The 258,419-nt window shown below is 47.5% G+C and overlaps 5 protein-coding genes and 1 pseudogene across 8 annotated transcripts; 4 read left to right on the top strand and 2 right to left on the bottom strand.

Annotated features, from left to right (window-relative positions):
• The first annotated feature begins 52,368 nt into the window (after positions 1 to 52,368).
• Positions 52,369 to 64,322, top strand: igf1 (insulin-like growth factor 1). The gene is made up of 4 exons (XM_038781164.1): positions 52,369 to 52,632; positions 59,489 to 59,645; positions 62,430 to 62,596; positions 63,548 to 64,322. The coding sequence occupies exons 1-4, from the start codon at positions 52,546 to 52,548 to the stop codon at positions 63,611 to 63,613; spliced, it is 477 nt and encodes a 158-aa protein (XP_038637092.1). The 5' UTR covers positions 52,369 to 52,545; the 3' UTR covers positions 63,614 to 64,322.
• Positions 64,323 to 80,704: 16,382 nt separating this feature from the next.
• On the top strand, positions 80,705 to 84,401 carry pmch (pro-melanin-concentrating hormone). The gene is made up of 3 exons (XM_038780512.1): positions 80,705 to 80,908; positions 81,832 to 82,078; positions 84,166 to 84,401. The coding sequence occupies exons 1-3, from the start codon at positions 80,705 to 80,707 to the stop codon at positions 84,213 to 84,215; spliced, it is 501 nt and encodes a 166-aa protein (XP_038636440.1). The 3' UTR covers positions 84,216 to 84,401.
• Positions 83,037 to 147,436, bottom strand: LOC119954883 (PARP1 binding protein). 2 transcript variants are annotated; one of them, XM_038780509.1, is made up of 11 exons: positions 147,166 to 147,353; positions 128,756 to 128,909; positions 127,494 to 127,727; positions 122,950 to 123,054; positions 117,778 to 117,948; positions 114,680 to 114,834; positions 102,729 to 102,912; positions 101,365 to 101,546; positions 96,797 to 96,881; positions 88,887 to 89,052; positions 83,037 to 84,878 (listed from the first exon to the last, which is right to left on the bottom strand). In XM_038780509.1, the coding sequence occupies exons 2-11, from the start codon at positions 128,903 to 128,905 to the stop codon at positions 84,565 to 84,567; spliced, it is 1,746 nt and encodes a 581-aa protein (XP_038636437.1). In that variant the 5' UTR covers positions 128,906 to 128,909; positions 147,166 to 147,353; the 3' UTR covers positions 83,037 to 84,564. The 2 variants fall into 2 exon arrangements, with proteins under 2 accessions (XP_038636437.1, XP_038636438.1); XM_038780510.1 differs by having other exon boundaries at positions 83,250 to 84,878; positions 147,334 to 147,436.
• A 15-nt stretch (positions 147,437 to 147,451) lies between these two features.
• On the top strand, positions 147,452 to 203,710 carry nup37 (nucleoporin 37). The gene is made up of 9 exons (XM_038780511.1): positions 147,452 to 147,724; positions 150,446 to 150,570; positions 158,556 to 158,628; positions 170,912 to 171,006; positions 190,818 to 190,908; positions 194,032 to 194,213; positions 198,422 to 198,472; positions 200,182 to 200,275; positions 203,442 to 203,710. The coding sequence occupies exons 1-9, from the start codon at positions 147,563 to 147,565 to the stop codon at positions 203,553 to 203,555; spliced, it is 987 nt and encodes a 328-aa protein (XP_038636439.1). The 5' UTR covers positions 147,452 to 147,562; the 3' UTR covers positions 203,556 to 203,710.
• A 14,962-nt stretch (positions 203,711 to 218,672) lies between these two features.
• On the top strand, positions 218,673 to 258,139 carry washc3 (WASH complex subunit 3). Of its 3 annotated transcripts, XM_038780380.1 has the most exons (8): positions 218,673 to 218,777; positions 219,846 to 219,944; positions 222,576 to 222,641; positions 231,684 to 231,803; positions 244,620 to 244,733; positions 248,225 to 248,289; positions 254,789 to 254,822; positions 255,383 to 258,139. In XM_038780380.1, exons 1-7 carry the CDS (start codon positions 218,727 to 218,729, stop codon positions 254,808 to 254,810), a joined length of 537 nt encoding a protein of 178 aa, XP_038636308.1. In that variant the 5' UTR covers positions 218,673 to 218,726; the 3' UTR covers positions 254,811 to 254,822; positions 255,383 to 258,139. The 3 variants fall into 3 exon arrangements, with proteins under 3 accessions (XP_038636308.1, XP_038636307.1, XP_038636309.1); XM_038780379.1 differs by lacking the exon at positions 254,789 to 254,822; XM_038780381.1 differs by lacking the exons at positions 219,846 to 219,944; positions 254,789 to 254,822 and having other exon boundaries at positions 218,693 to 218,777.
• LOC119955360 lies at positions 247,565 to 247,766 on the bottom strand (annotated as a pseudogene).
• Positions 258,140 to 258,419: the final 280 nt, after the last annotated feature.

Below are 258,419 nucleotides of genomic sequence, written 5' to 3'. Positions count from 1 at the left end.
TGTGGCATTCCTCTTTATTATCTACTACACCCGTGCCAACTTAAGTGTCATCTATCTTCCTAATCTTCTGTGCTCTACCACTTCTCAGTGTTGCCCCGGACAGTACATCAGAAGTAGAAGCAGTCTCCCTCTGCCCTGCAACGCCCTTGGTGGCCGTCCTCTGGTGGATCTAGGCCTGGATGGGCCCGACTGAATTTTGGGTGTCACTGGTAACGATGTGTCAGCCTGTTCTGCCCCCTGCCCATGAGATCCGCCAGTGTCAGATTTGGGGGATTCAAAAGCGCTGAGGTGTTCCAGCGCCTCCCCTGCGGGAGGCACCAGCATTGGCCCCATCACTTACTCCTCCCTTAGGGTGCTCACTGGCCCATGGACTACTCCCTGGGATTGAGTGAGTTCTGGAGGTGGCACCATCACCTGGCACTGCCGGTAGTGGAGGCCCACCCTCATCTGATGATTTCAGGCATGTTGCACTGAGACTGGGTCATGTCCCTCAGGGTCTGTGCCATGTCCCTCACTGCCTCAGTCATGTCCCTCTGTAACTGGCCAAGATCGTCAGCGCTCTGCCAATGTTCTTGAGGTCTAGCCCCAGGCCTTCCACCGCAGACACCATTCTTTCAGTGATGGCCTGGGTGCCATGCATTTTCAGCAACACCTCCTGTGCCCGAAAGCGGCTGGACTCCCCCAGCTGTCCAGGCACTGGAACATTGCTGACACCCCCTCCTGTAAATTCTGCCACTGTTTCTACATCTACACCAATTATGGGTTCACATTTTCCAGAAGTGCAACACCTCTCTGGACGATAACATTCCGTGGCATCGGGCAGCCTTCCGACTGTCCGCTCCCTCGGGAGTCCCTGGGCTGGATTCTCCGGTTGCCGATGCCGAAATCGCGTCCGGCGAGGGGCAGGAGAATCACATCTTCCAACCGAATCGGGAGCAGTGCTGCTTTCACGATGCTCTGTCCCCTCCAAAGCAACGTACTCCAGGAGGACGCTGCACCACATATTGATGGCCTCAGGCCATTGCCTGAGGCCAGCCCCCCATGCTCTGCCCCCGACTGGCCGAGTTCCCGACAGCGCGGGACACGTGTGGTCTAATCCGTAGGGAACTCAGCGTGGCGGCTGCCGCCAAAGTTGGGGGAGGGCCGATCCGCGGGCAGGGGCGGACATTATTCGGGGCTGGGCGCACTGTGGTGGGGCGATCCTGGCCCCGCGAGCCAGCCAAAGGGGGAGGACTACTTTGCGGATTCGTTGCACGGCATGGACGCGGCAGGCCGCCGCCATGCGCGTGCTGGTCACAGACCCGGCAATTCTCCAGGGCGTATCGGCAGCTAGAGCCGGCTACCGCCATGCTAACCGCCAGCAAAACGGGAAATCGGTGGCCGTTTTGCGCCAGTTTTCCTGCCACCGTTCCTACGCTGGCATGGGGACATAGTCTCCAAATCGGAGAATCCAGCCCCCTGTCTCCACCTAGGCTGCAGCATGTGTGTGGTGCTCACCAGAGGGTGACCCAGGAGCCTGATTACCCACTGAGGTTGTAGCCTCCAATGGTGGATGGCGCTGGTTAAAGCAGTGCCAAAAGGTTGGTGTCTTCCCCGGAGTCATGCTCCGGCGTGGTGCTGCGGGTCTGAATTGGGGAGCAGTGACCTCGGATGACCCAGCCTAGCCTGATGGATCCTACAAGTCATGGGGTAAGATCCTGTGTAGGACTGGTCTGTCCAAGAGGGATGGCTCCCTTGCTATAGTGACATCTGTGTTGCATTGGGCTCTCACTTGTTTGCCGCATGCCGAACTCCTTTGCAGCCACTGCCCTCTCCTGAGCCTTTCCTGCGAGCCACAGGGCCTTTTCCTCTGAGGGGAGGCGGACAAACATTTCTGGGATGTCCCCTCCCATCTTCAGGCACTCCCAGCAATTATGGGGCACCTTATCCTTGGGGACACAGAAAGGACATATTGAGAGGCTGGTTCTATGGGGGGTTTGTAGCTGGTGGCTTGTGTGTGCATAGCTCCTGGCTAAATAGGACAAGGCATGTGTTGGGCGTTTGTGGAGGGTAGGTTGTAAGGGAGATACAGGCAGATGGGTGCTGTTGACATCTAGGGGTTTGGGGGCAGATATGAAGAGTGAGGGGTGGGAGTGATGCCAGGGGCATAGAGGTGGTTACTCGCCCAAGCTGCTCGAAGGAGGTCTTTCATCTTTTGGCTTTTCCTGTGCCACTCCTCCTGGTGACGCTGTCAGCAATGACAGCCTTTGCTACCGCATCCCAGGCGCTGTTGAGAATGGCGAGCTTGAGTCTCTGCTCCATCCTGGGGAAGAGGGTGTCCCTCCTCTCCTCAACGGCATTGAGATTCTGTTAATCTCTGTCTCACGGAACCAGGGAGAAGGTCTTCGTGCAGCCAACTTCTTGGCTGGATGACAGTCTGTGGTGAGTGAAGCACTTAAAAGTTGCTTCAGTTTGTCAGGCTATTAACCCAAATCCCAATCCCAGAAAATCAGGTGCCAGTGGGGCTGGGAATCATTCGGGCTGCATGCTGGCCCATTTGCATGACTTGAATTTTCCCTGACTGGTGCTCCAAGCGAGATTTAACCCCAAATGCAGTGCATAGTCTCCAGAATGGAGATTCAAGCCCAATATTTCTACGCCTGGGAGGGTAAAACCTATAGTTAGATCCATACTAGATAAAAATATTTGTATGTGTGGGGTTGGTTAATATCCAATTGTGTTTCTATTGTGCTTAGAGAGGGCTACAGCTTGAAGAATAAATAAAGCATAAGCAAGTGGATGTTGCTTAGAAACTAGGTCCTTGTAAGATAGAGGAGCTTTTACATTCTAATTTTAGTTGGATTCGTGGGAAGTTAGTGAAAGTACATTGGGGAGTGAACAGCTCTTAACTGTGCCAGGAGAAGCTGGACAGTACAAAGGTGTTGCACAGATGCAAGCTTCCTAAGGAACAAGATACAATTTAGATCACCAGGGAATCGGGACAGAAAGAACATTTAAGACACCTAAGGCTGGATTCTCCCCATCCCCCCCCCTCCCCCCGGGGCCTGGTCAGAGAATCCCCGGGGGTTGGTGGTGCGAATCCTGCCCCGCCACCCCGACGCCGGCTGCCGTATTCTCTAGCGCAGTTCTTAGGGCAGGGGTGGGATTCTGCCACGCTGGTGCGGGGGCCGTTGGCAGCAGTCCCCCCGGCGATTCTCCGGGCTCCAATGGGCCGAGCGGCAGTCCGTTTTTGGACAGTCCCGTCAGCATGAATCACCCAACTCACGTACAGGCGGGACCTGGCAGGTAAGTCGGCAGGGACAGTCCTTAGCGGGGTGCGGGGGGATCCGACCCCAGGGGAGGGCTCCCACAGTGGCCTGGCCCATGATCAGGGCCCACCGATCTGAGGGCGGACTTGTCCCCTGGACGCACTTCTTCCTTCCGCGCCGTCCCTATAGGGCTCTGCCATGGCTGGTGCGGAGAAGAGAATCCCACGCATGCGCCAGAATATGGCGGCCGGTCTGCGCATGCATGGAACCACACCGGTGGTTACGCACACCGGGGGGCCACTGCCAGTGGCTGCCGACCAGCGCGATTTCCACCCCCACCAAATCTCCGTTGCAGGAGAATTCAGCAGCCGACGGGGTGGGGGGGGGGGGGGTCGGGGGGGTCCGAGAATCCCACCCCAGAAACCAAGGTATTGTTCAGAAGAATCAAGCAAGAGTAAATAAAGTGTTCTGAGTTCAAGGGGCAATTGCAATAACTAGATTTAATGTGGGACAGCAGCCTGCAGAGTAGATGAAATATTTGATTTCATTTTAATACAGTCTGTGAATTGAGAGTTAAAGCAATTGTGAGCAGTTTGCACAGCGGTCAAGACAAAGTAATCCTGAAGAAATTGGTGTAAAAACTTGGACTGATTCGATATTAAAATTTGAGTGTAAAATTTGTTTAAAAGTGCCATTTGGAAAAGCTCGACAGGGTTTTGAAATGCAAACTGTTAAGGGAAAGCATAATTTAACAGAAGATTTGAAAATGCACCTTTTCAAAATGGAAATTGAAATCACTTGTGTGGAAGCCAGAGTTCAGTGAGATCAAGGTGGCTCATGGTATAAGGATCACCTGGGGGAATTTTGAGGAGGAACCCAAAGACATTCATTTGGGTTCAGAGAAGAATATTTCCTCCCACAGTCATCTTGAATATTTAAAAGGGACTTTGTGTGTTATTGAGACCATCATAGCTTAAGATGTACATGCGTAATTGTTGGTAAAGGAGTGCAGTGTATTGTACTTTAATCCAATGTTTTCATGTTTAATAAAGTTTTTTTTTCTTGCTGTCACAACTGATTTGCAGCCCTGTGACTCTGTTCCTCCACATTTTATTTTAAAAAATGTTAAAGGCAGGATTCTCCGTTTCTGAGACTAAGTGTTGACGCCGATGCAGAATTCACGGACATTCACAACGCAAAACTGACACAGAACCTGGATCGATTCAGCACCTGTGGGGGGGCTCGTACCCGCATCATGTGGAACACTATCGATTCCAATGAAAATCAGTACTGATTCTCCGGTTCCGTGATTGACACTCAGGAGACTGACAAGCTGCAGCAGCACACACACATTACAATCTCCACACACACTCAACCCAGCCAACAAGATGGCACTGGCTGTGCTGGAGCACGCCCATATAGCTGATGCCAGCTGGGGCCAGATGGCAACTAGTGGGATGGCCTGGGGGGACACCTATGCTACCTGTGGCCCTTAGTCCACAGTGGGCTGTTAGCAGCGTGCCAGGTGCATGGCTGCCTTGCCGGCTGTGGCAATGGTGTCCCATGCCCATCCACCCGACCACACAGTACATCTCTTGGCCACCTGCCACCTCCTGCGACCCCCGCCCCAAGCCCTGGCAGAAGCTCCCCCCCCCCGGCAGCGGCACCACTGTCAGCAAATACTTTCTATACCCCCTCTCGCTCCCTCAGCAACCACGACGCCCGTTTCACAATTTAAAAAAAATACATTTTGAGTGTCCAATTATTTTTTTCTCCCAATTAAGAGGCAATTTAGCGTGGCAGATCCACCTATCTTGCACATCTTTGGGTTGTGGGGGCGGTGCTCATTCTGGTGAGTGTGCTTTACACTCAATTGGCTCTGTTTTATTCCTTAGCTCTCGAGTCGCCAGGTATCTTTATGATACCGCCACGAGGTTCAAGTTCAAGTTCAGATCAATGACTCAATACACCAATTAGTAAGGTTCAAATCAAAACACATTTATTATTTACACAGTAAATCGATACTCATGCAACTAATACTAGCGGACTAAACTATTCCTACCACTATAAGCCAATACTTATCTTCGATAAGGGAACCCACTGGATCAGGGAACAATGGCCTCTTGTTCTGTCCTGAGACTGCAGGCTTCCCAGTTGGTACGGGCTAAGGGGTCAGGAGTGTCTATTCTCGTAGCGAGCGTTGGTTGGACACTTACTTGTCGGTGTAGCTGTTGGCCAGTCCTCTCCTCACGGTCAAGTTCTTAGAGAGCTGCTGCAAAGGTGTTCTACTGGGAGGGCCGGCTAAGAGAGAGAGCGAACTGGGCTTGGGATTTGAACTTTATAGGTCACGGCTTCGCGCCCATCTGGGCGGACCCTATACCTGCTTGCAATCAATTGGACCTCATACCAATCGATTGGTTTGAATTCCCCAATACTGGGACTGTTTCCCGATCGCTGGGTGGTTCTTGGGGCTGTTTGTGACTTATTGTCCGGGACTCCTGCTGGCGCCAAAGAGTCTGGCTTGACCTTTGTTATTCTCGATTGTGTCCCTTGTGCCCGGGAATCACCGGGAATCGCTCAATTAATATGCGCAACTGTTAGTTTCAGTGCTGTCTGGTTTCTTTGCAGACAGAATACACAGGGAGACTCTGCAGCCTGCCTGTTTTCCTTACATTGTCCTGTTTTCCCTGCATGCATTTCAATTCTCCATTTTGTGTCGGGCAGTGGCCAACTTCGGTGGCTACAGGGGCGAGACCCACGCAGATACGGGGAGAATGTGCAAACTCCAAACGGACCGTGACCCGGGGTCGGGATCGAACCTGGGAACCCGGCGCCGTGAGGCAGCAGTGCTAACCACTGTGCCACCGTGATGTCCGGTTACACAATTTTTAAAAGCACAAGTGAAACATGTGTCGGGAACTCGGGCCATCAAAGGAGGAGCATCGCAGGGGCCCTGGAGAATACCAGGTCGGGTCCGCTAATGACATGCAAACGGTGTTTACTGTACCTGCATTCACGCCGCTGTCAAGGTGACAGAGAATTGCGATTTCGCGTCAAATCGGCGGCTGCAGCCCAATCGCGTATCGCAACTTTGATGTCAATGGAGAATCCCTCCCATGGTCTTTTCAGCCAGTGTTCCATTCTGGGATCTTCCTGTCCAGGTGTAACATCAACTTGGATCGTAACAAAAAGATGTTGGAGATCAAAACAGAAAATGTTGGAAACAGTCAGCAACTCAGGCAGTAGAACATAGAACATACAGTGCAGAAGGAGGCCATTCGGCCCATCGGGTCTGCACAGACCAACTTAAGCCCTCACTTCCACCCTATCCCCATAACCCAATAATCCCTCCGAACATTTTTGGTCACTATGGGCAATTTATCATGGCCAATGATGGTGAGCGGCAAGCTGCAGGGTGAGCGGGTGGTGCTGGTGAATGTCTATGCCTCGAACTGGGACGATGCGGGTTTTATGCGGCGCATGTTGGGCCGCATTCCGGATCTGGAGACGGGGAACCTGATATTGGGGGGGGGGGGGACTTTAATACAGTGCTGGATCCCCCATTGGATCGATCCATGACCAGGACGGGCAGGAGGCCAGCGGCGGCTAAGGTATTGAGGGGGTTTATGGACCAGATGGGAGGGGTGGATCCTTGGAGGTTCGAGAGGCCGAGGGCCAGGGAGTATTAATTTTTCTCCCGAGTGCACAAAGCCTATTCCCGAATCGATTTTTTTGTTCTGAGCAGGGGGCTGATTTCGAGGGTGGAGGATGCCGAATACTCTGCCATAGCCATTTCGGATCATACCCCGCACTGGGTGGAGCTTGGGCTGGGGAGGAGAGGGACCAGCACCCGCTCTGGCGCTTGGAGGTGGGGCTGCTGGCAGATGAGGTGGTGGGCGGGCGGGTTCGGGGGTGTATCAAGAGGTACCTAGAGGCCAATGATAATGGCGAGGTCGGAGTGGGGACGGTTTGGGAGGCATTGAAGGCGGTGATTAGAGGGGAGTTGATTTCCATCCGAGCCCATAGGGAGAGGGGAGAGCAAAGAGAGAGGGAGAGGTTAGTGGGGGAGATGGTGAGGGTGGACAGGAGATACGCGGAGGCTCCGGAGGAGGAATTGCTGAGGGAGCGGCGTAATCTTCAGGCCAAGTTCGACTTACTGACCACCAGAAAGTCGGAAGATCAGTGGAGGAAGGCACAGGGAGCGTTGTACAAATGGTGGAGGGGCTGGGGGTGCCGATTGAGCTGGAGGAGCTGGTCACTGGGATAGGCAGCATGCAGTCGGGGAAGGCGCCGGGGCCGGATGGGTTTCCGGTCGAATTTTATAAAATGTACGCAGACCTGCTGGGCCCCCTGTTGGTTAGGACCTTTAACGAGGCAAGGGGGGGGGGGGGGGGGGGTGCTTTGCCCCCAACTATGTCACGGGCACTGATTCCCTTGATCCTTAAGCGGGACAAGGACCCCCTGCAGTGTGGATCATATAGGCCGATCTCGTTGTTAAATGTGGATGCCAAGCTGTTGGCGAAGATCTTGGCCACAAGGATAGAGGACTGTGTGCCGGGGGTCATTCATGAGGACCAGATGGGGTGTGTGAAGGGAAGGCAGCTGAACACCAACATACGTAGGCTTCTGAATGTTATAATGGTGCCGGCGGTAGAAGGGGAGGCGGAGATAGTGGTGGCATTAGACGTGGAGAAGGCCTTTGATAGGGTTGAGTGGGGGTACTTGTGGGAGGTGCTGGAAAGGTTTGGGTTTGGGGAGGGGTTTGTCAGTTGGGTGAGGCTGTTATATGAGGCCCCGATGGCAAGCGTAGCCACGAATAGGAGGAGATCAGAGTACTTTTGGTTGCACCGGGGGACGAGGCAGGGGTGTCACCTGTCCCCCTTGCTCTTTGTGTTGGCAATTGAGCCCCTGGCCATGGCGTTGAGGGAGTCGGGGAATTGGAGGGGTCTGGTGCGAGTTGGGGAGGAGCACCGAGTGTCACTTTACGCAGATGACTTGTTGCTATATGTGGCAGACCCAGTGGGGGGGAATGCCGGAGGTGATGAAGATTCTCAGGGAATTTGGGGGCTTTTCAGGGTACAAGCTCAACCTGGGTAAGAGTGAGTTGTTCGTCGTGCACCCGGGGGACCAGGAGGAGGGGATTGGTAGGCTCCCACTGAAAAGGGCAGGGAGGAGCTTTAGGTACCTGGGAGTCCAGCTGGCCAGGAGCTGGGGGGCTCGACACAAACTTAACGTCACAAGGCTGGTGGAGCAAATGGAGGAGGAGTTTAAAAGATGGGACATGTTGCCACTGTCGCTGGCGGGCAGGGTGCAGTCAGTCAAGCTGACGGTGCTCCGGAGGTTTTTGTTCCTGTTCCAGTGCCTCCCCATCCTTATCTCAAAGGCCTTTTTTAGGAGGGTCAACAGGAGCATTACGGGGTTTGTATGGGCGCACAGGACCCCGAGGGTGAGAAGGGTTTTTCTGGAGCGGGGCAGGGATGGGGGGGCTGGCGCTGCCCAACCTCTGTGGGTACTATTGGGATGCCAACGCAGCGATGGTGCGTAAGTGGGTAATGGACGGGGAGGGGGCAGCATGGAAGAGGATGGAGATGGCGTCCTGTCTGGACACGAGCCTGGAGGCGCTAGTAACGGCGCCGTTGCCACTCCCTCCAACGAGATATACCACGAGCCCGGCGGTGGCGGCTACCCTCAAAATTTGGGGGCAATGGAGACGGCATAGGGGGGAGGTGGGGGGCTCGACGGAGTCCCCGATATGGGGGAACCACCGGTTTGTTCCAGGGAGCATTGATGGCGGGTTTCTTAGCTGGCACAGGGTAGGTATTAGGAGGTTGAGGGACTTGTTTGTAGATGGGAGGTTTGCGAGCCTGAGTGAGTTAGAGGGGAAGTTCGGGCTCCCCCCGGGGAACATGTTTAGGTAGATGCAGGTTAGGGCATTTGCCAGGCGGCAAGTGGAGGGGTTCCCTCTGTTGCCCCCACGTGGGGTACGGGACAGGGTGCTCTCGGGGGTGTGGGTTGGAGGAGGGAGGATTTCGGACATGTACCACGTAATGCAGGAGGTAGATGAGGCCTCGGTGAAGGAGCTGAAGGGTAAATGGGAAGAGGAGCTGGGTGAGGAGATTGAGGAGGGGACATGGGCGGATGCCCTGGAAAGAGTGAATTCCTCCTCTTCTTGTGCGAGGCTTAGCCTCATACAGTTCAAGGTGCTACATAGGGCTCACATGACCGGGACGAGGATGAGCAGGTTCTTCGGGGGCGAAGACAGGTGTGCTAGGTGCTCGGGGAGCCCAGCGAACCACGCCCATATGTTCTGGGCATGCCCAGCGCTGGGGGTATTTTGGAAGGGGGTAGCGAACACGGTGTCGAGGGTGCTAGGATCCAGGGTTGAGCCAGGCTTGGGGCTCACGATATTTGGGGTAGCAGTGGAGCCGGTAGTGCAGGAGGCGAAAGAGGCCGGTTTTCTGGCCTTTGCGTCCCTAGTAGCCCGGCGGAGGATTTTGCTTCAGTGGAAGGATGCGAGGCCCCCAAGCGTAAAGGCCTGGATCAATGATATGGCGGGGTTCATCAAATTGGAGAGGGTGAAATTCGCCCTGAGGGGATCGGTGCAGGGGTTTTTTAGGCGGTGGCAGCCTTTCCTTGACTTCCTGGCAGAACGGTAGGGAAATAGGCCGACAGCAGCAGCAACCTGGGGGTGGGGGGGCGGGTGGGGGGGAGGGGTTGTTTCGGTGGAGGGGAGAAATGTGTACATGTGTTTGATGAATATGCCGGGTGCTAATCTATTTCTTCTTTTTGTAGTTACTGGGGGGGGGGTGTTTTGGTTTTGGGTTTTTTTTTCTTCTCTCTTTTTTGTTGTTAATACTGTTTTCTTGTTGATATTTTCTGTTTTTGATATTTTGTGAAAATCTCAATAAAAATTATTTAAAAAAAAAGAATATTGTTTACATTGAATCGTGTCAGTTTTAAATTTTAAATTAAATAAGTTACATATGTGCACCCAGGAGAGTCTGTGTTATCTAACCTTCAAATTACTATGGATCCTGCCCTAACCTTCCTACTTGGTGCCAGACACGATAGATGTGCCCGGTCCTTAGGTCGAGTTGGAAAAACATGTTTGTTAACCTTTATGCTGACTGCTGTAGATTGTGTCTTAAGGATAAGCTGTTAAGGCCACTGGAATGTGTTTTAATTGGAACGTGTTGGTTGACCCTTATGCTGACATCTGCAGATTTAGCTGACAGCTTTATGAACAGGACCAAAACATATGCGTGTGGTGTGTGGTCTCTTTCGAACAGCACCCATACCTCTTAAAAAGTTTTAATAAATGTTTTTAAAAGTTTACTTAAAACTCTGATCTTGTGTGTGTAGATTTATGATCAAAGCTTGTTTGCAACCTAGCTAGAAAGGCAAATAACCTTACTGGCATGTTTTGCTAATGAAATCTCTGTTCCCCCTTTTGGTTATGTTTTTTGTGGGTGTTTCCAATTTAGCAATATCTTTTATCATTTTTTATTAGTGTCACAAGTAGGTTTGCATTAACATTTAAAAAAGACTTCCGGTTGCGGCTATGACCAGCTAAGTCGCACGTTTGGCTGCTCCTGCTACAAAGGTGTTTTCGGGCCGATTGGAGGGCCCCAACGGCGCTGTAAGGACAAATCCCGGTGGGGGAAGGCTCCCTGAAGAGAACCAGACCAACTTTATGGTCGGTACCCGGAGTGGGGTGGTAAAGAGAGCAACAGCAGCTCCCAAAAAAAAGCGGGGGAAGAAGACCAAAATGGCGGCCGGTGGTGCACCCGAGGAATGGAGGAAATGGGCGGAGGAGCAGCAGGCCGCTCTCCTGCGCTTCTTTACGGAGCTGAAAATGGAGCTCTTGGAGTCAATGAATGCGACAACCACCAGGCTGATGGGAGCCCAGGCGACCCAAGAGGCGTCGATTCGGGAGCTGCAACAGGAGATGACTGCGAGGGAGGAGGAGGCCACGGTCCTCGTGGGAAAGGTAGAGGTGCACGAGGCACTCCACCTGAAATGGCAGAGCCGTTTTGAGGAGCTGGATACCCGAATGAGGCGGAAGAACCTGAGGATCTTGGGCCTGGCAGAAGGCCTGGAGGGGTCAGACCTCCCGGGATATGTAGCAGAAATGCTGAGCTCCCTGATGGGGGCAGGGGCCGTCCCTTCGCCCTGGAGCTGGAAGAGGCCTACAGGGTCATGGCTAGGAGGCCAAGAGCAATGAGCCCCCGAGGGCGGTGCTGGTGCGGTTCCAGCGACTCAGCGACCGTGAAAGAGTGCTGGAGTGGGCCAAGAGGGAAAGGAGCAGCAAGTGGGAGAATTCGACGGTGAGGGTCTACCAGGACTGGAGTGCGGAGGTGGCAAAGCGGCGGGCCCGGTACAACCGGACGAAGGCGGTGCTACATGCAAAACGGATCAGGTTCGGAATGCTGCAGCCAGCGCGCTTGTGGGTCACCTACAGGAACCAACACCACTATTTTGAGTCCCAGAGGAGGCGTGGGCCTTTGTACAGGAAGAGAAACTGGACTCGAATTAGACCCAGGGGATACTTGGCGGCCTTGGCCGCTCGGGTACTTTCAGCTGAATTCTTTGTTTGGATTTTGAACTCTTGCTGTGGTTTTTCTTCTGATGTTTTTTTCCCCCTTTGCCAACTTCCCTTAGTTATTGTTATTGTGGTTATTCATGGTTATTTATGGTTATTTATGCTGTTTGGTAGAGGGCGACTGTTAAGTACATTGTTATTTGTTATTTATCTGTTATTTATAATGTTAAGTTGGGGAGGCGGGACGGGGGGGGAGAGCAGATCGGGGATATGGGCTCCTAGGGGGGGGTCTTTACAGGCATGGACGGGGACGGGGGGGAACTGAAGATGGCGGGGTGGGGTGTGGCAGGGCGAAAGCGCGGGCTTTCCTCTGTTTGCCCCGCGCGCGGGGCAGAGGAGGGGGGAGGGGAGGAGTGCGGGGCGTGGCTAGCAATGGCGACCTTTCCCGCGCTGGAGCGGGGCCAGGGAGGAGTGGCAAGGGGGGGAGGCCCCCCCCCCGAGCCGGGGGGAGTCGGAGTGTGGCAGGAGCAGCCGGGTCAGCGTGAACCAGCTGACTTACGGGAGTACAATGGAGGGTACATCGCGGCTAGGAGGGGTCCTAGCCTGGGGGGGGAGGGGGGTTAGGGAGGGACACCGGGTTGCTGCTGAAAAGACCAGAAACGAGAAGTGGAGGACTGGAGAGGTGGGGGGAGGGGGACATCGCCATGGGGAGCGGGTCAGAAGGGGAGGGTCGACCCGGGGCGAGCAGGGAACAGGACATGGCTAATCGGCAGGGAGGGGGGCGGGTCGTCCCGCGACCCGGCTGATCACTTGGAACGTGAGGGGGTTGAATGGGCCGGTCAAGAGATCAAGGGTATTCTCACACCTGAAGGGACTGAAGGCTGATGTAGCAATGTTACAGGAGACCCATTTGAAGGTAGTGGACCAGGTTCGCCTGAGAAGGGGGTGGGTGGGACAGGTGTTCCACTCTGGATTGGACGCAAAGAACCGGGGGGTGGCGATTCTGGTGGGAAAGAGGGTGTCGTTCGTGGCGGAGGAGGTGGTGGCGGATAAGGAGGGTAGGTATGTGATGGTGAAGGGTAAGCTGCAGGGGGAGAAAGTGGTGATGGTCAACGTATATGCCCCGAACTGGGATGACGCGGGTTTTATGAGGCGCCTATTGGGCCTCATTCCGGGACTGGAGGCAGGGGGCTTGATCATGGGGGGGGACTTTAACACAGTGCTGGACCCCGGGCTAGACAGATCGAGCTCAAGGACCAATAGGAGGCCGGCAGCGGCAGAAGTGCTGAGGGGGTACATGGAGCAGATGGGAGGAGTAGACCCATGGAGGTTTGGTAGGCCGAGGGCGAGGGAGTATTCCTTTTTCTCCCACGTCCATAGAGTGTACTCCAGAATCGATTTCTTCGTGTTGAGCAGGGGGCTGATCCCGAGGGTACGGGAAGCTGAGTACTCGGCCATTGCGATCTCTGATCATGCACCACATTGGGTGGATGTGGAAATGGGGGAGGCGCGGGACCAGCGCCCGCTGTGGCGGCTGGATGTGGGGCTGTTAGCGGACGACGAGGTGTGTAAAAGGGTCCGGAAGAGCATTGAGAGCTATCTGGACTTGAATGACACGGGTGAGGTGCAGGTGGGGATGGTCTGGGAGGCCCTGAAGGCAGTGATCAGGGGAGAGCTGATCTCCATAAGGGCGCACAGAGAAAGAAAGGAGAGGCAGGAGAGGGAGAGGCTGGTGGGGGAGCTATTGGAAGTGGATAGGAGATATGCGGAGGCACCAGAGGAGGGGCTGCTGGGAGAACGGCGCAGCCTGCAGGTCAAGTTCGACCTGCTGACCACCAGGAAGGCAGAGACGCAGTGGAGAAGGGCACAGGGCGCGGTTTATGAGTATGGGGAAAAGGCGAGCAGGATGCTGGCACACCAGCTTCGCAAACGAGATGCGGCTAGGGAGATTGGGGGAGTGAAGGAGAGGGGCGGGAAGGTAGTGCAGAAGGGGCAAGAAGTGAACGGGGTCTTCAGGGATTTTTACAAGGAGTTGTATCGGTCTGAGCCGCCGACGAGGAGAGGGGGAATGGAGGACTTCCTAAACAAATTGAGGTTCCCAAGGGTCCAGGAGGGGCTGGTAGAAGGGCTGGGGGCGCCAATAGGGCTAGAGGAGCTAGTCAAGGGAATAGGTCAGATGCAGGCGGGAAGGCGCCGGGGCCAGATGGGTTCCCGGTGGAATTCTATAGAAAAATGTGGACTTGGTGGGACCGGTACTGGTACGAGCCTTTAATGAGGCGCGAGAGGGGGGGGTTCTGCCCCCGACAATGTCGCAGGCTCTGATCTCCCTGATATTGAAGCGGGATAAAGACCCCGTGCAGTGCGGGTCCTACAGGCCTATCTCGCTTCTGAACGTGGATGCCAAGTTGCTGGCAAAGATCCTGGCAGCTAGAATAGAGGATTGTGTGCCAGGGGTAATCCATGAGGACCAGACGGGGTTCGTGAAGGGGCGGCAGCTCAACACGAACGTGCGGAGATTGCTGAATGTAATTATGATGCCGGCAGTGGAGGGGGAGGCTGAGATAGTGGTAGCGCTGGACGCGGAGAAGGCAATTCGATAGGGTGGAGTGGGAGTACCTGTGGGAGACGTTGGAACGGTTTGGGTTTGGGGAAGGCTTTATTAAGTGGGTGAAGCTGCTCTACTCGGCCCCGACGGCGAGTGTAGTGACAAACGGGAGGAGGTCGGAGTATTCGGGCTCCACCGAGGGACCAGGCAGGGATGTCCCCTATCCCCCCTACTTTTCGCACTGGCGATTGAAACCGTTGGCGATGGCACTGAGGGGTTCAGGGGGTGGAGAGGACTGACTAGGGGAGGGGAGGAACATCGAGTATCGCTGTATGCGGATGATCTACTGCTGTACGTGGCAGACCCAGAAGGGGGAATGCCGGAGATAATGGAACTATTAGCAGAGTTTGGGGACTTTTCGGGGTACAAACTAAATTTGGGCAAAAGCGAGGTTTTTGTGATACACCCGGGGGACCAGGGAGAGGGTATTGGGAGACTCCCCTTCAAGCGAGCAGGAAAGAGCTTTAGGTACTTAGGGGTGCAGGTGGCAAGGAACTGGGGGACCCTCCACAAGTTGAACTTTTCCAGGCTGGTGGAACAGATGGAGGAGGAATTTAAGAGGTGGGACATGGTACCGTTGTCGCTGGCGGGGAGGGTGCAGTCAATCAAAATGACGGTCCTCCCAAGGTTCTTGTTTTTATTTCAGTGCTTGCCCATCTTCCTCCCTAGGGCCTTCTTCAAAAAGGTGACGAGTAGCATCATGAGCTACGTGTGGGCGCATGGCACCCCAAGGGTGAGGAGGGTCTTTTTGGAGCGGAGTAGGGACAGTGGAGGGCTGGCACTACCCAATCTTTCGGGGTACTACTGGGCGGCAAATGTGTCATGGTGCGCAAGTGGATGATGGAAGGGGAGGGGGCAGCTTGGAAACGAATGGAGAGGGCGTCCTGTGGCAACACAAGCCTGGGGGCCCTAGTAACGGCACCATGGCCGCTCCCCCCCACGAGGTACACCACGAGCCCGGTGGTGGCGGCCACCCTCAAGATATGGGGGCAGTGGAGGCGACATAGGGGGAAATGGGAGGTCTGTTGGCGGCGCCAATAAGAGGGAACCATAGATTCATCCCGGGAACATCGACGGGGGATTTCAGAGCTGGTACAGGGTGGGCATACGGCAGCTGAAGGACCTGTTTATAGAGGGGAGGTTTGCGAGCCTGGGAGGGCTGGAGGAGAAGTTTGAGCTCCCCCGGGAAACATGTTCAGATATTTACAAGTGAAGGCATTTGCTAGACGGCAGGTGGAGGGGTTCCCCCTGCTCCCCAGTAAGGGGGCGAGTGATAGGGTGCTCTCGGGGGTCTGGGTCGGAGGGGGGAAGATATCAGACATCTACAAGATAATGCAGGAGGCGGAAGAAGCATCAGGGGAGGAGCTGAAAGCCAGTGGGAAGGGGAGCTGGGAGAGCAGATAGAAGACGGGACGTGGGCGGATGCACTGGAGAAGGTCAATTCTTCCTCCTCGTGTGCGAGGCTGAGCCTCATTCAATTTAAGGTGCTGCATAGAGCTCACATGACGGGGACAAGGATGAGCCGGTTCTTTGGGGGTGAGGACAGGTGTGTCAGATGTCTGGGAAGCCCAGCGAACCATGTGCATATGTTCTGGGCATGTCCCGGTGCTGGAAGGGTTCTGGAAGGGGGTGGCAAGGACGGTGTCGAAGGTGGTGGGGTCCAGGGTCAAACCAGGATGGGGGCTTGCGATCTTTGGGGTCGGGGTAGAACCGGGGGTACAGGAGGCTAGGGAGGCCGGAATACTGGCCTTTGCATCCCTAGTGGCTCGACGAAGGATATTAATTCAATGGAAGGACGCGAGGCCTCCAAGCGTTGAAACTTGGATTAACGATATGGCTAGCTATATTCAGCTAGAAAGGATCAAATTTGCCCTGAGAGGGTCGGTACAGGGATTCTCCAGGCGGTGGCAATCTTTCCTTGACTTTTTAGATCAGAGATAGACGTTCGGGGTCGTGGCAGCAGCAACCCGGGGGGGGGGGGGGGGGGAGGGGGGGGAGGGAGGGAGGGAGGGGGGGGGAGGGGGAGGGGGGGGGAGGGGGGGGCAGCAAGGGTCGTGGGGGGACATGCACGACTGTAACGCGGGCAAGTCTGCTCGCTGCTCATGTCTGAAACTGTAGGCTGCCTTGTTTGTTAAGGTTGCCTGGGGGCGGGGGGGGGGAGGACTGGTGCGCGCGAGAGGGCGGGCGAGGGAGGGGCATTTGCCTAGAGGGATTGTGTTGTAAATAATTTAAAAATTAGTAGGGGTAAATGTTTGTATGGAAAAACTCTTTCAATAAAAATTATTTAAAAAAAAAAAAAAAAAACATTTAAAAAATAGTCTAATGAAGTGCAATGCGTTACTGTGAAAATCTCCTCGTCGCCACATTCCAGCGCCTGTTCGGGTACGCTGAGGGAGAATTCAGAACGTCCAATTCACCTAAAAAGCACGTCTTTCGGGACTTGTGCGAGGAAACTGGAGCACCTGGAGGAAACCCACGCAGATGCAGGGAGAACATGCAGGCTCCACACAGACAGTGACATTGAACACAGGTCCCTGGTGCTGTGAAGCAACAGCGCTAACCACTGTGTTGCCTCTATTGCAGTCTTACAGTAATTAAATGCACCCAGGACATGTCTAACTCTTTGCATGTCTACTGGTCTGGGCATTCATTCCATAGATTCCTTTTGACTGTGGGGAGGTTCTTGCTTGCCGTGTGATATCATACAGCCCAAATACTGTACTTATTGCTTCCCTAATTGAGCCTTCGCTGAGCTAACTTTAAATCCAGCTGCCCTTAAAATAATGCATTATTCAATAATTATTCTAGAATCCTCTCACAATTAAAAGTCAAGAGGGATCTCCATCTCAAGATCTGCTTATTTCCCTCTGTACGGTTCTAATGTGTCAGGTAATGGCTAGATTGTCAGATTCAGTTCTCTTAAAGATTGGTAGGGCGTATTCTATTCCCTAACTTCACTTGCTATTTCGGTCATAACATTCTGTATCTGTCTTGGTTACCATCTTATCATTCAAGGGAGGGAGGGAGAAGACGAGAAATTATAGGCCAGTTAGCCTGACTTTGTCCACGGTAAGATTTTAGAGTCCATTATTAAAGATGAGATCGCGGAGTATTTGGAAGTGCACGATAAAATAGGACTGAGTCAGCACGGTTTTGTCAAGGGAAGGTCATGTCTGACAAATCTTTGAGGAGGTAACAAGGAAGTTAGACAAAGGAGAATCAGTGGACATGATTTATTTAGATTTCCACAGGCTCCAGCGCGGTGTAGGAGGGGTGCAGCCCTGCCCCCTTATGATACGGCTAGCTTGGGATCGCCCATTGAGGGCAGGCATTTAAATATATATAGATGGAAAATAATAGTTAACTTTTTAAACAAGTATTTTAAATTTATGTAGATATTTTCTTGCTCTTTCTTTTAAATAGGCATTACTGTTGTTGTTAATTCTTTTAAAGTAATTTTTAATTTTTTTGTGATTAAAGATGATTATTTATGAGTGAACATAAGTTTGATTATTTGTTTTAAATCTGCAAAACTATTTAAACCTGCACTATATTATTATTTAGTTTATGTATGGCATGCTTAAAAATGTTTGTATGTTTTAATTTAGATTATGATAAGATTTTAAAAGCTCCCTCAGGCTTTTTGCTGTCATTGTCCTAACAATATCTAATTCTTTTTGTTCAGTGTTTGTAGAATCACTGCAGTGCAGAAGAAATCCATTTGGCCCATTAAGTCTGCACTGACACTCCGAGAGAGCACCCTACCCAGGCTCACGCCCCCACCCTATCCCCATAACCCCAGCTAACCTTTGGACACCAAGGGGCAATTTAGTATGGCTAATCCACCTAACCTGCACACAGTGGGAGGAAACCGAAGCACCGGAAGGAAATAGCAGTGGCACGGTAGTACAGTGGTTAGCACTACTGCCTCACAGCGCCAGGGAACTGATTTCAATTTCGGCCTTGGGTGACTGTGTGGACTTTATACGTTCTCCCCGTGTCTGCGTAGGTTTCCTCTAGATACTCTGGTTTCTTCCCACAGTCCAATGATGTGCAGTTTAGGAGTATTGGCCATGCTAAGTTTCCCCTGAGTGTCCAGGGATGTCAAGGTTAGGTTCCAGAGATAGGGCGGAGAGTGGACCCAGGTAAAGTACTCCTTCAGAGGGTCGGTGCAGACTTAATGGGCTGAATGGCCTCCTGCTGCACTGTAGGAATTCTATGGTTCTTTTCCATGGTTCTGCCTTTTTTACTTCAATTATCTTATCAATTTATAATTATCTCAATTAAATGTTGTGTTTTGATGTGTCAGTAAGACATTTGTAGAGGCTTAGTAAAGTTTAATGCAAAACATTTATTCACAAAAATGATGTTATAAATATAGATTATAATGATGTTAAAACTAGTTAATATTTAACTTAACATTTAACTTTATTAACTGAACAATGACATAAAACTACCTCACCTTATCAAATTCCTTGCAATAAAATATATATCTTCTCACTTAAACACAACAGTTCCATCTATTTGTAAAGGGGAGGGAGGGAAGAGGGAAGGGGATGGTGGGAGAGGGGGGAAGTGGAGGGAGGGAAGAGGGAGGAAAAGGAAGGGAGGGAGGGAAGAGGAGGGTTTTGACAATTGTTAATTGGCAAGTCAATATCCAAAAGCAGCAGTTGCTGAAGCGCAGTGTCCTGGCACATCATTTTAGGATGTCCTTTGGCCGTACACTCTTAGGGGAGGGTGATTGATTCGCTGTAATATCTATCAGAGAGATAGTTTGCATCAGCTTACAGCAGGCTTGCATATATCAACTAAGGCATTGCACTTTGTTAACCCATTTGAAGTAATCACTGAGGCTTCTAAGGATGCACATTACATCAGGGAGACTTGTAAGCAATTCAGCTTAAAATACTTTGCAAAATCCAAATGTACTTTAGCTCTGAATCAGCTGGGAGGATGGCATGCCAACATTAGTGTCTTTGAAGGAGTTAATAGCACCAGTATCGAGGCCATAATCATCCAAAACCAACTCTGGTGGGCCACCCATTTGCTTAGGATGTCAGAATCCCGACTTCCAAAGCAAATCTTCTTCACCCAGCTCAAAGAAGGATCTCGAACAAGAGAGTGACAAAGGAAGCTCTTCAAAGCCACCTTGCAGGCTTACCTAAAGAAATGGAACATAGACGTCAATGCCCGGGAGACCTTTGCTCAGCAGAGGCCTATTTGGAGGAACCTCCTGATTGAAGGGTCATAATTCTTCAAGGATACCGGATGGCAAGAGGAGGCCCGGAAAAGGAGCTGGGAAAGGAATACTTAGTGTCCGAGGACTGATGCCACCTTTTTGAAACTCCTGCCAAGTGAGTGATTGAAGATGTGGCTCTAGGATTGGGCTCATCAACGACTCAAGGACCTACAGAGCCCATGACCAGTAACAGAGTATCTTAGGTGGATAATCATACTCTTTTTTTTTATAAATGTTTTTATAAAAAACATTTAGAAAAAAAACCCAAAAGAGAACAAACAGTAAATCTCACAACTAATAAATAACCAACACCCCTATCCCCCACCCACTCTGCCTCCTTTTTTAACCGCAAAGTACTTCCCCCTACCTCCCTTATCTTGCTTACTTCTTAACTATCCATGAAGTCGATAAACGGTTTCCATCTCTGAGCAAACCCCTCCTCAGTCCCTCTCAAGGCAAATTTGATTTTATTCCAACCTGAGGAATTCCGCAAGGTTGCTCCCCCCCTCACCCCCCCCCCCCCCCCCCCCCCCCCCCCCCCCCCCCCCCCCCCCACTGGTTTCAGCGGCTCTGAGTCCCTCCATTCCAACAGGATCAGTCTCCAGGCTACCATAGAGGCAAAGTCCAAAATATCAGCCGCTCTCGCCTCCTGGACTTCGGGTCTTCCGACACTACAAATATCGCCACTTCTGGACTCGGAACCACTTTTATCCTCAGCACCTCAAACATCACGTCAGTGAACCCCCGCAAGAATCCCTCCAGCTTCAGACAGGCCCCAAACATTTGGACATGGTGCGCAGGCACCCCTCCCGTGCACCGTCCACACCTATCCTCCACCCCCTCAAAAAATCCTGCTCATTCTGGCCACTGTCATATGTGCCTGTGAACTACTTTAAATTGGATGAGGCTAAGCTTAGCGCATGAAGCGGATGGATTCACTCTCCTCAGAGCCTCCTCCCATAACCCAGCCTCGAACAACCTCCCCAGCGCTCCTCCCACTTCTGCTTAACTTCTCCTATCGGGGCGCCCTCTCAGTCCATTAATTCTTTGTAAATCTCCGACTCCATACCCTCACCAATCCCTGTTTCCAACATCACCTTGTCCTACAGCCCCGGGGGTGGCAGGTCAGGAAAGGATGGCATTGGTTTCCTCACATAGTTTCGTAATTGCCGGAACCCATTCCCGCTGGGCAGCCCATAATCCTCTACCAGTCCCTCCAAGCTCAGGAAGCTGCCCCCCTTGAATAGGTTTCCAAATAGCTCAATCCCGGCCAAGCGGATGTTTTAATCGCTGGGGCTGGAGTTAGCGCGAGAGTCTGGCACCTTGATGCGACCATCAATTCACACGAGACAGAGAGTTGAAGTGAACAGTGGCTTTAATCAACTAGAACAGTGCCTACCTGCGACTGCTCTGCACTGAGAGCCGCCTACAGGGCAGCCCACCCGATCGTCCGCCCCCGATGGGCTGAGTTTCTGAAGGCACGGTCCATGTGTGGTCCCAAGCGTGTGAAGACAGTGTCCAGCGCCACCACACTTGGCCGGGATCCGTGCCGCTGGCTGGGGGGGGGTGGCGAGGGCTTATGCTAGGGCTGGGGGGACTGGTGTGCTGTGGGATCGCGGTTCATAGGTTGGGTTCGCGCACGGCCGGCACCATGTTTTACGGCGTGACCGGTGCAGGTCGTCAGCCGAGCACCGGTGCTAGTACCCCACCAATACTGGAACCGGTGAGGGTTTCACGCCAATTTTTCTGTTGTGAATGTCCACACATGTTCCGCTGGCGTCACCACTTACTGCTGGATTCTCCGTTTGGGAGATTAAATCGCCGCGCCAGCGTGAAAACGGAGGTGTTTTACGCCAGGACAACTGGCGCAAAATGGCCACCGATTCCCTGGTCCGGGGCAGAATAGCAGCCAGGCAGCGTAGAGCTCCCAGGTCTAGCTGCCGATATGGCCTGGAACATTGCCGAGTCTGCGGCCGCGCATGGCGGACGCAGCCCGTGTACCCGGCCTGCAAACATAGTCCTCGCCTTCTGCCACTCGTGCGCCCGGACCACCTCCCCACAGTGCCCTCAGCCCCGATTGAAGGCGCTCCTGCCAGTGGATTGGCCCTCCCTTGACTGTGGCGCCGCTGGTCTGAGTTCACAGCCGCCAGGCTGAGTTCCCGACGGGTGAGACAATGAGAGTCCCACGCTGTTGGGATCTTGGCCAATCGGGGACAGAGCATCGCGGGGCGGCCCTCAGGCAATGGCCTGAGGCCACGGAAATGAAGTGCGGCTTACTCCTAGAACATCGCAAAGGCGGCGCCGCCACCGATTTGGTCATCTTCAGGGATTCTCTGCTCCATCGCGAAGTGTTGACACAGTTGTAAACACTGGAGCGTTTTATGATAGCGTCACCTTGCCCCTGTGATCAGTGATCCTGCGCCGCATAGGGGGCCAGCACGGCACTGGAGCGCCTCACGCAGCTCCAGCTGCCGATAGGGGCGCAGGTTTGCGCATGCGCATGGGTTGCCTTCTCCGCGCCGGCCCCTGGGCAACATGGCTGAGAGCTACAGGGGCCCGAAACATAGACCCCCCTCCCTTGGGATAAGCCCACCCGCCAATCGGTAGGCCCCGATCGAGGGTCTGGCCAGCATGAAGGCCCCCCTCAGAGTTGGATTGCCCCCTCCCCCACACCAGGACGGCCCGCGCAGCATGAATGCCAAGGTCCCGTCGGGTAGAACCACATGCGAAGGGCGCCGGCGGGACTCGGCTGCACTCGATGGGGATTCGCCCCATCGAGCGCGGAAAATCGCAACTGGCGCCTTGCCAATCACGCCACCGCCATTGGCGCCAATTCTCAGGTCGCCGGAGAATCAGCGGAGCGGCATCGGAGCGGCATCACATGATTTGCTCCTCCCCCCCCCCCCCCCCCCCCCCCAGGTGATTCTCCGACCTGGTGTGGGGTCGGAGAATCCCGCCCATGATTTTGGAGTCGGGGATTGGAGAATCTAGGGCACGATTCTCCGCCCCCCACGACGGGTCGGAGAATAGCGGGAGGGCCTTCCCGACATTTTTCCCGACCTCCCGCTATTCTCTCCCCCCCCCCCACGGCCACCCACGACACGAATCGGTGCTCGCTGTTTTTTACGGCGAACAGCGATTCTCCCCTAGCCGATGGGCCGATTTCCCAGGCCTTTACGGCCGTTTTCACGAACTCCAACACACCTGCTCTCACAGTTCGTGAAAACGGCCGCAAAGTGCCGTTCTGGAGAACCATGCCACCGATTGGCATGGCCGCACCACGGCCGTGCCAAGGGTGGAATGGGCCAGCAATTGGTGGGCACCGATCGCGGGCAGCGGGTCCGAACCCCGCGCACTCTTTGTTCCTCCACCGCCCCGCTGGATCAGTCCGCGGGGCGGCTAAGGGGCATAACGGCCCGCGCATGCGCGGGTTTCACGCATATGCGTAATGGCGTCATCCGCGCATGCGCGTATTGGAGCCGTCCAATCCGCGCATGCGCGGCTGACATCATCGTTTGCGTCAGCCGCCGTTAACCTTGGCGCACGGGCTTAGCGAAGTTCGCTAAGCCTGCGATGCCGAGGTTCACGGGGCCCCGCTGCTAGCCCCGACCGGGGAGCAGAATCGGGTCCCGGGAGGGGGCACGGAGGCTGCCGTGAAACACGGCCAGTTTCACGGCAGCCTTCACGACTCTCCGCATTTGCGGAGAATCGCGCCCTTAGTCTTCCTAACGTAGAATTCTGCCCATGGTTTTGCATGTATTCAACATGTGAACGCAAACTTCGATTTCACCACCAGTGAAGGACTGGGGGATTTTGTCAGAATTGACGACAGTCACAAACCTCAATTTTCGGATTACCTGCAATTCTCCACTCGATTGCGATTCACATTTCCCTGATTTCTCCATGGATGTTTCTTGACAGTCTGGTATTCTTGTTGTTTTTATTTTGACCACAAGGTGGCAGCCACAGATCAGATTAATGTCTTGTTCTGCCTGACTGGGGAGAACATAAAGGGCGAAATTCTCCGACCCCCAGCAGGGTCGGAGAATCGCCTGGGGCCACCGAAAATCCCGCCCCCGCCGTGGCAGAGATTCTCCGGCACCCGGGAAGTGGCGGTGGCAGGAATCTCGCCACTCCGATCGGAGAGGCCCCCTGCGGTGATTCTCCGGCCTGGATGGGCCGAAGTCCCGCCGCTGGGAGGCCTCTCCCGCCGCCGAGGTTTGAACCACCTCTGGAACGGCGGGATCAGCGGAGCGAGCGGGCCCAGGATCCTGGGGGGGGGGGGGGGGGTGGGGGGCGATCGAACCCCGGGGGGTGCCCCCACGGTGGCCTGGCCCGCGATCGGGGCCCCCCGCTCAGACTCCGGGCCAGTGCCCTGGGTGCACTCTTTTCCTCCGCGGCCGCCACGGCCTCCGCCATGGCGGAAGCGGAAGAGAACCCCACATCGCGCATGCGCCGGCAGTGACGTCAGCAGCCAGCTGCCGCTAACGGCACTGCCGGCGCATGCGCCGACTGGCGAAAGCCTTTCGGCCAGCCCCGCTGTCGGGGGCGCCGGTTTTTTGCGCCAGTCTTCTGGTGCCAACCGCTCCGGCGCGGGGCTGGCCCCCAAAGGTGGGGAGAATTCCCACCTTTGGAGAGGCCCGACCCCTGAGAGGTTGGCGCCACTCCCCTACTCCGGGACCCTCCGTCACACTGGGTAGGGGAGAATGCCGCCCAAAATGTGGAATACAGAGTCCCTACAGTGAAGTGGGAGGCCATTCGGCCCTGAGACTGCACTGACCCTCCGAAAGAGAACTCTACCTACCCCATGCTATCCTGTAACCCAGCACATTGATCGAGGCCAATCCACCTAACCTGCACATCTTTGGACTGTGGGAGGAAACTGGAGCACCCGGAGGAAACCCACGCAGACACAGTGAGAATGTCCAGACTCCAGACAGTCTCCCAAGACTGGAATCAAACTTGGATCCCTGTCACTGTGATGCAGCAGTGCCAACCACTGTGACTCTGTGCTGCCCTTCAGTGTTTACAGGAAAAGAAGAATCTAAATAGGCTGTGCAATTTTATTTTGCTTTGTTCCAGTTTACAGGCAAGTGGTGATATTGTCCATCCTTTAGAGGTTGAGCCACCTTCTGCTGAATGCCTCACCAGCCTCATAACTTGAATTCCTTCATAAATTTAAGCTCATCCAGAATTCTGCTGCCTGTATCTGAACTGGATTCATGTCCCATGCGCCCATCAGACACTACGGTCGTTGATTTATCCTGGATCTCTCTCCAGTCTCTCCCCTCCCTCTCTCTGCTATATCCTCCAGGCCTAAAACCCTTCAAGAAATTCCCGTTTCTCCAATTCCAGCCTCTTGCGACTCCTTAAGTTTAATCACTCCACGACTTCCGGTTGCGGCTATGCGGAGCTAAGCCGCATGTTCAGCAGCTCCCGCCAGGAACGGACCTGAAGGTGGTGGATCAGGTTAGACTGAGGAAGGGATGGGTGGGCCAAGTGTTTCACTCGGGGCTGGATGCAAAAAATTGGGGGGGTGGTGATCCTGGTGGGAAAGAGGCTGTCGTTTGAGGCGTCAAATGTGATGGCGGACAGCGGCGGGAGGTATGTGATGGTGAGCAGCAAGTTGCAAGGGGAGCGGGTGGTGCTGGTGAACGTATACGGCCCGAACTGGGACGATGCGGGGTTTATGCGGCGCATGTTGGGCCGGATTCCAGATCTGGAGACGGGGGGCTTGATAATGGGGGGAGGACTTCAATACAGTGCTGGATCCCCCATTGGATCGATCCAGGTCCAGGACGGGTAGGAAGCCAGCGGCGGCTAAGGTGTTGAGGGAGTTTATGGACCAGATGGGAGGGGTGGATCCTTGGAGGTTTGCGAGGCCGAGGGCCAGGGAGTTTTCATTCTTCTCCCATGTGCATAAGGCCTATTCCCGGATCGATTTTTTTATTATGACCAGGGGGCTGGTGGAGGATGCCGAATATTCGGCGATGTCATCTCGGATCATGCCCCGCACTGGGTGGACCTCGAGCTGGGGGAGGAGAGAGACCAGCGCCCGCTCTGGCGCTTGGAGGTGGGGCTGCTGGCAAATGACGAGGTGGGCGGGCGGGTTCGAGGATGTATCGAGAGGTACCTGGAGGCCAATGATAATGGGGAGGTCCGAGTGGGGACGGTCTGGGAGGCATTGAAGGCGGTGATTAGAGGGGAGTTGATCTCCATCTGAGCCCATAGGGAGAGGAGAGAGCAGAGAGAGAGAGAGAGACTGGTGGGGGAGTTGGTGAGGGTGGACAGGAGATACGCGGAGGCTCCGGAGGAGGGATTGCTGAGGGAGCGGCGTAGTCTTTAGGCCAAGTTCGACTTGCTGACCACCAGAAAGGCGGAAGCTCAGTGGAGGAAGGCACAGGGAGCGGGTTATGAATATGGGGAGAAGGCGAGCAGGATGCTGGTGCACCAGCTCCGAAAGCGGGACGCGGCCAGGGAGATTGGTGGAGTTAACGATAAGGGAGGGAATGTGGTGCGAAGGGGGTCAGACATCAATAAAAAGTTTAATCACTCCACCATTAGCAGATGGGCCTACAGCTTCCTCGCTCTGAAATTCTCAAATTCCCTCCCTCTTTCTCGATCATTGGAACACTTTCAAAGACTAAGCTTTTGATCACCTGCCCTAAGAACTCCTTATACGGCTCAGTGTTAAATTTTGTTCATGTTCCTGTGGGATGTTATTAAAGGTGCTATATGAATGTAATATGTTGGCTGGGATTCTCTGTTGTCCCACGCCGATATTGTAATCGGCGATCGGGCGGAGAATCCATTCCAACGGCCAAATCAGGGCCGGCTCCGCCCCCTCGGAAGTGCGGTAATCGCGCCCCGCACGCCGTTGCAACAGCGTTATCGCGTCATCAACAGACCCTCTCACCATGCTCCGCCCCCGATGGACCGCACTGAGAAGTGCGGGTTTTTTTTTTGTCCCGTGTGAGAGCGGGAGCGGGAGGAGGAGAGCCTGCTGGTGGGTACTGGGGAGGAGGGGTAGCCCCACGCTGGGAGGGGTCGGAGGAGTGGCGGGAGTTGCCGGGGTCAGCAGGAGGCAGCTGGCTTACGGGAGTACTATGGAGGGAGTAACGTGGCTAGGAGGGGTCTTAGCTTGGGGAGTGGGGGGGGGGGGGGGAGAGGTGGGGGGGGGGGTACCGGGTTGCTGCTGGAATGGCCAGGAAGGAGCTCTCACCCCCGATGGATCCTGACTCGGTCAGGAACTCGGCATGGTGGCTGCAGACTGTGTCCATCACCCCCACTCTCAGCCAGGATCCGTGCCACTGGCCAGGGAGGCTTCCGCGAGGGCTGGGGGGACATGTGGGGGGTGGCCAAGGTGTGGCCTGTGGGGTTGCAGATGGCGGGTCGGGTCCACGCACGGACGACGCCATGTTGTATAGCGTGACCGCTACAGGTCGTGCTCATGAGCGGCCAGGAATCCGGCCATTTTCCGCCCGTTTCCGGTGTGGGAGCCAGGAATTTCACCCGGCGCAGTTGCTAGCCCCTCACCGTTCCCGGAATCGGTGATGGTTTGGCACTCATTTTGGCGTCACAAAATGCCCGCGAGTCTCCGTTTCAGCCAGCACTGAAAGGAGAATCCAGCCCATTGTGTGTGTCTATAATCCAGAAATAAATCAGATCATGCGTTATAAACCACACTCACCACCTCAGGACGTCAAAAACTCTTGACAGCCAATGAAATTTGGTCAGAGCTGTAATCAAAACCTATTTACATGTCAAAAGGCGATCTTTATGCTCAAGTCAAGTGACGAAAATCTAAACCCTTTGAAAAGGTAGAGAATTGGAAAGAAGACTCCCAAAAGAGTGCCTCAAACTCCCAGAGAGGGGATTCAATTTGGGGCCTGGAGGCTCCTTTAAGTGGAGGATGATGGCTACATGTCTACAGGGATGATGAGGGTGAGAGCGATATCACCATTCTGGCATTTTTAAACATTTATCAGGAAAGAGAGCGGAAAGAAATGAGTGTTGCCTGGATTAAAGCCATGGGCTGGCATTCTCTTTCAGCGCGGGGGGGCGGGCGGGGAATGGGGCATCAGACCCGCGATCGGGTCCAACGCCGGGACGCAAACCTCCGGCGACCGCGGTGATTCTCCACGGTGGACCTGCTGAGCTCACGCTGACGTGGTTCACGTATAGTTCCACTCGGCGAGAGCTCAGCCTCATGTCTGCGGTGGCCGTCCTCGTGGGGCTGGTGGGGGGATTAGTCTCCGGTGGGGGGGGGGGCACCACAACGGCCAGGCCCACGATGGGGACCACCGATTGGCGGGCACGCGTAATCTGGGGGGGCCTACTTTCTTCCGCGCCGGCCCACAGCGTGGGTCCGCCATGTTGCGCAGAGCCGGCGCGGAAGCGGCTGCCGCGCGCATGCGCAGACCCGCGGCCAGATGTGCAGGGCCACGTATCGGCAGCCGGAGCTATGGGAGCACTCCAGCGCTGTGTTGGCCCTCTGTGGGCCACGGAATCGCTGGGCTAAGAGACCCGTTGACACAGGCGTGAAACACTCCGGTATTTATGGCAGCATCAACACTTAGCCGCTGTTTTGAAGAATCGCGGCCATGATGTGGAGATGCCGGCGTTGGACTGGTGTGGGCACAGTAAGAAGTCTTACAACACCAGGCTAAATTCCAACAGGTTTCCTTGGAGCCACTAGCTTTCGGAGCTCCTTCATCAGGTGATTGAGTCACTGGAAGCTAGAGGCTCCAAACAAACCTGATGGACTTTAACCTGGTGTTGTAATACTTCTTCCAGGGTCCTGGATTAAAGGATACCTTGCAGCATGCTAGGCGAGCCTAAGATAGAGAACTCAGGCCAAGAGGTAGGAATGGGAACTCTGTGCTCCTGTTTAGGAAGGATAGTTACTTATAAAAGGAGCTGGATTCTCCGATTTATAGACTATGTCTCCATGCCGGCATGGGAATGGTGGCGTTTAACGACTAAAAAAATGGGGAAAGCGGCCACCCATCCTCCGTTTGGCTGGGGGTTACATCAAGGCAGCGTAGAGCACCCGGCTCTTGCTGTCGATACAGCCCGGGGAATTGCCAGGCCTGCGGCCGCGCATGCGCACAGCGGCAGCCTACAGCGACCGCGCATAGAACATAGAAAATACAGCACAGAACAAGCCCGTTGGCCCACGATTTTGTGCCGAACTTTTGTCCTAGATTAAGAACAAATCCATCTACACCCCATCATTCTACCGTAATCCATGTACCTATCCAATAGCCGCATGAAGGTCCCTAATGTTTCCGACTCAACTACTTCCACGGGCAGTGCATTCCGTGTCCCCACTACTCTCTGAGTAAAGAACATATCTCTGACATCCCCCCTACATCTTCCACCATTTACCTTAAATTTATGTCCCCTTGTAATGGTTTGTTCCGCCCGATGAAAAAGTCTCTGACTGTCTACTCTATCTATTCCCCTGATCATCTTATAAACCTCTATCAAGTCGTCTCTCATCCTTCTCCGTTCTAATGAGAAAAGGTCTAGCACCCTCAACCTTTCCTCGTAAGACCTACTCTCCATTCCAGGCAACATCCTGGTAAATCTCCTTTGCACCTTGTCCAAAGCTTCCACATCCTTCCTAAAATGAGGCCACCAGAACTGCACACAGTACTCCAAATGTGGCCTGACCAAGGTTTTGTACAGCTGCATCATCACCTCACGGCTCTTAAATTCAATCCCTCTGCTAATGAATGGCAGCACACCATATGCCTTCTTCACAGCTCTATCCACTTGAGTGGCAACTTTCAAAGATCTATGAACATAGACCCCAAGATTTCTCTGCTCCTCCACATTGCCAAGAACCCTACCGTTAACCTTGTATTCTGCATTCATATTTGTCCTTCCAAAATGGACAACCTCACACTTCTCAGGGTTAAACTCCATCTGCCACTTCTCAGCCTAGCTTTGCATCCTATCTATGTCTCTTTGCAGCTGACAACAGCCCTCCTCACTATCCACAACTCCACCAATCTTCGTATCATCTGCAAATTTACTGACCCACCCTTCAACTCCCTCATCCACATCATTAATGAAAATAACAAACAGCAGAGAACCCAGAAGTGATCCCTGCGGTACGCCACTGGTAACTGGGCTCCAGGCTGAATATTTGCCATCCACCACGACTTTCTGGCTTCTATCGGTTAGCCAGTTCGTTATCCAACTGGTCAAATTTCCCACTATCGCATGCCTCCTTACTTTCTGCATAAGCCTACCTTGGGGAACCTTATCAAATGCCTTACTAAAATCCATGTACACTACATCCGCTGCTTTACCTTCATCCACGTGCTTGGTCACCTACTCAAAGAATTCAAAAGGAATTGTGAGGCAAGCCCTACCCCTCACAAATCCGTGCTGACTATCCCTAAGCAAGCAGTGTCTTTCCAGATGCTCAGAAATCCTATCCCTCAGTATCCTTTCCATTACTTTGCCTACTACCGAAGTAAGACTAACTGGCCTGTAATTCCCAGGGTTATCCCTATTCCCTTTTTTGAACAGGGGCACGACATTCACCACTCTCCAATCCCCTGGTACCACCCCTGTTGACAGTGAGAACGACAGATCATCTCCAACGGCTCTGCAATTTCATCTCTTGCTTCCCATAGAATCCTTGGATATATCCCGTCAGGCCCGGGAGACTTGTCTATCCTCAAGTTTTTTAAAATGCCCAACACATCTTCCTTCCTAACAAGTATCTCCTCGAGCTCACCAGTCTGTTTCACAGCCCTCTCCAACAATATGGCCCCTTTCATTTGTAAATACTAAAGAAAGGTACTCGTTCAAGACCTCTCCTATGTCCTCAGACTCAATACACTATCTTCCGCTTCTGTCCTTGATCGGACCCACCCTCGCTCTCGTCATTCTCATATTTCTCACATATGTGTAAAAGGCCTTGGGGTTTTCCTTGATCCTACCCGCCAAAGATTTTTCATGCCCTCTCTTAGCTCTCCTAATCCCTTTCTTCAGTTCCCTCCTGGCTATCTTGTACCCCTCCAGCGCCATGTCTGAACCTTGTTTCCTCAGCCTGACATAAGTATCCTTCTTCCTCTGAACAAGACATTCAACCTCTCTTGTCAACCATGGTTCCCTCACTCGACCATCTCTTCCCTGCCTGACAGGGACATACATATCAAAGACACATAGTACCTGTTCCTTGAACAAGTTCCACGTTTCACTTGTGTTCTTCCGTGACAGCCTATGTTCCCAACTTATGCACTTCAGTTCTTGTCTGACAGCATCGTATTTACCCTTCCCCTAATTGTAAACCTTGCCCTGTTGCACGCACCTATCCCTCTCCATTACTAAAGTGAAAGTTCAAAATTGTGGTCACTATCTCCAAAATGCTCCCCCACTAACAAATCTATCATTTGCCCTGGTTCATACCAAGTACCAAATCCAATATGGCCTCCCCTCTGGTCGGATAATCTACATACTGTGTTAGAAAAGCTTCCTGGACACACTGCACAAACACCACCCCATCCAAACTATTTGATCTAAAGAGTTTCCAATCAATATTTGGGTGGTTGATGTCATCTGTGACTACTACCCTGTGACTTCTGCACCTTTCCTAAATCTGTTTCCCAATCTGTTCCTCCACATCTTTGCTGCTATTGGGGGACCTATAGAAAACTCCCAACAAGGTGACTGCTCCTTTCCTATTTCTGACTTCAACCCATATTACCTCAGTAGGCAGATCCTCCTCGAACTATCTTTCTGCAGCTGTTATACTATCTCTAATTAACAATGCCACCACCACCCCCCCCACCCCCCCCCCACCCCCCCCCCCCCCCCACCCACCACCACCTCTTTTACCACCCTCCCTAATCTTATTGAAACATCTATAACCAGGAACCTCGAACAACCATTTCTGCCCCTCGTCTATCCAAGTTTCCGTGATGGCCACCACTTCATAGTCCCAAGTACCGATCCATGCCTTAAGTTCACCCACCTTATCCCTGATGCTTCTTATTTGAAGTATACACACTTCAACCCATCTCCGTGCCTGCAAGTACTCTCCTTTGTCAGTGTTACCTTCCCCACTGCCTCACTACACGCTTTGACGTCCTGAACATTGGCTATCTTAGTTGCTGGACTACAAATCCGGTTCCCATTCCCCTGCCAAATTAGTTTAAACCCTCCCGAAGAGTACTAGAAAACCTCCCTCCCAGGATATTGGTGCCTCTCTGGTTCAGATGCAACCCGTCCTGCTTGTACAGGTCCCACATTCCCCAGAATGCGCTCCAATTATCCAAATACCTGAAGCCCTCCCTCCTACACCATTCCTGCAGCCACGTGTTCAACTGCACTCTCTATTCCTAGCCTCGCTATCACGTGGCACCGGCAACAAACCAGAGATGACAACTCTGTCTGTTCTGGCCTTTAACTTCCAGCCTAACTCCCTAAACTTATTTATTACCTGCACACCCCTTTTCCTACCTACGTTGTTGGTACCAATGTGCACCACGACTTCTGGCTGCTCATCCTCCCCCTTAAGGATCCTGAAGACACAATCCGAGACGTCATGGACCCTGGCACCCGGGAGGCAACAAACCATCCGAAAAATCTCACCCGTGCCCACACAACCGCCTGTCTGTACCTCTAACTATTGAGTCCCCTATAACTAGTGCTCTCCTAACCTCCCCCCTTCCCTTCTGAGCCCCAGAGCCGGACCTTGTGCCAGAGACCCGGTCACTGCAGCCTACCCCTAGGTAATACTCCCCCCCCCAACAGCATCCAAAGCGGGATACTTATTGTTGACACCTCTTACTATTACCCAGCTACCTTTGTTCTCAGGTGCAACTATGTCCCTGTAGCATCTACCTATCACCCCCTCAGCTTCCCGAATGATCCTCAGTTCATCCAGCTCCAGCTCCAGTTCCCTGACACGGTCTGCGAGGAGCTGGAGATGGCTGCACTTCCCGCAGGTGAAGGCAGCAAGGACACCGGTGGTCTCCCTTACCTCGAACATTCTGCAGGAGGAACGTTCCACTGCCCTAGCTGCCATCACCTCTACTTAGTCTCCCAGTAAAAAAGAATTTTAAAAAAGTAAATAGCTTACCTGCTCACAGCACTGAGTCTTTTTTGTTAGGTTAGAGGAGGAGGGAGGGTGGGAGATACTACATGTGTGGGGCGCGATTCTCCGACCCCCACGCCGGGTGGGAGAATCGTGGGAGTGCTGGGCGATTCCCATCACGCTGCCCTGGCACCCGCACGCAATTCTCCCCCCCCCCCACCCCCACCCTGAAAACGGCATGCTGAGTTTTACGACAGGCCGCTCGGAGAATTGGCGCTCGCCGTTTCTAATGGTCGAGCAGCGATTCTCCGGCCCGGATGGGCCGAGCGGCCTGTCCAATCTGACCGGTTCACGCCGGCGCCAACCACACCTGGTCGCTGCCGGCGTGAACAGCGCACGAACGTTGCGTGTGCAGCCTGTGGGGGGGGGGGAGAGAGGGAGGATCGAGCACCAGGGGGGTGCTCAGTGGGGGTCTGGCCCGCGATCGGTGCCCACCGATCGGCGGGCCGGCGTCTCAAAAAGATGCACTCTTTTTCCTCCGCCGCCCCGCAAGATCACTCCGACATGTCTTGCGGGGCGCCCGCGAGGAGGACGGCAACCACGCATGCGTGGGTTGGCGACGGCCAACCTGTGCAAGCGTGGGTGACGTCATTTAAGTGCCGCCGGCCGGGTCATTTACGCGGTGCCGCTTTGACGCGGCGCCAAGCCCGGCGTGCAAAATTGACGTGGCGCCGCTCCTAGCCCCCTGGGGTTGGGAGAATAGGTGGCGAGGTGCGGCCTTCGACGCCGGAGTGAAACACTCTGGTTTTCACTCCGGCGTCGGCACTTTGTCTCCCGTTGGGAGAATTTTGCCCGTAATGTCTCGGGTTTCCTCACCGTTCAAATTTATTGGGTAATACAACCTTCCCAGGTCTCCCTATGGCCAACTTCCGGTTTTCTTTTCCAAAAAAGTAAGTTAAAAATCAAAAACTCAGCTTACCTTCCAGCTCTCCCCTCCAAAAATTGCTCCCCTCTCTGCCCGCTCCGCTGGAAGAATGAGTGCAACATGGTGACGGCCAATCGTGGCACCGGCCTGCGAAATAGTGCCCCGCCTTTGGCCGGCTCACTTACCCCAGACCATCCCCCACAGTACCCCAGCCCCTGGCAAACTCCCCCCTGCCCGCAGATCGGCCCTCCCCCTGACTGTGGCGGTGCTGGACTGAGTCCGCAGCCACCACGCCGAGTCCCCGACAAATGAGACCATGAGAGACCCACGCCGCCTGGAACTCTCCGAGTACGCTGCTTTGGAGGGGCGGAGCATCGCGAAAGCACGGCCACCCCCGATTTGGTCGCAAACTTTGATTCTCCGACCAGGCGCAAGTTCGGCGTCGGCGACTGCAGAATCCCGCCCCAGGTTCCAGGAAATGAAACAGACAATTTAGGGGAATCGATCAGAGACATGGATGAAGAGAGCTGTGTGAGGAAGAATCTGGTGTTGGAGAGGTGTTGGGAGGGAGTTCCTGAAGTTAAATTATTTCCCCTGATCCCTGCAGCAGTGCAATAATTGCCAATGCTTCCCGGAGCCTCATCGGCAGCTTTGAAAGGTTAAGTAGGGACGTTAGACAGATAGACTAACAGAGAACATTAATGGCTCTCTGTCTCCCTCCAGTGTCCATCTGTGGTATACACTGATTCCAGTGAGCTGTCGTGGATAAATCAGCCACTGGGGGGAATTGGTGCTTTTGGCAAATTGTGGGCAGGTGGGGAGATGTTGAGATATTCAAATAAGTCCCCGCGTTCTGAGTGGCGGTTAAATTGATGTCAAGAGGTTAGACACCAGTAGCAAATGTAGAATTCCCAGGTTTTGCTGAAAATAGACTTTGTAGGACCAGAATGTCAGGACATTTTGTAAGACGGAGCAGATGGTCACATAAATAGCCAGAAGTGGCGAAGACAATCAATGAGAAATTGTGCAGAGGATCAATGTGAAACTGTGCAGAGAATCGGCTGGAAACTGCCGAGAATCAATTAGAAACTGTGCAGAGAATCAGCTGGAAACTGTGCAGAGAATCAATGAGAAACTGTGCAGAGAATGAACTAGAAATAGTGAAGAGAATCAACGAGAAATTGTGCAGAGGATCAATGAGAAACTGTGCAGAGAATCAACTGGAAACTGTGGAGAGAATCAACTGGAAACTGTGGAGAGAATCAACTGGAAACTGTACAGAGATTCAACTGGAAATACAGCAGAGAATCAGCTGGAAACAGTGCAGAGATTCAGGGCGCGATTCTCCGCACTCACGCCGGTTCGGAGAATAGAGGGCCGCGCAAATTTTCACGGCAACGCTGGTCCGACGCCCTCCCGCTATTCTCCGAACCCCGCACAAACTACACGTCAGCATTCCCGGCAAAGGCCTCGAACACGCTCCCGACACGACCAGAATCGCTACTTATTGGCCCCCCGCTATTCTCCGGCCCGGATGGGCCGAAGTCCCGACGTCATCACGCACTGTTTTCACGCCGGCCAACACACCTGCTTTTCAAGTTCGTCAACCAGTCGTGCTGGCTGACGAGAGCTTCGAGGAGGTGAGCGCACCGCTCAGCGCACTGCTGGAGTCTGGCCACAACGGGGAAGGCATCCCCGAGAACGGGAGGGGGTCCAGAGCAAGGGGGGGTGTGTGGGAGACGGAGGGGGGAGTGGGGGAGACGGAGGGGGGAGTGGGGGAGACGGAGGGGGGAGTGGGGGAGATGGAGGGGGGAGTGGGGGCGACGGGGGAGGGAGTGGGAGTGGGGGGGGGATAGGGAGAGAGTGAGCGAGTGACCCGTCCAACCCCGGTTACAAAATGTCTGCCACCATGCCATGGCGTGCCGGTCACTAGTACACGGCCGCTGGTTGCCCTGTGGCTTACGGCCATAGGCCACTGACGCACCGGTGAAGAGGACGTAGTTAACTGCCCGTTGGATGCAGAAAGTGACCAGGGGTTAGGCTGCCCGCGTGTCAGCAGCGCGACCAGGCCACTGGGACACACAGGTATCCCGTGGCAGGCGGCTGCCGAGGTGTCGACTAACCTCCGTCTAACATGTCCCGTTTCTCTGCCCCCCACCACCCTTCTGTAGGTTAGCACAATGTCTGTGAACAGAACGGCTATGTTCTGCACAGTGGTTGGCGCTGCTGCACTGCATTTGGAGATGGAGCAGCATCCACAGCCACAACCCGCAGTGGATGCAGGGCCAGCTGCAGCAGCAGAGGGAAGGGAGGAGGAGTTGCCAGTCGTCGAGCAGCATGGGGGGGAGGAGGAGGAGGAGGGGGAGGAGGAGAGAGTGAGGGTGCAGCCACGGCACCAGAGGCGACGACCAAGGCCGAGAGTGTACCGTGTCCGGATCTCTTTCCTAACAATGACGGACATCACCTGCAGGAGGAGACTCCGGCTGAGTAGGCGGACGGTGATACATATCTGTCACCTCGTGGCGCACCTCGCCCCACGTGGAACGGGGGGAGGACACGCGATCCCGGTTGCCATCAAGGTGACGGTCGCTCTTAACTTCTATGCGACCGGCTCCTTCTAGTCTCCGAGCGGGGACCTCTCCGGGATCTCCCAGTCAACGGTCCACAGGTGTATCCGGGATGTGACCGACGCCCTCTATGCCATCGCGGACCGCTACATCACCTTTCCCGAGGACCGAGCAACTCAAGACTCACGAGCTCATGGATTTGCCAGCGTGGCCGGGATACCGATGGTGCAGGGGCCAATCGATTGTGTTCACGTCCCCATGCGCCCGCCTGCAGGGGACAGGGAGGTGTTCACAAACAGAAGGGGGACATACTCCATGAATATCCAGGTGATATGCGACCCCCACATGAACGTCTGTGCAAGGTTCCCAGGGAGTGTGCATGACTCCTACATACTGGCGCAGTCGTACATCCCTGCGATGTTTGAGGGGCGTCCCCCCCGGCTGAGGGGCTGGTTGCTAGGCGACAGGGGTTATCCGCTGAGGTCTTGGCTGATGACGCCTATACGGAGGCCTCAGACCAATGCGGAAACACGATACAACGAGACCCATGCAGCAACCAGGGGTGTGGTGGAGCGCTGCCTTGGCCTCCTGAAGATGAGATTCAGGTGCCTGGACCGCTCCGGAGGGGCCCTGTAGTACCAGCCTGACAGGGTCGCTCGCATTGTTGTGGTCTGCTGTGCGCTGCACAACATCGCGATGCAGAGGGGAGATGACATGCTGCAGGAGGCGGAGGGAGAAGCCAGTGGCAGTGCTGTCAGCACAGAGGAGGAGGAGGAGGAGGAGCAGGAGGAGGAGAGGGAGGAGGAGGAGGAGGAGGAGGCTGGCAGAGTGGCGGGCGCAGCACGCAGACACGACCCAGGTGCTGGTGATGTCCAGGAGGCGGCACGACGGACCCGGTGAGGACGGCGGGCATGCGACGCCCTGGTGGCAGCACGGTTCACGCGTCGCATGTGACGTCCCCGCTGAACACCAAACCACCACCTGCATCGCTAGTCGTGCAGAGGGTCAACACACAACTGCCACCACCACAGCCCCCACCCCCTCTCAGTGTACACTGCTCCACTTTGACATCACCCTTACCACTGGGTCCAGACGGTATGGTACAACATTGATGGCTGTGTCAGCGGGTGTGATCAGTGCCATGTGGAATGTTGACAGCCCGCTCTGCGATGAGCTGTGAGCTCAGAATCGTTAGAGAGAGTCTGACCCATGGCAATAGCTGAACCATCCACCTTGGTGGCCGCTGAGATCGTCACGGACACTCTATCACGTGTCCGCGTGGGCTAGCTGTGGGAGGGGGTGGGGGAAGGGACTGCACACCCGGCACCGAAGTTTCACCGCTCGTCAACCCCAGCGACACTCGGTCACCATCACGAATCCTGTGGCTGTGGAACAATCACACGGTATTACAAGTAAGGTGGAACAGTGCGTTTAATGTGAACAAACATTTACAGGTGCCCTAGCCCCTACAACTAAACTGTGCCCTTCACACGTGCCAATTTACTCAGTGTCTCTCTTTGTTGCCTTACGGGCCCTACCACTACGTCTAAGTGATTCCCCAGATAATACAGCAGGAGTGGAGGAGGACTGCTGCGAATCGCCCCCTTCGACTTGTTTCTCCTTCGGCAAGCGTTTCCTGGGGCGACCTGGCCTTGATGGGCCAGGCTGCTCTGCGGGCGTCTCGGGTGACATTGTGCCACCCTGCTCTGCCTGCTGCCCACTCGATGCACCAGGGATGGGACGGGGGGAGGCCGAGAATTCCGGGACGTCCCGTGATGGAGTTAATGGGACGGGCCCCGAAACCTCCTCCTCCCTCGGGGAACCCGGTGGCCCCCGGGCCTCACTTTGGGACAGAGGTGCGAGCGGGGAGGTGCCCCATCGCGCCACCGACACGTGGCGCTGCCAGTCCTGGAGGCCTGCAACGGTATCTACCAGGATCCGAAGGTTTGCAGAGACGGAGTCCAGGGAGTTAGACATTCCCGCCAGGGACTGTGCGATCTCAACCTGTGAGTGCACGATGCCATCCAGCACGTGTGTCAGGCAGTTGATGCTCTCCGCGACTGACTGCTGGGACTGTGCCATGGCGTGCTGCAATTGGGCCATGATCTGCTGAGACTTAGCCAAGGCCCGCAGCGCGCCGGCAATGTCGTTTTGGCTCTGGCGCATTGCTGCCTGTGAGAGGGCAACCCTGTCCAGGGCCGAGGATGACGCCTGCAGGTGAAGCCCAACGTCTTGCATAACCTGACCCATGGCTGAAACCGTTTCACCCATTGCCTCCAACGCGGATGCCACCCGTGCGGTGTCGGCCTGGGTTGCCTCCATGAGCGGCACCACTCCCTGCTCGTGGACGCTGTTCGACTCCTCTAACAGCGTCTGCAGAGTCTGGAAGACAGCCCTCATCCCGTCATTGTTTCCCTGGGTTTCTTGATGCATCGGCTGTGCGGGTGGGTTGAGAAAGTCCAGGAACTCGGAAAATGTCTGGGAGCCAGCTGCATGCTGGGCCTGGCCTGGCCTCCGCCAGTCCGGGCCCTCGGCTGCTCCGACCTCCGCCTGCTGTACCTGCTCAGCTGTGATGTGCGACCCAGACTGTGACCCAGGAGCCTCATCACTAAATAGGTCAGCCGGGGTGAGTGTCTCTGGGATGGCGGATGGTGTGGGAGAAAGCTGTGCCGCAATCTCGAGGTCGTCTTGGGTGAACACCACCTCGATGTCATCGGCCCGCTGAGAGGCCGCAGGGCGTTCGCGGGCCATTTCTTTATCTAGCGGTGTCGCCGCCCTCTGGGCGTCCTGCTCCACAGATTCGGTTGGAGAGGATGGGTCTCCCTGCTGATCGGGCACCCTCTGTCGTGCGGCCCCGGCTGAGGTGGGGGCAGATGCCTGTGTCCGTCTGGAGCCAGACGGCCCTGGTCATTCGGCATCACGTCCTAGGGAAGAGAATGAAACGGGTTATTTAGATTCGCTCGGCCGGGCGCTGGACGGTGACCCAGTGGGCAGGGTGTGAAGGGACAGAGGATGGGGGAGGTATCCCAGTGGGCAGAGTGTGAAGGGACAGAGGATGGGGGAGGTGTCCCAGTGGGCAGGGTTTGTGAAGGGACAGAGGATGGGGGAGGTGTTCCAGTGGGCAGGGTGTGTGAAGGGACAGAGGATGGGGGAGGTATCCCAGTGGGCAGGGTGTGTGAAGGGACAGAGGATGGGGGAGGTATCCCAGTGGGCAGGGTGTGTGAAGGGACAGGGGGAGGTATCCCAGTGGGCAGGGTGTGTGATGGGACAGAGGATGGGGGAGGTTCCCAGTGGGCAGGGTGTGTGATGGGACAGAAGATGGGGGAGGTGTCCAAGTGGGCAGGGTGTGTGAAGGGACAGAGGATGGGGGAGGTTCCCAGTGGGCAGGGTGTGTGATGGGACAGAAGATGGGGGAGGTGTCCAAGTGGGCAGGGTGTGTGAAGGGACAGAGGATGGGGGAGGTATCCCAGTGGGCAGGGTGTGTGATGGGACAGAGGATGGGGGAGGTGTTCCAGTGGGCAGGGTGTGTGAAGGGACAGAGGATGGGGAGGTGACCCAGTGGGCAGGGTGTGTGAATGGACAGAGGATGGGGGAGGTGTTCCAGTGGGCAGGGTGTGAAGGGACAGAGGATGGGGGAGGTGTCCAAGTGGGCAGGGTGTGTGAAGGGACAGAGGATGGGGGAGGTGTCCAAGTGGGCAAGGTGTGTGAAGGGAGAGAGGATGGGGGAGGTGTCCAAGTGGGCAGGGTGTGTGAAGGGACAGAGGATGGGGAGGTGTCCAAGTGGGCAGGGTGTGTGAAGGGACAGAGGATGGGGGAGGTGTTCCAGTGGGCAGGGTGTGTGAAGGGACAGAGGATGGGGGAGGTGTCCAAGTGGGCAAGGTGTGTGAAGGGAGAGAGGATGGGGGAGGTGTCCAAGTGGGCAGGGTGTGTGAAGGGACAGAGGATGGGGGAGGGGGGGTGTTTGTCATGCAGGGTTGTCTCACTTGTTGCAGCTCCGCCAACCTCGCATTGCGCGATCTCCCGAGTAGCAGATCCGCCAACAAGGTCCAGGGCCCTCTGCTCAAAAGTGGTGAGGGTCCGCAGGATGTGCGAACCCCCTCCGTCTTGTTCCGCTCACGGGTGTTGTGAGCGGTCTTGACCTGTTGGGGGAGGGGGCATAGGTAGATTATTACAATACGGCAGGTATCAGCAGTCCGTTCAGATACTGGTACAGTTTGGGGGTCAAGTTGTAATAAGACCATTGCATCTCTCCATGGGGGCCAGAGCGCTGGGTCTGTGACAGCTTTGTGAACCACCCTCAACTCACTCTGCCACAATCCCCCTCCACCCCCCGTGCCAGGGGGGGAGGTGGGTGATTAAGTAAAGGGGGGGAGGGATGGTTGTGACCCGGGGGCACCCTCTTGGCACTTACCCTGGCAGCCCTGGTGAGGTTGTGCATCTTCTTCCGACACTGGTCAGCTGAATGAGGGGTCTGCCCCACAGCACTGACAGCAGCAGCAACCTCACGCCAGGCCAGGCGCACCTCGCTGGCAGGGTGGCGATGCCCTCTATGCGGGCAGATGATGCCCCTCCTCTGCTCGATGGAATCGAGCAGCATCTCCACATCAGCCTCCACAAATCGCGGGGCTGCTCTCCTCAGCTCCGACATCTTGGCCTACAGTTTCTGTGCTCGCCCGCTCCTTTGTACGGCGTCGGGCAGTGTCACGTGGGCGTGCTCGTAGCGTCGCCACGTTCCGGCGTCATCGCGCACGTGATTGACGCAGCCCTGTTCCTAGCCCATTTCCCGGACGTGAATACCTCGGGAAATGGGTCGTGTCGGGCCATCGCAAAACTCGGCCGTTTTCACGGCCAACTTCGCGATTTTCCGCGGTTGCGGAGAATCTCGCCCTCAATTTGAAACATAGAACATAGAACAGTACAGCACAGAACAGGCCCTACTTGAAACTTTGCAGAGAATCAACTAGAAACTGCAGAGAATCAACTAGAAACTGCAGAGAATCAACGAGAAACTGTGCAGAGAATCAACTGGAAACTGCAGAGAATCAACTAGAAACTGCTGAGAATCAACTGGAAACTGTGCAGAAAATCAACTGGAAACTTTGCAGAGAATCAACTGGAAACTGCAGGAAATCAACTGGAAACGGTGCAGTAAATCAACTGGAAACTGCAGTGAATCAAGTGGAAACTGCAGAGAATCAACTGGAAACAATGTGAGAATCAAGTGGAAACTGTGCAGAGAATCAACTGGAAACAATGTGAGAATCAACTGGAAACTGTGCAGAGAATCAACTAGAAACTGTGCAGAGTATTAGCTGGAAACTGTGCAGAGATTCAATTTGAAACTATGAAGAGAATCAACTCGAAACTCTGCAGAGAATGAACTAGAAACTGGAGAGAATCAACTAGAAACTGCAGAGAGTCAACGAGAAACTGCAGAGATTCAACTAGAAGCTGTGCAGAAAATCAATTGGAAACTGTGCAGAGAAGCAACTAGATACAATGCAGAGAGTTATTTAGAAAATATGCTGAGAATCAGCTGGAAACTGTGCAGATTATCAACTGGAAACTGTACAGAGATTCAACTGGAAACTGCAGAGAATCAGCAGGAATCTGCCGAGAATCAATTAGAAACTAAAGATAATCAACTGGAAACTGTGCAGAGAATCAACTGGAAACTGTCCAGAGAATCAACGAGATACTTTGCAGAGAATCAGCTGGAAACTGTGCAGAGAATCAACGAGAAACTGTACAGAGGACCAGCTGGAAACTGTGCAAAGAATCAACTGGAAACTGTGCAGAGATTTAACTCAAAACTGCGGAGAATCGGCTCGAAACTTTGCAGAGAATCAACTAGAAACTGCAGAGAATTAACGAGAAACTGTGCAGAGAATCAGTTGGTAACTGCGCAGAGAATCAACGAGTGTGCAGAGGATTAACTGGAAACTGTGCAGAAAATCAAAGAGAAACTGTGTTGAGAATCAGCTGGAAACTGTGCAGAGATTCAACTAGAAATTGTGGAGAGAATTGACTGGAAACTGCAGAGAATCAATGGAAGCTGTGCAGAGAATCAGCTGGATACTGTGCAGAGAGTCAACTGGAAACTGTGGAGAGAATAAATTGGAAACTGTACAGAGATTCAACTCAAAACTGCGGAGAATCAGCTGGAAACTGTGCAGAGAATCGCCTGTAAACTGTGCAGATAATCAACTGGAAACTGCAGATAATCAACTGGAAACTGTGCAGAGAATCTACTGGAAACTGAGCACAGAATCAACTGGAAACTGCAGAGAATCAACTGGAAACTGCAGAGAATCAACTGGAAACTGTGCAGAGAATCGCCTGTAAACTGTGCAGATAATCAACTGGAAACTGCAGATAATCAACTGGAAACTGTGCAGAGAATCGCCTGTAAACTGTGCAGAGACTCAATTGGAAACTGCAGAGATTCAGCTGTAAACTGTGCAAAGAATCAATTGGAAACTGCAGAAACTCCACTGGAAACTGTGCAGAGAATCAACTGGAAACTGTGCAGAGAATCAACTAGAGATTTAACTGGAAACTTTGCAGAGAATGAGCTGGATGCTCTGCTGAAAATCAACTGGAAACTGCAGAGAATCAACTGGAAACTATTCAGAGAATCAACTGGACACTGCAGAAAATCAACTGCAATCAGTGCAAAAAATCAACTGCAAACTGCAGAGAATCAACTGCAAACTGCAGAGAAAATGCTTGAAACTGTGCAAAGAATCAATTAGAAAATGTGCAGCGAATCAATTAGAAATTGTGCCGAGAATCAGCTGGAAACTGTGCAGAGAATCAGCTAGAAACCGTGCAGAGAATCAACTGGAAACTGCAGAAAATCAACTGGAAACTGTGCAGAAAATCAACTGAAAACTGCAGAGAATCAACTGGAAACTGCGCAGAAAATCAACTGGACACTCCAGAAAATCAACTGCAATCAGTGCAGAGAATCAACTGGAAACTGCAGACAATCAACTGTTGCTGGGCAAAGAATCAATGGGAAATGCAGAAAATCAACTGGAAACTGTGCAGAAAATCAACTGAAAACTGTGCAGAAAATCAACTGGAAACTGTGCAAAGAATCAATTGGAAACTGCAGAGAAAATGCTGGAAACTGTGCAAAGATTCAATTAGAAACTGTGCAGAGAATCAACTGGAAACTGTGCAGAGAATCAACTGGAAACTGTGCAGAGAATCAACTGGAAACTGTGCAGAGATTTAACTGGAAACTTTGCAGAGAATCAACTAGAACCTCTGCAGAGAATCAGCTTGAAACTGTGCAGAGAATCAACTGGAAACTGTGCAGAGAATCAACTAGAAACTGTGCAGAGTATTATCTGGAATCTGTGCAGAGATTCAATTTGAAACTATGCAGATAATCAACTCGAAACTTTGCAGAGAATGAACTAGAAACTGAAGAGAATCAACTAGAAAGTGCAGAGAATCAACGAGAAACTGTAGAGATTCAACTGGAAGCTGTGCAGAAAATCAATTGGAAACTGTGCAGAGAAGCAACTAGATACAATGCAGAGAGTTATTTAGAAACTATGCAGAGAATCAGCTGGAAACTGTGCAGATTATCAACTGGAAACTGTACAGAGATTCAACTGGAAACTGCAGAAAATCAGCTGGAAACTGCCGAGAATCAATTAGAAACTAAAGATAATCAACTGGAAACTGTGCAGAAAATCAACTGGAAACTGTGCAGAAAATGAACTGGAAACTGTGCAGAAAGTCAACTAGAAACTGTGCAGAGAATCAACTGGAAACTCCAGAAAATCAACTGGAAACTGTGCAGAGAATCAATTGGAAACTGTGCAGAGAATCAAAGAGAAACTGTGCAGAGAATCAGCTGGAAACTTGGCACAGAATCAACTGGAAACTGCAGGAAATCAACTAGAAACTGTGCAGAGAAACTCCGCCCCCAGGAAACTGTATATAAGGTTACGCTTAGTGGGCAGCGTGCTGTGAGCACACTTCTCGGCAGCTGTCTGGTTCTCTGGTAATTAAAGCCTTTGAATTACCAATCTTCTCTCCTGTGTCGTAATTGAGGGTATCTCAGTGGGTTAATGCTGGGAGCGCCGGGGGAGGGGAGGGTGGCGGCGGACCTGCAGAAGTGAGTGTGTGTGGAACCTGCTGGTGCCAGGTCCCTGAGGGAGACAGTATATTGCCGACCGTTGGGGTATGCCACGTAGGTATACTGGGGGTTGGCGTGGAGCAATTGCACCCTGTCAACCAATGGGTCCGCCTTGTGGAGTCGGACATGCCTAAGGAGCAGAACTGGTCCTGGAGCTGCGAGCCAAGTCGGGAGCGACACCCCGGATGTGGACTTCCTGGGGAAGGCTAAAAGACGTTCATGGGGTGTGTTGTTAGTAGCTGCACACAGCAGTGACCGAATGGAGTGGAGTGCGTCGGGAGGACTTCCTGCCAGCGGGTGGCCGGGAGATATCTGGACCGTAGGGCCAGCTGGACGGCCCTCCAGACCATCCCGTTCTCCCTCTCTACCTGCCTGTTTCCCCGGGGGTTATAGCTGGTCGTCCTGCTGGAGGCGATACCCCTGCTGAGCCGGAACTGACGCAGCTCATCGCTCATGAATGAGGATCCCCTGTTACTGTGGATGTAGGCAGGGAAACTGAACAGAGCGAAGATAGTGTTTAGGGCTTTGATGACGGTGGCAGACGTCATATCGGGACATGGGATGGCGAAGGGAAACCTGGAGTACTCGTTGACCACACTGAGAATATACATGTTTCGGTCGGTGGAGGGGAGGGGCCCTTTGAAATCCACGCCGAGGCGTTCAAAGGGGCAGGAGGCTTTCACCAGGCGCGCACGGTCCGGCCGGGAGAAGTGCGGCTTGCATTCCGCACAGTCCTGACAGTCCCTGGTGATTGTCCGTACTTCCTCGACAGAGTAGGGCAGGCTGCGAGCCTTGACAAGATGGTACAACCGTGTGACTCTCGGTTGACAAAGGCTGTCGTGCAGGACCCGGAGTCAGTCTACTTGTGCGCTGGCACATGTACCTCGGGATAGGGCATCTGGGGGCTTGTTGAGTTTGCCAGGGCGATACAAAATCTCGTAATAATAGGTGGAGAGCTCGATCCTCCACTGCAAGATTTTATCGTTTTTGATCTTGCCCCGCTGTGTGTTATTGAACATGAAGGCTACCGACCGTTGGTCAGTGAGGAGAGTGAATCTCCTGCCGGCCAGGTAATGCCTCCCAATGCCGTACAGCTTCAACGATAGCTTGGGCCTCTTCAACGGATGAGTGCTGAATTTCTGAGGCATGGAGGGTGCGGGAAAAGAATGCCACGGGTCTACCTGTCTGAGTGAGGGTGGCGGCTAGGGTGATGTCCGATGTGTCGCTCTCTACTTGAATGGGCAGTGTCTCATCTACTGCGTGCATCCCGGCCTTGGCTATATCGGCTCTGATATGGACGAAGGCCTGTTGCGCCTCGGCCGTCAGGGGAAAGTGGGTGGACTGAATGAGTGGGCGGGCCTTGTCCGTGTAGTTTGGGACCCACTGAGCGTAGTACGAGAAGAACCCCAGGCAGCGTTTGAGGGCCTTGGAGCAGTGAGGGAGGCGAAGCTCCATGAGGGGGCGCATGCGGTCAGGATCGGGCCCCAGAACTCCGTTTTGGACCACATAGCCGAGTATGGCTAAGCGGGTCGTGCTAAACACGCACGTCTCCTTGTTGTAGGTGAGGTTGAGGAGAGTGGTGGTGCGGAGAAATTTGGTGAGGTTGGCATCGTGGTCCTGCTGGTCATGGCCGCAGAGGGTGACATTGTCTAGGTGCGGGAAGGTGGCCCGCAAACCGTACCGGTCGACCATTCAGTCCATCTCCCTTTGGAAGACTGAGACCTCATTAGTGACGCCGAAGGGAACCCTGAGGAAGTGATAGAGACGACCGTCCGCCTCGAAAGTGGTGTATGGACGGTCCGATTTACGAATGGGGAGCTGTTGGTAGGTGGATTTGAGGTCTACCGTTGAGAAGACCCGGTACTGTGCAATCTGATTGACCATATCAGATATGCGTGGGAGAAGGTACACGTCGAGCTGCGTGTATCGATTGATGGTCTGGCTGTAGTCCATGACCATTCTGTGTTTCTCCCAGTTTTAACGACTACCACTTGGGCTCTCCAGGGCTGTTGCTGGCCTCGATGATGCCCTCCCGTAGCAGCCGCTGGACCTCTGACCTGATGAAGGTCCTGTCCTGGTTCTATACCATCTGCTCCTGGTGATGACGGGTTTGCAATCCGGGGTTAGATTGGCGAAGATAGAAGCAGGATCGACCTTTAGGGTCGTGAGGCCGCACACAGTGACCCTAAAGGTGTGGTAGGGGCCCGCCGAATTTGAGGGTTAGGCTCTGGAGATTGCACTGAAAGTCCAGGCCTAGGAGCAGGGCAGTGCAGAGGTTAGGGAGGACGTTGAGGTGGAAGCCGCTGAAGTCTACGCCCTGGACTGTGAGTGTGACCGTACAGTACCCCCGGATCACGACGGAATGGGATCCGGAAACCAGGGAAACTCTTTGATTGGCAGGGTGTACCGCGAGGGAGCAGCACCTTACCGTATCCGGGTGTATGAAGATTTCGGTGCTCCCGGAGTCCAGCAAGCAGGAGGTCACGTGGCCGTTAATTATCATACTGGTCGATGCGGTGGCCAGGTTGTGCGGACGAGACTGGTCGGTCGTTACTGACGCGAGTCGTCGGTCGTCGCTGACGTCAGATGATGGGGAGCCTGGGGAGCCCAGGTCCTGGAATGCTGCCGGTGTCCATGTCCCATGGGGGAGACAAGATGGCGCCGCCTGAAGATCCTGCGGGGGACAAAATGGTGGCACCATGGGCCACACGCGGACTGGGGTGTGAGAAGATGGCGGCGCCCACTAGCCACACATGGTCCCGGGAGGTGAAGATGGCGGCGCCCCCTGGCTGCGTGTGGCCCCAGGAGATGAAGATGGTGGCACCCACTGGCCACGCATGGTCCGGGGAGGTGAAGATGGCGGCGCCCATTGTGTGTAGACTAGAGGGGCGGGGCGATAGGGGCGACTACGCAGGCCTGGCACACCGCGGCAAAGTGCCCCTTTTTACCGCAAGCCTTGCAGAGGCAGTGCGGGCCAGGCAGCGTTGGCGAGGGTGCTCCTGCTGGCCGCAGAAGTAACTTCGGGGATCCCCGGGATGCGCGGGCTGGCGTGTGGCACAGGCGTACTGGCTGGGTAAGGCCCCCGCTGAGGCCTCGAAGCAAGCTAGCCAGTGATTGAAGTCCTTTTTGGCGTTGCTTGTTTGCGGATCCAGCTGCAGGCGATGTAGTTTGAATCGGAGGTCCATCTTTTAGAAAATCTTATAGCAATAAATTAAGGCATGATCAATTGGACAAAGATGATAGTTGAATCCAACTGAGGCTTTATTGCTATAAGATGTGTGGCCTCCCACAGCAGCTGGCGAAATGGCTGCTAGCTGGAGGACACGCATATTTAGACAGCAGGCAGAGACTACCTGCAAACCTGTAATACAGGTCCTACCGTACATCACCTAACACAGGTGCAACAGTGGTTTCGCACAGAAACTTTGCAGAGAATCAACTGAAAACTATGCAGATAATCTAATGGAAACTGTGCAAAGAATCAATTGGAAACTGCAGAAAATGAATTGGAAACGGTGCAGAAAATGAACTGGAAACTGTGCAGAGAATCTACTGGAAACTGTGCAGAAAATCAATTACAAACTGTGCAGAGAATCTACTGGAAACTGTGCAGAAAATCAATTACAAACTGTGCAGAGAATCTACTGGAAACTGTGCAAAAAATCAACTGAAAACTGTGCAGAGGATCAACTGGACACTCCAGAAAATCAACTGCAATCAGTGCAGAAAATCAACTTGAAACTGCAGAGAATCATCTGGAAACTGCAAAGAAAATGCTGGAAACTGGGCAAAGAATCAATTACAAATGTGCAGTGAATCAATTAGAAAATATGCAAATAATCAACTGGAAACTGTGCAGAAAATCAGCTGGAAACCGTGCAGAGAATCAACTAGCAACTGTGCAGATATTTAACTGGAAACTTTGCAGAGAATCAGCTGGAGACTCTGCAGTGAATCAGTTGGAAACAGTGCAGAGAATCAACTGGAAGCTGTGCACAGAATCAGCTGGAAACTGTGCAGAGATTCAATTTGAAACTGTGCAGTGAGTCAACTGGAAACTGCAGAGAATCAATTGGAAACTGTGCAGAAAATCACTGGAAACTGTGCAAAGAATCATCAGGAAACTGCAGAGAATCAACTGGAAACTGCAGAAAATCAACTGGCAACTGTGCAAAGAATCATCAGGAAACTGCAGAGAATCAATTGGAAACTGCAGAAAATCAACTAGAAACTGTGCAGAGAAGCAACTAGAAACGGTGCAGAGAATCAACTGGAAACTGCAGAAAATCAACTGGCAACTGTGCAAAGAATCATCAGGAAACTGCAGAAAATCAACTGAAAACTGTGCAGAGAATCAACTGGACACTCCAGAAAATCATCTGCAATCAGTGCAGAAAATCAACTTGAAACTGCAGAGAAAATGCTGGAAACTGTGCAAAGAATCAATTACAAAATGTGCAGAGAATCAACTAGAAACTGTGCGAAGAATCAGCTGGAAGCTGTGCAGAGATTCAATTTGAAACTGTGCAGTGAGTCAACTGGAAACTGCAGAGAATCAACTGGAAACTGTGCAGAGAATCAACTGGAAACTGCAGAAAATGAACTGGAAACTGTGCAGAAAATGAACTGTAAACTGGGCAGAAAATGAACTGGAAATTGTGCAGAGAATCTACTGGAAACTGTGCAGAAAATCAACTGTTGCTGTGCAACAAATCAATGGGAAATGCAGAAAATCAACTGAAAACTGTGCAGAGAATCAACTGGAAACTGTGCAGAATATCAACTGGACACTCCAGAAAATCAACTGCAATCAGTGCAGAGAATCAACTGGAAACTGCAGAGAAAATGCTGGAAACAACTGGAGACTGTGCAGATAATCAACTGGAAACTGTGGAAAGAGTCAGCTGAAACTGTGGAGAGATTCAGCTGGAAGCTGTGCACAGAATCAGTTGGAAACTGTGCAGAGAATCAACTGGAAACTGTGCAGAGATTCAGCTGGAAGCTGTGCACAGAATCAGCTGGAAACTGTGCAGAGAATGAACTGGAAACTGAAGAAAATCAACTGGAAAATGTGCAGAATCTCCACTGGAAACTGTGCAGAGACTCAACTGGAAATTGCAATGAATCACCTGGAAACTGCATAAAATCAACTGGAATCTGCAAAAAATCAACTGGAAACTGCAGACAATCAGCTGGAAACTGTGCAGAGAATCATGTGGAAACTGTGCAGAAAATCATGTGGAAACTGTGCAGAGAATCAACTGGAAACTGCAGAAAATCAGCTGGAAACTGTGCAGAGAATCAACTGGAAACTGCGCAGAGATTTAACTGGAAACTGTGCAGAGAATGAGCTGAAAACTGCTGAAATTCGACTGGAAACTGCAGAAAATAAACTGGAAACTGCAGAAAATCAACTGCGATCAGTGCCAAAAATCAACTGCAAACTGCAGAGAATCAACTGGAAATTGCAGAGAAAATGCTTGAAACTGTGCAAAGAATCAATTAGAAAATGTGCAGTGAATCAATTAGAAATTGTGCAGAGAATCAGCTGGAAACTGTGCAGAGAATCAGCTGAAAACAGTGCAGAAAATCAACTGGAAACTGCAGAAAATCAACAGAAAACTGTGCAGAGAATCAACTAGAAACAGTACAGAGAATCAACTGGAAACTGTGCAGAGATTCAACTAGAAACTGTGCAAAGGATCAACGGGAAATGCAGAAAATCCACTGGAAACTATGCTGAAAATCAACTGAAAACTGTGCAGAGAATCAACTGGAAACTGCGCAGAAAATCAACTGGAAATTGCAGAGAATCAACTGGGAAATGCAGAGATTCAGCTGGAAACTGTGCAAAGAATCAATTAGAACATAGAACATAGAACAGTACAGCACAGAACAGGCCCTTCGGCCCTCAATGTTGTGCCGAGCCATGATCACCCTACTCAAACCCACGTATCAACCCTATACCCGTAACCCAACAACCCCCCCTTAACCTTACTTTTATTAGGACACTACGGGCAATTTAGCATGGCCAATCCACCTAACCTGCACATCTTTGGACTGTGGAAGGAAACCGGAGCACCCGGAGGAAACCCACGCACACAGGGGGAGGACGTGCAGACTCCACACAGACAGTGACCCAGCCGGGAATCGAACCTGGGACCCTGGAGCTGTGAAGCATTTATGCTAACCACCATGCTACCCTGCTGCCCCCAAATGTGCAACAAATCAATTAGAAACTGTGCAGAGAATCAGATGGAAACTGTGCAGAGACTCAACAGGAAACTGCAAAAAATCAACTGGAAACTGCAGAAATTCAACTAGAAACTGTGCAGAGATTGAACTAGAAACAGCACAGAATCAACTGGAAACTGTGCAGAAAATGAACTCGAAACTGTGCAAAGAATCAGCTGGAAACTGTGCAAAGAATCAATTGGAAACTGCAGAAAATCACTGGAAACTGTTCAGAAAATGAACTGGAAACTGTGCAATCAACTGGAAACTGTGCAGAGAATCAACTGGAAACTGCTGAAAACTGTGCAAAGATTCAATTAGAAAATGTGCAGCGAATCAATTAGAAACTGTGCAGAGAATCAACTGGAAACTGCAGAAAATCAACTGGAAACTGTGCAGAGAATCAGCTGGAAACTGTGCAGAGATTTAACTGGAAACTGCAGAGACTCAACTGGAACCTCTGCAGAGAATCAGCTTGAAACTGTGCAGAGAATCAACTGGAAAGTGTGCAGAAAATCTACTGGACACTCCAGAAAATCAACAATCAGTGCAGAAAATCAACTGGAAACTGCAGATAATCAACTGGAAACTGCAGAGAAAATGCTGGAAACTTTGCAAAGAATCAATTAGAAAATGTGCAGCGAATCAATTAGAAATTGTGCAGAGTATCAACTGGAAACTGTGCAAAGAATCAACTGGGAACTGTGCAAAGACTCAACTGGAAACTGTGCAGAGAATCAACAGGAAACTTTGCAGAAAATCTGCTGGAAACTGTGCAGAGCATCAACTAGAAACTGTGGAGAGATTTAACTGGAAACTTTGCAGAGAATCAGCTGGAGACTCTGCAGAGAATCAGCTGGAGACTCTGCAGAGAATCAGCTGGAACTGTATTGAGAATCAACTGGAAACTGGAGAGAATCAGTTGGAAACTGCAGAAAATCAACTGAAAACTGTGCAGAAAATCAACTGGAAACTGCAAAAAATCAACTGGAAACTGCAGAGAATCAACTGGAAACGGTGCAAAGAATGAAGAGGAAACTGCAGAAAATCAACTGGAAACTGCAGAGAATCAACTGGAAACTGCAGAAAATCAACTGGAAACGGTGCAAAGAATGAAGAAGAAACTGCAGAAAATCAACTGGAAACGGTGCAAAGAATCAACTGGAAACTGCAGAAAATCAACTGGAAACTGCAGCGAATCAAATAGAAACTGTGCAGAGGATCAACTAGAAACTGCAGAAAATCAGCTGGAAACTGTGCAGTGAATCAACTAAAAACTGCAGAGAATCAGCTGGAAACTGTGCAGAGAATCAGCTGGAAGCTGTCCTTCTGCAGCCGGTGCTGCCCAAGTTGATCAATCCAAGTTGATCGGTCACTTCTTTGAAATTGAGTCTTTTTCCTCCAGATTCTCAGCTGGTGAAGTTAATCGAGTCGCGCACACAGATCTTTGAGAAAACAAATGCATTCGAAAAGTTTGGATGTTTTTGTACCTACTGATTTATGAAAATTAGGGTGCGAGTTCTAAACTACGTTTTAATTGGTGAAACCCCCGAAATGCCAAGCTTTTTTACTTCATGACTTTAATCATTAAACATTTACTATTTGGCGTGTCCCTGTTCCCTGAGAGGCCCTGAGAGGGTTAAATTCACAAACGTGTCTACCACAAGCCAGAGTTCTGCCACGGAAGTCAACTTGAAAACTCACTTCTTCGAATCTATTTTGACATCTCAGGTTGTAAAATATCCCGCTGCTGTTTCCTGTCTGTGTGTGTGTGTGTCTGATGCAGGATTGAGGGGGATCTCTTAAACTGGAATCCCACTGTCCTTGAAATGGGATCAGATAAGAAATCTGCGCAATCGATCAACCTTCCCCCAGCTCGGAGTGTGAAACTGCCCACAATGTAACTCCAGCTCCGGAACTGAACTTGTCTGCACTTGTCTCTGTACATCTGAGGCTAGCGGGGCGCAATGGGGAGCTCGACAAAGCCACAGATGATGGAAGAGTCCGAGAAACTAGCCGAATTTTCCAAATGCTGCCTGTCAGAAGTGTTTGAGGTGACTTTTCTCTTGGGTCCGTGTTTGAATCCCCGCCGCGTACAGACAAGACCTAGTCAGCATAAGGGGAGAGCGTTGGCTAAATTAATCTTTGAATTCTAAGGGTGAAAACACCAAGGAAATATTCGAAGTGAAGGTCGCATTTAATCAATTGCATGTGAAGTCGAACAGTTGCTGCAAAGACTCGTCCCGGTTAATGGTTTATCATTTCATAACGTTAATTCTGCAATTGGTTTTGTACAGTTCTTTTGGCATCAGTTTATATTCCAGCTAACACTCGCAAGTCAACTGCAAGAGTCCATGTACCGCAAATTGAAACTATTTCATATTTTAAGATGAGTTATTAGTTTTCATCACATGTTTTTTACACTTATTCAGCCAGGTTTTGCTTTGAGAGTAATGGGAAGGTTAATTTGCATGCACTGGCATTTGGGATAAATAGCACAGCCGGGGCAGATCGGTGGTTAAACAGGAACTGCAGAAGTTATTGTCTAAGTTGTGCCATTCTGCTGTTAGCTACACAGAAATGGCACACAGCATTGAAAAGCATTGAAGAATGTGAACTCGGTGTATTTGTGTAATACATGCCAGCTGAGCCCACCACAAAGTTGTCTTCTCATTACAAATCTGAGTAGCTTTTTTTAAACATGTAACAACTGTCAATTGCTGGCAATCAACCTCTTCTGCTCTGAAAATTAACGATCACAAGCGTGGACCCTCATTCCTTCCAATCTCGACATCGTCAACATGGCCTCAGGATCAGCAATTCTGGCCACTACAGGGGGCCAACACGGCACTGGAGCAGTTCACACCGCTCCAGCTGCTGATCCCAGCGTCAAATGGGCGCCACGGGATCCGAGCATGCACAGTAGCTTCCTACAACGTGCCGGCCACGATGTAACGTGGCGCAGGACTACAGGGATCGGTGCGGAGGAAAGGAGGCCGCCAGCCAGAGAGGCCGGGCCACAGATCGGTGGGCCCCGATCGTGCCCAGGCCACTTCAGAGTCCCCCCCCCCCGGGTCGGACCCCCCGTTCACAGGCGGCCCCGGACCCTTCCACGGCGCAATCCCGCCGGCTGAGCAGGTGTGGACGGCGGCAGCGGGACTCACCACTTTTACGATGGCCGCTCGGCCCATCCCGGGTCGAGAATTGGCGGGCCAGCTGTGTAGAGTGGCCCCTGACCGGTGCTGCACCAACCACGCTGGCGCCAATGGCATCAATTCTCCGCTGTGCGAAGAATCGCGGAGCGGTGGGGCGCGATTCACGCTGGTCACGGGGATTCTCCGGCCTGGCCCCGAGCTGAGAGAATCCCGCCCGTAAAGTTTAAAATTACTATTTTTTCCTTTTTTCCTCACACTGTCTTACTGCAATCTTTCCTACCCTTTCTTTATTTCTCTTCCTTTATCTGATTTTTGACTCTCATTCACCCGCTCACATTTATATTTCCTTCTCCGTTCCTGCGCTGTTTACCAATCCTTCAATCCGATTGGTTTAGGAGAAACCTGGTTAGTTGTCGTCTTCAGTCATGTCCGAGTTGCCCTCTCGCTGTGATATTATCATCTCACCATTTCAGCAACATGTCATGCAAAATATGTAAAAATCTAAATGTGCCGTGGGCAAGTTTAATGCCAGCTGCCATTGGATGCCCTGCTAAAGCAAACTCAGGGTCATTAATGTACTTTCGGTAATTGTGACACAATGCAACTACGTAAGCATTTTCTAAACTTTTACCAAATTGATGAGCCATTTCTGAGAGTGTTGAGTTCTTTAATTTTGAATCTGGCTTTTCTATGTTACCAGTTTTTAGGGAGTTGGATAGGTCCAAGTTCAGGATCCATGTTGTTTGTCTTTAATGCTGGCGTCTTTTTTCTGAAAGAGCTTGATGAATGGGAAGGGATGGAAGTAACGCAGATTGGACAGTGGGCCAGTGTTAGGTGGCTGAAGGCAATGATTATTATTTTCTTGCAGGAATCTGATACGGCCAATAAGTCTTTGTTGCAAAGTCCTAACCAGCAGGGTGAGGGTGACCATGTTTTTGGAGTGATAGCTTAGATCTTGTGCTCGAGTCTCTGGAGTGAGACTTGAACCTATTAACTTCTGAGACAGTGGTTTATGTGTTACTTACTGAGCCATGGCTGACTCTTAATTAGAATGCGAGAGAAGTGAGTGGTCAGAATGAAGAGATAAACTAAACTGGGAAGCTAAGCACCAAATAAGAACAAAGAACAAAGAAAAGTACAGCACAGGAACAGGCCCTTCAGCCCTCCAAGCCCGTGCCAACCATGCTGCCCGTCTAAACTAAAATCTTCTACACTTCCGGGGTTCGTATCCCTCTATTCCCATCCTATTCATGTATTTGTCAAGATGCCCCTTAAATGTCACTATCGTCCCTGTTTCCACCACCTCCTCCGGCAGCGAATTCCAGGCACCCACTAAACCTATGTGTAAAAAACTTACCTCGCACATCTCCTCTAAACCTTGCCCCTCGCACCTTAAACCTATACCCCCTAGTAATTGACCCCTCTACCCTCGGAAAAAGTTTCTGACTATCCACTCTGTCCATGCCCCTCATAATTTTGTAGACCTCTATCAGGTTGCCCCTCAACCATCTTCGTTCCAGTGAGAACAAATCAAGTTTATTCAATCTCTCCTCATAGCTAATGCCCTCCATACCAGGCAACATCCTGGTAAATCTCTTCCTCACCTTCTCTAAAGCCTCCACATCCTTCTGGTAATATGGCAATCAGAATTGAACACAATAATCCAAGTGTGGCCTAACTAAGGTTTTATACAGCTGAAACATGACTTGCCAATTTTTATACTCTATGCACCGACCAATGAAGGCAAGCATGCGTATGCCTTCTTGACTACCTTCTCCACCTGTGTTGCCCCTTTCAGTGACCTGTGGGCCTGTACACCTAGATCTCTCTGACTGTCAATACTCTTGAGGGTTCTACCATTCACCTTTTCTTCCCTAACTGTATTAGACCTTCCAAAATGCATCACCTCACATTTGTCCAAATTAAACGCCACCTGCCATCTCTCCGCCCAAGTCTCCAAACGATCTAAATCCTGCTGTATCCTCTGACAGTCCTCATCGCTATCCGCAATTCCACCAACCTTTTTGTCGTCTGCAAACTTACTAATCAGAGCAGTTACATTTTCCTCCAAATCATTTACATATACTACGAACAGCAAAGGTCCTAGCACTGATTCCTGCGGAACACCACTAGTGACAGCCCTCCAATCAGAAAAGCACCCTTCCATTGCTACTCTTTGCTTTCTATGACCTAGCCAGTTCTGTATCCATCTTGCCAGCTTCATCTGATCCCATGTGACGTAACCTTTTGTACCAGTCTGCCATGAGGGACCTTGTCAAAGGCCTTCCTGAAGTCCATATAGACAACATCCACTGCCCTACCTGCATCAATCATCTTTATGACCTCCTCGAAAAACTTTCAAGTTAGTGAGACACGACCTCCCCTTCACAAAACCGCTGCCTCTCGTTAATACGACCTCTTGCTTCCAAATGGGAGTAGATCCTGTCTCGAAGAATTCTCTCCAGTAATTTCCCTACCACTGATGTAAGGCTCACCAGCCTGTAGTTCCCTGGATTGTCCTTGCTACCCTTCTTAAACAAAGGAACAACATTGGCTATTCTCCAGTTCACCGGGACATCACCTGAAGACTGAGGATTCAAAGATTTCTGTCAAGGCCTCAGCAATTTCCTCTCTCTTGCCTCCTTCAGTATTCTGGGGTAGATCCCATCAGGCCCTGGGGACGTATTCACCTTAATGTTTTTCAAAACGCCCAACACCTCGTCTTTTTGGATCTCAATGTGACCCAGGCTATCTACACACCTTTTGCCAGACTCAACATCCACCAATTCCTTCTCTTTGGTGAATACTGATGCAAAGTATTCATTTAGTACCTTGCCCATTTCCTCTGGCTCCACACATAGATTCCCTCGCCTGTCCTTCAGTGGGCCAACCCTTTCCCTGGCTACCCTCTTGCTTTTTATGTATGTGTAAAAAGCCTTGGGAATTTCCTTAACCCTATTTGCCAATGACTTTTCATGACCCCTTTTAGCTCAACTGACTCCTTGCTTAAGTTCCTTTCTACATTCCATATATTCCACACAGGCTTCGTCTGTTCCCAGCCTTCTAGCCCTGACAAATGCCTCCTTTTTCTTTTTGACGAGGCCTACAATATCCCTCATTATCCAAGGATCGTGAAATTTCCCATATTTATTCTTCTTCCTCATAGGAACATGCCGGTCCTGAATTCCTTTCAACTGACATTTGAAAGCCTCCCACATGTCAGATGTTGATTTACCCTCAAACATCCGCCCCCAATCTATGTTCTTCATTTCCCACTTAATATTGTTATAACTAGCCTTCCCCCAATTTAGCATATTCACCCGAGAACCACTCTTATCCTTGTCCACCAGTACTTAAAAACTTACAGAATTGTGGTCACTGTTCCCAAAATGCTCCCCTACTGAAACTTCTGCCACCTGGCCGGGCTCATTCCCCAATGCCAGGTCCAGTACAGCCCCTTCCCTAGTTGGACTATCTGCATATTGTTTTAAGAAGCACTCCCTGCTGCGCCTTTCAAACTCTGCCCCGTCCAAGCCCCTAGCACTAAGTGAGTCCCAGTCAATAGTGGGGAAGTTAAAGTCTCCCATCCCAACAACCCTGTTGCTTTTACTCCTTTCCAAAATCTGTCTACCTATCTGCTCATCTATCTCCCGATGGCTGTTGGGTGGTCTGTAGTAAACCCCCAACATTGTGACTGCACCCTTCTTATTCCTGATCTCTACCCATATAGCCTCGTTGCCCTCTGAGGTGTCCTCCCGCAGTACAGCTGTGATATTCTCCCTAACCAGTAGCGCAACTCCTCCGCCCCTTTACCTCCCCCTCTATCCCGCCTGAAATATCTAAATCCTGGAATGTTTAGCTGTCAATCCTGTCCTTCCCTCAACCAGGTCTCTGTAATGGCAACAACCTCATAGTTCTAAGTACTAATCCAAGCTCTACGTTCATCCGCCTTACCTGTTATACTTCTTGCATTTAAACATATGCTCTTCAGGCCACCAGTCCTGCTGTTTTCAGCAACATGTCCCTGTCTGCTCTTCCTCAGAGCAATAGTGGCCCTATTTCCTAGTTCTCCCTCAATGTTTTCACCTTCTGACCTACTGCTCCAGTGCCCACCCCCCTGCCATACTAGCTTAAACCCTCGCGTGTGACACTAGCAAACCTCGCGGTCAGGATATTTATGCCTCTCCAATTTAGATGCACCCCGTCCTTATACAGGTCAGACCTGCCAGGAAGAGCTCCTAGTGGCCCAGATAACTGAAACCCACCCTCCTACACCAGCTGTTTAGCCATGTGTTTAGCTGCTCTATCTTCCTATTTCTAGCCTCACTGGCACGTAGCACAAGGAGTAATCCTGAGATTACAACCCTTGAGGTCTTGCCTTTCTGCCTAGCTCCCTGAACTCCTGCTGCAGGACCTCATCCCCCTTCCTGCCTATGTCGTTAGTACCAATATGTACCACGACCTCTGCCTATTTGCCCTCCCCCTTCAGGATGCCTGCTATCCGTTCTGAGATATCCTGGACCCTGGTACCATCATACCATCCTGGAGTCTCTTTCACGTCCACAGAAGCACCTATCTGTGCCCCTGACTATAGAGGCCCCTATGACTATTGCTCTTCTGCGCTTTGACCCTTCCTGCTGAACATCAGAGCCAGCCGTGGTGCAACTGCCCTGGCTGCTGCTGTTTTCCCCTGATAGGCTATCCCCCCGACAGTATCCAAAGGGGCATACCTGTTCTAGAGGGGGACAACCACAGGGGATTCCTGCACTGACTGCCTGCCCCTTCTGGTGGTCACCTATTTCTCTGCCTGCACCTTGGGTGTGACCACATTTATATAACCGCTATCTATGACGCTTTCCGCCACCTGCATGCTCCTAAGTCCATCCAAATGCTGCTCCAACTGAACCATGCGGTCTGTGAGGTGCTCCAGTTGGGTGCACTTTCTGCAGATGAAGCCATCCAGGACGCTGGAAGCCACCCAGACCTGCTACATCTCACAGTCAGAGCTGCACCCCTCTAATTGACATTGCGTCAATTAATTAGTAAATTAAATTTTAAAAACATTTTTTTTAAGTTACTGTTAACTATGTTTTCTAGCATTAGATTTCTACTGTAAATGTGAAAGCTAAATACAGTACTCTCTGATCTCTTGCTTAGATACCCCTCTAAATTATGATTAAGTAATTAATTATGTTTAATTAGTTTAATAATGTTTAATTTTTAAATTTAGTGCAGATTCCATATCAGCCAATCAGGTCACAGCTTTCCTGTAACGTCGCTTTTCAGTTTTTTTGTCCGCCCACCCCAGTCAGATCACTCAGAATAGCAGAATATCTATCACTTACCTGTTCCCAAGCTGCTCCCCGGCTCTCACTCTCTCCCAAAAATGAAGGCTGCTGGAACCTGGGGGTAAGATTTTATATCACCTACCTTCCCAGGGTGCTCCCTGGTTTTCTCCCTGCTTCCAGAATGTACTCTGGATCTCTCCCTGCTGATTACCAGTTACAAAGCCAAACGAAGGAAACAGAACAAAAAGGGAAACAGCACCTCCTCCCACTCCGCGCGAATTACCACACTGCCCAAATGATCAAGTTCCAATTCCCACTCTGGCTGTGTCTCACTCACTCAGGCTGTATCTCCTTCACCTGCGCAAAGCTTCTATTGGACTTGAACTCTGTTGACAGCAGTCTCCATTAACCAATCATCAGTAACTTGTTGGTCTGGATTTCAATGTTAGTTTTCTTTCTCTCCACAGGTGGTTAGGAGTTGTCTTGCCTCCTACCCTCATCTCTTCTACCTGATGCTGTGTGTGCTAACACTGAGGGGAGTGAATGCCAGTCCAGAGACACTGTGTGGGGCAGAACTGGTGGATGCTCTCCAGTTTGTGTGTGGGGACCGAGGCTTCTATTTCAGTAGGTTTATCTCTTTCTTTCATCTGGATACATAGTCACCTTGCGACAAAGTGTGAGTAAATGATGCAGACTGCAAGTTTACAATAAATGGAATCCTTACAACAGCTTTGGAATGAATGTGGTCACTAGTGTTTCTCTGGTTACGACCAGATAGAATATCAGCTAACGTGGAGACCAGTTTGGGAAGTTAGTGGTCAGAAGTTAGTGGGAATAATAATAATAACATTTTATTGCCACAAGTATGAAGTTACTGTGAAAAGCCCCCTGTTCGCCACATTCCGGCGCCTGTTTGGGTAAGCTGGTATGGGAATTGAACCCATGCTGCTGGCCTTGTTCTGCATTACAAACCAGTTGTCCAGCCCACTGCGCTAAACCAGCCCATGTATAGCATCAAGGGAACAGGAGGTATTGGTCACAGACAAGATGAGCTCAAAGAGGACAAGAAGGGAGAAAGGAAAGAAACTAGAGAATGATGCGAGTTCAGGTCGAGACCAATGGCAAACCTTCAAAAAGGTTTTGCCAGTGGGTCAGGGAAAGGGAAAGATGGGGCAAAGTCTACTGGTTGGATAGTTCTAATGTTGGGAGACAAAGAAGTTGATGAGCTCCTCACATTTTTTTGTTGAATGTGAGGGTGGAGGACACAGGCAATAGGGATTCAGGCAGATCATTTCCAGCAGTGGAGAAGCTAGGGCTATCTTTGTGATGCAGTATGATCTTGGCAAAGTGAATAGTTTGGCAGTGAAGAGCAGGACCTGTTAATGTTTGTGTGGTCCAGCCAGATTTGGCAGTGAATGGCGAAACCAGTTGTCCACCATATCCTTTCTTCCACTTCTAACAGTGGAAGAACGATCACATCTGAAACCTTGACAAAAGCACACATTTCCTTTCCAAATTTAGATTTTGTACAACACAGCGTTTCTTCTGCCAAATTGTATTTTTTTTGGCATGCAGCACTCTCCTTGGGACTTCAAGCCCATGGATTCTGGCAAGGTTCGTGGCCTATGTGTTGTGGCCAGGGTCTCAGATGATGCATCAAATCATAAGGGTTGTTGGGTTTCCAACTGTCAGCTGGTCAGAGTTACTTTACTTTCTTTTCTGGATGTAAAAATGTACTTATAACATAGAATTGTATCGAGTATCTTGTGCAGAAATAAGCCATCAGAGCCAACTGCTCTGTGCTAGTATCAATGTTCCACACAGGCCTCCTCCCACCTACTTCATCCCACCCCATAAATATATCCTTCTATCCCTTTCTCCTTCATGTGTTTATTCCATTTTTCCTTAAATACACATATTATTCTGCTTAACCACCTCCATGTGATAGTGAGAGATCCACGTTCTCACCACTATCTGGGTAAAGAAGTAAGAAGCTTTCCTTGAATTCCAAATTAGATTTATCAATGACTGTCTTGTATTTATGGACCCTTGGCTTCGGATTCCTGCACAAATGGAAACATCTGTATTGAACCGGTACATAATTTTAAAGATATCTATCAGGTCATCCCTCGGGTCTTTTTTCTAAAGTCAAGTTCTTCATTTTGTTCAGCCTTTCATAATAAATATTTAAGCATTTTTTTCTGTACTGGTGAGAAAAGAAACATGCAATCTAAGCTTTTTGTCTTGCACTCATCAGGATAGCTTGCAAGAAATTATCAAACTGTAATGGGGTTACAACATCAAACTGTAATGGGGGAACCACAATGTAAGGGGCAGCACGGTGGCACAGTGGTTAGTGCTGCTGCCTCATAGCGCTGAGGTCCCAGTTTCGATCCCGGCTCTGGGTCACTGTCCGTGTGGAGTTTGCACGTTCTCCCCGTGTCTGTGTGGATTTCACCCCCACAACCCAAAGATGTGCAGGGTAGGTGGATTGGCCACGCTAAATTGCCCCTTAATGGGAAAAAATGAATTGGGTACTCTAATTTAAGGGCAGCACGGTAGCATTGTGGACAGCACAATTGCTACACAGCTCCAGGGTCCCAGGTTTGATTCCGGCTTGGGTCACTGTCTGTGCGGAGTCTGCACATCCTCCCCGTGTGTGCGTGGGTTTCCTCCGGGTGCTCCGGTTTCCTCCCACAGTCCAAAGATGTGCAGGTTAGGTGGATTGGCCATGCTAAATTGCCCTTAGTGTCCAAAATTGCCGTTAGTGTTGGGTGGGGTTACTGGGTTATGGGGATAGGGTGGAGGTGTTGAACTCGGGTAGGGTGCTCTTTCCAAGAGCAGGTGCAGACTCGATGGGCCGAGTGGCCGCCTTCTGCACTGTAAATTCTATGATAATCTATGATACTGTGTAAGAGAATACTGATTGGTTGGCAAGTGGACTCTGATTGATTGGTGGAAGTGTTGCTATGGAGAATGCAACAAGAAGCAGTTAGCTGCCAAGTTTTGTTGAAATTCAAGCTGCTCAAGAGGAATGACATAGGGAATGGCTGATCCATAAGTTTTTGTTCAGCTGAAAAGGGTACAATTTGTGGGCATACTCCATGCAGCATTCTCTATAGCAATGCCTCCATCAATCAGAGTGAACTTGCTAATAGATCAGAACTCTTATTTCTCATGCAGTATAAATTGTTGTTCCCCCATTATAGTTTGGTTAATTCTGCCAAGTTGCCCTGATAAATGCAAGATGAAAAACTTTGACAGCATGTCTCCTTTGTCAGAAATACTCTGTATCACTAAATGTTCTGTTCTGCTATAAGTCTGTGAATCTGTTATATGCCTTCTACATGGCCTTGGTTATGTTTATAATATGGGACCAGAGCTATGTAACTGTATTTTCCCACGCAGACAAGCCTACAGGCTATAGGTCAAGTATGAGGCGGCCACCTAGAGGGATTGTGAATGAGTGCTGTTTCCAGAGCTGCGACCTCAAGTTGCTCGAGATGTACTGCGCAAAACCACAGAGAGCAGATGGCCCTGTCCGCATCCAACGTCACACAGAGAAAGGACAGAGGGTAAGGAACAGTTTTATCCCAGTCCAACCCCTCCCCCCATCACTGCAGTCCTCAAAGAGTACCATACAATTACATTCAGTCCCCATCAAAAAGGTTTCATTGATTCAAATCCCCTTCCTAGCAACTGTCTCAGACTGTTTGCAAACTTTGCAATTTACTTGAAACAATTCTGCCCCATATCCTTTCCATGACAAAGAACAAGTTCTTCACCTCCAATGTATCTCCAAACTCTGCCCCTACCTCCTCTCATCTGATCTGGAAACACCCTCGTCCATGTACCTGTTACATCCAGACATGACTATTCACTGCTTCCATCCTCCGGCATGTGTATACTTGAGCTCACTAAAACTCTGCTGCCTGTATCTTAATTTGCACCAAGTCCCATTTGGGTGCCGGCCCCAACCTCACACCCTGCCACCTCTGCCACTGTGATATTTGTCCTAAACTCTTCAAATTTAAAATTCTCATCTTGATATTCCAATCTCCCCCAGGCACACAATGATTTGAACCAAGTTTTGTCCTAATATATTCTCCCTTGAAACGATACTTTTCTCTGCTTATGCTCCTCCCTTTTAAATTAAAAATTCATTTACAGGATGTTAGCATCGCTGTATAGGCCTGCATTTATTGTCCATCCCTAATTGCCCTTGTGAAGGTGGTAGTAAACTCCCTTCTTTAACAGCTGCAGTCCCTGAGGTGTAGGTACACCCGCAATGTTAGGGAGGGAATTCCAGGATTTTGACCCAGGACAGTGAAGGAATGGCAATACATTTCCAAGTCAGGATGATTGCGAGTGGCTTGAAGAGGAGGCTCCAAGCACCGTGGGACATTTGTGCTACATTAAAGTTTCTACAGAAATGTAACCTGCTGTTGTTCAACCTTAAAGTAAATTTCCCTTTGTAATTACAGTTTAATTTCCACCACTGAATGTATTTCTTTTGGGAATTACAGGAGAATGTCTGGAGAAATCCCAGTCGAGCTAATGCCAGCAGCGTCAATCGGAACTACCGAATCTGAGGCATGAGAAAATAAATGAGGGATCGCCGGAAAATCTTGTCTAATAGAACACTGGTGTGGGCTTACTGAAAAAAAACTTGCCAATTGTCCACAATTGGAGGCATATACTAGTCACAAGTTATCAAATGAAACCTGTTGTTAGGGGAACTCATCTCGTGGTTATCAAATTAAACCTGTTAGCTGGACTCATTTCGTGGAAAGCACACATTTTCGCCAGCTTATCATCATTCCTGATTTTTTTTAATTTTGTGGGAGGAGTGGGTGAACAAACGGTTTTGGATGGATTCTGCAGCAAGAGAAAAATGTATTTTCGAGCAGGATTTTCACATTCAACTTCCATGGGAACGATGGCTTAGTCGACGTGTGTGTGTGTGTGGACCAGTTATAGAGGGCCAGTGACAAAGAAACGGATTTAATTTTAACTTCCACCTGAAGATTATGACATATTTCATTGTTAATAAGCTGATCTGATTGTGCCGGAGTCATGTTTGACAATTATATGTAGCATATTAATTTGCAAATAAGCTGCAGGTTTGAAAAAATGCACTCAATCTATATTGGGGGTGCTTCTTATATGCAGATTAATACTTAATGGGGGTGGGGGAGAACAGGTTGGTTGCCTGTATGCAGTTGTGGCACATATGAATGCCAATATGGTAATTGAACTGAGCATCAAAAATGCAAGTCAGATTACAGGTATTTTCACACCTGAGTGTGTAAATTTTTGTAACTATACATGCCATAAGATTACAGGACATTATGATATGATTTCACCTATAACCCTTGAGCATTGCTTGAAAAAAAGAGACTTTTTTATTGAGGCTTTTCACCTTCCACTCAACAGGACAATCACAAGAAACCAATGTCAGGGCAAATAACAAATTTATACCAAATAAGAAGAGAGTGCTGACTGTTTGACAAATGGATTCTGATCGACAGAGGCGTTACCATGAATAATGCACCAGTTGATGGTGACTGACAGTTAACTGCCAATTATTGTTTGAATTTGAATTTAAACTAGGTAGCTTGACTCTGGTCAAGCATTGCCCTGAAGGACATCGCTTATTTTGTTTAACTGGAACGGGCACAATAGATGTTATTTCTGTTCTGTTTGGGCATGGTCTGTACCATGCCCAATGGGAACAGCGGAAGGGAAATACTATTCATTACCAGCCACCAGTCTTTGCAATATACGGCCTACGTACCTAGCATCACACTGGCACAGAAAAGTGCCCAATCTACCTCAAAAAATACCCTTGAAGGCCAATGTATCTCAAAGATTTGAGCAACTAACCATCGCAGGCTGCTATTCTACAGTAGGAACACGAGCAGTATTCGCCACTAACGGGATGCTGCTGTCAAGCCAAAAGGATGTTCTGCCTATGATACAAATGAGTAAAATGGAATATGAATTTCAGTGCTAGTGTGATGCTAGGTAGATAGACCACATGTTCCAAAGACTGACGAATCATATCAAACAGAATGGTTAATTCCTCAAGGCAATGACTTGACCAATCGGAGTCAAGCTGCCTGGTTTAAATTCTAACAATGCTTTACAGTTAACTATCACTCACCATTAACTGGTCCTTCTCCATGGCAATGCCTGTACCAATCAGTGTCTACTTGTCAAGCAATCAGCATTCTCCTCTCCTTTGGGCAGCACGGTAGCACAGTGGTTAGCACAGTTGCTTCACAGCTCCAGGGTCCCAGGTTCCATTCTCGGCTTGGGTCACTGTCTGTGCTGAGTCTGCACATTCTCCCCGTGTCTGCATGGGTTTCCTCCGGGTGCTCCGGTTTCCTCCCTCAATCCAAAGATGTGCAGGTTAGGTGGATTGGCCATGCTAAATTGCCCTTGGTGTCCAAAAAGGTTAGGTGGGGTTACTGGGTTACGGGGATAGGGTGGAGATGTGGGCTTAGATAGGGTGATCTTTCCATGGGCCAGTGCAGACTCAATGGGCCGAATGGCCTCCTTGTGCGCTGTAAATTCTATGAACTCTATGATCTTTCATGCATCCCCTAATATTGGTATTCTTGCGAACTGTCTTGATGAGTGGAAGATGAAAAGCTTTGACAAAAACTGTCTCTTTTTCAATAATGCTTTGAGCTCTGTGCTATTAAATAGCTATGTGTATTAACCCTGGATTTCAATCAATACAGTAAGGTCACGGATCCTCAGTATTTCATTGTTAAGAGGCTGTAATTCTTTAGAAATTTGCATAGTGAGTGTATTTTTATAAATCGGTTTTATTGTTCTATTTTTCCAGCTCTATTTTTCCAGTTCTATCTCTGTCTGACCTGTACATCCATCTAGTAAGGTTCCACATTAAGAGCAGAACTTCACACAATGTCTCTTATGTGAATATAACTTAAATGAAACATTTGCTGCTTATGCCAACTTTTTTCTGAAGAATAGAATCACGTAGAATTTCCAGCATAGAACCAGCATAGCTGGTCCATTCTGGTGTTTATGCTCCACACAAGCCTCCTCCTATCCCCCTACTTTCTCCCTCCAGGTTTGACCTGCTACCATGAGACTTCCATGAGTCCAGTGTTGATATTGAGGATACCTCGGGCAACTCCCTCCTAACTGCATACGACTGTGCTGCCACCACCTCTGGTGGGACAGGTTGTACCCAGGGATGGTGTTGGTGGTGTCTCCCCCGAGGCCGCACATAGATGGATTTCTTGCTGGTGAGCTGAAGCTCGCCAGCAGGAAAAGCTCCTCGTGGATCGGGGTGCCATTTTGGAAGACTTCCCCATCCCTCTCTGGAACCCCCCCCCCCCCCCAATCTGGTAAGACCTCTCCAGGCCTAATCGCTGGCAATGTCAATCTGGCACCTGAGCACCCTGGCAGTATCCCTGTCTGTCTGGCAGTGCAACATAGGAACCCTGGCAGTGTCCGGATGGCATCACTAGGGTGCTTGGGTGGCACTGCCAGTGTGTCAGGCTGGCAGTGCCAAGGTGCCAGAAGCAGAGTCAGGGTGCCACCTTTCCTTGTCCCCGACCACCCAGGGCTCCCCAATGGCCTGGGAGACTCCCCAGGTGCCGTTACCTGATCTATGTTTGTGTGGACCAGTACTAAATGGAGCCCTGGCAAGATCTCCCAGGAACAGCCATTGACACTAGGTCGTGTGCAATGAGGCCGCTGCATCATGCCAATGATGTTTGCAGTTTTGACTGGGCAAGCTATATCTTTATCATATTCAGTGCCTAATTGATACCATCTGGTTATCATTTCCCTATTTCTTGCAGCAGTTTGATACAATAGAGTGTCTTGCTCACATGTAGGCCAGACCAGGTAAGGACCATAGATTTCCTTCTTGAAGGGTATTAATGAACCAAATGGAATGGGATCTTACAATGATCCAGTAGTTTCTTAGTCACCATTACTGAAATTAGCTTTTTATTCCAGATTAATTTGATTAGTTGAATTTTAATTTCCCAGCTGCTGTGGTGCGATTTGAACTCATGCCATTGCATTATTAGTCCATGCCTCTGGATTAGTAGTTCAGGACTCAATTCAGGATTGCACTCAATTCAGGATTACCATGACTTTCATGAGTGTCATGCTGAGTGTCCAATTTTGTGTTAGGATATAAAGGCGTGGGTGCAGAGGAGAGGGTGAAAGTGGCTTTTCGAATTAGCAAATCAACAACATACCCTTTTGGACCATAAGACATTTAGGGCACTCGGCCCATCGTGTCTGCTCCGCCATTCAATCATGGCTGATATTTTTCTCATCCCCATTCTCCTACCTTCTCCCCATAACCCCAATCCCCTAGTTAATACAGTGTGTCCGGTTTCCTATACTACAGTGGAGATGATTTGGTGTCTCATTGCAATCCCGCTTCATGCTACTGGATGAACATCGCTTTCACCCTCAACATTCTTCCTGGTATCTCATTTTGAACAAGATTTTAGTAATGTATTGGCTGCACTTCAAGTTCAGTGTTCTCCACTATTTATAGCAGGTCCCACTGGAATAATAATAATCTTTATTATTGTCACAAGTAGGCTTACATTAACACTGCAATGAAGTTACTGTGAAAAGCCCCTAATCGCCACATTCCCACGCCTGTTTGGATACACAGAGGGAGAATTCAGAATGTCCAATTCACCGAACAAGCACATCTTTTGCAACTTGTGGGAGGAAACCCGAGCACCCGTTGGAAACCTATGCAGATACAGGGAGAATGTGCAGACTCCGCACAGACAGTGACCCAAGCGAAAATCAAACCCGGGACCCTGCCACTGTGAAGCAACAGTGCTAACCACTGTGCTAACGTGCCACCCATACAAATGTGTTCCCTTGGATCACACTGTATTATGTTTATCATATCTGATGCTTCAGTGTAGGAAACATCTTAAAAGAGGTTCTCTTTCCAGGTACTTACACTAGTTCTTAGTATGGTAAACAACATGGGACCATAGGAAAGAGGAGCAGAAGTAGGAAATTCAGCCCCGCGAGCCTGCTCCGCCATTCAATCAGATCATGGCTGATCTCTTGATCTCTTCCTGGTCTCAAATCCGCCTGCCCACCTGTTCCCTGTAGTCCTTTAACCTGCTTTTTTTTAAAATCAGGTACGATCTGGTCAGGGAACACAACTGATTCTGGATGAAATAGCACAAGACATCACAACCAACGACTTTCAAATTGAAGTTAATTTAAATGTTTAATGGTTTTTGCTCTGTGGCCAATATAAACTTACAACATTTTAAGTGGAGGGGATTTCTTTATTTACAAGGAATTATTTACATAATCTGTTCAGTACAAAGGTGCTATTGTGTGGTACGTTTATGCAAGTACTTGACCTTAAGAGCAATAATTTCTATGTCACAAACCAGCCACCTTTTCTGAGAACACATACAGGAAATGTAGGTTTTGCATTTATTAATTTTTGCAATGTTGCCTATTACCCGAATCCTACACCAAGACAGAACACCAGAGAGATAAACTTGTATTGAATCCCCAAAACCTCAGTTCAAGCTGTAACTATCCTATTTTCGAAATATTTTCCTGAATATTGTCCACCATTCAAGAACATGTTATCTGAGCACGTGTACTTTAACTTTATTTTCCAATTGATTCTTACCCTAAGAAGGCAACAGAGGCTCTTCCCTCAACTGCAACATTCCCAGCAACTGTGGTAATCTGTTTAGGTGTGACAAACAAAAGCAAATATGTTATTACTTCATGCTCGTTTTTGGCAATACAGTCGTCAAAAATGTGACTCCATTCAATACCATGGCTATTCAAACAACTCATCAGCCTATGGATCCTCACATTATTCTCTAAGGAAATAGAGTGAAGGTACAACAATAACTGGATTCACTGTGCCTCTTACCAAAGCAGGATGGCCATAGATACCCATCTGAACTTGCAAATTGGTCTGCAGATGTGCAGATATCCGATGGTGTCATTCCTCTGCACCCTGCATCATGCAGTGCACTTACACATGCATCAATAATGTCACCATGCACACACACCATCTGCCTGTTACTGCACTATTTCTGGGAATAAAAAGTTCTTTATTTGTTCACAGGATGGATCATGTTAGTCATGTCTTGTAATTTACTCTGCATTAGCTGCGCTTACATACAGCAATAGTCATTTTCATGTTATGTAACCTGGACGGACTTCACCCTCCATGAGGCAGCTGTGTACTATATGGAAGATCTCCACAGATCAGGAGCAGCTACCTGCACCCATTCAAATGATTAAGACAAATTTATAAACAGAATGAGCCAATTCAGTTACAGAGATAGCCAGTCAAAAATAAAGAAAAAACAAGATATACGAATAAGATATACAAAGTACGTGGTGATATGAGCAGCTTTATCTTTGCTCTTGGCCACTGACTACTCTGCTACTCATAACAACGTAGTAAAACAGTACAACTGTGCATGCATGCATTGGCAGCAAGTGCAGCCTAACAGGATTATCATCCATTCAGGAACAATAAAGATCCACCACAGATCGACATAGACCTCTTTGACACTTTGCATCTGACGATGCGGTGTTCATTCGTAACTTCAATGACGGTGCACGCGGGCTCTCTGGAATTGTCGTCTGCCAAACAGGACCAGACTCTTACCAAGTTCAGGTCCAGGGACAACTGATGAGATGGCATTCACTCCTGAAGGTTTGTCCCTTCTGAGGTTCGTCGCAGAAAAGTCCTACCCTAGATCCTCTGGCTCCATTGCCGAACCAGCCTGCTGTGACGCCTCCAGTCTCTCTCGACACCAACATGGCCGGCGTATCTTCCGACTCTGAAATGGAGACACAGACCCCTGACGTCTCGGATGTTTATCAGCCGCCTCCCGTCAATCACCCGTTAGGCATTCTTGCCACAAAAGCTGCCCTGTGCAAGAACGGCGTAAAACTTGGGATTCTATACCTGGCCAAACTCTGTGTCACATTCCATGGCAGGGAGCACTTCTTCATGGCCCCTCTGGACACAGACAATTTTGCCCTGGGGAAAGGGCTGTAGAAACGGCAGTAGGGTCAGCGGTGAAGTGAGCACCTGAAGAGACTTTATTTATTAACTTAAGTAACCATCTCGAAGGACACTTTGTGTGGTACTGGATTGCCTCGTTCTGAGGACAGTGGTTGCAACTGAGGAAGGAAAGAGCGAGGGCAGGAGAGCGCAGGAAAGGGTGAGGAGAATGTCAGGTAGAAAGAATAGATAGCCGGCGATGGGTTGATACATATCAACCTCGGGAGGGGGCCACCACACCTAGCAGCAATTTGAATTTGATTTATTGTCATGTGCACCGAGGTAAAGTCCAGACAGATAGTTCCATACATGAAAAAACATAGGACATACATAAATACACAATGTAAAATATAGACACAGGCATCAGGTGAAGCTTACGGACTGTAGTACTACTCAGTAGAGAAGATGTGTGAAGAGATCAGTTCAGTCCTTAAAAGGTCATTCAAGAGTCCGGTAACAGCGGGGAAGAAGCATTGGAGCAATCCAGGGCCAAAGATCTTGTAAACCTTGTCAGAATTATTGGTCAATTCACTTACGTTGCCACTCTGGATTAAGGGGGGGGGGGCTGGAATTGACTCCTCCAGCCCAGGGTGTCATAATATAAATTGTTTTTCTTTTTCTTTCAATGTATTCCCATTTGTTTTGCCCAAACTGTTTTTTTACTAAGGTTTGAAAAATGGTTTCTGCTTTTATTTGGGCGGGTAAGAATCCCAGAATCCGTAGTATTTTGCTCCAGATAGGTCTTCGGGAGGCTTGGCTCTCCCAGATTTATTGTCTCATTATTGGGCTGCTAACAAATGTGAATGGTGCCAGAGAGGCCCAGCCAACCACACTCGCATGTTCTGGGCATGCCCCAGACTTGTTAGGTACTGGACGGCCTACTTTGAGGCCATGTCCAGGGTTGTGGGAGTAAGGGTGGAGCCATGCTCAAAAAGGGCAGTCTTCCGGATATCGTATCAGCCAGAACTCTTCCTGGGTAGTGGGACAACACCCCAGCCTTTGGCTCCCTGATCGCCCGCCGGAGAATCCCGCTTGGTTGGTTCTCATCAGCACTATCCAAGGCTGCAGACTGGGTGTACGACCTGGCAGAATTTCTCAGGCTGCAAAAGATAAAATTTGCCACCTGTGGGTCGAAAGAAGGTGTCCACAGGATGTGAAAGCCATTCACCAACTTGTTTCAAGACCTGTTTGTAGCCAGCAACCGGTAGAGTAAGGGGAAGGGAGTGAGACACGGATGAACCATGGGACAGAGAGGAAAAGGAAAGAGGGGCATTGGGGGGGGGGGCGGGGGGGTGGGGGGGAAGGAAGGAAGTGGAGGGGGGTGCAAAGACACACAAAGAAAATGTGAGGGACAAGCAGAAGGTACAAAGCCACAGGACTGGTCCAAGCGCCAGCCAAAGCCTAAACCCATAGACACTTGTAAATGTGTGTTTTGGCCATATGGGGGAATGTAAAATATGTTTGTCGACTAAACATAGAACATACAGTGCAGAAGGAGGCCATTCGGCCCATCGAGTCTGCACCGACCCACTTAAGCCCTCACTTCCACCCTATCCCCGTAACCCAACAACCCCTCCTAACCTTTTTGAGGGGTCAAGGTCACTGTTATAGTGAAGACAGTTGCCTGTAAATATATGTGGGTTTTTTTGCACTGTTTTGTAATTGGAAATTTATGATTTGTTGGATATAAAATATGAAAGCTCAGTAAAAATATTTTCAATAAACAATTATTGGGCTGCTAACATCCAAAATATTTTGCAATGGATTAGGGACTCCCATTCCATATGGGACTGAATGGAGGCTCGCTCATGCACTCCCTATACTCTTCATGCTATAATTACTGCACCACTGCCTTTCTCTCTTGCTAGATTTTCCTCAAACCCAATGGTGGTCTCCGAGAAACAGTTTCGGCAACACTTAAAGCTGCTTTCCCTGTCTTCTTGAGCTCCTATTTGTAATAATCACTTCTTCTTTCCTCCTGACTTGCTGCCTGCTTTTAAATCTTGGAAGGCAAAGAGACTTGAGAATTTTGGGGACCTATTTGCAGAGGGGAGGTTTGCCAGTTTTTGGGAGCTGGCTGACAAATTTCAGTTCCCCAATTCTAGCCTTTCATTATTTTCGTATCTGTGACTTTTCCTGGAAGGTTTTCCTACCTTTCCTTTCGCCCTGCCCTCCTCCTTGCTGAAGATGGTTTTATCCTTGGCTCAACTTGGTGAGGGGTCTATTTCAGACTTACATGCATGGTAGCAGAGGGTTAGCAGTGTTGCTTCACAGCACCAGAGTCCCAGGTTCGATTACTGGCTTGGGTCACTGGCGTCTGTACGTTCTCCCTGTGTCTGCATGGGCTTCCTCGGGGTGCTCCGATTTCTCCCACAAGCCTCGAAAAATGTGCTGTTAGGTAATTTGGACATTCTGAATTCTCCCTCCGTGTACCCGAACAGGCGGTGGAATGTGGCGACTAGGGGCTTTCCACAGTAACTTCATTGCTGTGTTAATGTAAGCCTACTTGTGACAATAAAAGTTTTTTTTTTTAAATATTCTCTGGTCGGATCCTGCCCTACTGGATGGGGTGAGGGTGAGATGGGAGAGTGAGCTGGGTCTTGTGCTTACTGATGAGGCTTGGAGGGAGGCCCTCTACTGAGTCAACTCCACATCCTCTTGTGCCTATATGAGTTTGATTAAGTTCAAGGCATTACACAAGGCAAGGATAAGTGTGCTTTTCGCAAATGTGAAGGACATATGTGATGAATGTTCACTTGCCCCGGCTAACCATGCGCATATGATTTAGTCCTGCCCCAAACTTACCAGCACTTAGATATCCTTTTTCAACACTATATCGGAAATTCTCCAGTCGTTCTAAATCCATGGCCATTGGTAACCATATTTGAAGTCTCAGATTCTCTGGCATTTCACTCTAGGATAGGGATGGACCTTGTCACCTTTGCCTTACTGATAGCCCAGAGGTGAATGAAATGAAATGAAAATGCTTATTGTCACAAGTAGGCTTCAAATGAAGTTACTGTGAAAAGCCCCTAGTCGCCACATTCCGGCCCCTGTTCGGGGAGGCTGGTACGGGAATTGAACTGTGCTGCTGGCCTGCCTTGGTCTGCTTTAAAAGCCAGCGATTTAGCCGTGTGCCAGGCCAGCCCCTGAATATCGCTTAGCTGGAGGTCTCCCATCCTGTCCAGTGCTTCTGCCTGGTTGGGTGATTACATGTCATTCCTGCACTTAGAGAAAATTAAATATGCCATTAGGGGGTAGGTGGCGAACACCTACCTGAGATGACAACCTTTTATTTACTTTTTATGAAATAGACACCATCAGCTGTTAAGGGATTTAGTTATAGTGTTTAAGTTTTAGTTCGTATTTTTGTTGTGAATTTGTTAGTGATTTTTGCCTTTGTACTCTTGTATCTTCATTGGTTGATTGTTTGCTATTTTTTTATTATGTAAACTTTCAATAAAACATACATTCAAAAAAAATAATTAAAGTTACACAAAAGCAGACTATTGGGTCATCATTATATTGCTGCTTATGGGAGCTTGCTGTGTGTAAATTGGCTGCTACTTTTTCGACATTGTAACAGTGATTATACTTCAGAGGAATGTCATTTGTTGTAAAGCACTTTAGGGCATTCTGAGATCGTGAAAGGTGCTATAGAAATGGAAGTATTTCTTTAAAAATTGGGCAGTGAGACCCTGGAATTGTGTCTCTTGCTGCTCCTGGAGAAGAGGAGCGGGTAGTCAGATGCATAAAGCAAAGTCCTGATCAGTGAGAAAGAGAGAGAGAAGCAACGTGAATTGCTATTGCAGTTGAACTGTTTTATCGACACTGGTTTTACTAAATGCACTCAGTTCTATTTACAATATCATGCTTGGAATATTCCCTGTCATCCAATTTTTTCATTGATCACTAAGCTGGACTCCTAATAAATGCAAATGAAACACTGAACACTCTCTAACTTCCCATTCCTCCAGGAATATTCATATCTAAAAATGTCATGAATCCCTAAGCACAGAAGGAGGTCGTACAGCCAATTGCATTTGTGTTGACTCACTGAAAGAGCAAGGCCCCACCCCCCTTTCATTTTTCCAATACTGATGTAACTTTCTTTTCTTTTTAAGTATTTATTCAATTTCCCCTTTTGAAATTACTATTGAATCTGCTTCCATTGCCCTTTCAGGCAGCGTATTCATCATCATAACAATTGGCAACCAAAATTATTCTTGATGTGGAGATGCCAGCGTTCAACTGGCATCTCCACGTTGAACTGGCATGCTCCAGCATCTCCACATCATGGCTGAGTAACCTGATGTTGTAAGACTTCTTACTAAAATATTCTTATCTTTCTTTTTTTTTCAAACCAATTATCTTAAGTGGGTGTCCTCTGTTACTATCCCTCCTTCCAATGGAAACAGTTTCTCTTTATTTATTCTCTCAACATCCCTCATGGTTTTGAACACTTCTATTAAATCTCCTTTCAACTACTTCTGCCCTAAGGAGAGAAACCCATTTCTCCAGCCTCTCCACATAACTGAAGCCCCTCATCCCCTGGTGAATCTCCTCACCTCCCTTTTTAGGGACCTTAACATCTTTTCTAATGCTATATACCCAGAAAAGGTTATGGTGAATAGTCAACAAATTTATTATTATTCTATCCAGCATGCTGCAAGGTGAATTAGATTAACTTTGATCTTTTATCATCAAAATGTTTCTCCAGTTTGACTTGTTGGAAATAATAAAATCTCTCCATTAATGGTCTTTGAAGGCATTGGCAGAACATCAAATGGAATATTCTAGCATAGAGACAGGTCACGTGGCCTAATTTGATGAATTCATCCCTTACTGCATAATAGGAAGATATCAGGTGAAGCATTGTTAATTAGAGATAGTATAACAGCTGCAGAAAGGCAGGTCGAGGAGGATCTGGCTACTGAGGTAGTATGGGTTGAAGTCAGAAATAGGAAAGGAGCAGTCACCTTGTTGGGAGTTTTCTATAGGTCCCCCAATAGCAGCAGAGATGTGGAGGAACAGATTGGGAAACAGATTTTGGAAAGGTGCAGAAGTCACAGGGTAGTAGTCATGGGTGACTTCAACTTCCCAAACATCGAGTGGAAACTCTTTAGATCAAATAGTTTGGATGGGGTGGTGTTTGTGCAGTGTGTCCAGGAAGCTTTTCTAACACAGTATGTAGATTGTCCGACCAGAGGGGAGGCCATATTGGATTTGGTACTTGGTAATGAACCAGGGCAAGTGATAGATTTGTTAGTGGGGGAGCATTCTGGAGGTAGTGAGCACAATTCTGTGAATTTCACTTTAATAATGGAGAGGGATAGGTGCGTGCAACAGGGCAAGGTTTACAATTGGTGGAAGGGTAAATACAATGCTGTCAGACAAGAATTGAAGTGCATAAGTTGGGAACATAGGCTGTCAGGGAAGAACACAAGTGAAACGTGGAACTTGTTCAAGGAACAGGTACTATGTGTCTTTGATATGTATGTCCCTGTCAGGCAGGGAAGAGATGGTCAAGTGAGGGAACCATGGTTGACAAGAGAGGTTGAATGTCTTGTTAAGAGGAAGAAGGATACTTATGTCAGGCTGAGGAAACAAGGTTCAGACATGGCACTGGAGGGGTACAAGATAGCCAGGCGGGAACTGAAGAAAGGGATTAGGAGAGCTAAGAGAGGGCATGAAAAATCTTTGGTGGGTAGGATCAAGGAAAACCCAAAGGCCTTTTACACATATGTAAGAAATATGAGAATGACTAGAGCGAGGGTAGGTCCGATCAAGGATAGTAGCGGGAGATTGTGTATTGAGTCTGAAGAGATAGGAGAGGTCTTGAACGAGTACTTTTCTTAAGTATTTACATACGAGAGGGGCCATATTGTTGGAGAGGACAGTGTGAAACAGACTGGTAAGCTCGAGAAGATACTTGTTAGGAAGGAAGATGTGTTAGGCATTTTGAAAAACTTGAGGATAGACAAGTCCCCCGGGCCTGACGGGATATATCCAAAGATTCTATGGGAAGCAAGAAATGAAATTGCAGAGCCGTTGGAGATGATCTGTCGTTCTCACTGTCAACAGGGATGGTACCAGGGGATTGGAGAGTGATGAATGTCGTGCCCCTGTTCAAAAAAGGGAATAGGGATAACCCTGGGAATTACAGGCCAGTTAGTCTTACTTCGGTAGTAGGCAAAGTAATGGAAAGGGTACTGAGAGATAGGATTTCTGAGCACCTGGAAAAACACTGCTTGATTAGGGATAGTCAGCACGGATTTGTGAGGGGTAGGTCTTGCCTCACAATTCCTTTTGAATTTTTTGAGTAGGTGACCAAGCATGTGGATGAAGGTAAAACAGTGGATGTAGTGTACATGGATTTTAGTAAGGCATTTGATAAGGTTCCCCGTGGTAGGCTTATGTAGAAAGTAAGGAAGCATTGGATAGTGGGAAATTTGGCCAGTTGGATAACAAACTGGCTAACCACAGAGGCGAGAGAGTGGTGGTGGATGGAGCCCAGTTACCCAGTGGCGTACCGCAGGGATCAGTTCTGGGTCCTCTGCTGTTTGTGATTTTCATTAACGACTTGGATGAGGGAGTTGAAAGGTGGTTCAGTAAATTTGCAGATGATACGAAGATTGGTGGAGTTGTGGATAGTGAGGAGGACTGTTGTCGGCTGCAGAGACATAGATAGGATGCAGAGTTGGGCTGAGAAGTGGCAGATGGAGTTTAATGGAGAGTAGGTCTTACGAGGAAAGGTTGAGGGTGCTAGACCTTTTCTCATTAGAACGGAGAAGGATGAGGGGCAACTTGATAGAGGTTTATAAGATGATCAGGGGAATAGATAGAGTAGACAGTCAGAGACTTTTTCCCCGAATGGAACAAACCATTACAAGGGGACATAAATTTAAGGTGAATGGTGGAAGATATAGGGGGGATGTCAGAGGTAGGTTCTTTACCCAGAGAGTAGTGTGGGCATGGAATGCACTGCCTGTGGAAGTAGTTGAGTCGAAAACATTAGGGACCTTCAAGAGGCTATTGGATAGGTACATGTATTATGGTAGAATAATGGAGTGTAGATTAATTTGTTCTTAAGGGCAGCACGGTAGCATTGTGGATAGCACAATTGCTTCACAGCTCCAGGGTCCCAGGTTTGATTCCAGCTTGGGTCAGTGTGCGGAGTCTGCACATCCTCCCCGTGTGTGCGTGGGTTTCCTCTGGGTGCTCCGGTTTCCTCCCACAGTCCAAAGATGTGCAGGTTAGGTGGATTGGCCATGATAAATTGCCCTTAGTGTCCAAAAATGCCCTTAGTGTTGGGTGGGGTTACTGGGTTATGGGGATAGGGTGGAGGTGTTGACCTCGGGTAGGGTGCTCTTTCCAAGAGCCGGTGCAGACTCGATGGGCCGAGTGGCCTCCTTCTGCACTGTAAATTCTATGATAATCTATGATTAATCTAGGACAAAGGTTTGGCACAACATCATGGGCCGAAGGGCCTGTTCTGTGCTGTATTTTTCTATGTTCTATTGCCTAATCTGGCATGCACAAAAGGGACAATAATTGAGTAAGAACTGTGTCCAGATGCTGCTGGAAGAGCGCATGTCACTATGTTTTTTGTTGAGTGACGTGAAGCCCACGCAGAGACGGGGAGAATGTGAAGCTCCACACCCTCACCCAAGGCAGAATTGAACTTGGGGCTCTGGCCCTGTGAGGCAGCAGTGCTGGCCGCTGTAGCACCCTACAAGTTGATACAGGTGGGACAAGGGCAAGAGGTCCAAAAGTCTATCTCCTTAACCTACTAGATTTAAAGATTGAGAAAGAAAAAAGATGAACATGACAAAGGAAATTAGGTGAATTTGAGACATATCAGATACAAAAAGAGAAACAGAGGGAAAGAAAGATTGAATTAAGTGAGTGTCACGGACAGAATGTATTTGCTTTTTGCCCATATGCTTTACATGGAAAATAGTGCACTTTTCTTACCCTTGGAGTGTGTATTCCAATTAATTAAATAGCAGCAAGCTTTAATGAGTTGATAAGGATGATTTTGTTCCTCACACATTTACCCCAAATGAATGCAAATATCACATACTCAGCTTCACAGATGCACAAGATTAGAAACAGATAAAGATAGTGCACTTTTACAGATTACAGCTAATTTGCTATAACCAGTCTCCCACATGACAGGCCCGTAGTTTCTTGAATGAATTTAATGATTTAAAGTTGAAGTGGTCATCTGTAATGACTTAGACCAGGCCTTTGAGATTGGCTAATTGGAATACGAGTTCCTTGATTAGTGAGCCAATCAGGGAACCTTTTCTTTGTATATAACAGGGAATGTCAGCTCCTCTGCACTCCCATTATAGATAGCAAGCTAAATGCACAAGGTTAGACTGCTGTTGGTTTTGTTAATAAAAGGGATTCTGCCTCTGTGGACTTATTATGGCATCTTATAAAGTGGGTTCACTGCAAGTTGTAGGATTTCTTATAATCAAATATCTAAGAGGCTGATTCTCAGGTGAACTCTGAAACAAGTTAAAATCTTTGGCTGCTTGATGATTTGCAGTTAGTTTCAGAGCCTTGTTGCCAGGCTTGCTGATGGCTCCCATGGATTCTGCTGGGTCTTGGGCTAATAAGAATGCAGTCCTGAAATCAGCTTCAATCACATGACTGTTGGATTAACACTTCTGAGGCCCACCCAGTCTAGCTTGCATGGGAGAGGCCATAGTGCTACAATGGGAAGTTGAGATTCAATGTTCCATTTTGTTCTACTTGATACATGGAGGCCAGTAGTTTGAAGCTCCATTTTTTGTCGTCCTTAAAAAAAATGAGGTGCGAATTCCAAAATTGGCTGTGATCATAGAATCCCACAGTGCAGAAGTAGGCTATTCAGCCTATCGAGTCTGCACCATCTGAAAGAGCAGTCCTCCCGAGCTCACTCCCGGATTCTAACCCAATAACCCCTTAAGCTAACCTACACTGGATAAAAGCAAATTACTGGATGCTGGAATCTGAAACCAAAGAGAAAATGCTGGAAAATCTCAGCAAGTCTGGCAGCATCTGTAAGGAGAGAAAAGAGCTAACATTTTGAGTCCAGATGACCCTATGTCAAAGCTCACCTACATCTCTTTTTTGGACAATAAAGGGCAATTTATCATAGCTAATCCACCTCTCATGCACATCTTTGGACTGTGGGAGGAAACTGGAGGAAACCCACGCAGACTAGAGAGGTTACTTATTATTGCAGTAAGTATTAACATATTCCCACAAGAAACCTATACTGTGTAGTTCAAGCCCTAACTTTCTGTGGCAAGTTTAATGGCAATTAATGTGCAAATCCAGCAAGCTTTTAAAAATAACAGGGAGGCCAAGGGCAAGATATTGTTTTTACAAAGCAAATGGAGGAATGGTGTAACGGTAAATCAATGAGCAAGTTCTGGAAATTCTCAACTCATAAGGTGTCCCCAAACACATTGGTTGATTTGTGAATTAATAATAATAGTAATAATAATCTTTATTAGTAGGCTTACATTAACACTGTAATGAAGTTACTGTGTCATTACCATAGTTTTTGCAAGATTTGGCTAAATGTCTTTTATTTGTTTCCAGAATTCCCCCTTACATACTTCAATCCAGAGCTTCAGAGTTATCACTTTTTTTTATAATCAAACCCATGCAAATAAACACATTGCAGATGCCACCTTTAAATAATTATTTTTATTTTATATTATTTATTTTATATTTTATTAATTATAATTATTTTTATAATAATAATTATTATTTTTTTCATTTTCATGTAAATTCAAAAACAATATGTCATTAATTAGTGTCTGTAAAATACCGAGAGATAGTTTTCTATGTTAAAGTTACATTGTAAATACAGTTTGTCAATGTTTGATATTCATGAGTACTTCCAATATTTAAGTAGTGCTGTCGCTTAGATAAATAATCAAGTTTTGGAAGAATTTTGAAGTATTATTAAGCTCTCACAATTTCAACAGATTAAAGATATATACAGTTCTCCAAAACAGGAAAGATTCTGCACTCAAAAAAAATCCTTCCAGGATTAGCAAGATTTCATTATGAAACCCACCTTCTTTATCCAATTTATAATTGATATTCACTTTTCATTAAGACAAAAGTGAACAGGATGGATTTTTTAAAGGACCTCAAAGCTTGATGCTGTGAATTAGATCTGTTAATGTGTCATACATTGAATAAAAGAATAATCCGTTTTGACATTTTGTATCCCTTTCTTCTTTTCAGAGAGGAAATAAATCATTAAGACCACTGCTGTTTTGGATATTGCAAGGATTGTTATGGGATCAACCCATTCAACTTGGATACAAGAAAATGATCAGATGCCTCTTGCTGTGATGAATCAGACTTTCCATTCTTTCAGACAAGGCAAATCTAAGCTGCCAGATAGGTTTCTGCAGGAGGTCCATTAATGCTAAGGTTTCTGCAGGAGGTCCATTAATGCTAAGGGATATAAACTCAGGTGTACCAGTTTTGCACCTGCTTCAGATTAGACTTCTCTCGTTGGCTTTGGGTTTCTATGCAAACCGTCTTTGACTCTTGAGGTGGAACCCGTGCAAGAATGATCATTTCTGTTCACACTGCTCTCTTTATTTCTGTGCTATTCTCTGTAGAGTTCTCCATTTCGTCTGCTGTGGGGCAGTTGGAAGAAGGCAAGGTGCCACAGAATGACCTTAACCAAGAAATGTTGGCGAGTGTCGGTCTACCAGAGAAACGGAGGTCTTCTGGCTCGTACAAACCTTACCAACTTCTGCAACCCGACAAGGTAAACCCAGAAGTCTGTAAATTATCACAATAAATTATCTCTTAAAATATGTAACTGTCTATTTCATTTCCTAAAAAAACGTGTTCATTCTGCCTTAAAATGTGTAAGACAAGTTGTTTAAAATCAATTTGTATTATCAGCAGTATGAAGTTTCAAGAAAACCAACATGTCTGGGAAGTTAGTGGAGAAAAACAGCACCTCTCTCTCTTCCTATGAGGGGTTTGATGGTGTCAGTAAGGAAATTGTTTCCATTGACAGAAGGGCCATTCACCCATCAAGTCGATGGTGACTTTTTGAAAGATCTAGTCCAAATGCCCAACACTTTCCCCACAGCCTCTGCGAATGTCTTCTTTTTAAGTATTTATTGAAAGTTATTGTTGAATCTGCTCCCACTGTCCTTTCAAGCGGCATATTCCAGATTATGACAACTTGCTGCAGTATTTTTATTCTCCTCATTTTCCCCACTGGTCCTTTGGTTACTGACCCTCCAGTTACTGATCTTCTGGTTACTGACCTCCAGTTACTGACCTTCTGGTTACTGACCCTACTGAAAGCAGTTTGTCCTTATTTCCTCGACCATATCATTGTAACTTTGAACACTACTATTAATTCTCCTCTTAACTACCACTGATAGAAGGAGAACAATCCCAATTTCTCTAGCTTCGCCACCTTACTGAAGTTCCTCTTATGAGCCTTTAAGGTTCCCCTTGAAGCTTCCCAATCTCTCTCTGCAATTAAAACACTGATAAAATGAATTTCTTTAACCAATCATTTGTTCGGCTATCATGTCTCCATCTTTGTATTGATGTCCATTTTTGTAGGTTTATGCATCCATGAAACAGCTGTGGGATATTTTACTATGTTAAAGGTGCTAGAAAATTGCAATTTGTTGTTATGAAGATCCACTCTTGTTTCCTGTTTAGGATTTAGGTTTTAGCATGGACCCCAAAATTCTTCAACACCCTTTTCTGTCCACTAGCCAGAGGCTATTTAAACTACCTTTGACCTTGAATGAGCCAATGAAAGAGCCACAGTACTTCTCGGCCAAGAGGACTGGTGCATCTCAAGAATCCAACCAGTTGGACCAGTTTGAGATGACAAATGCACAGCGAGTCACTAATGATGGAGAAAATGGGGTTGTGCTTCCTGTGGGCAGAAGAGATTTTGACAGTAAGTCTTTGGCACGTTGTACAGTTGTTGAGCTGCGATCTGCAATTATGGAGAGCGGGGTGGGGGGGTGAAAGAGAGGAAAGTTGTGGAATGTTATTTATTGAGCTGTCTGCATTGACTTTTAATTTTTATGCCTGTGAATTTTCTTCTTTTATTCTGTTACCCACTTTGAGGTCTGAGGCCAAATTGTTCAGTAGTTTTATCTAGCTATGGTTCACTGGAGTAACGGCATGGTAGCACAGTGGGTAGCACTGTTGCTTCACAGCTCCAGGGTCCCAGGTTCGATTGCCAGCTTGGGTCACTGTCCATGTGGAATCTGCAAGCTCTCCCCGTGTCTGTGTGGGTTTCTTCCGGGGGCTCCGGTTTCCTCCCACTGCCCAAAAATGTCCTCCTTCTGCGCTGTGGGATTCTATGATCACAGCCAATTGTGGAGTTCACAACTCATTTTTTAGGGACTACAGAAAATGGAGCTTCAAACTACTGGCCTCCATGTATCATATTGAACAAAACGGAACATCAAATCTCAATGGCCACTATCAACTTCCCATTGTAGCACTATGGTCTTTCCCATACTAAATTGCCCTTAGTGTCCAAAAAGGTTAGGTGGGGTCACTGGGTTACAGGGATAGGGTGGAGGTGTGGGCTTGAATAGGGTCCTCTTTCCAAGGGCTGGTGCAGATGCAATGGGCTAAATGGCCTCCTTCAGCACTGTAAATTCTATGATTCTAACCAGCTCCAGAACATCATTTTTCTAGACCAGTCCTGCTGCTCAAAACAATGAATCTCCAGAATTACTGCTTAAAACAATTTGCCAAAGCCGATTACATAATTTAATATGATTTTGGCACAAACGCCGGAAGATGATGAGCTCAAGACCCTGTGGTTGAACTCAAGTGCATAATCTTGGTTGGTGAGGCAATGCAGTGCTGGAAGGAGTGTTGCACAGTCAGAAGTGTCATTTTTTTGGATACGGCATTAAAATCTGTAACCTCGCTTGTCTGCCCCAGTCAAAGTTCTGAACTGGCTGTATGTCACATCCCTATTCGGAGAATACAGTTGCTGGTAAATTGGCTTCCACATTTGACTGCATAACAATGATAACAGAGCTACAGAATAAATTGCTGATAAAATGCATTGTGACACATCGGAGATAGACGAAGAGAGTCAGATATGAAATAAAACTTGCATTTACACAGCTCTTTTCACCCACTCGGGGCATTTCCAAAGTAACTCGCGCTACTATTATTGGAACATAAAAAACAGAGCGGCTAACTTACCACAGCAGTGTCCCACAACAGTAATAGATAAATGTGCAGATAATCTGTTTTAGTCTCGTTGGCCAAGGGATAAATATTGACAGGACACCAGGCAGAACTCCCTGTTCTTTTTCAAAATAGTGCCATGGGATATTTTATATGTTTCACATCTGATAGGGACCTTGATTTAACATCTCATCTGAGAGTGGCATCTCCAAAATGGAACAAAGGAATAGGAGGCCATTCAGCCCCTCAAGCCAGTTCTATCATTCAATTTGATTATGATTGATCTGTATCTTAAGTCCATCTACACGCCTTAATAACTTTTATACCCAAAAAAAGTTTACGAATCTTGGTTTTGAAAGTTTTAATTGATCCCCTAGCCTCAAGAGTTTTATTTGTGTATGTGTGTGTGGGGGTTTGTGTGTTTGTGTGAAGAAAGGTATACGGATCACCCTTTAACAGTCTAGCTCTAATTTTAAGGTTATGCCCTCTGCTTCTGGATTCTCCTCTTTAATCATCTTAAACATTTCAATTAACTTCCCTTAATCTTCTAAATTCAAGAAAACACAAATGCAGTATTGTGACTTCATAATTTAGCCCTTTTAAACCTGGTATCGTTCTGATGAATCTAAAAGCAGTACTGCACTAGAGTGTCAACCTTGAGCTTTACCTAGGTGTCACAGCTTTAGCTCATTAATTACATCCGTGTCTCGGAGTCAGAAGAACATGGGTCCAAATCCACAAAAAGATACAGCACCATCTTATCAAAGAACGGTTGGAAAAGACTCTCATTCTACATGTAATAAAATGTTCTTTTCTTTATTACAGTGCTACGATGTATGCTTGGAAGAGTGTACCGACCCTGCTGGCAAAACTGACCATCTCCTTACAGCTACCAGATTTTTGGAGAAACTTTAATACCTGGTATCTGATTAATGCAACTGTGTATTCATAGGTGATTGAAACCGTGCATTTGGTCCTTCATGCGATTTATTCTCCGTAGCTTGAACAGTGAAACCTTTAATAACTATTCATTATTGAACTTGTGACAGTCACTGTATTTTAAAAAATGATAAAAGTATTGAGCACTCTGCTTTTGTAACTGCCAGAACTTTGCATGTGCCGTGCATTTTGAAATAATTTCACATCAACTGGTTCTTAATAAAATCGATGGATTTAACATTTGAAACATGTATCTTGTCCGGTTCTGAAAGTAGAAAAAAAATATTATACCCGAAAGAAGTTTGTGAGCTTTGATTGCCCAGGAATTAACTTATTTTTGGCCCTAGTTTTGACTTCTTTTAAAGTCTTCCCCCTTTTCCCCTGCAGTGTGACAGGTGTCACGTCAATACACTCAGGTGGTAAATTCTCACAGTCCAGATTGGCGCCCAATTCCACCCGTTTCCGCTTTGCCACTTTTCTGCTGCCTTTCCGATTCCCAATTTCTGCATTCCCAGCTATCCGGAGAATCGCTGCTTGTCCTCGTTTGCTCGTGGATTCCGCTCCTGTGGGTTTTGCTGCTAATGTTTGTCTGGATTCACCTTGTTGAACAGGATAGCAAAGAGGAGAGAAGCATAGTTCAGAGAAATTCCGAATTTTAATTATAAAAGGTCTTTTTGGAATATATTACGCTTCCTCAGTCTAACCTCTTCAAAAGATCAAGGCATTTTCTACACCTCCCAAAACTGGACGAAATCAGTCAGCGGTGCAGTATTTGACACACCGACCCTCAATTTACCCAGCATTTCAATTTAGTCCTACAAATATTTCCTTTGGGGCAGCATGGTGACGCAGTGGTTAGCATTGCTGCCTCACGGCGCCGAGGTCCCAGGTTCGATCCCGGCTCTGGGTCACAGTCCATGTGATTGCACATTCTCCCCCCCAACCCAAACATGTGCAGGGTAGGTGGATTAGCCACACTAAATTGCCCCTTAATTGGAAAAAATTAATTGGGTACTCTAAATTATTTTAAAACAAAACAAATGTTTCCTTTAAGTTTATACGCAATTCTCATTTTTTGAATTCAGAATACCAGATTACAGCAACTCGCTGCATTAAAAAGGCATGTTTTCTCAATTCCTCCTCCCTGTCCACCCCCCCCCCCCCCCCCCCCCCCCCCCCACCCCGAGCTCCAGAATTCTCCTCCTTTAAGATACTCATAAAATCCATCTCTTTGTCCAAACATTCGGTCCCTCGCCCGAATATCTGCTTTGGTGACTCAGTTTTAAGTTCTTTCTGATGATGCTGCTGAAGCACCTAGAGATATTTTCCCAGGTTGAGGTGCTGTACAGATACAAATTGTTGTTGGGTCCTCTCATCACTTACCCTCCTGACAGTGGAAACAATTTTCCAAGCAACCACTCGGATTCCTCCTGAGTTTGTGCTCCAGGACCACACCTACAAGAGCATTTCCAGGGACTAATTACTCCCGTGTGAGGAAGCACTTCCTAACATCAGCCTCAATTGGCCTTTTACCAGTTTGTTTCCCCATGTTCCCTTGCATAACTGTCGTCATTTAGCTACTCCTATTTCATTATTTTATACAGCTGGAGGTGGGAGGTGGGGGTGGAACTCCCATCCACTGCCTTCAAGTCTGCAGAGTCTGACATTTCCAGCACTAACAACTCTGCACCACTTTGACATTTCCCTATTGCTTGGGTAAAATAATAATAATAATAATAATAATAATAATAATAATAATAATCGCTTATTGTCACAAGTAGGCTTCAATTATGTTACTGTGAAAAGCACCTAGTTGGCACATTCCGGCGCCTGTTCGGGGAGGCCGGTACGGGAATTGAACCTGCGCTGCTGGCCTTGTTTTGCATTACAAGCCAGCTGTTTAGCCCACTGTGCTAAACCAGACCCAATTGCTACAAAACAAAAACCCAAAATGCTGTATGTAAGGTTAGCTAGTCTAGCTCTTGCATCGCACGACATTGCACAGGATGGGCTGGAAGTGATGGTGGGAGGAAAAGGTTCAATTTCAGAATCCACTATCCACTCAGGAGACCACCCATGAGTTTCCCAGTGATAAGACCATAAGCATAGGAACAGAATTAGGCCATTTGGCCCATCGGGTCTGCTCCGCCATTCCATCGCGGCTGATATGTTTCTCATCCCCATTCTCCTGCCTTCTCCCCATAACCCCTGATCCCTTATTAATCAAGAACGTATCAATCTCAGTCTTAAAGGCACTCAGTGATTTGGCCTCCACAGCCTCCTGCGGCAAAGAGTTCCACAGATTCACCACACTCAAGGTTGAAGAAATTTCTCATGCCAGTTTTAAAGGATCGTCCCTTCAGTCTGAGGCTGTGCCCTCAGATTCTAGTTTCCCTTACTAGTGGAAACATCTCCACTCCATCTAGCCCTTGATAACTACATTGTATCTACAAAGTACCAGGTCTTATAGCTCATTGGCAGTGTTTATCTGCCCCATAAGAGTCTTTCCTGACCCTACATTATCTAAATTCATCAACACATCTTCTATTTCTTTCTAAATAAATAAATAAAAGCAAATTTATTTAGCTGGAATCTGAAACCAAAGAGAAAATGCTGGAAAATCTCAGCCGTTCTGGCAGCATCTGTAGGGAGAGAAAAGAGCGAACGTTTCAAGTCCAGATGACCCTTTCTTTCTCCTGCATGTGTTACCCAGCTTCCCATTTCTATATTGATCACCTCAACCACTCCCTGTACCATATCCCTACCACTCTGGTTTAAAGAAGTTTTGCTCGCATTTCTTACTGGATTTAGTAGCAATAGATAATAGAGTACACTAAAATACCTATCCAAGAGTCTTCCCGTGACTGAAAGATAAGCGACTGGCAACAAGTAATGCTCCTGTTAAAAGTTAATTGTTCTGTACGATCAGTTTTTCGAACATGCTTAATCTTTTTGCAAGGCATTTATTATGGAATATGGCTTGTGTGACATCTTCCAGACTACTCCACAGACGCACACTTAGCAGGAACATTGGTAGTAAGCATCAAAACTTATTTATATTCTCTTTCACTTTGCATCATATTTCAAGATTTCAATATTCACAACTAGACAGTAATAATGGTACTCTAATTTTATTGGTAAACTCCCCACAGTGCTGTCCATAGGCAATTGGTGACTAACTTGCTTTAGATATTCAAGTTGGTGACAAGAGAAACTCACTCTACACAACCTCCGAGAGGTCATAATTTGCATCTACACTGTGACAGTTGGCAGAGCAAAATTGAAAGAGAGGTGCTGGCATAGTGGGTGTGATCGAATGGCCACACTGCCCCGGAAAAGCAACACGCCACAGCGCAACATGGCTGGTAGAAGCCAGGAGACCCTGCTCCCGGGATCTACCCAGCTCACAATGCTTTGTAAGATCTAACACAATCTTGTAAAATGTTGCAATATAAATCCCACCCATCGTGGGCGGGATCACATTTGGCAAATCTGTCTATTAGAACAAGACAGTTGGTCTCACTGAAATATACAATTTCCCGAGGCATTGGTATTTCTCCCCTTCGCCTCAGAGACCTCGGGTGAGCTCCGTTCAATACTGGTCTCCACAGACGGGGAGCAGATGGAGGCGGCACTCTTGGGGATCTTCCAGGGGATTGGTGGCCTCCAGGTGAATGCCTTTTATACAGGGTGGCATCCTGGCACTGCTGGTGCCCCTGTACACCCTGGCACTACCAGCCTGGCACGGGAGATGCCCAATTGGCACTGCCAGCGGGCAGGGGCACTGCCAGAGTACCTGGTTGGCACTGCCAAGGTGCCTAGCTAGCATTTTTCATATGCCGCCGGTCGGGCCGGGAATGCCCTACGCCGGTGTTGGGGGGGATGCTGGGGAGGCCTAGGGACCTCCTCATAGTGAGTTGGGGCTTTGCGGACAGTCAGGGGTCACATCAAGGCTCCAGAGATCAGGACGCCAGTTCCGGTGAACGGAGCTCCTCAGTGCCCTTAGCCGCGTGTTCCCCACCAAATCCATTATCTAACCGGAGTGCCGTTTGATAGTGTTGTGCTTCGGTGTTGCGAGTGCAAGGAAACATGTGGCTAAATGCACTCGCTATGGGACTTTGTTCCCATTCAGTTAAATCGCACCCAGCAAATTGCAATGGTCAGTGATGACATCAAGTGATGGCAACAGCAAGGTTTGTGGATAACAAGCGTTATAGAACATAGAACATAGAACAGTACAGCACAGAACAGGCCCTTCGGCCCTCGATGTTGTGCCGAGCAATGATCACCCTACTTAAACCCACGTAACCCGTATACCCGTAACCCAACAATCCCCCCATTAACCTTACACTACGGGCAATTTAGCATGGCCAATCCACCTAACCCGCACATCTTTGGACTGTGGGAGGAAACCGGAGCACCCGGAGGAAACCCACACACACACGGGGAGGACGTGCAGACTCCACACAGACAGTGACCCAGCAGGGAATCGAACCTGGGACCCTGGAGCTGTGAAGCATTGATGCTAACCACCATGCTACCGTGAGGCCCCCTATGTTATGTTATGAAAGGCTTACGAGAAGAGATACATTTGTCTTGCTATCTACCTTCAGTAGGTGCATCGTCACAGAAGATGGTTAGAACTGGATTCGATCCCGGTTGCACACAAGTTGGAGTCTGGCTGACGCTGGGATAGTTGGGAGATTCATAGTTTACTGCAGAATCTGCTTTGTATGTACAAAAGAACTGTGACTTGATCAAAGTATTCTTCACCTGGAAAAATGGATATTGAAATGCAATCTCGTGAGTGGAACTAAGCACGTAATCGATGTATTCCAACATAGATTTAGTTCAAAATATTTTTGAGATCAACAATGAAAATTTAATCCTGCATTTGTTTACTGAGCCCAAACAGGACAGAAATTACATGATTGGTACTGTTTTGCACCTAATCTATATTTAATAGGAGACAGTTTAATCAGTTTAAAATAAAATTCATTCCAAGTCTAGCAAAGCCGATGTAAAACCTTAGCTAAAGGCCAAACTAGGAATACCGTATGAAGTTAGGCTTGAAATGCTCTCCTTCTTTAGGTACCATTCCCTGAAAGAGCACTGACAACCATTGACTTCTTTGTTGGTCCGCGGTTGTACTTGTCAAAATACTACAGTGGTTAGCCTTTGCCTTCTGGAGATTGCTGATCAGGAAACCCTCCCACTTTAGCATCTGCCATTGGTGAGTGTTGGAATGATTTCCAGGTTGACACTCAACCTGTTTGGCCACATTAGGAACACACCTTCCTTGCCCTTCAAGCGCTAGAGTGGGACTTGAACCCAGTGCTTCTGGGTTAGAAGTAGGACACGATCCGCTTCACCAGAAGACCTTCTTAGACTTCATACTATAGGAATGATATTGAGAAGGTGGAGCGCACAATTACTGGGGCACTGTCTACTAAAGAAGTAAAAATATAAAGACAGACTTGAAAAATTAAGGCTTTGTATTTTAGAATATGATCAATTGAAAGAAATGTTTTAAAGTTATTAAATGACGGAACAGAGCTGATAGAAACATATAGGTGGAGAATGCAGCTGACCATATATGATCAGTCAGTATGGTTGCATCTACTTGAGCAGGAAATCATATCCATAAAACACATTTCTGACAGGGCAGCGCTGCCTCAGTGCTAGTCCTCTGACCGTGCAATGCTCCCTCAATGTTGCCCCTCCGACCGTGCAGCGCTCCCTCGATGCTGCCCCTCCAACCATGCAGCACTCCCTCAATGCTGCACCTCCGACCATGCAGCGCTCCTTCAGTACTGCTCTTCCAAATGGGCAACACCGCTTCCGTGCTGCCCCTCCAAATGGGCAACACTGCTTCAGTGCTGCCCCTCTGACCGTGCAGCGCTCCCTCAGTACTGCCCCACTGACCGTGCAGCACTCCCTCAGTGCTGCCCCACTGACCGTGCAGTGCTCCCTCAGTGCTGCCCCACTGACCGTGCAGCGCTCCCTCAGTGCTGCCCCTCTGTCCGTGCAGTTCTTCCCTCAGTGCTGCCCCACTGTCCATGCAGCGCTCCCTCAGTGCTGCCCCTCTGACCGTGCAGCGCTGCCTCAGTGCTGCCCCTCCAAGTGGGCAACACTGCCTCAGCGCTGTCCCTCTGACCGTTGAGCGCTGCCCCTCTGACCGTGGAGCGCTACCTCAGTGCTGCCCCTCTGACCGTGCAGCGCTCCCTCAGTGCTGCCCCACTGACCGTGCAGCGCTCCCTCAGTGCTGCCCCACTGTCCATGCAGTGCTCCCTCAGTGCTGCCCCACTGACCGTGCAGCACTCCCTCAGTGCTGCCCCTCTGTCCGTGCAGTGCTCCCTCAGTGCTGCCCCACTGTCCGTGCAGTGCTTCCCTCAGTGCTGCCCCTCTGACCATGCAGCGCTCCCTCAGTGCTGCCCCACTGACCGTGCAGCACTCCCTCAGTGCTGCCCCACTGTTCATGCAGTGCTCCCTCAGTGCTGCCCCACTGACCATGCAGCGCTCCCTCAGTGCTACCCCACTAACAGTGCAGTGCTCCCTCAGTGCTGCCCCACTGACCGTGCAGTGCTCCCTCAGTGCTGCCCCTCTGACCATGCAGCGCTCCCTCAGTGCTGCCCCACTGACCGTGCAGCGCTCCCTCAGTGCTGCCCCACTGACCGCGCAGTGCTCCCTCAGTGCTGCCCCACTGACCGTGCAGCGCTCCCTCAGTGCTGCCCCACTGACCATGCAGCGCTCCCTCAGTGCTGCCCCACTGTCCATGCAGTGCTCCCTCAGTGCTGCCCCACTGACCATGCAGCGCTCCCTCAGTGCTGCCCCACTAACAGTGCAGTGCTCCCTCAGTGCTGCCCCTCTGACCATGCAGCGCTGCCTCAGTGCTGCCCCTCTGACCGTGCAGCGCTCCCTCAGTGCTGCCCCACTGACCGTGCAGCGCTCCCTCAGTGCTGCCCCTCTGACCATGCAGCGCTCCCTCAGTGCTGCCCCTCTGACCATGCAGCGCTCCCTCAGTGCTGCCCCACTGACCGTGCAGTGCTCCCTCAGTGCTGCCCCACTGACCGTGCAGCGCTCCCTCAGTGCTGCCCCACTGACCGCGCAGTGCTCCCTCAGTGCTGCCCCACTGACTGTGCAGCGCTCCCACAGTGCTGCCCCACTGACCGTGCAGTGCTCCCTCAGTGCTGCCCCACTGACCGCGCAGTGCTCCCTCAGTGCTGCCCCACTGACTGTGCAGCGCTCCCTCAGTGCTGCCCCTCTGACCGTGCAGCGCTGCCTCAGTGCTGCCCCTCTGACCGTGCAGCGCTGCCTCAGTGCTGCCCCTCTGACCGTGCAGCGCTGCCTCAGTGCTGCCCCTCTGACCGTGCAGCGCTGTCTCAGTGCTGCCCCTCCAAGTGGGCAACACTGCCTCAGCGCTGTCCCTCTGACCGTTGAACGCTGCCCCTCTGACCATGCAGCGCTCCCTCAGTGCTGCCCCTCTGACCGTGCAGCGCTCCCTCAGTGCTGCCCCACTGTCCATGCAGCGCTCCCTCAGTGCTGCCCCACTGACCGTGCAGCGCTCCCTCAGTGCTGCCCCTCTGACCATGCAGCGCTCCCTCAGTGCTGCCCCACTGACCGTGCAGTGCTCCCTCAGTGCTGCCCCACTGACCATGCAATGCTCCCTCAGTGCTGCCCCACTGACCATGCAGTGCTCCCTCAGTGCTGCCCCTCTGTCCGTGCAGCACTCCCTCAGTGCTGCCCCTCTGTCCGTGCAGTGCTCCCTCAGTGCTGCCCCACTGACCGTGCAGCGCTCCCTCAGTGCTGCCCCACTGTCCATGCAGTGCTCCCTCAGTGCTGCCCCTCTGACCATGCAGCGCTCCCTCAGTGCTGCCCCACTGACCGTGCAGTGCTCCCTCAGTGCTGCCCCACTGACCATGCAATGCTCCCTCAGTGCTGCCCCACTGACCATGCAGTGCTCCCTCAGTGCTGCCCCTCTGTCCGTGCAGCACTCCCTCAGTGCTGCCCCTCTGTCCGTGCAGTGCTCCCTCAGTGCTGCCCCTCTGACCGTGCAGCGCTCCCTCAGTGCTGCCCCTCTGTCCGTGCAGTGCTTCCCTCAGTGCTGCCCCACTGACCGTGCAGCACTCCCTCAGTGCTGCCCCACTGACCATGCAGCGCTCCCTCAGTGCTGCCCCACTGACCGTGCAGCACTCCCTCAGTGCTGCCCCACTGACCATGCAGCGCTCCCTCAGTGCTGCCCCACTGACCGCGCAGTGCTCCCTCAGTGCTGCCCCACTGACCGTGCAGCACTCCCTCAGTGCTGCCCCACTGTCCGTGCAGTGCTTCCCTCAGTGCTGCCCCTCTGACCATGCAGCGCTCCCTCAGTGCTGCCCCACTGACCGTGCAGCACTCCCTCAGTGCTGCCCCACTGTTCATGCAGTGCTCCCTCAGTGCTGCCCCACTGACCATGCAGCGCTCCCTCAGTGCTGCCCCACTAACAGTGCAGTGCTCCCTCAGTGCTGCCCCTCTGACCATGCAGCGCTCCCTCAGTGCTGCCCCACTGACCGTGCAGCGCTCCCTCAGTGCTGCCCCACTGACCGTGCAGCGCTCCCTCAGTGCTGCCCCACTGACCGTGCAGCGCTCCCTCAGTGCTGCCCCACTGTTCATGCAGTGCTCCCTCAGTGCTGCCCCACTGACCATGCAGCGCTCCCTCAGTGCTTCCCCACTGTCCATGCAGTGCTCCCTCAGTGCTGCCCCACTGACCATGCAGCGCTCCCTCAGTGCTGCCCCACTAACAGTGCAGTGCTCCCTCAGTGCTGCCCCTCTGACCATGCAGCGCTGCCTCAGTGCTGCCCCTCTGACCGTGCAGCGCTCCCTCAGTGCTGCCCCACTGACCGTGCAGCGCTCCCTCAGTGCTGCCCCTCTGACCATGCAGCGCTCCCTCAGTGCTGCCCCTCTGACCATGCAGCGCTCCCTCAGTGCTGCCCCACTGACCGTGCAGTGCTCCCTCAGTGCTGCCCCATTGACCGTGCAGCGCTCCCTCAGTGCTGCCCCACTGACCGTGCAGCGCTCCCTCAGTGCTGCCCCACTGACCGCGCAGTGCTCCCTCAGTGCTGCCCCACTGACTGTGCAGCGCTCCCTCAGTGCTGCCCCACTGACCGTGCAGTGCTCCCTCAGTGCTGCCCCACTGACCGTGCAGTGCTCCCTCAGTGCTGCCCCACTGACCATGCAGTGCTCCCTCAGTGCTGCCCCTCTGTCCGTGCAGCACTCCCTCAGTGCTGCCCCACTGACCGTGCAGTGCTCCCTCAGTGCTGCCCCACTGACCGTGCAGTGCTCCCTCAGTGCTGCCCCACTGACCGCGCAGCGCTCCCTCAGTGCTGCCCCACTGTCCATGCAGCGCTGCCTCAGTGCTGCCCCTCTGACCGTGCAGCGCTGCCTCAGTGCTGCCCCTCTGACCGTGCAGCGCTGCCTCAGTGCTGCCCCTCTGACCGTGCAGCGCTGTCTCAGTGCTGCCCCTCCAAGTGGGCAACACTGCCTCAGCGCTGTCCCTCTGACCGTTGAACGCTGCCCCTCTGACCATGCAGCGCTCCCTCAGTGCTGCCCCTCTGACCGTGCAGCGCTCCCTCAGTGCTGCCCCACTGTCCATGCAGCGCTCCCTCAGTGCTGCCCCACTGACCGTGCAGCGCTCCCTCAGTGCTGCCCCCACTGTCCATGCAGTGCTCCCTCAGTGCTGCCCCTCTGACCATGCAGTGCTCCCTCAGTGCTGCCCCACTGACCGTGCAGTGCTCCCTCAGTGCTGCCCCACTGACCATGCAATGCTCCCTCAGTGCTGCCCCACTGACCATGCAGTGCTCCCTCAGTGCTGCCCCTCTGTCCGTGCAGCACTCCCTCAGTGCTGCCCCTCTGTCCGTGCAGTGCTCCCTCAGTGCTGCCCCACTGACCATGCAGCGCTCCCTCAGTGCTGCCCCACTGTCCATGCAGTGCTCCCTCAGTGCTGCCCCTCTGACCATGCAGCGCTCCCTCAGTGCTGCCCCACTGACCGTGCAGTGCTCCCTCAGTGCTGCCCCACTGACCATGCAATGCTCCCTCAGTGCTGCCCCACTGACCATGCAGTGCTCCCTCAGTGCTGCCCCTCTGTCCGTGCAGCACTCCCTCAGTGCTGCCCCTCTGTCCGTGCAGTGCTCCCTCAGTGCTGCCCCTCTGACCGTGCAGCGCTCCCTCAGTGCTGCCCCACTGTCCATGCAGCGCTCCCTCAGTGCTGCCCCACTGACCGTGCAGTGCTCCCTCAGTGCTGCCCCACTGACCATGCAGTGCTCCCTCAGTGCTGCCCCACTGACCGCGCAGTGCTCCCTCAGTGCTGCCCCACTGACCGTGCAGCGCTCCCTCAGTGCTGCCCCTCTGACCATGCAGCGCTCCCTCAGTGCTGCCCCACTGTCCATGTAGCGCTCCCTCAGTGCTGCCCCACTGACCGTGCAGTGCTCCCTCAGTGCTGCCCCACTGACCGCGCAGTGCTCCCTCAGTGCTGCCCCTCTGACCGTGCAGCGCTGCCTCAGTGCTGCCCCTCCAAGTGGGCAACACTGCCTCAGCGCTGTCCCTCTGACCGTTGAGCGCTGCCCCTCTGACCGTGGAGCGCTACCTCAGTGCTGCCCCTCTGACCGTGCAGTGCTCCCTCAGTGCTGCCCCACTGTCCATGCAGCGCTCCCTCAGTGCTGCCCCACTGACCGTGCAGCGCTCCCTCAGTGCTGCCCCACTGACCGTGCAGCACTCCCTCAGTGCTGCCCCACTGACCGCGCAGTGCTCCCTCAGTGCTGCCCCACTGACCATGCAGCGCTCCCTCAGTGCTGCCCCACTGACCGTGCAGCGCTCCCTCAGTGCTGCCCCACTGACCGTGCAGTGCTCCCTCAGTGCTGCCCCACTGACCGCGCAGTGCTCCCTCAGTGCTGCCCCACTGACCATGCAGCGCTCCCTCAGTGCTGCCCCACTGACCGTGCAGCGCTCCCTCAGTGCTGCCCCACTGACCGTGCAGCACTCCCTCAGTGCTGCCCCACTGTCCATGCAGTGCTCCCTCAGTGCTGCCTCACTGACCATGCAGCGCTCCCTCAGTGCTGCCCCACTGACCGCGCAGTGCTCCCTCAGTGCTGCCCCACTGACCATGCAGCGCTGCCTCAGTGCTGCCCCTCTGTCCATGCAGTGCTCCCTCAGTGCTGCCCCACTGACCGTGCAGCACTCCCTCAGTGCTGCCCCACTGACCGCGCAGTGCTCCCTCAGTGCTGCCCCACTGACCATGCAGCGCTCCCTCAGTGCTGCCCCACTGACCGTGCAGCACTCCCTCAGTGCTGCCCCTCTGTCCGTGCAGCGCTCCCTCAGTGCTGCCCCACTGACCGCGCAGTGCTCCCTCAGTGCTGCCCCACTGACCATGCAGTGCTCCCTCAGTGCTGCCCCACTGACCGCGCAGTGCTCCCTCAGTGCTGCCCCACTGACCGTGCAGCGCTCCCTCAGTGCTGCCCCACTGACCATGCAGCGCTCCCTCAGTGCTGCCCCACTGACCGCGCAGCGCTGCCTCAGTGCTGCCCCACTGACCGCGCAGCGCTGCCTCAGTGCTGCCCCTCTGACCGTGGAGCGCTACGTCAGTGCTGCCCATCTGACCGTGCAGCGCTCCCTCAGTGCTGCCCCTCCGACTGTGCAGCACTCCCTCAGTGCTGCCCCTCCGACTGTGCAGCACTCCCTCAGTGCTGCCCCACTGACCGTGCAGCGCTCCCTCAGTGCTGCCCCTCTGACCGTGCAGCGCTGCCTCAGTGTTGTCCTCCGACCGTGCAGCGCTGCCTCAATGCTGCCCCTTCAACCATGCAGCACCTCCTTCGTGCTGCCTCTGCAACTGTGCAGCGCTGCCTGTGTTGCTCCACCGACCATGCAATGCTCCTCAGTGCTTCTCCTATGAGTATGCAGCACTCCCTCAGTGCTCCCCTTCCGACCTTGCACCTCTCCATCAGTGCTGCCCCTTCGACCGTGCAACGGTCTCTCAGTGCTGCCCCTCCGATCCCTCCAACCGTACAGCACTCCCTCGGTGCTGCCGCTCGGACTATGCAGGGCTCCCTCAGTAGTCAACCCACTTTAAGTGGTCTGGTCTCTGGAGTGGGTCTTGAACTCAGTCTTCTGAAGCAAGCTGGCAGACAAGGTTGAAGAAGTCAGGGAGGAATAATACATCACAGTGACAATCCCAAAGGATATCATTGGTGACTGACTAGGGCATTCTTAGCAATGGCGATAATGGATTATTCACATTGGCAACACACAAAGAATTCAGCAAATTAAAGCCAAGAAGTAAATCTGACCAAAATAAATCTTCAATAAAGTATGGAAGGATAAACACAAGAACATTTGACCAAAAGTAAAGCTATGAAAATTCTCTCTCCATACACACAGGATTAATAAACCGTCCAGAAAGTCTTCTATTTTCTTCCAAAATAAAAGTCAAATGCATCAGTCAACCTTGAGATGAATATCTGCAATCATGCACAGCAGAATTTAACTTCACCTTTGCCAGATTGTCTTCCTGGACCTTTTCCTGAATGCGACGGCGTAAGGGTTTTGGAGATAAGCCACTTGCTTGATTTGGAGACCTAGTATTAAAATGATTTGAAAGGTTGAATTCCAAAATAGTTAGCAGGGTTGCACCCTCGGAAGCTGCCAGGCTGTGTGACTAGCCTAGCATTGAGGTGCCAATAATCAGATGCATTGCAATTAGAGAAGCTAAATGGGTAATTTTCATCATAGAATTTACAGTGCAGAAGGAGACCATTCGGCCCATCGAGTCTGCACCGGCTCTTGGAATGAGCAGCCTACCCAAGGTCAACACCTCCACCCTATCCCATAACCCAGTAACCCCACCCAACACTAAGGGCAATTTTGTACACCAACGGCAATTTATCATGGCCAATCCACCTTATGTGCACATCGTTGGACTGTGGGAGGAAACCGGAGCACCCAGAGGAAACCCACGCACACACAGGGAGGATGTATTTTCTCACAGAATGGAATGGTGAAGAGGGAGTGTTGGGGGAAAGAAAAGATCAAAAGGTGAAATTGTCACGGAGGTGTGCTTAACACAGCAGCACAGTGGCAGTGGTTAGCACTGCTGCCTCACAGTTCAAGGGTCCCAGCTTCAATTCCAGCCTCGGGTGACTGTGTGGAATTTGCACTTTCTCCCGTATCTGCGCGAGTTTCCTCTGGATGCTCCGGTTTCCTCCCACAGTCCATAGATGTGCAGGTTAGGTGAATTGGCCAGGCTAAATTGCCCCTTAGTGTCAAAAAGGCTTGGGGGGGGTGGGGGTTGCTGGGTCACAGGGATAGGGTGGAGGTGTGGGCTTAAGCAGGATGCTCTTTGCAAAGGCCGGGCCTGCAAAGGCCTGAGGCACAACAGAAATTCATCCCAAGGAGGAGGAAACATGCTATGGGAAGGACAAGGCATCCATGGCTGACGAGGGATGTCAAGGACAGCATAAAGGCTAACGAAAAAGCATACAAAGTGGAGAGCATTCGTGGGAAACCAGAGGATTGGGAAGCCCTTAAAAGCAAGCAACTAAAAAAGCAATAAGGGGGTGGGGGGGTACAAAGGAAGATAGGAAGAGATTTTTGCAATATATAAAAGGTAAGAGAGAGGCAAAAATAGACATTGGACCACTAAAAAATGTGGCTGGAGAAGTAATAATAGGAAACAAAGAAATGGCAGACAAACTGAATAGTTACTTTGCATCAGTCTTCATGGTGGAAGATACCAGTGGGATGCCAGAGCTCCAGGAGAACCAGGGGGCAGAGGTGAGTGCAGTGACCATTACTAAGGAGAAGGTTCTGGGGAAACTGAAAGGTCTGAAGGTGGATAAGTCACCTGGACCGGATGGACTACACCCCAGTGTCCTAAAAGAGATAGCCGAGGAAATTGTGGAGGCATTAATGATGATCTTTCAGGAATCACTGGAGGCAGGAAGGGTCCCAGAGGACTGGAAGGTGGCTAATATAACACCACTGTTTAAGAAGGGAGGGAGGCAGAATATGAGAAATTATAGGCCAGTTAGCCTGACTTCGGTCATTGATAAGATTTTAGAGTCTGTTATTAAAGATGAGATGCGAAGCACTTGGAAGTGCATGGTAAAATAGGACTGATTCAGCACGGCTTTGTCAAAGGGAGGTCGTGTCTGACAAATCTGTTCGAGTTCTTTGAGGAGGTAACAAGGAAGTTAAACAAAGGAGAACCAGTGGACGTGATTTATTTAGATTTCCAGAAGGTCTTTGTCAAGGTGCCACACAGGAGATTGTTAAATAAGTTAAGAGCTCATGGTGTTCAGGGTAAGATCCTGGCATGGATAGAGGATTGGTTGACTGGCAGAAGGCAGAGAGTGGGGATAAAGCGGTCTTTTTCAGGATGGCAGTCGGTGACTGGTGGTGTGCCTCAGGGGTCTGAGCTGGGACCACAACTTTTTACAATATACATTAATGATCTGGAAGAAGGTACTGAAGGCCCTGTTGCTCAGTTTGCAGACAATACAAAGATCTGTAGAGGGACAGGTAGTATTGAGGAAGCAAGTGGGCTACAGAAGGACTTGGACAAGCTAGGGGAGTGGGCAATGAAGGGGCAAATGAAATACAATGTAGAAAAGTGTGGGGTTATGCACTTTGGAAGGAGGAATCTCGGCATAGACTATTTTCTAAATGGGGAAATGCTTCAGAAAACAGAAGCACAAAGGGACTTCGGAGTCCTGGTTCACGATTCTCTTAAGGTTAATGTGCAGGTTCAGTCGGCAGTTAAGAAGGCAAATGCAATGTTAGCATTCATGTCAAGAGGGCTAGAATACAAAACTGAGGGCTAGAATACAAGACCAGGGATGTACTTCTGAGGTGTATAAAGCTCGGGTCAGACCCCATTTGAAGTATTGTGAGCAATTTTGGGCCCCATATCTAAGGAAGGATGTGCTGGCCTTGGAAAGGGTCCAGAGGAGGTTCACAAGAATGATCCCTGGAATGAAGAACTTGTTGTATGAGGAATGTTTGAGGACTCTGGGTCTGTACTCGTTGGAGTTTAGAAGGATGAGAGGAGATCTTATTGAAAAGTACAAGATACTGCGAGGCCTGGATAGAGTGGACGTGGAGAGGATGTTTCCACTTGTAGGTAAAACTAGAACCAGAGGACACAATCTCAGGCTAAATGGACGATCCTTTAAAATAGAGATGAGGAGGAATTTCTTCAGTTAGAGGGTAGTGATTCTGTGGAACTCTTTGCCGCAGAAGGCTGTGGAGGCCAATTCACTGAGACAGAGATAGATAGGTTCTTGATTAATAAGGGGATCAGGGGTTACGGGGTGAAGTCAGGAGAATGGGGATGAGAAAATATCAGCCATGATTGAATGGTGGAGCAGACCCAATGGGCCAAATGGCCTCGTTCTGCACTGTAAATTCTACGATTCTATCGTTATCCCTCCCCCACCTCAGTGCTATTAAAACTGAGCAGTATTTTAGAGACAATCTCACAAATGTCACCATTGATGAAAACACATTCATTTTTGCTGTGCCATTAAAGTAGTAAACTGTCCCAAAGTGCCTCAAACAAACGTGAAGCAGACTATCCAGAATCAAAGTAGAGATGCTAGGACAGGTGACTAAATGTTGGTCTTAAGGAGTGTCTCAAAAGAGAGACGGAGAGGTTAGGGAGAGCATTCCAGAGTTTAAGGCCTGGGCAGCTGAAGGCAGGGCTGCCAATGGTGGAGTGAGGAAAGTGAGGAATGTGCAAGAGACTGGAATTGGAGGAGCACAAAGATCAAGAAGTGTCAGGATCTGGCTGCAGAGCTGGGGAGGGATTGAACACAATCACAGGGGCGATGGGCGAACAGGATTTGATGCAAGTTAGCTCATGGGCAGCAGAGGTTTGGATAAGATAAAGTTTATAGAGGGAGCATTGTGGCAAAGGTCATCTTGGAGAGCATTGGAATAGTCAATCCAAGAGATACCAAAGGCATGGATTGCTTCAGTTGAGAAACTAACACAAGGGAACCCGCTCAATGTACTGTTGAAATTTTCAGGAATGTCATAGGAATTACAGCACAAAGTATTTTCCCTTTGTGCTTCCAATATACACAATGAAATGAGAAATCATTCAATGTCCCAACACAGAACCTGCAAAAGGTCATTCTTATTTTACTAGTTACCCATTCTGCTCCTTCCTCATGGGGGAGCACAGCGTTCCAGTACTTATCCTGTAACATTCTCACAGCATGTGAAGGTATTATAACTCTAATGAACAAGCGGTTCAAGATGGCAATATGTTATATGCTCTTCAGTACTTCATTAGACTATTAAACATCAACTGTGGCACAGTCACCTCAAATGTCGTGATGGTTTGTGGTTCAAATCTCACCCCAGAAATGTGGGGCCGGGTGCTATGGGATGAGGGTGTTTGCTCTTTCTCTCCCCCGTTGCAAAAGTGACGCACTGACTAACATAAAAAGGAGCCACCTCATAGTGATATCACACCGCCAGTGCCCTAGACACGCAGAGATTGTGACTTCCTCCCTTTATGGACAGGACATCCTGCCCTTGCGATTTGCCACCCCATCTAATTGGCCGGCAGCTCTGGCAGTCCCAGAACTCAGTGGGGGGTACTGCCGCTTTTGGTGCCTGTCCGCCTACCATCCCATGGGATGCCAGTGGGTTGCCGTCGCAACATGGCAGCAATCCTAATCCAGCCCGGAAACACATACTGTCGGCTGACTCTCCCAGATGGGAAGTGAGGGAGTGCTGCACCGTCAGAGGAAGCATCTTTTGGATAAGACAACGGGCATATCTGTTCTTCAGGGTAGATGTAAAAGATCCCATGGTGCTAGTTTGACAAGCAGGGAAGTTCTCTCCAATATCTTGGCCAATTCTTCACCCTCAACCAAAATATTGGGTCATTATCACATTGCTGTTTGGGGGAGCTTGCTATGCGCAGATTGCCGCATGTGTTTCCTTTATAACAACAGTGACAACACTTCAGAAATAGGCAGAAAGTGTTTTGGGACACAATGTTCTTTCTTTATTACTTAAACTTTGACTGAAATATATTTCACTTCATACCTGAACAGGGTCAGCATGCATGGTATTCCAATCATGTCAGCATGTTGTTCAGTTCCATAGAGCAGCTCAGCCTTGCCGTTGCTGGGTGGGTTAGCTGCTTCTTCATCTAGTAGAGCTATAAATGCTTTCACAGTGCTCCTACCACCATAGGCACTGGCATGGTTGATAGCATGAACTTTGGGCTAAAAATAAAATTAAAAAAAAAAAAAAATTTTCATCAAAAAGAAATAACTAGGCCAATGGTAGAGTGAAACAGCATGAAAAGAGGCCATTCGGCCCATCATGTTTGTGCTAATTCTTTGCTCGAGTTATTCTAATCAGTCCCACTCTCCTACCCCCCACCGCTCTTTCCCCAGAGCCCTGCAAATGTTCCTTCGAGCATTTAGTCAACTCTCTTTACTATTGAAACCACTTCCACAGCCCTCTCAGGCAGCAAGTCACAATTTCCAAAAGATCTCCTAGTCTCCCCTCTAGTTCTCTTGTCAATTACCTGACTATCCAATGTTTTTTTGCCCATGTGGTTTTCCACAATTGTTGATATTTACATTTATTTTGGACTTCAGCGTGGCAAAACACAGGTCACTCAATAAATTAATTTTGACGTTAATGTCAACAAATTAAACAGCTATTCAGGTTCTGCAATGTCTCAAAAACAGATTGAAGGGTTTTAACTTAAGAGATGGTGTATATGAAAACTGCCCTTTCATATTGGTCAAGGGGTCTAGAATGAAGGCAATTGGATTCAAGTTTAAATATGAAAGATTTAGAAGAGAGAGCAAGAGTCAGCGTTTCTTAATGCACTCCGAAACCTCCTTCCTTAAAACTTATACACCCCCCTGATTATTGTTTCCATTAGCCGCAATAAAATCCCATCAGCATTGTGTTGGGGCTGAGGATCTAGTTAAACATAATCACATCACTTCTGCTTTTTTGTCAATCACTATCTTCATAGAATTGCAATTGAAATGGCAAAAACTTTAAAAGCAAAACTAAAACTGAAACTGAAATCAGTTTGAAACACCCAATACAGGAGGTTTTTAACTATACAAAATACATTTTTAAGTTTATTTAGAGCGAATAAAGTTTTCATGTGGTAACAGTGAAGTATTCTATGGAAAATTTGAAAGTCAATGATGCAACTTACATACAGGACATGTGTGGTTAAATGACTTATAAGATCTTTTCAAGTAATTTGGCTTATATTTTGTTGTACATAATAGGAAATTAATTTATCTAAAAAGTCAGACTGTGTCACTAATCAGGGGATTAACTCTAATCCCTAGGTTACATGAATCGTATTTAAGAAAACAGGAGTGATGATCTGAAGCAAAGCAGTGGGAGATTTGAACACAAAGGATCATCACCCGTGCAGGACTGATGTTGGTCGTAATTTCATCTGTGGACTTGTGCAGAGAGTCAACAGCGTTATTAATCCTCGCTGTTAGTTCTTGTGAGACCTCTTCGGCAGCCAGATAGAATGGACTCTCGCTGCTTCGACCTTTCAACAGTCGCCTTATGATGGTGGACAGGATCTGCTGCCCTGCAACACTGAAAACAAAGACAGTTAACCATCGGTTGCTCTTCCAAAGCATTCCCCCACATTCTACCGTCTGTAAACAGGAGGGAGATAGAGAACCTAGTGGCATGGTGTAACGACAACACTCTCTCCCTCAATGTCATCAAAACTAAGGAGCAGGTCATGGACTTCAGGAAGCAAAGTATCTTATGCACCCATTACCGCATCAGTGGGGCCGAGGTGGAGATGGTTAATAGCTTCAAATTCCTAGGTGTGCATATCACCAACAATCTGGCCTGTTCCACCCACATCGACGCTACGGCCAAGAAAGCACAACAGCGTCTATACCTCCTCAGGAAACTAAGGAAATTCAGCATGTCCACATTGACTCGTACCAATTTTTACAAATGCACCATAGAAAGCATCCTATCTGGCTGCATCACATGGCAACTGCTCGGCCCAAGACCATAAGAAACGAGAGAGTCGTGAGAACAGTCCAGTCCATCACGCAAAACCGCCTCCCATCCATTGACTCTGTCTACTCATCCCGCTGCCTTGGAAAAGCAGGCAGCATAATCAGAGACCCCACCACCCCAGCTTATTCTCTCTTCCAACCTCTTCCATCAGGCACGAAATACAAAAGTCTGAGAACACGCACTAACAAGTACAAAAACAGCTCTACCAGATTGTTAACAGACTCCTGAATGACCCTCTTATGGACTGAACTTTAAGGTAAAGATAAATAATTTTTTGAAGAATAAAGGGATTAAGGGTTATGGTGTTCGGGCCGGAAAGTGGAGCTGAGTCCACAAAAGATCAGCCATGATCTCATTGAATGGGCTCGAGGGGCCAGATGGCCTACTCCTGCTCCTAGTTCTTATGTTCTTATGAACTGATCTCTTCACACATCTTATCTACTGAGTAGTACTACACTCCGTGTGCTTTACCCGATGCCTGTGTCTATGTATTTACATTGTATATTTATGTATGTCCTATGTTTTTTCATGTATGGAACGATCTGTCTGGGCTGTACGCAGAACAATACTTTTCACTGTACCTCGGTACACGTGGCAATAAATCAAATCAAATCATCCAAAAACACAGCTGTCCCTTTTCTAACTCACACCAAGTCCCATTCACCCATCATCACAATGCTCACTGTCCTACATTGATTCTCAGTTAATAATTATCTTAAATTTAAAACTCAAATCTTGGTTTTAAAATCATCGAACATACAGTGTAGAAGGGGGCCATTCGGCCCATCGAGTCTGCACCGACCCACTTAAGCCCTCACTTCCACCATATCACCATAAACCCAAAAACCCCTCATAACCTTTTTGGACACAAAGGGCAATTTATCATGGCCAATCCACCTAACCTGCACATCTTTGGACTGTGGGAGGAAACCGGAGCATCCGGAGGAAACCCACGCAGGCACGGGGAGAACATGCAGATTCCGCACAGACAGTGACCCAGCGGGGAATCAAACCTGGGACCCTGGCGCTGTGAAGCCACAGTGCTAGCCACTTGTGCTACCGTGCTGCCCATAAAAAGAAGAAAAGTTTAGATACACTTACATGGAGAGTGGTGATACTCTCCCACAGATGCTAGCTTTATTAATAATTTAGAATCTGAATTGATAGATTTTTTTTCCACAGTGGTAGAAAGAATAAGCGAGGCTGATGGATGTAGTTTGAATAAAGATCAGCCAGGACCTCACTGAATATCAGGACAGGCCCAAGGGGCTGGACGGAATCCCATGTTCCAAAACTTATGCTTTGATCATTTATTTTTGGCTTCAGTTAAATTTACTCTCTTTTTAACCATTTCTTCTCTTTACAAACCTTAACCTGCTGCCACTGTTCTGGAACTGGCAAGAAAGATAGAGAGAGTGTGCAAGAGAGAGAGCCAGAAAGAGAGAGAGAGACAGAGGCACAGAGAGGGGGTAGGGGGGAGATAGTTTTGGAGAGAGCTCCTCCCCACTAACCCCCCCCCCCCCCCCCCCCCCCCCCCACCGCAGCACCCACACAGTACACACCCAGCCCGATCGCACACAAGCACAAAATGCCAGCTTGGCATCTTGGCAGTGATCATACCACTTGGCAGTGCCAACTGGCACATTGGCCGTGCCAGGCTGGGCACTACCAGGGCACCACCCTGCCCTACAGAATAGTCTAAACAGGAAAGACATCCACTTATAGGCAATTGTATATAAATTATAGAGACAACGATCTGGCCATCATAATATAGTCTATTTGTGCAGAGAAAGATTTGGTATACCTAATTATGGTCAACAGGCAAGACATAGTATAAATAAAATAATGACGATTCAAACAATTAAAAACCTGTTTCTTTGCATTCGGGAAAAGTAGAGGTTGGATTAGAAAAGGACATTAAACTACAGCCTGACAGAGCTGGACCCTGACCTCGTGACATTGAAGACATTTGGCCAATTCCAAATTGTGTAATAATTGACAGATTATAAATATAAACTAAATGCAAGGCTCGCTGACAGATTTTGCTGATGTCCCTCAGCATTACTCGGAATTCAGGGCAATGTCACAGTGCTGATCATTTAAAGAGAAATGCAAATATAACAAACGAGTTTGCCAAACAAAACAGTGTAGCTGAAGATGGTCCAAACACTGGCAGCACGATGATGAAAAGTCCCAGCACTCACCCCATCCCAGCTTCCCCGTGAGAACTCCCTAAAACTACGGCCTCATTTTCCAAGTTGAAAGTGAATTAGATGGGCCTCCTGCACTGTTCTTGGCCCCCTGCATTGTTCGAATGAAGCTGAAGGAACAGCACCTCATCTTTCGATTAGGCACTTCACAACCTTCCGGACTCGACAGTAAATTCAATCATTTCAGATTCTAATCTCTGCTTCCTTTGTTTCCAGACAGCAGCTTTTGCTAATAACCCTGCTGTTGCCATTTGCACCTCGTCTCGGCATAGCTTTTGTTTCTTTACTTGTCTTGTTACCACCCCTCTTCGACATGCACCATCTTTTTTGCCATTTAATCTCGCTTAACTTCCACCCAAACACAGAATCCCCACACCCACTCCTGGTGCGGGCACTCTGCTCTTGAAGGTAGGTTGTACCTTAAAGCGAAACTGCACCAAAATATTACGACAACATAAATTATTGCAAAGTCAACACTGAGGCAGAGAGAGGCTACTATCACGAGGTAAGCAAGGATTCACGGTGCAGATGGGCAGGAAGAGAAAAGCCAACGTTCTGCAGAGCACCAGGAGTCCCTCAAGAACCACCCTCAGAAGTAGTGAGGGCAGGGGGCCTGGAAGATCAATACCCAGAGTCTGGATCTGGGGACCTGGTAGCAGCGGCACAAGAAATGTAATTACCTCATTCAGGTGGTCAATATGATGTGAAGATGCATTCACTGATATTTCCTATAGATCACATCACCAACCTGTCACACTTATGAATACACCACAACACAATCATTCACCAAGCAGCAGTCCCTGAGATTGTCCACCTAACCCTCACACACTTACGAATACCGCCAGCCTCACTCCCACCCAAAGAACAAAGAAAAGTACAACACAGGAACAAGCCCTTCGGCCCTCCAAGCCTGTGCCGACCATGCTGCCCGTCTAAACTAAAATCTTCTACACTTCCTGGGTCCGTATCCCTCTATTCCCATCCTATTCATGTATTTGTCAAGATGCCCCTTAAACGTCACTACGTCCCTGCTTCCACCAACTCCTCCGGCAGCGAGTTCCAGGCACCCACTACCCTCTGTGTAAATAACTTGCCTCGTACATCTCCTCTAAACTTTGCTCCTCACACCTTAAACTTATGCCCCCTAGTAATTCCCTCTACCCTTGGAAAAAGCCTCTGACTATCCACCCTGGCTATGCCCCTCATAATTTTGTAGACCTCTATCAGGTCACCCCTCAACCTCTTGTTGTTCCAGTGAGAACAAACCAAGTTTATTCAACCGCTCCTCATAGCTAATGCCCTCCATACCAGGCAACATCCTGGTAAATCTCTTCTGCACCCTCTCTAAAGCCTCCACATCCTTCTGGTAGTGTGGCAACCAGAATTGAACACTATACTCCAAGTGTGGCCGAACTAAGGTTCAATGCAGCTGCAACATGACTTGCCAATTCATATACTCAATGCCCAGGCCAATGAAGGCAAGCATGCCATTTGCCTTGTTTTACTAGCTTATCCAGCTGTGTTGCCCCTTTCAGTCACCTGTGGACCTGTACACCTAGATCTCCCTGACTGTCAATACTCTTGAGGGTTCTACCATTCACTGTATATTCCCTACCTGCATTAGACCTTTCAAAATGCATTACCTCACATTTGTCCAGATTAAAGTCCATCTGCCATCTCTCCGCCCAAGTCTCCAAACAATCTAAATCCTGCTGTATCCTCTGACAGTCTTCATCGCTATCCGCAATTCAACCAATAGTAAATTGGTTGTAAGTCTGCAAACTTACTAATCAGACTCACTGGGCGCGATTCTCCGCAAATCTGGCGTGCCGTGAAGGCTGGCGTGAAACTGGCAGTGTTTCACGCCAGCCTCGGAGCTCCGTCCCAGGACCCGATTCTCCCCCCCGGGCGGGGCTAGTATCGGGGCCCGGGGAATCACGGCGACGCGGAGTTAGCGAATGTTGCTAACTCCGCCCACCAAGAGTCACGGCGGCTGATGCGCACGATGACGTCAGCCGCGCATGCGCGGGTTGGACGATTCCAAACCGCGCATGCGCGGATGACGTCATCACGCAGATGCGTCAAAACCGCGCATGCGCGGGCCGTCATGCCCCTCAGCCGCCCCGCGGACTGATCCTGCGGGGCGGCGGAAGAACAAATAGTGCGCGGGTATCGGATCCGCTGCCCGCGATCGGTGCCCACCGATCGCAGGCCCATGCCACCCTTGGCACGGCCGTGGTGTGGCCGTGCCAATCGGTGCCATAGTTGTCCGGGACGGGCACTTTGCGGCCGTTTTCACGAACGCTGAAAGCAGGTGCGATCGCGGCCGTGAAAACGGCCGTAAACTCCGCGGTATTCGGCCCATCGGCCTGCGGAGAATGGCTGTTCGCCGTAAAAAACGGCGAGCAGCGATTCGTGTCGGGGGACGGCCAGAGGGGGGGGGGGGGGGGGGGGGGGGGGGGGTAGGAGAATAGTGGGAGGCCGTGAAAATTGTCGGGAAGGGCTCTCCCGCTATTCTCTGACCCGTCTGTGGGCAGTGGAGAATAGCGCCCACTGTTTTTAAATTCTTTCATGGGATGTGGCTGTAATTGGCAAGGCCAGCATTTGCTGCCCATCCCTAATTGCCCTTGAATTGAGCAACCTGCTCAGAGGGTTGAACGTCAACCACAGGGCAGTAGTTACATGGGCCGAAATTCTCCGACCCCACGCAGGGTCGGAGAATCGCCCGGGGCCGCCGAAAATCCCGCCCCCGCCGTGGCAGAAATTCTCCGCCATCTGGGAATTGGAGGGGGCGGGAATCACGCCACGTCGAGCGGCGAGCCCCCGGCGGCGATTCTCCGGCCCGCAATGGGCCGAAGTCCCGCCACTTGGGGAGGCCTCTCCCGCCGCCGAGGTTGACCACCTCTGGTGGCGCGGGATCGGCGGCGCGAGCGGGCCCCCGGGGGTCCTGGGGAGGGCGCGGGCGGTCGGACCCCGGGGGGTGCCCCCACGGTGGGCAGGCCCGCAATCGTGGCCCACCAATCGGTGGGCAGGCCAGTGCCGTGGGGGCACTCTTTCTCTTCCGCCGCCACCACGCCTCCGCCATGGCGGAGGCAGAAGAGAATCCCCCAGCGCGCATGCTGCTGACGTCACCACCGGCGCATGCGCGAACCGGCGAAGGCCCCGGCGCCGGGTGGCGGGCCTGAAAGGCCACTGGTGCCGGTTTTCGCGCCAGTCGACGTGGTGCCAACTGCTCCAGCGCGGGCCTAGCCCCCAAAGGTGTGGAGAATTCCGCACCTTTGGGGAGGCCCGACGCCAGAGTGGTTGGCGCCACTCCGCTACACCGGGACCCCCCGCCCTGCCGGGTCGGGGAGAATGCCGCCCATGGTGTCACATGTGGGAATACCAGCCAAGGACAGCAGATTTCCTTTCTTAAACGACAGTGAACCAGGTGGGCTTTTACGACAATCGACACTGGGTTTCAGGTTCGTGATTAGTGAGATTAACTTTTAATTCCAGAGTTTATTAATTGAATTTGAAGCCAGAACATTAAACTGGGGTTCTGGGTTAGTGGCCCACATAATCACAGGAGGAGGCCATTCAGTTCACAGAGTCTGCACTGACTCTCTGAAAGAGCATTCCACCTAGACCCATTTCCCTTCTTTATCCTCATAACCTTGCACAGTATTGTTTCAGATCCCAGACAAAATTGTGCATATCTCTCCACTGTTTAAAATTGGAGAGGGGGGGGCAGGGGAAGAGAAGAGAAAACAGGGAATTATAGATTAGGTGGCCTAACAATTTGCCTTGAAATTACTCGAGACCGTAACGCAGGATAGCTTGGTGAATCTCAGCTGATTAGAATGCCGCTATGGGTTAGTATAGGGTAGGTCAACCCAGATGCAACTGTACATCGCAAGGCCTATGGCCAGTGACATTGCCCCATATTTGTTGCAGCCTGCGTGCAAACAGGTGTGGGGAGGCAGTGGCACAGTGGTATTGTGGCTGGACTAGTAATCCAGAGACCCAGGGTCTGGGTACCCAGGTTCGAATCCCACCACGGCAGATACTGGAATTTAAATTCAACAAAACAAAATCTGGAATTAAAAGTCTAAATATGATCATGAAACGATTGTCACTTGTCGTAAAAACCCGTTTGATTCACTAATGCCATCCTTCTGGCCTACCTGCGACTCCAGATCCACAGCAATATGGTTGACTCTTAACTGCCCCCAAGAAGGTAATTGGGGATGGGCAATAACTGCTGGTCCAGCCAGCGATGCCCACATCCCATCAAATTATTATTTTTTTAATCCACCTACTCCTCTGGACATCCCTGTGAAGATACAGTAAAGCTCTCTGGAAAATCCAGGAAGTCAAGACAACACTCCAAAATCTGACTTCCAGATATTTTGCAATAAAAAATGTTCGGACAGAATTTATTATCTGCAAGTTGGGTGTCTGACCCTTTAAATAACACTCAGGCAGTCTCACGCTCATCACTTATCAACAGAACAACAGGGAGTTTGACGGGGATGCACATTGACCAAATTGGGAAACCTGGAACGGGATTCTCCGATCCTGCGCCAGGTCAACGCGGCCGCCCCCACCCCGGCAATTCTCCGTGCTCGACGGGCCAAGGTGGCCAGGCCCGTGATCGGGGGCTACCGATCAGCGGGCAGGCTAATTCCAGGGGGCGGGGGTGCTATGTTCCTCCGCGCCGGCACGGAGACGGCAACCCACGGCCATGCGGGGACCCACACAGCCCGTGCAGGCATCCATATCGGCAGCTGGAGCTGCATGAAGCGCTCCAGTGCCATGCTGGCACCCTGTGTGGCTCAGGATCGCTGCTCCGAGCGGCCAGATGACGCCGTCGTAAAACATTCCGGCGTTTACAACGGCGTCAACACTTAGCCCCATCATCGGAGAATCCCGCCCACGGTGTCACACCAGCCAGCTGGGGAACGTCAGGATGCGCATCTATTCTAGGTCCTCTGGAAGACGAAGGGAGCCTGGAAGTGCCCTTCGTAACCAGCTATGCCGAGTGGCTCATGCAAAACTGCAAACCAGCTGTACGGCGCAGACTGGTAGACCTGTACAAAGACCCTGCAGCAAGCAATTCCACACCCATTCACTCTCATACTCTCTAAAAATATTGCCCGACCTGCTGAGCAGCTCCATGCTATTTTTTTAAATTTCAGATTTCCAGCATTTGCCTTTTGTAAAACAATGTTTCCCTGTCTATCAGCTCCTAAGTTTCAACATCGTTCCACAACAGCCCAGATACTCAAATTTAAAAAAAGCTGGGGCCCAGTGAGTTTCAGGTAGCTGCCAAGTGTGTGGCTGTTCTGGCAGACTGCAGGCTAACATACAGCTGTAGTCCACTGCTACAGCTGGGGAAAGTTGGCCCTCCCTAGGATTTGGTCAGATGTACATACACAAATTATATGACGTAAATATTTTTTAAAAGGCCAACATAATAGAGTTACATAATAGAGTCTGTGTTAAAAGCACCACTTAATGTAACTCAATTAGTTTCAATTATTTCCACGTTAGCTGACTGCGTGCTTTAATCATGGCACAGCTGACTGATTAAACACATGGAGTCTTATGACTTTTAGGGACCAAATTCAACAGCTGCTCGATGCTCGTTCCAAGAATGAGAGGACTTGGATTTTCCAGTCAAAGCAAACTCAGCATTTTTCATTTGGCATTCGGTGGATAAAATCTGACAAGCCATTTTGTCTCTCTCCTGGTTCTTTATTTCTGAAGCTCGTTCATTTTCCAGTTAAGCCTTTAAACAGCGAATTAATGGTTTTCTATTTGCAAGAAATGGACTTCCCTTTCAGTGGGAATCACAAAGAGCAGGAGGCCATTCAGGCCGTTGTGCCTATTTGAAAGAGGTGCATGTGGTGACATGCATCACTGTAAATACACAAGGGGTTAATGTAAATATACTACGACTAAGTAAGTACTAGAGGGAGCACCAGAGACAACATGACATGCAGACAATACAGCTAATGAACACAGCGCCGGCCCTAGGGTTGCTGGCGCCCCGGGCAAGCTGAACTTCGGCGCCCTTGGGGGGGGGGGGGGGGGGGGGGGGGGGGGGGCGAGAGGGGGGGCGGGGCCGAGAGGGGGGGCGGGGCAGAGGGGGGGCGGACCCGGGGGGGGAGGGCGGGGGGGGCGGGCGGACCCGAGGGGGGGGGCGGGGCGGGCAGACCCGAGGCGGGGGGCGGGGGGACGGACCCGAGGCGGGGAGCGGACCGAGCGGACCGAGCGGGGGGGGCGGACCGAGGGGACGGACCGGGGGGGGGGTGCCCTGGGGGAGTGCGGCCACCGCTCATGCGCTGGTTGGCGCCGGCCCAACTGCGCATGCGCGGGACCCGAGTCTGGCGCCCCCTAGCACATGGCGCCCCGGGCAACAGCCCGAGTTGCCGGTGCCTTGAGCCGGCCCTGAATGAACACATAGGATAGGACACGACCAATGGGCAGTCAAGACACCCAGAGGTGACACTGCCACAAGGGGGCATGACACAACCCATATACAAGGACAGGGCACACAAGCTCTGTATCTTTCCATAGGTGAAACTTAGAGAGCAGAACAGGGGCAGATCAGAAGCATCACACCCACCAAGTGGCTTAGAGCAGACTGGTTAGTTAGACTGAGTTACTGTAGCAAGATTAGCAGGAGAGTCGAACTCAGAGAACTGTGCTCATGGTTCAATAAATCATATTGAACTTACTTCAAAGTCTGGAGTATCTTTTGGTCAAAGCTGCATCGAGTTGCAGCCTGTGTTATCCCAGAGTACATAACACAACAGTGCAAGTTAAATTTTTTGGCCTTCCCTACCTTGAGAAGCTTCATATTCCAGCTCTCTCTTGGCAAAATTTTCCATGTATGGAAAATCTCCATTTTTATACTGCATAAGGTCTTGTAAAAATCTAATCATTTACTTTATAAAGAAACACATTTTCTTTCTGACTTGGCTCAACTACATTCAACTGTTCGTGAGCCTGAATTTAATTAGACTGCAGTGCTAACATTTCCCTTGTACCTCTAGGTTTTCTATTGGTTTTCTCTGCCGCACAGTTTTCACTGTGGCACTTACCTCCCCATCTCCCATCTGTAAACCCCCACTTTTCTGGAAGGTCCATTGAACCATGTGCCAGTCAGGCAGTGGCAAAGCCAGGGTGGGCTTTCCCTGCAATCGAAACTGCAGATGCAGAAGTCTTGTCCACCAAGAGCTGCCAGCCAATCAGAGGGCCTTAAGGGCTATGGGGAGAATGCTGGGAGGTGGAGTTGAAATGCCCATCAGCCATGATTGAATGGCGGAGTGGACTCGATGGGCCGAATGGCCTTACTTCCACTCCTATGTCTTATGGTCTTATGGTCTTATGGCCTCAACTGGGTTCCAGTACACCGCCATTGCGCCTAATTTTATGCCCTTCCCACTTCCAAGTTAGCCACCAGAGAGCAGTAGATCTGGCTCCAGTTTCATTTTTGTTACAAGAACAGAGAATGCTGGAAATGGCAGCATTTATTGCCATTTCAAGTTGCCCCGGAGCATGCGGGGTCAGCCAGAGTCACCTGGAACCCTTGAACAGGTAGGGTTGGCAGTTCCCCATCACTGATAAACCTGTTGTGTTCTTCTTCCTGCTGGCAGTCCAGAAATGATCACAAATATTAAATTCAAAGTTGCCTTGGTGGGATTTAAGCTCTTCACATGTGGGTTTCTAGTCTAGTACCCTAACGAATGGCGGCACAATGGCGCAGTGGTTAGCACTGCTGCCTCACGGCGCTGAGGACCCGGGTTCCATCCCGGCTCTGGGTCATTGTCCATGTGGAGTTTGCACATTCTCCCCGTGTCTACGTGGGTCTCACCCCACAACCGAATGATATGCAGGCTAGAAACTGGTGACATTAAATTGCCCCTAACTGGAAAAAAAAAAGAGAATTGGGTACTCTAGTTTTTTAAAATATAAATAGTGCCCTAACCACAAGCCTGCCACATCCTATATTTGAATGTGAAGTGAAAACGGGAAATGTTGGAGATGAACAGCGGGTTCACCAACATCTGCACAAAAGGGATTGGCTCATGTTTCCTCAGCAAATCCATTCGTGGAATTGGAACTAGAAACCTGGTCCTTCTCCCAGCTTCATGGAAGGCTCTACATTTGAAGTATTACAAATGTCCAATGTACATGGTTGGAGTGGTGTGTTCAATTCTGGACCACACTTCAAGAAGGATGTCAAAGTCTTGGGAAGGATCAGAGATGGGTTATTTAAATGGTACCAGGGATGGACTTGGGTTAAATGGAGAAACACGAGAAGCTGGTGCTGTTTATCAGCAAGCAGAAAAAATTATTAATAATAATAATTTTTATTAGTGTCACTAGTAGGCTTACATTAACATTGCAGTGAAGCTACTGTGAAAATGCCCTAGTCGGCACCTGTTCAGATACACTGAGGGAGAATTCACAATGTCCAATTCACCTAACAAACACGTCTTTCGGGACTTGTGGGAAGAAACCGGAGCACCCAGGAGGAACCCCATGCAGACACGGGGAAAACGTGCAGACTCTGCACAGACAGTGACCCAAGTCGGGAATCGAACCCAGGTCCCTGGTGCTGTAAAGCAACATTGCTAACCACGGTGCTATGGTGCCACCCAGGGAGCTGAATTAGATTCAAATCATGAGGTTATTTTCTGTTTCTAATGACAGAAGGCTCAGCAACCAGAGGGCAGAGATATTAAAAAGGCAATGGAGGAAAGAGACAGGTGCGAGATGAGAATTGTTTTTACAAACGTACACAGCAAGTTATGATGATCTGAAATGCGCTGTTGGTGGAAGCAGATTCAAGTTATATTCATGAATACTTAAAGGAGGAACATTTGCACAACCAAGGGGAAAAGAGTAGGCAAGTTGGATTAATTGCATAGCTCTATCAAAGGTCCAGCACAGGAACAATGGGCTGAATGGTCTCCTTCTAAGATTCTATGGTGTCAATGTCATAGCAAATAAAAAGACTGTTATTGCATCGTTAAATTTAGCCCAGAGTCATTGTGATTGTTGGTGAATATACATCTAGTTTCGTTCAATTCATGAGCTGCTAAGATAAGTTTGATTACCTGGAGTCCAATGTTTCTCCCATTATTTCTTGCAACTTATCTATGAAATGTACAAAGTCTAGAAGTCCTTTGACGTGCTGCATCAGTGGATCGTTATCTGAAGGTGCGTAGCTTTTCGCTCCAAGTTCTAAACACCTGATAAAGGATGTTGCAGCCTTGGGAAGGGGAATAAACAAACACACTGTTAGATTACATACCAGAGAGATGGGCATAGATACGAAATGCTGTCCTACCACAGGAAGCACAAGGGAATAAATTACCTCTGGCAATCTCTTCACATAATTCATACTCATGGCAATGCTAGTCACCAAAGACTTGTTCTGGGGTGTGGTTTTAGTGCCAGCGGCATCAACTTTTTAAAAACTATTTCATGGGATGCGGGTGTTGATGCCTAGGCTAACATTTTGTTGCCTGTCCCTAATGTGACGGTGGTGGTGAAATGCTTTTTTTAAAAAAAAATCTTTTTTTAATAAATTTAGATTACCCAATTATTTTTTTCCAATTAAGGGGCAATTTAGTGTGTCCAATCCACCTACTCTGCACATTTGTGGGTTGTGGGGCCGAAACCCACGCAGACACGGGGAGAATGTGCAAACTCCACACGGACAGTCACCCAGAGTCAGGATCGAACCTGGGACCACAGCGCCGTGAGGCTGCTGTGCTAACCACTAGGCCACTGTGATGCCATGTGAAATGCCTTCTTGAACCATTGGAGTCCATGTAATGTAGGCACATCCACAGTGCTTTTAGGGAGGGAGTTCCAGGTTTTTGACACAGCGAGACTAAAGAAATGGTGATATTGCTCCAAGTCAGGATGGCGAACTTGTAGTTGGTGGCGTTCACGTGCATCTGCTGTCCTTGTCCATCTAGATGGTAGTGATTGTGAATTTGGATGGTGCTATTGAAGGAGCATTGGTGATTTCCTGAAATACATCTTGTAAATGGCACACACAGCTGCCACTGTGAGTTGATGGTAGAGGGGGTGAATGTTGATGTTGATGGAGGAGGCGCAAATCAAGGCATTGCTTTGTCCTGGATTGTGTCGAGTTTCTTGAGTGTTATTGGAGCTGCACCCATTCAGGCAAGTGGAGAGTGTTCCAGTATTTTATCAATGACCAGACTTGTGTCATCTGGATAGTGGACAAGCTTTGTGGAGTCACGAGGTGAGTTATTCTCCACAGAATTCCCAACCTCTGACCTGCTCTTTAGCCACGGCATTGATATGACCAGTCCAATTTCTCGTCAATAATAACCCACAGGATGTTGATAAGTGTGAATTTCAGCGATGGTAATTTGGATAAAGACAGCAGAGGTTTGAATGGCTGGACGTTTATCGGGGATGAGATGGAGGGCAGCCAGGAATGTGGTGCAATAGCTAGAGATATCAAAGGATGATAGTGGATAAGGCGAAAGGAGCAGAATGGCCTCCTCCAGCTCCTATGTAGCTGTTAATGTAACCGCAGAAGATGGACGGCACTGCAGCAGCTATTTAGTTAGAAGTACAAATGAGATATTGCAGTCTTTTCACTGTAAATTAATTTGAAGTGAATACTTTTTGACAACTAATAGTTTTGCTCAGCAGATGATGGCGACAAGCTGATAAAAGAACTTGCATTCATATAGTGCCTATTAAACCTCAGGATGTATCAATGCGCTTTACAGCCAATGGTACCTTTGAAGTGTTTAACTATAGAACAATGCAGCACAAAGGAGGCCATTCAATCCACAGTGTTTGTGCCAGCTCTTTGAAAACGCTACCTAATTACCCCTTACCCCTGCATTTCTCCATGTTCCTTCAATTTATTTCTCAAATTCCCTTTTAAAAGTACTATTGAATCTACTTCCACCACATTCCAGACCTCAACACATTGCAGGCAAAAAAAATCTCCTCTGGCCCTTTTACTAATTCCATAAATCTGTGTCCTCTGGTTCCAGACCTTCCTGCTGATGGAAATGATTTATTTTTATTTAATTTATCAAAATCCTACATGACTTTGAACACCACAGCTAAATCTCCACTTAATCGGTGTGCCAATTCACACTCAGCAAATTCAAATAAACAGCAATTAAGTAAATGACCAGATAATCTTATGTAAGCGATGTTGGTTGAGGAGAAAATATTGGCCGAGGGCAACCAATAGAACTCCCCTGTTCTTAGACTGGTGTCATTTGATATTTTACTTCCACCTGAGGGGGTTGATGGGGCCTTGATTTAAACTTTCCATCCAAATGATGGCACCTCAGACAGTGCAACACTCTGGCACCTCAGACAGTGCAACACTCTGGCACCTCAGACAGTGCAACACTCTGGCACCTCAGACAGTGCAACACTCTGGCACCTCAGACAGTGCAACACTCTGGCACCTCAGACAGTGCAACACTCTGGCACCTCAGACAGTGCAACACTCTGGCACCTCAGACAGTGCAACACTCTGGCACCTCTAGCGTCTCTGGAATGGGGTGTGGTCCCAGATTCCTCTGACTCGGAGATGATTCTGCAACCACTGAGCCACAATTGAAATTAAGACACCCTTTAAAATTTTCTCCTGAGAAATATGTAAAATATGAAATTCATTCTCAAGGAATTGGCAATTAATGTGCTCTCATAAATTCTCTTTTACCTATCACCGCTGTGCCAACTCACAGTCCAGAAATATTGCAATTTAAAAATTCTCAGCCTGGTGTTCAAGTCCCTCTGTAGCCTCATCCCTTCCTATCACTAACTTCCAGTCCTATTACTCTCTGATATCCCTGCATCCTATCAATTCTGGCCTCTTGCACGTCCACCAGTGGAAACTGTATCTTCAGCTGTGAGCTCTAATCCAAAGAATTCCGTTCCTGATGCCGATTGCAATTCTTAAAATCTTCCTCTTCAACCAAGCTTTTGGTCATCTGTCCTACTCTCTCTAAATGGCCTCTTTTGTGCTGAAATTTTGAGATTCAGTGACTGTCAATTCTGATCTGATTATTCTGTTGTGAAGGGCCTTGGGATATTTTACTATGTTAAAGGCAATATATAAATGTGAGTTTTCTTAATCAAGAAACATGGCAACTTAAGTAAGAGTGGAAACATTGTCTGAAGTTGTTTTTATTTTTACCAGGTACATTGATGTTTGCTTGCTACAAGCTGTGTGCCTCAGATCAGTGAAGGCAGCTCTTCCAAGACCTCGCTCAGGGATATTGAAGATACATGCCAGAGCAAGGTCGCTCTTTGAGTTCACCAGTAAGTTCAAATAATCACAAAGGAGCTTCCTCAAGACCGGCGCCAACTGCAGCAGGGATATAGCACAGCAACACAGAAACGTTAACAGCAGTTACACAATCAGGCAATTTACTTTGTCTCCAGATGAAATGAATGCCAGAACAGAATATACTTCCCAATGAGTTATAAATCTAAAGGAACATTAGAATTTCAAAAAACTTGGATGAAGACTGAAAATATCTGCATTTAAAAGGTTGAGACTGTTGTGTTGTATCAGCTGTGGCTCAGTGGGCAGCACTCTCATGAGTTGAAATGGTCCGAGTTCAAGTCCCAATCAGTGACTTCAGCACAAAACAGATGCTGACACTCCCAGTGCAGCATTGTGGAACTAACGTAGTACAAGAACAAAGGGATTGGAATAGATCAAAACGTGTAAAGTGAAATCAAAAGCAAGCAGAGAGAGAAGATAATTCACACCAGTGATAGGTGTTTACGCTTACTTTATAAAGTTGTCATGATGTGGAGATGCCGGCGTTGGACTGGGGTGAGCACAGTAAGAAGTCTTACAACACCAGGTTAAAGTCCAACAGGTTTGTTTCAAACACGAGCTTTCGGAGCACGTGCCAGCTGAGTGCCACCTGGGCACCTTGGCCATGCCAGACTTGCACGCCAGGGTGCCCTGCTGACACCAGCAGTGCCAGGATGCTTATAAAGTTGTGCAAGGAAATTCTGTGCTAAACATTGAAGAGGCCAGATCTCAAGTTACAGCAAGAAAGCTGCATGTGACATCTAAAGTAGTTTATCATTAACATTCAGTATTATTCACAAGGGTCTGTTTGAACTGAAATTATTAAAAAGGTGGCCAAGAGAGTGAGGAGGAACCCAGGGGCTGTCAGGAGCCGAAGTACTCGCCTACACATCAGTCGATGTTCTTTAATCTCTGCTTGAACAGCTTTTCAATTTTTGAAGGTTAAGCCAACTGAAGTGGTTTGCTGTTTTCTTAAAAGAAAAAAACATTATTGGCCTCACCTTTCTGAACATAATGGTCAAGAGTTAATGGCCACACTGCGTCCAAAAAGCAACTTGGCGTTGCGCAGCGTGGCCGATAAAAGCCGGTCGACCCTGCTCCCGGGATCTACCTGACTCGCAATGCCTCGCGAGATCGAGCGTGACCTCACGAGACTTTGTGATGTAAATCCCACCCATTGTCAATGGGATCACTTTTTTGGCAAATCTGCATATTAAAGCGAGACAGCTAGTCTCACTTTAATGTACAGATTCCGAATTACCCGAATTGTGGAATCAATCTCACATGCCTCAGAGGCCTCCTGTGAATGCAGTTCAGGACTGGTTTCCCCAAACAGGGACAGACCGAATGGCATGCGTGGGGGGTCTCCCAGGGGATCAGAGGCCTCCCCCAAGTACATGCCTTTTGGGCAGGGAAGCATCCTGGCACTGCTGGTGTCAGCAGGGCACCCTGGCGTGCAAGTCTGGCATGGCCAAGGTGCCCAGGTGGCACTCAGCTGGCAGGGGCACTGGCAGGGTACCAGGTTGGTACTGCCAAGGTGCTAAACTGGCATTTTATATACATGTGTGATCTGACCTGGGGTGCCGTACACAGGTGTTCGGGGAGGTGCAGGGGGCTGAGGGTCCTCCTATAATAGGTTGGGGGTGGAGGGGGGTGGGGCGGGGGTCGCTTTGGGAGTTTCAGAGATCGGGACGCCATTTAAAAATGGTGTCCCAATCTCTTGATACACAGGAGTCACGGTGAGCGAGTACACAAAACTGGGCTATGTGCGGTCTCGGCTGCACGTTCCCCATTGAGGACCTTATCAAAAGCGAGTCGTGTTTTATAGTCTTGTATTCCTCGGCACTGCGTGCGCCAGGAAACAGACGTCTAAATGTGCTCGCTATGGGACTTTGTTCCCATTTAGTTGAATCATACCCAACATTTCTGCCTTAAACCCTCCCTCTCGACATAGCATTAGGTCTCTGTTAATTACCTTCACTTGGAGGTTTTCAGAACCTTCACTACACCTATTAGGTCTTTCCATTATTTGTCAGGAACAAAGGAGGGGGAAAAAAGAGGAGCATATGCAGCACCCCCCTTCCCCCAAGTGTTACAAATTGTAGCCTATCTTTACACTTATAAGCACTCATTCACAGAGTTGCACATTACATGCATACTCCGTGTCCATTGAGAGTGGTGCAAGTAAACCCCTTGTTAATTCTCACCATCTGCAAACAATTAAACACAATTCATATACAAATAATATCAAGCCTGTTCCATCATTACCCTTATCTAACTATTTCGTTTTTGAAATTTTTCACTGATCCCTCACCTTAACAGCTTTCTCAAGGAGAGACTTCAAGATTTCTACTGTCCTTTATGTGACTAAAAGCTTCCCGACATCTCTCTCGAATGGCCTCTCTCTAATTTTAAGGTTATGCTTCTTTGTTGTGGACTCCTCTCCTCCAACAGAGGAAATAGTTGCTCTCTGCCTACCCTACCAAACATTTAATCATCTTAAACATCCCAATTAGATCAGTGGAATACAAGCCTAGACTATGCAACATTCACAATTTATCCCTACGAACCCAGAATTCTAGAATAAGCAGCATGGTGGCAGTGGTTAGCACTGTGCCCCAGGGTCCCAGGTTTGATTCCCGGATTGGGTCACTGTCTGTGCGGAGTCTGCACCGTCTCCCTGTGTCTATGTGTGTTTGTTGCGGGGGCTCCGCTTTCCTCCCACAAGTACCAAAGACGTGCTGTTTGGTGAATTGAACATTGTGAATTCTCCCTCTTGTGTACCTGAACATGCGCTGGAATGTGGCGACTAGGGGCTTTTCACAGTAACTTCATTGCAGTGTTAATGTAAGCCTATTTGTGACAATAAAGATTACGGTTTGCCCCAGTACATTCCAATGAATCTGCGCTGCATCCCCTCCGAGGACAGTCTATCCTCCATGAGGTGATATACCCAGAACTGAACACAATTACTCCAGAAGGGGATGGCCAAAGACGTATACAACTGTACCATCGCTTCCAACACCTTTATATTCTGGCATTTCATTCTTTTGAGGACGAGAAACTTTTAAAGACTACCAACCATGTTTTCCCTCATGGATCCTTGTTTTAGGATTACAGTTTTGCGTTTTCTTTCATTTACCTTTCTGTCACGCGTACCATAGCACCAAGAGAATGTGCTTGTAATTCTATAGACCCTCAGTGCATCTTCAGAATGTCGCAAAATGGTTCACAGCCAATGGTTGGTTATGTAGACAGATGCATGAACACACAAATTAGGAGGAGACCATTCAGCCCTTCGCATCTCCTCCCCATTCAATAAGTTCACGGCAGATCATATTGTAGCTCGACTACCTTTTCCTTCCAACCCCTAAACCCTTTGACTCCCTTGTCAATCTATGTAATTCAGCGTTAAAAATATTAATTGACCCTGTCTCCATCAGTCTTTGGGGAAGGGAGAGCTCCACTGACTCACAACCCCGAGAGAAAAATTTTCCCTCATCTTAGTTAAATGGGAGACCCGTTATTTTAAAACTGTGTCCCTAGTTCTAGTCTCTCCCACAAGGGGAAACATCCGTTCAGCATCTACCCTGTCAAGTCGCCTCAAGACCTTGCATGTTTCAATAAGATCACATCTCATTATTCTAAACTACAATGGACACAGACCCAGCTTGTCCAACCTTTATACATAAGATATACCTCCCATTCCAGAAATCAGTGAAACTTCTCTGAACATCTTCAATTGCATCCTTTCCAAATAAAGAGGCCAAAACTGTAGACGGTAATCTGCATGTGGTCTCACCAATACCCTATTCAAATGTAACAAAACATCCCTACTTTTATATTCCATTCCATGTGACAACTAATTGCTCTCAAACAAAAGTCATCATACTGGAAGAGATGGTGTTTGCCAAGCAACGATGTCAGCCAGAATACTTGAATCTCCTATTCTTATTCGGATAGCGCTATGGGACTTTCAACACCTGTTGAGAAGGCAGACGAGGCATCAGTTTAACGTCTCAACTGAGAAACAGCTTGCAACGATCCTGCAGTCCGTCAGTGCAATACTCAAGTCAGCCTAGATTATAGTATTTCCAACTGAGAGGGGAGTGTACTACCAACTGAGTCATGCTGACACTTGGCATCAAGGCTGAACTTCGTCCTCTATCCCACACTTACATTTTGCGCCTTGCATATTCCCAAATCTATCTGACAATTGCTTTCAACCTCTTCTGACCTTGGGCCTCAGAATCACAGAATTGTTACAGCACAGAGGAGGCAATTCAGCCCATCATATCTGCACTAGCTCTCCTACCGCCATTCTTCTACTTATGTTCATACTTGTTTATCTTGCATCCTTCCTTCAACTGTGACTAAATTCATTGTTCACTAGATGGCCGCTAACTTTAAATAAAGAGCGAAGGGGGTGGGAAAAAGAGGGAGGAGACAGGGAACAATAGAGGGGAACCAGAGGTGGGGGGTGGAGGCAAGGGAATGATAGCCGGAAGGCGGGTACAGGAAACAATAACAAACTTAGCATCTACAGGAGCAGAGAGCAAGGAAAATACGGGCGAAAGACGGGACAAATGGCTGAAGCGGAGGTGAGCGCAAGACGACAACGCCAGCGAAGTCCGTCCGGGAGAAGCAAGTGACAACACCAACAACAGATCCATTCGTGTGCTGCCCTCTGTAATTGTTTCTCCGGCACCCAAATGTATATGTACCTCCCCAGTTCCCCCCCCCCCCCCCCCCCCCCCCCCCCCCCCCGCCCCAGTCCCCCCTCGACACACAAACAGATGCCTACTTATGTGTTAAAACTAATATTGCCAATTGTACAGAGTTGCTCTTGTTGAGCTAGTACATAATACCCTACCAGTTATTTTACTTTTTTTTGTATTTTTTATGTGCTCTTCTCTTCTATATATATATTTTTTTTATTCTGTGTACATAATGGTAAATATACTTTGTTTAAAACGAATAAAAAACGTTTATATAAAAAAAAACCTTTAAACAAAGAGTAAATACTTGTTTTAGCATCACCTCAGAAATGGTTCGACGATTGTTATTGGCCGGAGAAGTAGGAACTGGAGTAAAGGAATCTTCCAAAGTTTTTGAAGTACCCAAAAGGAAATCCAACAGCTCCACCTGAAAGAGTTAGCAATTCACAATTAGCAAAACATCAAAAATATATTGCATCAGATAAAACAGAATGACACAGCCCAAAAGGAGGCCATTCTGCCCATGATTCCTGTACCAGCCCCCTGAAAGACTTATCCAATTAGTCCCACGCCTCAGCTCTTTTCCCAATAGCCCTGCAATATTACCTCCTTCAAGTATTTAACCAATTCTCTCATGAAAATTATTATTGAATCTGCTTCCTCCACCTTTGCATTCTAGATCATAAATTCTTGCCCTCTGCCGTGTAAAAAAAAAAGAAATTCTCATCCCCCCTCTGGCTCTTTTACCAATTATCTTAAATAGAAGTCCTCTAGTTGTCATTGGAAACAGTTTCACACTATTAGCTAGCATCCATGTTATTTTGTTTTATTCACCCATGGGATATGAGCATCGCTGGCTGGGCCAGCATTTATTGCCTATCCCTGAGGGCATTTAGAGTCAACCACATTGCTGTGGATCTGGAGTCACATAGGCCAGACCAGATAAGGATGACAGATTTCTTTCCCTAAAAGGACATTAGTGAATCAGATGGGGTTTTTTTTAATACAACAATCGACAATAGCTCCATGATCACCTTTCAGTCTTTGAATTCCAGATTTTTATTGAATTCATGACTCAAGGTCTCTGGATTGCTAGTCCAGCGATAATACCACTATGCCACTGCCTCCCCTTAATATTTGCTTCAATATCCCATGTGCAACAAGTTCCACTTTCACGTCACTCTCTGCCCAAGATATTTCTCTTCAATTCTTCGTTAGCAGAATTCAGGAACATTGCTCAACCATTTTGCACAGATATGTGTGCAATATCACATTTTGACACCATGGTTAGAACTGCCAAGAACCACATGGCCCAATTGCTGTTGAGCAAGCACAGCCTTGAATCAATCAGTTTCCATTGTTGCTAAGTCAGAGAACAGTGCAGATTTAAAAATGCTTCTAATTTCTGACTGCAGTTCATTGATAAAGGAAATGAACCAAGTAAGGGGAAAAAAGACACAGACAGACAGGGAGAGGCAGACGTGGATTTTACATTAATAATAACGGTGAGCCTATTAGTATTCACCATTATTGAGCGATTCAGGTAGCAACTTCTGGAATATGCACATGTGAAAAAGCAGAAACCTGCAAAACTGTGAGCTGAGTATCTCTGCACTATACACTACCTCACGAATGGACTCAGCACTGAAAGAATTGCAATGATAGTGCAATGATCGGGCAGCACGGTGGCACAGGGGTAGCACTGCAGTCTCATGGCGCCGAGGTCCCAGGTTCGATCCCAGCTCTGGGCCATTGTCCGTGTGGAGTTTGCACATTCTCCCCGTGTTTGCGTGGGTTTCGCCCCCACAACCCAAAGATGTGGAAAGTAGGTGGATTGAACACGCTAAATTGCTCCTTAATTGGAAAAATGAATTGGGTACTCTAAATTTATTTAAAAAAAGAATTGCAATGATATGAAGTTGGGGTACTTAGCCAGTAAACACACTGAGAAAATAGGACTGTGCATTCAGATACAAGCGAATTTTAACATTGTGATAGGTCGTATCAAATATCATCGTCAGCCCTGAAAATTAACTTTCCAAGCCTGGAGTCTCATGCCTTCAGAATTCAATCATCACAGGAGAGTCTTTTTGATTCAAATATTAACTTTCTTTTTACATTTTCTGTCTGTCTCTTATCTGTGTTAATTCCATCTTCTTTCACCAATCTTTAGTTTGATTTCTATACAAGATTTCATTTATATTATACTCATTGGTTTAGGTTCTGTGCATCTTAGTGAGGACTCTTCAATCGGATCGGTTGAAGAGCCTCACTGCTGTTTGTCTTGCTCATGGGCATCAAGCTGTGCTGGGACATTAGATTAAAGCAAAGTTTTACTCAAATACCTGCTAAAAATCTAAGGGCAACAGTCATTTTTATAATATGAATTTAAAGTGCCAATTCTATTTTTTTCCAATTAAGAGGCAATTTAGCGTGGCCAATCGACCTACCCTGTACATCTTTGGGTTGTGGGGGTGAGACCTATGCAGGCATGGGGAGAATGTGCAACCTTCACATGACAGTGACCCTGGGCCTGGATTCAAACCTGGGTCCTCGGCAAGGGCAACAGTCATGAGGTGTACAACAAGTGCTGTTCTTTCCCTGTAGACATCAAAACCCGAGGCAGAGAGACACAATATCAGATGTTTTAAAAACACCTTTCGAGACCTAGGATATCCCAAAGTGCCATAGTACCACAAACAGTAACGTCGCAATATTGATGTTGGTTAACAGATAAATATTAACCAGAACAATTACCCTCATTGCAATGAGAGGTTAAACGGAGGGTCCAAATGCCTTCATAGATGCCCATAAGAAATAGGAACAGGAGTGAGCCATTCAGCCCTTCAAGGCTGCTCCACCATTTTATAAGACCATGGCTGACCTAACACTCACTAAGTTCACTTTCCTGCCTTCTCTCCATAACCCTCAATTCCCGATTGATTAAAAACCTAGCGATCTCAGCCTTGAAAATGTCCTCCACCGCTTCCTGGGGCAAAGAGTTCCAAAGATTCACCACTCTTTTGAGAGAAGAAATTCTTCCTCAAATCCATCTTAAATTAGCACCCTCTTGTTCTGCCACCATGCCACCTGGTCCTACACTCTCCCATGAGTGGAAACATCCTCCCAACATTTACCCTGTGTAACTCCCTAAGAACCTTATATGTTTTAAATCACATCACCTCTCATTCTTCTGAACTCTTAAGGAGCACAGATCCAACCTGTTTAGTCTTTCCTCATATGGCAACCCTTCCATATCCAGGATCATCCAAGTAAAATCCCTCTGTACTATCTCCAATGATAACATATCGTTCCTTAAGGGGACCAAAGCTGGACACAGTATTCTAAATGTGGCCTCACTAGTATCTTGTACAGTTGCAGCAACGCCTCTTTCCTTTTATACTCCAGCCCCCTGAAAATAAAAGCCAGCATTCCATGTTCCTTCCTTATTACCTTCTCCTCCTGTGTGCTAACTTTCTGGGTTCCCAAGAACCCCAAAGATGCTTTGTGCTACAGCTTCCTGAAGTCTCTCATTCTTTCTTCCAAAGTGAACAATTTCATATTTTCCCATATGGAATTCCATTTGCCAATTTTCTGCCCACTACCTTAATCTGGCAATATCTCCCCGTAAACTGTTTTTTTCTTCCTTGCAGCCTGCCTTCTTTCCTAGTTTTGTATCATCTACAAATGTGGCCACAGAGCACTCTGTTCCTTTCTCCAAATTATAATTATACATTGTGAATAGTTGTGGTCCCTGCACTGATCCCTGCGGCACCCCATTGGTTACTGCTCTCCAACCTGAGAAAGACCCCCCTTGTCCCTATTCATCACAATATGACCTCCTAGTTCTTATGTTCTTATGCTCTTAACACCATGAGCTCCCATCTTGCATAGTCGCCTTTTGTGGCACTTTATCAAATGCTTTTTGAAAATCCAAATATACTGTCATGATATGCAAACATGCAATCAATGAACTCTCAGAATAGGATACAACCAATAGGCAGTCAGGACATTCTAGAGGTGGCATCACCACAAGGGGGCATAAACACTATAAAAAGGGATGAGGCACTCACACCCTGTCTCTTTCCACAGACAGACTTCTGGAGAGTTAAACAGGGTTGATCAGCAGCATCACACCCCAGCACATGACTTAGAGCAAGCTGGTACAGTTAGACTGAGTTACTACAGTTAGATTAGCAGAGAGTCGAACTTACTTGAGAACTGTGTTAATAACTCAATAAACATATTGAACACATTTCAGAGTCTGGAGCATCATTTAGTTAAGACTGCATCAAGTAGCAGCCTGTGTTATCCGAAGCAGCATAACACAACATATACAACATCAGCTGATTCTCCTCTCCTACCCTGGCTGATACCTTTTCAATGAGCTCTAGTAAATTTGTCAGACATGATTTCCCCTTCATGAAACCATGTTTGATCAAATTCTGACTTTCCAAATGCACTGCTATTCTCTCCTTAATAATTGATTCTAATATATTTCCAGTAACTGAACTTAGATTAACCATTCTGTAGTTTCCTACATTTTGCCTCTTTCCCTTTTTCAACAAGGGTGCCACGTGGCAGTTTTCCAATTCTTTAGCACAGTGGCTGTGGATGTGAAAGATCCCATGCATGATACTGAAGGAGAACAGGGAGTTTTCCTTGGTGTGCTGGCAAATATACAATCAACAACAAAAAAATCCATAATTTACATAGAATTCAAAACAGAGAAGCAGGCCATTTGGCCAGTGTTTATACCTACATAAGCCTCCTCCCAACTTGCTGTGTCTCACTCGATCAGCAGATCCTTTTATTTATTTTTCCCTCTTGTACTTATCCATCTATCCCGTGAATCTCGCTGCTCACCTTAGACAACATTGCCGCAGGATCACTTTCAGGTTTTAACTTGGCACAAATCTTGTACACATCTGTCAGGTCCACAGAGTTACTTCGACTCAGAAAAGCTTGGTATGTTTTTTGGATTTTGTTGTGTCCTTCTGGCACCTTTTCAAATTCGCTCAGCAACTCCAGCTTGTCCTGAAGTAAATGTTTCCATGACAGGAGCAGTTCACTCAAGGCTATGTTGAATTCTCCATAGGACTAAGGATTAAATGCAAAACAGCATTCAACCAGAAATCCCATTGAGGCGTTAAAAGCAGAAAGAAAATGATTTAAAGTTATAAATTGCAGAAGTGTTTCAGGAACAGTTATAGTTCACTTCCAATCAAGGTATGAGATGTAGATTGCAGTTACATTTAATACTAAAATTAGGAATTGCATGGGGCCCCTGTCAACAGTGGCTCAGTGGGCAGCACCCTTGCCTGTGAATCAGAGGGTTGTGTGTTCAAGTTCCCCTGCAGAGACTTTGGCACATAATCCAGGCTGATGCTCCACTGTGATACCGAGGGCGTGCTGCACAGCAAAAGATGTAAACTTTTGGATGAGATGTTACATTGAGGCTGCCTCTACCTTCTTGTTATATGTGCTTAAGGCACTGAATTAATCAATACCCTCCTCCTATTTATCCTTAACAGAACTGTGGAGTTCTCTCCCATAAAAAGCAGCGGATGCTATGTCATACATAGAATTTACAGTTCAGAAGGAGGTCATTCGGCCCATCGAGTCTGCACCGGCTCCCGGAAAGAGCACCCTACCCAAGGTTAACACCTCCACCCTATCCCCATAACCCAGCAGCCCCACCCAACACTAAGGGCAATTTTGGACACTAAGGGGAATTTATCATGGCCAATCCACCTAACCTGCACATCTTTGGACGGTGGGAGGAAACCGGAGCACCCGGAGGAAACCCACGCACACACGGGGAGGATGTGCAGATTCCGCACAGACAGTGACCCAAGCCGGAATCGAACCTGGGACCTGGAGCTGTGAAGCGATTGTGCTATCCACAATGCTACCGTGCTGCCTATGTCAATTAATACTTCAAATTTGAGAGTGATACATTTTTGTTAAGTAGGTGTATACAGGATATGGAGCCAAGCTGAACAGATGGAGTGACGAAGCAGATCAGCCATGACTACAGTGAGTGGCAGGGCAGGCTCAAGGGATTGAATGACATCCTCCTGTTCCTGTGAGATCGAAGTATGATTCTACTGATGATCGCAACTTACCTCTTTGTTTATCTCAGCCATAGCAAGTTGCAAAACCATAAGCATGTTGTCTGCACCACAAACGATGGTTCTTTCATGTTCGGGTGATTGACACCATCCTTTGCGGAACCTCCTTACCAACTGTAATACCCTCTGCTGAAGAGAATCCATGTCCCTGAGTGACAGTGAAAAAACACTACAATAAATTGTATAAATTTAAGATAGTTGAGGGGAAGAATGAATGTCGTAGCAGCTATATTTCAGAGGTTCTTTATTCAGAATATTTTGGTCTTTTGTGAAATTAGGTTCTTTTCTAGAATGGATTTGTTGATGCATCAACAAATTAAAAAGAGGCCGAGTCCTCATTTAGCCAATAGGAAAGCTTGCACAAGACCTCCATCATTTTTTTTTTGAAATACTTTTTATTGAAAAATTTTGAATTTATACAACAACAACGAACCACAATAAAATACCAAAAATAACAATAACATTAGCAATCATAAACATTTGCCCCACCTCCATGAACAAAACAGCATTTTAACAACAACGCAAATTAACACAATATTAAGTTACATAACAGAAACTACAATAAGGAACACCCCCCCTTACACCCACCCCCCTCCCGGGTTGCTGCTGCTATTGACCAAGATACCCATCTTTGAGCCAGGAAGTCCAGAAAAGGCTGCCATCGTTTATAGAACCCTTGTATCGAGGTGTTTATAGAACCCTTGCCAGCCCGCCTCTATCCCTCCCTCGCTCCAGGAACACCCTCTTCACTCTCGGAGTCCCATGTGCCCACACAAAGCTCAAAATACTGCTAGTCACCCTCCTAAAGAAGGCCCTGGGGATAAAGATGGGCAGGCACTGAAAGAGGAACAAGAACCTCGGAAGCACCGTCATTTTGATGGACTGTACCCTCCCCGCCAATGACAATGGCAGCATGTCCCACCTCTTGAACTCCTCCTCCATCTGATCTACAAGTCTGGTGAAATTATGTTTGTGAAGAGTCCCCCAGTCCCTGGCCACCTGTACCCCCCAGGTACCTAAAGCTCTCCCCTGCCCGCCTAAGCGGGAGCCTACCAATTCCTTCCTCCTGGTCTCCAGGGTGCACCACAAACACCTCACTCTTGCCTAAATTTAGTTTATAACCTGAAGAGGTCCCAAACTCAGCTAGCAGCTCCATCACCCCCGGCATCCCTCCCACCAGGTCCGCCACATACAGTAACAGGTCATCGGCATACAACGACACCCTATGTTCCTCCCCACCTCGCACCAAACCTCTCCACCTCTCTGAATCCCTCAACACCATCGCCAGCAGCTCGATTGCCAGTGCAAACAACAAGGGGGACAGGGGGCAACCCTGCCTCGTCCATCGGTAAAGCCGGAAGTACTCCGACCTCCTCCCATTAGTGGCCACGCACGCCATCGGGGCCTCATATAGCAGCCTTACCCATCTAATGAACCCTTCACCAAATCCAAACCTCCCCAACACCTCCCATAAGTACCCCCACTCCACTCTATCGAAGGCCTTCTCCGCATTCAGCGCCACCACTATCTCAGCCTCCCCCTCAATCGCCGGCATCATGATGACATTCAACAATCTCCGCACATTCGTGTTCAGCTGCCTTCCCTTCACAAAACCTGTCTGGTCCTCGTGCACAACCCCTGGCACACAGTCCTCTATCCTGGTGGCCAGGATTTTTGCCAGCACCTTGGTACCTACTTTGAGGAGAGATATGGGCCTGTATGAACCACACTGCTGGGGGTCCTTGTCCCTCTTTAAAATTAACGAGATCAGCGCCCGCGACATCGTCGGGGGCAAAGTCCCCCCTTCCCACGCTTCATTAAGTCTCCGCACCAGCAAGGGGCCCACTAGGTCCACAAACTTTTTATAAAATTCCACCGGGAACCCATCCGGCCCCGGTGCCGTCCCTGACTGCATCTGCCCGATCCCCTTAACTAGCTCCTCCAGCTCAATCGGCGCACCCAGCCCCTCCACCTTCTCCTCCTGCACCTTCGGGAAAGAAAGCCCGTCGAGGAATCTCTCCATTCCCCTCCTCTCCTCCGTTGGCTCGGACCGGTACAGTTCCCCGTAAAAGTCCTTTTTTTTAAAAAAAATACTTTTTATTGAAGAAATTTTTCAGAGTACAAACATTTTAACCCCCCCTACATTTGAATTATATCAAAACAAAGTCAAACCCCCCTACTTAACAAGAATCCCCCCCCACCCCCTACCCACCCGTAAAAGTCCTTGAAGAGCTCATTCACCTCTACCCCCTTCCGCACCCCATTCCCACTCTTGCCTCTCACTCCAGCAATTTCCTTAGCCGCATCCCGCTTACGGAGCTGATGAGCCAGCATCCTACTCGCCTTTTCACCATGTTCGTACACTGCCCCCTGTGCCTTCCTCCACTGTGCCTCCGCTTTCTAGTGGTCAGCAAATCAAATTTAGCCTGCAGGCTGCGCCTCTCCCCCAACAGTCCCTCCTCTGGTGCCTCTGCGTACCTCCTGTCTACCTCCAGCATCTTTCCCACCAGTCTATCCCTCTCACTTCTCTCGCTCCTCTCCGTGTGCCCGGATGGATATCAGCTCCCCACGAATCACTGCCTTCAGGGCTTCCCAGACCACCCCCACCTGAACCTCCCCCGTATCATTCACCTCGAGGTACCACTCAATACTTGCCCGGACCCTCCTACACACCTCCTCCAACAACCCCACATTCAACCGCCACAACGGGCGCTGGTCCCGCACCTCCACCATCTCCAACTCTATCCAATGCGGAGCGTGGTCGGAGATTGCAATGGCCGAATACTCGGCCTCCTCCACTTTCGGAATCAGTCCCCTACTCACCACGAAGAAGTCTATCTGAGAGTAGACCCTATGTACGTGGGAGAAGAAAGAGTACTCGCGTGCCCTCGGCCGAACAAACCTCCATGGATCCACCCCACCCATCTGGTCCATAAACCCTCTCAGTACCTTGGCCGCCGCCAGCTTCCTACCCGTCCTAGAGCTGGACCGATCCAGTGAAGGATCCAACACCGTATTGAAGTCCCCCCCCGCCCATGATCAGACCTCCCGCCTTCAGATCCGTGACCCGTCCCAACATACGCCTCATAAAGCCCGCATCGTTCCAATTTGGGGCATACACACTAGCAAGTACCACCTTCTCTCCTTGTAGCCTGCCCCTAACCATAACATACCTACCCCCCCCTTATCCGCCACCATCTCCGATGCCTCAAACGACACATTTTTCCCCACCAGAATCGCCACTCCCCGGTTCTTCACATCCAACCCAGAGTGGAAAACCTGCCCCATCCATCCCTTCCTCAGACGGACCTGGTCCGCCACCTTCAGATGGGTCTCCTGAAGCATTGCCACATCTGCCGTTAGCCCCTTCAGATGAGCAAGTACCCTCGACCAATTCACCGGACCATTCAATCCTCTCGCATTCCAGGTGGCCAACCGAATCAGAGGGCGTCCCGCCACCCCCCTCCCCCGTCGACTAGCCATAGCCCGCCGACTGCCCGCCCCAGGCCAGCACCCCCGCCCGACCCAGTCCCCACAGCGACAACACCTCACCTCTGTCCCCCCAGCCCCCACCAGTTCCTTCCTGACCCTACCAGCAGCAACCCGGTATTCCCCCCCCCCCCCCCCCCCCTCCCTTCCCCCCCAGGCTAGGAACCCTCCTAGCCGCGAACCGTCCTCCATTGTACTTCCGTGGGTCAGCTAACTTCTGCTGACCCCGGAAACTCCCGCCAATAACCCGACCTCTCCCAAAGTGGAATCATCCCCTAATCTATCCCTCCTCCAGGCACCGCTCCAGCACGGGGAAGAACCAGTTAAGGCCCCGCCTTCCCCGTCATCGTCTCCGCCCCCCCAGTCCCACAGCGCGGGAAACCAGAGGAAAGCCCGCGTTTTTGCACTGCCCCACCACACCCTTCTGACGCAGCTCCCAAATATCAGCCCCGCTCCATACCCCCAACCCGACATAGAATACAACAAACCCCCCCCCGAACCCTCCCCGCAAGATACAAAACTCAAACAATGCCCCACAGCAAAAAAAACATAACAGAACAACACCCCCATAAATAACCATATCAAAATTGCAAAAGTACAAAAAAAAGAGAACACAGCAACAGCAGAAACCAGCAATAAAGTATTACAACCGACCCCGCAATCCCCAACCCCTAGTTCAAGTCCAGTTTCTCCGTCCGCACGAAGGCCCACGCCTCCTCCGGGGAATCGAAATAATAATGCCTGTCCGAATAAGTTACCCACAGGCGCGCGGGCTGCAACATTCCGAACTTTATCTTTTTCCTGTAAAGCACCTCTTTCGTCCGATTAAATCCAGACCGTCGCTTAGCCACCTCCGCACTCCAATCCTGGTAGATCCGTACTACCCCAGTCTCCCAATTGCTGCTCTTCACCTTCTTGGCCCAGCGCAGCACACACTCCCGATCACTGAACCGGTGGAACCTCACCAGCACCGCACGTGGGGGTTCATTCTCCTTAGGCCTCCTGGCCAGTACTCTGTGTGCTCCCTCCAGCTCCAAGGGCAGATGGAAAGACCCGGCCCCCACTAGCGAGTTCAGCATCGTAGCCACGTAGGTTGTCAGGTCCGACCCCTCCAGCCCCTCCGCAAGGCCCAAGATCCGCAGATTTTTCTGCCTCATGCGGTGATCAAGTTCCTCGAAGCATTCCTGCCACTTCTTGTGAAGTGCCTCATGTCCCTCCACCTTACTCACGAGGATCCTGGCCTCCTCCTCTCGTTCAGTGGCCTGCGTCTGCAACTCCTTGATGGCAGCACCCTGGGTCGTCTGAATCTCCAAGAGCCTTCTGTTTGTTTCTTGCAGAGAGCTCAATACCTCAGCCTTGAAGTCTGCAAAACAGCGCAGGAGAGCAGCTTGTTGCTCCAGGGCCCACTGCTTCCACTCCTCTAGAGCTCCGCCGGCCGCCATCTTGGATTCCTTCCCCCATTTTTTCTGGGGAGCTGCTGCCGTTTTTTCCCCCTTTCCACTCCAAGTTCGAGTCATGGACTGCAGGGAAAGTCGATCAGCACACCGTCTCCCACTGGGAGACGTCGAAAGATTTCTGCTTTGGGCTCTAATAAGAGCCGAAAAGTCCATTTAAAACGAGAGCCCCCAAATGTGCGGCTTCCTACGTCATCGCCGCCACCGGAAGTCCAAGACCTCCATCATTAATCACAGTAAACAACTTTCAATTATACAACATCCTTAATTGAATAAAAGTACAACAGTCTGTAACTGTTATTAGAAAGATACAGATAGTCACCTACTCAGACTCATTGATCAGCAAGGGAGATTACCAGATAGTGGTAATGACACTAATCCAGAGGTCTAGGCTAATGCTCTGGGACACGTGTTCAAATCCCACCACTGCAGCTGATGGAATTTAAGTTCAGTTAACCAGATGGATTTTTACAACAATTGAAAGATAGTATCAATAATAATGAGCATGGAACCATCATCTATTGTCATAGCAACTGATCTAGTTCACTAATGTTCTGTAGGGAAGGACATCTGCCATCCTCATGTGGTCTGGCCTTCATGTGACTCCAGATCCATAGCAATGCGATTGATTCCTAACTGCCCTCTGAAATGGCCCAGTAAGTTCCCCAGTTCCTGGGGCAATTTGGAATGCTGATGACGCCTGTAGTGATCTCTGTATGTGTTAATACATGTTCATTCACCCTGGCGGAACGGTAGGGAAATAGGCCGACAGCAGCAGCAACCCTGGGGGGGGGGGGGGGGGGGGAACTGTACACATGGGTTTGTGGAGGGTGCTATCTCTCTCCCTTGTTTTCTTTTTTTCTTTTCTCTGTCTTTTGGTTTCAGTTTTGTTTTTTTCTGTTTTTTTCCTTTTGTTTGAAGTTGCTCTTGCAGCTGGAGGGCACTGTTTACGGGGTGTTACCGCGGGTGTACGTTAATGGAGTTATGATGTTTATATTTCGTATTTTGTAAAAACTTCAATAAAAATTATTTATAAAGAAAAAAAAATACATGTTCATTCACTTCCGGTGGTGGCTATGAGGGATTAAGTCGCGCATTTGGTGGCTCTCACTCCGGTCAGACTTTAAGACCTTTTCCCCTGACTTTTTTGAACTTTTGAGCGCTGGAGTGAAAAACAATAGCACTCTAGAACTGAATCCATACAGAGGTGTATGGACTTAAGGAGCAGAAGGGAGTGAAAACAGGCGAAGAAGGGGCTGAACAAAGATGGTGTGGAAGCTCAAGTGGGAGGTAAGATGGCCGACAAACGGACCACGGAACGGACGGTCCAGACAGCACTGGACAACATGCTGAACGTCGTAAAGAGAGCTTCGCAGCACTGAAGCGGGAAATTTGGAATCGCTCCAGAAAGTGTTGGAGTGACTGGACCAGAGGCTGGACGTGCAGGATAAGAATGGTCCAGCCACTGGAGAAGACAGTGGAAGAGCAGGCGGATTTCCAAACGGTAACGATGTGGAAATTAGAAAGTTGAAGGGGCAACAATCAAGGCTGATGGACAGGCTGGAGGACCTGGAAAACAGGTCTCGCCGGCAGAATCTGAGAATCATTGGGTGCCCGGAGGAGGCCGAGGGAGTGGATGCCACGGCATATGTGGCAGACATGCTGCAGAAGCTGGTGGGGGATGATTTCTTCCCGCCTTGGCAGGGGGGTGGGTGGTAGCGCCCACCTCATTACACAGTTTGAATTGCACTATTGTGGGGGCGAGCTTTGTTCTTTGTTTGTTTTCTCTCTGTTTTGGTCCCAGAGCGATTTCTCGAACAGGGCAGTTCTGAGGAGGTGGTGTTGATGGGGGGGGGGGGGGGAGACACAATAGGTGGGAGACATGGTGGCGCCGGAACGGAGAGCCACCAGGCTAGCTGCTTTGAGCTAGTCAACGGGAGCGAGGTGGGGTGTATGTATACAGCCAGTATATGCCAGGGGTTAGGGGAGGTGCGGCACATGGGCAGGGGTTGGGCCCAAGAAGGGGGATGGCTGGTCAGTGTAGGGGGGGCAGGGTGCCCTCCAACTAGGCTGATCACCTGGAATGTTAGAGGATTAAACGGGCCGGTCAAGAGGGCACGTGTGTTCGCGCACTTACGGGCTCTGAAGGCAAATGTAATGTTGCTGCAGGAGACACATTTGAAAGTGGCGGACCAGATTAGATTACGGAAGGGCTGGGTTAGCCAGGTCTTCCATTCGGGGCTTGACGCTAAGACCAGAGGGGTCGCGATCATGATTAACAAACAAGTTAAATTTGAGGCGGACAGCACAATTGCAGATGCGGGTGGTAGATTTCTCATGGTCCGGGGTAAGCTTGAGGGGGGTGAAGGTGGTCCTAGTACATGTTTACACTCCAAACTGGGATGATATAGATTTCATCAAAAGGCTTCTGGGGAAAATCCCCGACTTGGATTCGCACAAGTTGATTATGGGTGGGGACTTCAACACAGTCCTCGATCCCGACCTGGACCGGTCGTGCTCCAGAACGGGCAGGGTCCCGGCAATGGCAAGGGAACTGAGAGGGTTCATGGAACAAATGGGGGGGGGGGGGGGGGGGGGGGGGGGGGGGACCCCTGGAGAATCAGCTGGCCGGCGGGGAAGGAGTTATATTATATTATATTCATTATATTCACAAGGTTTATTCTCGTATTGACTTCTTTATTATGAGTAGGGATTTTTTGGAGGGGGTGAGGGATACAGAATACTCGGCAATCACTATTTCGGACCATGCTCCACATTGGGTCGACCTGCAGGTCTGCAAAGAAAATTACCAGGGCCCACAATGGAGGTTAGAGGTGGGATTGTTGGCAGATGAGAGGGTGTGTGAGAGAGTGGGGAAATGCATGCAGGACTACCTGCAGGTCAACGATACAGGGGAAGTCTCAGCAGCGGTGCTCTGGGAGGCGCTGAAGGCGGTGGTGAGAGGGGAACTGATCTCAATCCGAGCCCATAGGGACAGAACGGATAGGGCAGAGATGGACAGAATGGTGCAGGAGATGATATGGACGGATAGGGAATATGCAGAGTCCCCGAGGGCAGAGCTACTAAGGGAACGACGGAGACTGCAGGCGGAGCTGGGAGCGCTATCCACTGGGAAGGCCGTAGAGCAGCTCAGAAAGGCCAGGGGGCACAGTGTATGAGTATGGGGAGAAAGCCAGCAGAATACTTGCACAGCAACTCAGGAAAAGGGAGGCGGCCAGGGAGATCGGGACGGTAGTGGATGGGGCAGGGAACTGGGTTGGAGACCTGGCAGGATTGAACAGGGTATTCAGGGACTTTTACAGTCAGCTGTATACCTCAGAACCCCTCCCCCCACGGGGCCGGAGGGGATGAGGCGCTTCTTAGATGGGCTGACATTCCCAAAGGTGGGCAGGGGGATGGTAGAGGGGCTAGGGGCCCCGATTAGAGCTGAAGTAGTAATGGGGGGCCTGAAGGCGATGCAGTCAGGTAAAGCCCCGGGGCCGGATGGGTATCCAGTGGAGTTCTACAAAAAGTTATCGGGGATAGTGGGGCCGGTGCTGGTTAGGGTGTTTAACGAGGCGAGGGACCCCCGATGATGTTGCAAGCCACCATCTCGCTGATATTAAAACGGGATAAAGATCCGGAAGCTTGTGGGTCCTATAGGCCAATCTCCCTGATTAATGTGGACGTTAAACTGCTGGCCAAGATCCTGGCGTCCAGAATCGAAGACTGCGTACCGGACGTGATTGTGGAGGACCAAACGGTGTTTGTTAAGGGCAGGCAGCTGGTAGCCAATCTAAGAAGGCTACTCAATGTGATTATGATGCCCCCGGAGGGCAGAGAGGTGGAGGTAGTAATGGCAATGGATGCCGAAAAGGATTTTGACTGGGTGGAGTGGGACTATTTATGGGAGGTGCTGGGACGGTTTGGGTTTGGAGAAGGCTTTGTGGACTGAGTTAGACTGCTATATCAGGCCCCGGAGGCTAGTGTAAGGACGAACAGGACGACATCTGAGTATTTTAGACTACACCGCGGGACAAGACAGGGATGCCCCCTCTCTCCACTGCTGTTTGCGTTGGCCATAGAACCGCTGGCAATTGCTCTGAGAGCAGCAAGGGGATGAAAGGGAATGGTCGGGGGGGGGGGGGGGGGGGGGGGGGGAGATAGAACACAAGGTCTCGCTCTACGTGGATGACTTGCCTTTGTATGTGTCGGATCCAGCGGCAGGGATGGACGGGATTATGGAAGTCCTAGGGGAATTTGGCCGGTTTTCAGGCTACAAGTTAAACATGGCAAAAAGCGAGATGTTTGTGGTGCAGGCGAGGGGTCAGGAGAATAGGCTGAGGGAGCTACCGTTCAGGCTGGTTGGGAAAAGTTTTAGGTATTTAGGGATACAAATGGCACGTGACTGGGGCAAGATGCATAAGTTGAACTTGTCTAGGCTGGAGGAGCGAGTTTCGGAGGTGGGGAGAGTACAGACGGTGAAGATGACGATCCTACCGAGATTCCTGTTTATTTTTCAATATCTCACTATTTTGTTTCCACGGTCCTTCTTTAAAAGAATCAATAAAACCATCCTGGGATTTGTTTGGGTGGGGAAGTCCCCGTGGGTAGAGGGGGATGCTGGAATAGAACCGTAGCGAGAGGGGACTGGCGTTGCCGAACCTCAGCAACTACTACTGAGCGGCTAACATAGCCATGATAAGGAAATGGATGGTGGGTACGGGGTTGGCTTGGGAGCGGGTGGAGGCTGCTTCGTGCAGGGGCACCAGCTTGGCAGCCCTGGTCACGGCCACCCTGCCACTCCAACTGGCTAGGTACTCCACCAGCCCTATTGTGGTGGCAGCTCTGTGGATTTGGGGCCAATGGAGGAAGCATGCGTGGGAAGTGGGAGCGTCGGTCTGGTACCCATTATGTGACAACCACCGATTTGTCCCGGGGAAGATGGATGGCGGATTTCGAGCGTGACAGAGGGCGGGGGTGGGAAGGATGGGCGACCTGTTCCTGGAAGGGAGCTTTGCGAACATGAGGGCGCTGGAGAAGAAGTTTGGGCTGGCGAGGGGGAATGACTTTCGGTACTTGTAGGTGCGGGATTTCGTACGTAGACAGGTCCCGTCCTTTCCACGCCTTCCACCAAGGGGGATCCAGGACAGGGTAGTTTCCAGGGGTGAGGTAGGAGAGGGGAGAGTCTTGGATATTTATGAGGAGCTTATGGGAGCAGAGGACACAGGGACCGAGGAACTGAAACTCAGTGGGAAGAGCTTGGTGGGGAGTTGGGGGGAGGCATATGGGCAGACGCTCTGAGGAGGGTAAATGCAACCGCAACATGTGCCAGGCTCGGCCTGATTCAGTTCAAGGTAGTTCACCGGGCCCACATGTGGTGGCCCGGATGAGCAAATTCTTTGGGCCGGAGGACAAGTGTGCTAGATGTGGGGGAGGACCAGTGAACCATGTCCACATGTTCTGGGCGTGTCCAAAACCCAGGGGATACGGGCAGGGATTTGCGGACGTCATATCCCGGGTACTGAAAACAAGGGTAGCGATGAGTCCAGAGGTGGCGATTGTTGGTGTGTCGGAAGACCTGGGAGTCCAGGAGGGGATAGAGGCTGACGTTGTGGCCTTTGCTTCCCTGATAGCCCAGCGACGAATACCGTTGGCCTGGAGGGACTCAAAGCCCCCAAAGACCGAAGTATGGCTGTCGGACATGGCAAGCTTTCTCGGCTTGGAAAAAAATCAAATTCGCCTGAAGAGGATCACTATCGGGGTTCGCCCAGAGGTGGCAACCATTCATCGATTTCTTCATGGGGAACTAATCGTCGGAGGGGAGGGGAGGGGGGGTGTAGAATAGTGTCCAGGAGGGGGGAAGAATTGGCGGGTCCATTTGCAAGAGAGGTACTGTTATTTGCACTATGTTTTTGTAATTGGTATCTGCACACTAATGTATATTGTTACTGTTTACAATGCCAAAAAATACCTCAATAAAATTTTCTGTTAAAAAAATAACATGTTCAGTTAATGTAAAGTAAGTACAGACAGATGATCACTAGATGGCAACACTAACAGGAGCTATATAAGGAGTTTCACCGCTCTTTCTTTAGTTAGTGTGTGTGGAGAACAGCGAGAATAAAGACGTGATCAGATCAGAGTGTAGTATATTATCATAATTTAGTTTAATCTAAACTTATTTATTTGTTTTAGTTGTCAAGTATTAAAGTGAAAGAACTCAAGATTATTATAATATTACTCAATAATTTGTCATCATCTGGAAGACTTCAACTATTTCTCATCAGAATTCAACACAATACAACTCGGCAAGATATTGAGTAATAAATATATTACAATACATAATGTAACAACACCCACATCCCATGAAAGAATAAAGAATCATAGAATCACTACAGTGCAGTGGGCCATTTGGCTCACTGAAGCTGTGCCGAACCTGAAAGAGCACTCTTCCCAAGCTCACTTCCCCCACCCTATCCCAATAATCCCTAACCTAACCTACACATCCCTTGATACTAAGAGGCAATTTAGCATGGCCAATCGACTTAACCTGCATATCTTTGAACTGTGGGAGGAAACGGGAGCACCTGGAGGAAACCCATGCAGACACGGGAGAATGTGCAAACTCCACACAGTCGGTCACCCAAGGCCAGAATTGAACCTGGGCCCCTGGCGCTTTGAGGCAGCAGTGCTAATCACTGTGCCACCCTCTTACCCATTATTAGCAAAAACTGATTTTGATGTTACATATAGGCTAGCTGAACTCACTCTCAATTCTCAAGATTAGCCTGAGGACACACTAAAAGTGTGACAGGAATTAAATATGATACTTAAAGGGAGTGTGAGCAAAATACAAGATGTGTAATGTTACTGGCAGATCTCCCCTGTTGAGCTTTATTTTTCAAAAATCAACAAAATGTGATCATGGAAGAATTACGGGAAGCAAGTGTGACAATTGCAGGAAGTTACTTCTAATAAGACATAAAATATCTCATACATTATTGCACTGAAAGAGGCCATTTGGCTTCTCATGCATTTACCAGCTCTTTTGAAAGGGCGATCCAATTAATCTGATATGGCTGCAGATGTTTTCTTTCAAAGTATTTTCCCCCAAATCCTTGTTGAACATTGCTATTGAATCAGCAGTAGCTCAGTGGTTAATGCCATTAAGCTAGAAATCCAGAGGCCTGCTTTAAGATCCAGAGAGCGGAATTCAAATTCCACTACAGCAGCCAGAATAATTTAATACCAGTTAATTAAATAAATCTATCGGATTATCATTAAAAAAAGTCATTTTGACTTTGTGTCCTTCAGGTAAGGAAATCTGTGATGCCTTCCTGATCTGGCTTATATATATTATCCGACCCAAAAAGTGGTTGATTCTTAATTGGCCTTTCAAAATAGCTTCACGAGCTGCCATGTTAAGAGTAGCTAGAGATTGACATTAAATGTTGGTCATGCCAACAATGACTACATCATATAAATGAAATATCTTCTGCACCTCCTCCAAGGCCTTTACATCCAAATCTAGGATTCATAAATATAAGACTGTCTCTAATAAATCCAAGAAGAAATTCAAGATAAACTTCTTTACCTATTGATGAGCCATCAATTGCACGTGAGACGAATTGCTGTACAAAAGTTAGGCTTTAATAAGCTAGAACTTAGCCCTGCGGTCGACTACAATAAACGGACGACCGCCGGGCATTCTGACTATTTATACGTCGGTATGGAGGCGTGGTTAACTCAGCCTCTCGACCAATTGGAGAGCCGTCACATGACTGGTCTCAACCAATTGGTCGAGAGGCACATGACCGACCAGGGCCAATGGTAAGCCGGTGTTCTGCACCAATGGCAGACAGCTATGCAAATCATACCACCACACCTAGATAATAGTGAAAATACTGGACAATCTCAGGAGGTCTGACAGAATCTGTGGAGAGATGAGGGAGCTAATGTTTCAAGTCTGGATGACTCTTTGTCAAAGCTTGCGAGAACTGGAAAAGATCTTTGTGAAAATGTGAAACTTCGAAGAAAATGCAGACATTTAAAGGGAAGCTAGATGAGTACGAGGGAGAAAAAAAAGATAGATTCATAGGGGTAGATGACAGGAAGTAGGAGGAAGCTCATGTGGAGCATAAGTGCCGACGTACAACAGTTTGACTGAAAGGGTTGTTTCTGTGCTGTGAATTCGATGTGAAATGTGATGTCCAGAACTAGACAGCACGCCAGCTAAGGCCTGGCCTGGTTTGAAATATTGATGTTTTGGGTTTCCCTCTGCCATATTTCAGGGAAAATTGGCTATTGGCACAGATAAGATTTGACTTATTAATACTGATTATATTGTGCATCAGATTCAAGTTAGAAAGTACATAACTAGGACACACACCCAGTCACGAAGACTAGCTTACTACAAAACAGTGCAAACAGCCTCTGCTTGTCAATAGTCATTGCTACCTGGTGTGTTCAATGAGTAGAGAGCCAGTTATGGGGCATTTTGTTCCTACTTAGCCAGGCTCCCCTTTCATTCAGTCAATGCCAGATTCTTTTTTTACGTACACAAATAACATTTACTGAACTCGTGAAAGAACTAAATCAGGTCTGGCACCAGGAAACCAGTTTCCTTCCAGAATCAGGACTTTGCTTCCACACAGCTCAAAGTCGGTCCAGTATTGCACAACGCCATATTTCTAACCCTGAATCGGAACACATTACGCATCGGGTTGCCCGCTGGTGCCATTGTCTGTTTTGTATCAGCACAAGATTTTATGCAAAATTGTCCTGTACTCTTGTTTGTTTTCCCGTAATATCAGGTTGTCATCCAGGACTAACAAGACCCAGTTTGAATCAGATCTCACCGATCCCAGGTGGGCTAGTTCAGACACCTGTTTTACAGCTTATCCAATTTTAACTCTCCATTGATTTGGAAGCGCAAAATCTGGCAAGGTATAGAACGAGCATCTGATCAGAATCTGCTCAGAGAGTTCGGTTCATAATTCTTGCTGAAAAGCGGGGAATTTTCATCAGAGCTTTTCGTCTTGCACTCATCGGGACAATTTGCAAGAATATCAATGTGAGGGCAACAACAAATTTATACTGTATGAGAAAAGAGTGCTGATTGGTTAGCAAGGGGGCTCTGACTGGTAGAGGCATTGTCATGGAGAATGCAGCAGTTTATGGCGATGGAAAGTTAACTGCCAAACATTCATGTCTGGCTTGCCAACTTGTGACTGGACTGTCACTTTGTGCAACGTTCTTTCCCAGAATACCTTGTGTTGCCCTACTATGTATTTCCTTTTATTACCTTTTCTTCCCAGGTACTTAATGATCTGGCAGAGGCTGGTTTAGCAAACTGGGCTAAATCGCTGGCTTTTAAAGCAGACCAAGGTGGGCCAGCAGCACAGTTCAATTCCCGTACCAGCCTCCCCGAACAGGCGCCGGAATGTGGTGACTAGGGGCTTTTCACAGAAACTTCATTGAAGCCTACTTGTGACAATAAGCTATTTTTCAATTAATTTAATCTGTTGAGGGCTTACGGAAAAATACTTTTCGCTGTACCTCGGCACACGTGATAATAAACAAATCCAATCCAGAAGAACTATACATGGTTTAGCAGAGTTTGACAGTGAGAGGTCACATTCATTCGTTCATTCACTGCAATTGCAGGGGGCTGCAGAGACCCATAATTCTCACCAATACACTTGAAGATTAAGAGAAAGTGCAAGGTTTCTCCAGGTGCTGGGGAAACTCCTGAAAGTGGGGGTGAGGCAGAAATGGCAGATGGTGATAAAGATTGGAACCTACATTTTTAGTTAATGTGTAAAGGTCAGCATTTGTTACCCATCCTTAGTTAACTCGAACCACTGGAATTCATATGGTGATTATAGTGGCATTAGGAAATGAATGCCAGGATACTGGCCCAGTGACAATAAAACAATGGCAGAAAATGCCCAAGACGAATGGTATGTGGCTTGGAGAGAAGCTTGGATATAAATGAGTAAAAAGTAGGGAAAGAATACAAGCACATTACTCAACTGTCCATATCCAGCCACCATGAAGGCACTAAGGATAGTGTGGGACTGGGGTCATGTCTGGGCCAGTAAGTTTCTTTCCCGAGATGGATGAGTGAATTATTTGGGTTTTTACAACAAGCCAACAATTTTCATGGTCATTTTTCTGGTGTCAGCCTATAAATTACTAATTTTCCATATTGGGAATTTTAAATGCTTATATTTCTAGTCCAGTACTATAATTACTAGATGTTCATATCCAGTGGAGCACTGTGTATTTCTGACAACCAAATGTTTCACACCTAGAACATGATCACCTGTTGACACCTCCAAACATAACCATTGGACATTACACCGTTTGTGCTTCTTGATAGGAACATAGGACTTCCATAGAATCCCTCTAGTGAAGGAGACCATTTGGCCTCCCCTCTGAAAGAGAACCTATGCCTACTCCCCACCGTATTCCCATAATAATGATATAATAATAATAATTGCTTATTGTCACAAGTAGGCTTCAATTAAGTTTCTGTGAAAAGCCCCTAGTCGCCACATTCCAGCACCTGTTCGGGGAGGCCGGTACGGGAGGCGCTGGAATGTGGTGACTGATGTGTTGGGTACTCTGGATCCGTGGAGACTGCGTTTACCTCAGCACTAACACATACAGGCTATCAACATTTGAAATAGTACAGCACTATTTTATTAAACTAGAAACTTTGAACATACTACGTTAGATTAAACTAAAGACCTATGCCTATCCTAACCAGTCTATGCACTCAGCACATGGTGAAGATCTGTGCTGTGAGCTCTGTCCTTCTCAGAAGCTGCATCCCGAATGAGCAGGAAAACAGATGCTCTGTCTTTATAGTGAGTGTGCTCTAACTGGTGATTGGCTGTGGTGTTGTGCATGTTGATTGGTCTTGCTGTGTGTCAATCAGTGTGTGTCTGCATCATGATATACTGGTGTATATTATGACAGTGAGTAGGTGCTTTTCACAGTAACTTAATTGAAGCCTACTTGTGACAATAAGCAACTATTATTATTAACCCAATCTAATTTGCACATCTTTGGACATTAAGGGCAATTTAGCACAGCCAATCCACCTAATCTGCACATCTTTGGACATTAGCATGGTCAATCCACCTAACTTGCACATCTTTGCACTTCAGAGCAGGAGTAGGCTATTCAACCCTTTGAGCCTGCTCTGCCATTCGATAAGATCATGGCTGATCTGATGGTGGTCTCAACTCCACCTTTCTGTCTGCCGCCCCATAACCCTTGACTCCCTTGTGTATCAAAAATCTATCTAACTCTGCCTTGAATAAATTCAATGATCCAGCTTCCACTGCTTTCTGGGGAAGAGACTTTTGCAAACAAATGGCTCTTTAAGAGAGAAAAAATTCTCAGTCTTAACGGTAGACCTTGTATTCTTAGTAAGAAGTCTTACAACACCGGTTAAAGTCCAACATGTTTGTTTCAAACACTAGCTTTTGGAGCACTGCTCCTTCCTCAAGCACCTCAGGAAGGAGCAGTGCTCCGAAAGCTAGTGTTTGAAACAAACATGTTGGACTTTAACCTGGTGTTGTAAGACTTCTTATTGTGCTCACCCCAGTCCAACACCACCATCTCCACATCATGGCTTGTATTCTTAAACTGTGTCTCCTAGTTCATGTCTCTGCCACAAGTGGAAATATCCTTCTGGTTTCTGATGTGTTGGGTACGTTGGGTCTGTGATGACTGTGTTTACCAGAGCAGTAGAAGAGACAGGCTACCAAAACTTGTAGAAGTACAACTCTATTTTATTTAACTATAAGCTGTTAAACATACTTCCACTGTTGGTCGACACTATGTTAGGTTGACTGAAGACCTATGGCTAACCTGACCAGATTATACTGCTGGCACATGGCAGATGTTCGTGCTACTGATTACGGGCTCTGGCTGTCTCAGAGGCTGCATCCCGAATGAGCGGGAAAACTAGTGCCCTCTGGCTTTATAGGTCTGTGCGTTGATTGGTCTTTCAGTGTGTCAGTCAGTGTGTGTCTATGCACCATCATATATTTGTGTGTATATTATGACAGTTTCCACCCTGTGAAGAGAAGATCTGATAGAGGTGTTCAAAATCATAAAGGGGTTGGACAGAGAAGATAGGGAGAAACCGTTCCTGCTTGTAAATGGATCAAGAATGAGGGCACACAGATTTGAAGTGATTTGCAATGGAAGCAAATATGATGTGAGAAAATTTTTTTTTCACACAGTGGGAGTTTCAGGTCTGGAATGCACGTCTCAAGGCCTTAAAGAGGGTATTAGATGTTATAGAAACAATGTGCAGGAGTACAGGGAAAAGGCAGGAGATAGCACTCAGTCATGATACTCAGTTGCAGAGCCGGTGCAGACACGATGGGTCAACTGGTCTCCTTCTGCACCCTAACAATTTTGTGACTATCTTACCAGTGATGATGATAAAACAAAAACTGAAAAGGTAACAATTTCAGGACTTGGGAACAGAGTAGAGAGTGGAACTAAATGATAAATCTTTCAGGGAGCTGGCATAAATATGATGGGACAAATGGCCTCCTTCCATGATGCGGGGCAGCAGTGGCAAGCACTGCTGAAAGACTCGTGTTCGATTCCGACCTCTGGTGACCATCTGTGTGGAGTTTGCACTTTTTCCCTGTGTTTATGTGGGTTTCCTCTGGGTGTTCCGGTTTCCTCCCACAGTCCAAAGGTGTGCAGGCTATGCTAAATTAACCCTTAGGGTGGGGTTGCTGGAATAGGTCAGGGGATTGGGCCTAGGTATGGTGGTCTTTCAAAGGGTCAGTGCAGACTTGATGAGCCGATATACTCTTTCTGTACTGTAGAGATTCTATGTCAGCAGCATTTCATTAGAAAGCTGTAATGTTCAAATACTGTACTGACACTTCCATTGATCGCTTACAAATGCATTTACAGTTCTGGTCTGGGAATACTTGCAATTATCAATAGATTTCCAGGAATTCTTGGTCTTGAATAACAGACTGGATGTCAACAGGTGCAGAAAGTAAATACATCTGATAGACGCCTCTGGATTGCCCAACGGTTGAGGGACCAGAGTTTCAAAAACTAAGCAATGGAGACCAATAATGAACACGGCAGCAAGAAAAACGAGGTCACACTGAATTTAGTTCATTGCAACTTCTTCAGGTTACTGGAAGAAACTACACAAAGTGTACAACAGCTTTCCCAATAGATTGAACACCACCTAGGAACAGCAGTTTTAAAATAAATAGGGCGTTCAAAATGTAGCCTAAAATCGCTGGAACAATAACAAATATGAGAGGAAAGTACGAGCGTTTTGCTACTTTAGGAAAAGGGACACCAAGCCAAAGCTCATTTTATTCAAATTCGTTGTTATTGCATCCTTGGTATTAGACTGGCGGCGGAAATGGGGTGTGTAAGGAAATTTTAACTCACCAACTGTCACTGGTGTACAACTGCTTCGAATCCCCACAGTCACCACCTACAAACCCGAGCGGTCTCTCTGTTTAAAAAAAGTTAACACTGGACGTACACACTGATATGACGATAAACCCCTATCCCTGATTTGGGACTAGCCTGGGTAAAGGGAGATCCCATCCATACCTGTAAACTCCAGCTGCCCCTGGATAATTTAAAAGTCCCGGGTCGGAGCTGCTGTAACCAATCAGAACCGCGACGCTACAATGTTGCACTTTCCACTCGGAAGGAAAGCGGCCGCGTCCAATCAGCGGCCAGCTGGAGTGTCTGAACGTTCCATTGAGGGAATCCTCGGGGAGTGTCCAGTGTGAACGTTCCATCGGGGATTTTCCCGTCCACCGGGACCGGGAGAGAGATGCTGGTGAACGACGGGGCGGCACGGCGTGCCAGCCACACGGTACAGAGCGAGGAGACGGTACACGTGGTGGAGTTTAACCCTTTCGAGAGCTGCGGTGCCGGCAGCCTGGTCGCCTACGGAGGGGATAACTACATCGTGGTGGGGAACTGCCGCTTCCAGGTGGGCTGGCTGGGGCCCCAACCCCCCCCCCCCCCCCCCACCCACCCCTTTCTCGGGCCCTGAAAGGAATAGTTCCATCAGGTGTCACAACGAAAGAGGCATACTCGCAAGAGGGGATGTGTGCACAGCAAGATCTCACAAACAGTAATTGAGATGATTGAGGAAATACTCCAGGATGTATAGAACCACTTTTTTTAAACAGCCAACGAAATACTTTTTTTTGAAGCGTAGCCATTTTTTTGAAATAGAACAGGCGAGGGCCAATTTGCACACAACGGTCCCAAAATCTGCAATGAGATAATGCCTGGATAATTTGTCCTTTTTTTGTTACTTAAGTGATGTTGTTTGAGGGATAAATGCTGAACACTAGAGCAAATTTTCTGTGCATTTCAAAATAATGCCTTGGGATCTTTCATGCCAAAAGGGCAGATGCGACCTCAATTTAATGTTTTATCTGCACTGGGAGAGTCAGCCTGGATTTTTGTGCTCAAGAGTCTGGATAGAGTAGACAGGAGGAAACTTATCCCTTGGCGGAAGTATCAATGACCAGGGGTCATTAACGTATTTAAGGTAAGGGACAGATTTGGAGAGGATGTGAGGGAAAACCTTTTCACTAGAGGGTGGTGGGAGTCTGGAACTCACTGCCGAAAAGGGAAGCAGAGACCCTCATAACATTTAAGAAGTATTTAAAAGCACGAGATGACAAGGCTATGGGCCAAGTGTTTGAAAATGGGATTTAGCTGGCTGTTTTTGACCAGCGCAGATACGATAAGGTGAAGGGCCTTTTTGTACTGTAGACCTCTATGAATGGGACTTGAGCCCATACCTACTGACAGCGCTATCAACTAATCCAAGTAGTGTTGCCTTAGGCAGTTCAAAGTTTATACCCTGAAAGTGATCAAATGTACAGTAAGAAGTCTGACAACACTAGAAGATGGTCACAATTAAGGCACACATCATCTGCCTCATCTGCCATGAGATCGTCAGACATGCTCTCTCCCTTCCAGACAAGTCTTACAACACCAAGGTGGGCCTCTGGGTACTTGGACCGTAGATGGTTTTAATTGCGCTAAAGAAGCAGCTCGCATTGTGGTTGTTGGCGAGTTGCTGAGTCTTCTGTGCTCTTTCCACTCACTTTGTTGCACCTCGACCTTCAGTTGCCTGTCTTGTTTCCTTTCACTCGAGTTTTGGTGGAATTGCCAGTTCAGGAATGCCTTGCGTTTATAATTCGAAATAAACCTGTTGAACTTTAACCTGGTGTTGTAAGACTTCTTACTGTGCTCACCCAGTCCAACACCGGCATCTCCACATCATGATCAAATGTAGGCATTGCGAGGGCATATTTCAGCTGCTGAGCATCTGATACAGGTTTATCGACGGCTGGTTAGGCAGAGAGTTGCGAAAGCAAGATCCTACACTAATTATAGAACTCCAGGAGCAATTCTAAGGGCCAGAAAGTGTGGAATGGGTGCTGTGCAAGCTCTGTTCAACTGCATCTGGCAGGAACGATTATTAGAGGCAAAATAACTTTTTATGGCTCATTCAAATATCACAGCTCTGCCTTCCCACAGTGTAGGCGGGCGTCAGCTATTTTAATGGGAGAAATGGACAGAAGAAATTTGAACGAGACCCCACAGAACCCAAATGAAAAAATGAAATGAAAATGAAAATCGCTTATTGTCACGAGTAGGCTTCAAATGAAGTTACTGTGAAAATTCCCTAGTCGCCACATCGAACCGTGCTGCTGGCCTGCTTGGTCTGCTTCCAAAGCCAGCAATTTAGCCCTGTGCTACACAGCCCCTGTGCTAAACAGCCCCTGCTCAAATTGTTTGAGCCTCTCAATACCAGCTTCTGGTGCGCAGCCCAATCGTTCCTCTGATTTCCAGTCCGATCTGGGCAAAAAATGAATCCTCCCCACAGCCATTTATTCGTCTTATTTTTGTTCTCTTTTTCACTGCAGGATTAGTCCGTTTGAAATAAAATTAACTGGTTAAAGCCTTTTAAAACAGCAACCACGATAAACTGATGTGTACCTGCTGCGCATTCATATAATAAAATTACATTTGCATCTTGAGAGAGAGAGCGTATACATCAAAGGTTGGAGAGAAATAATTACTTTTCTGCAGTGCCCTTCACAAACTCAGGATGTCTTGAAGTGCTTTACCGTTGATTAAATACAGTTGTAGAAAATGAGACAGCCAATTTGCTGATCGCCGGACCCGTCAAACAAAAGTGAAATAAGGTTGGTTGAGTGATAAAGGTTCTGCTCTTATCCATAGAATCCATAGAGTGCAGAAGGAGACCATTTGGCCCATCAAGTCTGCACTGACCCTCCGAAAGAGCTCTCTACCTAAGCCCACACTTCCCCGCCCCATCCCCGTAACCCTGTGCATTGATCATGACCAATCCACCTAACCTGAACATCTTTGGACACTAAGGGGAAATTTAACATGGTCAATCAGCCGAACCCTCTTCTTCCAAGTAGTAGGTGTGGGAACTTTTACGTCCACCTGACACTGCAGATGGGGCCTTGGCTTAGCATCTCATTTGAAAGACAGCACTGCCATCAGTGTAGCACTCCACTTTGGCATCCTAAATTACAGAGGTCTGTGGAGTAGGACTCAAACCCAATACCTTCAGGCACAGGCCATTGTGCTACTCACACAGGGCATTGTTTCATGAATATTATTATTCTCTCTCTTCTGTGGCAATATCTGTTAGGAAGAAGATGCAGAAATTAAAGGAATGGAATACAAGACCCTCCAGACTTTTCATCGAGGTATACGAGTGGATTCTATTGCTTGGAGCCCAGAAACTAAGATGGACACACTGACACAGCTGATCCGGTAAGAGAGAATTATTGCTTTTTAATTTGTTCTAGAAGATAGTCACAATTAAGGCATCTCTGAGATCGTCAGGCATGCTCTCTCCCTTCCAGACAAGAGTGATGAGGTTGTGGGTTCTTGTCAAGATGCCTCTCCGCTGCACTTTATACTTCTTCAGGGATTGCATCTGTGCGAGAGGCCTTGTTGTTCTTCAGTCATTGGATGGCCTTTTCAACCTCATGACAATGTGGGTTGCACTGAAATGATGGTGGGTATTGTGTGCGGCATGATGTCGACAGCATTTGCGTTGAAGGCTGTGTCATGGTTGAGGAGTCTTCGAAGGGCTCTCTCCAGCAGGTGTTGACTGCCTCTCTGTCTTTGACTGCCTCTCCTCTTTTGGCTCTCAGCAGGGTGGGCCCCTGGGTACTTGGACCGTAGATGGTTTTAATTGCGCTAAAGAAGCAGCCCGCATTGTGGTTGTTGGTGAGTTGCTGAGTCTTCTGTGCTCTTTCCACTCACATTGTTGCACCTCGACCTTCAGTTGCCTGTCAGCTTATTTCCTTTCACTCGTGTTTTGGTGGAGTTGCCAGTTCAGGAATGCCTTGTGTTTGCAGTCAAGGAGATCCTGGATCTCCTGATCATTCTGGTTGAACCAGGTTTGACATTTCCTGGTCAAAAGCCCAAGCCTCTCCTCACAGGTGTTGACTATGGTGGCTTTTAAGGTGGAGCAGGCACTGTGGGCACCCTGCGACTTTGGCTCGTTGGTTAGCTGTGAGGCGCCAACTGAGTAGCTCTTTCTTCTCGAGGTCTTCAGGTCCAGCGACATTGAATCTCCTCCGGCAAATGATGGCGATAGTAAAGTGGATGAGCATGTGGTCAGTCCTGCAGTCATCAGCTCTGGTTATGGCGCGGGTGATGCGAATATCCTTGTGGTCCCTTGCTCGGACAATGATAGATATAGTCTATTGTGTCAGTGCTTGGAGCGGGGATATTGCCATGAGGTCTTCTGTCCCTCTGGCGGAACAGGATGTTTGTGATGACCAGGTCATGTTTTTGTCAGGAGCAGGACTTTTTACCCATGCCTTCCCTGCCTAACACACCCTTCCAAAGGTTTGCATCTTTTCGACTCTAGTATTGAAGTTGACGAGGAGCAGGACAACGATTGGCCAAGGCTGGATTAAAATGCCTCTTTTGTCTTGTCTGTTGCATCTAGGTTTGGGGAGTAGGCATCGATGGCTGTTACGTGCTGTTTTGGGTGAGCTGTAGGATCAGTTGTCATTCGCTCCCCCCGCACGAGGGTTCATTTGGGTCGTCCGACTAATTTGTTTTTTACGGCAAATCCGACCCCGCAGAGACAGCGTTCTTCTTCTAGTTTGCCATTCCAGAAGAAGTTATATTCGCCACGTTGTTCAAGATGGCCTTCTCCTGCTCAGGGCGGTGATGTCAATCTTGTGGCATCAGAATTCCTGTCCTATTTTGGCAGTGTGATTTGAGGTCTGTTGCTGTTGGAGTTGTCCATTAGGATCTTGACGTTCTGAATAGTAACTTTCAAAAGAAGTTATATAATACCCATAACACTAGAATCTATTATTATATAGATTATAGCAGCACTTAAGAATCTTAATGCAATTGACCTTGTGAAAGTGGAAATCATGTTTGACTAATTAAAGAGCTTTTTAAAAATAAATTTAGAAGATGGTGCAGGAAGGAAGGCTTTAGATTCCTAAGACACTGGGACTGGCTCTGGGGAGATGACATCTGTATGAATTAGGTTCCTTGCAGGCTGCTTTGTGAGTGCTGTTGGGAGAGCTTTAAACTAACTCGGCAGGGGTGTGGAAACAAGAGGAATTATGAGTGAGGAATGCCAGGATGCATAAAATACTGGGAAGGATGGAAAGCACTAGTATAGAAAATAGTAAGTTAATAAGTGAAGTTTGAGTAAGGGAGAAAGTAATGATGTTTAAATCAAGGTTACTGTTGTTATGGGACAGGGCTTAGAAACTCCAAAATGTATTCTGGAGCTCACCTGACTTTTATATTAAATATGGCTAGGATGAGCACAAGAGCCTTCACTTCAGGTGTGATTCAACAGACCTCCTAGGAGCTTTTATCAAAACAAAGTTTATTACAAGGATGTAGTTAACATATATAAAACACCGCAAGATTTGCTATCAATTACAAGCATAAAGAACAGCTACAGTAATCTATGTATGTAACTCTTAATGAATCCCCCTTAGTAGCTGTTCCAATTCAATACAAAATCCAATAAACCAAAACCCCTTTCAAGGGCGTGGCTTAGCACACTTTAATCTCACTTGAATGGGACTGGTCCTTTCCCTGAGATTCTGATCCAGTTCCAACCAGCAGATTCAAAACTCCTTCCAGAAAGCAAGGCAGTTTGCCACACCCAGTGTGCTTTCAGTTTAGTTCACTGGACAGCTTTAAAATAAAAACAGGGAAACACTGCTTTTTTTCTTCTCCAGTCCAAAGCAGCAAACTGAAACCCAAAAACCTAAACCCCCTCTCACCTGACAGCCACAGCCCAGCACCACCCACAAACGACATCACTGAAGCCGAGCTACAATTCATGTGGTAAGACCAAACCGTTCTTAAAGGGACACTTCCATGACACTGCATGTATGAGAATGCATGAATATAATGAATTAAGATTGGGGAGTTGCAGGTGCATATTGTGTTGTGGAAAAAATATGATGTGATATCAGAGACCTGACTCGAGGGAAGAGCAAGACTGGATGCTCAATATTCCTGAGTACAAAGTGTTCAGAAAAGATAGGAAAGAAAGGGGGCGGGATGGCAGTGTCAGTTAAGGAGAGCATTGCAGTGCTAGAGAAAGAGGATGTCCCAGAGGATTCAAGGACAGAATCAATTTGGCCAGAGCTAAGGAACAAAAAAGATGCAATTACATTGCTCACTTTAACGACCACCGACTAGTGAGAAGGATAAAAAGGAACAAATCTGCAGGGAAATTGCAGAAAGATGCAAACATTAAGAGGAGTTGTCATTGGGAACATGAATTACCGGAATGTAGACTGGGACAGTGGTAATGTAAAGGCCGGAGAGGGGAAATGTTCCTAGATTGTGTCCAGGAAAATGTTCTACAGCAGTGTGTGTCCAGTTCAACAAGAAAGAATGTACTGTTGGACCTAAATCTTGGAAATGAGGTGTACCGAGTAGATCAAGTGTCAGTCGGGGAACATCTGGGAGACAGCGATCATTGTATCATAAGATTTAGAATTATGATAGAAGAGGATAATAGGCAATCCAAAGTAAAAATAAGTAACTGGGGAAAGCCGACTTCAATGGGGCAAGAACGGAGCTGGGCCGGTTAGACTGGAACAAAAGGTTGGCAGGAAAAACTGATAGCTGAACAATCGACTGACTTCAAAACAGAAATAGTCTGGGCACAGTCAAGATTTATTCCTTTAAAATGGAAAGGTAGGGCAAACAACTCCAGGGCTACTTGAATGAAAGAGGAGATAAAAATTAAGGGAAAAAAGGTGTTTTTCTAACATTTGTCATGTAGAAAATATAGTTGAGAAACAAGAGGAATTCAGAAGCTTCAGAGGGGAGGTGGAAACACACATTAGAGAAACAAAGAGTGTTTATGGGAAAAGACTGGCAGGCAACATAAAGGGGAATTCTGAAGTATTCTATATACATATAAATAGTTAAAAGGAGGAGTGGGGCTAATTAGGAACCTAAAAGGGAATTTATACATGGAGGCTGGGGAGTTGGCTAAGGTATTTTGAGGTACTTTGCACCTATCTTTACCAAGGAGGTAAATACGACCCAGGACATGGTGACAGACTTGGAAACCCTGTCCCTGGAAGGGTTCGATGAGGAAGAAGTGTTGAATAGACTGTTGGCATTTAAAGTTGACAAGGCACTGAGACCAGATGAGATTCATTAAAGAATTTTGAAGAAAGTGAGAATGGGAATTGCAGGGCACTGGCCAATAATCTTCCAGCCTTCTCTAGACTCGGGGGAGGTGCCAGAGGACCTGGGCAATATTACGTCCTTGTTCAAAAACCGTTGCAAGGATAAGCCCAGCAATTACAGACCAGTCAGTTTAACATCAGTGGTGGGCAAACTTCCAGAAACGATTATTTGGGATAGAATTAGTCAAATTGAAAAATGTGTGTTGATTAGGAAGAGCCAGCATGGATTTTTAAAGAAGAAATTGAGTTTAACAAGCTGGAGTTTCTGAGGAGTAACAGAAAGGGTCAATGAGGGTAATGCTGTTAATTTGGTGTACGTGGACTTTCAAAAGACATTTCAGACAGTGCCACACCACAGACTTGTGAGAAAAATTATAGCTCATGGAATAAAGGGACAGTTGCAATATGGATACAAAATTGGCTGAATATTAATAAGTAGAGAGTAATGGTCAATTGATATTTTTCATGCTGGGAGAAGGTTTGAGGTAGTGTTTCCAAGAGGTCAATATTTGAACCCTTACTCTTCCTGATATATTAATGATCTAAACCTTGGTGTCAGGAGACAGTTTCAAAGTGTGCGGTTGGCATAAAACTTGGAAGTATTATAAACTGTGAAGAAGACAATGTAGAACTTCAAAAGGACATAGACAAGTTGGTAGAGTGGACAGGTGAAGTTCAAAGTGGAGAAGTGTGAGGTGATGCATTTTAGGAGGAAAAACATGGACAGACAATATAAAATAAGAATCTCCCTCGGTGGTAGGAGCGGGAAGGTCTACGTAGGAAGTCCTGCACCTGCAGATACCTAAATTTGTTACCCCTCGCCAATCCAAATTTCCCTCCAGCTCCCTCAAGCTAGGAAAGCTCCCTTGGCAGAGAGCAGGGATTGAGAGGATGGGGGATATGTTTAGAGAAGGGAGCTTTCCTAGCTTGAGGGAGCTGGAGAGAAATTTGGATCGGCAAGGGGAAACAAATTTAGGTATCTGCAGGTGCGGGACTTCCTACGTTGACCTTCCCGCTCCTACCACCGAGGGAGATTCAGGATAAGATAGTATCCAGAGTGTGGGTGGGAGAAGGGAAGGACTCCGACATCTATAAGGAGATCATGGGGTTAGAGGACACGCAGACTGAGGAGCTGAAGCGCAAGTGGGAGGAGGAGTTAGGAGGAGAGATAGTGGATGGTCTCTGGGCGGAGGCGTTGAGTAGAGTCAGCGCATCCACCACATGCACCAGGCTGAGCCTGATACAGTTTAATGTTGTTCACTGGGCTCACATGACAGTGGCCCGGATGTGCAGGTTCTTTGGGGTAGAAGATAGGTGCGGAAGGTGTGGGGGGGGGGGGGGGGGGGGGGGGGGGAGGGAGGGTGTTGGCAGCGAACTATGTCCACATGTTTTGGACATGCCCAAAGCTCAGGGGAATCTGGCAGGGGTTTGCGGACGTCGTGTCCATGTTGTTAAAAACAAGGGTGTCACCGAGTCCGGAGGTGGCGATTTTCGGGGTGTCGGAAGATCCGGAATCCAGGAGGAGAAAGAGGCAGGCGTTCTGGCCTTTGTTTCCCTGGTAGCCCGGAGACGGATACTATTAGCTTGGAGGAACTCAAAGCCCCCGAAGTCGGAGGCTTGGCTATTGGACATGGCTAGCTTTCTCTGTTTGGAGAAAATCAAGTTCGTCTTGAGAGGGTCACTGTTAGGGTTCACCCAGAGGTGGCAATCGTTCGTCGATTTCTTGGCAGAAAACTAAACATCAGCAGAAGCCGGGGTGGGGGGGGGGGGGTTAGTTTAGATTAGAGTAGGGGGTTAATAAAGATGGGACTTGAAAGAGAAGAAGCAGGCTTTTTGCACTATGTTTGTAGACTTGGGTATGTTGTTTATTTTGTCATTGTTGTAAAACCAAAAATACCTTAATAAACTGTTTATTAAAAAATATATATATGGCGTTGGTGAGACCATATCTGGAGTACTTTGTGTACAGTTTTGGTTGGAGTTTAGAAAAATTAAAATTGATCTTACTGAAATATATTAGGTCCCGAGGGCAGTTGACTGTCTGGATGCCAAAACGATGTTCACCCTTTGTGGGTGAGTCTAGAACTAGCAGGCACCCTTTTAAAAACAAGGGGCGCGATTCTCCGCTGCCCACGACGGGTCGGAGAATAGCGGGAGGGCGTCCCCGACATTTTTCATGCCCTCCCGCTATTCTCTTTCCCCCCCCCCCCCCCCCCCCCCCCCCACGGCCGCCCCACGACACGTATCGCTGCTCGCCGTTTTTTACGGCGAACGGCGATTCTCCCCAGGCCGATGGGCCGAGTTCCCAGGCCGTCACGGCCGTTTTTACGGCAGCAAACGCACCTGCTTGCTGCCGTCGTAAAAACGGCCGCAACATGCCCGTTCTGGGCTTCCAGGGCCCCGATTGGCACGGCAGTACCACGGGCAGTGCGTCCGTAACGGACGCACTCTTTCTCCCTCCGCCGCCCCACAGGATCAGTCCGCGGGGCTGCCGAGGGAGATGACGGCCCTGCGCATACGTGGGTTGGAGCAGTCCTATCCGCGCATGCGCGGCTGACGTCATCGTGCGTGTCAGCCGGCGTGACGCTTGGCGCACGGACTTAGCGACGGTCGCTAAGGCCGCGATGCCGTGCTTCACGGGGCCCCGCTGCTAGCCCCGCCCGGGGGGGAGAATCGGGTCCCGGGAGGGGGCGCGGAGGCTGCCGTGAAACACGGCCAGTTTCATGGCAGCCTTTACGACTCTTCGCATTTGCGGAGAATCGCACCCAAGGTGTTTGCTGTTTAAGATTGGGAAGGGGCGAAGGTTTTTTGAGGGTCGTTGGTATGTGTAATTCTCTTCCCCCAGATAGTCGTGGAGACAGGGCGATTGCATATTTTTAAGGCACAGTTAGAATAACATCTTGATTTGCAAGGAAGCCGACAAGTTTAGGGGGTAGGAAGGAAAGTGGAGTTGAGGCCACAATCTGAACCCTCGTGTCAGTACCAAATTGCGGAGAAGGCTAAAGGGGCCTCTTCCTTCTCATTCATATGTTCGTACAAAGTCAGGGTATCCCAAAGTGCTTTACGGTCATTAAAGTACTTTTAAACATATATCCTCTGTTGTAGAAAAGGTGTCAGACAATTTGCGCACAGCAAAATTCCACAAGCACGTGAGAGAATTTTTTATTTTAAGTGATGTTGATTTGAGGGAATAAATAGTGACTGAGGACATCATGGAGAACTTCCCTGCTCCTCTTCAAGATCATCCCATGGGATCTTTGAAGTCAACTGAAATGGCTGGCAGGGCCTTGGTGTAGCTCATCTGAACGAGGGCAAATGCACTTGTGCTCAAATCTTTGGGTCAGGACTTGATTCCTGAACTTTCAGACTCTTGAGGCAAGAATACTGACATTTGAACATGAAATGTATTTTTTCAGGGTTATGGAGAAAGGCTGTGAGGTGGGATTACATTGCACAGCTCTTTGAAAGAGCTGGCACAGATGTGAGTGGTTGAATGGCCGCCTTCTGTGCTGTACGATATTCAGATGTAACACTGTCAATGAAGTGTCTGCCTTTTACACTTACCCGTCATTTGTGAATTGTTACAGATCATCAGATTTCACTGTAATTCTGCCCGGTCTTCAGGAACAGTTTGATGAATGCTGTTCTACAGTGGGGAATAATTGCTAGTCTTTAATTAAGTTTCACATTCCGTGAAATGCCAGATACCAGAGGACAATTTGCAGTGACAATTTCAATGAGTTGTCCTCAGAATGTAGTCCTTTGGAAGCGGCTTGGCTGTTTAGGAATGAAATGTGCTGTGATTCAATAGGTAACACTCTGGCCTTTGTGGCAAAAGGCTGTGGGTTTAAGTCCTACTATAAGAGTCTTGAATATAAAGCACTCGGGGATGTCCTGAAGTTGTGAAAGATGCTGTTTAAGCACATTCATTTTTTAGATTGACAAGGCCTGTAAAGAGAAACTGTATCGGACTTTGATATTGCTGATTATTCAATTCACATTGGTATTTTCCATTTACATCTTTTAATTTGGCTTTAATTTTTGCAGGTTTTGTGCAGCAGATGCTGACAGAAAGTTGAGGCTGCTCACATCTGATCTCAAGCAAAACACCAGGTGGCAGGTACATCTTCCACTCCTGCTTCAAACCAAATAGTTATTGACTGTGAACCGCATTGGGGACATGCAGAGTTGCGAAAGATGCTACAGAATTACACACTGTCTTGTTAATCTAGTTAAAAGAATGGGCAAAGTTCTATTTAGGCGTTACAACCAATGAGGTGTAGTCACTGTTGTAATGTAGGAAGTGTGACGGGCAATTTGCACAGAGCAAGACCCCACAGACAGTAATGTGATATTGATCTGTTGTGATCTGGATTGATAGTTTGACCTCCGCCTGCCTCCTGCCTTGATTCTCTGTAACAGTGTGTAAATTTGCACCACAGTGGCAGAAAGTCTCCCTTGACCAGAAGAAATAGGAGTAGGCCATTGTGCCCAATGAGCTTGCCCTGCCATTCAATAACATCTTGGCTGATCTGATTGCTGCCTTAACTCCACTTTTCTGCCTACCTTGACTCTCTTGTCAATTACAATCTCGAGTCTGAAGTCGTGAGGATTTTCATGGATAAGGCATTGCTAGCTGAATTGGGATATTTAGCGATCGTGGTCTCTAATCATGCAACACATTGGATGGATTTGCGGGTGGTGCAGGGGAAGGCCCAACGACTGGAGTGGAGACTGGCTGTCGGTGGATGAGGGGGTATGCGAGTGGGTGAGGGCTGCCAGTCACTACCGCCATGTTGTGGGAGAAGGTTGTAGTTGGGGGCGGGGGGGGGGGGAGTTTATTTTGAGTTGGGCGCTCGGGGAGAGGGTGGAATGGGAGGAGAAGGCAAGGCTGGTCGAGGGGATCTTGAAGATGGATAGGAGGTACTCGGTGGTCCCGGAGGCAGGGTGTTGAAGGAGAGGCAGAGGCCCCAGGTGGAGTTTGGGTTAGTGTCAACGGGGGAGGCGGTGGGGCAGTTGCGGACGGCCAGCTCCACATGAATACGGGAAGATGGCAAGCAGGATGTTGGCCCATCAGTTGAGGAAGCAGGCAGCGGTTAGGGAGATTGGTAGAGTGAGGGACAAGGGGGGGTAAGGTGGTGATGGATCCGGAGGGGGTGAATGGGGTATTTGAGGCCTTCAATATGGGTCTTTGTGAGTCAGAGCCTCCGAGGGGGAGAAGAGGGGATGAGATGGTTCCTGGATGGGTTGGATTTTTCAATGGTGGAGGAGGGGCAGGTGCAGGGCCTGGAGGCCCCAATTGGGTTGCAGGAGGCGATGGATGGCATGGGGGCATTGCAGACAGGGAAGGCCCCGGGTCTGAACGCTTTCCCAGTGAGGTTTTATAAGAAGTTTGGGGCGGAATGGGGCCACTGCTGGTGAGGGCGGAGGCGAGGGAGAGGGGTGACTCCCCCCTACTTTGTTGCAAGCTTCTATCTCCCTGATTCTTAAAAAGGATAAGGACTCTGAGCAGTGTGGGTCATACAGCCCGATATTGTTGTTGAATGTAGATGCCAAGCTATTGGCGAAGTTGCTTGCATTGCGGATTGAATACAGTGTGCCGGGGTTGATTGGGGAGGATCAGACGGGTTTTGTGAAAGGAAGACAGTTGTTAGCAATTTTCCGGAAGTTATTGAATATGACTACAATGCTTTGGGAGGCCAGGAAGTTGAGGTGGTGGTGGTGATGGACGGGGAAAAGACTTTTGATCAGGTGGAGTGGGCATATTTGTTCGAGGTGTTGGGGAGGTTCGGGCAGGGGCTTGTGGATTGGGTCCGGTTGCTGTATAAGGCACTGGTGGCGAGTGTGCGGACGAACCAAGTGACTTTGGGGTACTTTGGGTTACACTGTGGCATGCAACAATGGTGTCTGCTCTCCCTGCTTCTTTTTGCCTTGGCAATAGAGCCACTGGCAATGGCGCTCAGGGCATAGAGGGATTGAGCAGGGAGCGGTCGAGCTTAAGAGTTTTATTGAACGCAGATGATCTGCTATTCTATATTTCAGACCTCTTGGTCTGCATTGGGGGGGGGGAATCACAGAACTTGGGGGAAATTTGGTTGGTTTTTGGGGCATAAAAGGAACACAAAACAAAGAAAAACAGTAACCCCCCCCCCCCCCCCCAATACAAAAGCAATACATTAACAAAAATAATGAGCATGAAACCATGAAACCACACACCCAACCCCAGAGCGAACAAGTAACCCCCCCTCCCATCTCCCCCCTGGGCTGCTGCTGAAGTTGACCACCCCCTAATACTCCGCCAGGAAGTCTAGAATCGGCTGCCACTGCTGGAAGAACCCCTGCACCGACCCCCTTAAGGCAAACTTGACCCTCTCCAGTTTGATGAACCCAGCCATGTCGTTGATCCAGGATTCCGCGCTTGGGGGCTTTGCATCCTTCCACTGTAAAAGAATCCTGCGCCGGGCTACCAGGGACGCAAAGGCCAGAATACCGGCCTCTTTCGCCTCCTGCACTCCCGGCTCCGATGCTACCCCGAAAATTGTGAGCCCCCAGCCCGGCTCCACCCTGGAACCAACCACCCATGACAAGGTCCCCGCAACACCCCTCCAAAAGCCCTCCAACGCAGGACACGCCCAGAACATGTGGGTGTGGTTTGCTGGGCTCCCCGAACACCTGACACACTGGTCCTCTCCCCCAAAGAATCAGCTCAGCCTTGTCCCAGTCATATGCGCCCTTTACAGCACCTTTAGTTGGATTAAACTAAGCCTCGTGCAAGAGGAGGAGGAATTCACCCTCCCCAAAGCATCCGCCCACGTCCCCTCATTGATCTCCTCTCCCAGCTCCTCCTCCCACTTCTCTTTCAGCTCTTCCAGCGAGGCCTCCTCCCCCTCCTGCATCACTTGGTAGATTGCCGAGATCCTCCCCTTACCGACCCACGTCCCCGAGAGCACCCTGTCCTGAACTTCCCTTAGCGGCAACAGCGGAAACTCCGCCACCTGCCGCCTAACAAACGCCCTAACCTGCATATCCCTGAAGGTATTCCCTGGGGGGAGACACTGCCTCCCCTCCAACTCCTCCTAAGGTCGCAAACTTCCCATCGAGAAAGAGGTCCCCCATCCGCCTGATACCTGCCTTGTACCAGCTCAAAAACCCCCTCTCCATCCTCTCTGGTACAAACCGGTGGTTCCCCCGTATCGGGGACCAAACTGAAGCCTTCACCTCCCCACTATGCCACCTCCACTGCCCCAGATTTTGAGGGTAGCCACCACCACCGGACCCGTTGAATACCTTGCTGGGGGGAGCGGCAGCGGCGCTGTCACCAGCGTCTCTAGGCCCGTGCCCACACAGGACGCCGCCTCCAACCTCTTCCATTCCACCCCCTTCATCACCCACCTACGTATCATTGCCACATTCGCAGCCCAGTAGTACCCACACAGGTTGGGCAGTGCCAACACCCCCCCCCCCCCCCCCCCCCCCCCCCCTCCCCCACTTCCCTACCCCACTCCAGGAATACCCTCCACACCCTTGGGGTCTTCTGCATCCACACAAACCCCGTAATACTCCTACTGACCCTCCTGAAAAAAGCCTTCGGGATAATGATAGGTAGACACTGGAAGAGGAACAGAAACCTCGGGAGCACCATCATTTTGACCGAATGGACCCTGCCCGCTAGGGAGAGTGGCAACACATCCCACCTCCTGAACTACTCCTCCATCTGCTCCACCAGCTTCGTAAAGTTCAGCCTATGCATGGCCCCCCAGCACCTGGCTATCTGGACCCCCAGGTATCTGAAGCTCCTCTCTGCCCTTTTCAGCGGAAGCTCCCCTATCTCTCCCTCCTGGTCCCCCGAATGCACCACAAACAGCTCACTCTTCCCCACGTTGAGCTTATACCCAGAGAAGTTCTCGAACTCCCCAAGAATCCTCATCACCTCCAGCATCCCCCCCCCACCCGGTCTGCCATGTACAACAACTATCCCCCTCCAGTTCCACGATTCCCTCAGCGCCATGGCCAGGGGTTCGATCGCCAACGCAAACAGCAGGGGAGACAGGGGGCACCCTGCCTCGTCCCCCGGTACAACCGAAAGTTCTTCGACCTCCTGCCATTCGTCATCACACTCGCCACCGGGGCATCATACAACAGCCTCACCCACCTAATAAATCCCTCACCAAATCCGAACCTCTTCAAAACCTCCCAAAGGTATCCCCACTCCACCCTGTCAAAGGCCTTCTCTGCATCCATCGACGCCACTATCTCCGCCTCCCCGTCCACCGCCAGCATCATTATGACATTGAGAAGCCTCCGCACATTAACGTTCAACTGCCTCCCCTTCACAAAACCCATTTGATCCTCGTGAATAACCTGCGGCACCACATCCTCCACCCTCCTGGCCAATATCTTGGCCAGCAGTTTTGCCTCCACATTGAGGAGCGAAATCAGCCTATATGATCCACACTGAAGGGGGTCCTTATCCCACTTCAGAATCAATGAGATCAATGCCCTGGACATCGTCGGGGGCAAAGCCCCCCCCCTCCCTCGCCTCATTCAAAGTCCTCACTAGCTGCGGGCCCAGCAGGTCTGAAAACTTCTTATAAAATTCAACCGAGAACCCGTCGGGTCCCGGTGCCTTCCCTGACTGCATGCTCCCCATCACATTAACCAGCTCCTCCAGCTCAACTGGCACCCCCAGACCCTCTACCTGCTCCTCCTCCTCCACTTTCGGAAACTCCAGCTTGCCCAAAAAGCGGTCCATTCCTCCCTCCTCCACTGGGGGCACTGACCGGTATAACTCTTCATAGAAGGTCCTGAACACACCGTTAATGCCCCTCGCACTCCGCACCAGACTCCCTCCTCCATCCCTAACTCCCCCTATCTCCCTCCCGCTTCTGGAGCTGGTGCGCCAGCATCCGACTCGCCTTCTCCCCGTATTCATATACCACCCCTTGCGCCCTCCTCCACTGCGCCTCCGCTTTCCTGGTGGTCAATATATCAAACTCTGCTTGGAGACTACGATGCTTCCTCAATTGCCCTTCTTCCCGGGACCTCCGTGTACCTCCTATCCACCCTCATCATTTCTTCCACCAACCTCTCCCTTTTCTCGCCCCTCTCCCTATGTGCCCTAATAGAAATCAGCTCCCCCCTGACCACCGCCTTCAGCACCTCTCTGACCACCCCCACCTGCTCCTCCCCATTATCATTAGTTTCTAAATACCCCTCTATGCACCTCCGGACCCACCCGCATACCTCCTCGTCCGACAGCAGCCCCACCTCTAACCTCCACATCGGGCGTTGGTCCCTCCCCTCCCCCAGCTCTAGATCCACCCAATGCGGGGCACGATCTGAGATGGCTAGCGCCGAATATTCCGCGCCTACCACTCTCGGAATCAACGCCCTGCTAAAGACAAAAAAGTCAGTCCGGGAGTAAGCCTTGTGGACGTGGGAGAAGAACGAAAACTCCCTGGCCCTCGGCCTCATAAACCTCCAAGGATCCACCCCTCCCATCTGGTCCATGAACCCCCTCAGCACTGTGGCCGCCGCCGGCCTCTTACCCGTCCTGGACCTGGAGCAATCTAGTGCTGGGTCCAGCACTGTATTGAAATCTCCTCCCATTATTAAACCACCCCCCCGTCTCAAGGTCTGGAATCCGCCCCAGCATGCGCCGCATAAAGCCTGCATCGTCCCAATTTGGGGCGTACACATTAACCAGCACCACCCGCTCCCTCTGGAGCCTACCGCTCACCATCACATATCTGCCACAACTATCTGCCACCACACTCGACACCACAAATGACATACTCTTCCCCACCAAAATCACCAACCCCCGGCTCTTCGCATCCAACCCCGAATGGAACACTTGCCGAACCCACCCCTTTCTCAACCTTACCTGATCCGCCACCCTAAGGTGCGTCGCCTGGAGCATAGCCACATCCGCCCCCAGCCCCTTCAAATGTGCGACCACCCAGGCCTGCTTGACCAGCCCATTCAGCCCCCCTACATTCCATGTGACCAGCCGAATCGGGGGGCTATTCACCCTCCCTCTCCGCCGGTCAGCCATAACTCTTCCTCGGCCAACCATGTGCCCGCAGTCCCCACACGGCCCGTTCCCCACAGTGGCAGATCCTCACCCCGACCCCTCCTAATACCATCAGTTTCCCTTCGGCCCTTCCAGCAGCAACCCGGTACCCCCCTGCTCCCCTCCCCACACCCCCCTAGCTAGGGCCCCCCCTAGCTGCGTTGCCCCTATCATTGTACTTCTGTAAGTCAGCTGACTCCTGCTGACCCTGGCTGCTCCCGCCGGTGTAACAGTACCACCCTTCCCTCCGACTGGCACAGTCCCCTCCCATTCCGACTCCAGCGCGGGGAAAAGCCCGCCCCTCGACCCAAACCGTGGGAAGAGAAGGCCCATGCCACGACGGGCCTACAAAACATCCCACAAGAAAAAGAAAAACAAAAGCCAACACAAAAGAACATGGGAGAACAGAGTCTCCAAACACTGTACATCAGTCCCCAACCCCCCTCAATCCTCAGTCCGAGTCCAGCTTCTCTGCCTGGACAAAGGCCCAGGCCTCTTCCGGGGAGTCAAAGTAATACTGGCAGTCTTTATAAATGACCCAAAGCCGCGTTGGCTGTAACAGGCCAAACTTCACCCCTCTCTTGTGCAGCACTGCTTTCGACCGGTTATAACCGACTCTTTTTTTCGCCACCTCCTCACTCCAGTCCTGGTAAATTCAGACCTCTGCATTCACCCACCTGCTGCTCCTCACCTTCTTGGCCCACCTAAGCACACATTCTCGGTCGACGAACCGGTGAAACCGCACCAACACCGCCCTTGGCGGCTCGTTAGGCTTGGGCCTTTTCACCAACACTCGATGGGCCCCCTCCAGCTCCAAGGGCCCTTAGAAGGACCCTGCTCCCATTAGCGAGTTCAGCATTGTGACCACGTAGGCCCCCAAGTCTGATCCCTCCAGCCCTTCCGGGAGGCCCAGGATCCGCAAATTCCTCTACCGCGAGCGGTTCTCCATTTCCTCCAGCCTCGTCTGCCATTTCTTGTGGAACGCCTCGTGCGACTCCACCTTCACCGCTAGGCCTAGGATTTCGTCCTCATTCTCCGAGGCCTTTTGCCGGACTTGCGGATCTCTGCCCCCTGGGCCATCTGGGTCGCCATGAGCTTGTCAAGTGAGGCCTTTAACGGTTCCAGCAGCTCAGCTTTCAGCTCCCTGAAGCAGCGATGGAGCAGCCCCTGCGCCCACTGCTTCCACGCTATCGATTCCCCGCCCACCGCCATCTTGGTCTTCCTCCCTCGCACCTTTCTCTGCTCCAGAGCCGATTTTTTTAAACCGCCCCGCTCCTGGTCCAGTCCATCCACCGGCAGAGAAGCGTAGCTGATGTCTTCCCACACCGGGAAAAGTCCATCCAGCGCCATTACGGGCCCTAAAATGAGCCCAAAAGTCCAAAAATAGGGGAGCCGCTGAACGTGCGGCTTAGCTCCGCATCACCGCAACCGGAAGTCGACAACCATAGGTTTATGCTGTCCAGACTGGATGCAAGGTTCCAGGGGTGGCGGAAGGCGGGGATTGAGTATTTCAGGGACCTGTTTGTAGGGGCAAATTTGAGGGGCTGGAGGAGTTGGAAGAATTGTTTGAGTTGCCTAAGGGGAATGGTTTAGGTTCCTGCAGGTTTGGGATTTTGTGAGGAGAGGGGTGCCGTCTTTACCGGGGTTGCTGCCTCCGGTGCTGCAAGATAAACTTCTGTCGGAGGACAGAATCAGGGAGGGAAGGTTTTGGATATTTACAAGGAATTGATGGAGTGGGAGGGCGCCTGGGTGGACGATGTTTAGCTCAAGTGGAAGGAGGAGTTGGGAGAGGAACTGGGAGCCGAAGTTTTGCGGAGGCTGAATGCGTCCTCGTGTTGAGCGAGGTTAAGCCTCATCCAGTTTAAAGTAGTGCATAGGGTCCACATGAAGGTAGTGAGAATGAGCAGATTCTTTGCGGAGGTAGAGGATAGGTGTGGCCTGCAAATCACGTCCACATGTTCTGGGCGTGTCCAAGACTGAGGGGGTTCTTGGATGTGATGTCCAAGGTTCTGGGGTGAGGATGGCCCCGAGTCCGGAGGTAGCGATATTTGGGTGTTGGAAGAATGCCGGAGGGGGGGGGGGCAGGGATGTGGGTGAGCGACCTGGCGGAATTCCTGCCGTTGGAAAAAATCAGATTTTTTAAATCTGACTGACTAAATCAGCCTTGAATATATTCAATGACCCAGCCTCTACTTCTCTCTGGGGAAGAAAATTCCAAATTTCTCCTTATCTGTGTGTTAAATGGGAGATCCCTTATTTTTAAACCTGGAGCACAATTCTAGATTTCCCCACAAGACGAAACATCCTATCAGCATCTACCTTGTCAAACCCCTTCAAAATCTTGTGTTTAAGTAAGATCACCTCATTTTTCTAAATTCCAATAAATATCAGCCCAACCTGCTCAACCTTTCCTCATTAGACAACCCGCTTCATCTCAGGAATCAGTCTGTTGAACCTTCTCCGAACAGCTTTCAATGCAAGTATATTCTTAAGTAAGGAGACCAATGTGTACACAGTACTCCAGGTGAGGTCTCACCAATGTCCTGTACAGTTGTAACTTTCCTACTTTTATACTCTATCCCTCTTTTGATGAAGGACAGCATTCTGTTTGCCTCCTAATCACTTGCTGTACCAGGATACCCAGATTCCATGTACTGCTTTATTCTGCAGTGTCGCTCAGCATTTAAATAATATGCTGCTTTTCTATTCCCACCAAAGTGAACAAGTTCACATTTTTCCACACGATGTTCCATCTGCCAAGGGCGGAATTCTCCGCTCCCGCGATAAATCGGGAAGGCCGCGTGAACTCGGCCGAGTTTCACGAAGGCCTCGGAGGCCGCTCCTCTCACCTTATTCGACCCCACCCGGGGGGCTAGGAGTGGCGCTCCGTAACTCTCGGCCGCTGGGCCTTGACGCTTGGGTCAATGCGGCGCGCCGAGAATGACGCGACGGCGGCGCCTAAGTGACGTCAGCCGCGCATGCGCAGGTTGGCCGGCTCCAACCCGTGCATGCGTGGCTGACGTCACGACGGCTGACGTCTCAAACCCGCGCATGCGTGGTTGCCGTCTTCCCCTCCGCTGCCCCGCAAGACTTGGCGGCTTGAACTTGCGGGGCGGTGGAGGGGAAAGAGTGCATCGCTTTGAGACGCCGGCCCGGCGATCTGTGGGCACCGATCGCGGGCCAGTCCCCTCCCGAGCACGGCCTACTCCCCTCGTGACTAGGTGTGGTTGTCGCCGTGAAAAACGGCGAGCGCCGATTCTTCCGAGAGGGGGTGTGAGAATCCCGGGGGGGGGGGGGGGGTCGTGAGTTACCCGGCCCTCCCGCGATTCTCCCACCTGGCGTGGGCAGCGGAGAATTCCGCCCCAAATTTCTGCCCACTTACCTAACTTATCTACAACCCTTTACATCCTTGTCACAACTGGTTAAGGCAATGATGTAGTGGTATTGTCACTAGACTAGTAATCCAGAGATCCAGGGTTATGCTCTGGGGACCCGGATTCCAATCCCACCATAGCAGATGTTGAAATTGGAATTCAATAAAAATCTGCAATTAAAAGTCTAATGATGTCCTTGAAACCATTGCCGATTTACGTAAAAACCCATCTGGTTCACTAATGTCCTTCAGGGAAGGAAATCTGATGCCCTTACCTGGTCTCCCCTACATGTGACTCCAGAACCACACAGCGATGCAGTTGACTCTTAACTGCCCCTCTCTGAAATGGCCTAGAAAGCCATTCAGTTCAAGGGCAATTAGGGATGAGCAATAAATGCTGGCCCAGCCGGTGATGCTCATATCCCATGAGCGAATAGAAAAAAAAAACTTGATTTCTACCTCCTTTTGGACTGAGGCCCATCTGCCCTTTAAGGTGGATATAACGGTCCTCGGGTATGTAGGTAAAGAAAAACGAGAGGGGTGGAGGCCGGGTCATCTAGATGTCCTGATTAATGTCTTAAGCGACATCAGGTGGTCATTATCACATTGCTATTTTTGGGAGCTATCTCTGAATCGTCTGCATCACAGAAATTACTATGTGACAGTAAAGTACTTTGGAACAACCCAAGGATGTGAAGAGTGTTCATTCGTTCTTAAATAAGTAAAATGCCCCAGTGGTTCATCTCTGAGCTAATCAGAATGGAAATGCCCATCCCTAATTGCCCTTGAGAAAGTAGTTAAGAGTCAACCACATTGTTGTTGGTCTGGAGTCACTTGTAGGCCAGATCAGGTAAGGGTGGCAGATTTCCTTCCCTAAAGGACATTAATGAACAAGGTGGGTTTTTATGACCATCGACAAGGGTTTCATGGTCATCATTAGACTTTTAATTCCAGATATTTTATTTAATTCAAATTTCACCATCTGAAGTGGCGGGATTTAAACCTGGGTCCCCAGAGCATTAATTTGGATCTCTGATTTACTAGTCCAGTGACGATACCACTAGGCCACCGCCTCTCCCCTTGGGTGAGCATAGGTGTTGGCACAGCTCTGCAATGCTCCTATTGTTGGCACTCTTGTCAGATGTGCAATGAAATTAAGATTTCCCAAATTCAAGAAATCGTGTCTCGGCAAGGGGTCAATGCGTTGAAGAGAGACAAAACTGAAGTCGGAGCGAGGAATCCAAGTGAAAATAAAATATTCACTAAATCTGCGGGAAATGCTCCATCCATCTTCTATGAAGTTAGGAACTCTTGTGACGTTTTGCTTGTGCATTGTAGAATCTGACAGCATTGATAGGGACCAGTGCATTGTGCCTATACTGACTCTTTGTCTACACCTGGAATACTGTAAACAGTTTTGATCCCCTTATCTAAGGAAAGATATAATGGCATTGATGACAGTCCAGGGAAGGTTCACTAGGTTGACCCCAGGTATTGAGGGATTTTCTTATTAGGAGAGGTTGCGTAGATTGGGTCTGTACTCATTGGAGTTTAGAAGAATGAGAGGCAAACTTATTGAGACATGTTGGATTTTCAGGGGGCAGGGTAGACACTGAGAAGTTGTTTCTCTTTGTGGGAGAGTCTAGGACCAGAGGGCATTATCTCAGAGTAAAGAGTCACCCATTTAAGAGAGATGAGGAAGAATTTCTTCTCTGAGGGTAGTGAATCTGTGGAATTCTTTACCACAAAGACTGTGCAGGCTGAGACATTAGAATGTGCAAAGCTGAGATAGACATATTTTAATCTGTAAGGGAATCTAGGGTTATGAGGATAAGGCGGGAAAGTGGAATTGAGGATTATCACATCAGATCAGTCATGATCTCAATGAATGCCGGAACAAACTCAATGGGCTGTATGGTCTACTTCTTTCCCATATCTTATGGTGTAATGGAAAGAGCCATCTGCTTACTGCCACTCTGCTCTGCTCTTCCCCATATCCTTTTGAGGTATTTATCCAATTCCCTTTTTGAGAGTAATTATTGAATCTGCTTCCACTGTCCTTCCAGATTGCCACAACTTGCTGAGTGGCACAGTGGTTAGCACTGCTGCCTCAGTGCCAATAACCCGGATTCGATTCCGACCTTGAGTAACTATCTGTGTGGAGTTTGTACTTTCTCCTCCTGTGGGTTTCCTCCGGGTGCTCCGGTTTCCTCCCACAGTCCAAAGATGTGCAGGTTAGGTGGATTGGCCATGATAAATTACCCCTTAGGCTGGGGTTGCAGGAATAGGGCAGGGGATTGGTCCTAGGTAGGGTGGCCTTTCGAAGAGGCGATGCTGACCAGATGGGCTGAATGGTCATCTGCATCGTAAGGATTCTATGATTTGTCCTCAACTGCCTTTGGCTGTCTTGCCAATTATCTTAAACTTGTTTTCTCTGGTTAAGGACACATCTGCTGGGAGAAACAGTGTTTCAATTTTTATTCTAACAAATCCTTCATGATTTTGAGCGCCACAATTAAACATCTCCTTAATCTGCTCTACTCTGCGGGGAAAATCCCAGTTTCTCCAGCCTCTTCACATGACTTGATGTCTCTCATCCCCGGGTACTATTTAGTAAATCTGCTCTGCACTCTCCCCATTCCTTGATATTCTCCCTGATGTGTGGTATTCTTCACCCGAACATGACAAGAGTGCAAGTAATCAGTTACAAGCTGCGCGTTTTAATCGTGAACTATCGGTATATCACTTAGTGGCAGCAGCATAGTTTTGTAATGTATTTTGCAATGCCCTCTCCACTCAGCTCATGTGTTGTGCTGAACTTAAATGAACTGTCTACATCAGTTAGTTCCAAGAACTGAAATATTAATGAAATGTGACATCAGCCAACTGAGTTTGAAATAAGGCCATTGTTCAAATTTAGATTTCCACTGAAGTGTCCTGATTTATTATTTTGTGTAGGTAATAGAAGGTCACACTGATTACATCAACGATCTAGTATTTGACCCCAACACTGGGAAGCAGATTGCAAGCGTTAGTGATGATCACACATGTCGGTAGGTACAATACTTGTTATCAACATATATTTTTAGCTTTAGGCTGTAAACTTTATGGGCCTGCAGACAAATTCTTGTGTGGGAAGGGGGGGAGGAATGCTTTTTCCCTGTTACAATTAATGTAAGGGAAAAATTGGTCTACTCTGCCTTTGTCCATTGATTTTCTTTTTTGCTGCTATTCCTTGCCAGACTAAATAAGCTGTTGCCAAGTCAAACTTTGATATTTTGATTTTGTGACGTACTGAACTGGCAGAGATGACATTGGATGGAGTTGTTGGGGGCACCAGAAACACTGTTGCCACTGCTTAGCGAGGGAAAGAAACCTTGTGCATTATTGCCAGTTTAGACATTGCTGATTACAGTGTGTTATCGCTCCTTTTATTTCAGGCATAAGTAGCTGTAATTGCTCAATAGGTCATACAAAAAAAAATCATCCTTAATCTGTCTTTTGGGTGAGCTATTAAACTAAGGCCCCCTCAGGTGGATATAAATGATCCTATGTCAGTCAGCAGGGTAAAGTGCTTCACCTGTGAGATGTGGGAGATCCATGATGCTTCCAGTGTTCCAGACAACTACATTTGCAAGATGTGTACCTAAATGTAGCTCCTCACAGTCCGCATGGATCGGTTGGACCAGCAGTTAGATACACTTAGGAGCATGCAGGTAGCTGAAAGCGTCATAGACGGGGGTTTTCGAGACATGGCCACACCCAGGCTGCAGGCAGATAGGTGGGTGACCATAAGAAGGGACAGGCAGGCAGTGCAGGAATCCCTTTGGCTGTCCCCCTCTCTCTCTTGGACACTGTTGCCAGAGCAGTGGAACCACGGTTAGCCCAGTTGTTCATCAGGGAGGGTCAAAGCACAGAAAAGCAATAGTTATAGGGGACTCTAGCCAGGGGCACAGATGGGCATTTCTGTGGATGTGAAAGAGACTCCAGGATGGTATGTTGCCTTCCCGGTGCCAGGGTGAACGGGCTTGGAGCATTCTGAAGGGGGAGAATGAACACCAGTGGCCGTGGTACACATTGGAAAGAACGACATAGACAGACAGAATGACAAGGTCCTGCAGGGGAAATTCTGGGAGTTCAGAGAGTTTGGTAGTAAGTTTTTTAAAAAAAAACAGAACCTCCTAGGGTTGTAAACCCGATTACTCCCTATGCCACGTGCCAGTGAGTCTAGAAATAGGAAGATAGTGCGGCTAAACACATGGGTAAACAACTGGTAGGGAGGGAGGGTTTCCAATATCTAGATCATTGGGATCTCTTCTGGGGCAGGTGGGACCTATACAAGGGGACGGGTTGCACCTAAACTGGAGGAACACAAATATCCTGGCTTGGGTTAGTGTCGCTTGGAAGAAACTAGTGTGGCGGGGGTGTGGGAACCAGAGCAGTAGGTTAGCAAGTGAAATAACAGAGGAAACTAGATAATAAGGACAGTAGACTAAGAGGAAGAACAGGATAAGAGCAGTTGCTGAAAACAGGGGGACTAGTCTGAAGTGCAAGAAGTATATAAGGTGAGACAGATGAATTTAGAGCTTGGTTTAGTACTTGGAACTATGATGTTCTTGCTATTACAGAGACTTGGCTGAGGGAAGGACGGGATTGACAGCTAAATGATCCAGGATTTAGAAGCTTCAGACGGGATGGGGGGGTTTTAAAAGGGGTGGGGGAATTTAATTACTGGTTTAGGAGAATATCACCGCTGTACTGCAGCAGGACACCTCAGAGGGCTCATGCAGCAAGGCAATATGGGTAGAGCTCAAGAATAGGAAGGGTGCAATCTGTCATGTGAGAGTACCCTTTAAGAAATGAGTGTTTAAGTAATGTACCTTTTACGAAATGGAGCTGCTCATGTTACTGGAGTGATGTCAGAGTGTGGGTGGAGCTGAGCTCTACTTCTGCTTTTTAGTTTCAGTTTGAGAGAAGCTTGGGTGTGTCTGTGTTTTCAGTGAGCAGTGAGCTGCACTGCTGTTGATCTCTGCCATCCAAAGACTATCTATGGATCATTTGGTGAACTCCAAATTGTAAAACGATCTCAGTATTAAATGTAAACCTAATGTGCTCCTGTTTGAAGGTTTGTTAAGTCTTTTGGATGTCAAAAAGACAGCATACAGGTTACTTAGTGTTGTATTCTTTGGGGGGTGTATTTGATTTACTGGTTGCTAAGATATTCACTGTTTGTTTTAAAAACGTTGACTTGAGTTCATAGAATAAACATTGTTTTGTTTTAAAAACCACTGGTCCATTTTCTGCTATACCATATCTGTAGAGTGAGCCGTGTGCTCCCCATACCATAATCTATTAAAAGTTGTGGGTCAGGTGAACTCCATGATACACTTTGGGATTCTCTAAACCCTGGCCCTTAACAAATCATATTTGGAAACAAATGGATGTATTTGCGAGAGGCAGCATGGTTTTGTGAAGGGGAGATTGTGTCTCACTAACTTGATCGTGACAAAGATGATTGGTGAAGGAAGGGCAGTGGATGTTGTCTACATGGGCTTCAGTAAGGGCTTAGTCAAGGTCCCAGACTGGTACAGAAGGTGAAGTCACATGGGATCTGAGGTGAGCTGGCAAGATGGTTCCAAAACTGGCTCGGTCATAGAAGACAAAGGGTTGCTGTGGAAGAGTGCTTTTCTGAATGGAAGTCTGTGACTAGTGTTCCTCAGGGATCAGTGCTGGGACCTTTTGTTGTTCGTAGTATATATAAATGATTTGAGGAAAATGTAACTGGTTTGATTAGTAACTTTGCGAATAACACAAAGTGAAGTTGCGGACAATGATGAGGAATGTCAGAGGATTCAGCAGGACATAGTTCGATTGGAGACTTGGGCGGAGAAATGGCAGATGGAGTTTAATCCGGATAAATGTGAGATGATACATTTTTAAAGGTAATTTTGAAAGTAAATGGCAGAACCCTTAGAAGTATTAGAAGTATTAACGGGCAGAGAGATCCGGGTGTACAGACCCACAGATCACCGCAGGTGAATAAGGGTAGTCAAGAAGGCATGCGGCATGCTTGCCTTCATTTATCAGGCATTGAGTATAGAAATTTGTAAGTATGCTGTAGCTGTACAGAATCTTAGTTAGGCCACATTTGGAAGGGCCTATACTGTGCTGTACTGTTCTACGTTCTCATTCTGGCTGCCACACTACCAGAAGGATGTGGAGATATTGGCGAGGATGCAGAAGAGGTTGTTGCCTGCTTTTGGAGGGTAATGGCTATGAGGAGAGGATGGATAAAATTAGATTTGTTCTCACTCGAACGATGGAGGTTGAGGGGCGACCTGATAGAGGTTTACAAAATTTTGAGTGGCATGGACAGAGTGGATAGTCAGACGCTTATTCCAAGGGTGGAAAAGTCTATTACTAAGGGACATGGGTGTAAGGTGCGGGGGACAAAGTTTGAAGGAGATGTGCGAGGCACTTTTTTTTTACACAAGAGGGTAGTGAGTGCCTGGAACATGCTGCTGGGGAAGGTGGTGGAAGCAGATGCAAAAGCGATGTTTAAAAGGCGACTTGACAAATACATAAATAGGATGGGAACAGAGGGAAGTGCAGAAGGTTTTAGTTTAGACAGGCATGATCGGTGCAGACATGGGAGGGCCAACGGACTTGTTCCTGTACTATTCGTTGTATCTTTGGCACTTCAAAGAAGAATGGGGATTTCTACCCCAGCTTCCTGGTTCTATTTATCCCTCAACCAACTAATAGGTTATCTGAACATTCGAAAATTGCTGCTTGTGGAAACTTGCTGTTGTGTTACCTACATCAGGGTTTTTCAAAGCGGAGGTCACAAACCGTGGGTGGGTCGTAGCAAAGTCACGGAGCTAAGGGTCACAGTATTCTGAATCCACCAGCCGTTGACACAGAGCTTTCCAAAGTCAGAATTCAGAAGCCTGCAGGGAAAATCCTGCCTAAAATGTCAATTCAGTCCTCTGGAGTGTGCAATTATTGACGGATTTCCTGTAAGCCTCACAGTTCTACCCCATCCAAACCCAGCACCACCAACCCCTTCCCGCTCTGCTTTGGAAATCACGTGCCGTAAAATGTTTGGGGGATTCCTCCCACTTCTCCTGGTCAAAGCTGTGGCCCAAGAGTTCGCCCAGACGTAGTCCATCTGCACTTCCATCCCTCTGGACGTGGACCCCATGTGTATTACCCCGAGGCAGGTCTGAGTGAAAACGGGGTCATGTATACCTGTGATGTCCTCCCATCTATAAAGATTCATTGTCCAGGGTTACACTTGACTCGTGATGTGTTACTCGTGAAAGATACTAAAGTGCCGCCAACAATTGTGAGCCTAACATTCATCGTGAGACACTACATTGAGGAAACAAAGAAGTGGTCCAGTGGACAAAATCAAGCGGATACTCCCCCTCTGGGAGACCATCCTGCAGCAGAGAGTGACCGTCCTGAAATAGAAGGAGACCATCGGAGTAAATCTGAGCCCTCTGAGTTAGCTCAAACCTGGACAAGGATTCCGTGTGTGCCTGTGCGCATAATGGTGCCATGCAGGCACATGGCTCGAAACTCGTCTGCAGAATGAGTCGCTGCTGAGGGGCCAGAAACATGTGCGTCAGTGACAGCATGCAGTGGGAGGGAATCCGCTCCCATTGCAGCAAGAGCTATATTATTGGAGACAACATCTCCACGAAGTGATTGCAATGGGATGTCTTCTGTTTGGGGAGACATGAGCACATCATGATGTCTCAATTTTTTTTATTTGTTCATGGGATATGGCCGTTTATTGCCCATCACTAATTGCCCCTTGAGTTAAGAGTCAACCACATTGCTGTGGGTCTGGAGTCACGTGTAGGCCAGACCAGGTAAGGATGGCAGATTTCCTTCCCTAAAGGACATAAGTGAACCAGGTGGGTTTTTATGACAATCGACAATGGTTTCATGGTCATTATTAGACTTCTAATTCCAGATTTTCTTTTTTAATTAATATTTCACCATCTGCTGTGGCGAGATTTGAACCTGGGTTCACAATACTTTGGGTCTATAGTTTACTAGTCCAGTGACAATATCACTACGCTACCGCCTCTTCTGACCTCCCACTAATCTATGTAGAGTGTTTCTTTCAATAGATACAATCCTCAACTTTCTCAGAATATCTGAGAAAATAATGAATATTTGAGAAAACCTGTTTCAATTTCCATTTTATCTGATTAATGACAACCAGAAAAATTAGTTTGTCAGTTGTCTGTGGGTTCGTTTTAATGTTGTCAGCATTCATCAATATTGGTTAACTTATTTCTAATAGAGTACATTGAAGTTGAATAAACTTGCATCAAATAATTGAATTGTATTCAAGCCAATTGTAAATCAAGATATTAATTTATCAGATTTATGGCTGTTTTATTTACAAGAATCACAAATGGTGCTCTCCCAGTGATATGTGTTCTTTGTTCTCACTTCAGTTTTTCTTCACTTTTGGTCTCCTCGAGGTAGTGTCTGCCAATGAATGTAGGCTCACAATTGTTGGCGGCACTTCAGTATTTCTCATGAGTAACTCTTCATGTGTGACCCTGGACAATGAACCTTTATAGATGGGAGGTCATCACAGTTATATAGACCCTGTTCTCACTTAATATTGACATAAATTTAATGCACCAGAGGCTACTGGATGGTGAATAAGAACAGGAAAAATTGATGATTTATTTTCCCTCCCTTGCCTGGGGCAACAACATTTTAGTCTCTCAAACACTGCCTTGAATTAGGATAGATTAGATTACCAAATGGGGCATGGGTCCTGAAGGTCGGCAGTTGGCAAAGGTGGATCCCAAATGAAAAAAGGTTTGAAAAACACTGGCCTACATTGTAACAGTCATCACACTTGAAAATTACTTGCATTTGCTTTAAGACAATCAGTGGTGAAAGGTGCAGTATAAATGGAAACCTTTAACTGATTGTGTGTGTGTGAGTGTGCATGCGCACGTGCGTGTGACAGTGACTGTGTTACTGAACTAATGATTCAGAGGTCCGGTCTGGAGATAGAATTACACAGGCGGCGACAGCAGATTCACCGGTAGATAAGGCCAGAGATTGCAGGAAATGGTAAAAGGACAGAGTTAAAGGCTCTGTCTCTGCACGCAGCATTTGTAACAAAACAGTTGGATCGTTTGCACAGATGGGAATAGAAACATCTGAGCTGTTGACAACACAGAGACATAACTGCAGGGTGACCAACACTGGGACCTGAATAATGAATGGTACTTGACATTTACGAAAAGGCAGGAAGCTAGGAAGAAGCAGTGGGTAGCTCTGTTAATTAGGAAAAACATTAGTACAGTACCTGTACTGAGATGCGACAGTTTGAAAGAGCAAGAATCAATTAGGGCAGAGATAAGAAATAGGAAAGATCTTTCATGGGAGTAGTTTATAGACTTTATCTGGGCCAAATTATTAGCACAATACATTCCAGAGCCAACCATGGAGCAAGCTATATTCTGGACCTGGTCATGTGCAATGCGAAAGGATTAATTAATATGGTAAAGGAGCCTCTAGGTGTCAGCAATTGTAACATGATAGAATTTCAATTCAGTTTGAAGGGGGAAAAGTATGGGTCTCCGATTAGTGTTTTAAACCTCAATAAATATATAAGAACATAAGAACTAGGAGCAGGTGTAGGCCATCTGGCGCTTCGAGCCTGCTCTGCCATTCAATGAGATCATCGCTGATCTTTTGTGGGCTCAACTCCACTTCCCTCCCGAACACCATAATCCTTTATTCCTTTATTCTTCAAAAAAAACTATCGATCTATCTTTATCTTGAAAACATTTAATGAAGGTGCTTCACTGGGTAGGGAATTCCATAGATTCACAACTCTTTGGGTGAAAATAAGTTAGTCCTAAATCTACTTCCCCTTATTTTGAGGCTATGCCCCCTAGTTCTGCTTTCACCCACCAGTGGAAACATCCTTCCTGAATCTATCATATCTATTTACTTCATAATTTTTTACGTTTCTGTAAGATCCCACCGCATCCTTCTAAATTCCAGTGGGTACAGTCCCAATCTACTCAACCTCGCCTCGTAATCCAACCCCCTCAACTCTGGGATTAACCTAGTGAATCTCCTCTGCACACTCTCCAGCGCCAGTACGTCCTTTCTCAAGTAAGGAAACCAAAACTGAACACAATACTCCAGGTTTGGCCTCACTAACACCTTATACAATTGCAGCATAACCTCCCTAGTCTTAAACTCCATCCCTCTAGCAATGAAGGACAAAACTCCATTCACTTTTTTAATCACCTGTTGCACCTGTAAACCAACGTTTTGCGGCTCATGCACCAGGACACCCAGGTCCCTCTGCACAGCAGCATGCTTTAATATTTTCTCATTTAGATTATAATCCTTTTTGCTGTTATTTCTACCAAAATGGATAACCTCACATTTGTCAACATTGTATTCCATCTGCCAGACCCTAGCCCATTCACTTAAACTATCCAAATCCCTCTGCAGACTTCCAATATCCTCTGCACTTTTTGCTTTACCACTCATCTTAGTGTCGTCTGCAAACTTGGACACATGGCACTTGGTGCACAACTCCAAATCATCTATGTAAATTGTGAACAATTGTGGGCCCAACACTGATCCCTGAGGACACCACTAGCTACTGATTGCCAACCAGAGAAACACCCATTAATCCCCACTCTTTGCTTTCTACTAATTAACCAATCCTCTATCCATGCTGCTACTTTACCCTTAACGCCATACATCATTATCTTATGCAGCAACCTTTTGTGTGGCACCTTGTCAAAAGCTTTCTGGAAATCCAGATATACCACATCCATTGGCTCCCTGTTATCTACCGCGCTGGTAATGTCCTCAAAAAATTCCACAAAATTATATAGGCACGACCTGCCCTTTATGAACCCATGCTGCATCTGTCCAATGGGACAATTTCCATCCAGATGCCTCGCTATTTCTTCCTTGATGTTGGATTCCAGCATCTTCCCTACTACCAAAGTTGAGCTAACTGGCCTATAGTTACCCGCTTTCTGCCTACCTCCTTTTTTTAAACAGTGGTGTCACGTTTGCTAATTTCCAATCCGTAGGGACCACCCCAGTCGAGTGAATTTTGGTAAATTATCACGAGTGCATTTGCGATTGCCCTAGCCATCTCTTCTAGTATCGTGGGATGCATTCCATCAGGGCCAGGAGACTTGTCTACCTTTAGCCCCATTAGCTTGCCCATCACTACCTCCTTAATGATAACAATCGTCCCAAGGTCCTCACCTGTCATAGCCTCATTTCCATCAGTCACTGGCATGTTATTTGTGTCTTCCACTGTGAAGACCGACCCAAAAAGCTGTTCAGTTCCTCAGCAATTTCCTCATCTTCTATTATTAAATCTCCCTTCTCACTGTCTAAAGGACCAATATTTACCTTAGCCACTCTTTTTTGTTTTATATATTTGTGGAAACCTTTACTGTCTGTTTTTATATTCTGAGCAAGTTTACTCTCATACTCTATCTTACTCTTCTTTATAGCTTTTTTAGTAGCTTTCTGTTGCCCCCTAAAGATTTCCCAATCCTCTAGTCTCCCACTAATCTTTGTCACTTTGTCTGCTTTTTCCTTCAATTTGATACTCTCCCTTAGATACCTTAGATATGGTGGTCGATTTTCCCTCTTTCTACCGTCCTTCCTTTTTGTTGGTATAAACCTTTGCTGAGCACTGTGAAAAATCGCTTGGGAGGTTCTCTACTGTCCCTCAACTGTTTTACCATAAAGTCTTTGTTCCCTTATATATCTTTGAGCATATGAAGGCAGAGCTGGCTAAAGTGAACTGGGAAACTAGGTTAAAATGTAGAACATTAGAGATGCAGTGGCTGACTTTTAAAGAGATATTTAATAATTCTCAGCAACTTTTTATCCCAGTCAGAAGTTTGAGAGGGTTGCATCATTTATGACTAACTAAGGATGTTAAGAATTGTATAAATCGAAATAAATACTATAAATCTGCAGAGATTACTGGTCGGTTAGAAGATTGGAAAAAAAAGAGGAGAAAGTAGAATATGAGAGAAACCTAGCCACAAATATAAAAAAGGATATTAAGAGGGTAGCCTGAGTTATTGAATTTATTCAAGGCTGAGTTAAATAGATTTTTGATAATCGAGGAAGTCGAGGATAATGAGTAACAGACAGGAAAGTAAAGTTGAGAAGACAGCCAGATCAGCCCTGACCTTATTGAATGGGGAGGAGGCTCAACAGGCCAAATGGCCTCCTGCTCCGAAGTCCTGTGTTCCAAACCCATAGCGATGGTTGGTCTAACTCTGAAATGGCATAGCATACCATGCAGTTGTATCAAAAGCAGATACACAAACCTGGAAGAATACAACCAAATCGACCATCAATTATTGACCTAGGCATTGGATTTGGAGACAACAAAAAACACATCCTACCCAGTTGACCCTGCAAAGTCCTCCTCACTGACATTTGGGGTCCTGTGCCAGCAGCCTGATATAGGCATACTTTCAACATTCCTAGATTCCTGTCTCCATCCCAGGGCAATCATATCAGAGGTAGCGATGTAGTCGGGAGGGAGTTGTCCTGGGAGTCCACAATATTGATTCTGGACCCTGGATGAGGTCTGATGGGATTATCAAATCTGGACAACCTCCTGCTGGTTACCACCTACCACAACAGCCCCCCCCCCCCCCCCCCCTTTCCCACCCCCACTGTCAGCAAATGAAGCGTTCTGCTCAATGTACCAATTGGAAGAAGCACTGAGGGTAGCAAGGGCACAGGGAATGGGGCTAGATAGCCTTCTCCTGCTACATGTTCCTAGAGGAGTAAGGCCTGGAACAGACTACCTGAAAGGATGCAAGCATCATATTCCATAGGAACATTCAGGAGGAAATTACTGATGCATTTGAAGAGGTTTAATTTGCAGTATTATTGGAGAGATACAGGGGGCTGGATTCTCCCAAAATGAGACTATATCCCGACGCTGGCATAAAAACGGTGGCGCTTACTCCCGAAATTCCTATTTAAAAAAAGTTGAACTAATTCAAAGCCCTGCAAGGGGCTAGCAAGGACCCGGAGTGAATCTTGCCGCTTTAGCTGCGGATACGGCCCCCAGCACTTCCAGTTCGGAGTCCGAGCATGCGCACGGTGGCGGCCTACTGCGGCCATGCCGAGCTCCATGGCGGACTTGGACCACGGAGCCACACAGGGAAAGGAGACCCCCCACCGATCGGCCACGCGCCCGAGCCTAAAACCGAGCAGATCTAATCCCCGGCCGCCTATAAGGACCCCCCTGGCCTCCAATTTCCCCCACCCCCCGACCAGGGCGGCTGCAGACCGAGTCCGTAGCCGCCATGCCAACATCCCGACTGGCAATAGGTGGTTAGTTCCGCATCGTCGGGAGCTCGGCCGGTCGGAAGTGGTGGATTGCTGAGCGGGCCTCTGGCAATGGCCCCTTGGCTGCGTGGCGTGGGGCTGCGGAGAATCCAGCCCAGGAAGTTTGGGCGAGCGACTAAATTAGGAAGTTCTTTCAAAGAGCCAGCATATATCGAGGGTTCTCTGCCACTGCATGATTCACTGTATGATTCAATGTAACTCGAGGTGGCTGCCAGAGGTTGCCAACATTCCAGTATTTGTCTCACTAAAAGCTTTTGCCAACTCCACTGAAACGTGTGGGAATTTGTTTCCCCCATTTTGTTTCTTTTGCCAATCACCTTATGTCAGTGCCATCTTCATTTTCTCTCTTCTCTCGAGTGGCACAGTGTCCCGGCCCCGGGTAAGTGTCCATGTGGACATTGCATACTCTCCCATGTCTGTGTGGGTCACACCCCCAAAGATGTGCAGGGTAGGTAGATTGGGCACTCTAAATTGCCTTTAATTGGAAAAAAAATAGTTGGGAACTTTAAATTTATATTTAAAAATAACTTTTTGTCTTCTCTAAGGAGAACAATCCCAGCTACCCCAATCTCTCCACATGACTCCCCTTCATCCCTGAAAACATTCTTAAATATTTTCTGCATAATCTTCTAGACCCTTCACATCCAAGTGTGGTGCTCAGATTTGGACCCTCAGATTTACTCCATGTGAGACTGAACCAGTGTTTACTAAAGGTTTACTATAACTTTCTTATTTTTGTACTCTATGCCTCTATTTCTCAAGCCCAAGATCCAATATGTCTTTTTAATCAATTTCTCAACCTTCACTGATTTATACACACATACCCACAGGACTCTGTCACACCACCACGCCTTCAGAATTACCACACCTTTAGGATTGTGGTTATTTCATGTTATCGCACCTCTGGCATCTCTTCCTGCTCCTGAACCAAGGATCTATCCTGGGTCCCTACTATTTCTCATCTATATGCAGTGAATTCAACCAGAAACACAGCATCAGTTTCCATATGTACACTGTAGACACACACCTCGACATCACCAACACCTCCCTTGACTCTTCCATTGTCTCTAAATTGACAGATTGCTTCTACGACGTCCAATCTATTTTAGCAGAAATTTCTTCCAACTAAATATTGGAAAGACCAAAGCTAATCTCCAGTATCCGATTTTATATACATATATATTCTGTTCCCTAGCTACTGACTAAACCTCTTCTCCCTGACAACTGTGAGAGACAGAAACTAGACTGTTCGCAACATTGGTGCCATATTTGACTCGAGATGGGCTACCGGCCACACAGTTACATTGTTACTGGCTCTACCTAGTTCTGACATCCGTAGGCCCTCACAAACATTGCCACCCATCTCCTGCTTTGCACTAATCCGGTCAGCTGGTCACCCTTGAGCTCACTGAATTACTTTGATTCCCAATTAAACATCCCATCCGCGATCTTAAAATCCTCAACCATATTTTCAACCTCCATAGCCTCACAGAATCCCTGCAGTGCAAAAGGAGACCATTCAGCCCATCGAGTCTGCACCAGCCCTTGGAAAGAGCACCCTACGTAGGCCCACACCTCCACCCTATCCCCATAACCCAGTAACCCCACCTAACCTTTTGGACACTAGGGGACAATCTTCCTAACCTGCACATTTTTTGGACTGTGGGAGGAAACCATAGCATCCAGAGGAAACCCACACCGGCATGGGGAGAAAGTGTAAACTCCACACAGTCACCCGAGTCCCTTGAGCTGTGAGACTGTGCCACCATGTCACCCTCGTCCCTCCCTAAATCTCCTCCAGCCCCACAGCTCTCTGAAATCTCTATGCTTTGTCAATTCCGGTCCTCTTGAACACCACTGATTTTAAGCACTCTTCCAATGGTGGCCTGCCTTCAGCTACATGGACTTCTGGCAATCCCTCCTTTAACCCTCTCCACCTCTGTCTCCTGTTAAGACAGTCCTTAAGACCTAATTCTTTGACCAAACTTTGATCACCTGACCAAACGACTCATATGGCTCAGTGTCAAATATTGTTATAAAATGTCCTATAAAGCTCCTTGACACAATTTATTATGTGAAAGCCACTGTGTATTGTTGAGGGGTACCTCAAGACCACGGACTGGATTTTCCACCGCGCCACATTCTGCCCCGACCCGACGGCGGGATTCTCCGTTACGCCGGCCGGTCAATGGGGTTTCCCATTGTGGGGCAGCTGGCCCCTTGTCTGTGATCACGTGGATGTAAAATATTGTGTGGCCCAATTATTGAAAAAGAACAGGGGCATTCTGGTGTCTTGTCCAATACTTATCCCTCTGTCAATATTGCTGAAATAGACTGGTCATTATCATGTTGCAGTTTGTGGGAGCTTGCTGTGTGCACATTTGGCTGCTACGTTTGCTACATTCTCTCTTCCATTTTCTCCTTCTGTGTCGAGTGCTGTCAAATACCAGACTAAAATCAAACTACAAAAAGTTCTCTATCTCCAAAAACAACATGAATCCAACTGTTTGGGTGGGTGGGAAGGATCCCACGGCACCATTTAAAGTAGGGAGTTCTCCCAATATCTTGGCCAAATGTCTTCCTTTCATCCAACACCACCAAGGACAATGCAATTGGCCAGTCATCTTATTTGCTGCTTGTGGGATCTTGCTGTGTGTCTAATTGGCCGTGGAGCTTTTCAATACAATGGAAACTAGACTTCCAAGAACAAATTCTCCCGACGGGAATCATCTTCAGAATCTCCCGGGGATTTTGAGGTGATACATAAATCTGACCTCTCTCTTGCTCTGCTTTTTTGGCAGCTGCCTTGAATATGTGTAATATACATATATCGCTGTGGCCAGCTTTCTTTGGCACCAGTTTATGATGTCTTTCGGTCCGATATACTAATCCCCATCAGCTACCACCATCAAATCCTGAGGTAATCCTTTTCATTTCTTTTGTTGGCTCTTAAAAAATGAGGATTCTTTGCTCCTCCAAGACGATTCGAGTGGGTCGTGAAGACAAGTATTCATTATGTGGTTTTTGAATATTTGTAAAGCACTGGATTTGTCTACATTTTTTGAAATTCTGGTGCATTGCACTGTGATTTAGACTGATTATTATTGCCAGTCTGCATTCTTTGTCAGTGAACTGCAGATGGATACAGCAGTTGTATTATTCTTTTATTGCCTCTTCACCTCTATGCCAATAGCTGAAACCAATATTTTGCATATTCTGGGAACTCTTCTTAATTCCAAGAAACATGTAAATTAATTTTTTTTTCTCAAGCTTTTCATATTCTCCAGAATTGTACAAGATGGTGAAATCACACAAAAATAAATGACACATCTGTATTTACATTGTACAGTTCAGCTGGCTTTAGTTGTCCATATAACTTTGTGGGAGATTTGATAAAATGCATCTGCTTGTCTGTTTGCATTTCATGCTTGAACATGATACATGCAAAGCTTGCTTTCATCTGCTCTGGACTCGGTGGGTAGCACTCTCGCCTCTAGGCAAGAAAGTTGAGAGTCCCACTCCAGAGATTTGAGCAAATAAGCTCAATTGACACTCGATTGATTGATTTATTGTACCAAAGTATTTTGAAAAGTATTTTTCTGCGGCCAAGGGAACGTACACAGTAGACAAAAAGAATAATTAACAGAGTACATTGACAAATGGGGCAGCAGGGTAGCACAGTGGTTAGCACAGTTGCTTCACAGCTCCAGGGTTCCAGGTTTGATTCCGAGCTGGGTCACTGTCTGTGCGAAGTCAGCATGTTCTCCCATTGTTTCCTCCGGCTGCTCTGGTTTCCTCCCAAATACCAAAGATGTGCAGGTTAGATGGATTGGCCATGCTAAAGTGCTCTTAGTTTGCAAAAACATGAGTGGGATTACTGGATTATGGGGATAGGGTGGAGGTGTAGACCTAGGGATTGGGTGGAAGTGTAGACCTAGGTAATGTGCTCTTTCCAAGGGCTGATGCAAACTTGATGGGTTGAATGGCCTTCTGCACTGTAAATTCTATGAAATAGTGATTTGTTACAGTGAGGAACAAAGGGCCAAACAAAGCAAATACATGAACAAGAGCAGCATAGGGAGTCGCGAATAGTGTTCTTGCAGGGAACAGATCAGTCTGAGGGAGAGTCATTGAGATATCTAGTAGCTGTGGGAAGAAGCTTTTCCTGTGTCTGGATGTGCGGGTCTTCAGACATACATAAGAACTAGGAGCAGGAGTAGGCCATTTGGCCCCTCGAGCCTGCTCCACCATTCAATGAGATCATGGCTGATCTTTTGTGGACTCAGCTCCACTTTCCAGCCCGAACACCATAACCCTTAATCCCTTTATTCTTCAAAAAACTATCTATCTTTACCTTAAAAACATTTAATGAAGGAGCCTCAACTGCTTCACTGGGCAAGGAATTCCATAGATTCACAACCCTTTGGGTGAAGAAGTTCCTCCTAAACTCAGTCCTAAATCTACTTCCCCTTATTTTGAGGCTATGCCCCCTAGTTCTGCTTTCACCTGCCAGTTGAAACAACCTGTCTACATCTATCCTATCTATTCCCTTCATAATTTTATATGTTTCTATAAGATCCACCCTCATCCTTCTAAATTCCAACGAGTACAGTCCCAGTCTACTCAACCTCTCCTCGTAATCCAACCCCTTCAGCTCTGGGATAAACCTAGTGAATCTCCTCTGCATACCCTCCAGTGCCAGTATGTCCTTTCTCAGTAAGGAGACCAAAACGGAACACACTACTCCAGGTGTGGCCTCACTAACACCTTATACAATTGCAGCATAACCTCCCTAGTCTTAAATTCCATCCCTCCAGCAATGAAGGACAAAACTCCATTCACCTTCTTAATCACCTGTTGCACCTGTAAACCAACTTTTTGCGACTCATGCACTAGGACACCCAGGTCCCTCTGCACAGCAGCATGTTTTAATATTTTATGAAATGAAAATCGCTTATTGTCACAAGTAAGCTTCAAATGAAGTTACTGTGAAAAGCCCCTAGTCGCCACATTCCGGCGCCTGTTCAGGGAGGCTGGTATGGGGATTGAACCATGCTGCTGGCCTGCATCAGTCTGCTTTCAAAGCTAGCGATTTAGCCCTGTGCTAAACCAGCCCCCTTTTTCCTTCAATTTGACACTCTCCCTTATCATTTAAATAATAAACCCTTTTGCTGTTATTCGTACCAAAATGGATAACCTCACATTTGTCTACATTGTATTACATCTGCCAGACACTAGCCCATTCACTTAAGCTATCCAAATCTCTCTGCAGACTTCCAGTATCCTCTGCACTTTTTGCATTACCACTCATCTTCGTGTCATCTGCAAACTTGGACACATTGCACTCCAAATCATCTATGTAAATTGTGAACTGATCCCTGAGGGACACCACTAGCTACTGATTGCCAACCAGAGAAACACCCATTAATCCCCACTCTTTGGTTTCTATTAATTAACCAGTCCTCTATCCATGCTAATACTTTACCATTAAGTCCATGCATCTTCATTTTTTGCAGCAACCTTTTGTGTGGCACCTTGTCAAAAGCTTTCTGTAAATCCAGATATACCACATCCATTGGCTCCCTGTTGTCTACCGCACTGGTAATGTCCTCAAAAAAATTCCACTAAATTAGTTAGGCAGGGCCTGCCCTTTATGAACCCATGCTGCGTCTGCCCAATGGGATAATTTCCATCCAGATGCCTCGCTATTTCTTCCTTCATAATAAATTCTAGCATCTTCCCTACTACCGAAGTTAAGCTAACTGGCCTATAATTACCCGCTTTCTGCCTATCTCCTTTTTTAACAGTGGTGTCACGTTGGCTAATTTCCAATCCACCGGGACCACCCCAGAATCTAGTGAATTTTGGTAAATTATCACAAGTGCATTTGCAATTTCCCTAGCCATCTCTTTTAGCACTCTGGGATGCATTCCATCAGGGCCAGGAGACTTGTCTACCTTTAGCCCCTTTAGCTTGCCCATCACTTCCTCCTTAATGATAACAATCATCTCAAGGTTCTCACCTGTCAGCCTCATTTCCATTTGTCACTGGCATGTTATTTGTGTCTTCCACCGTGAAAACCGACCCAAAAATGCTGTTCAGTTCCTCAGCCATTTCCTCATCTCCTATTATTAAATCTCCCTTCTCATTGTCTAAAGGACCAATATTTATCTTAGCCACTCTTTTTTGTTTTATATATTTGTAGAAACTTTTACTATCTGTTTTTATATTCTGAGCAAGTTTACTCTCATAATCTATTTTACTCTTCTTTATAGCTTTTTTAGTAGCTTTCATTGCCCCCTAAAGATTTCCCAATCCTCTAGCCTCCCACTAATCTTTGCCACTTTGTCTGCTTTTTCCTTCAATTTGATACTCTCCCTTATTTCCTTAGATATCCACGATCAATTTTCCCTCTTTCTACCATCCTTTTTGTTGGTATAAACGTTTGCTGAGCACTATGAAAAATCACTTGGAAGGTTCTTGCAGTCTTTCTTTCTCTGAAATATATTTTAGTTGGGAGGAATTGGTTAAATCCTTAATATCTGCCACTGTTCATCCACTGTCCTTCCTACACTCTGGTCTTTCTGCCAAATATGCATGTCTTTGAGGCCATGTAATTGCCTTGGTTTATCACCAGAACACGAGTGTGGAACTCAAGTTTATTGCCCTCAAACTGAATTTGAAATTCATGCACTCTTCATTTGAGGATCCTTTACTATAAGATTATTAATGAAAGGGCAGCACGGTGGCGCAGTGGTTAGCACTGGGACTGCGGCGCTGAGGACCTGGGTTTGAATCCCGGCCCTGGGTCACTGTCCGTGTGGAGTTTGCACATTCTCCCCGTGTCTGCCTGGGTTTCGCCCCCACAACCCAAAGATGTGCATGTTAGATGGATTGGCCATGCAAATTGCCCCTTAATTGGAATAGAAATAATGATAATTCGGTACTCTAAATTTAAAAAAAAAAAATTATTATTAATGAATCCCATCTCATTGCACAATACTAAATCCAAAACAGCATGTTCCCTGTTTGGTTTGACAACTTTTTCCAAGAAACAATCTAATAAATTCTGTGACCTCGCCCTCGAGGCTACCCTTGTCAATTTGGTTAATCCAGTCTTTATGCATATTAAAATCACTCATGATAATATTCTGTCGAGGTTCTTGTTTAAGTCTCTCCAGATCTTTATACCAAAGGCCTTTTTTCGGAAAGCGGACGCAATCATTTTGGAATTTGTATGAGCAGGAAAGTGCTGAGGTTGGGGGCACCCAGGGTAGCAGTGGGGGGTTAGTGTTGCCGAACTTGCTTCATTATTATTGGGTGGCGAATGAGGACAAGGTGAGGCGGTGGTGCGAAGGAGATGGGATAGAGTGGGTTAGGATGGAGGAGGAATCTTGTAAAGGATCTAGTTTGAGGGCTATGATGATGGCAGAATTGCCAATGGCTCCAAGTTGGTATTCAGGGAGCCTGGTGGTGCAGTCCACGGTGAAGATATGGAATCAGTTGAGGAGGCATTTTAGGGTGGAAGGGATGTTGGTGCTAATGCCACTGTGCGATAATCTGGGCCTGTATTCTCCGTCCCGCCGCGCCACATATCTGTTTTACCCTGTTGGCGGGATGCTCCATTCCGCCGGCTGCTCAATGGGGTTTCCCATAGTGGGGCAGCCCCACGCCGTCAGGAAACCCCCGGGCTGCCGGCAAAACAGAGCTCTCTTTCTTTTGGTATTTCTTATTTATACTCAGACTGATTCTACATCATGATCTCCAGGTCAATATCGTTTCTCACTATAGCACTGGTCCTTTTTCTTTACTAACAAAGCTATATCACCTCGTTTTCTTTTCTGTTTGCCCTTTTGAAACAGAGTATTCTTGAATATTCAACTCCCAGACCTAGTCTCCTTGCAACCATGTCTCAGTAACCACCAAATCATACTTGAGTGACAGCCATTCCTTGTTTTATTCCCCACAGTAATGCCTTGACCAATTAGAGTCAACCTGCCTGCTTTGAATTTAAACAAATTTTGGTGAGTAACTTTGCTGGTGTGCTCTCCATGCCAGCACCCAATCAGACTCCTGTTACCAACCAATTAGCACCCACTTTGCATGCAGCACAAATTGTTCTTTTAGATTGTTTAGATTAGTGGGGCAGCACGGTAGCATGGTGGTTAGCATAAATGCTTCACAGCTCCAGGGTCCCAGGTTCGGTTCCCGGCTGGGTCACTGTCTGGGCGGAGTCTGCACGTCCTCCCCGTGTGTGCGTGGGTTTCCTCCGGGTGCTCCGGTTTCCTCCCACAGTCCAAAGATGTGCGGGTTAGGTGGATTGGCCATGCTAAATTGCCCGTAGTGTCCTAAAAAGTAAGGTTAAGGGGGGGTTGTTTGGGTTACGGGTATAGGGTGGATACGTGTGTTTGAGTAGGGTGATCATTGCTCGGCACAACATCGAGGGCCGAAGGGCCTGTTCTGTGCTGTACTGTTCTATGTTCTATTGTTATTCTGGCGAATCTATCTTGATTAGTACAAGACGAAAAGTTTAGGCGACATCTTTTTTTCAGCAATCTACATCTCTCTGGATAGAGAATTCCAAAGATTCACAACCCTCTGAGTGAAGAATTACTCCTAATTTCAGTGCAAAATGGCAGTCCCCTTATCCTGAGACTATGCTCCCTCGTTCTAGAATCTCCATGCATATTGACTCTACTCAATCCAATTATTTATTTTATGGAACTTAATTAATAACTTAGTTGGGCATTTTTCTACACACCTGTTTCATTTCTCGATTATTGTATCCTATATTGAAATATTTATCTGACCACTGGGAACATAACAAATAATATGCCATTTGATCCATCAATTGTGCTCTGCAATTTTGTTAGCTCTTTTTCATCTTAAATGCTCTTCTTTAATTCAAATTGCTGGCTTTCTAAATATTCAGGAATATATTTCTGTCCAAACAACTGTCAAGTTCCCTATGGCCCCTAAACAGTCCATTTATGTCTGGCCAACCCTTTGTTGGAGAATTAACAAGAATGTTGAATGCACGAAGAGTGGTTCTTTAGAAGTCCTTCGCTCAGCCTTAACCCCTCCGGAAGAATCTCCCCTTCAACATGCCTTAACCCCATTCTGACCGTCTCCTAGATGTCATATCAACCAGCTCTATGCCCACTCTGTATTGGATGCTCTCAGCTGTTGCTTTATACCATAACTGAGTTTTGAGTTGTCTTTAACCGATTTCAGCACATACAGAGTAACTGAATTCATCTCATTATTGTTTGTGGGATCTTGCAATGGACAAAATGCTGCTATCCAAATCTGGATTAATTTACTACATTCTGAGGGAAGAGGTTTATAATGGGTTCATAAGCACTCTTTAGTATAAGCCATTTTAAGTGGATTGATTAGCCGTTATTTGGAATTATGTGTCTTCTTTTCAAATATATTGCAGTATCTGGGACCTTGATGGAAACCAAAAGACATCGTTTCTCCTGCACTCACCAGGAATGAGCTTGTGTTGGCATCCCGAGGAGATGTACAAGGTTAGCCTGAAAGGTTTTTCGTAGTCCTATTTCTGCTTAAAGCTGTGGTTTGAGGTATAAAGAGAAAGCATTAAAATGCAGCAGAATGAGAAACATTGGGAGCATCAACTCGTTGTAACACTGATATGTAACACATTGGAATGTCAATGACTTGTACATTGGAATGCCAATACACCAATACATCCAAACTTAACTGGAAATAGGAGCAGAAGGCCATTTGGCCTGTTGAGCCTGCTCTACCATTCAATAATGATCATGCCTGATTTTCCATCACTATTCCACCTTTCTGAACTATCTCCATATTCTTTGATTTCCCCTGCGTCCAGAGATCCATATGCCTGTCTTGAATATACTCAAATGACTGAGTATCCAGATCCCTCTAGGGTAGAGAATTACAAACATTTACAACCCTCTGAAGACATTTCTACTCATTTCAGCCCTAAATGGTTGGTCCCTTATCTTGTGACTGTGATCTTGTGTTATGGATTCCCCAGCTAGGGGAAACATTTTCTCAGCATCTACCCTGTCAAGCCCCATAAAATTTGAGATCAGTTCTCATTCTTCTAAACTCCAGAGACTGGAGGCCTGCCTACTCGATTTCTGCTCAACTGGCAATCCTTGAATCCCAGGAACCAGACTTGAGAACTTCCATTGTAATCCACTAAACAGCAGTTTCCTTTGATAAGGAGACAAAAAATGCACAGAATTCGAGGTGTTGCCTCAACAATGCCCTGAATCAGTGCAGTCGGACTTCATTCAACATACTATTTACCATTTTTAAAAAAGTCTTTCACAGAAAATAGGAGCAGAAGGAGGCCATTTGACCCTTCGAGCCTGCTCCACCATTCATTGTGATCATGGCTGATCATCCCTCCCCATGTCCTTTGATCCCTTTCACCCCAAGGGCTGTATCTAACTCCTTGAAAACCTACAATGTTTTGGCCTCAACTACTTTCTGTGGTAGAAAATTCCAGAGGCTCGCCACACTCTGGGTGAAGAAATATCTCCTCATCTCAGTTCTAAATAGTTTAACCCATATCCTCAGACTGTGACCCCTGGTTCTGGACTTCCCCACCATCGGTAACATCCTTCCTTCATCTACCCTGTCTAGTCCTGTTAGAATGTTGTAGGTCTCTATGAGGGACCCCCTCATTCTTCTGAACTCCAGCAAATTTAATCCTAACCAACTCAATCTCTCCTCAAATGTCAGTCCCACCATCCCAGGAATAAGTCTGGTGAACCTTCACGATACTGCCTCTATTACAAAAACATCCTTCCTCTGATAAGGAGACCAAAATGGCACACAATATTCCAGGTGTGTTCTCACCAAGGTCCTGTATAATTGCAGCAAGACATCCCTACTCTTGTATACTAATTCTCTTATGAAGGTCTTCATGTCATTTGCCTTCTTTACTGTCTGCTGCATCTGCATGCTTACATTCAATAACTCGTGAGAGGGTTGTGGTGAGCTGCCTTCTTGAACCCCTGAAGTTCATGTAGTGTAGGTGCACCCACAGTGTTATTAGGAAGGGAATTCCAGGATTTTGACCCAGCGACAATGACGGAATGACCATGTCGTTCCAAGTGTGGATGGTGTGTAACTTGGAGGGGAACTTGAAGGTGGTGGTAATCCCATGCATTTGCAGCCCTTGTTCTTCTAGGAGATAAAGGTCAGGGGTTTGTCAGGAGCCTTGTTGAGTGCTGCAGCTCATTTTGTATTGGCACATATTATTTTTGTTCACTCACAGGATGTCAGTGTCATGGCTCGACCAGCATTTATTGCTGCTGCTGCTACTGTGCATCAGTGTACTTCAAAGGTGGTGGATGGGGTGCCAATCAAGCGGGATTGCTTTGACTTGGATAATGTTGAGCTTCCTGAGTGTTGTTGGAGCTTCACACATTCAGGAAAGTGGAGAGTATTTCATCAAAATCCTGACTTGTGACTTCTAGAAAGTGGGCAGGATTTTAGGTTGGGCCTAGGGCACTACCCTGTGGAACTCTTAGGACTGAGATGACAGACACCCACAACCATCTTCCTTTGTACCAGGCACTGACCATCTCCAACAAGCGAGAAACTAATCATCTCCCCATGATATTTAATGGCATTATAATTGCTGAACACTGTCTGCCACTATATTCTGGGTTTACCATTGACCACTGAGCTGACCAGTCAAATAAATACAAGATCAGGTCAGAAGTTGGAAATTCTGTGGAGTGGAACTCACCTTCTGACTGTCCAAAACCTGTCTAACAAATACAAGGCCCAAGTCAGGAGTGTAATGAAGTACTCTCCACTTGTGGCTCCAAGGACACAATCCAGGGCAAAGCAGCCTGCTTGATTGGCACCCCATCCACAAATATTCACTCGCTCCATCACTGACGCATAGTTGCAACAGTGTGTACCGTCCATCATCAGTAATTCACTGAGGCTCTTTCAAAATGCACCCAAACTCATGAACTCTACCAATTGGAAGGACAAGGGCATCAGATGCATTTGAATGCTGCCACCTGCAAATTCTCGCCCAAGGTACACACCATCCTGACTTGGAACTATATCTCCACTGTTGCTGGATCAAAATTCTGGAACTCTCTTCCTATCATCACTGTTCATGTACCTACACCACATGGACCACAGCGGTTCAAGAAGTGCAATTAGGGATGAGTAATAAATGTTGGCCTAGCCAGAGATGCTATATCCCATAAACAAATTTTTAAAAACAAAATGCATTAGAACACCCATAATTGAAACCCTGGAGCCTGTCTACCCTGCAATGACATTGTGGCTAATGTGTAACCTATCCCCAGTTAAGCACGACTCCCTGAATGGCACTTTCACCCACTCACTGAAACTTTGATGACCTTCACTTTGCAAGTCCTCTTCCTTTACCCTTTCTCTCATTGCTGCTCAGTTACCCCAGTCCAGGATAATGTACTGTATGTAGTTTGACCCATCCTGACCAATCAGACGTTACTGTGAGCATTTGTTGCACTGATTTGTGCAAACCTCATTGAATGATGTAGTGCAGAAGGAGGCTCTCCAGCCCATTTTGTAAATGCTGGCATGCTTTCAGTGAATCTTTAGCTAGGTGATGAGAAGTTGACTATTTCCTTTGGTCTTTGCAGCTGATGGTGGCGGAGAAGGATGGAATCATTCGCTTTTATGACCTGGTCACTCTGCAGGCCATCCTGTCTCTGGACTGTGGCCAGATGCCACTGCTGTCAGCAGATTGGTGTCTTGGCAACACAATCAAAGTCGGCGCGGTTGCAGGGAACGATTGGCTGATCTGGGACATTACTCGCTCCAGGTATCCTGCTGGAGGTTTTGGGAAAGCTGAGGGAACGGGGGGCAGTAGGAATTGATTGAAGAGCCTTTTCAGCTTGATACTCGAAACTTTCACTGGCAAATTGACAGTATGCATTTAGCTGTGGACAACAAAAGAAAATTATTATAATCAGTGAGTTAAATATCTGGTTGGGAATCGGATTAAACATTATAGGGGCCTGTGTGTATCTGTGTATATGCATGTTTCTGTGTGTAGAAATATATTTTTATACATATTTATCTCTAGATCAGAGAAGTTATGTTAAATTTCTATTGTTCTTTGGTTAGACCATGCTTGAGGTATTGTAATCAATTCTATTTTTCTTTAAATTGACTAGAAAGACACCAGAACTGAGTGGGTATAACCAGCAGCAAGACTGCAGGGTGGGGTTCCTTTTCTCAGAAAAGAGAGATGGGGAAAAACAGCATTTTCATGTTGAAAGCTGTAACTAGCGGAGTACCACGAGGATTAATATTTGGACTCGGCTGTTTACAATCTATATTAACAACTTGGATGAGGGGACCTTGTGTAGCATATTCAAGCGTGCTGACCATGCAAAATTGGAGAGCAAATGTACGGTAAGGCGGATGCAAAGAGGCTGCAGAGGGATATAGACGGGTTTAGTGAGTGGGAAACAACATGGCAGATGTGTGAAGTTATCAACTTCGAAAACAAAAAAGCTGAATTTGTTTTGTATCTAGATTGAGAAACATGAGTGTCCTCGTACATTTTTTAAAATGTATTCATTTACGGTGGTGAGCTGCCTTCATGAAACCCTCTGGTCCCTGATGTAGGCATACCTACAGTGCTGTGAGGGAGGGAGTTCCAGGATTTTGACCCAGCAACAGGAAAAGACAGCTATATATATCCAAGTCCGGAAGGTGAGTGGCTTGGAGGGAACTTAAAAATGGTGGTGTTCCCATGTATCTGCTGCCCGTGCCCTTCTAGATGGTAGCAGACGTGAGATTGGAAGTTGCTGCCTAAGGCACCTTGAGGAGTTCTTGCAGAGCATCTTGTAGATGGTGCACACTGCTGCTGCTGTTCATCAGTGAAAGAATTGAATGTCTGTGGAAGGGATAGAAATCAAGTGGGATGATTTGTTCTGAATGGTGTTGAGCTTCTTGAGTTTTGTTGGAGCGGCACTCACCCAGCAAGTGGAAATTATTCATCTGACATCTGGCTTGTATCTTGTAGACGATGGACAGGTTTCAGGGGGTCTAGAGGTGAGTTACTTGTAAGATTCTGCACGTTTGAGCTGCTCTGTTAGCCACAATATTTATATGGCTAGTCCGGTTCAGTTTCTGGTCAATGTTAACCCCACAGGATGTTGATAGTGGGAGATTCAGCGATGGTAATGCCAGTAAATGTTAAGGGGCGGTGGTTAGATCCTCTCTGGTTGCAGATGTTCACTGCCTGCCATTTGTGTGACGCGAAGGTTACTTGCCACTTGTCAGCCCGAGCTTGAATATTGTCCAGACCTTGCTGCATTTATACCTGGACTCCTTCTGCACTAGTGATTCTATGAAATGTTGCCTTGATGTCAAGGGCTGTTATTCTCATCTCATCTCTGGAGTTCAGCTCTTTTGACCATGTTGGAACCAAGGCTGTAATGAGGTCAGGAGCTGAATGACCCTGGCGGAACCCAAACTGAGCACGTTATTGCTGAGTAAGTGCCACTTGATAGCACTGTTTGACCCCCTTCCATCACTTTACTGATTGAGAGATTGATTGGACGGTATTGGCTGGGTTGCATTTATCCTGCTTTTGTGTACAGAATATGCCCGGGCAATTTTCCACACTGCTGAGAAGATGCCAGCGTTGTAACGGTTCTGGAAAAAGATTGCTAGGGGGCGCAACGCATTCTGGTGCTTAAGTCTTCAGTACTATTGTTGGAATAGTGTCAGGGCCCATAGCCTTTGCAGTATCTAGTGCCTTCAGCCATTTCTTGGTATCGAATTGAAGTGAATCAAATTGGCTGAAGTCTGACATCTGTGTTGCTGGAGACCTCTAGAGGAGGCCGAGATAGTTCATCCACTCGGCTCTTCGGGATGAAGATTGTTACGGATGCTTTATTCTTATCCTTTACGCTGATGTGCTGGGTTCCTCCATCACTGGGGATGGGGATATTTGTAGTGCCTTCTCCGCCAGTGAGTTTATTTGTTCATCACCATTCATAGGAAACAAAGAGTAGGAATTAAAGGGTCTTTTACCAAATGGCAGGCAGTGATTAGTGGGGTATCGCAGGGATCGGTGCTGGAACCCCAGATATTTACAGTGTATATTGATGATTTAGCTGAGGGAACAAAATGTAATCTCTCCAAATTTGTTAGATGACACAAAGCTGGCTGGGAGGGTGAGCTGTGAGAAGGATGCAGAGATCCTTCAGTGTGTTTGGACAAGTTGAGTAAGTGGCAAATGAATGGCAGATGAGGTATAATTTGGATAAGTGCAAAGTTATTCACTTTGGTAGCAAAAATTATGAGGCAGACTATTATCTGAATGACCATAAATTAGGAGAAGGGAAAAAGCAACGCAACCTGGGTATACCAATTGTTGAAGGTCAGCATGCAGGTGCAGCAGGTGGTAAAGAAGGCAAATTGTATGTTGGCCTTCATTGCAAGAGGATTCGAGTACAGGAGAAGAGAAGTCTTGCTGTAATTAATTGGGAATATTGTGTGCAGTTTTGATCATCGCATCAGAGGAAGGATTTTCTTGCTCTCGAGGGAGTGCAGCGAAGGTTTACCAGACTGATTCCTGGGTTGTATGAGGAAGGATTGAGTTGGTTAGGATTATATTCGCAGGAGTTCAGAAGAATGAGGGGGGATCTCATAGAAACCTATAAAATTCTAACAGGACAAGACAGGATAGATGCAACAAGGATGTTCTTGATGGTGGGGGTGTCCATAACCAAGAGTCACAGTGTGAGGATACAGGGTGGACCATTTAGGTCAGAAATGAGGAGAAATTACTTCACCCAGTAGTTAGCTTGTGAAACTTGTTACCATAGGAAGTAGTTGAAGCCAAAACGCTTGGGGCGAAGGGGATCAAAGAATATCGGGGGAAAGGTGGGATCAGGCTATTGAGTTGGATGATCAGCCATGATCTTAATGAATGGCGGAGCAGGCACAAAGGGCCAATGGCCTCCTCCTGCTCCTAACTTCTATGTTTCTATCAGCTAATAGGAATAGCATTTGGCAATCAGCAGATTTCCTTGCCCATGTTTAACCTGGTGCCATGAGATTTCATGGGATGGCAGAGTCGACGTTGACAACTCCCAGGACTGCTCCCTCCCGATGGCATACCACTGTGTTGCCACCTCTGTTAGGTCTGTCCTGCGGTGGGTTAGACATATCTAGGAATGGTAATGGTGGTGTCTGGGACATTATTTGATTCCATGGGTATGTCAGGCTGTTGCTTGACTGGTCTGTGACACATCTCTCCCAATTTTAGCACTACCCCAGGTCAGTTAGGAGGACTTTGCAGCGTCCACAGAGCTGGTTTTGCCGTTGTCATTTCCACTGCCTAGTTCGCTGCTTTCATTCCTTTTTGTTGCCTTTTGCGGTTGAATACAACTGAGTAGGTCGCTTGGCCACGTCAGAGTCAACAACATTGCTGTAGGTCTGGAGTACACATAGGCCAGACCAGGTAAGGTAGGTTTCCTTCCTTAAAGGACATTAGTGAACCCAATCAACAGCGGTTTCATGATGAAATTCCAGATGTTTTACTGATTTTAAATTCCATCATCTGCCGTGGTAGGATTTGAATCCTGGGCCCGAGCGTTACTCTGGATCTCTGGATTACAAGTCCAGCGACAATACAACTGTGCCACCGCCAAAGCTAACATGTAGATACAGCAAGTAATTAGGAAGACAAATGGTATGTTTGTTTTGTTACAAGTATAAGAATAAATAAGTATTATTACAATTGTAGAAGGCATTTGTCAGGCCACATCTGATGTACAATGTACAGGTTTGGTGACCTTGTCTGAGGAAGGATATATTTGCCCCAGCATGAGTGCAGCAAAGGTTCACCAGATTGATTCCTGAAATGTGAAGATTGTCCGAGGAAGAATGAATGCGTAAACTAGGCCTATACATTGCTTCTCTCTCCACAGATAACGCAAGAATGCTGAGCAGTTTTTCAATTTTTAGTTACGATTTCTGGTATCCATAGTATTTTCTGTCTTGTAGTTACCCCCAAGAGAAGAGACCGTCACACTTGGATGGAGCACGAAGATTCCGGTAACTTAAGAATTCATTCACTGATGTGATCCCTGTTCTTTACATTAGAAATATAGAGGGCATATCCTGTGATATCCACAGAAGTTTAATCTTACCATTACCAAACTAATTTCTCTTTATTAATTGGCGGGGAGAAACCAAATGGCCACAGGTGCAATGTTGGAGTTGTGTAAAGATCTGACAATTTCTGCAGTGTAAATCTGACCAGTTTCAAACAATAGAACTGGAGTGGCAGGGATGAAACAGACACCAAATGCATCAGGCAGGTTAAAGTTAATTGAGAGATTTCACTGGGTTAATTATTGGAGAGATCGGGTGGAGGCTGCGGATTCATTCATGGAATCGTGCAGCACCATTCAGCCCATCGTGCCTGTGCTGGCTCTTTAAAAGAGCAATCCAATTTTGAGATCTTTATTGTGTTCAGGGAGTGCATTCCAATTCCTAACCACTCATTGCTTAAATATTTCCTTGGATCACCTCATTGGCAGTCAATTTAAGTGAGCAGCAAGGTAGCATAGTGGTTAGCACAATTGCTTCACAGCTCCAGGGTCCCAGGTTCGATTCCTGGCTTGGGTCACAGTCTGTGCGGAGTCTGCACGTTCTCCCCGTGTCTGCGTGGGTTTCCACCGGTTGCTCCGGTTTCCTCCCACACTCCAAAGATGTGCAAGTTAGGTTGACTGGCCATGCCAAATTGCCCTTAGTATCCAAAATTGCCCTTAGTGTTGGGAGGGGTTACTGGGTTATGGGGATAGGGTGGAGGTGTGGGGTTGGGTAGGGGGCTCTTTCCAAGAGCCGGTGCAGGCGCAATGGGCCGAATGGCCTCCTTCTGCACTGTGAAATCTTTGCCCTCTCGTTGTCATCACTTCAGCCATAGGAAACAGTTTATCTTTTTTTAAATTTGTTTTCAGGATGTGGATGTCCCTGGCTAGGCCAGCATTTGTTGCCCATCCCTAATTTCCCTTGAGTAGGTGTTGGCAATCCACCTTCTTTTATCTGCTGCGATACATCTAGTATAAGTACACCCACAGTGCTGTTAGGAAGGGAATTACAGAATTCTGATCCAGCGACAATGAAAGGTGATATGGTTCCAAATCTGGATGGTGAGGAACTTGGAGGGGAGCTTGCAGGTGCTGGTGTTCCTATGCATCTGCTGCCCTGGATTCTCTGCTGGCGGATACTCCATTTTGCTGGCAGCCCGGTGGTTTCCCGACGACGTGGGGGTTGCCCCACAATGTGAAACCCCATTTACTGGCCGGCGTAACGGAGCATCCCGCTGGCGGGGTGAAATAGAAATGTAGCGGGGTAGAGAATCCAGCCCCTTATCTTTTAGATTGTGGGTTTGAAAGATGCCTTGGTGAGTTTTTGCAATGAATCATAGGTGGTACACACTGCTGCTGCCACTGTGCGTTGGTGGTGGAACGTGTGAATGTTTAAATTGATGGATGCAGTATCAGTCAAGCGGGCTGCTTTGTCCTAGATGGTGTTGAACTTCTGAGTGTTGTTGGAGCTGCATTCATCCAGACAAGTGGAGAGAATCATAGAATTTAGAATTTGCAGTGCAGAAGGAGGCCATTCGCCCATCGAGTCTGCACCGGCCCTTGGAAAGAGTGCCCTACTTAAGTATTCCATCACACTCCTGACTTGTGCCTTATAAATAGTTGTCAGACTTTATTTACACTCTCTAAATGATTTTACTTTTGTTCATCCAGATGGTCAAAAGCCAATGAAAATCTTTTTGCTACCACTGGCTATCCAGGCAAGATGAACAGCCAATTACTTGTTCATCATTTGGGTCATCCCCAGGTAAGGTAGAAATAAGCATCGGCTACGTTTGTCATAATTGTTAATCAATTAAAAATAAATTGTAGTTCTTCAGAATCTTTCATGTTGTCAGAACATCTCTTAAGTCCTTTGCTGTGATGGAAACGTCACTGATATAGGACATTCGGCAGCCAATTTGTGCACAGCAAGCTCCCACAAACAGCAGTGTTATAATGACTGGACAATCTGTTATTAGATGATGGGATAAATTTTGGCCAGGACACTGGGATACACTCCCTTACTTTTCTTTGAAATATTGCCACGTGATCTTTCATATTCACCTTCGCCACATCATATATGAGAGACGGGACCTCCAACAGTGCAGCACTCTCTCAGTACTGGCACTGGAATTGTCAGCCTAGATTATGGGCTTATGTTCCGGGAGTGGAACATGAATCCACAGTCTCCTGACTCCAAGATGAATGAGAGTGGCACCGGGACAAGGATGACACTCCATTTTGATGTCAACTTGTATCAACTGCACAGTGCCTGTCACACCTGACAGCTTTCCTAAACCGTTGAATATTGCCTGGAAAAGATTGTGCAGGGTGGGGGGAGGAATGTTTATGTGGCACGTGGTAGAAGAAGTGTTTCCAGCCAAAGGAATACATCAAAAATGTGGAGTACATAACCGCAAGTGACTGCTGAAACTATGTCATGTCACAGCATATAACTGATCATAGAATCATAGAATTTACAGTGCAGAAGGTGGCCATTCGGCCCATCGAGTCTACACCGGCCCCTGAAAGAGCAAGCTACCTCAGCCCACACCTCCATCGTAACCCAGCGACCCCACCTAACATTTGGACACTACGGGGCAATTTAGTGTGTCCAATCCACCTAACCTGCACATCCAGACACGGGGAGAACGGGCAAACTTGAAGCCTACTTGTGACAATAAGCAATTTTCATTTCATGGGCATGAGGGGCTGAAAATGTTACCTCCGATAGTTACACTTAGTAGATTTTTTGCATTTTCATTACTTCCCCTGATAGTATTGTACAGAAACTCTAAACAATATTAGTGATTAGTTAATCACTCAAATAATAACATGGTTGTTAGGTTTCTCATAGCTATTGTAAATGCTTTCAGAATACTGCAAGGTTATGGGCCCTGACAATATTCTGGCAATAATACTAAAGGGTTGTGCTCCAGAACTTTCTGCACTCCTAGCTAAGCTGTTTCAGTACAGTGACAACACTGACATCTACCTGGCAATGTGAGAAATTGCCCAGGTATGTACTGTACACAAGAAACAGGATAAATCCTACCCGACCAATAACCACCAAATCAGTCTATGCGATCATCAGTGGTAGAAGGAGTCATTAACAACGCAATAAAGTGCAATTTACTCAGCAATAACCTGCTCACTGAAGCTCAGTTTGGTTCTGCCAGGGCCACTCATCTCCTGCCCTCATTACAGCCTTGGTTCAGACATGGACAAATAGCAGAACTCCAGAGGTGAAGGCAGCATTTGACCAAGTATGGCATCAAGCAGCTTTAGCAAAGCTGGAGTCAATAGGAATCGGGGGTGGGGTCAATCACTCAGCTCCAGAACATCACTGTAGGGTAGTGTCCTCAACCCAACCATCTTCAGCTGCTTCACCAATGACCTTTTTTCCATCATTAGATCAGAAATGAAGATATTCACTGATGACTGGACAATGTCCACCACCATTTGTGACTCCTCGGATATTAAAGCAGTCCATGTGCAAACTCAACAAGACTTGGACAATATCTAAGCCTGGGTTGAAAAAAGACAATTAATATCCGTGCCACAAAGGTGGCTGGCAATGACGATATCCAACAAGAGAACCTAACCATCTAGAGCGGCACCCTGGCACAGTGGTTCGCATGCTGCTTCACAGCGCCTGGGATCCAGGTTCAATTCCAGCCTTGAGTTTGCAGTTTTTCCGTGTCTGCGTGGATTACCTCCGGGTTCTCCAGTTTCTCCCCACAGCGCAAAGATATGCAGGTTAAGTAGGTGACAGAGATAGGGCGGGGGAGTGGCACTAGGTAGGATGCTCTTACAGGGGGCTGGTGCGGACTTGATGGGCTAAATGAACTCCTTCTGCACTGTAGGAATTCTATTTCATTTCCCCATGACATTCAAAGGCACTACCATCAACATCCCCACTATCAACATCCTGGGGTTTACCATTGACCAGAAGCAGAATTGGACTAGGCATATAAATACTTTGGCTACCAGACCAGGTCAGAAGCCTGCAGTGAGTAACCTATTGACTCCCCAGAGCTTGTCTTCCATCTACAAGGCATAAGTCAGGAGTGTGATGGAATACTTCCCAATTGCCTGAATGAGTGTAGTTCCAACAACATTCGAAGCTTGAAGCCATCCAGGACAAAACAGCCCGCTTGGTTGATCCCCGTTTCACGAACATTCAATAGCTCCGCCACCAACGATTAGTGGAAGCAGTGTGTACCATCTAGAAGATACAATGCAGGAACTCACCAAAGTTCCTTTGGCAGCATCTTCCAAACCCAAGACCACTACCATTTAGAAGGACATCATCAAGAAGTTCCCTTCCAAACCACTCACTATCCTGACTTGAAAAATATATCAGCCATTCTGTACCTATTACTGGAGCGAACTCCTGGAAATCCCTCCCTTACAGCACTTTGAGTGTACCTAGACATCGTGGACTGAAGCGGTTAATAAAGGCAGCTCACCACCACCTTCTGGAGGATAATTTGGGAATGGGCAATAAATGCTGGTCTTAACTAACGATGACCACATCCAGTAAATTATTATTTTTTTATTCCCCTTTTCCTTTCCCCAAAACATTTGCATCCTGTGCTTCTACTCACAAAAACACCCGCATCTATACATGTCAACACAAGCAGAGTTTGTGTACATACACACTGTCCCTTCAGAACATTCCAAAGCATTTCCCAGGCAATTAGTTATGTTTTGTGATGTGTTCCACTGTTGTAGACAAATGCAACAGCCAATTTATGCACAGCACGTTGCTGTAAATAGCAAATAGATGACTGTTGTAGATGGTGAAATAAATTTTGGCTCGGACACTAAGATAGCACCTTCCACCCTGAATTGCTAACAGTAGCAGCAGCAGTGTCAATGTAGCATCTATGCAAACAAAATCACATTATTGTCTTTTCGTCCTGCAGGCCATTATGCTCGGCTCTGCACCTGTGGCTTCAGGGCTGAGTTGGCATCGGACACTCCCATTATGTGCAATTGGTGGCGATCGGAAAATTTTGTTTTGGATGACTGAGATGTAGAAGAAAAGCTTTTGGCTCTTCAACAAGACTGCAAAATATTTTCAAGTTGGGTTCTGGATTAACTTTTGTGAAATGGGTTGGTGTGAATACTTATGTCCAGCACAAAAACATCTGGAAGTGAGTTGAAGCTGAAAATTAAAGATTTCTCCATTGTACTTGGTGTTAACTTTGAGTCTCATTTACTTGCAACAACTACTTGTATTGATAAAGCACCTTTAACATGTCCCAATCTTCTTCACAGCAGCGTTATCAAACAACAAATTTTACACTGAAGAGATAGGTGTTACATAGTATTTACGGCACAGAAACAGACAATGCAGGTCAATGCTGGTGTTTATGAACCACTCAAGCCCCCATCATGACTTATTTTGCCTATTGACATATTCTTCTATTCCATTTTCACTCATGCATTTATCTAAATTCCTCTTAAATGCTCTTCACCTTAACTACTCCAGCTGGTTATGAGTTCCACATTTTCACCATTCTCTAGGTAAAGAAGAAGTTTCTCCTGACTTTTCTGTTGGATTTATCAGCAACTATCTCGTATTTGTGGTTTCAATTCCCCAATCGGGGAAATATCTTCTCTTATGGAGTCCACCCTATCGAATCCTTTAAAGATATTGAGTCACTACTCAGCATCTTAGAGAGAGAGGCTGAGAGGTTTAGCGAGGGAATTCCAGAGGTTAATGCTCTGACCTTTAGGATTCGGACCCATCGTAGGAGAGGGCAGGATTTAACCATGTCGAATGATGCAAGGTCACTTGGGATCTGCCTATTTAGTGGAGTCAAAGGAATTTCCTAAAGTTATTTTCATACTTGTTCAGAAGAAAGCAGTACTCATCATTGGGGAAGGTGATGCATGAGGCCGTCAGGCTGTGAGCACCATCAAACTGGAACTGCAAGGGTAGAAGATGGTCCACCGTTATCTTTTCGGAGACCTCTGAGTTTGTGAAACAAAATAATTGATATCCGAAATGTTCTAACATCACACCTCCATTATAACATCATCAAGGCCTCTTCGAATCAAACGGAACTGAATATTATTGAGCCAGTGAGAGCTATTGAGGAAGAATATAAAAAGGAAGCTGGGAAATGGTTTTAGAAAGAAACAGATGAGAAACTATCAATGGGGCGAACGGCCTGCTGTGAAACCTGTATTGCTGTAATATCTTTCATATGCTCAGGATATCTTGGGAGTCTTTTACAACCAAAGAAGCATGTTAAGTATGGTCACGGTTGTAGGAAACGGACAAGTCAATTTACACGCAATCTATTTTTTAATATCTAGTTGAGTGGTTAATAATTTGCCCAGGACCCTTCAAAAATAATGACCAGTGATTTTTTAAATATCTACTTGAAATGGCTGATGGAGTCTCAGTTTAATGTTTCATTTTACACCGCCTCCATCACTGCAGCGTTCTCTTTGTATTGGCACTCAGTCTAGATTATGTGCTCAATCCTTTGATGTGGGACCTGAACGCACATTCTTGTGAGGGCAACATTGCCACCCACTAAGGCCAGCCAGGATTTACCCTGATACCATTTGTGGATCCGATCATGTGAGTAATGTCATCATTGGATAGTTATCCAATCCTATTTATTGCAGGTTTTGTTTGATATGTTCATGGGATGTGGGCTTTGCGAGCAAGGTCAGCATTTATTGCCCATCCCTGACTGCTCTTGAGAAGGTTGTGGTGAACCACTGCAATCCATTTGGTGTCAGCCGGGACACACACAATGCTGTTAGGGAGGGACTTTCAGGATTTTGACACCGAGACAGTGAGGAAATGGTGATATAGTTCCAAATCGGAATGTATTGGAGGGAAACTTGCAGGTGGCCTGCAGCCCTTGTGATCTTTGATCACAGGTTTGGGAAGTGCTGCCAAAGGAATCTTAATGCGTTGCTGCAGTACATCTTGAAGATGTGTTAAACATTTTTTTTTCCCAGACCCACTTTTGCCAACGGGCCAACCTTTGTGACCCATGCCAGCAGTCCTTCGTGACCCACACCACGTTCACTTACTTTTAATGCAAAAGGGGAGCCTGCTTGCTCCTGACGATCTCACTCCAATCAGGTTCATAGGAGAGGGAAATGTGCATATCAGGTGCAGACTTCAGTCCGTTCCTTATGCTGTCTTCATCTTTGCGAGATGGAATATCCAACCTTTCACGTGTAGGTCATGATGGGCAATAGCAACAAAATGCCCAGAATTACCCAGCACAGATATCCCTGGGAGATACTACTCCAGGATGCTGACAGCTGCATGAGCTTTTGGCATGTTTTTAATATGCTGAAGTTTCTTCTTAGGCTGTTTAACAGATGCCCTAGAGATCTGTACAGAGCTCAATAACACTAGCACTGCTTTGTTCTGCTCTAGTCTCTCCTGAACTGCTCTTCAGCAGATTCAAATGTGAGATCCTGACCAGTAGGTACTCTGCCTATTTGTGTCTCTGGCCTTCTCTTTCTTGAAACAAAATTATTGTTCTTCACCATCCCCTTGCTCTTCTTGCCAGCAACTAGAAAATGGAAGAAGCTGTCCTCTGTGATTTGGTGCCAAAAGCCTATACGTACAGGGCACTTGACATCAAGTCTACATGCAGGGTGCATGAGCTGCTCACTGCTGCTGCTTATGGGCGGGAGATTGTACACCGCCTCATTTCCTTCTCATTTAAAAAGTGGCAGCTGAATTTTTAATAAAAATGGGTGCTTCTTCCATAACTGGGACCACTGCTGGAGTGCCGTGACCGATCGCTCTGCAATCCTCCTGACACCGCCTGCTTCTGCTTTATATGGTACACACCGCTGCCACTGTAGAGGGAGTGAATGTTTTAAGGTGTTGGATGGGGTGCCAATCAAGTGGACTGCTTTCTCCTCGATTGTAACAAGCTTCTTGAGTGTTGTTGGTGCAGACTATTGGAACGTATTCCATCAAACCCCTGACTTGTGCATTGTAGATGGTGGACAGACTAAGGAATCTGGAGGCGAGTTCCCACTGCACAATTCCCAGCTTCTGAACTGCACTTGTAGCCACAGTAGAAAGGTAAACCGCCAGATGATGATTCATCCAATAGGAAATGATTTAGTATTTCAGAACTCTGAGCATGAGTAAAGTATGAATTTATCTGGAATCTGCTCAAATGTTTGAGTGAAGTGGAACATTTAACACAAATTATAATGAGATGATCATTTGATGTTTGGAGCATTTAATTCCCAATGAATACATAGTTGTATTCTTTAAGGAATTTTCCAACAAGCATCTCTAATAGTTGTTAACATGTTGGTAACATTACTTTTTTTAAAAATCCAAAGAAAAATTGGAACGAGTATAGGAGAATTTAACGGGAAACCACCCACAAAGTGTGATTTGTGTTGCTGGATCTGTTCTGATACCAAACATGATGATGGAAAAAGTTTCATAGTATATCCCTACAAGAGCCATCAGCTGCTCTTTTCTAAGGTCACATGGGTCCAATTAGGTTACCAAAAGCCTGGGGATCACTCAGATTCTGTAGGATGATGGTTAATTATATTTAGGTCAGATTAATAATCTTTCCAGATGTAGTCTGATTTGATCCAACCATAACATCTCTCAGCCAGAGTAATGTGATTATCAATGCTAAAGATAGCACTCGATGGGCTTGTAACTGGAGTATGTTTCATTTGTTTTAACTATTAAACTGTTACCAGAGACTAAATGCTACAAAATATTATATCTCAGTGCTAATTAAGAAATTAATATTTTTCAAATCTGCTTCACACGTACATCGCTGCCAAGTTGCATCAGTTCAGAATGAATATCAACTGTTATGTACAATCAATAATTTTTGCTTAATCAAGACATTAAAAGATAACGACGAGTTCCTGGTTTCTATCCCAGCCCCGCGTAACCGTCCTATGTGGAGTTTGCACACATATTTGCCCTATGTTTACGTGGGTCTCAGCCCCACAACCCAAAAGATGTGCAGGGTGGGTGAATTGGCCACGTTAAATTGCCCCTCAATTGGAAATAGGAATTGGGTACTCTTTTTTTTTTAAAAAAAAATTTCAATGATAAAGAATTTATATCAACAAAATCTCCAGGATTCTTATCACAGGTCCTGATCAGCCACCCAAAGTGTGACCGAAAATCGAGAGGGAAATCCCAGGGTAGGTACATAAATGGAGTTTCCGCTGAATTGCCAACAAAGTTACAAAGAGAAACCAAAAGAACTTCTGGGGAAATGCTGGTATGTTTATATTTAATAGCTCCTTTAGGAAGGATATGTTGACCTCGGAAGGAGTGCTGAGCAGATTCGCCAGAATGTTGTCAGGGCTACAAGGGTTAATTAAAAGCAAACACAAACTCAACTTGTTTCCTCCAGAATATAGAAGGTTTAAGAATGATTTGATTGGTTTTTTTTAGGATTTTGAATGGAATTGATAAGAGTAAATGGAGAGAAATTTATTCTGCTGACTAGGGAGTCTAGGGATGACACCACTTTAAAATCAGAAGAGCTGGGCCATGAGGAGGTTAAGACACTTCCTCATGCAGTGTTGCAAGTGTGGAAGTCACCCACAAAAGGCAGTGGGTGGAAGCTCAATTAATAATTTAGTATCTAAAATTGATACATTATGGCTAGGCAAAGATGTTCAGGAATATGAAATCAAGCAAGCTGAGTGGAATGAGGATACAGATCAGCCATACTCTCACTGAATAACAGAACAGGTTCAAGGGGATGAATAACCTCCTTCCATTCCCGTGTTTGCTCAGTCTTTGCGTGATCTGCAGCCAGCTTGAAAGGATTTGGAATTCTGATGGGATATTTATCGGACACTGTGGGAGAGTTTCTGTTTGGCTGTGATGCTTTTTTCAGTGCAATTTGCCCAAAATCTGCCAAACCAGATGAAAAGATTGAGGAATTTCAAGCACAAGTTACGCCCAGCCCAAATCAGATTTCCACCATCTTGTAAAATGGTTTTGAAAACCATAATGCTGGAAGAAGCCCTGCCCACAAACTGGTCACACTCCCCCCAGATTAAAATAATGAACATACCGTGTTTTTGCTAATTGTGCCCATTAACAATCTTCAAGGAGGCTCTTTAAATGAAACAGTTTTCTTTGGGCGGAAGAGTACTATTTGGTACCTTATAAAAGGTTTTAAGCATTATCAGAATCTACAACTTACTAAGAATGTGACTAATATTTATTTTTTAAAATAATTTTCAGTGATTTTAAATCATCTTACTCATAGATAATAGCCCAAAGATGTGCAGGTTAGGTGGATTAGCCATGTTAAATTGCCTTAGTGTTCATGGATGTGCAGGTTAGGTTATAGGGTGGACAGGGGAGTGGATCTGGGTAGAGTTCTCTTTCAGAAGGTTAGTGCAGACTCGCTGGGCTGAATGGCCTCTTCTGCACTGTAGGGATTCTATGATTAATAATAATAATCTTTAGTAGTGTCACAAGTAGGCTTACATTAAAATTACTGTGAAAAGCCACAAGTCGCCACACTACGGCGTTCGGGTACACTGAGGGAGAATTCAGAATGTCCAATTCACCTAACAAGCACGTCTTTGGGACTTGTGGGAGGAAACCCACGCAGACACACGGAGAACGTGCAGACTTCGCATAGACAGTGACCCACGTCGGGAATTAAACCCGGGACCCTGGCGCTGTGAAGCAACAGTGCTAATCACTGTGCTACCGTGACACCCCCTATTCCATGGACTCTTTTTTTTTTATAATTAACCCATTTCAGCTGCACCAGGTTACCACTCTTAACTACATCAAGGTTTTTTTGTTATTGTCAGGCAAATAAACAGACAATCACATTCTATTACACTCCCCCATTGCACTGGTCGATGGCAGATTTTATGTTTGTGCTTAGACAACGTGGTTGGGCAGCACGGTAGCACAAGTGGATAGCACTGTGGCTTCACAGCGCCAGGGTCCCAGGTTCGATTCGCTGCTGGGTCACTGTCTGTGCGGAGTCAGCACATTCTCCCCATGTCCTCCGGGTGCCGTCCGCTTTCCTCCCACAGTCCAAAGATGTGCAGGTTAGGTGGATTGGCCATGGTAAATTGCCCTTAGTGACCAAAAGGTTCAGGAGGGGTTATTGGGTTTTGGGGATAGGGTGGAAGTGAGGGCTTAAGTGGGTCGGTGCAGACTCGATGGGCTGAATGGCCTCTTTCTGCATTGTATGTTCTATGTTCATTACATCAATTCAAAAATTATCAGACGTTCACATGTAATTTATGCTGAGATTGCCCTCTGTGTCCAGGATGGATCGTTTAACTGCTCCATCTTGGAGATAGCATTATAGATGGAAAGCTGCAAAGAGAAAAACAGAGATGATTATTAGAGATCTTGCATCTATTGTGCAGTTCCTGTAGCGTTCACAGTTCCTGTACATTGAGACTAACAGCACAAAAGAAATAGGATTGCAGAAGCATGTGCATTTGATGCAAGTTTAGCAGAAGTTGTTTGAAATAGGGTGGGGATTCTCAAGCGAAGCACTGCACAGGGTCAACTCCACCTCCACACGTGCAAGGATAAGCCTAATGCTGCTAAAAGTGGTACACAGAGCCCAATTAACCAGAAACCGAATGAGGTGGGTTCTTCCCAGAGGTGGAGGACAAATGGGAATGGTGCCGGGAGCCCTGGCCAACCACGCCCACATGTTCTGGTCTTGCCCCAGACTTGCTGGGTTTTGGACAGCCTTTGTCAAGGCAATGTCCAAGGTGGTGGGGATGAGTGTGGAGCCTTGCCCAAAAGTAGCAGTCTTCGGGGTATCAGAACAGCCAGATCACTTCATGGGGAGGAGAGCCGATGCCCTTGCCATTGCCTCCCTAATCGCCCGCTTCAGAATCCTGCTTGACTGGCGGTCAGCAGCACCACCCAAAGCTGCAGACTGGCTGTCCAACCTATCAGAATTTCTCCAAATGGAGAAAATTAAATTTGCCATCTGGGGGACGGACGGGGGCTTCCTCAAAACTTTGGAGCCATTCACCTAGTTGTTTCAAGACCTGCTTGTAGCCAACAGTCAATAAGCCAAAGAAAGGGTCAGGGTAGTCAGTATACAATACGGGGGGGGAGGGGGGGGGGACAAAGAGGCTCAACAAATAGCAAGATATACGGGATCACACCAATGCAACTGGACAACTGGAGCAGGACACGAGCAGACGAGGGAAGAAGGCACGCTAGACGGCGGGGGGAGGAGTTGAGAGGGAGCAGGGACCCAACAAGAACCAAATGACTACTGTAGAACGACAAAAGGAAGCTGTAACCATTGGAAATAATGTAATAATCTTTATTGTCACTAGTAAGTTTACATTAACACTGAAATGAAGTTACTGTGAAAAGCCCCTAGTCGCCACACTCGGGCGCCTGTTCGGTTACACAGAGGGAGAATGCAGGATGTCCAAATTACCTAACAGCACATCTTTCGGAACTTGTGGGAGGAAACCGGAGCACTTGGAGGAAACCCACGCAGACACGGGGAGAACATGCAGACTCCGCACAGGCAGTGACCCAAGCCGGAAATAAGATGACTGATGTATAACAGAAGCCGACCAATGTATATATTTCTCTTTATTTTTTCTTTTGTCTTCAGATGTATGTCCACGCTTATCCTCATTCTGTATATTACAAAAACCTCGATAAAAACATTTTTAAAAAGAGGTTTATTAAATGGGTCTTTATTGAACAAGGTTAACTAGACTCCCTAAAAGTCCGCAAAGTAGAAAGGTCTAATACAACTAATAATTGGTATATTAACAAAGTAATTTACATCTATATACAAGTGCAGGCATCATATTATTACATTGTAAAAACAGTAAATAAGATAGAGCAAGTGGACATCTATTTCTCGCTGGTTTCCTGCGCACTTCCGGCACTTTGTTGTCATTCAACCTTAGATGTATTTTCAAGTTCTGTAGTAGATGTTGCGACCCCGGAAGGGGTTACAGTGTTTTGTTTTTGAGGGAAGACGAGTATTACCAGGTACTTCTGGCGCAATCTCTTCTGCAGATGAACGAGAAGTTACACGGTTACGTGGAATGAACTGCCTCTTGCCGTAGTTTTGGCACTGGCACACTAATGCGTGTTGACGATAATTGATCCGCATGTTGTCTCCATATGAGTTTACCTTGTCGTTTGGATGGTTTATGACATTGGATCAGTCTGAGCCAATACCGTCGCTGCAACCACTTCTCAGTAGTCGTGTAGCTGTGCGCTAACACTTGTTCTTGCTGAAACAAGCGCTTCCTTGAGTGACTTTCTCAAGATCTATGTCTGTTGGTTTCCCTCTGCTATGTCAGATTTATCCTCGAGCAAAGATCAAAGGTAGTCCTCAGCTTTCTTTTCCTCAAAAGTAAAGGTGGTGAACTTTGTGTAGTCGTATTTGTTGTATTTCGGTGTGTTGCTCGTACGACGTTTACACGGCGCTGAAGTGTAACTTGGTCTTTTGAAGCCTGAAGTGCACCATTCAACGACTGGACAAACCTTTCAGCTAAACCATTCGTGGGTGGGTGATAAGGTGCTGACTTAATATGTTGAACTCCACACACCTTTAAGTAATCTTCAAACTCTTGGGCTGTAAAGTGTGGCCCACAATCTGCTCTGATTTTTGCATCTCACGAAGATCTCGTCAAGTTTCTCAATGGTTTGTTCTGCAATGATTAACTTCGTTACGACCACCTCAGATCATTTTCAGTGTGCATCTGCAATAACCATGAACATGTGCCCCTCAACTAGACTGGCAAAGTCAACATGCAGACTTTGCCATGGCATTTTAGGTAACTCCCATGAATGCAACAGGAACAGCGGTGCATTTGTGCCGTCCACTTGACTGGCACAGTCCTGCTTTTTCTTCTATCTGGGCATGAATTGCCGGCCACCAAAAGTAACTTGGTGCTAGTTCCTTCATTCACACTGTACTATTGGTGTAACTGCGCCAAAATGTTTTGTAAATTTGGTTGAATAATTACTCTCATCCCCACAACAGATATCTGTCCTGTGCTGTTAATTCGAGTCTCCTGGAAATGTAGCGATTTAATTCAAGATGTTTTCCTGTTATCCTCTTCTTGAATAGCATTTCCAGTATCTTCTCCATCACAAGATAATTTCTGGTACACCTTTGGACCTGAGCTGTAGTCACTGGAACATTCTCAATCTGTGAACAGTAAAAAATATTAACGCAACTAGGTGGTATTTGGCCAGCCGGTAAAGGTAAGCATGATAACGCTTCTAATTAGCATGTTTTTCAGATTGACAGTATTTGATTGCATAGGAATATGCCGATAGGATTAACGACCATCATTGGAGCGGAGCCTACCTGTAGCCAACAAAGGGATTCCTTTTGTGTAACCCAAAAATAGCTGTTAAGGGCTGGTGGACTGTTAGCAATGTGAAGTAACAACTATACAGATATTTGTGAAATTTTCATACACCAAATATGATACTCAGTGCCTCCTTCTCCAACTGAGCATAGTTAAGATTCTGCACTTGTTAACGTTCAAAACGCAAATGCTATTGGTCTTTCTTCCCCTGAAGGTAGTATATATGACACCACCTCTCCAACACCATAGGGTGAACCATCACAGGTAAGTTGTAATGGCAAGTTCGGGTTGAAATGTGTGCCTTTTTCAGTGCTTTTTTTGAAAATTAATATGCTTTTTCGCATTCTGGTATCCTTTACAATGCCCGTTGTGCATGTGAGGGTTTCAATAGGGTTGCCAGATTATGAATGAATTTTGCACGGTTGATTAACCTTGGAATGGCTAAAGTTAAGTGACATTCATTGGTCTTGAAGCCTCCATAATGGCTTCAATGTTTTTGTTTATTTATGCAGACCCTTACTGTCATGTCTGAGATATATGGATGTCTGGAACAAATCACCTTCGTCTTTCCTGACAAAAAGCCCATGCATTTGAAGTCATTTCAGTGTAGCTTCTAAGAGTTGTAGATGTTCTTGCTCATTTGTATTGTTGATCAATATATTATCTGGGTAACACTGTACCCATTGTACGCCACTAAGGATCTGGTCCATTGAGTGTTGAAATAAAGCTGGTGCGGAAGTTATTACAAAAGGCAATCTCTTGTAGCGGAATTGACCTTTGTGAGTGATGTTGGTGAGCAGGTGTGAGATTCAGCTTCCACATTTATTTGCAGATCAGAGAGGTGGCACGGTGGTGCAGTGGTTAGCATTGCTGCCTCATGGGACCAAGGATCTGGGTTTGATCCTGGCTGGCACTGTTCAAGTGGAGTTTGCACAATCTCCCCGTGTCTGTGTGGATCTCACAACCCAAAGAAGTTTAGGATAGGTGGATTGGCCACACTAAACTGCCCTTTAATTGGAAAAAAATGATTTGGGCACTTTAAATTTAAAAAATATATATATTTGCAGGTCAGCCTGCAATAGGTCATTCTTCCTGAACTTTTGTCCTCCTGCTAGACCTGCAAACAAATCTTCAATCAATGGTGGATATTGATTCTCACCCCCCCCCCCCCCCCCCCCTTAGTACAGGATTGTCGTCTTAAAATCTCCGCAGATACGAATTGTAGCATTCTGTTTCATGACAACTACAATAGGGGTTTCCCAGGGTTCTAAGACACTTGTTTCTACAAGTTTCAGTCGTTCCACTTCAACTTTCGGACATATTGCGTAGGGTACAACTCTAGCCTTAAGCCATTTCAGCTGGCTATTTTCCTTATTCTTCAGGGACACTTGAACACCTTTCATGGACCAGTGTGTCCTCAAAAACTGAATATTTTTCCACTTTTGTCTGTAAGACTTTGAATCAACTAAGCTGTTGACAGTGATCCAGTTCAATTTAATCTTTTCCAGCCAACAGCAGCCAGAGAGCTGGCAAATATCCTTGCACCACATGGAATAGTAACTCTGCGGTTTGTCTACTTAGCTCAAACTTGGCCGTGATATAACCTCTCAGTGCTACCATCTCTTTGGTATCGGTCCTCAAAATCATATCTACTGGTTTTCAGGGTGGGTGGCTAAATTTCCGTTCATAGGTGGTCTCAGGGATTAAGAAGACGGCAGCCCTCGCATCGACCTCCATTTTAACAGGATGCCCGTTAAACTTTGGCACCACCCAAAAATAGTGTGACTAACCCTGGTCTGATAGCACGTTCAAGTTTAATTCTTCATCGGGTGAATCATTTTATCTTCATTGTAGTTGTTATTCTTTTCATCCACATTATACATTTTCGCAGTTGAATTTGTTTGATTCTTCCTTCGAATGAGTTGTGTCTTCCTCCGAATGTTCTTCTCGAGCGAAGTTAATTTACTCCAGCTGTTGTATGGCCTGTTCTGACACAATTTTTACATTGGCTGTCCTTGCACCAGCAATCAGCCTGTGAATGGCCCAGTTTTGCACAGCAATGACAGGCCTATTGTTGCATAAACTTCTGGGCCGCAGCCACTTTATGGATCCTCGTACTTGCTCCATGCTGAAAACCTCCTTAGCTGTGAGATCCATTGAAACATCAATATCTAATGAGATCTTCAGACTTAATTACCTTCCGTTAATAAGCTTATTTGAGAGTCCTTGGGCGGGATTCTCCCTTCTGGGGACGAAGTCCCCACATCCTCTGGAAAACGGACGAGAATATCTCTGGACTTTTTCCTCAAAGGTCCAGGGTGATGCTCCGTTTTCCAGGGGTAGCAGAGCCCCGGCGTGCGTCCCGCAGCTCTGGCTGCCGGCGGGGCCCTTCTTGACAGACCACGCGGCTGCGCATGGCAGCCGCAAGCGGACCCATGCATGCGCGTAGCGGCCCACCTCCGCACGGGCGCCGGCAACATGGCGGAGCCACACAGCAAGCCCGCACGAGGAAGGTAGGTCCCTCCCAGATTGCAATGGCCTGATGATTGATGGCCCCCTGATCGCAGGCCTGGCTGAGGCTACCCCTGGAGTCAGATATCCCCCGCTTCCCCACCAGGACTGCCATCGCAGCAGCGGGTCCCAGCTGCCGCCGGGTGGTGCTACATGTAAACCACGCTGGCGGGAGTTCGGCTGGTCGACCATGGAGAATTGCCGTGGGGGCATGTTCCAACAGTCCCCCCCCCCCCCCCCCCACCGTGCGCGTGGGACTGACGGGTCCGTGGAGAAGCGGGGAAGCGCTGTTGCGTCGATTTCCGACGTGAACAGCTATTCACCACCCCCGCGCCGGGCGCGATTCTGGCATGGAGGGTTGGCTAATCCTGCCCCTTATTTTTCAACCCACACAATAAGCAATCTTGATCTCTGTCCCTCTCTACCTCCGTGACTTACTGTACAGTGTGCCCTGCAGCCTGACTCCTCCGATTGTTGGTTTAAAATCGGTACAGACCCTTCCTTTGAACGTTTGCCCCAAAACCTTACCGGTTCCAATGCCATCGATTTCTGACCTTCTGTTAATCAGTTGATCTGTTGAAGCTGCTTGACTCCCAACAATTTTAAAATATATGTATTTTTTCTTCTGATCCGTCCCTCGTTGCAATTTTTTTTTGTAAACTGCTGTATCTTTAGGCTAACAGTACAAAAGAAATTGGATTGCAGGATCACGTGGGTTTGATGCAAGATCAACAGAGATATATTGAATGGGTTTTCACTGTACAAGGTTTGGCATTAGACTGTCTAAAAGCCTGCAAAGTAGTCGAGGACATCACGTGATTCTGTTCTTAAAAAGACTTTGCACACAGTGACAATAACCCACATATATAATAGTCAGAAGAGAACCTTTCCTCATCATCTTCATTGAAGTCGAGGCATAAGTGCCATTGACGGTGCCAGACGGTTGAGCTGTAGGTGAAGTGTTAATGAGCCTTACAATTGGGGGGGCTCGGACAGTGCATCCATGATCATATCATATGATGGGCAGCACGGTAGCATGGTGGTTAGCATAAATGCTTCACAGCTCCAGGGTCCCAGGTTCGATTCCCGGCTGGGTCACTGTCTGTGCGGAGTCTGCACGTCCTCCCCGTGTGTGCGTGGGTTTCCTCCGGGTGCTCCGGTTTCCTCCCACAGTCCAAAGATGTGCGGGTTAGGTGGATTGGCCATGCTAAATTGCCCGTAGTGTCCTAAAAAAGTAAGGTTAAGTGGGGGGTTGTTGGGTTACAGGTATAGGGTGGATACGTGGGTTTGAGTAGGGTGATCATGGCTCGGCACAACATCGAGGGCCGAAGGGCCTGTTCTGTGCTGTACTGTTCTATGTTCTATATGCTAGATGGCAAAACTAACTCCGAGGACACAAGATTCACTTTCAGCCTTTTCTTTCCAGTAAGTGTATTCCCTCTCCCTTCACTTGATCCTTCAGCTGCTCCCCACCAAGGAAGGGGAGTCTCACTGAGGGTGACAATGTCAATTTGGAGTCTCAATAGCTCATGTGATACAATTTTGGTTCTTCTTTCCAGATGTCAATCTTGAAATTATCCATGAGTGTTCTAACATTTCAAGTTGCAATGTTTAAAGTTTTCTTTCTTTGGCCACAAAGTTTATCTCGCAGAGTGTAGTTCCTCAGCCAGGAGAAAATGGGATAGCTTATTTTTCTAGCCTCCTCCCCATTTGGGGTGAGCTGAAGGTATCAGTCACAAATGTTACTGCCCAAAGACACCTCTGTCCCAACACAAATGTCCAAAGATATAATGCATCTGTTGCCTGTGCGGATGTTCTTGACAAGAGTCTCAAGTTCACAGCCCTGTCCATCTCACCAATTCTCGGGTTAGCCATGCTGCCTCACGGCGCCGAGGTCCCAGGTTCGATCCCGTCTCTGGGTCACTGACCATGTGGAGTTTGCACATTCTCCCAATGTTTACGTGGGTTTCGCCCCCACAACCCAAATATGTGCAGGCTAGGTGAATTGGCCACGCTAAATTGCCCCTTAATCGGAAAAAATGAATAGGGTATTCTAAATTTATTAAACAAAAATCTCACCCATTCTCCATCACCACAGAGCTTGGCAAATGGATGCTGGTAGCTTACACGTGACTGTGTTTAATGTGGGGACCTTGGGATATCATCATTGTCCCCACCACCTTGACAGGTTGATGGTCAGATATTGGTGACATGATGTGCCTCGCTGCAGCCTTTTTCCGCTTTACAGCTTGTGAGAAGCCCAGTCTTCCTTCACCTGGTTTGCCATTGAAAACATTTTGGACTGCATTTTGGCACCTCCTCACCTCTGCCACCTGCCCACCCCCAACCTTGCCACCACATGTAGCCCCACCAGGACCTCCTGACAGCACACCGAAGGGATCATCGCCGTGCACAAACCTCTCCACCTCTTCGAAGTGGGGCAACCAACAGAGGATCTCTCCTGATAGTTGATAATTTGGTAAATGCTTAAAAGAAAAATGTCTGTTTATCTTTAATAAGGCTGCATCGTTAACCATTTAGATTTCAAACCATGTGTTTAATTAACTCTGTGCTTTGTGAGATGTGAGATGGGCCTGGGTAAACACTAGGGAATTCTCAGAAAAGGAGAGATTTTTGTCATTAACTGAGAGTTTGATCAGAAACAAGAAACTTTGGAACATACAGTGCAGAAGGAGGCCATTTGGCCCACTGAGTCTGCACCGACCCACTTAAGCCCTCACTTCCATCCTATCCCCATAACCCCGCCTCACCTTTTTGGCCACTGAGGGCAATTTATCACGGGCAATCCACCTAACCTGCACACCTTTGGACTGTAGGAGTTAACCGGAGCAAATAGTGACCCAGCAGGGAATCGAACTTGGGACTCTGGCGCTGTGAAGCCACAGTGCTATCCACTTGTGCTACCGTGCCGCACTGTAAATACTCTTAATCAGATTTTTTTTAAAGCTGAGAATACACAGGAGATCGGACAGCCGTCCCTGTTCTTCACCCCTCCTCGACATTTGCTTCACTCCTGTTATCTCTCTCAGCTTTTCCCGGTTCTGAGGGCAGGTGATTGCCCGAATAAGAAATGTTTCTCTCTCCACAGAGGCTGCCAGACCTGCTGCGTCTTTTCAACATCGTTGTGAATGTCACCAAATCATATCCTCAAACTGATGACCCCTCCCGCGCCCCGAACGGTTTCTGTTGAAATGAGGACACCCGTTCGTAAAAAAACCCCAGCCACCATGAACTCCTCCCACACCAGGGCTTCCCTCCCCGCCCCCTGCGGTAAGCTTCTTTTCCGGGTCAGGGGGCAGGCGCTGCTTCCGGTAGGCGGGATGGACGCGGACGGACTCCCGTTGGTGGGATCAGGGATCGACTTGACCCGGGTGAGGGGTGGGGAGAGACCGGGGAGGAGGGAAAAAAAGACATCGGGGATCGGCCGGAGGCCGGATCGAAGTCCCGGGACTGGAGGCTGGATTCCACCCCCGGTTGTTTATTGTTGGGACACAACTCCGACCGACTGCAATCTGTTTTAATATTCACCAATATCCTTAAACTCGAACCCTGCCCACTGAATCTTGAACCCGAACCTGTCCCCTGAACCTTGACTCCTAATTGTATCTTTGAATCCTAACCCTGTCCCCGAAAACGTAATCTTAACCCTAAACTTAACCCCTTATTCCCTGTCCCCAAATCCTATCCTTGACACCTAATCACTAGCTTCAGTCCTCTGAACACTAGCCTTCAATTCTACACTTAACCACTTTCCCCAGCTCAGAGCATGAATCACTTGCCTCAACTCCTAAGCCCTCACCTTAATTTCTAAACCCCAACCTTCATCCATTAAACTGTAATCCTTAATATTAACCTCTAACCCTGACCATGAATCCTTTGCGATCCATCTCAAGCTGTCTAAAGACTGACCCTAGCTACGAACTCTAAATTGTGCAATGTCAGTCATCACTAGGGCAAATTGATAACACATTGACTCTCAATTACTGTCAGTTATCCCTCCATTACTTTTCAGAGTGGGTGATATTTATTTATTTTCCAATTAAGGGGCAATTTAGCATAGCCAATCCACCTACCCTGCACATGTTTGGGTTGTGGGGGTAAGACCCATGCAAACACGGGGAGCATGTGCAAACTCCACACGGGTAGTCGCCCAGGGCCGGGATCAAACCCGAATCCTGGGTGCCGTGAAGCAGCAGTGCTAACCACTGGACCACCATGCCGCCTAAGAGAGTGGATTTTATAATTTTGTAGGTGTGGTTGTTTATTTGCTGCTTGCAGTTTTGGAACCTGCCATTCCTTCCTGGATCTGCAACTCTTAACTCTAACTTTGAACGATATTGTTAAGTGCTGGGTTTTATTTGGCTCATTGCTGAGTGAGCCTCCTGGCTTGGCTTTCAGCAGTCAGTGAAATGTGAAATTAATCTTGAATTTTTCACCAGGTTCCAGCTATCCAGCAGAAGAGGACGGTCGCATTTCTCAACCAGTTTATTGCACACACTGTCCGGTTTTTGAATCGATTTTCAACAGTTTGTGAGGAGGTAGTTCATATAATCCCGTTTTCATTCTGATAGATTGACCCGCTCATTACATGCTTTCCTTGTCTGCTATTTAGTTTATAATTTGCCTATTGTAAAGAACGGTGTAACACAGTATACCTGGATGATGTTTCTGTTTTCACTTTTTTAAAGTATGCTGCAAAATAACCATACTCTGCAAATAATTTAACGCTATGTGGCCTTGGCTCTCCCTTTCATATTAAGGTTGCAACACTGATTCATCTCCATTTCAACAATAAACCCTGTAAATCTGTGTGCGGCACCTATAGTTGCATGCTAGTTGTATCATGTCTAACAGATGTACACCAGAGCAGGGAGTCCAAGTTTCTAATCTTTGCATAGATCCATAGAATCTCTACAGTGCAGAAGAAGGCTGTCCGGTCCATCGAGTCTCCACTGACCCTCTATAAGAGCACCCCACCAAGGCCCACTCCCTGCCCTATCCCCGTAACCCCAACAAACCTTTGCAATCCGGAATACTAAGGGGAAATTTTAGTATGGCCTATCCACCTAACTTGCACATCTTTGGGCTGTGGGAGGAAACCCACACAGGCACGGAGAGAGCAGGCAAACTCATACAGTCATCCAAGGTCGGAATTGAATCCAAATCCCTGGTGCTATAATCCAGCATTACTAACCGCTACCACTGTCGCTATAGTAATGCAGTAATTAAGATACTGGGCCAACAAAGCACAAATCCTACCATGGTCAGCAATAGTCCTGAAGACGTGTGCTCCAGAACCTGCTACGCTCCCAGTACAGCTACAACACTGGTGTCAACAGAGTAGAAAATTGCCCAGGTATGCCCTATATATAAAGAGCAGGACAAATCCAGCTAATGCCACCCCATTAGTCTACTCTTGCTCATCAGTTAAGCAATAGAAAAGATTATCAACCGTGTTATCAAACGGCACTTGTTCTGCAATAACCTCACTGATGCTGAGTTTGGGTTCTGTGAGGATCACTCAGCTCCTGACCTCAATATAGCCTGGTTCAAACATGGAAAAAGAGCTGAACTCCAGAGGTGAGGTGAGAGGCCTTGACATCAAGGCAGCATTTGACCGAGGATGGCATCAAGGAGCCCTAGGAAAACTGGAGCCTGAAAATCGGGGACTGCCTCTGCTGGTTGGGGGTCATTCCTGGTACAAACAAAGATGGTTGTGGTGGTTGGAGGTCAATCGTCTCAATTCCAGGCCATTACTGCAATAATTCCTGATGGTTGAGCCTGTACTCTTCAGTTGCTTCGTCAATGACCTTCCTTCCATCATAAACTCGTTCACTGTGATTGAGATGCTGGTTTATTACTGGCCTAAATCTTTGGCTTTTAAAGCAGACCAAGGCAGGCCAGCAGCACAGTTCAATTCCCGTACCAGCCTCCCCGAACAGGTGCCGGAATGTGGTGACTAGGGTCTTTTCACAGCAACTTCATTTGAAGCCTACTTGTGACAATAAGCGATTTTCATTTGTACAATGTTCAGCACCATTCACAACTCCTCAGATGCTGAAGTAGCCTGTGCCCGTATGCAACAAGACCAGAGCAACACTCAGGCTTGGGCTGACAAGTGGCAAATAACATTAGTGCCACAAGTGCCAGGCAATGACCGTCACCAACAAGAGAGAATTTAACCATCACGCCTTGACATTCAATGGCATTACCATAGTTGAATTCCCCCACTATCAACATCATGAGGTTAACATTGACCAGAAACTGAACTGGACTAGCCATATAAATACTATGGCTACAAGAGTAGGTCAGAGGCTGGGAACCTGTGGTGAGAAACTCGACTCCTGACTCCAAGCCATCCACAATCTCCAAGGGGCAAGTCAGGGGTGTGATTGAATACACTCTCCTTGCTTGATGAGTGCAGCTCCAACAACACTCAAGAAGCCTATCCCCAGGCAGGACAAAGCAACCCACTTGATTGCTACCCCTTCCACTAATATTTACTCCCTCTACCACCAAGATGTATGCAGGGACTCTCCAAGGCTCCTTCAATAACACTTCCAAATCCACTACCACCTAGAAGGACAAGGGCCACAGCTACATGGGAATGCCACCACCTTGATGTTCCCCTCTCAAGTCACTCACCACCCCTGCTTCAAAATATATGGTCATTCTTTCACTGTAGCTGGGTCAAAATCCTGGAACACTCTTCCTAACAGTACTGTGGGCATACCTACACCACAAAGACTGCAGAGGCATCAAGGATGCATCTCACCACCACCTTCACAGGGGCAATGAGGGATGGGCAACAAATGCTGGCCTAACCAGCAATCTCATAGTCCAGGAATGAATTTTTAAAAAAAATTCCATTGCACTGTTTTGAGAGTGGGGACTTTTGTTCTTCTGGTCTCTCTTTCTCTTCTCTTCGTGCTCAAACAGATTAGCTGAGAATTCCTCACTTTTGCTTGGATGCAGCTGTGCTGCTCTCTTAACCTATACAGAAGTCGTATTTCAGAACTAATTCATTGCTCGCACAAACCTTGAGGTGTCTTGAGAGGCTGATGTCTTAAATAAATGTCAGTGTATTTTTGTGCATATGTAGAACCCACTGCATCTTCTCTGTTTTGCAAGTTTCTATTTATAAGCAAAGGTTTTTTCCTCTCTCCCAGAAACTGGCCAGTCTTTCTCTACGTATCCAGCAAATTGAAACAACACTCAATATTCTGGAGGCAAAGGTGAGCAGAGACTGTCTTTATAGCTGGCAAGTATCTCAGTATTTCACCTCGTGTGCCATTTAACTGATGAATCACCAGTATATGGTGAAAGCAGGTGAAAACAATCATCCCGTAAACAATAACCCCTCCTCTCCCTGTTCGATGGCAACCAATTCTTGAAATGGCATGATAAATAATCCCCATGAATTGTAGAACCCTCCCACCTCCTCCTCAAACTTCACCTTCTCGAGAGTCAGAAATTCCAGCAGATTCCCACGCCATGCTGAGGCACAGGGAGGAGAAGCTGACTTCCACTCCAGCAGGCCCTGCCTCCAGACAATCAGTGAGGCGAAGGCTAAAACATCTGCAGCCCTGGTTGGTCCAACACCCCAAAAATGGCTTCTAGTGTCCTGGCTCCATGCTCGTGTACCACCCCCGAGATGACCTTAAAAACTTCCTCTGATACGTTTCCAGCTTCGGGCAGGAGCGAAACATATGAACATGGTTTGCAAAGCTCCTCCCACAGCGCTTACAGACGTCCTCCACCCCCTCAGAGTCGATTCATCCTCGCCCTCGTGAGATGCGCACTATACACTATCTTCAGCTGTATCAGCTGCAGCCTCGCGCACAAGGTTGAGCCGTTTACCCTCCGGAGCACCTCACACCACAGACCATCTTCCATATCCTCCCTCAACTCCTCCTCCTATTTGGCTTTAATCCCTTCCAAGGATACCCCAGCCTCCCACAAAATCCTCCCTTAGATCGCCGACACCTCCTCCCCCCTTTCCTGTTCCTTCTGCCATCAGTAACTCTTCCAACAACGAGCGGGCCGGCGCTATCAGGAAGCACAGGACCTCGTTCCTAGCAAAGTCCCGAATTGCAGGTACTTCCCCTGCCTCAGTCCATATTTCTCCCCCCAACTCCAGCCTCGCAAAACGACCTCCCAGGATTCAGCCATGATCTTAATAAATGGTGCAGCAGACTCAAGGGGCCAAACTTCTGTTTCTTATGTTCTTGTAAAGTGTTGTAATTGAATTGGAGCTCTCAAAGGAATCTTGGCCAGTCTCCCATTTTCTAACCCTCCATAACTTGAGGTGATCTGAAACTCTGCTACCTGTGTTTTACATTGCCGTAAGTCCCTTTACACTATCAATGCTGTGCTCTATGGCCCATTGCTTCCTAATCAAGCATTATCTCTATTTAAAATTTCTCATTCTTGTTTTCAAATCCTTCATGGCTTTGACCCTCCCTTTCTCTAATCTCGTCCAGCCTCTTGCACATCCCGAATTCCAATCACACTGTCAGCCATGTATTCAGCTGTCAGGGTTATAAGCTCTAGAAATCTGAGGTTTTGAGCAAGGGATTGATGAGACAAAGTCAAAAGGAAGATCTGATAACAGAGTGTTTCGGAGCCAAAGGGAATGGTGATGGGTCAAAAAGAGAAACAAAAGCGCCGATAGGAGATGTGTTTCTGTATGAAAACTAAAATGACAAAAATTAAAATAGAAAATTAAATTGAGAGCGACCAAGTTCACCGTCTGAAATTTTGAACGTAGTGTTGAGTGTGAAAGGCTTTAAACTGCTTAATTGGAAGATGAGGTGCTGCTCCTCAGTCTTGCTTTGAGCTTCACTGGAAAAGTGCAGCAGGCTAAGGACAGAGATGTCAGTGTGAGAACAAGGTGGAGAATTAAAATTACAGGTCCCTGCAGCTTGCAGACTGATCAGAGGTTTCTTGAAAAGCAGTCACGCAGTCTCCCTTTGGTTTCCCCAATGTGGAAGGAGACCACATTTTGAACAGTGAATACAGTAGGCTAAATTGAAAGACGCAAATCATGTACATCACTGGATAAAAGCAAATTACTGTGGATGCTGCAATCTGAAACAAAAGAGAAAATGCTAGAAAATCTCAGCAGGTCTGGCAGCATCTGTAGGGGGAGGAAAGAGCTAACGTTTCGAGTTCGATGACTCTTTGTCAAAGCTAACAGACAGAGAAAGTGGGAAATATTTATACTGGAGTGAGAATGAAAGATGAGTCATAGCCACAGAAACCCAGGGAAGCCGGGTGCTGATGGCCACAGAAACTCAAGGGGAAAGAGTGCGAATGGCAGTCCCCAGAGAGAACAAAAGATGTGAAAGGTCAAACAACAGGGAAACTAACATCAGAGGATGAACTGTAGATGTGGGGGGAGGGAAAGGGGGAAGCAAGGGGGAGGGAAGGGGGAAGCAAAGATGAGAAAGGTGGATAAGATTGAGGGGGGGGGGGAATTAAGTATATATTAAGAAAGGAAGAATTGATACAAGACAGTTAAAATGGGATGGAAACAAATGGGTCGAGGTGAGGTAGAGCTGATCATCTAAAGTTGTTGAATTTGATGTTCAGGCTGGAAGGCTGTAGCGTGCCAAACCGGAAGATGAGATGTTGTTCCTCCAGTTTGCGTTGAGCTTCATTGGAACAATGCAGCAGGCCAAGAACAGACATGTGGGCATGGGAGCGGGGTCTTTTGTTAAAATGGCAAGCAACAGGAAGAACATAGAGCATACAGTGCAGAAAGAGGTCATTCGGCCCATCAAGTCTGCACCAAACCACCTGAGTCCTCACTTCCACTCTATCCCCCGTGACCCAATAATCCCTCCAAACCTTTTTGGCCACTAAGGGCAATTATCATGGCCAATCCACCTAACCTGCACGTCGTTGGACTGTGGGAGGAAACCGGAGCACCCGGAGGAAACCCACGCAGACACGGGGAGAATGTGCAGACTCGGCACAGACAATGACCCAGTGGGGAATCGAACCTGGGACCCTGGCACTGTGAAGCCACAGTGCTATCCACTTGTGCTGCCCAAAGGTAAGGGTCAGGGTCCTGAATGCGCACAGATAGAAGATGCTCAGCAAAACAACCAGCCAGTCTACGTTTGGTCTCTCCGTTACAGAGGATCCACATTGGGAGCAGTAGACCAAATTCCCCCTTCCCCTCCCCCCACATCTATTCTCCGTTACGCTGGCCGGTCAATGGGGTTTCCCATTGGGGGGCAGCCCCACGTCGTCAAGAAACTCCCGGGCGCCGGCAAAACGGGGAATCGCACCGGCGGAGAATCATGCCCCTTGTTTTTTGGGCACAAGAAGATATCTTTAGGACTATTGTTGAAGGTTGCATTATCAAAACAGATATGACAGGAGCTAATGAACTGGGATAATGGAATGGAGACCTTGCAGGATGTAGGGTGCAAGGAAGTGTGACTGTGGAAGTTGTTAGTAAGCTTGCAACGAATATTAGTTGATAATCTTGCTAGAAAGGGAGACAAGGAAGGAAAGGGAAGAATCGGAGTGGCACCATGTGAAATTAAGAGAAGGGTGAAAATTGGAAGCAAAGTTGAAGTGTCTTCAATTCGTGCTGACAGCCGGATGCCCATAATTTTAATATATAGGTGAAAATATTTTGTCACCTTAACGAAATGGGTAGGATTTTACAAATAGGCTGAAAAGGATATTTTAATTTATTACTGTTCTTGTGAACTGTTAATTGCTCAGATTAAGGATGCTGGAGACGTGTAATAGTTTATGATGAAACTCCAGTGGACTCCAGCAGTCCCATTGGACACTAATATTGGCGTATGTTGATGGTAAAACTTTACCAAGCCAGCTGAACACTGCCCATTAGTCAAGCTGCAAAATTAGTGTAAATATTGCACACTGGAATGTGAAAGCAAAATGATTTTGTAGTGCTGAGGGAAGTCCGATTTCTTTAATTTTTGTTTTATTCTCTGACTTTCTCTTCTCTCCCTTTTCCCACTGGCATTCTTTTGATAGTATCAGAATGTTTCAATTACATAGTACAGTACTTTCTTTTTAATGATGAAGTTGTTGCTACACTCACTCTACAACAATGATTTTGATGACTGGCAAATTTGAGCTATTTAAGAAACTTTCTGGAAAAGTATAAGAACTGGGCCGGGGTTTTCCCCTACTCGGTGGAGCGGGGGGGTCACGGCGTGATGGAGTGGCGTGAACCACTCCGGTGTCGGGCCACCCCAAAAGGTGCGGAAGTCTCTGCACCATTAGGGGCCAGGTCCTCACCTTGAGGGGCTAGGCCCACGCCGGAGTGGTTGGCGCTCCGCCGGCTGGTGTGGACGGCCTTTGGCGCCACGCCAGTCGGGGCCGAAGGGACTTCGCCGGCCGGTGTAAGTCTGCGCCGGAACGGCAGCGGCTGCTGACGTCATCCCTGCGCATGCGCAGAAGAGTGGCTCATTTCCGCCCCCACCATGGTGAAGACTATGGCGAAGGAGGAAGGAAAAGAATGCCCCCACGGCACAGGCCTGCCCGCCAATCGGTGGGCCCCGATTGCTGGCCAGGCCACACCCCCCCGCCCCCCACCAGGACCCGGAGCCCGCCCGCGCCACCTGCTCCCGCCGGTAAGGTAGGTGGTTTGTTCCACGCCAGCGGGAGAGGGTTGACAGTGGCGGGACTTCGGCCCATTGCGGGCCGGAGAATCGCCAGGGGGGGCCCGCCGACTGGCGCAGCGCGATTCTCGCCCCCGCCGAATCTCTGGTGGCAGAGAATTCAGGACACGGCGGGGGCGGGATTGACGCCGGCCCCCGGCGATTCTCCGACCCAGCTGGGGGTCAGAGAATCCCGCCCCTGTTTACTCCAGAAAAAGAACTAGAGAAACAAATATTAAATCAGTAGGTTAGTAGGTGGCCATTCATCCCATCAAGCCTTCACCAACCCTTTGAAAGAGCACCCTACCTCGGCCCACTTAATGCACCTTATCCCCGAAACCCAATGTAACCTGCCCATCTTTGGACTGTGGGGGGAAACTGGAACACCCGCAGGAAACCAAGTCTTTTGGGACTTGTGTGAGGAAACCCACGCAGGCACGGGGAGAACGTGTAGTCTCCACATGGGCAGTGACCCAAGCCGGGAATTGAACCTAGGACCCTGGAACTGTGAAGCAACAATGCTACCTACTGTGTTATTTCAAGTTCACCGAAAAGGATAAGCTCGATTCTCGCTGCTTTCAAACCAACAGATTAGTTATTTTACTTCAGTTCCTGAAGAGCAACACGCTGCTGGTTTTGAAAAATCCTCAGCTACGGACTTCCGGTGGTGGCCATTCTCTCGCTCAAGGTGGATATTTCCGGTCTTTCCCCGCCCGAAGGGTGTAGTATTTGAGGGAAAAGCTACAAGAGTGCCTGGGGAAGGTAATACTCCTGGTGTGGCTGGGCATGGATCAGTGGACGAGGAGTGCCCATGATAAAGAAAGAGCTGTTGGAACAGGAGAGTGTTCATGGTGCGTCACAGGTAAAGATTGCGGAGACATGGGGGGTGCATGTTGCCTGCCCAGCAGTTGGTGGAGTTCTTGAACAACAGGTTCCAATAGCACAGGAAAGAAGTCCAGGAAAACCTGACCAAGGTTGTGGAGCAGCTGAGATCTGCAATTGAGCGAGTCGAGCAGAGGCTGCAGTCCCAGGGCCGAACGAGTCAGAAAGTGGAGGAGGCGCTGGGGCAGCGTGAGGATTTGGATGCCTGAAGGCATTGAAGGTGTGCAGTCTGCTGTGTATGTGGCAAGAATGTTGGAGAAGTTAATAGGGGAGATGGCCTTTGATCGACCTCTCTAGGTGGACCGAGCACGCAGGATGCTGAGGAGGCCGCCACAGGAGGGCGAGCCACCAAGGATGATGGTTGTGCGGCTGCATCGATTTTTGGTCCAATGGGCGAGGCAGACCAAGTGGTGTACCTGGGAAGGAAGTCAGCTGCGGGTCCACCAACACCTGGGTGTGGAGTTGGCAAAGAGGATGGCCAGATTCAACTGGATAAAGGCAGCCCTCTTTGCGAAGTGGCGGATGACTTTCCAAAGACAAGGGGCTGGATTCTCCACTGTCAGGATTCACCGTTGCAGCATCATATTCACGCCCAGGGATTTCCCGACGGCGTGGGGCTGCCCACAATGGGAAATCCCATTGGCCGGCTGGCGGGACGGAGAATCCCACCATTGGCGGGTGCGCACAGCGCCAAAAAACAGACGGAAACTTTATTTTTACACGCCAGAGGAGGCAGCAGAGGGACAATGGACTGGGATGTGTGTGAGGACATTGAACTTTGGAGAAGTTTTGTGTGCTTTTTGAAATGTCTGTGGTTGGTTATTCCAGGGCAGGTCTTGGCAGGAGAGTAATGATGGTAAGTGTACCTTTTGCTCCTCTTTTGGCAGTTGGCAGGAGGGCCACCATGCTAGCTGGGCAGGCTAACTAATGGGAGTGAAGTGCATGGTTGCCAGGAAGAAGTTGTGGGGGTTAGTTTTTTTGTTTGGCGGTGGAGGTTTGCTGACAAGGGTTTGGTTGATGTGGCATAGTTGGGAAGGGATCAATAGCGGTGGACATCCGAAGGCGGGCCTTGAGAGGCTAGGGACCCGGAGCCGCCAAAAGCGGACATGTGGGTGAGTGACCTCTCAGAATTCCTGAGGTTGGAGAAGGTCGGATTCGCTCTGAGGGTCGGCAGAGTGGTTCCACTGGAGGTGGAAACCGTTTATCAATTTCCTCAGGGTTGATTGTGGGGTTGGCAAGAGGGAGGGTAAGGGGATTAAAATGGGGAAGACAGGATGTGGTGGGGGCATTGATGTCAGGGTGGCAGGTGGGTTGTGATTGTTTGAGTTGTTTTGTTAAGTTTTGTGTACATGTGTGAAAGTGCCTTGAATAAAAATTCAGCTACCAGCTGCAGGCAGCAGAGAGCGAAAAACAGCTCCCTTCACTTCTGAGGCCTAACCACTTGTGGAAGGTTCTCTTCGAAACATCACCCAACAGGAACCAATCACGACTGTTGTCAGGCAGAACACTGTCCCTGGCCAACCCATTGATTGAACACAAATTAGAACAAAGGAAATAGACAAGAAGGTGCACAGAGATATAGGAAAATTGGAATTTGGGCAGTGCTTCTGTTCAAGCAAGAATTGCAGAAATATTGCAAACAGAGGTTGGGGAACAGAAACCCTGGCAGTTTTTTTTAAGGAACTGGTTCAATTCATTTCCTTTGTTCTAATTTGTGTTGGTCCGTGGATCAATAAATTCAGTGTGCTTTTAAGTAGAGAGCAGAAAGTAGAAGACTTGAAATTTAAAACAATCTGCTTGCCAGTATACTGTATTCTGGAGAAAGAGAAGCCAGATTCTTCGACACCAAGTAGATGGGATCATCTGGTGAGGGAGGCAATTTGATTGGTTAACTGGCAATCAGTAGGTTGGCCAGGGACAGTGTTCTACTGACAACAGTCAGTGATTGGTTCCTATAGGGTGATGTTTCTGAGAGAATCTTCCAGAAGTGGTTAGGCCTCAGAAGTGAAGGGAACTGTTATTCTCTTTCTGCTGCCTGCTGTCTGTAGGTGTTAGCTGAATTTTTATTCAAGGCATTTTCATATATATACAATATATTCAATTCATGTTGGGTGTTGTAGACGGAGGCAAAGCCTCCACAAGAGGCCAGTCTGACAGGGTATAGCTAATTATTCTACAATGGTCACAACAATCACTTCTCTCATCTCCCTGCAGGGTTACTTTCCCCGAACTGCTTCCAGGTCGGGGTTTATATCCTGTGGGAGCTCCTCCAATTGGGATGAAGCTCCGCCCTCTAGCCACCTGGGTAGCTCACAGGAGGGGAATCTGATGTTATACAAGTTGCGTCCCAATAGGGTGTCATAACATTGGGGAAAGTGATATAAGGCTATTCTGAAATAAAGTTAAGGAAGCTGATGGTTAGTTTGGAAGAGAAGACTTGACTGATTCTGTTCTTCTGCCCAAAGGATTACTAAGTATAAATGCAATTTGACTACAATTTTGGTTCCAGGTTTTGTATCGAAATATTGGAATTTCCTGGTTTTGATTTCATTCCTCAGGCATTTATTATATTCCATGTTTTGAGGTTGTTGAAATCAATGTCCATTCTTGTCACAAATTCTGTAGTTTTAATTTCCAGTAAGGCTGCTTTAAATTATTGATGTCGGTTCAAATAAAATGTCATTACTTCAATCATTTTGAAATGATGCAGAATTTACAATATCATACAACTTGTGTTTCTCTCTCTTTGCCCAAAACAAAGTATTCTTGATGTCAACCTTGGCTCAATGGGTAGCACTTCTACCTCTGTGTTTAAGTTCCACTCCAGAGACTTGGCCAATGATCTAAGTTTACCTTTCAGTGTGGTACTGAGGGAATGCTGCACTGATGAAGGTGTCATCTTTGCATAAGACCGAGGACCCTATCTGCCCTCTCAGATGACTGCAAAGGATCCTTTGACTGTTTGATTAAGAGCAGGGCGTTCCATCAGTGACTGGAGCAATATCTATGTCTCATCCAACAGTACCAAAAATGGTTAATTTATTGTATTGCTATTTGTGGTAGCTTGGCTGCCACATTTCCAGCATTACAATAATACATGCACTGCTAAAGTACTCTGTCAGCTGTGAAGCATTTTGAGGAACATCCTGAGATAGTGAAAGGCATTATATAAATGCAAGTTTTTTTTTAAAGCGTTTTTGTATATATGCAATTTAGATGAACATCTCTTTTTCTGGTTCATGGGCAGTGGGTTTATAAAACTATTTTGACTGGCTCAGTAAGATTTCCAAGTGATGGGCCTATAAATCTCAAAATTGTATGGCCCAACTCCAACTTGAGAAATAGCAGCGAATAACAGAACATTTATTGATTTGTGAATCATATAAAGCCAACTCTGAAGTTAATTGACAGTTTGGCAAGTTGCATTTTTCTGGCCTGAGGATCTTTTGAATATTAGGTCATCCAGTTCAGAATGAAATTTACTTCATTGCCGAGGAAGACACTCGTGGGTTCAAGCCGTACTCCAGATATCTAAGCACCACCAGCTGTCACACCCAGTACCAGTATTGACTGGATATTGCATTGTAAGTGGTGCCTGTCTTCAAATAAGATATTAAAACTGAGGCCCCACCTTCCCCTTCGGGGTGGGAGCAGATGATGGGAAATGCTTCATGACTTGCGGCTTTACTAAGCTGGTAGATTGCACACGTTGGCCGTTTTAACCTGTTATTTTGTGGCTTGCAGCTTTCGTCAATACCTGGTCTGGAAGAAGTCAAAGTAGAAACGGCAAACCAGGATCAGAATTTTGCAAACGGTCCATCCACCGTTACAGCAACAAGCCAGCCTCAGCCGTCCCCTCCTGAGGTAAAGATTTTATTATTTGTTGGATGAAGTGAGGATCCGATGAGGAGCTCCGGAGAATTTTGTTTATTCACACAGTGAGTCATGACGATTTGGAATGCGCTGCCTGAAAGATTGGTGGAAGCAGATTCAATATGGAATTCTATAAATACTTGAGATAGAAAATTTTGCTGGGTTATGGGAAAAGAGCGGTGAGTGGAACAAATTAAGTTGATCTTTTGAAGAACCAGTGCAGGCATTATGGCTGAGTGATTGTCATGTATGCACGATTTGATGGACACAAGAGATTATAAAGTTCAAGCAGTTTTCCAAGTACAGCTCCATTGTATTGTAGAGGACATTATCCAAACTATAGAGGTCCCAAACAGTAGACCAGCAGGAATGAACAATGCAGTTAGAGCTAACTTTGCAACTCCAAATTGCCAACATCCATGGCACAACACCAAGTTGGTAGCATCCATGTCACAACCTGCTGGCTTGGAAAAGGGCATTTACCAGCTCCGTGCTGGCCTGCAATATACACTGATTCTATATTGGACCTGGAGAGTTCAAGCTGATTAAAATCCAAGGCTTGTACATCATGCCATGGGCATCAAGATTCTGGCTTGTGGATTATATGCAGCATGTAAGCCCTAGTTATCTTCCAAAACTCAATCAATCCTTTTTATTCACAGGATGACAAGGCCAGAATTTATTGCTCAAAGTCAGTGCAGACTCGATGGGCTGAATGGCCTCCTTCTGCACTGTCGGATTGGTTCCAACGTATGGTTCCAACGCCAGATTACATGTCTAAGTCAGGACTGTATGTGACTGGTGTTCCCACAACATTGCTAATTTGAGAAGGTGGTTATGGGCCTTTTGTTTGAACTGCTGCAGTTCTTGTTATGGGCTGCTCCCTGCTCCCATGTGTGTCTTAAGTAAAGAAATCCAGGATATTTGCCCAGTAACAGTGGAGGCTAGCATTGCTGCCTCACAACACCACAGACCCAGGTTCGATTCTGGCCTTGGGTCACTGTCGTATGGAGTTTGCACTTCTTCCCCGTATCTGCATGGGTTTCCTCCAGTGCTCCAGCTTTATCCCACAGCCCAAAGAATTGCAGGTTTGGTGGATTGGCCATGCTAAATTGCCCCTTAGTGTCCAAAGTTATGTAGGTGGATAGGATGGGGCAGTGGGCCTAGGTAGGGTGCTCTTTCAGAGGATCAGTGCAGACTTGATGGGCTGGATGGCCTCCTTCTGCACTGTAGGAATTCTACGGTTGTATGGTTCCAGCACCCGAGTACATGTCCAAGTCAGGACTGTATGTGATTGGTGTTGCCACAACATTGCTGCTGCTGTTCTTCTCTGGTGAAGGTCACAGGACAAAGTGTTGGTGTCTAAGTAATCTTAGTGAGTTGCTAAGGTGCATCCTATAAATTGTGCATATGATTGTGCAGTGCGGTGTGCTGGTGAGGGGTATTATTATTGTGTTCAGTGGAACAGGCATTAAACAAGTGAACTGCTCTCATTTGAACTGTGATATTCTGCACTTATTCAGGCCAATAGTGAGTAAAACCATCATAACTCTGTCAATTAATTCTCAGTAAGAAGTCTTACAACACCAGGTTAAAGTCCAACAGGTTTGTTTCAAACACGAGCTTTCAGAGCGCAGCTCCTTCCTCAGGTGAATGGAGAGGTATGATCCAGAAACATTTATATAGACAAAGTCAGAGATGCCGGACAATGCTTGGAATGCGAGCATTTGCAGGTAATCAAATCATTACAGATCCAGAGAGAGGGATAATCACAGGTTAAAGAGGTGTGAATTGTCTCAAGCCAGAACAGTGGGTGGAATTTTGCAAGTCCAGGCCAGATGGTGGGGGGTGGATGTAATGTGACATGAATCCAAGATCCCGGTTGAGGCCGCACTCATGCGTGCGGAACTTAGCTATAAGTTTTTGCTCGGCAATTCTGCGTTGTCGCGTGTCCTGAAGGCTGCCTTGAAGAACGCTTACCCGGAGATCAGAGGCTGAATGCCCTTGACTGCTGGTGTTCCCCGACTGGAAGGGAACATTCCTGCCTGATGATTGTCGCATGGTGACCGTTCATTCATTGTCGCAGTGTCTGCATGGTCTCGCCAATGTACCACGCTTCGGGGCATCCTTTCCTGCAGCGTATGAGGTAGACTACATTGGTCGAGTCGCACGAGTATGTGCCGCGTACCTGGTGGGTGGTGTTTCCACGTGTAATGGTGGTATCCAAGTCGATGATCTGGCATGTCCTGCAGAGATTGCCCTGGCAGGGTTGTGTGGTGTCATGGTCGCTGTTCTGAAGGCTGTGTAATTTGCTGCAAACAATGATGTCTCAGATCGTGTTTTCCGGGTCCTTAAGGGGGAAGGGGAGCAGCCCCAAGCCGTAGTCCACATTGGCACTAATGACATAGGTAGGAAAGGGGACAAGGATGTCAGGCAGGCCTTTAGGGAGCTAGGATGGAAGCTCAGAGTGAGAACAAACAGAGTTTTTATCTCTGGGTTGTTGCCCGTGCCACGTGATAGTGAGATGAGGAATAGGGAGAGAGAGCAATTAAACACGTGGCTACAGGGATGGTGCAGGCGGGAGGGATTCAGATTTCTGGATAACTGGGGCTCTTTCTGGAGAAGGTGTGACCTCTATAGAAGGATGGTCTACATCTGAACCTAAGGGGCACCAATATCCTGGGGGGGAGATTTGTTAGTACTCTTTGGGGGGGTTTAAACTAATTCAGCAGGGGCATGGGAACCTGGATTGTAGTTTTGGGGTACGGGAGATTGAGAGTAGAGAGGTCAGGAGCACAGATTTGACTTCGCAGGAGGGCTCCAGTGTTCAGGTTGGTGGTTTGAAGTGTGTCTATTTCAATGCCAGGAGTATACGAAATAAGGTAGGGGAACTGGCAGCATGGGTTGGTACCTGGGACTTCGATGTTGTGGCCATTTCAGAGACATGGATAGAGCAGGGACAGGAATGGTTGTTGCAGGTTCCGGGGTTTAGGTGTTTTAGTAAGGTCAGAGAAGGGGGCAAAAGAGGGGGAGGTGTGGCGCTGCTAGTCAAGGACAGTATTACGGTGGCAGAAAGGATGCAAGATGGGGACTCTTCTTCCGAGGTAGTATGGGCTGAGGTTAGAAACAGGGAAGGAGAGGTCACACTGCTGGGAGTTTTCTATAGGCCACCTAATAGTTCTAGAGATGTAGAGGAAAGGATGGCGAAGATGATTCTGGAAAAGAGCGAAAGTAACAGGGTAGTTGTTATGGGAGACTTTAACTTTTCTAATATTGACTGGAAAAGATATAGTTCGAGTACATTGGATGGGTCGTTCTTTGTACAATGTGTGCAGGAGGGTTTTCTGACACAATATGTTGACAGGCCAACAAGAGGTGAGGCCACATTGGATTTGGTTTTGGGTAATGAACCAGGCCAGGTGTTAGATCTGGAGGTAGGTGAACACTTTGGAGACAGTGACCACATTTCGGTGACCTCTACATTAGTGATGGAAAGGGATAAGTATACCCTGCAGGGCAAGAGTTATAGCTGGGGGAAGGGCAATTATGATGCCATTAGACATGACTTAGGATGTGTAGGTTGGAGAAGTAGGCTGCAAGGGTTGGGCACACTGGATATGTGGAGCTTGTTCAAGGAACAGCTATTGCATGTTCTTGATCAGTATGTACCAGTCAGACAGGGAGGAAAGGGTAGAGCGAGGGAACCGTGGTTTACCAAAGAAGTGGAATCTCTTGTTCAGAGGAAAAAGGAGGCCTATGTGAAGATGAGGTATGAAGTTTCAGTTGGGGCGCTTGATAGTTACAGGGAAGCAAGGAAGGATCTAAAGAGAGAGCTAAGACTAGCAAGGAGGGGACATGAGAAGTCTTTGGCAGGTAGGATCAAGGAAAACCCAAAAGCTTTCTATAGGTATGTCAGGAATAAAAGAATGACTAGGGTAAGAGTAGGGCCAGTCAAGGACACTGGTGGGAAGTTGGGTGTGGAGGCTGAGGAGATAAGCGAGATACTAAATGAATAATTTTCGTCAGTATTCATTCAGGAAAAAGATAATATTGTGGAGGAGAATGCTGAGACCCAGGCTATTAGAATAGATGGCATTGAGGTGCGTAGGGAAGAAGTGTTGGCAATTCTGGACAAGGTGAAAATTGATAAGTCCCTGGGGCCTGATGGGATTTATCCTAGGATTCTCTGGGAAGCCAGGGAAGAGATTGCTGAGCCTTTGGCTTTGATCTTTAGGTCATCATTGGCTACAGGAATAGGCCAGAGGACTGGAGGATAGCAAATGTGGTCCCTTTGTTCAAGAAGGGGAGTAGAGATAACCCCGGTAACTATAGGCCGGTGAGCCTAACGTCTGTGGTGGGTAAAGTCTTGGAGAGGATTATAAAATATACGATTTATAATCAAGTAGATAGGAATAATATGATTAGGGATAGTCAGCATGGTTTTGTGAAGGGTAGGTCATGCCTCACAAACCTTATCGAGTTCTTTGAGAAGGTGACTGAACAGGTAGACGAGGGTAGAGCAGTTGATATGGTGTATATGGATTTCAGTAAAGCGTTTGTTAAGGTTCCCCACGGTCGGCTATTGCAGAAAATACGGAGGCTGGGGATTGAGGGTGATTTAGAGATGTGGATCAGAAATTGGCTAGTTGAAAGAAGACAGAGAGTGATGGTTGATGGAAAATGTTCAGAATGAAGTTCAGTTACGAGTGGCGTACCACAAGGATCTGTTCTGGGGCCGTTGCTGTTTGTCATTTTTATAAATGACCTAGAGGAGGGCGCAGAAGGATGGGTGAGTAAATTTGCAGACGACACTAAAGTCGGTGGAGTTGTAGACAGTGCGGAAGGATGTTGCAGGTTACAGAGGGACATAGATAAGCTACAGAGCTGGGCTGAGTGGTGGCAAATGGAGTGGAGAAGTGTGAGGTGATTCACTTTGGAAAGAATAACAGGAATGCGGAATATTTGGCTAATGGTAGAATTCTTGGTAGTGTGGATGAGCAGAGGGATCTCGGTGTCCATGTACATAGATCCCTGAAAGTTGCCACCCAGGTTGATAGGGTTGTGAAGAAGGCCTATGGGGTGTTAGCCTTTATTGGTAGAGGGATTGAGTTCCGGAGCCATGAGGTCATGTTGCAGTTGTACAAAACTCTAGTACGGTCGCATTTGGAGTATTGCGTACAGTTCTGGTCGCCTCATTATAGGAAGGACGTGGAAGCTTTGGAACGGGTGCAGAGGAGATTTACCAGGATGTTGCCTGGTATGGAGGGAAAATCTTATGAGGAAAGGCTGATGGACTTGAGGTTGTTTTCGTTAGAGAGAAGAAGGTTAAGAGGTGACTTAATAGAGGCATACAAAATGATCAGAGGGTTAGATAGGGTGGACAGCGAGAGCCTTCTCCCGCGGATGGAGGTGGCTAGCACGAGGGGACATAGCCTTAAATTGAGGGGTAATAGATATAGGACAGAGGTCAGAGGTGTGTTTTTTACGCAAAGAGTGGTGAGGCCGTGGAATGCCCTACCTGCAACAGTAATGAACTCGCCAACATTGAGGGCATTTAAAAGTTTATTGGATAAGCATATGGATGATAAGGGCATAGTGTAGGTTAGATGGCCTTTAGTTTTTTTTCCATGTCGGTGCAACATCGAGGGCCGAAGGGCCTGTACTGCGCTGTATCGTTCTATGTTCTATGTAATGGTTTGTTTGAGGTTGCGCGGTTCTTTGAAGGCCAGTAGTGGGGGTGTGGGGATGACCTTGGCAAGATGTTCATCTTCATTGATGATGTGTTAAGGCTGCGAAGAAGATGTCGTAGTTTCTCTGCCCCAGGAAAGTACTGGACGACGAAGGGTACTCTGTCAGTGGTGTCCCGTTTTTGTCTTCTGAGAAGGTCGGTGCGGTTTTTTGCTGTGGCGCGTTGGAACTGTCAATCGATGAGTCGAGCGCCATATCCCGTTCGTACGAGGGCACCTTTCAGCATCTGTAGGTGTCTGTTACGCTCCTCCTCGTCTGAGCAGATCCTGTGTATACGGAGGGCTTGTCCATAGGGGATGGCTTCTTTAATGTGTTTCGGGTGAAAGCTGGAGAAGTGAGCATCGTGAGGTTGTCTGGGCTTGCGGTAAAGCAAAGTGCTGAGGTGACCGTCCTTGATGGAGATGAGTGTGTCCAAGAATGCAACAGAATTTGGAGAATAGTCTATGGTGAGTCTGATGGTGGGATGGAATTTATTGATCTCATCGTGTAGTCGTTTCAGTGATTCTTCGCTGTGGGTCCAAAGGAAAAAAATGTAATCGATGTATCTGGTGTATAACGTCGGTTGAAGGTCCTGTGTGGTGAGGAAGTCTTGTTCAAACTTGTGCATGAAGATGTTGGCATATTGAGGTGCGAATTTGGTCCCCATGGCTGTTCCATGCGTCTGGATGAAGAATTTGTTGTCGAAGGTGAAGACGTTGTGATCTAGAATGAAGCGGATGAGTTGCAGAATTGCGTCTGGAGATTGGCAGTTGTCGGTGTTGAGGACTGAGGCTGTTGCAGCAATGCCGTCGTCATGGGGGGTGCTGGTGTAGAGTGCCGAGACATCCATTGTGACGAGGAATGTTCCTGGTTCAACTGGTCCATGGGTGCTGAGTTTCTGTAGGATGTCCGCCGTGTCGGGACAGAAGCTGGGTGTACCTTGTTCGATGGGTTTCAGGATGCCCTCAATGTGGCCAGAGAGGTTCTCGCACAGGGTCCCATTGCCTGAAACAATAGGATGGCCTGGTGTGTTGGCCTTGTATATTTTTGGGAGGCAGTAGAGATCTCCAATGCGGGGATTACGTGGGATGAGAGCACGTAGGGTGCTCTGAAGGTCTGGATCCAAGGTCTTGATCAGTCTGTTGAGTTGGCGGATCTGTTCCTTGGTTGGATCTGCGGTTAATTGCCTGTAGTATTCCTGGTTGTCGAGTTGTCGGTATATTTCTTTGCAGTAGTCCGTTCTATTCAGTATGACGGTGGCCCCTCCTTTGCCTGCTGGTTTGATGACAATGTTGCGGTTGGTCTTGAGAGCGCGGATGGCGTTGCGTTGTGCTTGGGTGACGTTCGGGGCTGCCTTGTGAATGCGACTGATGAATCTGGCATTGACACGACTTCTGACGGCTTGAGAATATATGTCGAGTCTAGGGCAGCGGCCTTCCGGAGGGGAACAGATCCGCCAACTCAACAGACTGATCAAGACCTTGGATCCAGACCTTCAGAACACCTAAATGTTTCTGGATCATACCTCTCCATTCACCTGAGGAAGGAGCTGCGCTCCGAAAGCTTGTGTTTGAAACAAACCTGTTGGACTTTAACCTGGCATTGTAAGACTTCTTACTGTGCTCACCCCAGTCCAACGCCGGCATCTCCACATCATAATTAATTCTCAAGGATAGGAGTACATCTCGCAAGGCTAGTATTTATTGCCAATCCCTAATTGCCCTTGAGAACTTGGTGACCAACTTCTTGAACGGCTGTCACTGTGCTGTATTTTATATTAATCTTTTAATTCCAACTCTGGGAGTGCAATGACCTTGCTGTTGACACCCATTTCCAACATGTAAAACTGAGTACACAAGCCTGCCTCTGAGCTACAACTAGCTGATTTAATGCATATAAATCCTGGGAATTGGCTCAGATTCTCCCAACCAACACCAAAGTGACAGTGTAAATATACTTTTACGGTCATGAGAGTAAAACAGATTGACCCGGATCCCTGTATGTCAGCAACCTGCTTGACTACCCAGGTAAGACCAATCTCAAATAAAACACCAGGTCTTTGCTCTCAGAATGGGATTAAAGACCAGTACAGTCCCAGCCTGTGCATCCTAATCAATTACTGCAGTTGTTATCAGCACCGTATATCCCTTTGCTGTAAGACTGTTTTTAATAAAATCTTTATTTCAAGGGCATTGGTGAAGTAATTTAAACCCCAGCTTATTTGTTTTAAAGGGCATATTATGTAATTATTGAAGATCATGTGTTCACCCATTGCAGTATAATCAAGTTGTGATTGCACAATTAGAGCAAGAATGTTTCCCAGAAGATGACTTGATATGAATAAATAAAATTGGGAATTGCATTTGACATTCAAATTAAAAGTGAAGCAAGTCGAAGGATGACTTCATGTGGAAAATCTGCTGTAATAGGAGTTCTGAACTGGAGGATGTCTCACTGGGAATGATGGATTATGACAGGAATCTGTGGTATTCCCCATTGCTGGGGAGCTATTTTAGTTTGATAGGCACACAGCTCATGGCAGAACCTTAAACATTGCTTCAGAAATGTCATGCATTGCTGATTGCCATTCATGTGATATCTCACATATTTCAGCTACCCTTTGCTTATCATGTATAATGTTTGGTCTTCCATTACCGAATGTTTGTTGACTCTGTACAAAAGGTAGGTTTGAGCAATTCTGTGGCCACAAGTGTCATTGTGGCATCTTTGGAGGGTTGGAGTCAGGTGGGGTGCAAGGTGATCAACACCATATTCAAAACAAGTGGTATATATGTCTATTTTCAGGAGAGGTAGTTCTGGGGTGAGCATTGGGAAGGAGCTCTGGATGCACTTTTTTTTTTTGGACTACTTTCTGAAAATTAGCTGCCTTCCCCTCAAGGCGGCTCCTCTCCATATACAAAGTAGCTCACCCAACTAATGTAGTGCAGACAATGCTAGCCCTAGTCTGTTAATCGTGTATAGAAAACCCATTTGAACTGTGGAGTGAGTGGAAAAAAACCTGATCTATCTAGGGATATTGACTTTTCAACAAGGCATTTTACAGGAGCATAATATGAAATGTTTGATAGGGTTCACGATTGTATTTTTAACAGGCTAGGTAAGTGTTGATGGGCTTGATTTTTTTTTCCACCACTTCTTGCTTCCCATTTTAATTTGTGGTCCCTCGTACTCACTGACCTACATTGCCTCCAGCAAAGCCTCAGATTTAAGATTGTCATCCTTGCTTTCAAAATCCCTCTGGCCTCAATATCTTTATAACGTCCTCCAGCCCTGACAAAATCTCTGCTCTCTTCCTACTCCGGCCTCTTGTGCATCCCCAGTTTCTATAGATTCAGAATTCCCTCTCAAACCTCCAAGCCTGCGATAAACCCTCCCTACTTTTTTTCTATTCATGATATGTGGGCTTCACTGGCTGGGCCATCATTTAACGCCCATCCCTGAGAGCATTTAAGAGTCAACCACGTTCCTATTGATCTGAAGTCACATGTATCCAGACCCAGTAAGGATGACTGATTTCCTTCCCTAAAGGACATTATTGAACCAGATTGACAATTAACAACTTTAGACTTTTAATTCCAGGTTTTTATTGAATTCAAATTTCACCATCTGCGGGATTTGTACCCGGGTCCCCAGAGCGTGACTGGGTCTCTGGATTACTAGTCATAGAATTTACAGTGCAGAAGGAGGCCATTCAGCCCTTTAAGTCTGCACCGGCCCTTGGAAAGAGCACTCTACTTAAAACCCACGTCTCCATCCTATCCCCGTAGCCCAGTAACATCTGGGGGCAATTAGCATGGCCAGTCCACCTAACCTGCACATCTTTGGACTGTGTGGGGTGGGGGGAGGACCGGACCACCCAGAGGAAACCCATGCAGACACAGGGAGAACGTGCAGACTCTGCGCAGACAGTGACCCAAGCCGGGAATCGAACCCAGGTCCCTGGTGCTGTGGAGCAACGGTGCTAACCACTGTGCTACCGTGCTGTTCAAGCAATAATATCACTACGCCACTGCCTCCCCCTCTATCCATCTTTAAAGTGTTGCTTAACATAATACCTCTTCATCCCAAGCTTTAAGATGCACCTTACCCTTGTTCTGATATTAAGACATTCTAATCTCTTTGTGTGCCGCTATTAACACCCTTGTTAGCCCTTAATTGGCCTCATTTAATTCCCTTTGTCTTTCAGCCCACAACATCTTTGTCAATCTCCACCTATTCCTGGCCCTCTATCTAGCCCCATTTCCCCCCACCCACAACACATAAATCTGACCCTATTTCCAGTTCTCCAGTTTCGACAGAGTCCTCGAGATTCGAAACGTTAGCCTCCTTCTCTCTCTGCAGATGCTGTCAGACCTGCTGAGATTGTCCAGCATTTTCTGTTTTTGTTTCCGATTCCAGCATCCACAGCAATTTGCTTTTTTCTTAAAATCTCCTTGTGTGCCTCGGTGTCAATTATTTTGAAAATGCTTCTATGATGCCCCTGAGGCTGTTTTACCACTGAGTCACTATAAATATACATATTTTTCAGTGCTTGTAATTTAAAAATCTTGCATTCTAATCTAAAATTGAACTTGGAGTTGAGTAAAGAGCAGAAGAGTTTCATATTTAATGTTCCTTTTGTGTAAATGTTCCATATTGCCATGATCCAGCTAGCCTGCAGTAAGCAAAGAAGTTCAGAATTGTGACTGCTTAGCTGTAGGGTTCTCAAAGCTGGAGTCTTCAGACAGGTTCTGTTGTGCCAGGATTCCTTATATTCCTGATCAATTGTGAAGAAATGGTTAAATAAAGAATTATATCCTGCGCCTACATTATCTTGTAACATGATTAAATATGGTGTTACATTAAAGCTGGTTATATTAGCACAACATGAGCTTTTTGATCCTTTCTATACACAAGATAATCAAAGCTTCCACTTCAGTGTAGTACTGTACACTCCCTGCCATTTATACCATCTACACATGTCACTGGCACTCCCTGACTCATTCTAATCATTTGCCATTACCAACCTAATCAACTACAACGGCTCCACTTTTAGTGTATTAGTGGGCCAACTATTTTGGGTGTGCTTTATCATGAAATCCTTCTTTTAACAGATGACCCTGCTTCAGTAACCGCAGGGTTCCGTCTCTCACCCATTTCTCGTCTTCCGACCAGCTGCTAGAGAGTTTGTTCTTCTGCTTTCCTTTCTTGCTGTGCTCTCCCATTCGGTTGGATCTAAGGTCAGTGCTACGACCCCACAATGTTGCACGGATTGACAGGGTAGTTTTCCATCAGTTTTGGTCCCAATGTGTTCAAAGAAAAAAACAAGTGCTAAAAAATGCAGTGGATTCTTTTTTAATGTGCATGATGGATCTCCCTCCTATCTCCTGCTGCTAAATGTTGGGAAAACCAAAGCCATTGTCTTAAATTCCCTAGCAATGGGCTCCATTCCTCTCCCTGACATCTTGCTTTCTGAGGCTGAAACAGAATATTTGCAACTTCGTCATTGTTTGATCCTGGATAAGCTTTTGATCTTGAATCCGCTCCATCATTTAAGGACACCTAGTCTAGACCAGAGCATTGCCTATTTTCAACCTTGCCTCAACTCTTTTTGTTGCTGAACCCTTCATCCATTCTTTATTACCTCTCGTCTATTTCATTGTTCTCTTGGCCAGCCTTCCATCTGTGCCCTTCATATTTGAGAATATTCAAAACTCCTGCTATCAAATCATTCATAACCTTGGTGTCCTAATTGTCCATAAGATGAGTGTCCAGTGCCATATATGCTGCATCATTAAGATTTCTTTCACCTCTGAAACATTGTCCATTTGAAACTTGCCTCTAAGAAGAACAAAAAACCCTGAAAACTCAGCAGGCCTGGCAGTATCTGTGGAGAGAGAAACTGAAACTGAGTTAACATTTCGAGTCCAGTGTGATTCTTCGGAACAGACGACTCCCTTTTCAGTTCTGAAGAAGAGTTATATTGGCCTCAAGATATTAACTCTGTTTTTCTCCACACAGATGCTGCCAGACCTGTAGAGATTTTCCAGCACTTTCTGTTTTTATTTTGGATCTCTAGCATCTGCAGTATTTTGCTTTTATTCCAATCTTGCCTGATATTGCTGAAACTATCATCATGCTTTTATTACCTCTGGACTTGACTACTTCAATGCTCTCCTGGCTGGCCTCCATAAACATGAACCCTCGTGTAAAACTCTTGTTGCCTATATCTTAGCTTGGATTTTGTTTAAGCAGCACCTTAATTTTAAAGTTTGCATCCATCTGGGTTTGCAAATCCTTCCCTTGGCCTCACCCATCCCTCTCTCTCTCTCTCTCTCTCTCTCTCTCTCTCATTTCCTTCAACCATACAGCTCTCTGAGATGTGTTGATCCAACCTGGCCTCTTTTCCATTCCTGATTTTAATCACTGCACCATTGCTGGTCATGTTTTCAGCTACTTTGACCCTAAATTCTGAACTTCTCCCTCCTCCCCTCTTAATTCTCTCCTTTTAAAACGCTCCTTAAACGTACGTCATTGACCAAGCCTTTGGCCACCTGTCCTAATATGTCCTCGTGTGGTTCGCTGTCAGATTTTGTTTGATGCTCCTGTGAAGTGCTTTGGGACATTTCGCTATGTTAAGGATAGTATATAAATGTAAGTTTTTTATTGTTACTATATTGGTTTTACAGCCTGCCGCTGCCTAGAGCAGGCAAATCTCATTCATACCAACATGCCTGTTGTAAGCGGTGGGGGCGATACCTGGGAAGGCTGCCTTGTCAGATGCAAGAATTTTGCTGCACTTGCCTATCTCACTAAACTTCGGAGTAACTGGCTATAGATGACATATTTCTACGATGTTCTGAAAGTGGATCTGCCATGCCCTCCTTCCCCTGCCATCAGTCATCCTTGAATACATGGGATATTTTGACTCCATCTGTCTCTGTTCTGTACTTTCTATATGAGGAAATTTGTTGAATAGATTTTCACCTGTTTGTTCAAATTAATTACATTTGATTTGTTTCATTAAGATTTTGATACACTTGATGTTCACCTCTAATTGTGGTTACTTTTATTTTTCAGGTCCAACAAAACATTGAATCTACAACCCAAAGCAAAGAAGATTCTCTGACAGAAAATACTGTAACTGTAGCCAAAGATCCTCGATATGCAAGATACCTGAAGATGGTGCAAGTGGTGTGTTGATTTTCTTTTTCTTTATGAATGGAGTCGACGGCAGCATGGTGGCGCAGTGGCTTAGCACTGCGGCCTCACGGCGCTGAGGTCCCAGGTTCGATCCCGGCTCTGGGTCACTGTCCATGTGGAGTTTGCACATTCTCCCCGTGTTTGCGTGGGTTTCACCCCCACAACCCAAAAACGTGCCAGCTAGGTGGATTGGCCACTCTAAATTGCCCCTTAATTGGAAAAATGATTGGGTACACTAAATTTATTTTAAAAAATTTTAAAAATAAAATGAATGGAGTCGTGATATGAATAAACCCATGCCTCAGTGGGTAGCACATTCCTTTAAGGTTACGGTTCAAGTCCAACCCAAAAGACGAGCTCATAGACCGGGCTATGCATTTGGTGGAGTTGTGAGGGTGTTCTGCACTATTGGAGGCACTTTGTTTTCGATGAGACGTTAAATTAAGTGAATGCAAAAGAGCCCATGCCACTAATTCAAACAAGAACAGGGGAGTTCTCCATGTCCAGGCTTATATTTGTCCCTCAACAGCAAAACAAAAACAAATAATCTGGTCATTGTCACATTGCTCTTTGTGAGAACTTCTCTCTCTCTCTCTTCAGGTACCATGCGTCAAGAGGGTGATGTCAACCATAGCCCTCCAGGTTAAACGTGTTATAAGGGAAATATGGGTTTCCTCCCGGCACTCCGGTTTCCTCTCACAAGTCCCGGAAGACGTGCAATTAGGGGAAATGGACATTCTGAATTCTCCCTCAGTGTAACCGAACAGGTGCCGGAGTGTGGCGACTAGGGGATTTTCACAGTAACTTCATTGCAGTGTAAATATAAGGCTACCTGTGACACTAAAAGATTATTACATTCATCCAGTATGCGAGGCTCTTTAGAAAGAAGGTTCTTTCCATACCCCACTCTGTTTTACCATCAGTATTTCCCATCAGCATCAGACTTTCTAAATCAGGATTTCTTATATGTGCTGAAGAAATTCCAAGTGCCTCTTCCTAATGAGGAATTTTTATTGGGATCAAACTACAGCTGTAAAAGTTGAGAATGGCCTAAGCAATTTTGTGAAGATTGAGAGATGAGCCAGTCAAGGCTATGTTTTCTCCCTAGATTTATTCCGTTTGTACAGAAGGATATAAGAACTTTGTGAATTATTCGTTAAGATTACAATTTTAATAATATAAGATACGTCAATAATTTCATTATTGCTGCCAACTCTGAAGAAAAACTGCAAAATATATTGGATAGAGTAGTGAGTGAAACTGAGAAGAAAGAGTTGAGAATAAACTGTAAGAAAACAGTATGTCTGAAAAGAAAATCATTTCAGAATGTAAGATCACAGTGAAGGGTGAAACAATCACACAGGTAGACACCTTTTGTTACCTAGGAAGTATCTTAACATTGGACAGAGAACTGCAACCAAGAAATAAGACAAAGGATTGAAATGGCCAAAGATGCATTTCAAAAAATTAAAAAGATTATGATCAACTCAAACTAGCCACCAAAACAAAGCTGAAAATCCTGGAATGTTATTTCTCACTAATTCTGACATACGGCAGAGAGTGTTGGACGATCAATGATGTAAGAACTTGATGTTTGCAAACTGGCTGCTTCACTTCTTACATTACATCAGTAATTACACTTAAACAAAACGTACTCTCATGGTTGTAAAGTATTTTGGGTCATTGGCACGTAACTTTTACAGAGTGGCAATCCCCATCAAATTGTCACTCTTGCCAGACTTGCATCTGCGTTGGGGTTCTGCAGCCCCTGTTTCACCCAACCTTCCTCACTCAGGCTGGATGAGACAGGAGCAGCAAAGCATACCCCTAGCAGCATCGTCTAGTAACTGGGGTGCAGAGAGGCAAGTCACTCCTTTTTAAGACTGTTGCTGCTGTAAAGGGGAGGTTTAAAGCGACAATTTGCAGAAAACAGGAAAGTTTTAAAGTTTGGGGAACTGGGGGGAGTCCGGGAAAGGGAAGTGGTGACTCAGTCTAGGGGTGTAGGGGGGGGGGGGGGGGGGGGGGGGGAGAGAGACTGGGTCGAATTGGGGGTGGGGTGGTTTAGGTTGGGGGAGGGCGCTGTTGGTTTTGAGGATGATGTGGTGGGTTCCCTGGTGGGACTGGTTGTGCTGGATGTCTGGTGCTAGGCTCAGCTTGTCTGTTTAAATAGTTACTCTGGAGTTAGAAATGTTTTTTTCGATGAACTTTTCAGAATAACTATTAGGATAAAACTATTAGGGCAGAACCATCCGAATTTAGCAATTAAAGTCGCTTCTGTCCGATGGTTCCCAGCCCAGCACAAGTGTCCAGCAGAAGTTAGTGTGTCTGGGCAATTGCCGATTAAATTCTTGCGTAGGAACATCTGAGAGGGATTCCCAGCACATCATAGGAGTACCCCCTAAATGTGAAGCTGGGGAGCCCAGAAGTTAAGGGCCACTTAGTTTTTGGGAGATGTTGTTAAATGGGAGTGTTTTCTGTGTTACATCCCCACAGGCACCTTCTGCTCTGTCTAAGGTTAGCTCACTCCCTGCCCTCACTCTGCTTCTGCAAAACTGACTGCTCTTTCAACCCTTGCGTACTATCCTCTCTGACTACTTTTCTTCAGATCCCGATCTAACCTTTCTTTGTGCTACCCACTTCTAGGATAAATTGCTTTGAGAGTTTTTTCATTCCTGTTATGAGAGCTTATGTTATGAAAAAAGGTTGACTAGGTTGGAACTCAGAACAATGAGAGGTGATCTTATTGAAATATGTAAGATCATGAGGGGATTCGATAGAGTAGATGTCAGGAGGATGTTTCCACTTGTGGGGGAGTCTAGAACTAGGGGAGCACAGTTAATTACTTTTTCTGAGTTTCAAAGCCAGGGCTCAGAGTGTAGACGGGGCGAACCCCTAATCCAGCTCCTTGCCTGCTCCAAAAACCAATTCAAATTGAATCCAATTCATGGTCCCCACAAGAGAGACATACCAGAAAAGGCAGAGCAGATATGACACTTGATCTTAGCCAAAAGGCCAAGAAGCAATAAGAGGTCTCCCTTTTAAGATGGAGATTAAGATAGCTTTTTTTCTTCTGAGGATCATTAGTCTGTGGAATTCCCTTCCCCAGAGAGCAGTGGAGGCTGCAACAATGAATGCATTCAAGATCGAGTTGGTAAGAGTTTTGATACAGGGATGCCAAGGATTATGGGAGATATCAGAATGAGACCAGCCATGGTCTTATCGAATAGTAGAACAAGCTCAAAGGGCTGAATGGACTATCCTGTTCCTATATTCCTATATCTTTCTGCATTTGACAGGAATTCAAGCTGTTCAGTTCAATTTTATAGCTAAATTTGCGAATGTTTTATTTCCAGTACTTTACTCTTGATGTTGATCCCCTGCAATGCTCCAAACCTACCCACCTGCTCTGCTTCAGCTTACTCTTTGTGAGCTGTCACCTTACAGCGCAGAATAATTTTCTAAATCCTCATTCTGTGTTGCAGGGTGTTCCTGTTATGGCCATAAGGACCAAGATGGTTTCTGAAGGACTCAACCCGGATCTGTTGGAGTGAGTTTCCACCAACCTCTTCTGAATTTCCTTGTGACTTTAAATGTTACTTTTGTCCATGGCTAATAAATAGTTAATTTAATTGGATCAGAGGAATGTGTTCCATTCAGCCAGGGGCCTAATCTGAATTTGCAATCACGGACAAAGTTTAAACGGAATTTTGTAAAGAGTTCTATGTATTTATACTGCTAACAGCTTTTGATGTGCTGGTGTAGGATTTATCCTTCATTGAAGCACTAGTGCCAAGGAGAGCCCTATTCAATCTGCCAGGCCTTTGAAATTCAAACAAAACACACCAGTGAGTGAAAAATAGAAACTCATGAGTGTGGAGGAAATCTGGCATTCTCTCCTTCAAAAGGCTGTGAATGCTATGGGATAACTGGAGCTTTCAGGATTGGATGTTAGGTAATAGTATCAAAGGATATGGAAAATGGTAAAGTCAACAACCAACCATGATCTAATTGAATGGCAACACAGGCTAGAGGATTTTTTTAAATTCATTCACGTGTGTGTTATTGGTGAGGCCTGCATTTATTGAACATCTCAAATTGCCCTTGAGAAGATCATACTCAGCTACCTTCTTGAAAACAGTTCATTGGCTTACTCGGCCATTTCAGAGGGCAGTTGGTGTGGGTCTGGAGTCGTATGGAGGTCATACTGGATAAGGAGAGCATATTCCTTCCCTAAAGGATACTAGTGAACCAGATGGGTTTAATTCATTGAATTCTAGTTCCCTAGCTGACAAGGAATTGGAACTTGTATCTCTGGATCATTAATCTGGGCTTCTATATTACTAGTTCAGTAAAATAACCATTACGTTCCTATTTCTGCTATGGCCTCCTTGTCCTGTGTTCTTTGCAATAGAACTAAGCTACTTGGATGTTAAGAGTTGGACTACCAAAAGTCAGGATCACTAGTTTGGATCCAGGTTCCCTCGATCACTTTTTTTCTTCAGAAAGCTACTCTTGCCATCGTCAGTCGATCATTTCCTTCTGATTCTTGTCTCTTTTCCTGTTTTCTTTCATCACCCATTTCTGAAAATGTATTTTCTTAAGTTTTATTGGCATTCCATCATGCTGGGGATAGTGAAGCAGATAATAATAGACTTCTGGAGGATGAAGACAAAGGTGGAATCAGGTAGACATATGGCAGATTAAATTCAGTATAGTGCAGTGTGAAACAATTTATTTTTGCTGGGAAGAATGGTGAGACACAATATAAATTAAATGATACAATGTTAAGCAAACTACAGGGACACCGGGTATTTTTGCATAAATCTTGAATGTTTTAGGAGAACACTTCTATAATCTTGAGACCATCCAGAAATCTGCTACCTGTGTCATTCCTCTATCACCCTTGTATTGCCTGACCGGCATTGGCTCCTAGTCAAGCAGCATCATGATTTAAATATCCTCATCTTTGCTTTTGAATCCCTCTGTGGCCTTGGCCTTGCATTCACCCTCCCTATCCCTAACTTCCTCCACCCCCACAAGCCTACAAGACCTCTGTGCTCCTCCAATTCTGGCCTCTTGTGCATCCCTGATTTTAATTGTTCCTCCAATGGTGGGTGTGACTTCAGGTGCTTGGGACACGAGCTCTGGAATTCACTCCCATAGCTCTCCAGCTCTCTACCTCACTTTCCTCCTTTAAGACACCCATTAAAACTTGCCCTTTGACCAAGCTTTTGGACATCTGACCCACTATTTCCTGATTAAAAACAGTATACTGTGGATGCTGTAAATTGAAATAAAAACAGAAAATGCTGGATAAACCCAGCCAGTCTGGCAGCATCTGTGGAGAGAAATGTTCTGGATCAAAATGATTCTCTACAGAAACAGTTTCTGTAGAAAGATCATTTTAGAGCCGAAAAGTCAACTTTGTTTCTGCTAAGGGCAAAGAAGAGGTAAGGGAAGATTTGGCAGAGTTATTCAAAACCATGGAGTGCCTTGATAGAATCAGTAAGGAGAAACTGTTTCCAGTGACGGGGGCATTGGTAATCAGAGGGACACAGGATAGCTGGCAAAGAACCAGAAGGGAGATGAGGGGAAAAAAGCTATGCATAAGCTGTCGTGATCTGGAATGTACCACCTGAAAGGGTAGTGAAAGCAGATTCAGTACTAATTTTCAAAAGGAATTAGCGAAATACTTGTAAAGGGTTGAGCTATGAGGAAAGAGCAAGAGCTGTAGAACTAATTGGATAACTCATTTCAAAAAGCCAGCACCGGTAGGTGGGCCAAATGTGTTCCCTCTGTGTTGTATCATTGTATATTTTATCATGTTAAGTGGTACCGTCTAGAGTAGTAGTAATCCTTGTTTGGTCTGCTTGGATCTTTTGTAATTTTCTTCTCCTTGTATCTTCCTGTTTACTGCCCCTCTTTCTGAATTACCGTATTGCTGATTTTCCAACACCTTGCTCAAGCGATCATTCTTGTATGTCAGCCTGGGCAATGCACATCAGTGGATACTCAAACCTGAGGCCTCGTTGCCAAACCTGACTTTGATCTTACCCAGTGCAGATCTAACAAGTTGGGAGTGGCAGCACTAACTGCTCCATGTCCTCCCACTAAAATAAGACACATTAGGGTCAGGTGAGGTAAAAGCTGGGACCTGCATTGATTATTGATTAACTCCATGTCACCCATACACTTATAATGAGACTAAGTTGAGATCTTTGTCATAACTGAAGCTAGGCTGTGAAGCTGCATGCAGTAACCTCATGCAGTCTCCACTGCTACAAATTAACACGTTTGATGGATTTTCAATTGTTTTGTTGACAATGGCATCCATCTTACAGAATAATGAAGCCTTCCCCAAAGGACGCGTAACATTATTTCCCCACTGCAGCAAGGGTACAAAAGAGTCAAGAATTCTGTCTCTGCTTGATGCGTTTTGTGGTTGAACATTCAGAGTACTTGCCCCTGTGCAATTTGGTGCTTTTGCATTTAGTGGCCTGGCGATTTAGAAAGCTAATTAAATAACATTTTCCAGTTATGGCTATAAAATATGCAATTTAAGTGAAGAAACCTGACCGTACACGGATGAGGAGGTAGTTTTATAAGCCTGGCCTGTCACTGGGACGTCTCACCTCCAGGTAGCCAAAAGTGGATTTTGGGCATGTTTGGTCAAAGAGCTTTCTGACCAAGCCATAGACATATGAAGGAATAGGATTAGGCCATGTGGCTCTTCGAGTTGGGCCCGGTATTCAATAAGATCTTGGGTGATCTGATTGTAACCTGACCCCCCACATTCCCACCTACCCCTGATTAGCCTTTCATCCTTTATTTGTCAAGAATCCTCCTTTCTTTGACTTAAATATTCAACGACTCAGCTTCCAAAACCTGTTGAGGAAGAGTGTTCTAAAGACTCACTACCCCTGGAGAGAAAAAAATGTCTCCACATCTCTGTCTTATATGAGCCATCTGCTTACTGAGGGAGTGCTGTACTCCAGAGCTGGTGTCTTTTGGGTGAGATGGACCTTATGTACGTAAAAGATCCCATGATACTGTTTTGAAGGTGAGCGTGAAAATAATATATCTCTGTCCCCAATCAGCCACACAGTAACAGATTACTGACACTGTATTGGCGGTGTTGGCAGGCTTAAAATAGCAAAATCTCCGGGTCTGGATAAATACTGTCCCAGGCTGCTGTTGGTGGCGAGGGAGGAGATTGCAGCGGCTCTGTCCCAAATTTTGAATTCCTCTCTGGCCAAAGAGGAGGTACCAGAGGACTGGAGGAGAACAGCTAATGTGGTTCCACTATTTAAGAAACGTTGTAGAGATAAGCCATGGAACTAAAGGCCAATGAGTCTCCTGTCAGTGGTAGGGAAACTATTGGAGAAAACTCCGAAGGAGGGAATCTATCTCCACATGGAGAGGCAAGGATTGATCAGGGATAGTCAGCATGGTTTGTCAGAGGGAGGTCATGCCTAACAAATGTAATTAAATTATTTGAGGAGGTGACTAGGTATGTAGATGCGGGTAGTGCAATTCATGTAGTTTACATGGATTTCAGCAAAGCCTTTGACAGGATCCCACCGGGAGATTTATAAAGAAGGCAAATGCACATGGGATGCAGGGTAACTTCGAAGGTGGATTCAAAGTTGGCTTAGTTGTAGGAGACAGCGGGTTATGACAGATCGCTGCTTTAGTGACTGGAAGCCAGTGTCCAATGGCATACCACAGGGATCTGTGCTGGGTCCCCTATTATTCGTCATTTATATAAACAACATAGATGACTTTGTGGGCGGGGGGTAGGATCAATAAGTTTGCTAACAAAGGTTAGCCGGATGGTTAACAGTGAGGTTGAGGGTCTTGGGTTACAGGAAGATATAGATGGGATGGTCAAATGGGCAGAAAAGTGGCAGGTGGAATTTAACCCTGAAAAGTGTGAGGTCATACATTTTGGAAGTAGAAATTTGACAAGGAAGTATTCAATGAATGACATGACAATGGGAAGTTCAGAGGAACAAAGGGACCTTGGCCTGTTTGTCCATAGACCTCTGACGGCAGACGGGAAGGTTAATAGGATGATGAAAAAGGCACATGGGACACTTGCCTTAATCAATGAAGGCATAGATTACAAAAGCAGGGAGGTCATGTTGGAGCTGTATAGAACTTTGGTGATGCCACAGCTGGAGTGCTGTGTGCAATTCTGGTCGCCACATTATAGGAAGGACGTGACTGAACTAGAGGTGGTGCAGACACAATTCACCAGGATGTTGCCTGGGATAGAACATTTAAGTTATGACGAGGGGTTGGAAAGACTTGGGTTGTTTTTGCTGGAGCAGAGAAGACTGCGGGATGGCCTGATCGAGGGGTACAAGATTATGAGGGGCATGGACAGGCTGATTAGGGAGCAGCTGTTCCCTTAGTTAAAGGGTCAGTCCTGAGGGAACGCAAGTTCAAGGTGAAGGAAGGGTAGGAGGTTTAAGGGAAAACATTTTTTTAAAGGATATTTGATTCCAAACACATTCAACAAAATAACACAAGCTTACCATCCAATCAAAGTATACAGTTTGTACATTTTTTCCATTTTAATTCCCCCCGACCCCCATGACAAACAGCTCTTGAAATACAGCCATGCACGGCCTCCACCATACCTCAAAGCCCTCCTTAAGGCAAATTTGATTTTCTCCAACCTGAGAAATCCGTACAGATCCCCCAACCATGCTGCGACCTCTGGTGGCGAAGCCGACCTCCAATTCAAAAGTATCCATCACCGGGCAATCAGAGGCAAAGGCCATGACATCGGCCCCCTTCCTCTCCAGCAGCTCCGGCACCTCCAACACCCCAAAGATCGGCGTCATGGGATCCTATTTCACCTCAACCCCTACAATCCTTGATAGAGTCCTGAACACTGCCACCCAAAAGTTCTCCAACCCCTTACACCACCAGAACGTATGAGCATGATTCTCCGCGCGCACACATCCCCACATTTCTCACACTCGGCTACCCCTGGAAGAAACCCACTCATCCAAGCCTGAGTCATGTGGACAATGTGCACCTTAAATTGTATCGAACTCATTTTTGCGCAGGAGGTTGAGTTCACTCATGGCATTACCTCACACCAAAGTCCCCATCCTATCACCCTCCCCAACTTCTCCTTCCATTTCTGCTTGTTCTTTTTCACCAATGTTTTGCTCTGCTCATCCAACTACCCATATGTATCCCCCACCTCATCCGGGAGTCGCATTTTCTCCAGCTGCTTATACTCCGATACATGAGGCAACAAAGGCAGCTCCTTATGCGCAAAGTCCAGCATTTGCCAGTACCTAAACAGTAGCACAGTGGTTAGCACTGTTGCTTCACAGCACCAGGGTCGTATCCCGGCTTGGGTCACTGTCTGTGCGGAGTCTGCACATTCTCCCCGTGTCTGTGTGGGTGTCCTCCAGGTGCTCCGGTTTCCTCCCACAAGATGTGCTTGTTAGTGAATTTGACATTCCAAATTCTCCCTGTGTGTGCCCAACGAGGCGCCGGAGTGTGGCGACTAGTGGATTATCACAGTAACTCCATTGCAGTGTTAATGTAAGCCTATTTGTGACACTAATGATTATAATTATTATTTTCATGTGTTGGTGCCGACTCGATGGGCCAAAGGGCCTCATGCAATGTATTTTTCTCTGTACGTTTTCTACATTACAAAAGTGATTACAATTCAAAAACAGCTACATTTGTTCATTTGTTTTAAAATACTTTGGGACAGCCCGAGGTCATGAAAGACGCTATATAACTGCAACTTTTTTTTTCATTTTGTACGCTTATTTGGTTGGGTGAAGCAGTTTTGCCTGTTCTCACATTTATATAGCCCCTGTCATGGTCTCAAGGATGTCCGAAAGTACTTTACAGTCTTTAATTACTGTTAGATTGTAGGAAATGTGACAGCCAGTTAGTGCACTGCAAGATCCCATGAGCAGCATGATGATGATTAGATGATCTGTTTTGCGATGTTGGTTGAGAGATAAATATTTACCAGGAAACGGGTGAACTCCTCTTGTTTTCAGATTATACAGTGAGATCTTTTAAATGAGAAAACAGGTAAGCCTCAGTTTAACATTTCCTCCTAAAGGCACCACCCCTGACAGGGCAGCACTACTACCTCACAAGTGGCAACTTGGATTTTGTAGATCTTCTCCTCTCTTTTCCCTTCCTATTAACCAACATTTTGGGGATTTGTCTGGTGCCTTTCCTGCTGCTTAACTCCATTTATCCAAGCTGGGGACCAGCACCAATACACACTGGCTTGCTTTCTGGGTTAATTCATGGCCATCAAGTCCAGGAGTGGTACTTGAACTCTGGACCTTATGGCTCACAGGCAGGAGAGCTGCCTACTTCACCACCCTAGCTCCCTGGATATGTCATAGACTACACCAACAAAATATATCTCCTGTTTTTAATATCTAGGCTTCCTTGACTGAATGCTTTAGTATCACTGTTTAACTACAACATTTGTGCAAGTTAAATTACAGCCTACAATTTTTTCTGTTCTTTATTTGCTATAGATTGTATTTTCATCATTAACTGCTGTGACTTCAATATGCTTATTCCTGTAGTGTTATACTCTTTCACTATGCTGCACATTTCTTTTTCCTGTGCAGGACTCCAGATGCCCCTGTTCCCGATGGGGTTAAAGAGAATGATGGAGACAGCTCTGGCAGCGAGTCTTCGTTCAGTGATTGAAAGTGGACTTCAGAGATTTCACTTCTAAAACTGGAGAATTCGGAGCACTGATTGTTGTGTTGTGACACAGGGTTAGGGTGTGGAAAAGGATTGATCGGTGTGTGTTGCCTCAATCACTATGCGTGAAAAATGCTTGTGCAAGACTACATCAATAACTACCATCTCTGGCGCAAGTCTATCCGCAGTTTAAAACTAAGTTTTGCAACTATTTAAATGCGAAGCTGCACTTTTATTTGTACAAACAGTTATAATCTCCTTTCTACTCTATTTCAGATGTAATGTCAAGGATTTTGATGATCAAATCAGTACTGTAATCAAGGCACTAAAAGGGGATGTGGGGAGGGATAATGTTATTTCCATAAGATTTATTTTCCTTTATTGTACAAAATTTGTTTAGTTTTATCTTGGAAAAATTATGAACACTGTGTTCAAATTCAATTCTGTCCACACCAGAAAAGGCCCTCACCTAATGTATAAACCCTTAAATGTGATAAGTACACTTGTGCAAAATGAAGGAACTGTATGGTTGTCTGCAATATTATATTAACCGGTGACTCAGCTGTCTCATTGAGAGAGGTGCTTCTTTCCCCTATGCTGCTTTACTCTAACTATTCAGCTAGTACCAGGAACTTGATGGCTTGTGCTAGATGAGATTTGTTTCTCTCCCTGCTGCCTCTTTGCCCTCCCTCCCACATCTTCTTCCCAGCCACCATCACAATTTTCAGGTAGTGAGCCTAAATTTGACACGGTGCGTCAGATGTTTAACGTTCTGTATCAGTCCCGCAAGACTATTCAATTTGTGCTGCTGCTGCATTCCATTCTTTCAAAGTGTTCTGAGTTAGTGCCATTCCTTATAGCTGATGCAAGGTCTGATTCTGAACAACATCTGATTAACATTTCTGCTGCAGGGACTGTGCTCAAGAGTGAGTGACCTTGAACGAAATTGACTTTGTAACTCACCATTGCTTCAAAAGAATTCTTTCACATTGACGGACATGTTACTGGTAAATCCTTAATTGTTGCAGAATTCCATTTTTAAATCCTGTTTTTGTTTCATTCTTTGGACATGGCCATTATTGACCAGGCCGATATTTATTTTCTATCCAAGTTAAACTATCTTGAACTGTTGATTTTCCTGGGGAATCTTTCTTGTTTGGCTAATGTGCGAACATTACAAACAGCACTTTGTCAATCTCTTGAGTCATTATGTACATGGTGCCAAAACCAAGTTAGTCTTCAGCTGAAAGGGTGGGATAAGGTCAGAAAGCAATTCTGTCCCCATTCTGTCGTCCGCCCCAATAATGGGAACTGTAATGTAAACTTGTCACGCTGCAATTACTCTCTTTTGTCTATGGTGGCACTGCAGCTAAATACTCTGTGGGGTAAATTCACCAATGGTGAGCACAGAGCATAAAACGAAGAGAGTGTGGTTCAGGTAATCAGTGTATTGTGTTGGTAATTCTTTCTCTCGCTCAATTCAAGCATAGCTCATCACTGGGAGTGTAGGGCCTTTAAATTTGCCGTTTATATCTCTAATTTAGCCAGGTGTTTTGTGAAATGTATTAATGGGAGAAATAAAGTGTGTACGTAATTTTATACAGCACTTTTCATGTTCTAAGCACTTTACACATCAATGAAGGGCTTATATGGTTTACAGTCTCCCATAACAGACCAGGCATCTTTACAATGCAATTACCAGTGTTCAGTTATACAACTCACTGAATAAAGTATAGGCTGGATATTTGTTTGATGTGGTTGTGCCACCTGACCGGTGAAAAATGCGACTGGGGAGAATGAGGGCACTAACCAGAGTCGCGAGGCTGGATTCCAAGCCAGCCTAGGAGCTGGCACAAATATCACTAGAGCTTTGTTTTGTGTGTTGCTGTGGTTTTTACATCTGACTGTCACATGAGCATTAATACCACATGATTTTAGAAAACAAACTAGCACACTTATAAAGTAATTTTCCAAGAATCCCAAGGAGCATTTTTTTTTGTAAGCAGGTGGCTTGTGCGAATACAATAAGTGATTTAGTCCCTCAAAAGTGAGAGTTTCCATTACCTATGTTACAACTGTGACTACACTTTAAAAGTACTTAATTGATTGTGAAGTGCTTTGGAATGTCGCTGGGTCATGAAAGGTGCTGTATAAATGCATTTTTTTACCCCTCCTTTGGGAGGCCTTTCAGCCCATAGTTATCTGCTCACCTCTAGCTCACTTTTTCACCCAATTCCCTATATTCTTCCTCCATTTGAATGTTGTGCACTAATTGGTTGGAAAGTATCTAATTACACTAGATTTGACAAACCCTTGATGACTATATAAAAGAAAGTGTGATGCATCGAAACTGGGAATGTTGATCTCGAACTTTCCAGCATAAGTTATCGTATCTACCCATATGCATGTCAACAGGATGCATTTCAAACCCGCTCCAGATATTGACAGGTAGTTTTGCGATTCACAGGAAGGAGTTGAGAAAAACATTGAAAGTCCTTGCAGACAAATTAGATTTTTCAGTTTTATCCGTTGTCATATCACTTAAGTTTGAGTTAAGTAGTAAACTAAAATTCTTTTTGTTACAGCTCAGGTCTGTAACTTGCAGAATTGTTCCTTCATTAATAATTCAATATTTGTTTGTACTGCTGACAATAAAGTAATAATCTTGACGTCTGCTATATCTCTGTCAAACCTGAGCTTTATTATCCATGCAAATTAAGCAGGAGTGAACGGTGGCTGGAGGTGGAGTTGCATGCAAGGAGTTGCAGTGGACAAAGAGTTTTTCAGTTCAGTCACCTACATCCTTTAGCATATTCTGCCTGTTACCTCACTTTTTTTTAAAATTTAGATTACCCAATTATTTTTTCCAATTAAGGGGCAATTTTGTGTGGCCAATCCACCTACTCTGCACATTTTTGGGTTGTGGGGGCGAAACCTACGCAGACACGGGGAGAATGT

Source organism: Scyliorhinus canicula, chromosome 20, assembly GCF_902713615.1.
Source record: "Scyliorhinus canicula chromosome 20, sScyCan1.1, whole genome shotgun sequence".
Classification (NCBI taxonomy): domain Eukaryota; kingdom Metazoa; phylum Chordata; class Chondrichthyes; order Carcharhiniformes; family Scyliorhinidae; genus Scyliorhinus; species Scyliorhinus canicula.
This window is presented reverse-complemented; position numbering and strand designations above follow the sequence as displayed.

Excerpts from the sequence above, each read along its gene's own strand:
- washc3 (XM_038780379.1), top strand. The coding sequence starts at position 218,727 with ATGGACGCGGACGGACTCCCGTTGGTGGGATCAGGGATCGACTTGACC. Across the intron at positions 219,945-222,575 it reads TTTCAACAGTTTGTGAGGAG|AAACTGGCCAGTCTTTCTCT; the intron begins GTAGTTCATATA and ends CCTCTCTCCCAG. Across the intron at positions 222,642-231,683 it reads TCAATATTCTGGAGGCAAAG|CTTTCGTCAATACCTGGTCT; the intron begins GTGAGCAGAGAC and ends TGTGGCTTGCAG.
- nup37 (XM_038780511.1), top strand. The coding sequence starts at position 147,563 with ATGCTGGTGAACGACGGGGCGGCACGGCGTGCCAGCCACACGGTACAG. Across the intron at positions 194,214-198,421 it reads TGGGACATTACTCGCTCCAG|TTACCCCCAAGAGAAGAGAC; the intron begins GTATCCTGCTGG and ends TCTGTCTTGTAG. Across the intron at positions 200,276-203,441 it reads ATCATTTGGGTCATCCCCAG|GCCATTATGCTCGGCTCTGC; the intron begins GTAAGGTAGAAA and ends TTCGTCCTGCAG.
- LOC119954883 (XM_038780510.1), bottom strand. The coding sequence starts at position 128,905 with ATGGATTCTCTTCAGCAGAGGGTATTACAGTTGGTAAGGAGGTTCCGC. Across the intron at positions 123,055-127,493 it reads CTGCGGCAATGTTGTCTAAG|GTGGAGCTGTTGGATTTCCT; the intron begins GTGAGCAGCGAG and ends TAACTCTTTCAG. Across the intron at positions 102,913-114,679 it reads GGAGAAACATTGGACTCCAG|TGTTGCAGGGCAGCAGATCC; the intron begins GTAATCAAACTT and ends CTTTGTTTTCAG.
- igf1 (XM_038781164.1), top strand. The coding sequence starts at position 52,546 with ATGGGGAGCTCGACAAAGCCACAGATGATGGAAGAGTCCGAGAAACTA. Across the intron at positions 52,633-59,488 it reads GCCTGTCAGAAGTGTTTGAG|GTGGTTAGGAGTTGTCTTGC; the intron begins GTGACTTTTCTC and ends TTCTCTCCACAG. Across the intron at positions 62,597-63,547 it reads ACACAGAGAAAGGACAGAGG|GAGAATGTCTGGAGAAATCC; the intron begins GTAAGGAACAGT and ends TGGGAATTACAG.
- pmch (XM_038780512.1), top strand. The coding sequence starts at position 80,705 with ATGATCATTTCTGTTCACACTGCTCTCTTTATTTCTGTGCTATTCTCT. Across the intron at positions 80,909-81,831 it reads AACTTCTGCAACCCGACAAG|GATTTAGGTTTTAGCATGGA; the intron begins GTAAACCCAGAA and ends TTTCCTGTTTAG. Across the intron at positions 82,079-84,165 it reads GGGCAGAAGAGATTTTGACA|TGCTACGATGTATGCTTGGA; the intron begins GTAAGTCTTTGG and ends TCTTTATTACAG.